We start from the raw sequence: 288358 nt of genomic DNA, 5'->3' as shown, positions 1-288358 counted from the left end.
AATAACACCTAAGAACAAATTTAAACATGGTGCCTCACTGAAGTTGATAAAATACGTTTTAATCACACATTGGTTTTGATATTGTTATTTATGTGGAATCATTAACAAATATGGAGAAGTATGTCTAGGAAAAGAAGATTTTACCATAAGGGGTATCTTCTGAATTGTGACAAAAATAAACTTTTTATAAGATTTTAATAGAAGCAGAGCCACATTCTAATTTTCACTATATCCTAGGAGTTTTAATATCCTTTTTACTGAAATATTTACACAAGGGCTACAGTGTGTATGAAGATGTAGCTTCATAGTTGTCACTCAAAAGTAAATGCTGTGCAATTTGTATCTCAGCAGGTATTCTGTTGGTAACCAAAAGACCCTTTTGTACAGGATCTGTTTATCCATCCCTTCACCAGAGCTTAGCTCTGCATTGCTGTCAGTGACTGAGAGAGGCAGAGGGCAGGAAAGAAGAGCTCTGCATGGTATGTCCACTCTCAGCCCCTTTTTCTCATGATATTGCCTAGGATTGGCTCAGCAGCTCCAGGGCCTTCTTAAACGCAAATGCTAGACAGTTTGTGGTGTAGGCTTGAGAGGTAAAAGGCTCCCTCGTCTCTTAAGGGGCAATGAAACACAGAACTGCACTGCACATTATTTTTCTAGTGTCCAGGCAAACATTCATAAAAATACAGAGGAAAAACAAATCCCTAGAAAAATTAGAGCAATAGAAATTGGAGGGGAAAGATATTTGTCTGAGACAACGTATTTTCTTTCTTTGTTTCTGTTATGTTTGGTTTAGCATGTTCTAATTTTGTTTCTATATAATTCCATATACTAATTTTGTTTTCCTTATCTAATACTGTTACTGTAAATATGACCCTACAGTAAAGTAAATCATCTCTACTGTTTTCTTGTACTAGATAAGAAAGTTAGAATAACGATACTTGATCAGAATAAAGACACATCTATCCTCTCAAAAAGCGGATATCTGAGGAAGATTACTAGAACAGAACACGATTGTTTCTTCCAAACTCCAGTCCTTTGAAGTTTATGGACTTCCTGAGACAAAACTCACATAGCATTGTCTTTAATAGCTCTCAGTGGACTGATCTTCCCATCATAAGGTGTTTCTTCCTTTGTAAATCAGCATAACTGCATCCTGATCTTGCAGAATACCTGGGATATTTATTCTCACACAATACCCTATGATGTTTAAAACCTTCTATTTCTTTTCCACTTCTTTTTTTTAGTAATTTCTGTTGAACAGGCTAATTTTGGATCTGTATAAAAACTGAGCCAAAGACAGCACATGAGAGAAAAAAAAAAAAAGTCTGCTAATTCAATGCCAGCCTGAGACTTTGTGGTGGGTTGGTCTCCACTAGCAGCCAAGCACCCACACAGCCTCTTACTCTCATGCAAATAGAAAAGGGAGAAGATAGGAAGAACAGGAGCTAAAAACCTTATGAGTTTGATTGTCACAGGCAAAACAGACTCAATACTGGGAATTTTACTTCATTTAAAATATTTAATTACTGACTTGGGTATTTTGAAACAGAAAAAGACAAACATTTAAACAGCTAATAAAGGCACTTTTCCTCCACTTTTCCAGGCTCAGTTTCATTCCAGACACCTTCCTTCCCTTCTCTCAATTTCCACACCCGTGGTTGTCGTTGCTCTCTCCCTTCAGTTAGGTGGTGGGCAGTGCAAGAGACTGGGGTGAGGGCACAGCAGTTTGTCTCTGCCACTCCTTGTTTCTCATTCCTTTTTTCATGCTAGTTCTTCTTTTTTACTCATTTCCTTTTCTCCAGTAGGAGTCCTTCACAGGCTGCAGTCCCTTCTGTTTTGCCTGCTCCACCAAGGAGCACTTCCCTTTACTCTGCTTTTGCTCTTCCTTTCTCATGGTGTTTATCACCATTTCTTCAATGTGTTTTCTCAGAGGGACTACACAGTTGGCCGACGGGCCCTGCGGTGTCTTGTGCTGGGTCTGCAGCAGGGCCAGCTGGAACCACCTATGACAGAAATACAATGTCCTTGAGAAAGAACACCTGAAAATTGACCACCAGGTTTTCAAATTATCAAGACACTGTCCACACAGGAATATAGATGATATTATGTTTACAATGCACTGTAAGCCTATTTGATTTATTTAAAAAAAATACTAAAAAAACATATTTTCAGTAATTTATCTTCATAATTTTATAGTAATTTTCAATGACATGCTTGAAATCACAGAATGGTTGAAGTTGGAAAGGATCTTTGGTGGTCATGTGGTCCAACTGACCTGCTTAAACAGGGTCACCTAAAGCACATTGCCCGTGTCCAGACTATTTTTCAGTAATTCCAAAGATGAAGACTCCACAGCTACTCTAAGCAACCTGTGCCAGCATTCAGTCTTAGAGTTTATACAGTGATATTTCTTTTGTTCTCCATGAAAACTCTAGAATTTTACTTGTAGTATTACCTGTTCCAAAAACTCTAGAATGTACTAATTATGCACTCCTTTTGACAGATTTCTACTCATGGTATCTGCAGTAGCAACAAAGTTCAGCTCCGTAGCTCAGAGCCTGCAGTTCCACAAGCTGACAAGAAAATTACATTTCTATGCACTTGTTTTTCCTTCACCTATCATTCCATCAACTAATCTGAAATTACACTCTTCTGTTTGGTGCTTTACACAGAGCATCTGTTTATCAGGTCTGTTTGAAATATCCTGATCCTGACCTCTACAGAGAATGCACTAAAAAAACCTAAGAAGTGTATTTTGTTTTTTAACTTTAAATAGATTTTATGTAATAACAAAAAGATGGATGAATCTCCTGGTTTATAAAATTTGTAAGCCTCTGAAGATGGTTAGGTGCAATGATATGTCCTATTTTCCAACATAGATCCAAGAAGCTACAGGCCCATCAGTCTCACCTTTGTGATTGGCAAGATAGAGGAACAGATCCTCCTGGAAACTCTGCAAAGGCACGTGAGGAGGGTATTTGGGACAGACAGCATGGTTTCATTAAAGGTGAACTGTTTCTGACAAATTTGGTGGCCTTCTAGTGTGCGACTACAGCGTTGGTGGATAAAAGAAGAGTATCTGACATCGTGTACCTGGACTTGTGCAGAGCATTTGACTCTGTTCCACGCAACATTCTTATCTAAGCTGGAGAGACACAGATTTGACAGATGGACCACTTGGTGGATAAGGAAATGTCTGGATGGTCAAACTCAAAGAGTGTGATCAATGACTCAATGTCCAAGTGGAAACCGATAATAAGTAGCATTCCCTAGGGGTCAGTATTGATACCAGTGTTGTTTAACAAGTTTATTGGACACATGGACACTGGGATCGAGTATACCCTCAGTAAGATTTGTGACAACACCAAGGTACCTGGCACAGTCGACATGATGGAGGGAAGAGATATCATTCAGAGGGGCCTTGAGAGGCTTGCGAGATGGGGTTACATGAAGCTCATGAAGTCCAAGAAGTCCAAATGTAAGGTCCTGCACATGATTCAGGGCAATCCCAAGAACAATTATAGACAGAGCAGGGAATGGATTGGGAGTAGCCCTGAAGACAAAAAAATGGGGCTGTTGGTGGATGAGAAGCTCAACACGTGTGCCTGCAGCCCAGAAAGCCAACCATATCCTGGGCTGGATCAGAAGTGTGACCAGCTGAGGAAGTGATTCTGCCCCTCTCCTTTGCTCTTGTGAACCCTCACCTGAACTGCTGCATTCTCTTCTGGAGTCCTCAGCACAGAAAGGATATGGATCTGTTAGAGCAAGTCCGGAGGAGGTCAGAAATATGATCAGAGGGCTAGAGAACCTTTGCTATGAGGACAGGTTGAAAAAGTTGGGGTTGTTCGGCCTGGAGAACAGAAGGCTCCACAGAGACCTTATAACAGCGTTTCCATATTTAAAGGAGGCCTGAAGGAAAGCTGGGCATGAGCTGTTTGTTAGGGAGTGCAGTGACAGGACAAGGGGGAACAGCTTCAAGCTGAAAGAAGGTGGATTTAGATTAGATGTTAGGACAAAAATTTATTGCTGTAAGAGTGGTGAGGCACTCGAACAGGTTTCCCAGAGATGTCATGGAAGCCGCATCCCTGAAGAAACTCAAAACCATCTTGGATGGGCTTTGAGTGACCTGATCCATGACAGGGTGGCTGTGGAACCGGATGATCTTTAAGGTCCCTTCTAACCCAAATTATTCTATGATTCTATGCAAACTTCCTATATTACAAAATTTTCTTTCCATTATCCAAGAGATATGCCAATTTAGCAATGTTAGCTAGCAAAAATGTAGAAGGCAAGGCAATTTATTGTAGCTGCTACTCGTGAAAAAAGAAAGCGTGTATGAATTTTACACAATAAGGTCTCACAAAGCCACTAAAAGAAACATATTGAAACACAGTTGTGTCTTAATACTATGTCAAAAAAAAAGCTGGATGTCTTTCTCAGTCTCTTCTCTGATGTTAGTATAAAAAGTAGCGTTTATTAAGAACATATCTTTGTTTAAGAAATTCCTTGAGGGAAAGTTGTACTTAATTTACACAGCCCTGGACAGGAAATTTTAGCTTACATTCTTTAATAAAAACTTCTGAGCCATGTCAGAAGTTTTGTTGTGTTGTGTTAGGCTTATATTCCCAGGTAATCCTCACCAAAATTATGATAACATTCTTATTATTATAATCATCCTTTTTTCCCCATAGCCACATATTGCAAATTATGCAAATGAACAGAAACAGTGGAAATAATGATACAACCTTCAAAGCAATCATCCATGTGATAGTATAGCTTTTTAGGCATAGAAACCAAGAACATACAAAACACAAAACTAGTGATGAAGGAAAAATTAAGCAAATTACATAAACATATGCTTCATCAAAATATTTCAGCTAATGCTGGTTTTTTGCGGTGTGTATATGTGTGTATATATATATAACGCAAATTATATTGGATTGACTTTCAGTTTCTCAACATGCATACTTGCACATTCCCCTCTGTGTATATAAAGATGCGAAGAGAAAAAAGCTCATTTTACAACTTGATATTTCTTGGATCTTTCAAATTTATTTTGTCATACTAGCACTCACTTTTATCAATTCAGATCATTAAATGGATAACTTATCAGTATCTGATGCATCATAAACATCTGGCCTGTTAAGAACTGTTCTTAAATGTAGGCAATCTTGGCTCCAGGAGAAACTTAACAAACTATCGCAGGCCTATGTTGTGGGCTGAGTTGAAGAACGATATTTTGAAGCAACATTTGATACTCTTCAACAAATCTAACTTGCTTCTTGGTGGCTTTTGGAGGAACTGGATGGTTATTACAGAAAGATTGCTACAGTCCTGTGTTGGTTTACATCATGGCATCTTTACTTGTCATGATAATCAGTAAGTAACTGGTATTTGCATGACTCAGTGTAGAATCTTCAGATAATAACTGTTATTATATGCTTTTTCACACACTCCTTATCTCCTGAGGGAAGTGTAGCCTGTTGTGTCCCTCCTTCTCTCAAAGATGATTAATCTTTTAAAGTAGAAACCTAAACAGAATGTTATCAACTGCTGCCACATATTTTAGTATATTTTTATACTCTGGAATATCTATTGGATTATTCTAATCATTTCTTACCCTATACAGCTCAGAGCTGAAGGCAAATTGACTGTATTGTTACAGTATAAAAAGTCTTCAGCACAAGACAACAGGATCCTTGCATCATCCTAAGAATGCAGCACAGTGTATTATCTCATATAAATTAAAAAATTACTTTCCCCAAAATAAGTATTAATCCTAGTGTCATCTTATCAAAATATAATACCAGCAGATATCATTATTTTAAGAAACTTAAAAATGTTTATGGTAAAAAACTTAAAAGACAGATTGCTACCAGTTTCCTTTGCAATTTTTAAATTAAGACACTATGTTTAAATTTACTGACAGTCTATAAGGCTTTTGATTGTATATGGGCATTTAAGAATTGGTCTGAGAGGATTTTTATTTATTTTGAAATAAATTTTCCTTCTCTTGTAAATAATTTAACAAATCTTAACAACACTAGGCACACCAAGACAAAATGTGTTTATGGCTTGTAAGACGTCCAGGTTAATGGAGTTTTATAAATATTCATCAGAAAGAAAGGTATTCGATTACAAGTACTGCAAAAACTAACAAATTAAAAAAAATAAATAAATCAGGTCTAAATAATTATTTAAAAATTACATACTTACGATCAGGAACTTCCTTAACATTGATTAGTATGCAAAAACTCATGTATTGCAGAGGCTGGTTTTGGAAATGAGGGCAAATTCATGCATCTTGCTTACTCACAGCAGGGATTATTCAACTAACAGAACATATGCAATTTTGAATCATGCAGTTGTCACCATAGTAACGTGCCTATCTTTATAGCAAAGTTTTTATAGCGTTCTTATAGTGTTTACATTTATCATAAACTGAGCTCTATGAACCTAGTTTTACATGGCGCCACACGTCTACAGCTTCCATATTTGCTGTTAAAATCTTTTTTGACACGAAACCAAAGCCTTTGTGTACAACAACCCTCAGTTTCTTTTAGAATACAAATAATATTCTAATCTTCCAGCTGACATCTTCACAAACCCTCTTCCTTAATGTTCTGTTCTCAAAAAAAAGCCAGGGATGTTTTAAAAAACCAGTGCTCAGTGAGCCCAGCAAAGTAGCTGTACACAAAATGCCTAAACCTGGAGGCAGTTTAGGACAATGCATCAAAGCTTAGATTGCTTACTTTGAACTATCAAGATCTTTCCCGTATATGGCTTTCACTTTTCGGTTGTTTTCTAAAGTATGTAACTTCCTGTCCAGACACTGCAATCTCTCAAAGCAAAAAATATCCTTCTACATTCTGATGCAGAAGCCTTTCCTCCCTCCTCAATTGCAACACACTTCAGCCTCTCAGACTCCTTGAGTTTGCATCACATTCCTTTGCAAGTCTGTGCAATGAAAGAGAACCAGTGTGTATTCTCTGTTTGTTTGAGGTATTTTTTTATTTCATTTTGAATATTTTTGCTGTTTTGGTGAAATAAAAATGTAAAAATATGCATATTCTTGCCAAGACATACTTTAATTTCTTTAGGTTGTAAATAAGTAAGTACAAGGGGAACAAACCATAATATTAGAGAACAACTAATCTTTCATTTTGTATGTGCTGACGTTACCTTTTTTAGGTAAATAAAATATATGGAGATGTATAGATACAGATATTTAGGCACATAATCTGTATAACTTTACACCTACTTTCTTCCCAGTTCTCATGTTTTTCTCAAAAGTATTAGCCATCGCATCTTCATTTCCATGGTGCTGTTTCAATAACATCTTTAATTTTGAGTGGAAATCCTTCCAGAGAGACATTTGTTATGAACTGCTTAAATCTTTAATTAAAACAAATTAAAAAGAAAGTCTTAAACAGACTGAATGAAAACTTCCTCCTTTCTCTGTTATTAGGTTAGTCGTGTCAAACTATCAAGGTTTTGTAATTCTATAGCAGCCTGATAACTCCCAAATAAATTTCCAATTATAATAATATTTTGCTTATTTCTGAAGAGATAGGTATTTACAGTCTATAACATCTCCATGCAGGAGGTCAGTCAAGCTCATAAATAAGGTCAAAGACGACCCAGAAATCTCAAATAAGCAAAACTTATTTATTTTCTTGTTCCTTAAACACATCTGCTATGACACCCTAAAGTTTTACAAAAGTTTTATGAAACCAAACTTGACAGTTTTAAGTCAAGTTTTACTGATATACCCTAAGAAACATAGTCGTAAATGTGAGCTAGTGGGTGAAATGCTAAAGAGGAAACAACCCAAATATATTCATAACACATTTCATGTTCTCACAGAAATACAAATTGTTCTGAAAAAAACATGAAACATGTCAAGAAAGAAAATGAATTATTGCTTTAACAAAGTCCATAAAAAATCTGACCTTTAGAGTTCATGGCAAGAAATGCAACAGAAAGTAAAGGTAATTTTCTAGAATTAAATTTCTTTTTGCAAAATACGGTAAAATATGTAGCAATGATTTACAAATGTTTAATTTCACAGGCTACAAACCGCAGACTGAATTACTTGGCATTGGTTTTGACAAAAGAAGTACTGAGAAAATATACAACATTAAGTTTCATTGTTTGATTCTTGATGATGTTCTATCTTTAGACCATGAGCAATATTTCATTTGTGCCAGTTACACTAAAAGCTAAAACCTACGTCACCAATCGAAGGCAAGAGCTGCTCTGATTTCACAAGTGTAATTAATTTACAAATACATGATGGAAAGACATATAAAATGTTTAAAATTATGACAACGTTCATGTAAGAAGATGCATAAAATGATTAAAAAAACTTCACAGCTGCCCATGCTGTCTTCACTTCAGATAAACTTGCGGAATGTAATGGATGCATAAAAATTTAGACCTTCAGAAATCTTATAAAACCTTCCTGTAATTATTTCGCTGTATCTTCAGTTCACACACTTTGCCTACATAAATGATATTTTCATGGAGTAAAACCATTTCAGGTGACTATTAAGTCACACCTGCAAGATTATTTTCTCCTTTATTATGCTTGCACAGAGAACTTCAGCCTTGTATTCTCTTTTGGCTTTCCTGTCAGTGCTTTAACCTACATGCAAATACTGTATTTTAACATCCTTTTTTTAATCTGTACTGCAAGGCAATGTATTATATTACAAGCAATTGCTTTAGGAGATTACCATTTTTCAAAGTGATAAAGATATGCCCATTGGGTGTAGAAATTCCGTCTCCAAAAGTGACTCAGGATGCTAAGATTCAATGAGAGATAAGAGACTGGGCATCCTCAAAGGAAAGCCTATGCCAAACTTTACAGAAGGTTTACATTGGTTTTGCCCTAAAGATCTCTGTTAGACTGTAGGGCTCTGCTAACACAGTGAAGTGAGATAGTAAGACCCTACAAATGAGATGAACAAACTTTTTTGGCCGTGTTTCTTACGTGTTGCATCCGCTAGAACCTTGAGACTCATACCTGCTGTGGATTCACCATCTCAAACCTTTCTTTCCATGAAGATAGATGAGAAATTTTGTTGCAACTAACAAAAACGTGTTTTAAAAACTCCTTTAATTTGTGTTAGTTCATCATGTTGTGTCATTTTGTTGCACTCAGACTACTTGGGAAATTTAACCTGAAATCCCACAACATTTCAGAAACTCTGAAACATTATTTTTCAGGAGATAAATAACCAACAAATAATATTGGTGCATTATCAACAACATGTTGGGAAATATTGTCCATCCAGGCTGGAATAGTTAGTAATAGATGCCTTTTATATAATCAGAACCTGATTAGCCACAGAGGAGTGCTAAATGAATCCAAGATACTCCTTTGCCTGAGATGTTGTGGACAATGTTTCTAAGCATAGAGGAGAGAATCATTAACAAAGTACATTAAATTTCCTTCTGTTTTGTATTGGAAGCAGTCTTTATCTGTGCTAATCCATGACAGACTTAAAAGCCCTATTTTTTTTCCAAAGGTTTCTCTGTGAACATGTGTAACCCAACCACAAATAACCCTGAATGTGCACCAAACAGTAGCCCATAGATTTGCTGTGGTACGCAGGGTACCCCTTATAAACAATTATGGTTTGCTTTGATGTCACTCTATGTGTTCATCAGGAAGCAATGACTTTCAGGTGGAAAGAGGATTTTTTTTTATTTTAAAAATTGATTGTTTTATTCAGAGACTAAAATTTCAGATATTCAAGATCAATAATTACATTTTTTTAGTTTTTGACCAAATCTCTTATCTGCAGCTTGACTTTTACAATCATGTTATAACTGAGATTAGAACAGAAATTGAATCTTAAGAACATTTTACAGTCTTTGAATAAGTGGAAAATACACTATGAAAACTATTCATAACATAACAGAAAGAATGTATGTGCTCTGACCAATACAAGATTGTAAATGTGTATCATCTATAAAATCTCATCCTTTTAGGAAAAGCGAATCCTGTGGTCAACACAGAAAAGTTAGGAGTCAGGTATTAAGATTAAAATAGTGGATCAGACATCTGCATGAAATCTTTTAGATACTGAAAACTATCAGAAGGAAATCCAGAGTCAAGGGTTGCAGAAAACAAATTTCTCACATCTAGAATTATCGTCTTGGGTGACATAGGTTTTGTTCACAAGGTGATGCAATAGTAACAGCCAATAAACTTTCAGTTGTATGCTTCTCTCTGTTTCAATTTGCTTGTAAATAAAGCAAAGGAAAGCACAGTAAATTGAACAAAGAAACATATGATGTTAGAGTCAACGAGTAGAAAAAAGAGAGGAGCAGACCTAGTAATGGTCAGAGAAATTAATCTCATGTGGAGAATCTAACCACCCATGTTGATTTCAATTCCATTTCCATCCATGACAGAAAGTAAAATTTGTCATTTCCAAATTCACATTATTTAGAATTAATTAGCCTATCTTTAATTAAAATTAGTCTGTATTAGACTTATAAGATTGAAATGTGCTATAGAGCTTTGAGGCATGCATATTTTACCAATGTGGTTTTCTTAAAAAGTCACATTTTCCATTTATTCTCTCATTTATGGGCTGTGGTGGGCAGAAATGGAAAATGTGGCAGCTATCAATCTCGACAACAGTTTTTTCACCTTGAATTACTTGAACTCCAAGGACTTTTCTAGTGTTAATGCTCTAACATATTTTTTGAGGGTAATGGACATAAAAAGCAACAAAAGTTCATATGGGCATAAAATCCAGGGTAGCTCCATTGTAAAGATAATTTATATATTCACTGAGAAGCAGACATTAGCCAAAACACTGAAAGCTTAATTGACTACTGCTGAATTTGAGTGATTGCCTATATTTACTTGTATGTGACACACACTTATATAAATTATCTTTTTAGAAAGCAAAATGTTGCAAATGTAAGACAGTTAAACTTAATCTTGAGTCAATATGCCACAGATGGCTCTTTGTTGTAGGTTTTTTTATATCTCAGAAACGCTTTGAATTAATATTTAAATTAATTTCTAGGCATTCCTTTTAGTATAAGATATCACATACAACTAACTGAAGTCGATTTAATTTTTAGAAGGTTTTAGTTACTAAAGTGTTGAAAAATAATATGCTGAGAAATATCCCATCACTTATTGTTGTCAATGCAAAATAGGATCTTTATTTTTTCAAATAAATATATATTGAGTATTCACTTATTAGATTTATTTCACTGAAGCCCCATTATCACACATTTACATTTTTAGCAAAAATCTGTAAAATTAAGAAGGGTTCTACATACTGTTCGATTACCTATCAATCCATCAAATTTTCACTGTGCACCGAAAGTCACTTTTAATATTATGTTACTATATACAAAATCTTGAATTAAAATATCACTCCTTTCAAAACCAGAATGCATTAAACATGAATATGAAATGAGAATGTTTTCCAGAAGGGCATACATGAGTTTTGCTATTTTACTTGCACATCAACTGTTATTTTTAAAGTTCTTTATCTTTCTGTATAGCATGCTGCATTGAGACACAGAACTAAAAGCCTGTCTCACATTTGCAACATTAAGGTTAGTAAATCATGAAATGTCAGGCTGGTTCTAAATTATAGATTAGCTCACATTGTACATAAACCTAGATTATATGACAAAGATCTTCATTCAACCGAATTCTTTTCATTGTCAAATACTATAATGATAGAAAGCAAAAGAAAAAAATCTGAAGTTTGAACAGGTGCCTTCCCATCCAGCATAAAAGAAGTCATTCTTTTACTTGACTCGGTGGCAAAATCTGAACAATTTTTCTGAGATTTCAAGTACATACCGCAAAATGAGAATATAATCCTATGTGTGTTACTAGTAAGTCAACCTATGTTCTGGGAGTGCTATAAAAACAGCATTGAGGACTTCTATAGCTATTCTTATTCAATAATGTAAATAAGTAATATTAAAAGTGAATAAATATTTTTCTTCCTAGCAGCTCTATAAACTCAACCTACCAAACTTACCTACCAAAAGCAAGGGCACCACTGACCTACATAAAGCAGGTTGCTCCCTCGCACAACCTAAAGGGTCAGCTGGCCTGTAGGGCGTATAGAGATTGTAACCATGGGTTAGTAGGATACCACAATGTACAAGGAGACTTAGACTTTACTCTCTAGGTTTCTCTACTTTATTACAGATTCCCACAAATAACATGATATTCACTGCTGGCTGGTACACCTGTGATTAATGAAATGAACACATGTATATATACATGTATATATATATATTTATCAGGCTATTACAAATTGCAGCAAAAATCAGTAACGAAAGCACTCAATAATATCAGCAACAAATATGCTGGTAACGGTACAGGTTACTGCAAAATTATCATCAGTAAAGAAAAGTTACCAATAATATAATTGCAGATATAGGTATGATAGATTACTTATATATATATATACACAGTACCAAGAACAGTAAACAGATTCCGGAAGGGGGGCAAAGCACCCCAGAGGAGCAAGCAAACCAAACCAACCCCAGAATTGTGCCCAGAATCAGACAAATAAATAAATTTGCATTTGAAGGTTGTTTGCACCATGGAGTTTGCAGTCAGCCCCCTAGCAAAGGTCCAAAATCTCATAGAAAGATCGCGCAGACAGCTCAGCCTGTTTAGGAGAAGGAAAAGCACTGGCACTACAGGAAGTTGTCAGAGAGAGAAGTTCCATATTTGATAAAAATTTAGTCATTTTTACTGAGATATAAGAGGGTGTGGGATGCCAGTCTTTACAGTATACAATAGATATTACTTTCACATGGGGGAGGCAATAGACAATGATATTTTCTATCCTCTCAGACCAGTTTTTAATTATCCAGTCTGTGTTTCTGTTCTTGCGGTTAGAACAGCCAACGGAAGTTACCAGCTCTTACTTTACTAGGATGACTCCATCTTCTCAGGTGATAAGCAGTTGTCATGATTCCTTGATTTTGTGCTTTTCAGTAGCATCTTAGGATGTATCCAGGTGCCCAGCTACATTTCAAAAATGTTCATCAGGTTTCACAAACCTGATTACCAGAGTAATAGTACTCAAGCTAACCAGCATTTTCTCTGTTAGTTTCTCTGTCAGTGTTTCAGTAGCCTTTTTCTTCAGTAGCTCTCCTTTCTAAACCAGATCTGCCCTCATCACTTCGCTGTAGGGTTGTTTAAACTCCCAACCATACCAGTGTGTGCGAGCAATGGCCTCACTGATGTACAAGTAAAACCTTTGTCTTCAGAGCACAGGCATAACCAGCAGAAATTCACAAAAAGCAATAAACTGTTGGTGATGTACAAGATGGGCTACAATCCAACTTATTTTCTTCTGCCTGTGCTCACTCTGCCTTGTTAAGTAAAGTAAAGGCAGAATATCTTACTTTTAAACTGAAGTCAGCAGATGTGTCACTGAATACACAAAAGGACACATTTGTTGAATAATAAAGTCTCTCTCTTATAATCACTTTTCACAGTTGTGCCATGTGTTAAGAACAGACACAGAACTTAAAGGGGTTTCTAGTGACAGTCAGCCATGAAGGGCATTGAACTTGAAGGATGTGATTACAAATTCAAAGTCGGGACACACAGAACTCAGGAAGAGTCTGGGGCTCTTCAATCTGAACCCAAAGCAAAACCTGGCTTTTTGTATTTCTTTTTCATCTATACCTCTTTCTTCTGGTTTCTCATATAAATGAGTGCCACTAAAACCGTGTTAACTCTCAGTATGGGAATATTCTGGATAGGCCATACAGAAAAACAAATTCCTGTTGCAGAAATAAAACAGTGAAAAATGAAAAACTGACTCCTGGAAAAGTGCTAATACATAACGGAATGACCAGTAAAACCAGAAAAGGTCAGCCATGCTGAAAGAATGAGATCGTATCAGTAAAATGACCAGCAATAAATCAACGGCAAGTGCTGCAAAAGGATTAAAACCCTGGCTCCCTATGCAATCTGTCAACAAGCAGACGGCCAAAGTTGGCAGCTGTGGCATGAGGGAATCTCACAAGTGTGCCAGTTCCATATCAAAGTACCAAATCTTACACAGTAGACAAACATTAAGAGAAATGTTTGCCTCTGTGAAGTTCTTATTTAGGTTTTCCTCCTCTTAACCTATACAATCTGCCCTCTGAACATAGCACTGTTTGTGAAGATTTCTAGGCTTCATACTTCATAGTGTTGATAATAACGAAAAGATGTTACCATTATAAAAGAAGAGTAATGAGGAAACCATCTGTGTTCTGTTACAGTCTAATAACATGGTTTTGAAAAATATAGACAACTATATGCAGTGCCCAGATCATATACAATGCTGGACAATTAGCTTTCTACAGTATAGAACACAGTATAATTTAAAGACCATCACCTAATTCTTTTTCACTGTCTTCTTAGCTGCATTCTGAAGAAAACATGATCCCCCAGAGAAATTGCAGTAAATGAGTATATATTCTCTGGAGGGAGAAAAATAAACAATTAGGAATTAATAACACTCAGCTTCTTCTGCCACCTAGGATTTTAAACAGGGCGTGATAATCTGTCAGTGCAGTACAGTCTCACAGTATAAGCAGGGAAGTAGGAAAGGAAGCTCACTTACAGTCCAAGCTATCACAGGTTCTTTGTCCTCATTCTTCCATTTCATTTGTGTCACACCTAAGCAGGCAATAAGTTAAAAAGAGAAGATGAAGCGACTTTATGCTCTCTCAATTCCCAGCTACCAAAATCAAAAGTTTTAACTGGAGCTGCTTCACACTATTTTTCTGATCTGAGCAGAACGGACTCCAGGATTCAGGAGATATTGAGTTTCTTGTTCCTGTCCAGGAAAACCAGGCAAGGCTTGACCCCAAAAGAGGTACTCAGGGTATAGTAAGCAAATAAAATTAAATTACTGCTTAAGATTGGAAAAGTTCATTACCATCTTCCACTAATACTCTAGAGAGATAAGCAAAATATCTGTTAACACACAGCCTTATCAGCAGCTTTTTCTCCTTTTGTACATTCTGAAAAAAAAAAATCAATTGAGCATTTGAAACTGTCAAAATAGCTGTAGCTAGTAGAAACAGAGCTATCTGACTTTCTGATAGGGCCCATTCATTATTGTCAAACGAAAGAAGAGGCATAATTAACTGCCTCTTGAAGATCCAAGGGTACATTTCAGAGCTTTAACATCTAATAGCTAACCTCAGCAGGTGGTAGCAACCTGCTGAAGTCAGTGGCAACACATAAAAGTGCATCACAAACGGCCAGTTGCCATGTGAAGAGGCAGAAACGTGTTGTTCTTGGCTGAATACTTTTTCTAACCCCAGCTTCCTCCATCGGTGGATTTCAGGCGGGCTTAGTGCAATATCATTCCCATTAAGCATGTGCACATTGGCAAGACAGTGTCCAGTCTCAGCAGAAGTTGATGGTTATAGGCGGGAGCTCAGAAAACTGCATGCACGGAGCCTGAGGAAGACTTTAAAACCAAATACAGTTACCTGTGACTGGCCTCAGAGTTACAGCAAATAATTTGAATGTTCACACAAAATTGCTGTATGCACTTCCTTTAAACTTCTGTGATTTACTCAGTATTTAATTGAAAAAAAAAAAAACCCAGAGGGATCACTTGAGCTTTATACATATTCATGTTAATCCCTTAACAACTCAGTTCTCTTAACTGATTCAGGGAAAAGAATAATTTAGGAAAGAAAAACAATATTTACCACAGTTTAAATGGGGTCAGAGACTCAGCAAAATTTTGTAAAAGTGCTGTAGAAATAAAAATAGAGTTTCTTTCTCTGTGAATCTACCAAACATAAAATTAATTGAGAAATACTATGACAATGTGGCTCCCATCCTGTGATTATATATCTTGAAAAGATTTTCTCTGCTAAAAAATAGCAATTCTTATATGTCCCTTAAGTTAATACTTGTAGGTCCTGTGATTAGATCAGTTCATCTTGCAGTTTAAAAGGAAACTAATTCCATAGCCTTAGCTTTTTGTGCAAGACCCATTTTTATCAATATCACTATGTATCTAGAAATATATGGCATACATGTGGATATATCAACATCCATACTAAATAAACTGACCGCTAGTTAAGCTTTAATGTTCCCAATTCAGTGTTTATAATCTACAAGAAAGGTTCTTCCAGGCTCTTTATGTAAGAAGGGAAATTTTATAACAAATGAAACATCTTTCCATATCCTTGAAGATAATAAAAACTGTTGATATTTCATCTTACTTTCAACATATCAAAGAAAATAGGTAAGACATTTGAGTTCATTTCCCGTGATTCCTTAACTTTTTCTGCCGGCAGTTTAAAGAATTTTTGCTTATGCAGAAAAATGAAGGGCATCTCTTGCAGCTAAGGTTTGGTATTAAAATCTTATCAAGAACCTAGGATAGTTTTCCATGCCTGTGTTCTTAGGGGTCCTTATTCTGGAGGTGGAGGGAAAAAATATTTAATTCAGCAATAAAAGTTTCAGTTTTGCTAAGAATTTAATTTAAATAGCAAAAGTCAAGAATTACAGTGTTCTTGAATGTATTACAATAAATTCCTCCACAAACTTTTATTTGCCTATTTTACCACGTACCACAGCTTTCTTAAATGCTAGTCTAGTGTTTATTCAGATACTTCATGAATTCCCAAGAGCTTTCCATTTTAATTAAAAAAAAAATTAAAAAAAAAAACCAAAAACAAACTAACAGAAAAACTTGTCCTAGTTCTTGCTGCATTTTATCATTTTCCATGATGACATCTTGGGAAACCCTTTCCAGTACAATAAGTTTTATTCATGTTGCAAATTTAGGACCCATCCCTACAGACTTTAGTTCTCCTTTTCCACTTAGTTACATACAAAACTAAAAAAGAATATTTGCCTTTTATATCTTTATCAAATTTGTGTACTGCACTGGAAATTCTGTGATGTTAGCCAAAACTTAAAGAAACTCCATCTTCCTATTGTTCTGTAAGGCTATAAACCCTTTAAATTACTGTCTGCCAACACAACTTCAAAAGAAATAAAATCAGTCATTGCTACAGAATGTCAGTGCTGAGCTTCTGCTCAAAATCACCCCCCTTCATGTGAGAAAGAAAGGAGCAAAGAGATTATGTACGGAAAAGAGGAAAAAGAAATATCCCATAAGTCTAAAGATTTAAGAAGAAAAGTGGAAGAAAATGATACTTTTATATATCAAAAGCGAATAATATTTAGTGGCAAAGAGAAATTGCCTTGGCTAAACATTTCGTCAGTATCAATAATTCAGCAATAAAATTATTCAAATTTTAATGATAAATTTTACTTAAAGGAATCAGTTAGTGAGGACACAGTGACTGCTACTAGAAGTTTTTAATATATCAACAGACACTCTTGATATTTTTTCAAGGAATAAGTTACTGTGCCACAGATGAGATGAATCAGCAGGCATCAGTGCTTCCATACCATCACCAACACATGGTCATTTTTATGACCAATAAGGTACTTTACTCCCACACTCCAAACTTTACAGATCAAAACTCACATCTTCACTGAAAGAGCAGTACCTTTCCCATGTAGGCATAAAACTACTATTGGAAATGACTGCTGCATCTCAGCTACCATCGTGCTCCTAAATGGCAAACTGGAGGTGATAGCGTTACTGCAATTGTTTCTGTGTTGTTTCGATACTTAATGTGCAAACAGATAATATCAAAACCTTCACTAGAGACAAGAAACTTTCAAAGACATAACTGGGAGGAAGTTGGAGTTTAGTATTCTCTTCAGTTATGCAAACAGATAACTGAAGAAAAGAATAATTATAATGCAATTGAAGAAATTTATTTATATTATAGGAATGTTGAAAAACTGAAGAACTGATACTTAGCCAGTTGCCAATGTATAAATTGTACAATTACAGTTTTCAACTAGGTGAATCTTTATATCTTTATGCACATAGATTAGCTTGAATTTGGATTAGAGAAAAATCAAAAGTAGGAAGGATACTGTTCTGGCATAACTGCAATAGTGAGGAAAAACATTTAAAAGACAACACAACATAAAATGCTAAGAGCAAAAAGCAAAATTCAAGGCACCACAAACAAAATTAAATAAATGTGTGTAAAGTGTGTAAAGTGGACATTTCACTTAGTAAAGAGAAAAAGAATTTTAGGGAGAAAATGGAGAAAGTTTCAAAAATTTTCCTTTTCTTTTTTTTTTTTCCCTGCGAAGCAGGGAGTTGATGCCCAGAATTCTGTAAACAAAACTCAGGTTTACAATACCAAAAGCTGAGAACTTGGGAAGTGTTGACATTACACCTATGACTGTTTTCGAAAGGTTAGAGAACATTACACTTTATAAGATTTCAAAACCAGACAACATAAAATCAAGCACGCTAAATGCCACAGGAGCTGTATGGACATTAACATATATTTCATTTCATTTCATTTTAGATGTGTTAGATCTTTGGTAGTGAGATCTCCAAGGAGCAGTAAGAAAATACCACTGGTCTCTGCTTCTTTTTCTCTCTCAATCTTACTGCTTCAAAAAATGAGACTTAGGAATTTAGCTAGTCCATACTGAGTACTCAGACAGTTTTAAGGTGTTTTAAGTTCAGAATCATGATAGAGAAAGCAAGAAAAAGCTCAGGAAATCTTTACTTGATAGACAAAACAAGTTGCACAAGTTTTATGACCAAGTGGGCACTTAAAATAACCAACTATAAAATAAAATCCTGGAATTTTTTTTGTGAGATTTCCTAATTCCTAACATTTCCTACACTTTCTAATACAGTTTTCTAACTGGGAAAAGAAAAAAGAAAAAGAAAAAAAAAAAAAAAAGCAACCCTACTTGTAGAAGATAAAAACAAAAAATGAACATTTTATCAGGCAACAAGCAAACCAAGAGAGATGTAATCCTGGCTAGTCTTCCCTCATTTAAAGTAAGAATACCCTAACATTACTCTACCAACACTGAAACAAAGAATTGCTGAAGCAAGGAAATTTGGCTGGGCTTGATTCGGCAGGGTAAACAGGCAAAGCTTATAAACAGAGCTATGCGGAGGTACCACAATATTGTTAAACATTTCAGAAACATTAGCAAGTAAGTAAGTGTCTGGGTGTATTTTCCTGTAGCTCAAGGATTATGAGACTTCTGTATGACGCAGCTATCAAGTCAACACAGACCTCACAAAGTTGGGAAAAGGGTTACTTTCTATGTCTGCAGAAGCTTCAGGGATCTAAATCCATTTAGCTCTCTACCTGCCTCTGATACACCACCTGGAATAACATGAGCTGCTTTTGTGCTTTTTTCCAAGCACAGGCTGAACCAGTTGGATTTTATAAATCATCAGCTGACAGCATCCTTCCACTCTTCATCCTGCACCAACAAAAAAACGAGCACTTGAGCATTTTCCAGGATATAGCGATTTTCTAGTCTAGCAGCAACGTGGTTAGCTGCAGTCCAGTCTACACTGAGGAGAAGTGCTGCAAACTGCTTTGCAAATGAAGGTGGAAGAAACACACTTGACTGCTTTAAGCAAGTCTCAGAGGTAAAACCAGCGCTCTTGCTAAAGAGAAGGGAGTGTTACCAAGGACCACTCTTCAAGATGAGACAGAGAGTTAGGCGTGTTAGAGAGCTAGAACTAGTTGCTCTTCTGAAGGCACTTAGAAATTAGTGAAAGGTCTCAGAGACAGGACAGCCAAAATGCAGTATGTTCTCAGCTTAGCCTGGACTGTCTCAAAATTACAGGAACAAAGGATAAACATCAGTGTGTGATATGGCTTTCTCTGGAAAGAGAGAGAGGTAAAGAAATAAAAGGCCATATGCTAATGTAAAAATAATGATACTAAGCTTTAATGAGAGGTTAACCTGTCTTGGTACCTCAAAAGCCAAAATGGTTTTGTTTGGGTGTTTTTCTGGCCCTGTTCATTTTTGAGGAATAAAAAAATCAGACTTCTAGAGAAAGTGCCTTTTACAATGTTGTCAGATCAAGATGAACAAAAGAAGATTACTAATAAAATTATTGAATCCTCAGGATTTCATTTGCAAACAAGAACAACTCTCTGTTTTCAAATTAAATTTCCACTGAAAGAAAAGGGGAAGAAGAGGGCAAACAAGCCATAAAGAGATAGAGTGATCAGTACTGACTAACTTACACCATTCAAATGTGCATTTTCTGTTAATACAATCATCATTTTGTTATCAAACTACAGAACAGCAGAGAATTCATTTACTTCAGAACATTAGCAGCACAGACGCTGCACGTTAATGTAGGCTGCCTTGAGGACAGCAGCAAAGCAACCCAGCTCAGCCTCGTATGCAAAATAAAGAGATGGGCTGAATAGAGAGTTCATACTCTGAGGGAACAAAGCAAGTTAATAAATGACCTGCAGAGAGTGTGGGCTGCATAACCCTGCAGCCTTATTGAAATCAAAGGAGGCATCCATTAGGGATCAGGACCAGAGCCTGCCATATGGTTTCAGACACTGATCGCAGTCAGGATGTTCTCTCTTGGTTTATGTATATCGTTTCTTTACTACAGTCACAGCGACTTTCTTAGTAAGCCTGCCTACCTCTGAGAAATTACTTTGCACAAAATAATTCTCTTTAAATTGCATGTTTCCTCAGAATATGCTTTCAAAATATAGTTTATTATTAGAATTTGGGAAAGGATAATATGGTATATAAGTGATAAATGAAAAAATGAAGAGAATAGAAACAGAAAAATGACAAGAATTTTTCCTCTCACCTATGAAAAAAAAATCATTTCAGATCATTTCCCTCCCCTTTGTTTGGTTTCACCACTCAATGAAGAGAAATGCTCACTTCTACACTTCATTGAAAAGTCTTCAGGTCTTGCTAGAAGGTTACTTTGATGGACAGCTTCTTATTGCAAAGTTTATTCTGTTCTTCTTGGTTCCACTCTATTGAAGTCTGGTGCATGGCCATATTCTCATCGTGGTTAAAGAAGAGCCTACAATTATCACCTCATACAAAAGCAACCCTTGCCAAAGAAATTCAAAGTATATCTGCCATTCATTTTTAGATGTCACAAAGTCAGTCATATTCCTTTCAAACGATGCCCCTCTTTGTTTCATCTTTTCCTAAAACTCTTATTTTAATAAGCATCAAAAGCTCCAATTTTAATTACTATGATTCAAAATTTCATGTTATCTCTATTGCTAAATATTTATTTTCTCTCACAATCAGACTATTATCCAACAGGGTATTTTAACAAAATTTTTTAAAAGGCTTTATATATTAAATAAATAAATATCTAAACTTTTATATTCACTGTAGCTAAGCATGACAGGTAATAAAAGAAATACCTAGCCTTATCTTCATTTTACTAAAATTTAAGTGATTAAGAAATTTTCTGGTAAAGGCGTTTATTTTTTTCCTTAGTCAATATAAAATAAAAAGCATTGCAGAGTATATAGAAACGTCTTGTGCCTAGAAACAAGAATGCCATTATAAGGGCAGCAAATAAGTGTTAAAAATTAGAATTAATAAATATATTAAATATTATTAACTGACAATTTGCTTAGACTGGTTCATATTCTATTCCAGTATTCTGGTTCTATTCCACTTTCTTTATATAACCTGTGTTTCACTGGCCTTTATAACTCAAAGGAGGCAAATCTTAAGCAAAAACTTCTCCTTGGAAAGCAGGAAACTTTGTCTTTTTTTTTTTTTTAAACAGCTAAGAGGAAGAATTTACAAAGACTCAGCACAATAAGTGCTTCTGCAAAGACACAACAAAGTCAAGAAAAGCCACGTGTCCATGCTTTTCGTATAGTACATGAGGGTAAATTTCACTTAGCTCTTGGCATGAATAAAAGGTAACGAGCATGCCAATTATTTTTTCTGCCTGTACAGGACAGAGTGAAGATTTATTGCTGTTTCCAGACATGATAAAGATGATCCGAACTGCCTAGAATGTTCATACTCAAGCTGTTTTCTTGAATCCAGTTATTCTTTGCCAGAAAAGTCCAGTTGCGGTAGATAAATGCTGTGTAATCGCAGGTGAGAAATTCTAGGCCACATCCCAGAGCATATATATCACATTCTCATTCCAGCTTAGGGGTAGTAGGGTGAAATCAAATTACACATAGATTGTATAACATCTTAAGTACCTTTGACATAATAACAAATCTTTTAATTGCATGATGGTTGTATATTTGATCTTTACTCGCCAAAACTGTGAAAGATTTCAGATTCAAGTAACAGGCTACAATAGCGACATTAATTCCTTAGAATCACATAAAGCCATTCTTAGCTGAGGTGCCATAAACCGAGTCATATGTCAGTGCATGGGTGTTAATATATTACTTCTTTTTCTGGGCTAGTTTGTAAACTCATACACAGTAAATAAAAACTTTCTAGTAAGTGCTATGCTAACTAGATTAATGCTTCAAAAACGAGCTAGCACCCTGCAGCTCATTGGTTTTTCAGTCTAGGCAATTCTGATGTAAAATAACAGGATATAATTACTTAATTCTACCAATTAAGCATAAGTAGCTAAATCTATCTGCATAATAAGGTTGTGAGGCTTTTTACCTTGCAAATGAGTTAGCTCCTTTTAAACACAACACTAACATTTTGATTGGAAGACATGGCAATGACCCAACATAAAGACTGTGGTTTTCTACAGTTCCTTGAGAGCAAATGTTAGGACTACACAGATAGCGGGGCATAGATAGGTTGGCTTTGACCAATTCTTTCACTTCTTACTGGTACAAGGGTCCACCTTCCCAGGGGCCAAGTTCTTTTTCAAAAGGCACAGTAGCAGTCAGGTATCCGAAATATTTAACAGCTTTGGAATGAGTAGCAGTCTTTATCTCGGATCGTGAGCTTTCATATTTTTATTCTTTTGGTTCTCTTTGCTATCTCACTGAGGGAGTGGGCCAGCAGCTGTGTGGAGTTTGGTTCCCAGCTGGGGTTAAACCACAACAGTGAGTCACGCTTACTTACTGAGCTTCCCCAGGCAGCGCTGTCACAATGCTGCAAGAACACCCCAGCACAACCCTCCAGTTCATCCGGACTCTGATATATTTTTGTACTGTGTACAGCTTAGGGCTGAGACAAAATTAATATTTGTCCCAAGTGCTTAGCAGACAGTAGACAGAAAGTCAGGTAATAACAGCCAGCCAACAGTAACCCTCCCAGCCTGGACATAAAGGACTAGAAATCCATCCTACCCTTGGGCAATCAACCACTCTCCACCACCATGTCTTCTTTATCTTGTCTTTTCATAAATAATGTTTTTGTCATTGTTCTGCCTATTTATTCCCATGAAACAGCTCTCAGCCCTCTTCCTCACAGTGTCTATAAGCTCAGAGTCCCTCCAAGCTACAGCACCGTGGCCTCAAAGAAGCACATGAGGGAATAAATGTGCTCCAGGCTGCAGAAAACCTAAGTCAGAGCCAGCCTCCCTTTCTGGCATGACACAGCAGGCTAGTGGGGGCTTCTGAAGCCAGTCTGCTCATTACTGATGACAAGAACAACAATATGAGAGCATAAGAAATTCCTCTGCTAATTGTTCTGCCTTCATAATTTAATTTTTTATACTCATCTGTTGAAAGTCTTTTCCCATATACTGTGCATATACCAGAAAAGCTGTAATTTGCATTAGAAAATTAGACTTGTTTCCATTTGTGACTAAGAAAAATTAGGAATAAAACAGTAATAGAACAGATTTTAAAAATATTTTGTTATTAATGAGCACCAAACCAAATATAAAAGAAAATGAGGCAGCAGATCTAAGGAGCACATTATGTAGACTAATTTAAGCTCTTAGACAACAATGAAAATTAATGTCAGCTGGACATTTTAGGGGTTTTTAGAGTTACTTCATTAGGGGTTTAAAAAAGAGTAAAACAGTTGTCTTTGTAGCATCCTTATTGGAGTAAAGGAAGTAAGAAATACTGATTACAGAAAAAAATATGCAATTGCATACAATCTTCAGTATTTTCAACAGCTCCCAAGGTACTCTATTCTCCAAACATCATGCTCTCTTTTTTAAAAAAAGATAAAGAAACCAGTGTTTTTGAGACTATCCTGTTTGCAGTTTTCTATTAATTTGGATAAAGTGTTGTGGCTAGCGTGTAGTCTCTGTTTATCCTGCTTAAGCACAACGCTTGGTAATGGAGGCATTATCCAAGGGCAGTACAAAGAAACATACAGCTATCCATTTTGTTCAGAAATACTTTCAGCATACAATTAGTTACCGAGATAAGTTCCTGTCAAGGGAAAACAACGGAGGGGTAATAGACTTTAGATAAATTCTTCCAGGGTGAAGTAAAAATTATTTCTCATATACACAGTTATGATTGCTGTCATTAGTTGTGGTTCAAAGAACCTGATTTAACATATATAACATTTCTTATGTTATATGTAGGAGAAACATACACTGCAATTAGAACTTGAGTTGTGCAGAACTATGTAACACCAGTAATACCAAGTGCATATAAGGAGTTTAACAGAAATTTTTTAGCAAGGAATATGATAGTTGAGTTCATCTCAGAGATAAACTTCATTCTGTGATTTAAATTTCATTCTTATTTATGCAGAACATTCATTCTAATCCATCAAATTTTACTCTTGGATTAGCAGCTAAGCCTTTGTAGTCACTTTTTCTCCTTGGTTTGCTGCTTTGATGTCTGGGAAAGCAAAAAGGACTAAGGAAGTTCTTCCCCCAAGAATTCCTTTCTCATCCAGGAGACCTGCATGGATGAACAATGAAGTCCTGGGCCTTCTTAATCTCATAAAAAAAAAAAAAAAAAAAAAAAAAAAAAAAGCCTACCGAGGGTGTAATCAAGGGGAAATAGTCTGAGAGAAAAATAGCGAAATTTTCTGAGCAGCCAGGGATCAGGGGTTAGGAATCCTAAAGCCGTGGTATAATTAAATCTGGTCAAGGATGTCAAGAACAACACGAAAATCTTCTATAGGTATTTCAGTGATAAAAGGAAGACTATAGATAATAAGTGCCCTTTTCAGAAGGAAATGGGTGACCTGGTTACCAGAGATATGGAGAAAGCTGAGGTACTTCACCAGCAAGGGCTCATGCCACGCTGCCCAAGTCACAGAAGACAAAGGCAGTGACTGGGAGACTGAAGAACTGCCCACTGTAAGAGGGGATCAGGTTCAGTGCTGCCTAAGGAACCTGGAGTCACATCAGCCCATGTAACCCGATGAGATGCATCCGTGAGTCCTGAGGGAAGTGGTAGATGAAGTTACTACGCCACTACCCATCATATTTGAGAAGTCATGGCAGTCCGGAAAAGTTCCCACTGACTGGAAAAGGGGAAACACAATTCCAGTTTTTAAAAAACAGAAAAAGGAAGACCTGGGAAACTACAGGCCACTCAGTCACTATGCTGTGCCTGGCCAGAACATGGAACAGATCCGCCTTGAAACTCTGCTGAGGGACATGGAAAATAAGGAGATAACTGTAGCAACGAACATGGCTTCACCAAGGGCAAATCATCGCAAATTACAGCAAACGATACAGCACTGGTGGATAAGGGAAGAGTAAATGACATCATGTACCTGGACTTGTGCAAAGCATTCAACACTGATCTGAACAACATTCTTGTCTCTAAATTGGAGAGAAATGGATTTGACAGATGGACTACTCAGTGGATAAGGAATTAATTGGATGCTTGCACTCAAAGAGTTGTGGTTGGCAGCTAAATGTCCAAGTGGAAACTAATGACATGTAACATTCCTCAGGGGTCAGTATTGGGACCAGAGTTGTTTAATATCTTTATTGGAGACATGGACAGTGAGATTGAGAGCACCTTCAGCAAGTCTGTCAATGACACTAAGCTGTGGCACTGCTGACACACTGAAGGAAAGGGATGTCATCCAGAGAACCCTTGAGAGGCTTGAGAGTTGGGACTGTGCAATCCTCATGTAGTTCAACAAGGCCAAGTGCTAGGCCCTGCACATGATTCAGGGAAATGCCAAGAACAATTATAGGCAGAGCAGGGAATGGATTGGGAGTAGCCCTGAAGACAAAAAAATGGGGTTGCTGGTGGATGAGAAGCTCAACATGTGTGCCTGCAGCCCAGAAAGCCAACCATATCCTGGGCTGGATCAGAAGTGTGACCAGCTGAGGAAGTGATTCTGCCCTTCTTCTTTGCTCTCATGAGCCCTCACCTGGACTGCTGCATTCAGCTCTAGACGCTGCAGCTCAGGAAGGACATGGATCTGTTAGAGCAAGTCCAGAGGACACCAGAAAGATGATCAGAGGGCTAGAAAACCTTTGCTATAAGGACAGGTTGAAAAAGTTGGGCTTGTTCAGCCTGGAGAACAGAAGACTCCACAGAGACCTTATAGCAGCCTTTTAGCACTTAAAGGAGGGCTGAAGGAAAGTTGGGGAATGGCTCTTTTCAAGGAGTGCAGTGACAGGAAAAGGGGGAATGGTTTTAGGCTGAAAGAGGGGAGATTTATATTAGCTGTTAGGAAAAAAATTGTTATTGTAAGAGTGATGAGGCACTGGAACATGTTTCTCAGAGACATCGTGGAAGCTGCATCCCCGGAGGTGTACAAAATCAGCTTGGATGAGGAGTTGAGAAACATAAGCTAGTGGAAGATGTCCTTGCCCATGGCAGGGTGGTTGAAACTGGATGATCTTTAAGGTCCCTTCCAACCCTAACGTTTTTTATGATTGTAGTGATTCTATGATTTTTAAATAGCATGCACATGCATTTCATAGAATGATAGAATAGTTTGGGTTGGAAGGGACCTTAAATATCACCCAGTTCCAACCCCCTTGCCATGGGCAGGGACTTCCCACTGGATCAGGCTGCCCAGCACCCCATCCAGCCTGACCTTGAACACCTCCAGGGATGGGGCAGCCACAGCTTCCCTGTGCAATCTGTTCCAGTGTCTCACCACTCTCATGGTGAAGAAATTCTTCCTAATGTCCAGTCTAAATCTGCCCCTCTCCAGTTTATGCACACTCCCCCTCGTCCTACCACCACAAGCCTTTATGAATAGTCCCTCTCCAGCTTCCCTGTAGACCCTCTTCAGGTACTGGAAATTCCATTTCCTTGTTTTGTTCTTCCCATAACATCTGTATGATTCGCACTGACAGTTCAACTCTCAATCTTCAATTTTATAAAGTGTTGAAAAACAAGAATACTACTATGGATTGGGAGAAACCAGACTGATTTTTTTCAAATTAATAGGATTGCATCTAATACCTAAGTATATCACCAATTCCTTTTTAGCCAAGAAATTATTTGACTACATCTTCTAGGTTATGTGTGAGATCGGATTTTAAAAATGTTTATCTTCTCATCACTTTTAAGATCCTCTCTGGAACAAAGTGAAGGTCGAGTCACATAATGCAACAGCTGCCGAGCACTTTCCTGACTCTTCGATGTTCATGAGTCAGAAGTAATGGTGTGAAGAAGACAGAAGAAAGTGCCAATGCAGAAAGGAGAACCTCTCCAGAGAGCAGAGCGATGGTCTGCAAGAATTAACAAGCCAGAAATAACAGCATGTGACTTTTCACTCTTTCATATTTTCACAAATCCAAAGCATGAAATTATCCCATTACAGAAAACAGTATAACCCATGCAAAGTGAAAAACAAACAAATCCATTTTGGGTATCAGAGGGAATGATACCATGGGTCTGAAATTTTACACGGAATCTCTTAGGAATTTGAAATATAATTTGGGTATCAAATCTCTACATTAGAAATATGTCGCAAGTCTCCAAGTGTCCACAACAATTCAAGATTTAAGTCAGGTTTTCTTTATATAGCCAAAATGCAGGACAAAATGATACATTTTGTGATTAGAAAAATCCAGACTTTCTGCAAATGTCATTCTGTCATGATGCAAGGAATTACTGCCAAGTTAGTAAAGGTGTTCATGTGCTCAATCTCTATCTTTCTTCTCCTGAAAAATCCAACACATCTTACCCCTCAACAAAGGAGCAATGCTGTTTTGTGTAGTCTCCTTCCTTACAGTGGCTTTCCATGCACAGCACTGCTAATAGGTAAAAGAGTATGAACATTAACAAACTCCACGGCTTCATCTGAACTCTATAAACTGAGCCAGTTTACCTTGTGGCACCCGGCCTTTGTGATATATTTCTAATCTCTCCTGACAGATCCTCTGTTCAAATCCCCTCCAATACTGCAGGCAACATGCAGTCATCACTCCAGTATGCCCTAAAATGTCTACTTTACTTTTTTTCCCCTTTTGTCTGTTTCTTTCTCTCAGTAGGAACTCCTACACTCCGCTGCTGATTTCCAACAATCTCTCTCCCACATCACAGCACAGCATACACTTTCCCAGAAAATGACAGTGATGTGATACAAATAGCCTCCTCCTGGTCAGTGCTTTCTCTTTAAAAAAACCTACTGAATATTCTTCTTAAAAAGCCCAAAGAAGTCTGTGCAGTTAGATCTTAACTATATGAAAAACAAAGCCAGTCACAGAAATGTCAGCTTGATTTTCTACAGGCTATGACCCTGTCTAGGACTAGAAGCAGATGATGACTTGTGATCATGTTGAGATGTTTTCATAAGGCCATTATTTCACAAAAGGCTTAAACCACTGACTTTAGCCCAAATTAGGCACTCAACCAATATTAACTCAATTTATCCAAGTGTGTGCAAGAACACTTTGGAAGACACTTGATAAAACAGCTGCTTGACATTCTTCCAGCACGTTGTCTACTCTCCCACAAGCATAATGGTGATACCTGCATTTTTGCACAACTCATAGGAATGCAGCCATGGGCTTATGGCTGAGGGAAACCTAATTGTACATTCAGGTGGCCTATTAATGCACAAACCTAGTATTAATAAGCCTGTGTTATCACCCGTGCACCAAACTGCAGTGGCAAAGCACTACACACTAATGCACATTGCAACACAACCGAAACTTAATTAATTTAGTGAAAGGAACTGTCTCTTTGTGCCATTAACCTAAACTCAGTTTTACAATAGAAGTCAATGTCATTACTTTTCTAATTCACAGCTGGAGAGAAACAGGCCCTCTATTAAAAACTGAACAAAACACGAAAAATATTTTAAAACCACTCTTGAAACACCAGTAAGAAGAAACCTACAGAAATTTCTTGGACCTGTGTATTAGTTTTATTAGTATATTTGTAAAGAACATGTATTTCTAATGTTCTCCCATGTCATCATACAATAAACATCAAAAAACATACAAATACACAAAAAACATCACACAAGTCTACAAGAAACAAATTTCCAACAAAGGCAAGAAATAGACAACAGTTAAAGATTAGAGTTTACTTTGATTTTGTACACTAAATATGGCAACTAAATATTTCATGAAAGAATGTTAGAAAAATGTACTGATATTATAAGCGTACCTAGAAAATGGAAATGGAATCAAGACTGAAATCAACAAATGATTAAATGAATTCACAGTATACTTCTAACATGAAGCTAAGGGAACAAATTGTTCTACTAGTGCAACAAATGCACATAGTTAGTATCCCATTAACTGCTGGCCCTATTGTAATATTATAGCTTTCTGTGCCCTTGGTACAAATTGATCCTAGTGGTTTCAACATCCTTCACAGAGCTCAAATAAAATAGTGTGGGAAATGGAGGGCTGCAAATAAATGATAATGTGATAATTCAAAGCATCTGTGACTGAAGATGCATAAACAACAGTAAGATGGCTTAGAAACACAGGCTGCCAAGCAGCTCTGAAGCCAAGAGAGAAAAGAGAAGGGAAAAATCTTAAAAATATGACTAACTTTTTTTCCCCTATACAATGGACTCAAATGTTCTGACTACAGCTGTGCTCCTGCACGTCTGAGAGCATATTATAATTTAAGCAAGTAAGAAATGCCACTGAAGTCAAAAAAATGGACTCACCAACCTAGGCGTCACTTGATCAAGAGGTAAATGGAAGAACTGTAAGTCTAGTTAACATGAGTTTATCCAAAACTGATGCTATCCAACTACAAACAGCTCATCTTATTACATATACGGCTGATACAGGGATGTATTTGGTTTAAGTTGTAAGGTTTTGGTAGCGAGGGGCAGCAGGAGTGGCTTCCATGAGAAGATGCCAGAATTCCCACTGCTGGCCAAAGCTAAGCCCATCAGCAGTGTTGCACATTTAAGAAAGGGTAAAAAACATTATGTAAGAGCTGATGGGAGAAAGGCACTGAGGGAAGATAGGAGAAAAGAGCCCTGTGGACACCAAGGTCAGCACAGAAGAAGGAGGAGGTGATACAGGCACCAGAACAGAGATTCCCCTTGGGACCCTGACGAAGATCAAGGTGAGTCAGGCTGTCCTCCTGCAGCTCATGGAGGTTAAGGGTGGAGCAAATATCCACCTGCAGCTCCTGGAGGACCCCACGCTGGAGCAGGAGTATGGATCCAAAGGAGGCTGTGACCATGTGAAGATCCCCAGCTTGAGCAGGATCCTGACAACACCTGTGAACCTGCGGAGAGAGAAGTCCACACTGAAGCAGGTTCTCTGGCAGGAGCAGTGACCCTGCAGGAGACCCACACTGCAGCAGTCTGTTCCTGAAAGACTGCACCGCTTGGAAGCCTTAGAAGCTGGAGCGAAAGAGAATGAGGAGGAAGGAGCAGCAGAGAAAACAGGTGATGAACTGGCTGCAATTCCCATTCTCTGTTCATCTACGATGATCAGGGAGAAGAGGTAGAGGATTTGGGAGTGAAGCTGAGCCTGGGAAGAAGGGAGGGGTTGGAAAGTAATATCAATGCAATATGGTAACACCTTTGTAAAATACCTAAATTAATATCACAAAAAAAAATTAAGAAACTAGAAAGCTATAAAATACCATGGCAGGAATTAAATAGATAAAATCTGAATGACACCTCATAATACCACAGAGGAATCATCATCATGCAGGAATGCATCATTTTGGAATTCATGAAACCACACAGCATATGTCTGCTGCCACAGAGACCGCTGTGACAGCCTGTATTTTATGTTAGCCCAAACTTAAGCAATATGAGAACACGGTAAATACTTACACAATAGGACATAGGAAACTGCAACTCCAAATAGGACTTAGAATCACGGGAGGTCAAAAGCTGAGTATCAGTTCCCAAGTCAAGAGGACAAGTGCTTTCCTGATTGGATTAACAGAGAAATCTAGAGGACTTCAATCACCCACTGCAAGCAGTCTACAATTACATTCAAATTTGGTGTTAATACTTCAAGATGTAAGATGATAGATTAAAGAGAACTTGAAAAAGCAACCAGAAAATAATGAAGTGTGGTTTATGAGAAACTGAAGGATTTCAATTTCCTTTGCTTCTCAAACAGAAGGGTAAAATGTGATAAGTACCTAGCGAAGCTTACATAATTTCCATACATCAAGAGAATAAGATGCTGTTTAAACTCAGATCACATGGGACACAACTACATTACAACTCATAACAGAATCTCCCTGATTGGCCATTTTAATTCAGGATTAGGTCCTTACCCCTAATATTTAAATTCTAATTCAGAAAATTATTTTAGTCTACACTGACAACTGTTCAGACTAGACGGTCAAATTTCCCGAGGCCTTGCAGGCTGCAAACCTACAAAATTAGCTATGTGTCAGTGTTCACAGCTTTAGGTTTTCAATATGCTAACATTTAGGATCCCACAAAAAGTGGAAGAATGTGCTAAGAAAATGGCTATTTATTTCAAGGCATTTTCATATAACCTTTTCTCAAGGACATTACATGCACGTCTGACAAAATCTATCTTCTTTTGTTCCTACAGACAAACTTAACAACACAGGCTTTCACAATACTAAATGTGTTTCAATTCATTTGCAGTTCTTGCTCATCTTAAAGCACAAAAAAATTCCAAAGATTTTGTCTCTAGAGAGAAGCTCATTAAAATTTCATTGTAGAATGCTATGGTGTCATTTTTTTTCTTTGCTTTTTTCCCTCCTATAGTTATTGCACCCTGAAAAGAGCAAGAATGGTCAGTGAGCACTTGGAGAATAGTGGTTTCCACATTGGCAAGAGGCAGTGAGAAAAGATTTGGAAATGTGGGGAGAATGTGCCAGCTGCAGGTTGCTCTATCAGGAAATAAGAAAGAACAGAGATGGACAAATCTTCTTTCAGAACTGCTCAGATGTTTCTTAGTACATCCTGCTGCTGCTCTGGACATACAGAAACCGCATCAGCAAATCGACCAAAATACTGAGAGCAGATAAAATGTGTGCAGTTCAGATAAAGAGGACTACAATTTAACAATATTCATCTCTAGATTCTATCAAGGTATGAAGGAGTCCTCTCTGCAAGGCAAGTATCTTAATTGCTTCTTAAAGAAAGCTTGACAGACTGATGGTTCCTCTTATATGCTTTTGAATGTGTTTAAATTTGCATCATGAGCTAAAAAAATTTAAGTTATAAAATTAAATAAAAAGCAGAAAACGCCTCCTTAGCTCGAGAAAACACACAGCAGTCTGGTGTTGGTCAAGCAGCTAAGTAAAAAGCAAACTTATAACACCTCTCCCATGGTTAAAGTCAGCATACAAATAATTCAGTCTCTCCTTTGTCTGAAAAGAGAAGTTGGAAAGAGAAATCTGACAGAGATCAAAGCAGCTGCAGGTCAGATCTCTTCTGTCCAACTTCAACTCCCTACTGCCCTCTTGCAGTAGATGATCCTCAAAGCTCTGCCATAGTTTAGAAAACAATATCTTGCTGAGCAGCAGCATAACATAAAGAGATTTTTTTCTGCCTCATTGTATTGATACGGGATATCATCAGAGAAGGAATACTTATAGCCCCGCTAAAACTAATAAATCAGTGCTGAAAAAGCTATTTATATGAGTGAGAATATTTACAAGCACTATATGCAATATCGGGCAGAGAATCAACTCTGATACAGAGAAGGTAGCTCAAGCTGGCCAAGCACACAGTTCTTAAAGACAAGCCAGAAGATTGCAGAGGTTATATGGAACAAGAAGTAAAAACTAAATAAAATTTTAAGTCTTAAAAATTTACTGCAAGTGGTTTGTTGCTAACTCCCCCAAGAGTCAATAAACACACACAAACACAAACATCTGGAAGATCAAGTTTCCTTTACAAGGCAATGACACCAAAAAAAAAAAAAAAAAGAAAAAAACCACAAAATGATGGAGGCTCTAGACTCCTAAAACACTTTCCATAGTTCAGAAAGGTTATCCTTACTGAAGCAGTCCACTCTGCCACTGATCAAGAGCTATGCATAAATCTGCTGGTAAGCTCAAAGAGTAAAGGGTCACTGGGCTACAGCTAGTTGATATTCTTCGCTCTTCTGCAAAATCCAATCTTTCCACAAAAATATGGCTGACATTTAGAGTATACATATACTGTGGTATTTACTGAGGTTTTAAACAGTTATGAGTCTCATATTTTGAGAAGGTGCTTTTTTCTTTTTCTGAATGCCTGATTAACAGAGAGAAGAAAAACCATATTCTAAAAACTTCCAAGGCACACGTAACATATTCCAGGCATCAGTCATTTTGCAAAGGAAAGCTAATGGCTGCATCATTGAAGTTCAGAGTACGCATCTTTTCCTCTTTGCACAGCAGTCTGAAATGGTAGAGGTTGAGAAGCACTTCTCACCCTGACTTGACTGTTAAAACTAACTGAGACTTGGAAAGGAGCCAGAGGTAAAGTGGGAAGACACACAGCTCCTCTTTAAGTTTTAGGAATTCATCTTTTCTTTCATGCAGCCTTGGATAGCTTCCTTGATGGAGGCAAGCAGTAGAAGTTTTTTTCCTACAGCACCGTCACTCAAAAAAAGAAATAGTCAAACACTTAGCTTCATCTTTCATTGGTGGCTTTAAAGCTATTTATCTAGCATAGGAAGCATTTTCAGTCTACTTAAAGAAAGCTTTCAGTGAGAAGATCTCTTAAACTTCAGAAATAGTTACACAGTATTGTTAAATTGAGCCTTTAGTCTTATGAGGCTAAAGTTGTTGAACTGTAAATCTATGATGTCCAGAAAAGTAATAACGGTCAGTCTGAAACAGGCAGGGACGCAAAGTTGGCTTCCCTAAGCGTGGATGATGGGAGGCACTTTACCTTCTGCTTCTCTCCCAGTTATATCCTTCCAAGCACGGTACCAACGGAATCGTTAATTACAGTGTATTTGTCACAGCTGACAGAGAAGAAGCACATCATAGAACAGCAGGTTTGAGAGGGCTAGGAAAAAAGATACAGATGTGTACTGCTGCTGTGGATTTAAACAGTTATTGCAGAGAGATGGAGCTCATATTATGTGATAACTAAATCAAATCACATTTTTTTTCCAAACTTCTCCTCAGAACCTTAACATGTACCCAACTAATATTGCCCTCCTTGTCCCACTGTTTTTTGTGATCCTTTTTAGACACATTTTTTTTGTCTCTAATATCTTCAATCTTATTTCCCGTTTATTTATTCTGATTGCTTTATTTCATTTTATTTAGACAAAAGACTGTTGTTGCAACATAGATCTAAAAATTCCCATGATAAAAACATAAACCAAAAGCAATCTATAACCTTCTGCCTTTAAATCTAAAGAGAGATTATGTTTAAGGTTCCCAGATAACTGTATAATAATTTCAGGGAGTAACACACCAAGTAAATAAACCTCCTGCTGCTTTATAGCTCAAAACTGATCAAGAGATGATTAAAACGCCAAGGCTTTTCCTGGTTTACAACATTTTTTAAGTTTCACTGAATTTCCTCTCATACAAATATGACTTCACAACTTAGTGCGGTCATTTATAGGGAATGCAAGGACAGAGACATCTGGTGGCAATAACAAGAGGTATGCAAACAAATGCACTTTCATATACTGAAAATTCCCTTTAGATACATGAAATAAACAGAGTTTATGATAATTTTCAAAATGATTTTAAAACAAAAACTTTCAAATTAAAATATCAAAATGCTTCACTGATAAAAAGTTTATTATTTTAAATAATTCTTTGAAAGTTTCATAGGCCAAAGCAACAACTTGGAAAAAAGATTTAGCTCTAGTTGCAGTAAACACAAGCAGCTTCTACAATTTCAATGCACCTAGAAAAGAAATTTAAGCAAATAAATGTAAATTAAATTATCCCCTTACAGAAGAATACTTAAAAAAAACCCTGCTAGAGGGGAAATGAAATGGTGCATCTAAACTGCAGCAAGGAAATGTCAGGACAGATGTTGTTTTTCCCCGTGGTGGTCTCTAAAAAAGACTAGATCAATATTGGAAGTGGTGGCTAGAAATGACAACAGTTATATCAAGACAATGTGGACTGTTATCCCATGGTTGGCCTTCATGATAGTTTTCTGTCATTCAGTTTTTTCATCTTAAAAATAAAAGTGCTCCTTCTCACCTTTGTGAAATATTGGGAGTTTCTGCTGGCGAAAATGGGATCCACAACACTATGAAAAATACCTTTTCACTATTGAGATGCTCCAGTGAGGTTTATCAGGTAAAAATGGACACGTTAAGGAAGATGTTGTTTATATCAATCTATGACAACATTGGATACCCTAGAAATGGGAGTGATTACAGCATTTGTAAATCTCCAGGAACTTAAATGAGCCTATCTGGTGATAAATGACTACCACTGATCCACATTCTTTTAAGTGAAAGGAGAAAAAAAAACATATTAAATCTAGAGGAATGCAGGAAAACATTTCAATGCTGCAAAACACAGTTCAGTGCTGAATGACTGAGGGGTCATGTGGTTCAGGGCGGTTAAATACTTCGGCTATGATCACAGATCAGGGTCAGGCATCAGCTTTGGATAAACGTCTCACACCTCAAGCTGCAGCTTTTAACAGTATCTGACATAGTCTTACATAGACATATTAACCCTTATTTTACTGGCATAAAAGCTCCCATGCATAAAATGCTAATTGTTACAAGTTACCATAAAAGCTGAAAGAATATCTAAAAATGTGTTTTAAACAAATGTTTGGAGCAATATAAGATGTAGGACTATATTGCTCTCTGGAATATACTAGCATTTACAAATAGAGTATCAAATTCCTGTGGGTGGATTTACCACATCTTATCAAAACAAGATCTTTTGCATAATACCAGACTGAGGAAGAAAAATGCTGGCTCTGAAAAGGTGAATGAGGTCCCAGAGGGACAGTGGAGGAGATGATTGGTTTTAACTGACCTAAAAGACTTCACAGGCTGTTTTGCTAGCCATCTGGAAAGTCAGACATTTATGGAAGAGGCAACATACAGTCCAGGAAGTGTACTGCTCATATTGCCAGTATTTTTTATTAATATTATTTCCTGCCTTCTGAAGACAAAAAATCCTGGTCTAATGGAGCTTTCCAAAGATTACAGAAGAAGAAGAAAACAAATACGGTCAAGATCACTCATTTCTACTTTCATGAAGTTTTACCACATCTATATTTAACTTTTTAAAATACTGTTAAAAGAAAGACTTTGGTTCACCTCTAACTAGGAGACAGTCATTTTTCATATCAACAGTTTGATAGCTTGACAGTTTTAACCCAATTCCCAATTATGAGTATAGCTTCAAGTCAGAACATATATATTGATTTTTTTAAAATCAAATATAACAGCTTTAGAAAAGATAAAACTTGGTAAAGAGAAGACAATCATCCTGTCGCCTATTTCAGGCTGTAAACTATGACAAAGAGGAAGAATGAAACATAACAAAAAGCTCTCAAATCCACCATCAAAGAGATAATAATTAAGGAAACAAAATCAAATTAAACATTACCGTTGTGACACAACAGGTTTGCAGAGACCTTCTCTCTCACAACTGTTTTAAGCTAACCCACAGCTTCCACATAAATAATGAAATAAAAGAATATTGCGTAGGAAAAATAATGAATCTGGTATAAGATAGAAAATAACTGATTAATGAAGGGGTTAGGGAAGTGCCTGAGGAGTTCTGACTGTCAGTGCCGTCCATGGCCAAAGAAGCTAGGAAGATTCAAAGGTTTTGCCAAGGAGCACTGCAGGGATGGCTGGTGATAATGAGTTTAGCACCTGGCATGAGCCCAAATAAAGGCAAATTTGCAGCTAAATGGGATAAGAATAATGATGGTGTTGTTAGGGATGGAAATACTACATGCCTGTGAGTTTAAAAACTCAGAATAGAATTTACATGTCACACGAGGAAGTGACTAGTAATTCAGACATGTTCATATGCTGTAAAACTGATGGAACTGGCATGCTGTGGCTTTCCACTTTTCTAACACAGAGATAATCAAGGAAAGGAAACTAAGTCACCATTCTCTCAAGGTGATGGAACTATTTATTTGTGTGGCAGAAACACACAACACATGTAGTAGAAGACAGTATAAATTAGACCACTGGTGAGATCCAAACGTGCAGAAATGCATGTGGAGGTACACACCCAGCCAGTCACCCTGCATGCACGGGGTGACTATGACATATAAATCATACCCTGAGGGCATGTAAGGCACAAAGCAGTCTCTCATCGCATCTGTCTCAGCAAAATAATCCTTATCTTTGCCTTCAATAATCAAAATAAGTACTTTAGGATGGCAGAAAGTAACCGGAGGAACAGACACACACTTACTGCTCCTCAGACTACTGTCTTATCACTGCCCACATTGCATGTCCTGATCATCACCCTACATCAAACAGGCACTTCCCCCCCACACCGCATCACTGAAATGTCGAATCTGTCTTTACTTGGGAATCACCTTCTTCAGTCTCTGTGTCTCAGATTATTGGTCTCTCTCTTGCCCTTACAACAGGAAAAATCCAGAGGGACTTGCTTCCACTTTAACACAGATTTAAAAGTGGGTAATCTGTGTCCTTTCACAGTTCTTCCCTCTTCAAAAGAAATAATATTCACAGTAACAGTCTCGATATCCTGCATATTTTTCAGATCAGCAGGGAGAACAGTATTATGATGCAAGAACTGGACTTGCACAGGTTTCTGAAGAAAGCCAACTTAAAAGACTGTTCAATGAAAATTGATTACATTTACATATTATTGTAGATAAGAAAAATCTCCTTTTATGTACTCTCCCGGGGATAACTGAAGTACAAAAAAATATTCCTGAAAGAGAGTAGTAGGGTCATCCATGCACTTCTGCAATGCTTGTATAGGTACAAAGATTTACCCTTGAAAATCCACTGCTGGACCCACATTAAAAGATATCATTCCATGTCAATATTTTGTGCTGTCACAGATATACCACTGAAAAGAGTGTATTTTAACAGAAAGTGCAGGTGTTATGCTGTGTCGTCATCTTTCTTAAGTACACCAAATAATATATTTGCAGGGACTTTTTGCAATGTTGACAGAAAATAAAATCCGAAATATAAGTAAGGGCCTCAACAGTGTGCTGCTTAGGTATGTACTAATAGTGTTTATTTCTTCACAACTGCTAACCAGCTGTGTTCAGAAAAATGAACCTACTAACATTTCATCAGGTGTACGCGTGAAACGTCATAATACTGTCAAGGCTGGAGGGAGTAAGAAAAAATTGAGGAAAAAAATGTTTCAGGCAAGAAAGGAAAACAGAAGATATGAAGAAGAAGAATATAGAGGTTGAAAAAAATAAGCCTCAATGAGAAAAAAATACCTAACTGTACTCATTGCTATTGCCCTTCAGGCAATGTGTTAATCTTAAAACTCACCTCTACTAACATCTTTTGCTCCTCTGAGCAGTATTTTATCACCAGTGCACCTGCAGAAATATTATTTGATATACAATCATCTTTTCAATAAATTGCTGTACATTCTGGTGCCTGAGGTATTAACAAATTTCATGTCACAGCCATCACAGTGATCCTACAACCAACACAAACCTACATGCCACCCCTATCAAGGCCTTACAAGAGTGAAGATAAGATAGCTGTGCATTGCCTAACAGTCCTGCTTACCCCTCTGGGTGGCTAGTCACCTTTTCACAACAGCATCACCTCATTAGCTAATATTTAGTTAACGGTCTACTGTATCCAACTGCTTTTCTGCCACATGTTTTTTTGATGCTGAGTTTAGAGACAAGCAAAGCAAAATACTGCTGACTGTGGCTGTGTGCCAGGGAAGGTGAAATAGCCCCTCTTACCTTCAGCTGCCTTGTGTCATCTTGCAAAGGAAAGGTTAACTGCATGTTCTAGCTCTTCCAGAAAAGAGAGATTTAGAGTGACTCTGTTTGGATACGAGATCAACCCTAACCATCCACAAGTGTTTTAGAGGGTGAGTAGTGAAAAGGCAGCAAAAATAAGAATGGCTTTTGTCCACAGCATCTGTGCAACTGGAGACCGCAGAGACTGTGGCACCTATCCCCCTCACCATCCATGGCAGAACATCTTTTACAGCCTCCACAACTGCATGAGAATGTTCAGAGAAAGATATTTAACCCCAAGCCTTGCAGAAGCTACATTATCAGAACTTTGCATGAGTTATTCCAAATACCAGAAAAGGTAAAGCCACAGATCAGGAAGCATCTGGTACCCAGCTCTGCGCTCAGATCCTTTGTCCAGGCTAAAACATTCTGCTTCGCTGCTGGCTGGTCAAACTGAGCAAGATTTGGCACAGAACTGAGCTACCACCACCACGTCTCTCCTGTGAACAGAGCGAAATATGGGCCATGCAGTGCCTGCACGCTTTTCCTGTCAATAGACATTGAGTCTTTCACATGGTATGTAAGGCATTGAATACTGAGTTACTACTCATTTAAAAAAAAATCTGAAGAAACCCCTGCTACAGAACTGCCTACCCCGTAATAAGAACCAAACTCTTAACAGATTTGAAGGATCCTAGCTTATTTTTTTTCTAAAGCGTTTATATTGTTAACGAGCAAGTGACATTACCTAGAATCACTTAACTACTAGTTTATACATCACAACAAAATAAACCTCTTTTTAAAGTGTTTTGAAACCTCAATTGCTTAACATGTGCTTTTGATTTGTAAACAATTACCACAGTCTGGGTAATTCTTAAGTATTTTTGACAGCCAGAGCAGCAAAACGTCTGTACAAATCTATGTGTTTTCACAGACCCTTTATAATTAAGAAGCTGTATTTAACTGCTGTTTAAATCTTACCCTGACAAAAAAAAACACAACCACATTGTGGTAGGCATAGGATAGATATATGATAAACTACAATCCCTGCACGAACACATTTTATTTTAATTCGGTCAAATATGTTGGATAACTTACTTAATTTTTGTCACTAACTTTCTAAGAAACTACTTGTATTGTTCTGCATACACCAGTGACAGATCTTCTACATAACGCTATGTTTAATTTCATGTGTTATACGGTTGGATAGGGCTACTCAAACAAATGAAGCTAATGCATAAGACACAAAGTTTCATAAATCAGTCTAAACAAATTTTAAGTTGGTTTGACCTCAGGAGCAAAGTTATATTCTCTGAAGTATAAGCACCTCCTGCCAGCAGATAAGCAAAAAGAGATATCTTTTAAGAAAACCAGTCTGGAGGACAGAAAGAGAAAGCAAACCACTGTTTCAAAAATTCCAGCATGGAAGAGGAGATGCCACTCATTTCATTTGTTTTGGGTTATGCTGGGTTTCACACAATCCTTGAACATGGGTAGCTGTTGCTAAATGCAAGAGTAGTCAGATGTCTCTGCACTGAAAGCCTGAGACCAAAAGCAACAGGAGGCATAGTGTAAAGACCTAATCATATAACCACTCCTCATACTTACTTGTGAGATTTAGCTGAACTCACCTACAAGTAAGGTGGGTTAACACAAACAGGTAGCAAACAGAACCAGGAGAAACAAGCGAAGAGCCTGCAGTCCCGAAGAGGAGATGCAGTGGCACTAGCTGCAGTTGCCAGCTCTCTACACCGCTTCAATAAGATGGAAGAGGCCTAGGTTTCTGATTAATGTTCACTCCCAGGGCAGCAGTCTGCCCATAAATTAAGCCGCTACTTAGACCGTCAGTTTGCTCTTTGGCTCTCTGAGCAAGTACAGCGTAACTCAATTCACTGATAATGTGTATCAATTAGCAACTGAAAAGTAATGCTATTTATTATGGCCACTGTTGTAAAAATATTTCTCATTGTTCCTAAATCAAAACACATTTTCTAGGTTCTACAACAAAGCAACAGTAACACCTGCTATTTATTATCATTAAGTACCTCCAGCATACACCGAGATCAACATGCTATCACTTCTTTAACTTAGAGGAAACAAATTGCTAACATACTTGTCACTGAACTGATTAATCTGAGTACTATTCAAGGGACAATGTTCACAATGTGGTCAATGCTGAACTAACTGTTGTATCTGTTGGGCATTCCTCAAACATTTTGACAATCACGTCTACATCTCTCAGAGTACAACACTACAGTTAACGACCTCTCTCCTTGACACCACACAGGGTTTGTATTACTTACCTCAGCAGCAGTGCTACTGGAAAGTTTTACATCTATTGCTTTTCAAGAAGAGATACTTTCATCTCCGTTGTTTAAAGATCAGAATTCAAAAAGATACCTTTATGTTCATCTGGTCAGCAGAATACAGGTAAGGAGTTTCACTCAGTGGAAAATTCTTACCTAAGGCTTCCTCCTTAATGGTTAATGTCATGGAATGAATAAACAAAATTATACAGCTAAAATGTTATAACAAATAACAAAATTATCACCATGATAAATAGCCTGTTCTTCACATTATCAGATCTCTGAACAAATCCTCATTGCCAGATGTCACATTGACAATTCTGTACCCCAAGTAGCTAGTAGGAAGCTTAGCACAGTTATCAGGTTAAAGCTTTGTGTTAGTTCACAGATACACAGGTAATATCTCACTCATACTCATTGATGGATGAAACTGCAATTTTCATGTTCGAGCAGAAGAGCATAACCAAATCACACAACTAATGCATGTAAATCTCATCATCTCCACACAAAAGAGATTCATCATGTTTTCCTAACAAGCCTCTGCTGAAGCCAGTATAGTGGCTGCAGTTCGGCAAAAAGACACTAGAACCATAGAATCATAGAATTATTAAGGTCAGAAAAGATGTCTAAGATCATTAAGTCCAACCATCAGCCCAACACCATCATGCCTACTAAATTGGGTCCTGAAGTGTCATGTCTACACATTTTTTTAACTCCTCCAGGGAAGGAGACTCCACCACTTCCCTGGGCAGCCTGTTCCAACGCTTGACCACTCCTTTGGTAAAGAATTTTTTTCTAAAATCCAGTCTAAACCTCCTCTGGTGCAACTTGAGGCCAATTCCTCTCATCCTATGACTTGTTACTTGGGAGAAGAGACCAGAACTCACCCTGCTACATCCTCCTTTTAGGTAGTTGTAGACAATGAGAAGGTCTCCCCTCAGCCTCCTCTTCTCCAGGCTAAACAATCCCACTAGGTTAGATTTAAATGAACTGCAGCAGATGCTTGCAAAGGTACAAAGATCAGCTGATCTGCATGGCCAGCTCTGAGCTCCGCTTTCCACCAGTCCCCCATTTGCTGCTCTGAAGTCCCTCTGCCAGGCAGCTCTGCAGTTGCAGAGCTTTAGCCATTCAAACTGAATCTGATTTCCCTGCAAGCCTAGTATTTCACATGGAAAATGTAGAAGAATGAAGAATGAAGGATGTTAAAAGACATATGGAGGTCTGGGGCAGCAAACACCAATCCTACTAAGGCTCATCCCATCAAATCACATTAAATTTTACAGTTTTCCTACAAATTCCCTAACTCAAATTCCACAGTTTCTTCATATCTACTGAGTTAAGCAAACCTGGAACAATTTGTCATCTGAGTTATCTCTAAAGTAAATGTCAAAAAGCAAGCTCTATGATGCTCTGATGTGACCACAAAAATCAGCATGAGACAGGAATGCATTTTATAGGCAAAGGAGAAGTGTCTTCAGACTTGGACTGAAAAAACAGAGTAACAGACACATGAAATCTATTCAAAACACTAGTTGAACACACACAGCTACCATTTTGAGACTTGCAGAAAAGGCAGATGATTACAGTGCCAGGTAAGTAAGGGAGGGTAGGCACAAATAAATTCTGTAAGTGGAGCCAAGTTGAATGAAAATGTTGCAACCCAAGAGGTTTGCACTAGGTCCTGAAATGTGTATCTTGAAAAGAAACACCATGACGATTTCTAGCATTTGTTGTTGGAGATCAGACTCCATTCTCTCATAGCTTTCACCATGCACGAAGCTAGAACTGAGGAGTTATTTTGCATCTCAGTCGATTCACAGAATTTCAGTTCAATGTTGAGATCACATGGATGTGTGTAAGAAAGGTTTCTCAAGAACCAACTCTGAGATCATTTCAATTACACTTCTCCATATCCAGAAAACATACTAAGGAGGAAAGAAAGATTGCAAATGAGAGAGAAAGACTTTGTCTTTGTTGCCTTACAAACTTGGGAACTTTCAACTTGTGATAGCATTTGAAAATATTAATTAATTTTAACACAATCTTGTAAGAAGATTAATGTCCCCATATGCTTGAATTAGAAACGGTGTGGCTGGCAGGAGTACGGAAACCATCATCCCCATGTACTCAGCACTGGTGAGGCCACACTTTGAATCCTGTGTTCAGTTTTGGGGCCCTCGCTACAAGAAAGACATTGAGGGGCTGAAGTGTGTGCTAAGAAGGACAGCAAATCTGGTGAAAGGTCTGGAGAACAAGGTTTATGGGGAGCAGCCAGATTGCTTAGTGTGGAGAAAACAGGGTTCAGGGGAGACCTTTTCTCTCTCTAGAATTGCCTGATAGGAGGTTACAGTAAGGTGGCTGTTGGTCTCTTCTCCCAAGATAAAAATGATTGGGCAAGAGAAATGGCTTTGAGTTGCACCAAGAAAGGTTTAGAGTGGATATTAGGAAACACTACTTCATCGAGAGAGCCGTCAAGCATTGAATCAGGGTGCCCAGGGAAGTGGTTGAGTCATCATCCCCAGAGGTATTTAAAAGATGTGTAGAGGTGGTATTTAGGGACATGGTTTAATGGTGGGTTTGGCAGTGATAGGTTAATGGCTGGGCTCAATGATCTTAAAGTTCTTTTCCAATGTAAATGATTCTATGATTCTGTAATTTTGTTCATGTAAAGAATGCAAAAACATTAATAAAATGCTGAAAAATACTTTCCAAAAATTGATTCATAATCCAGATCTATATGGCAAAAAGCTTTTCTAATGGCTTCTGCCTTTTTCACCAAACTAGTACAGAGACACTGGAAATACTTCCTTGCATTTGGAAATGATTCTTTCATAAAGATCATCATTTTATATGACCTAATGTTTTAAAAAATCCTTCATTGAATATAGAAGATCTATAAAAAGTTCTATCTATCAAGCTTTTGAAATGACAAAATAGAGAATGCATCAACAATACTGCAATAAAAGTATGCCTATCATCTAAAGACTTTATGGTCTTCTTCATGGTTGCTTGGACTTTCACAGCAGTGGTGAACTGTACCTGCTCTCCACAACCAAAAGCAGAACTTCCATTGGTTGGCAGGAGCTCAGACAGATGTATTTGAATCATATCACTCACTCTGTGACACACAGTAGATCTTCAGAAGACCAGCCAGGGTGCAGGTTCAGTAATACTTCACATGAAAAACACAATTCCCTAATGAAAGTATTTCAAATATGAAGGGAGAGGGCATTGACACAGAGCATACAATTTCCACAGTTTTTTACTCTTTCACACAAGCATCTTTTCCTCCAAGCAACAGTGATTCAAGTAATATAACAGTTAACATAAAAGTAATGTTCTATATATCACTTTGAATCAAAGATGGCAAAACATAACTGTTTTTCTATGGTCTGATGTAGTTAGCTATGGGAACAGTAGTGCTTTTAGTAAATGTGATTATAGCAAAAGAGAAGATGATAATAGCAGAGATATTGTTACCACAAAGCCACACAACATTTTTAACTTAATAATTTCCACTTGCTCAATACACAAGTCAATTAAACAGATGTTATTGGAGTGAGGGAATATTAATATTTGTTAGAAGAAAGCACTGTACAGACAGAACCAATATGATGTGGGTGCACCTGGCAACTAAAAACCATCTCATGACAGCTCATCTTGTTATATACTCATCTAGTGGATTTTTGGGATTTCATAATTAGATCCAAATTTAGAATTCTCTTTCATCCTTAGTTTAAAGTGCTGGCTCAGTACAGACCTTTGAAAGCCATGAACTTTCCATGACTTTGATGTCATCAACATATTTCTTAATCCCTGGGTTTTATCATGACGAGAGAAGTCTTCTATCAAAATACATAAATGAGAAAAGTAATTATTCAAAAGGTTACTTGCAGCTTTACAACTGTTAGGATTACCAACACAGATTTTGCTCTGGAAACACCTCAGCATGTCAAAAAAGTGCACCATTGTCTGCCTTATCAGAAAGAACAAATATCACTGCAAAAGGGCAGTGTTCAATGTTGGTAAAATACCTTCAGAGATTATCAGGATAGCTTTAATGGGACCAGCAAAGCAAGAGATCAGATGATGTGCAGTGTTCACTCTAGGAATAACACACATAAATCAAATTCTCCCACTTATGAGATGAAAGGGAAGAGAAAACCCGATCCCACTATGAAGATTACGACACTGTGGGATTTGACACAGTATGTTTTTAGTAAGACATTCACAGTTCCGCAACAGATAGGAATGTTATTTTAACAGAGGATATTTGGAAAAGCATAAGGTTGCATATTTGTTTGTTTTTAAAGCAAGGTTACTCATTCTCCCTGCAGCTTCTACCTCCCTTAGTTCAGTGCAATGAAATTACAGACAGGTTAGCAGCAGATTTCTCTCATACTGGCACAGAATCTTAAATAGACAAAAACGGATGCTAAAGAAGACGAGACAGAAATGCCACAGACTTTATAAAAGACACTATAAAAGTGAAAACCTTTCCTCTGACTTACAAGACATGTAAGCTGAGGCTACTTAAATTTCTCCAAGGTCTAAGAAGCAATTTTTCTGAGCCTAGTAATCTGCCGGCTCCAGTTCAATCAGATGATCTCGATTCTGTTTGCCTCTTGTGAATATGGGTGGTGGCAGTTCACCAATATGGTTCACTAAAGTCTGGAGGACAGTGAGAAATGCCGAATTTCCTGCTGATGTGCCAAGATCCAGATAAAATTTACATAATGTACACTTCTCAGTGCAACATTTTAACACTTCGGGTTTAGTGGTAAAATAGAAGAAGAAAATAATCAATGACGGCTTCAGTGAGAAACTGACAAAATGGAACAAATTCTCATTATTGCATGCACATGGCACCTACAAAACCAATTGAGAGAGGAGAATCCAACAATTACAAGTGCAGAGGGAAGAAATCCTAGCTCCAAGTCAAAACAGTCATCCTAATTAATACATGTAGATTTTTGCAAATTGATTCTATCATTTAAATTACTCTAGAATTGTGAACAAATTAGTCTTTACAACAATATAGTTATCATCTTTGCCTTTACTAAATAAACACCACATTCATGCCTGACAAGGGAATTTCCATTTTAGCTCTTGGAAGACATTTAATATGTTCATGTTATCAATGATTTATAACACTTTCCCTCAAATTTCACCCATTCTGCTGCTGAAGGGTCTTTTTTATATTAGTTCTTCTGTGACAGACACCTATGAAAGACTTTAGAGAAACTTTCATGCCAGGGACTGTCACCAGCACGTTGGGGAAATATTTTAAATATTTAAGAGAGCATTATTAATGCAACAAAAAAAAAGATCAGAGCAATGAATGAAGAAACATAGCATTGGAATTGAAGCCTATTTTTTCATCATTAGAAAAAATTCTGGTCCAAGCATTTCTGATATTTTCAGATGTTCTAGGCCCAGTTTTATAGAAGTTATTATGTATCCTCTGACTTATAAAAGACTAGAATTCTTACAGAGTTCTAATCTGGGTATCATTAGACAACGGTTCTCCTGAGAAAATGGGAAATGGAAAGAGAAAACAAACTACTAGTACCGTAGGACCTTGGAAACTAAGTTTAAGAACCTGATCTATTCATCTGTTACCTGGTCATGAGGAAGCCATGCAGCTTATGTGCACCAACTTCGTTGATTATTCTGGTGAGATTAAAAGTTAGGAAAATAGAGTCTGTGTAAACAATACCAACAAGAAAAGTACTGTGCAATTACAGTCCAAGGAATGTATCAGTACCAAATCTAAACTAGAATCCCCATGCAAAAGCCATGAAAAAAAAAAAAGCACACCCCCCCCATCTTTTTTAAGATATTCTTACACTAAAAACTGTAGATAATTTAGGATGGAAAATATCTTTTTTAACCAGTAATAAGTTTAGCCTAGAAAAATACTAATATGGTGGGTGTAATTACTTGAAATTAAGAAGTATGCCTCTGCAACCTTTTTTCATTGAACATTTTTCCTTGATCTTTTTTCCTGCTATTTAGCATAATGACATATAGAAGTATTGTAGAACAATACTGATGTTTGAGCCTGCCAAGGAAAGTACTCCATCTGACAGTGTTGCCAGAACAGAGTTGATATTCGCCTAGAAGTCTGAAAGTGCTTTACAGCACTGCTGATGATTTAATTCTCTTTCCTGTCTGGCTGCATTTTTAATTAAACAAAAACTTTCAAGGAACTTATTATCAGAGACTGTACTTCTGGTTCTCTGAAGTGATTGATTAGCATCACTCCATTTATTTTCTAACAGTACTAGCAATCAATGAAACCAATTACACTCGTAATAGAGTACACAGAGAAACACAAGATTTGATGATCCTTTAAAACTTCAATTATCCTCGTAGCTAAATAATATTGCTAAAACACTCCATCTATATTAATGATTTGTACTGCTGCCCAGTACTACTGTGCTTAACCACTTGCTGCGCTACTGGAGTTTATGGGTTTCCCCTCCTTTTGGATTATACAACATTGCTTTCACATAACAGGTTTTTGTTGGGTAACAGCACATGTTAACGCGCCTGTAATTTTGTTTTTACCAGAATTTTTTTTCATTATCTAGCCATAAATAAAATTGTGAAAACAATATTGTTATTCAAATTGCATGAGATATAAACAACATTTCTGGACTAGCAACATATTTTCCATCTTCATTTAAATGTAAAGAAGCATTTACACAGGAGGGAGAATTGAGATGTATGTTCATCTTGAAAGATCTGTGCCTTAGAATTCCTTTGTGGGAGTTTTTACCACATGGATCTCCAAAGTTTAAGCAATGCCTTTGTTGCTTTCAATACATCACAAACCTGCACTGGGACCATGGCAGAGGCACTTAATTTCCCACAGACAAGAGATCCATTTCTGAAACTACTAAACCAGCAGCCTCCATTGTTGGAAGAGCACACCAGCTCCTTCTCCTTGCCTCATCTTCCCACAAGAGCTCATAGGCCACTGAGACAATGAATGAAAATGGGTTTTAACTGGAATAGGTTTTAACTGGTAGACTAAACTGGAGATCACCGCCTGAAATTATCAGGACTCTTTACACATATACCTGAATGCCATTTCTTCGTGTTGTAAGCATACAAGGAGGAATCAACAGCTTCAAGACATAGGGTGCACTCAAAGTTAATGTAGTGTTTAATTAATTCGTGTCTATAAAACAATGCTTGTTAATCAAATTGGTATTTCAAACTGTGTATACATTTGCACATTCCTTTATGACTACAAAAACTCAAAACAATAGGTTGTTTAGAGGCGAATTGTTGCTTGGAGTTAAAGAGTGATCATAGGGTGTTTTTGATGTGCAAATCAAGCATTATTTATAGCACTGAATTTATTAATTACAGTTAACATCCATGGTCATATTTCTATCGGCAGAATTTCACTAAATACTAATTACTTTACAGAAGTATTTGTCAATTTAGAAATTTTCAGTTGGTGTTTCTCAAAGTGCTGTTTGTACTGCCATTGAGGCTTCACCTACTTAACACAACCTTTGTCTTCCTCCTTAAAAGAACAGATAAATGCTAAAAAAATCTAGAAAGAGGCATTAGAAGTTTTAAAGTACTGTAATTAAGAAGAAACCTAACAGAATGTCTTCTGTGTCTGCTAAAATCACTGGTTACAGGCAGGAAACAACGGCATAGCAAAGCTGCTCTCAGAAAGATAGAGCTGGTGACCGGAAAACCAAGGAGGCTGGAATGCATATGCAGCATGTCTGAAAACAGCATAGGCTTCAAACCCAGTTCACTGACAACACTAGAAGGTCCTAGTGAAACAACTATATTGACACAGCATAGAAATAGCATCTTTTTTCTTGTGAGACCTTTCAACTTTTATAAAATGCATGTGCTAACGTCCGTTGCAACGTGTAGTTAGAGTTGATAAAATTCATAGATGACTTTTCCCTAAGAATAAGATTTTATTTGTTGCATGTCAGTAGGACAACTACTCCTTGTGAAAAAGGATATTGATGAGCAGATTAGTACAATAATTCTACAAATCCATCAATGTTGAAACAAACAAATCCTAAGAGATTGAAACAGAAAACAAACCAGCATTTAACAGCTAAGTTTTCTAGAAACCTTGCTTTAGCCAACCGATATCTGTTCTAAAAGCCAGAAATGTCCCCCAGCACATTTTGCTACTTCATGTACTAACCAGGAGTAATTTAGAGCTAAATGTAGAACATCAATAATTATTCCGGGTTAATGCAACCATGATAATTAGAGCACTTGAAACAGAATGGCGATTGGCACTACTGGCACATAAAGGGGTGCTAGTTAACAAACATGGTAAGTCATTATCTCTGGTGGGAGGGAGAGACACAAGTAATTACTACCTGCAGATCACTGAGGAGCTTGTTGAGATACGTTGTGAAGGAAATGGCAATGTATTACAAAACCAGTATCTGTATTAAATCTATAATTTCAGCATCCAATATTACACCCCAGTCTGGCTGGAATCAGGCTCTCTACTCCCAATCATGGCTGTGGAAAGAATTGCCTTTGCAATGTCCTCTCGGAGAGCAGGGCTGCAAGGTCAGGAAATGTGCAGCTGGTTTTAAGAGAAATGTTTCTTCAGTCCATTATCAACTGTGTGCCGATTCATTAGAGTCATTATGATCTTTTGTCATCTGTTTTTACTTGCCCTTCAGAGAACAACTATAAAGGCAATCAAACCAGTGACTACACCATTAAAATACAGCCTGGTTCCTTCAGGAATTACTTAAAAATAAGTAAAAAAAGTCATAATGTAGAGAGTCTTTTGGTTGTTTTTCTGCCAGTCACCTAGCAACAGTGACAGAGTGGTCCATTAAATATACATGTTAAAACCCTTGGAGTACAGAGAATAGTAAAGATGTTTACAGCCAGGCTCTGGTTTTGTGAATGTATGTGTAAAGAATAGACTCTGCACCCAATACCCAGCTATGTTTCAAAACCCAGGACTCCACAGTTCTGAGCAGGAGTAGTTTGAATAGAGCAAACTGTGTGGGAGAATTGCTCTCCCAAGCTCTGTATGGGTTTGTGTCTCCATTTTGGTCTACTTACAAATAGCAATTTATCAGCCCAAGAAAAGTAAGTTTTACATAATTTTCCCTTACCAACAAAATCTCAGTAACCACAAAGGTTATTGAAGACTTCTGACAGTGAGAAGGTACTTAAAAATATTACCTTCTAACTGGCTGTAGGAGCACACACACCACCAGAGCTCTGCAAACAGCTCTATAGAGTTGAAACACATCTATATATTTTTTATTACAATCTTCTGAGTCCAAAGCTACCTGATGGCTCTGTTTTATGAGCACTGTTTAGTATCAGACACCTTACCAGTCTTCAGTATCTAAGTCACTGGAAAAAAAAGAAAACATTTTTTTCTCTTAGGTCTCCTTGACCTTCACTAGAAATTTTTCCCAAATACCTGTGTGCTACAGACTCTCAAAGTCCAGGTTGGTAAGACTGACTACTGAACTTAGAGGAACTGCCACAAATAACCATGAAAATTCCTTCACTAATCACAGTTCTGCTAGGAAAAAGCAAAATGCATCATAGGATCTCACACCATCACGCAGGCACCTGTTTAACCAAGCACCCCACCTCCGAAAATTGTTTTCTCCAGTCCACTTGGAATAGCACAAAATTAAATAAAAGCATGCCTTTCTGACTGTAAATTGGTATTTCCTTTCAAAATAAGGTATTTTGATAATAAACAATACTGGCTCAGATCTTAGGCTGATGTTGAAAACTACTGAAATTGCAGACTCGTTAAGTGTGCTGGAACTAAACACCAAACTTCAAGTTGCAAAAGCCACGTAGATAAACACATCTGTCTTGAAAAGAACCTTCCCCCCAAAAGCCCCCCATGCTAATAAGTAATCAGACATTTGATTTTACTTCAGATGTGAATAAGATCACCAGAACAATTTCCTGAAGCTGAACTGAAGCTTAGTCAGTGTCGACCAGTCTCGCAGACGGATGACCTTGGGGCATCTGCTTGACCCAACTGAATTGACACTCTGGATCACAGACCACAACATATTCCTTATTTAAATTTTTTTCTTTTTTTTCCTTTGGACAATGAAAAATAAAAGACAGGTCAGAAGAAAGGGAGGGTCTTCTTGTCTACATTTATATTTTTCCCTGTGATTTTTGGTCACGTGAAAAACAGCACTGAAGAACTAAATAATTAACTATTCATTTAAAATATGTTTTGACCTAGGAAGGTTATATTTTCCCTGATATAATCCTCAGGTGGCCTCATTTTATCTTTATGAAAAAAGAAACACTTCAGAAAACACGTGTATTACATTCAGTCAGAAACTCTTCTACCTTTTATCATCGTTTTCTAACAGGATTGTTATGCTTTCAGCACCACAGCTATTAGAAACTCTGATAAGGATAAAGCAGATATCCACAGTTGCATTGCCTATTGTTCATAAAAATCAGGCTGAGCTTCACACAGCAGGAGGCTGAACTGTGCAGAGTACAGACCATTTTTGACCAGAAAAGAAACAGACATAGGGGAGCAGAAAACAGGATGGTCGGGCAGCATCATGAAAAGGTCAGGCAGTTTCAGGAGACTTAAGACTCTTCATCTCAATGAGGAGACTGGTACAAGAAAGGAACAAGACACAAAAAAAGGAATATAAAAGAAAAATACTTGTATAGTGCTTTGAGATTTAACCTAGGCATGTTGATTGACGCAAGCAGCAATTCGATTTCTATCTTCTGTGGGAACCTACTGTTCTAATAACATTGGAAACACCAACTAGGTCATAGACTCTGGTTAGTCTGGTAAAGTCTAATTAGTATGAAATTAATGCATTCTGGTTTTTTTTCCTTACTCCTGCAGGAACAGGAAATTATTTGGACAAAGTAATCACAGCTCAGCAATCCACTGTGATTGGTTTTTTAGCCTTTATGCTAACATACACTTTTTTAAGTGGGCTGTGGACAGAAAAAAAAAAGAAAGAAACTTGGGTAGAAACACAAACTTATCTCTACTTATCCCATTTTTTACTTAGTTCACAGAATTCCTGGAATCCCAACTGCAACACTTTTCTGGCAGCTTCATTTCTGTCCTGAGTCAAGATTGAGTATATACAGAGAGAATCTGGGTGCCCCAACAGACTGTTTTTACCCATTCTAAATCTAAGTCTTCATAAACTGCGGACGTTGCTGCACTAACCCATGCTTGTGCTCCTGAGATGCCTTCACAAAGGAACTGGCAAAATCGGAGCAGGCATATGTAGGGAAAGGGAAAGTATTGGTTAAAAAAGATGACAAATTCAGTACACTGACTTACTTAAGCTTTAAAAAAATGTTTTAAGATTGTATGAGATTATATGCTTCTATAAGTAGAAATTAAAAAAAGTTTAATCTTAAACTAAATGAGTTGTTTCTTTGTATTTGGGTATTCTCGATTTTTCTCTCAGCTTATGCGATACCCATTTTTTACTAAAATAGTATCAATTCCAATGAAAAATGGTACAACATCATCAGGGCACATGTAGTATAGAGGAATACAAGAGGAATAATGTTCTAAAATAGCTCTCAGCAAGATGTGTATACCGTACATCCTTTAATTTGGACAACTTTACATATTATAGTACCTTGCTCGATTCTATCTTTGAGACACAGTGACCTTGTGATTAAATTGAACACGTGAATAAGTTAACGCACTATAGGTACTTTGACAGTGAAAGACACGAAAGGCCACTTCCTACCTAGCTCATCCTACCCGCTGATCCCATCATGCTAGTTCAATGCATTGATTTTTAGACAGTTGAAACATTTGACTTGTATCATGCTTCAGGGTAGGGAAACTCCAAAGGGATCTGAACAGGCTGAACTGCTGGGCTGAGACCAATGGCATGAGGTTTAACAAGGCCAAATGCCGGGTCCTGCACTTGGGGCACAACAACCCTATGCAGTGCTACAGACTAGGAGAAGTCTGGATAGAAAGCTGCCTGGAGGAGAAGGACCTGGGGGTGTTGGTTGACAGCCAGCAGTGTGCCCAGGTGGCCAAGAAGGCCAATGGCATCTTGGCTTGTATCAGAAACAGTGTGGCCAGCAGGTCCAGGGAGGTTATTCTGCCTCTGTACTCGGCACTCGTGAGACTGCACCTTGAGTACTGTGTTCAGTTCTGGGCCCCTCACCACAAGAAGGATGTTGAGGCTCTGGAGCGTGTCCAGAGAAGAGCAACGAAGCTGGTGAGGGGGCTGGAGAACAAGTCTTACAAGGAGTGGGTGAGGGAACAGGGCTTGTTTAGCCTGGAGAACAGGAGGCCGAGGGGAGACCTCATTGCTCTCTACAGCTACATGAAGGGAGGTAGAGAAGTGGGAACTGGCCTCTTCTCCCAAGTGACAGGGGACAGGACAAGGAGGAATGGCCTCAAGCTGCTCCAGGGGAGGTTGGAACTGGATATCAGGAGACAGTTTTTCAGAGACAGGGTCATTGGGCCCTGGCAGAGGCTGCCCAGGAAGCGGGTTGAGCCACCATCCCTGGAGGGGTTTCAAAGACCAGTAGATGAGGTGCGGAGGGGCATGGTTTAGTGACAGATAAGAATGTTTGGACTCGATGATACAAGAGGACTTTTCCAACCTAGTGATTCTAAGATGCTATGATCATGAGGGTAATCTAGAAGTCATATACATGCAACAATATAGTTCAGAGCCTACTATATTTTTCCTTCAGGAGAACCTCAGATCTGCTGATGTCTGATGCTCCCTAGGTCAGTCTGCTGGCTATATAGCTGATAGCCTAAAGGACACAGAAGAATAATTGTGAAGAACTCATTCTCATCTGAGTAGAAAGATACCTGCATGAAGTGTAGAAAAAAAAAACATTGCAGGAATTGGGAGATTTTTTTTTCCTCCCTTTATCTTCTCTAAGATTATCACCAGAAAGAAAACACTGCAATGAGACAAACTTTCTTTACACAGATTTCTGTTCACACTAGAAGGAGGCAATGTTATGTAAACACAAAGTCATCACCTGCTAAATGCTACTTTGCCCCTAAGGCTTCTGGAGGATAATAGAAGATACAATTTCAGTGACATTGAGCTCTGTCAGAGTATATTGCATTATATTAAATTAATGTACATGGAACTATTTGAAAATGCATATTCATCTAATTAGAATACTTTATTTGTTATACCACTGAATTCATCCATTTCACAAACCATTTTAATTTATCAATTTGACTCTTGAGCAATGAGGGACAGTTGTTTTTGCAAGCAGCAAAGCCCAACAGACTAGAATACAAATAATCCTTAGGAGAGTAGTGCTTGCAGGGAGGTGGGAACTAGTCTCAGGGAAGAGAGCATTTAAGTTTCTGTGTCTGAAGTTTCTCAAGCTTAACTTTCTCTCATGTCTCTGTTCCTCCCACATTTTATTCATTTTAATATTCTCTGATTATGAATGCACTTGTCAACATTTAAAAAGCTGTTATCTGTAATTATCGATGACAGCTGGAAGGTGTATTGAACTCCTCTGAAATAAACTAATTAAGAATAATTCTAGTCACTAGAAAGCATAAAATTGAGCACCGGCTTCTCTGAACCCAATATTAATAGACCAGATGCTTATTTAACTTTCTCTATCCATTATTATTGCTCTCTTGCTTTAATTAAAGGGCCCATAAATGACCAGACAGGACACATGTCAGTGAAACTGCAATTTACTTCTTGGAGGATGCACATAATTGCAAGCCAGCAGGATGACTGTAATGGATGTAAGGAGAAAGAACAAGAGAAATGAAATACTGTGTCATAATTAAAAACCACACCAGTTCACAGAAGCAGGTTTAGCACTAACTGAATTATTCCAGAAAGACAAACAACTGAATTCTTACCTCTAAATGCTACAAAGACTGATGTCTAGATGGCACCTTATTTAGACATACACAGAATTAATCAAAACACAGTAAAGCACACATTGCAGTAAACAGCAGACCATCCTGCTCTGCTCTACATTTAGAGTATACACACTGTTAAGAATTTTACTGCCAAGATGCATGTAAAAGCCTCATTTGCTAGAGAATTTAGCAGTATCACTAAAGATCTATCTGAGATGTCTGGCGAATGCAAGGCTTTGTAATCCAAGGTAATGGTGGTTATTCCTAGCAAACTCAAAACATTCAAAGAAACATCTACCCTGAAACAAAACCTAAATGTGGTTTGTTGCTGCTGCATGTCTCTAGGTCCTATGTGGAAATGAACACAACGCTACACTGGTACTGTTGCTGCCAGATGACAAGAACAGTCCCCCAAAACCATCCAGCTGGAAGAGATACAGTTTGGAACAGGACCACTCAAACCAGAATGAAGTTCTGGATGAAAGCACCTGAGAATCGCTCAGGCTGAAACAACCACCTGCCAAACTGGTTGTCTTTATCTTGTATGGCATCTCTTAAAGATAATTATTTCTGAAAATACAATTCTGAAAGGCTAGCAACCAGAAGGTTCTTAGATATTAGGAAGAAAACAAAACCCCAACCCCCTGACTTACTTCAGATATATATTCAACATAGGAGAGTGGCCTTACTTTCAACAGTAATGAGATTAAGTATGAGCTAACTAGAACATTCTGAAGCAAATACATTGGGATAGAAGTGAAATCAACATGCCAAAATAATTAATAACAGCTATTCAGGCCACAAAGCAAGTGAAAGAGGTGAACACCTGAACTGTGCTCCTAGAACAGAGTCTACCAAAACAGAGTTGTGTTCTATTATCCTCAGTAAGAAGAGCAAAAGGGAGAGCCTCTTGCACTAAAGAAGGGAGGATTTTCTGTTCTACACAAGATTAACACCTGTGACCCAGTAATGGTGCAGGAAAAAGTGGAAGTCAGTTTAATGACTAAACTGTATATATCAAACACCAGTGTAACTTTGGAACATAACTGTAACTTCTGTGTTTTCAATTAAGGCCAGTATTGGTAATAGAATCATAGACTCATAGAATAGTTTGGGTTGGAAGGGATCTTAAAGATCATCTAGTTCCATCCCCCTGCCATGGGCAGGGACACGTTCCACTAGATCAGGCAGCTCAAAGCTCATCCAACCTGGCCTTGAACACCTCCAGCGATGGGGCATCCACAACTTCCTTGGGCAACCTGTTCCAGTGCCTCACCACCATGATCGTGAAGAAATTCCTCCTTATGTCTAGTCTGAATCTGCCCTTCTCCAATTTACAGAATTCCGCCTAGTCCTACAAGCCTTTATAAAAAGTCCCTCCCCAGCTTTCTTGTAGCCCCTTCAGGAACTGGAAGGTCTCTATAAGGTTTCCTCAGAGCCTTTTCTTCTCCAGGCTGAACAACTCCCAACTCTCTCAGCCTGTCCTCATAGGGAAGGTACTCCGGCCCTTGGGTCATCTTTGTAGCCCTCTTCTGGACCCGTTCCAACAGCTCCATATCCTTCGTATGTTGAGGATTCCAGAACTGGACACAATACTCCAGATGAGGTCTCACAAGAGAGTAGAGGGGCAGAATCCCCTCCCTCGCCCTGCTGGCCACGCTTCTTTTGATGCAGCCCAGGATACAGTTGGCCTTCTGGGCTGCAAGCACACATTGCCTGCTCATGTCAAGCTTCTCATCGACCAACATCCCGAAGTCCTTCTCTGCAGGGCTGCTCTCAAGCACATCATCCCCCATCCTGCATTGAAACTGTGGATTGCCCCAACCCAGGTGTAGGACCTTGCACTTGGCCTTGTTGAACCTGATGAGGTTCTTACAGCCCCACTTCTCCAGCCTGTCCAGGTCCCTCTGGATGGCGTCCCGTCCTTCCTGTGTGGGAACTGCATGACTCAGCTTGGTGTCATCTGCAAACTTGCTGAGGGGTCCAACTGAAACTATGCAGGATAGAAATCATCACAGGAGTACTTATAATTGATAACAGTTCTTAGGTTATTCTTTCATATTCACCCAACATACTTAATGAACCGATGTTCTTTAGTAGACTGAACTAAACTGAACAGTAGCCTGTTAAATTGCAACAGGTTTCAACAGTAGCAACTTCCCTTGGCTAAATATTTTTTTCTTCCCACCTCCAAAGGGGAGTCAAAACCAGCTTATTGGGAGCCTGTTCTATCCTTATAGAGCAGAGCTTTAAGATTTCAGACAATTTTGAGCACTGAGACAAAAAAATCATCCCTTGTTCATTTTCAAGACCATATGACTAACAGTAAATAACATATTCTTAATGGATGTATTAATAAATCTTTCTTAGACTCAAAGTTAGTTCCTCAAAGTTCCTTTTTCTTAATACACAGTCTTATGACATATATATATTTATAGACAGGAAAGATATATGTAGAAAACTAATTTTTTTAGTGTAGCATGTCCATGCGTAAGCATAGAGGCTGTACAATCTGTTTTTCTATGCAAATTCTTAAGAGAAAGTAATAGAAGACACTTTTATCTATCTGTCATAAAGTTGCTTGGCAAATAGAAGCTGAGTAGTACAGGCAATGACTAGGTCCTACTTACATGTGGAAACGTATGTTACGCAGTTAACAGACATTTTTTCAACCATTTCTATTGGATGGCCTCTAAGTTGGCGAATAGCACACTTGATCTGTTTCCCATCTATTCATGACGCAATTTATGTGAGATACTCATTGACATACTTCAGCTTCACGTTTCTCTGCCTGAATCAAAGCATTGCTGATAGTACAGCTGTGAAGAAACAAATATGTGGAGAATTTCTCTCAGTATTACAACATGTAGAATTTATCCTCTAAATGTCAAACTCCTCTGCAGCCCCTAAAGCCTCTTTAATGGCTATGGTCTACTCACACAGTCATGGCAGCAGTGCACCAGTTTTGGAGAAAAAAAAATCCACTCTCTAAGATAAACCAAAAAGATTTTTTCATTCTGATCAAGGAGACAAGCCTTACATGGCCTGAATTCTTCAAAAGGTATCAATATAAAACAAGCTTGAGTGGGAAGAAAAGATAAAGAGGACACAAAATGTTGGTCACATCAGTGAAATGACATTTCCAGGTGTTCATGTGACAATGGGTGATTAAGAGCATACTTTTTTTCAGGAAAACACAGGGCTGCAGATGCCTTTTCTCTTCTGGCCACAGGTACAAAATGAGGAATTCATTCTTGTATCTATCGCTGCTGCCACAGTGCTGGTCCTCATGACAATGAATCTACACGAAGAACAATTTGGCTATAGTGACAGCCTTTGGTGCAGTGTCATCTCAAAAGTTTCCCCTAAAAATTAATGTTTACTACTTTCCATGTAATTTACAAGAGTAATGTATATAAAAATATCTAAGTAAGGCGGGCAGAGCTAAAGTTCAAGAGTTTTTCCATGTAAAGAAAAAAAACCATAATTGTAAGACATAAATAAATGGAACCAACTTCCATCCTTTAGCTGTTTTTAATGGGATCATGAGAACTTGAGACAAAAAATAACATTAATTTTACTAACAAACCAGCTATATTCATGGAAATTAGACAGTCTATTTAAGGCAATATAAATAAAGACTGACACACAGAAGGAAATAGCAAAGAGGTGTATTGGTTTAATTTTCTTCAGAATTAATACAGAAATATAAGCATCTTTGAAAGAACTACATACATTTTATTCAGATAAAGGTACGCAATGAGAAAAGTATGATTCTCTACCAATTGCTGAGAAACAAAAAAGGGACAATATTACAATTGTATTCATTTCATTATTTGCATCTATAGCAATTAAACCAGCTTGTTTATTTGCGGTATAATGAATCAGTACATTGATGTTAAGTAGCCTGCAAATATTGCAATCATTGGTTCAGAGCTAATTGAAGCTTCTATCTTCTGAATTTCTTCACTGCTGTGGTAGAAGATCAGGCAGTTCAGAGTTTGGCATAATCTTTCAGTATCATTTCCAATTTTTGGCTCAGCATGATGTTCCCCTTCACTTTTAGTTTACCCTCAAAGAATGCCTACAAGAAGCAGAGGAAGGGAAAAAACATGTTCAACTGTTCAACCACAATTCAGGCAAAAAAAAAAAAAACAAACAAACAAGAAGCCAAAGATAAGCATGATCTTTTAGTGCTCAGGAGAAAGCCTTTAGCGTGCAATATCCATTGGTTATTTTTTATTAACAGAAAACTATCTAAGTTCAATTTTAATAGCATCCAGAACCATGGTTTTCCATCTAGAGTGCAGGCAAGGCCAAGTTTGTCACTCAGGGGAATAAAAATTAAATACAAAGCAACTTCAGCAGCCTCCATTTCTTGTCTATGCATAGCACAGAGGCATAAGACAAACTTCTTCACAGCAGCTTACAGAAAAATTTCACCAGGGCACAGAAATAAGTCTCCCTGTTTCCCAAACTGAAACAGGAACTTGCAAAATATACATACACACATATTCCGAGGAGATCCACTGGCTTTTTACACAGAATATTACCATGAACAGGAACTAAACAAAATTTCGCTGTGTTTGCAGAATCATAGATCAAATGATATTTTCACTGTAATGCTCGTATATTACATTTTTATTGCCCCTACTTCAAAGGGCTGTAGACTCTTTTTCAATCTGGTTCACTATTTTTTTAAAACTAGTTTTGCTTTATTGTTGCTTCGCAATTTGAAAGCTCTTTGAAAGTTCTCAAACAACGTGCTTTTGCATAGTTCCATTAACTTGCAATACATTCAAATAAGGAATAGAGAGAGCCAGCAGAAAAGAATTTGAACAGATGCTTTGAGCTTCTTTAGATGAAAAACTTCACAGAAACTCAAAGGAAATTCTAATGCCTAAGAATAGCTAATGTTCCTGAATCGCAATCACTCTTCTTTAGCATTCTGAATATTACATGTCAACATCTTGTTTGTTTATGCCTTGTGCCTGCTATATACAGAGGGCCACAAAGGACTCTACTCATGTGGTATGTAGGACTCATAGGAAACATTTGCTATCATTGTTAGTCTCCAATTTTACAATCAAAGTCTCCAACAACTTCTGCTTGGGATCAAAGAAAAGGAACTGTTTGATATATGATGAGCTTAATTAAAGTTTTTAATTTGCTCAAGCTTTAATCTGTAAGCTGACATATTAAATTTGTGACAGTTTAATTTACATTTACACAACACATTTTTATTAGTAAAATTAGCAGTTTTAAGCAGTTGATTACTCCAAGAAGCTAGAATTGCAGACCCAGATTACGTAACTATCTTAAAATCTTTCTTTCCTGTAAAAATTTAATTAGTTTGGGTGAATTTTGACTAGTTTCAACGGATCTACATGCACGCATTGTCCGAGATTTCTCTTTGTTGCAGTAGTACCAGTAAATTGCAATGTTGCAACAAGTACCAACTTCTTGCAACATCATCAATTAAAACAGCCTAAATGATCAAACCGAAAACACCCTAATCTTGCCAATCACATACTAAGTGCCAGGTACCAGCCAACCAACTAACTTTGTACTGCCAGTCTCTTTGTCTCAAGATGATAAAGCTGGCATAAATTCCTCATCATGCCTCCTGACTAATTCAGTACAAGGTAATGATACACTTACATCTCACCTGGCTCTGGTCTGCACTGTCAAAAAAATCCAGTGTTGTGGATTTGGGAATGCAAACGGCCATGAACCACACCTTGGTTTAAGGCAAATAACAGGTTCCCAAGCAAGTAAGTATGTCTCCAACACACAGGTTTTACCTTTTGAGGATTGGTCTTCCTTTGTACCACATCCATGAAATCCTCATCCGAAAGAGTGAAGGTGGTATCAGCAGAACTTCTTGCAGGTCCTTGATACACAGCTCCAGAGCCATTCTTTAAGTCAATTGCTGAGAATAAGCAGCAAAGACAGTTTTATTTAAAAATAAAGACAAAATGTTCAGTCTAAACAACACTACTCTCCTTATTTATTATAACAAAGCATGCAGTCTAAACATAAATCTTGAGCTAACAGTCACTTAGAAAATGAAAGGGTTTTATTTTTTACTCTTTAATGAAAAAAAAAATGAGAGTAGAATAGAAAAAAAAAAATTCCTGTACTAAGGGGGAGGAGGTTTACAGCAAGGACTGCTATTTAAGAATTCTTCCATAGACAGCAAAAAAACGTTTTTAAGCAATACCTAGGATTCACAAGACATTAAATTAGTGCAATTACTGCAAAAATGTTCAAGTTAGTAATAAAGCTCTAATGTTTCAAAACAACATCTTAAATTCAGAGAAGGCAAAAGTGGTGGTGTTCAAACATGCTGCTGCATTTTCACTGTTCTGCCCCACAGGCAATATCACTTGTTCTGCTTCATGCAAAGAGCATTTAAAGCCTTGCCAAATATCTGTCTTTCTCTTCTGGAAAGCACAAAAATTCCTCTAAGTGTCTGGAGTTTCAAAAGTGTTCTTCTCCCTCACCAAATGACCTGCCAAAATAATCTATTACAAGGCTAACACTATCAGGTATTGTGCCATTTTTTCAGAAGAATATTTTGACAGGATGTGCTCTACCAAATCATTCTCAGATTTTGCAAACTCCCAGACTTCTCCTTCACACCTTTTCTCTTGGTTGCCCCCACTCTTGAAGCACAAACCAAAACTATCATTCCTGTAAGGACATGACATCTCTAATCACAGAATCATGGTTGCCTAGCCAATACTAATACTGTTGGCATCTTTTAGTTGACAAGTTTTAAGACACTGGCCATTAAATATGCAGATTTATTTCTGCATAAACTATCTCGTGTATTTTTTTCCAAATAATTTTGGTGAAAGGGTAAGGTGAACTATACAGACTGGGATAACTTTCACCTGTTTGAGTTTGAGTTAAGCGCCTCATTTTCTGAAACCTGTTTTAAGTAACATTTACCCAGTTTTCACAAAACCAGGCAAGGAATTAAGCATATAATGACGCTCAGTAAGAAGTGACACACTGGATGATGATGATGATGATGATTATTACTATTATCCATTTGATTTTAAGATAAATCATCATTTCAGGAACAGATTTAATGGACATCACTAACTTGATGTAATAACAGCAGAATAAATAAAAATAAATTACTGAGCACCACATGAGCAATCTAGACCTTCTACTTTGTGGGCAGGAGCTGTATAACATTCTCTTGATACAAACTCTACAGTCCAACATTATAAGCAAGCCTCTAAGCATTGCTCTTGTAGGTTATGTAAGCACAGTACACTATTAAAAAAGAATAAATCTACTGAATGCAAGTTCATAATGGATACCAGCTGCTCAGATTAAGTTAACGAAGCTTAACTGTCAATGTGCTTTTAAAATATACCTCTATTCAAATGCTAGTGAAGTTACAAGCCACACCAACGTAGTAAAACAGAGCTCACTTTGAGCCAAACTGGTCAGCATGCCCCACATATAAATTCATAAAACACACATGGTTTTCTAGGACATTTACAGTCCTTAATTAATCATTTTTACTTATTTCTAAAATCAAAAGACAGTCCCTTTTCGTGCTTCATTTTGCATGCAATAATTTTTTTGGCTGTACCTACCCTTCCCAGACTGTTCCAGAAGGGAACCCAGATGCTGTAAGCCTGACATAACATCTTCCAAGACACAACATACCCTTCTCTCCTTCTCTACTATGTACTGTCTGGAAAAACAGTTTTGAGATATCTCACTGATAATACCCACCCATCAAGCCTCAGCAGTGTCAAGTTCAGATGACAAAAATTTAGAATTAAAAAGGTGTAGTGACCAAGGCAAGTTCTAGCAACTTCTAGATTTTAATCTGAATGTAGTACATATTTAACATTGTTACAATCCCTATTCTCCTTCTTTATTTCCTACCTAAGACTCAAGAGCACTGCTTATCAGTCCATGTCTATAATTAATTGTAAGCTCTCAAAGCACAAATATTCTTGTAAACATTGCATAATCGCAGTGCCATGGGCAAAACTGTTATGTTTAATCACATCAAATACTTAGCCCATCTCAAATTAAAACTTAGTAGAAGTTCTAAAAAAAAAAAATAGAACTGATCTAATAGTACGCTTTCCCAAGACTATGAAAATTTCCATTTCATGCAGAACCACAGAATGGTTGGAAAAAAACTTTAAGATCATTGAATCCATTTCCTCTTTATTGTTTTTATAGAGCAATAAGACTTTTGCTAAGGAATTTAAAAAAAAAAAAAAAAGGAAAAAAAGAACAGAGTAGCTACAAAAGAGAAACTCTCTGTGACAACAAACTTTGTCTTTTTCACAAACCATGAAAAAGCCCCCAAAAGCATAGAAGAACTAGCAGGAGGAAATGAAATCCCAAAACTTGATACATAAGCCCTAGTGGGTGAATTTCAGTGAATAACACTGGGGAAAGAGTGATCCAAAATATACCATATGCTGGCATTTTGAAGCGAGGAAGGAACTCCCCTCTTTACAGGGAATGTAAGACTACACCAAAACCTTGTTCATTCTTTATTTGTATTTTTAGTTGTGGGGAGGATTGGAAACATACACAACCCTTTTTCTTGCCTCCTGACGTTCACCTAGCCTAGAGTATTCAGATGACAACTGAGACTAAACTACAGCACTAGCACATAGACAAATGGATATAAACTAGAAATTACTCAAATACCAGAACAGATTCCAACAATCAGGGCAGAAAAATTCCAGCTTTCCATAATGACCAGAGTGCCTTCTTGTGAAACACAACTTTATGAGATAAAGCTACATAATATAGCTGACTGCTCTAGCAGGAAATGATCTTGTAGCAAGCCTCCTATAAATGTCTTCTACATATATCTCCTGGGTACTTACGGATATGGTTATAGCTACTGTCTCTACACTGCAGTTTGCATGCTGCACAACAATTGCAGCAGCCAGTTTGATAATGACTTGGTACTGGCGTTGCTATGTAATCGCTCAAGGTGGCTGGTGACCTGAGCAGCTGCCAGGCAAGTACCTTGTGCACTGCTAGCACAGCTCCACTCCCACCAGTAACAGATGAGTAGCCTAAAGGTGTCTCTGGTATTCTTTGCATCTGAGAATGTGTAGCTCTCCATGGCTGCTATAGATACAGCTCTTCTCCTAGCTACTCACATGGCCGAACCGCTCCATACAAAAAAAAGATGACTGAAACGTGAGTCAGGTATTCCACAATACTATGTGTAGCAACACAAATTTAAAGTGAAGCTGAAGGCCCTTTTAAAAATCAACAAGCTTGTTATATATGTAAAATTTTACTATTACCTCCCGCAGAAAAACAGAATCAACTAGTTTCAGTGGATGAAACAGCAGTGCCTTACCATTTCTAGGAGAGAAATATTAGGGGGCCAGACTATTTTTTGTTTGGTTTTCATTCTGCTTCACAAAGGCTAAGTAACCCCAATACAAGGCCCATCCTCAAAGCAAACAGAGCAAAGTGTCACTCACTCTTCATTGCTTGAAGTTATACCACCTCATAAATTATCAAGCAGTTTTGCTGGAATTTTTCAGATGTTCACAATTAACTGTGCATAACAATTCGTCCCCAGTGCTCCTAACATAGTTTTATTCTTCTGAGAACAGGAAAGGAACAGAAGCATCTTCTGCCTTCAGCAGTGCCTTCAGAAGCATGATGAAAAGCAACAGATGGGTAAACTCTTCAGAGTACTGTTCTAGAGAGCCATTAAGTATCAGCTAAAAAATCTCAATGCCGAAGTCTTTTCTCTATGGAAAGGGAAGTTGAAACAAAGTAGCCTAACTAAAAGAAAAAAAAAACTATAACCATTGAAAACAAAGGCAGTTGTTGTACTGTAATAAATATGCAGAAGAGCACAAACCATGCTTTAAGTAGCAAAGTCAACTGGAGAAGTCAAAGCTGTGGGGGAGAGGTATCTCAGTTTAAAACTTTTATTAAAAAATAAGAAAAAGATAGCTCCATTACTGTTAAGTCTATTCCTTACACTTTGATACTGTCAAAATCTGTGCTGCTTTAATTTCTTAACAGGATTTGTAACACCCTCTTAAATAAGACCAGCTTGCTTTTATAATGAAATACCCTTAATTAAGACCAGTTGCCAGTGGCTACAGTTCAACATTGTTTAGACAGCGAATGAGGTGCCCAAAATTTCACATCTTCAGTGCAAGATCAACGGTTCTATACCTCCCCATGGCTTCACATCATCCACACAGAACTACATAAAAGTAAAGGTCACCACTAATTAAACAGACTAGCTAGCGTTACTAATATTAGTGCTACCATCAAGAAACGTCTCCGTAATAACAAAAGCTAAATCTAATTCATAAATTTACTTTAAACTTCATTTAAAGTAATAAAAATCTTGGCTTATTGCAGAGAATAGAGATAAAAAAGTTGCAGTTTCAATTAAAACAAAACACTAAAAAACCCACACATTTTTTAAAAACCCTTTTGGTTCACGGAAGTTTGGAGAACACCAGAATGACTGCATACAAGAGAATGCATTTCACAGCAGACCTGAATACTTTCTCTCATATTTTTCTCTACCAGCCTCCTCCCAGATCTTAAGAGGCTCAAGGACATTAGCAGAAGATGCCGGAGCTGCAATGACCGAGTAAGACAGCAACAAGCTGTGGGGCTCAGATTGTCTGTAGTGCTGCCAAGTGCTGCAGTTTCCACAATAGCATAAAGCTGTGCAAAACTGACAAGTCAAAAAATTAAATGACAAGCTAGCACCATGTAACAAATTTAATAAGGGAAGGTAGCCCTAGAGAACCACAAACACTGCCTCTAAAGGCCTGGGAGGTCCTTAGAAAGAGAAGCCTAAAAAGAAGATAGATAATGAAACAATTAGCATTAACTCAAGGCTTCAAACAAAATAAAAAATTCCCTGAAAATAATCTACCTTTTGACATTTCAGTTGTTTCAATAATAACATGTCAAGAATTTTAACCACACATTGAAAGAGTGTGCAGTATTTATCCACAGGAACAGAATTCTAAATTAATTTTAATGTCATATTTTTCTATTTGCTTTACTATAGCTATATACATTATGGGATCAAGCTCTTAAACAGCAATTTTATTGAAGAAAAGAGAAAAAGATCATTCAAAATTGTTATAAACTAACATAGCATAACATTTAGAAAACTGATAAAATTACTCTACACAGAAGATCAACTAATAATCAGCAGGACAAATTTAAACGTAGTGTAAAGAAGTGCAACTCTGCTGAAACGGTTGACTAACATTAAAATCTGAAGCAAGTCTGAAAACAGTGACGTATAACTAAATTCAATCTACAGCAAAGGTAACATCTTACTGTTACCTTCATTTTTTAAAGTAAAAAATTAATTTGTCAAAGGCTAAAATTTGTAATTATGTGTAGAAGCTTCCATTCAATTAATAACAGAAAAAGTCAAGCATTCAAGAAACTAAATGGCACTGGCAATGTTACGTATTCTAAATTGGCTGTCATCGTTCCCAAGCATTACAAAAGCCTTGGTGATGACCATATAAAGGTCTGTGAGAAATCTTTCGGGTTATCATCAATATCTTAACTGCAAGAAAGCTGTCTTCCTTTTAATGCAAAAGCATCAAATTACTCTCTTCTTCCACATCCACAAAGCAAAATGAATTATGCCAGTGTCTGGTGGAAGAGACAGTACATGATGATGCTCTGAATACTGAATAACAATGTATGCACACAAGTAAAAAGAATTAAGCCTACAATTGCTTACAAACCTTGAAGGCTTGCCTCTGGAAGTGTTTTTTTTTGCTTTTTGTTTGTTTGGGGTTTTTTTAATGATGAGAATAATATTTAAAAAAAAATCCCAAAATAAAAATTCCATCATGCACGTATATATATATACACACATATTGTCATTAGAAATCTAACATTAGATCTAAGTAGATAGTAATGGTAGCATGCTATTAATTCACATAAGGACAAACAGTGAGAGCTGACACTACAAGTTGTCACAACTGCTAACACATTGTCAGTGAGTTTACGTAACTATTTCAGTATTTTAATATTACAATATTTATAAATTATCAAAAGTTAATTTTAATGATTTTAATATTAACCAAATCCTGTTCTCTTCATCCTTTATTTTCTCAAAATTTCAAAGACACACAAAAATATTCAGAAACAGAAAAAAAGCCAAAGCTGTGTCTGTAAGGCTTTTTATTTAACAAATTAAGAAAATCAACTATGACCACCTACAGAGCAGTTTCCTTACAAGTTGACACACTGCTGCATATGAATTGCCGACATTCAAAGCAATCCTGCAGATCATTTTCTGAAAAGGATTTCAGGATGTCTGTCGTTTTTATTTGCACATATTCTACTGACAAAAGATGGGTTCCCGCCAGCACTGACCTGACCTCTGGGAAGAGGGAGCCAGGTCTGGTGAACAGTGTGGGAGCTCAACACAGTAATGTTGCTACCAGCTAAAAAAACTACTTCACAAAGCCTGTGGGCTGGTGCACACCAACATTTTCTGACTGAGGGTAAGAAAATGTCTCTATTAGAACACACGTCCCCTTGCACTAAGTGAAGTGAGTGAGTTGAGACCTGTCTCACTGTGACAGGTTAGAACATGTTCTATAATCACCTCTTTGCCTGTCCCTTCCCACCCCTGGTTCTCAAGCAACAGGGTTAGTTTCATGGATTTTGTCTTGGATCTAATAGAAAGGCAGTACTTGCATGCTGATATTCCTGATGAGAAAAGTAAGCAACATTTTCTACAGACACCCTTCTGGGCACCTAGATACTTACCTTCAGCCTTACATACTTACTGTACCATAGAGACTACAGTAATTCATAAACACTAGATACTGGTTTTAGACCTAAGTTTGAAGGAACTGACCACACTACACAAAAATTTGCAGTAACTTTACCAAGATGTTGGAAATATTTCATTTAATCTCCTAATAGTAGTCAGAAGCAGGAAACGTTCAAATATTAGTTTACCTCTTCCAACCTCCATCCCACAGGGAGTCTTAAGTATTTCAAAGTTTGTATAAAAGTATGGATATTGTTCACTGCAATAGAAGCAGAGAGAACAGGGCAAAGAAAAGACATGTCTATTCAATCCCCTTCAGCTAGGGAAATAAGCATTGGAAGAAGGCAGTACCTTCCTCCCACTGCTTCAGTAGGAAACAGAACAGAGGACAAGCTTTCTTTGAAAAACAGAGAAGGCTGACTCCTCATTTACTCAAAGCAGAAGTACTCTCTTTCTCTGGATACAAAGGCAAAGACATCCACCTGTTTCCCCTCCAATAAAATTTGGTCTCATGAGGCAGGTAAGGCCACAGCTCAGGCCTAAATCTTTAACCGTGTTTATTCTGTGTTCTGTAGTTGGCAATTCAAGGTCTTCCTGAGAGAGTGATTTTATTCACGTCTCGAACACTCTACTCCTCATCAGATTTTTCTTCCATTCATTTATCCCTCCATTATTTTAACATATGTAATACTGAGTTTGGGTGACAAACAGAGCAGTTCCAAAATTAAAAACAACGATAAATCATCTTTCGGTTGTTATTATAAACACGACTATCACTTATATTAGGTTTAGTAACACATGAAACAATGGGTGTAGTGTGCAGTGATTCTCTAACAAACACAAGTATCCAACATAAGTGTTTTGGAGTTTAATCTATGCGCATCTAACATATATTTTAAAAAGCAACAGCGGTCACCTTTCGCCCAGGTTCTAAGCATGTCCATCATTTAAACTTCTGAGTGTAAAACTGGAAAATCGCAGATGGTAGTAACAATTAAGAGCAGTAATGAGTTTTAAGACAGATCTTCTGAGTTTAATTATATGGTATTTACCCCCCTGTCATTTTGATGTACAGGTACTCAGCCTGCATAATCTACACAGGTATATTCAATATACTGATTAACTGCTATCCAAGTGGAAATCATCCCTTATCCTTCAAAAATTACTTAAAAGGCATTACAGGTAGATCAGAACTATACTGATCAATCTACGATATGATATTTTTCCTGAAACTTAATAGCAGTCTTGCTATGCAGAAACTGTACTGGTTAACATTAAGAGAAAATGAAATTACAGGTTTCTAAACCGCTTTGTAAGAGGAAGAGCGGTTTCTTAAATATAATAACCATTTATTGAGAACAGACATTGCAAAGAATTAACAATAGTTAAAAAAAGTCACACCCTTCCCTCAGCCTGGCAAAGGGGAGCCCACTTCATATATATATCCTTCAAAACTGTTCTGAAGGGATACAACCACTGGGACCAATGAAAATGAAGCAGTCTAAATGATAGATTTGACCCCAATACTTGCATATTTCCACAAAAAACAAAGGCTTGGAAGCTACAATCTGACTATGGTTTATACCTTTGAAAAATTTTTACGTTCCATTAATAGAGCGTTTCGGACACATCAGCAAAAAACTTTAATTGCAAAGACAATTAAATACACGCAATTACTAAAATTAGACTGATTTTTCAAAAATATACATCCTCAGAAACTGAGCACAACGGAATTTAAGAAGGTTGAGGAAGTAGTTTTGCCTCCACCAGACCATTTTACATACCACTTTACCAGAAAACACTTCTCTTCTGACCCACTACTATTACAAGCTTTAGCCTCTCTTCATCAACACGTTTTCCTATGCTTAAAAGATGTGTAAGATTACTATATCTTCCTTAAAGGCTGATCTCGAGAAATTGAAATGGAAACAAATTGGACTATATTTTCCCTGAAGTCACAAGAACCACACAGTATAAATAAATACTTATCTGTTTTAGATTAGTTAGCATATACTTCACCAGCAGATTAATTACTGTAACACAGAGCTCCTAGAACATTTGTTTAGCCTGCTTTTCTAAGTGCAGTGACAATCCATTTTGGGAAATGTAAACAGAAATGCACTGGAGTTCTCAAGGATGGTTTGTGCCTACATCTAAACAGGCAGATTACAGAAATATGTTCCTAGAAAGGTTAGTAACTGCCATAATGGAAATTTATCTGACCACCTTGTCACTTGTGCATTCAATATGCGTTCAGACTTTAAGGTCCCAGTGAATATTCATCTACCACCTTATGCTTATTTTCAAGATATCAGTTTAATCAGAATGAGTATAATTAATCTCACTTCAAAGAAATGCATCCAGGTATTATATAAAAGCTACAACTTACTCCACTGCATTGCTGTTTTTCCATCTTTAGTGATGTCCCATTGGAATACAGCATTTACTTTCTTTACCAATTCATTTCCAATTTCTTTTACACGGCGAGCAATTTCTTCAAACACAAGGTCACTTTGCAGACCTGCAGTCTTAAAAAGAGAGGTGACCATGAAGACTTTAAAATTGAAACTCCGTTTAAAAAGTACTAAATGTGTCTATGAGATCAAGCACTGTGTCCGGGAAAGTCTCTGTTGCAGAATTATTAAATGCAATTGAGATTTCTTCCACCACAAATAATCACCTCAAGCAACTGTCAGCATTAAATAGTACATTCAAGCAGAAAATGCTTCACGGACTCTTTCTTGACAATTATTTCAAGTTTTGCCTTTGCAGTTTTTGTCATTTAACTCTACAATTTAAGATATGCTTTATAATCAGGGCTCTAAGGGTGTCTAAATTGTCCCTTTTCCCTTTGGAAGAGAACCATTGCCACTTTTTCCATGGTGAATGGCATGTTCATTTTTAGAACACAAAAATGGTTTTACCAGTACATTAACTTGACAGGGAAAGCATTCAAAACATACTGCAGTACGAACACAGGTAGGGCTCCAATGCAAATGCATTGTGTTTTTCATTTAGAAGTGGTATTAGCTATATTTACATTTTCAATTTTTCCAAACACATTATTTTGCAAGCCTATTACCTTTCTACTGGGTAAGATGTTACACTTCAAGAAGATGCTCCAGTGACATTTTTCATTTAACTGGAACTACAGCAAAGAAGCACTCATAGCTTTAGCTGTTCTGCTGTACCTGCCTGTACACCAGAATGCAATACTCTTCCTGCTGCTATCTTCTCACCTCTTTGGTTAAGCTTAACATTTTTCACTATATAACAGAGTTGCCAATGATATCTCAATACGCCAATCTCCACACACTTGGCCAAGCTTCCCCTTGCCTCTGTCAGCAGACATCTGCCAAAGCACCTCTATTTCTCAAAATAAGCTTAAAGAAAAAAACCCCACTTGCTCTGTCCATTTAAAAAAAAAAAACCCTATCATTATTTCAGCAAGAAGTTCTAATGCTTATATGTTTGAACCTCAAATGTGGATTTGGCAACAGTTCAGAATGCCAGAGGGCTAAATACAACCAGCAAAAAGAAACAGTTTCCAGGAATATATCACAAGTTATATATATCCTCAACTTCCATGCATTCATGTTTCATCCCTTGCAGGCAGGAGCCAATAGGGTAAAAAGATATAATTTACTAGGGCAACACACTGTGCACGTAAGTCTTTTAGACCACGCTAAGAACCCAGGATGTCCTCAGCATTCACATATAATTACCTTTTGTGGCAAGTCCAGCACCCAAGGCTTAATGCATGCACGCAGAGGATTTTTTAAAGTACACATACTACAAAGTACCTATCGTGTGTTAGGCCTAACCACATGCATGAACAGTCATCAGTGCCTTCTTTCAAAATGATTCAATGAAAGAATTGTTCTTTTCTATGAGTACACTATCTCATTTTCATTTTTCTGTTCTTCTGCCTTTCTGCCAGTCTCCCCATGTCTCAGAAAAAAAAATGAAAAAGAACAAGCAAACACTTTTACAACTCACATTGAGTTTGACCTTCAACATCTACAAAAGAAAATAAAAATGCTCAGCTTATATGTACACCTCTAAATTATAGGGGCTAGTTTCAATCTTAAGTTATGCAAGTGCTCACTATTGTGGCCCTCACTGATGCATGCCTCATTTGTTTTGTAACATTTAGCACCATGCTTACCCTAACAGTTCAACTACCATCAAGCACTTCAAACTCATCACCCATCCTGTGTGTCTTAAAACAACTGTATTTTTCCCCTCAAACCTCTGTATCTTAGCCAATGTGGTACTCACATTTCTGAACTCAAATACTCATCTAAGTACTGCAAATAAGACTGGTGATTGAAGTATTTTTACCATGTTTTTCACAGAAATAAAGCTTAACTAAGCTCCTTTGCAAGCAATAACTTCTATGGCTTCGCTCTACCTTCAGAGGCTCCCGAGCAGAACGTTTATCCAAGGCTGGTACTATATCCACATAGGCCCCTGCAATAGCAACTTCTCCAGTCTCTTTGACCTGTGGTGGGAGAGAAAAGTACACTAAAGCGGTAATACAATCACCAAAAGTCAAACCAAAAGGGCAAACAAAAAAGCCTTCCTTACATTTTAAAATTAGAAATCAACAGAAGAGAAAAATAAAAGTTCTAGAGTGAGAAATACCTATCCAATAAATGTGTTGTAGTCTTGAGGTGAGTTAGTAACCAGCTCTCCAAACAAAATAATTGTTTACTTCTTGATAAATTATACCAAAATATATTGTTACTTTTCTGTTCACAAAATGGTAGAAAAACCTTACTGACCTGAAAATTTACCTCCAGTATTAGTCACTGTTAATCTTACTTCATAAGTAGTTCTGAGAAATATAATGTTCTAAATTGTTTTCCCTTGAGGTAGATATGCATTTGTCAAGAGTTCATCTAGACAACTTCACTATCTCCAGGTGCCTAACACTGCAAATTGCACTAGAAGCAATTGTTTAAGCATTGTAAAACCAGAAAGACTACAAAAGAAAAATTAAATATAGCTGAATTCCCTTCTGTTTTAATTTTTTGAAATAGTTGAGTCAGTGAATAAAATTGGTTTCATTTTAGCACTGTCTCTTTAAGGGGTCTGACAAACCAGTCTGACTTATGACTGCTAATAGAAAATAGAAAAACGATAGACCAATTATGCATGCAGAGAGTTACATAAGAAAACACCAAAGTGGAGGAATACCCAGTATCACAGCCTGGCTTATTGCACATGTGAAATTAATACAGAACGACTACATAACAACAATTACACAAATTATGCCTAACAGCTCATCACACACTGCCACTGCACTTCAGACAATGCTGAAAATGGTTTTAAATCATCATATCAAAGTTATACATCTACCTTTAGTTTTAATTAAACAGTTTATTACCAATACAATGATGGCTTTACTTCAGACTGATCCAGCATGCAATGAGAAACAGAATTCTGCACAATTGTAACTACTGAAGCAGTGTGGTTTTCTATAACCCTGTTGAACATTGTAATTTCACTCCAAAATAACTTACTGCACACTCATGGAAAAAACGTGTAGCAAAATCCCCCAAAACTCTATGTATTAGTAATGACTAGTCTGAGCATAATAACAAACCCAGCCTTTAAACACACCAAAACGTTCCACTCTGTTTACAAATTCCAAAGGGCTTGGAAACATGTCACGTATTCTGTTAATTTATGCTGTACATGTAAACCCTCAAACGTAAATACCTGAAGTCTACAAATTCTGTCAAAACTGTGTGGTAGAGTCTTTTAAATAAAGCTATGCCATGTCCAGTAGAGTGATCCCTAAAGTTCATTAGAGGTACTAAACTATATTGTTTACTACTAGTAACCAGAGGCAGAAAGTTTGTACATAGAAGCCTCAATGTTGTTACGATTCTTAAATTCTATAGCTGCTCACACTCATTAGATCTGCAAATAAAATCTACCTCTTTCAGTAAACACTTATTCTACAAAGCTGTATTTCTATGGAAATAGCAATCATATATCCTTACGATGGCTCTCCTCACTTGATTTTGCCTGTCCAATTCTCCTCACAGCTGCAACTATCCTTGCCGCTGTACTCACTAATCAACAGCTGCCTGTATTTTAACAGAGATGGAGCTACAAAACTTTGGCCAGCCAATGCAATGTAAATTGCATCTGTATAAGCCACGCATATTGACAAATACCAGTAGCAAATCATACTTTTAAGAAAGTGACAGTGTTTCAGGATGCTACAACAGAATCAATGAGAATTTACTTTTTGCCTCTAAATAGAGTATTTTACCCTTACCTTCCAGTACATATTCTGCTAAGTCTAGAAGAACATTACAAGATACCCACAAAGCGCTAACAGCAATGCCAAAGAAAATAGAATGCAAAAATCGAATTTATCAAAGTATAAACTCTGTTTTATTGTAGTTCCTATGTCCAACTCCAATGAAACTTTTATTTTTAAGTAAATTGTTCTGTGTTAATACAGCTTAAGTTTATCTCAATTTAACCTAGATTTCTTGAAGTTTACCTGCACAAACTAACTGTCAGGATTTAATTTAAGATAAACAAATCTTAAAAAAAATAAGACACACACACAAGAGTGTGGTTAACTGTATAAAACAAGTATAAACTATGCTGACCTGAAAACAACTGCTTTTTGCTTTTCCACATTGGACAAACACGGAAAATGTAAAACAATTAAATGAGTTCTCTTATTATTTAATATAAAGAATGTATTATATGTCCTGCAACTATAAAAGTAGTATTATTGGAATCTTAGTGACATCATAAAATAAGTAAGAATATTTCATTCTATTCACTTCATTTCTTTACAAAACCTTTAACGGTGTGCTTGAAGAGCCACTTTCTTTGATTCAGGTCATACTCCCAGTCTTTTAAACAACATCCTTCTCTAACGTCCACAATGACAAGTGTGTTCTGACCTTGGTCTGAAAATGGATTCTATTTCCTTCTTTCCACATTTCTGTTTGTAATGTTTGTCCCGGATAGACTGGTTTAGCAAAGCGAACCTGGAAAAAGGAAAAGAAAAAAGAAAGAAGTAGGAGTATATTCAGATTTTTCATACATACATGCAAAGCTTAGAAGCACAGGCTCTACTGAAATAAGAAAAAAAAAATAAAAGAGAGAGAAAAATCAGTCAACCAGCAATATAGAAAGCCTAAATATTTAAACATACACACCAGATAGAAGCATTAAAATGCATGTAGCAATAAATAAAAGCCATTGTGGCAGTTAAGAAAATGCAAGAGCCTTTTCCCAACCTAAAAAATTTTCTTTAGCACTAAAACCAGAAAAACAAAATTAACTGCAGAAAATGAACACACAGACCTTGATCGCCTTGAATCTGTTCACATCATTATTTGCAAATTGCTTCAAAACACTTCTAGCAGCAAACCCAAAGGAGCACAGTCCATGAAGTATAGGCTTCTTAAATCCTATTTCAAAAAGTAACATTTTAGTATTTGTAATATTAGGAGCTTGCATGTTGCTTCTACAAATATTTTATTCACAGCATTTTCCTCCAATAATGTTCTTAAGCCTTTCTCCTTTAAATCTAATTTATGTCACTCAAAAAGTGTCTTTTACCATTTCTTATATCCTCTGCTTTGAGTTGAAGGAGACTGCTCACTGAGAACTGGCATTCCAACACTGCCTATGCTATATATGACTCACAAGTAGATTTAGTCCCTGTCTGTAGAGGTGAAAAAGCAAAAAATTAAGGAGATTACCTGATTTAGTGTATGTGCACAGGCAGACCACATACACAGTTACACAGAAGTATGCATATCAAGGGTAAGAGGGTAGTGATTAAAAAGCAGTGATAGATAATTTGATGCTTCTCATTTTTAATTCCTATTCATGGTGGTCAAAAGTCTTAAAATACAAGGCACACTTCAGGAATAACTTTTCTTTATTTAGAATTGGGAAACAACATGAAAAGATTTCAGGCATTTTGAACACTTGCAAGGAAAAATAAAAACGTTTTGTTTATACTGACATTTTTGGTCAGGTTTCCTTGCACTTCTTTGCTTTGGAGCAGAAATTGAACCTTGGCAGAAGATAATCTCTGTGTTAGTGCTTAATCTTTTTCCAGTGCTGTCGAAGTCTGACAAAATAAACCTTTGAAAACTGGCCTGAGATTTACTGAAGTACAATAGTTAAGTTTTAAAGTTGCTGCTTGTACTGCGTATGCTCTGATCTCTCAACAGGTTGCTTTGACCTGACAGAGTATACGAACCACAACTGATTGCAATTGCAAAAGCCCACAGGTTCAAGACAGGTCTGTCCACCTTTGACCCTGAAACCAGTTGCTTTGCCTGGAACTCATCTGTCACTCTTGGCTGCCAGAGCCTGTTTTCCCTGATCTCTAAACAACTCCTCATAGCTCCTAGACAGCATGAAAAGTTATCCCAAGGGACAACAGATGGGAGAAAAAAAAGCAAAAGCAAACCTAAAACCAAATAATAAATAACGAGGAGTCAGGATAAAGTCTAGCATGCAGAGAATTAGCCACATGGACTTAGCACTGGGAATGATGGGAATTCTGACATACGGCCCAAAGGGAAGACAAGAGTAGCAGGAATAAGAATGAAAAAAAAGAAATTTTGACTTATTAGGTTAGGAGAGAAGTGAGGGTAGGATAGGCTAGAAGGAACATGAGTCTGTTTTCTCACTCTCAGTATTCCACTCTGATTATTCTGCCATTTCTTTCCCATATTTGAATATGCACACTTCTAACAGCACTCTCTCTTTTGTACAATCTGCATAAAGTATTTCTGAAAGCTCATAGATAACATGCAGTCACTTTTAAAACAGATTATTGGCATTATTGTTACAGACCAGTATTCAGTATCTCTCATATAGAATACTATAGCAACATTCAGCTCTTCAAAACCTTAGCACAATTCACCACGCAAGAACCAAAAGCCACCACTATTTTCAGGACTCAGATAAATATACATTAGTTTTATAAAGCTAATGCATACTCAACAAACAATCAAGTTGGCAATAAGGCAATCAAGTTTGTTTTCATTTCAGTCTGTATAAAAAGTAAGTAAAAGTTGTTTCTAGTGTCTAATGTCTCAGAACTATTCATAAGCTAGAGGAGGCACAAGAATATAAACAGATGTTTTTCATGTAGTATATATTCTTCAATACACTACCCACAGGAAGGCTTAACAATAATCTTGGCACAACCTGAATGCATTACACTGAATGCTCACATCCAGCGTACGCTGGTGAGAGCCAGTCAAAGAGAACATTTATAGAGATTAAAGAAGCTGTGGGAATATGCCCAAAAGGAAAATGCTTTTGTATAACTAGGAGAAATAGTTTTGAAATATCTCCACAACAATTCTCTTCTTTGTTGGAAACTACACATAGTATAGGTATTTGAGAGGAGACTGCCACACTTTCAAAATCCAGATCAGTAGTTTTCTGCCCAGACAAAGAGACTACCTGACCTGAGTTAGTTTCATTTCTCACTGTGTCCAAGTGCCAGTGCTCTTCGTGTGAGCAGGCAGAAAATTTCTACTCTTCTTCATTTGTAAGGTTTTTCTAGGATTATCATCATTGTTTTAAACACTGGGGTTTCAATTATAAACATGTATTTTTCTCCTTCAGCATCTTCAAGAGTAATCAGGTGATTCCACCTAAATATTTATCCAGCATCATCAGCCAAAGAAACAAACCAGGGAAACCTCTTTATGGACTCCGCTATTTTACTATCATTATTTACTAATAAAATTTACATAGAATTATACAAACCAAAGTTAATTAGTATCTATTAATGAAAGGAGATGATTTTTGGAAGTATGTTAAGTGTGATCTGAACAAAGAAGCATAGCCCTGCTCTTTTCATCTTGGTAAGAACACCGTAAGATGATACTTACCTGTCACCAGAAAACTGCTGACCAGTTATTAAAGACCAGAATTTTTCATGTAAGTTTTATGATGACAGCATACATATTCAGGAAAATTTCCTAAGTAAATCAAATTGCTGTCTGGGGTAAATAAACTATCTACTAGCAAGGCCTAAATAGAAATCCAAAAAATAATTTTACACCAGAAATCTGAGAGAACAGGCCCTTCTTTAGTGATTACATCTCCGTCAGAATCAGTAAATATAGCCTATTGTCTGTCGCTTTGGTATGTAGCATTACATACCTGAAAAAGTCACTGTGCTAGCAAGAGGTGAAAATAATTTTATAGGTAAGAAGTGCTAAGAAACTCCCTCTCTCCCATCTGACTGGGCTTAAGAAAACACAAGAACAAAAAATTCTACCGAGACCAACACCATCTCAAAATTATTTAGATGGAAAGAATTATCTATTGAAGAACTTATGGAATTCCTTCTGAAGCTCTTTATAGATAGTAAATTATTTCTACTTATGAAACAGAGATTGTAAAGATGGGATAGTGGCAACAAATAAGCTCTAAAAGGAAAACAAAGTAGGCAGCAGGTTCCCATTGTGGGTTTCTAAGCACAATTCTGCATTCCTAGCTACAAGAAGCAATGCTTTAAAGTGAAACATCACACAGAACTTCGAAGACATCTAATGGTGACTTTAAGAACAGCTATAAAAAACCCACTATTTTTTCCAGCTTGGTGAAGTCATACAGACTACGTAAAAAAAAAATTAAAAATACATTTGTATCATGCTTCATCCAAATATTAATACACTGATATCCCTCAGCTCACCTCCAAGAGCAGCAAAACTTGGATCAACATGTAAAGGATTCCAATCCCCACTGAGTCGATATAAGGCAGCCTGCAAGAAACAGACAAAGAAAAATAGGAGGATAGTTGTCTTTGGCAGGAATAAGCAGGAGTCACTCAAGAACATATGACAGATTAACAAACTGATCACAACCTATTTTACTAGTCCTTAGATAACATTCTATGACAAAGCAGGTAAAAGAGCAATTAAATGTTATTGAGCAGACAAACTGCCAAAACTCCAGTGAAATGTGCCAAGAACTGTGCATGGGTTTAGTACATAAGAAAATAATACCGTTGTTTAACGGAAGGAGAAAACAACCTACTCTGCTGACATACAGATCCAGCTTCACTAAAATCTGGCAGTAACGCATTTTTTAGGACTTGTCCACAGGTTGTTTAGCTTGAAGTGTAATTTTAAAGAGTCTCCTCTCTCAATAGATTCATCCACAACTCAAAAAAAATACTACACAGAAAAAAAAAATAAATAAACACAAACTACCATGCAATTTCAACATTTGATTAATCTTACAGATCAGAAATATTTTTATCCTTCCTTCGCAGAAATAATATGACTGACTTAAGTGTGACATACGTCTCTCTTAGCAGCTTCATGGGTAGCTTGTCCCAATACTAAAATCTAACAAAGAAAACCCCAAAGTAACATGTTAAGCCTTCTAGAAGACATTTGCTTCATGTTAAATATTCTCTTCCACTAGTAAAAAGTAGTGAAATACAGTATACAGTATTGTATACTCTGTGAACGTGAATAAAACTGAGAAATTAAGAAGAATATGGCTACTGTCCTACAGTTTTCTGTCTCTGTGTGGCCTTAGCATTTTTGTTATCAAATCTTACATTTGTTGTATGTGTACAGTGCACAGCACTCCATAATACAAAAAGGCATGATAAGGCAGTCCATGTAACTTTCTGGGCTGAAATCTTATTCAATGGGCATCAGATTCCAATGAAATCCAGTGACTAGATGAGTGTGGAGTACCATCTAGTATGACATTCGCAAAAGTAGAAAATCAGTATATCACATTAACTAGCACAGACAAACTGAACATTAATTCAATTGAGAAGAGCTTTTAATCTGAAACAAAATTTTATTTTAAAGGAGCACATTATTGGCCTTTAGAACCCCGTATCACTGAACTTTTTCTCCCAGCATTTTGGACTGGGATCATAAAAAATGATATGAGTTTACCTAAATGAGGGTAAACTCCAAAAAAAGACAACAGATTTCTCAAAGGGAAATTAAAAAAAAAAAAACCAAAACAAAAGAAAAACAAAACGCCAAAAGATTTCCCAAAGTAATTCCCTAATTCTGTTTTATTTGTCCTGGTAGCCTTCATCAGTACAGCAGGTGTTTTGAGTCTCTGTTACAGTGGAATGTAGAAGAGATTGCCACTGCTTTTGTGTGTGAGAGTTGGATACACACACTAAAAAGAGCAAGAAGAAAATCCTAAGCTGCACCATCACTTAACCACGGAAATCTTGGAAAGGCAAGTGCTAAGCTAATACTTTTCCACTGCTGCTTACATTGTTGTTTACACTTTTTGAAACACTTTTCCTTTTCAAAACAAAAATGTATCAGTAAGATGGCGTCACTGAATCTGAAATTTCTAACTGCAATTCTGCTTTCACCCAAAACATAAATTTATTATGATTTTTTTTTGTAATTATCTTCTAATTGATCCTACAAATTCTTAGGAAAACAGTAAAGACTATAAACTGCATACTAATGTAAGACTACCGTTCAAACAGATCCAAGTTCGATCTTCCAAAAGGGACAAAGGCGAGGGCAAATGCTTTGCTGAATGAACAAATAATCTGAAAATAAACTTAGAGCATCACCAAGAAGAAGAAACAGCTAACGCATCTCACCTGGTGAGAAGAATAAAGTCAAGATCTCCTGAAGGTAGCATCCTCCAGTACCAGGACTCTTTAGCTAGGAATCTACAAGCCAAATCGAGCCCACCAAGAGCAAGCCAAACAGACTAGCAAGCCAAGTGATCCTACACCACAGAGATCTTCTATAGGGGGCACCCAGAGGAGGGTGTGGTGAAACACACAGCGTTGGTTGAGTTTGGAACAGGAAAGCAAATTGAGTTAGCATAAATATTTACATTTTACTATACCACAGAGGCAGCTGGAGTTAAATGATCAGTGGGAAGATACAGCTGGAAACAGGCTAACAATTATCACCCACAGAGAGCACTTGTGCCCTTCACTTACTGTTCTCTCTTATCTCGGTTCCCACGCAAATAGAAGAAAAACGGGGAACTAGCAGTGCCACCACACTTCCACTCACACACATAAAAACCTCACAGCAGCAGGAGTTCAGAGAATAACGTGCATACGCTGCTCTTCTGACTTGCTGTATCGTCACTTGTCCCCACTCTTCCCAAGCAATTGTTAAAACTGTACTTTCCCTGCTGAAAGGTAGAGAAGAGCAATTCTGATGTACTAGCTTCTTTGCTGAGACCCATCTGAGACCCTAATGCCACCAGTATCAAAGTTATAACAATATGAAAGAGACTTCGTGAAGAATAGATCCTTAGTTCCTTCTTTAAAAAAATATAAAAACTGACAACTTACAAAGAGTTGCTCTTGCCAGAATTCTACAAAGTAAAGTATCACCATTACTGAACTTTTCTTTCAAGACAGTCTAAAAAGTAACAGCAAATCACCACTCCTGAAAACTAGAAAATAAAAAAATACCATAAGTGAAATAAATTAATTAAATGATTAAATGACTTTTCAACTAAATTGAAATTCTAAGGCCTCACTTCCATTTTTCTATTAATTTGAATTTTTAGAAAAAGTGTCAGGAAGGTGCTGTTATAATAAATTTTAATTCAACTCAAATAACATTTAGTTATAGTACTTGAAAATTCTATTTATGTATGACCAAAAAAAGGCACATTTCTGTTTTAAGCCCAAATCTCAAAATCTAGCTACACCATTGCTGCTTACTAAAGCTGTAATAAGAACTTGCCATTTATTTGGGGTGATTATTAGCACTACTTGAGAGACAATACTTCCATCAATGCTTTTCAAAATTACTGTAGTAAAAAATGTTTGTTCTTTGCTAAGAAAATAAATGTAGCATTTAGGAAATAATTAGGTTCAGAAAATTAAATGTGATCAATGTATCAAGTAAAACACTGATGCACAAAAATGGCAGATGACACCTGCCTTTTTTTATTTGCAACAACGAGAGTGGCACTGGTCACAGCTAGAAAACATATCAGCTGAACTGAATAAAACAGTTACACAGGAGGTTATTTCAGATTCAGTGGAGCGAAGTCAGGTCTGCCAAAAAACTTTTTTATTTACCACAGCCTTTGGAACTACTTCCTCATATAAATTACATTCTTCATGAGAACAGAATTGTTTTAAAGCCTTGTTGGCTCTACTTTCTGTATTCCTCAAATAATGACATCTCCTGAAGTTTGAGCGATAACATTGAAAAAACAAAAACAAAACCAAAAAAAACTTGATGCATCCTTGGAGGATGACAACAGTCAATTCATGTGGGTCATTAGACTGAAGTCAGTCATAACATGGTTAGATTGTTCTCCAATTAATAACATGAACTGTCAAGTCTCATTTCCTAACAATTTAGGAGTTGTGCCAGGCCACAAAAGAAAAGGCGATACCCAACCTGTCTGTGCCAATTTTTCAGTCTGGCCTGCAGACTGCAATAAAGGTCAGTAGTAAAGCTAATGAAAAAGGAAGCCAACTATCCATATATTTTCCCTAGTAACTGGGGAGAAAAAACAGCTTTGCCCAAGAGCTTGTCTTTTCAAGTATATGTATATACATGTGCGTGCATACATGTACATACATACACTTTACATAACACTTTAATTAAGTAAGAGCAAGCATTCAAGCAATCTCATGAAGAAAAAACAGCCACAAATCTCTAGACTTACACATCTCTGTGAGCTCTGATTTACATTAGGAACAATGAATGTTTCCAGTTAAACTGGCAGTACTGTTGCTTCCAGTGCTCAAATTTAGCACAGTACTTAAGTAATTGACGGTACTTAAAATTAAGCAGCTACTCTTTGACTATTTGTGATGCCCATCTGCCATATTTTCTTTTTCAGTTAATTATCTCTGTAAGGGTAATGGGAGGTATCAGGAAAGAGCAATTGGTAAAAACCAACACAGGTAAGATAAAAGGGCTACTTTTTCCTCAAAGCAGGCACATGTGGATAGTAAACAAAATAGATAAGTTGTTCCAAACAGCTTCCAATGATTAAGTATGTTTTGTGTTAATCTGGATCACACATGATTCTATTTTTTAACAAGACTGTGTACTACCTCAAGTTTGCAATTGTATGTTCTTAGTGGTCTGGACTATTGAAACAGTGCCGTATTCACTACAAACTTGACTCCCTCAAGAATAAGAATTACTAGAACGTCCAATTAAAATACCTCTACATATACAGCTATAAACAGGAATAGGCATAACGGGTATAAAACAGCATTACATCTTTTCTCCTTCCTCTCCCCACATTATTCATGTCTTTAGTGTTTAGCCTTACTGCATATTTTTTAAATTTAAAATCAACTTGTATATTCTGGCACAGGCTTCATAGAACATCAGCTATTTTTCAGTAGCATAGTAAATCTACAAGCAGCCCTTCCTTTAACAGCACCCCACTTAATCAAAAGAGAACAAACCACTTTGGTTTAGGGAACTTCAAATAGAATAACAATTTTTATATCCTTTACCAAGACATGAATATATAAGGGGAGGAAACAAAATCTTGGTAATAAAGAGCACCTTGTTTAGATGAAATGACTGCCAGGCTTGTACCTTTTCTTCTTTTATCATCCTACCACACAAAGTTCTAGTATAATCCAAGCCCTCAAGTATTTTTCAAAAGTTTCATGATTAGAAAACTTTATTCTGATCTTCCCAACAAGAATAAACACAGGGGCCAAGGGAACAGGGGACAAGGACAGGATGCGCCCACATGTTTGTAAGTATAAATCTTGAAATCAGCCTCAGAACGTATAACATTCTTTTAAAGTAATTACTATTACTAATGCTCACTCACTAAAGAATTCTAAGGGTTCCATCACCTCTGCATACTGAAATCTCTAGGCAAATTAGGAAAATATTATCAAATCTTTGCAAATGGCTTCACATCCCTTTGTTTGGCTCCTATCATCCTTTGTTGTTAAGCATTCTTTTTTCTGGCATGCTCTCCCTATCTGTGAAGCTACTGCAGCACTCCGTTTTATTCTATCATGAAACAAATTATTTATGCTACAAACAGGGAAAAAAAAAAATCACCTGAGGCTCTCAGGAGGCTCTGCTATTCTCTGAAGTTAATTTAGATTTACATGTTTTCTGGCAATGCTGCACTACAATCTTTACAGAGAAAAAAAAAAATGGTCCTGTAACCATATTTTCTCCATCCCTGCACATGTTTTCATCATCTTCTCTCTCACATGACTTTATTACACTCATTCCAAAAATGACCTTAATTCAAAACACTCACCTTCCGTTAACTTATTCCTTCTAATCTGTTTAAAATAAGCATAAAATTTCTCCAAGGAAACAAACATAGGCTGGAAATAACCAAGTATTTTTCTTTTCATGTAATGTTATTCTTTCCCTATGTTATATGTTATATGTTCCCTAAAAATACACACAAATCTTTACACAAGCTTAAAATGAAAACACAAGTGAAATCTGCACAGAATAAAAGATGAATTTCCACACATAAGTATCTACACCCCAATTACACAGAAGCTTGTAAGGGTCTTATCACACCACCCTCAAAGTAAAGCACTGACTTATAGCACCGAACCTGCTGACAACAGGCAGAAAACATTTTACAGTAGGTTTTAGTTCAATAATTCATTAGGCTGTTAAATGTTTCACATGCACTTCTTTCCTTCCAATATGTCTCTACAACAAACTAGATTTATGTATAATTGTCTGCACAATTGTTTCCAGTTAGATTAAGAACTGCAGTTCTAGCTGCACTTGACACAGTGAGAAACTAAACTCAGGTAAACTGGAGGACAGCAGTATGAGCAAGAGGACTACAGGACAGAAGAGAATGACTCAGGAAGGGACGTACAACACTCCTGCAGTCTTAGTCACAGGGTGCTGATGAGACTACTTGAAATATGGCAGGTGCCAATTATTTTCTCCTCTTTCAGAGAAAACAGAAAAAAGCCATATTTTACAAGAAAAACAAACCACTAAAAAGTAGCAATTTCTTTACACCCTGTCACTCAATGCTTAATCTGTATCTAGAACACAAGGCTTTACATAGCTTGTGTATTTTAAATTCTATCAGGTTAGTCGAGGTGTGAATTTACTGAATCTCTCTAAAAGCTCTGAATGAGTAAAGAATCATTATATTACATCAACTGGCCTTTTTTTTTTTTTTTTTTTTACACTCCTCACTGTATCGTATTCTCTAAAATCCTAAAATCACCATCAGGTGCTATACACCACTGCTTTAAACACTCTCAGTACAATTAAAGTGACTCAAACATTTAAAAACACCCTTACTTTATAGACTGGAAACTATTAGACAGCAGAAAAGGTCATAATTGTCAGCAGCACAAGCCAATTTTGGTTCTCCAATTTAACATTTGAAGGCCTAATTCCTCAAAGCGCATCACATTCTGGAAGTGAACTGCACAAGTTCAGAACAGAGCACCTCTGAATTTCAGCCTGTGATGCTCAGACACCCCTCTGGCTAGTGCAATGCCCAGATTTCATCTCCAATATTCTATTGTCTCATCCTCTCCTATCAGCCATTGATTAAGCAGCACTCATGCTTGAGTGCTTTGGGATACCTGAGTAACAGCTACCCACAAACCATAAGAATTTCACGGACAAAGCAAAGGAAATCCATTGTCAAAAAAACTACAGCTCCAACCAGTCACTAACCATGAGGTCATTTTCCCCTCACCACTCCTTCACAGAACACTTCTTGCAACAAATAACATCGGAAAACTGACCTCTTACACTACCTCAGCTCATGCTTAGAGCCCTCTCTTTCTTTGCTGTGGAAGGGATTCTTGAAGGAAAGGGAATGCATCATTTATGCCTACATGAGTGCAAACTGTATCATAAAGCATTGCATGCAAAGGGGATTAAGACTACAAAGCAAGCAAGCTTTATCTGGAATTTTTCTCTTCTAAAGACTCCGCAACATTTAAAACATTATCTTAGTTTTCCAAATGAAAGCAACTCAGAAATGACAGGATGGTGAAAAGCTGTTCCTCCAGCAGAGCAGAATCAACCTGTCTCATCAGCTCAAACAAAGAATTTAAAAATTCCTGAAAGCAAGGACAGTCAATTTTCCTGACCCTGGAAACCACACAGCAGGAATATCATGTGTTTGAGATACCCCACAAGTTGTGTGGAAAAGTAGCGCTGGCAGATATTCACAGTGATAGCCCATATGACATTGCATTATAGAAATTTATAGGAGGTAGAGTCGCATGTACACAGTTGATACCAAAGCATAGTAGGCTGAGACACCATGTTTTTCAAAATCTATCTAAATGGTCTTTTCTGCCTTTTCATCAATGCAAGTAACAAATACACAGAATCAAAATTTAAAGTAGAAGAATGCTGTAGTGAAATATATGGTACTGTTGCAAGCAAAGAGAATTTTTCACCTAGCAACAATTCCTTAAAATTATGAGACATTTTACTGAAATGAGCTGACATTAACAAAAGTCCTGCAAATGTCGTACGTTACAGTTTTAGTATTCCAATATAGGGAAACATGACAGGTAGCTTTCAGGTTCCGGAGGAACCCCAGAATAGCAAAACTGAAATGACTTATTGAAAATTTTCATTTTATGGGCTACTGGGTTTATTTACTGTCACGATATCTTGTATTCAGAATATCAATTCTGATACTAGAAGACAGCATATGTCTTGGGAGGCAACCTGCACAACATCAGAACACTGCACATTTTTCCACACGCAAACAAAAAAAGAGCCTCACATGAAGCCCCCAGCAGACTGAAGACTCCATATTTGTTTCCTCCCTCAAAAGTGACTTCAACATACACCATTCACTTTAAACACCCACTGCAGTTTATTTTGTGTGCCATAAGAATATGAATTCTCAAGAAATCAACACATTCAGGAAGGGAGTGAATGGAGAACTCTACAGAGACAAAACTCTGCAAGATACAGGTCATTCAGTGCCTGCAATTCTAACTGCATTAGGAATCATTCAGCAAAATCTGTTTGATTGATTAATGTATAACCACAGTTTGAAAATCAGCAGGACAAGAGCCACTCAGTAATTCTGAAGTTCTGTAACTACATTAAACATTCATGGGGTTGAAATTGAACAATTCATTTCTTGTTAAATGGCTAATAGTTAAACACCCTGCAGAATTCTTGACGTTCTGTCAAATGGTCTATCTTCTTGAAAAGATTTATGGTAGTATATCTATCTAGTAAAGCACAGCTCAGGTTACAGAGTGAGAACTAGAAAAATACCACAGCACATGCACATCTCTACAGGGCAAGATGGAAAAAAATGTCACCTAGTTCTTTGTGGAAAAATTCATGAACACACACAAGAAATATTTCAGATCCTTCTTCAGTAGGATGCAAATTTTAAGCTTTAAAGTCTTTTAGAAAGTTGGGCATTTATTCTAATTTTTTCTTAGCAACGCCATGGTACTGCAACTCATTCATAAGCACTGGTTAGTATTCAAAGAACTTCTCAGGAGTAGTTACAGATTTTAAAGGGATAAACACTTTCATACTACCTACTATTAGTCTTCAATACCACTAACCAAAAGGATTAGGTTTTTCCTGTCAATGGTCACTGACATAACACAGTCATTTTTCAAGGAACTGCAGGTGACTGTACCCTCCACTCTGCTCAACGCATGGCGAAAAGCAAAAATCATTATTATCCCTCCGTTCCTAGTATCCTCTTCACTAAGCAGGGCTTTCTCCTGTTTGAAAACATGCAAAACCCATTCTTCCACTTGGAAAAAAATTAACTCAGTGCAGCTGAGCTGGAACTGGATATAAATTTCAAGATAACAAGTCACTGACTTCAGTGAAAGAACGGAGTCATCACTGTAAACATTTTTAGGATATGCATGGTGGTCAGCTTATCAGAAAATGCACAAATGCTCATGTTATGGAAAGTTAAGGGGAAAAAATGCTAATTATGAAGAGCAGTTTAGCCATGTAATTGTGGTAACACAATAACTGAGTGGTCACAATCACTACTGGAAATTAATACAGCTCAAATTAATGCAAATGCCATCTGCAAACTGACTTCCAGTCTGTCTAATACTTTATACTAATTCAATAGCAAAACAGCACCAGTTATTTCTGCCAACACCTTTTTCATATCAACACTAAGAAAAAAAATTTCAGAAAATTTGATGCAATTCGTGTGCCAGGTTCCATTTTAAGAAAGGATTTTAGGCAGTTACGTGTCACTCCACAGATACATAAATGTAAAATCTTGACAACATTTCCCCAAGTGGTCCTTCACATGAAAGCCTGTATTCCTGCCCATAAGGTTCCCAAGTTCTACACATTCTCCCTCCTGTACACAGGCATAATCACTTAAGCACAGATGCTGCTGAATAGTTCGGCAGATAAGCCTTCTTGTGATTCTCCAAGACCACTGGCTGTGGCTCCCTTAAGATCTCGTTGGAGAGGAATTCTCTTTATTTATCTACCTGTTAGAGTAGATCTTCAGATAAAAACCATGGTGGCTACTCTGTGCCCCTTCCTTTACTTCCAAAAATAAATTTCCAGAAACTTCCAATGCAGAAGCAGGTTCACAACTCCTGCATTACAGGGTCACTACTATCTTCCTTTATCTCACGAACCTAGCATTTCATACACAGTAACAAAGGCAGACATAAGAATTTAAGGCTCGGAAACTAAGATTAACTACTGTATAAGCAAGGGGATCACAAATCTCATCTTGAATGATTGACCTGCCATGGACCTGGAATCAATTCTGATATAATCACACAAAGGGTAATCTGAACCAGGATTCCAACACCAAAGTAAATACTTTTAACTACTGAGACACTAGGGTAGCTGTATTTATCTAATAAAGTGCCAGCTGCTAGAGAGCACCTTCAACTAAACTTAACTACCTCCCAGGAACAAAGTACTCCCTCACCGTTCCCTGCTCCTTGCTCACCTCGCCAACCTTTAATGAAGCTTATTCAGAAGAATTAAGGCAACTGTACCTCCTAGACCAACGCTGTGAATTTTAGGATGCAGCAAGCACATCTATGACACAAAAAGAAATGCTGACCTAAGCTGTCTTTTCCATCTTACGTGGGTAGGGCTAACACGGACTTCAAGCATACAAATCAGCTGGATGAGACTCAAGTTTAACTACTCCATATATTAAGCAGAGGCTAAGCAGACATCACAGTTACCACAGTTAAATTAATGCTCAAAGTTTTAACAGCATGTCTAAAAGCTACAGCTTCCTACTGTGTCTAAGTTGCTTTTGAAAATACTGGTCAGTGTCTTAATACTGGTAAATCCAAACCTTTCTGTCTTATTTGTCTGATGCCTGCATACGATTATGCTTTTTTTTCTTTTACCTTTTTATTTTTGTTTTATTTCATTTTTGCCTATGGAAGGGAGGCTGTGGACAGATGGAAATACACCTGGATGGACATCTGTCAGTATTTTGGGTTTCCCCAGCTACTACTAATACTACTACAGAAATTTAATTTTTTCAAAACTGTGAACTTTAAGTACTTTTTTTGTCACTATGTGTTTGCTTGTACTATTGTTGTAAATTTTTCAACCTCTTTTTAAACTACAACAGAATATAAATATTTCCTCCTTTTCTGTAGAATTCTGGAATAAACTACAAAATTGGATCAGGCTTATGAAAAAATGTTACATATAGGACATTGAATACATTGTCATTACTTGGCACAAATTTTAACTTCATGTTACACATAGATATATATACACAGACAAATATACATCTATAAATACCTGAAGCATATCAGAAAATTCGAACTATTAGTGAACACCATATGAGACTCCTTTACCCAAACAAAATAAATATTTCTACACAAACAGCATACAAAACTTTACCTGATCAACTGTTGTGACATCAGAAATCACAGCGTCAGGAGGCCTCTGGGGTGGGTTCACTGTTACCTAAAACAAAAGTAACAGTATTAATATTTCACTGCAAAGGTCTCTTATTCATACCCATGCCACAAAATGTTAGGTATGTATAAAAAGAAACAGCATTTACAAAGCCGCTAAGGTTCCTCCTACCCTACATTTACAGACAGAAAATGATATTTAGGCCAGAAAAAGTCTCTTATCAAGGTTAGCTTTACAAAGACAGTGATCCTGAAGCATCTGGCTAATAGTAATATGTTATAGCTGATTAGTTTGATTACATTTCTTCCAAACTACCCAAAAAAGCTCAAGCAAGACTTATTCACTCTAAAAAAATAGTTGTCTTGTAGAAATGTAGTGTTTTGGAACACAAAACAAAAATAAAGCTTCTCAAGTAATTCCTTAAAAGTGCAATGGAGTACAAAGTTATTTACTACCTCACTCACGAACTACATCACTTTTGGTCTTTAAGAGCCTCCAGCTATTTTTGTTTTTTGTTTCGCTCTATATTCTCATTACTGCAATCACATGCCGTATATTGAGTCCCATATCACAGTAAAAAAGCTTTTCCTTCTGTAATCTACCGCTTCATTATTCAGTTTTGAAGACACAAACTTTACCTACAGTGTGACAGAGAACATCCCAGATCATGATAAACACAAAGAACACCACAACCAATTCAAAACTACTAAAGTAGCTGAAATTCTTTTTTTTTTCCCTTGTCCTTCTTGGATTTTCAAAACAAACAAAAAATCCCCAAAAGAAACTGGATAAAGTCTAAAATGAACGGAAGCACTGTGACTATCACCTATAACACTCCTACTTAATCTTAGTTTGTGTAAGCTCTTTACCAACAAAAAAAGAAATTGAAGGAAACTGAGTGCTGTGTAGTTTCTCATCTATTAACAGCACAGGCCTTTTTCTTTTCCTTAACAGTATAGTTAAGCCACTTCTTGGGTGAAAGACCTGAAAACTCACTCCTGCTTCTGTCACTTCAGACAACCACAACAGATGTACATGTTAACCAGCGTGACAACAAGGTCACTGCCTAACATGCTTTCAAAACAAGAATGGCTTCCCAATCAATTTCCAGTTTGTTTAAAGATACTCAACCTGGCCTTCTGAGATATCAAGCCATTAAAAACAGTGAACACATGAACAATTACGGAAACCCCTCTGCCAGCAGGTCAAGAAAGCCCAGCTCCGAGGCTTTTCCCATTTCTCTTAGAAGCGGCATGCATTTCAAGATTTCATTTCTAAAGTTACATATGGGAAAAATGTCTATATAACTGATAATAGATTTAAGTCAAAAGAACTTGTAAGTTTACATCCAAAAATTCCAAAGAACATTACCTCCAGTATTACAGACGTATAAAGCCTAGGCATTTATTATAACTGAGCTTAAAATAGCCTCGATTCAAATTGACTGTTTATTACTGTAATGCCTGAAGGCTCTAGTTCACAATACAACGTTTGGTCATTGCTGACACTATGCTTAAACATAATATTGAAGAAGATATAACTGTTACACGTCTGGTACCCAAATAGCTACTTCGTGCATTTGGACATACACACTGTGTGTTCATGTAACTTGTCATTTGCTAACTCTCTCGCAAAATGTAGGGGTTCCAGTCCCCTGAAAGTGAGAAACTATAATGCTGCTTCTCTCCTTTCCTCTTCATGATTTCCAAACCTCTTTCACTCAAACACACAGATTTATAAAGAGCTACACCTAGAGATCTCTTCTAGAAATTGCAAGTTCAAACCTAACACCACATATCTGAGTACTTCTCAGCTTTTTACCACACTAGTCTTTTTAGTAGAGCACCATCATGCAATATTAACACATAATCCTACCTAAAAGCACATATGTAACACATGAGAAACAGGTTATAAACTAAACTTGAACAGTCTCTGCATAAATGCACAAAGAATTATCACAAGAATTGATTTATTTTTAAATATAAATAGCTCTCCCCTTAAACAGAAGAAAAGAAAATCTGAGGTGAGCAGCAGAACACACTGTGCTGCTGAACTGATGACACATAGCACATATTCCCAGTTGGAGATATAAGCACTGAAATAGAAGCTTACGACAGGAGAGCTGAGACAGGTTTAAATCAGGACCCTGATACGAGTCTAGCTGGCACAAGCTGACCAGCAGACCCTAGACAAAGTATCTAAAATCTCAACTTCTTCCTCACCCTCATTGCCATGTATGCTCAAATAAGAGCAGACAAAAAATCTGCTGTTAAAGCTACATAAAACAGAGGTAAAGCTCACAAAATCCACTTGAGAAAATCAGAACTTGCAAATAAAAGCCTCTTTTATGTTCTTGTTCTGTTCCAAGAAGTGTCTGAAAATTTTTCAGATCAAAAGTAGATTGAGAAAATAAAAACTTTACCAAGCTAGCTTTAAACAAGAAATTAATTACTTTCCTCATCTATTCATTTATTCATTTTGGGGAGTAACTAAATACAAAAAAATTAAAATATGTCAAGTTTCCTTTGTTTGCAAAGCTTACATTTGGGTTCCATAAAACCAAGAGTCAATAAGACTTGCCAAAATGTGCAGTTGAACTCATAGTTTTTTTCCATCTGAGCTACAGAAGTGGGATTTTAAGAAATTTGGCACAGCCCAAAGTACAACATGCAGCATATATTACTATTTCTATGTAAATAATTGGGTCAAATTGGGTTAGATTATAGCCTGCTATACTGTCAGCTTCAGAAGACGCTCTTCTAAAGGACCTAACATGAATCCTGTAGAGGAGCGTTCTGGCCACATGATGCATTTTATATGAACATCAATTGCATTTTAATTTCAGACAAAATTTTCTAATTTCAAGTCCACAGATTTTAGATTCTAAAAATTTTCCAGACAATCTCTACTTTCTATTGAAATATCCGTATCTTTAACTATTCCAATGTAGCAATATCTCATCAACTCACATTTAACAGCTCGCTTAGTCCCTAACTGTCATAACAAAAGCATTGGTTTCCCAGGCCGTGAACAGTACATTTTTTTCCCTCAGAGTCTTTAATGAACACAAGTATTTAAATTCCATTTGAGTTTGTACCACCACGCTGCTCAAATGCTAGTTTATTCTTCCTATTTGACTGAACAAATATTTTTCTTGCAGTGCAGACAGAAGTTTTTATATGTTGTTTTTTAAATATGAATATGCATGAATTTACCTTGGCCTTTTCCGATGTTCGTTTTCCACCAAATCCTCCAGCTCCAACAAAAAACAAAGAGAACTGATTGAAACACACTAGGTCCTCTCCACAATAGGTATTCACTGAAACCAAAAAAAAAAAAAAAAGGAAGGTCATCTATTGTCTTCAATCCCCTTTTTCATACAGCTAGCACATGTTGTTACAAGAGAAAAAGTTCAGCTTCAAACACGACAAAGATCATTTTAACAACTCAAGAAACAATGGTCACACTTTCATGTTGCACTGCTGCAAGTCAATTCCTGACTAGTGAAGACTAATGATGTGTTTCAAATAACATTATCATGAATTTTATCTATATGAAAGCATTAAAATTAAAAAATGAGCTGACGAAATGCTGATGATGTTATAAGTGCTAAAAATATTTGACAAGAGTGCTGAAATTAGTATTTATTTCGGTATCTCACACTGCATTAGCAATTTATTTTAATATGAGAGAACTGCGCCATAAAATACTGTGTATTAGAAGCTATTAAGAATCCCTAGTGTATAAACCACATTGCCAACTCATGCAAAAGGCAGTACTAATGCCTTGTATGAAAACAGCTATGGGGCCAGATTTAAAGATCACCTATTCCTTCTTTTGAAGAAGTTTAGCTTCTTACACTGAATTGAGATTTAGCTTCCAGTTTCCAGTTCATGCCTACTCTGTTACCTTAAACCTTAGACTGAAATTTACAGTGTTGTTAATTATGCTCTATTCCAGTTCCAGGCAAAACTTAGAAACCAGTAAGACTCTGCTCCCTAGGAGAACTTATGTGTTGCAGAAACAGACAGGTTTAATGTTGGTCAAGTATGGAAGCAAAACACAGCTAGGAGGGACAGGGGACAGAAAAGGCCTTTTTACAATTTTATATGTACACTGAAGTAATAAAAGCTCAACGGTGTTTAGAGATTCAGTGCCTATTAAACTAGCCTATTAATCTACTCTTTCAGCCTAATTTTCCAAAGAGCCTTGATATAACCACACTTGAAGATATCAAAATTCGGAAAACAACAACTTATCAATTCCCAGATACATTCGTAGAATCATAGAAGGGTTTGGGTTGGGTAGAACCTTACAGGTCATCTAGTCCAACTCTCCTGCAGTGGGCAGGGACATCTTTGGTTTTGTTTTGTTTTATTTGGAAGAGAAAAATGTAGACATAAAAAAGGAAGTCAGGACAAGCTTTTAAAGACTGCTGCTTTGCAGATCAGTCTACACAATGTATACATATAACTAACCTTTGAAAAAACACTCCACAAAACACACACACACACAAGTGTATACAGCCCACCTTGCTGAAAGGTGGCAGAATCTAAAATAGCTGCCTTATTATTACTAAAGAACTTTGTTCAGTTTGTATAGTGCACTATTCGACCTACGTAGGAAAAAACAAATCTGCCCCAAAATCTTTTCTCAAAGTGTTCTTATTTCAGCACATTAACTGCCCATGAAGAATTAAATTATACATTTACACAGCTATTGCTAATTAGCTAATTTCTCAACTCCCACTTAGATTCAATAAGCTAATAGTCTTTACTGTGGAAAGCTTGGCTCTTACAGGAACAGCTGGTTAAAAACTAAGCCTGTCAAATTTTACTACATCCCTTCAAAAAATTATAAACCTTTTTACCATCTATAAGAACGACTGCTCCCGATCCTTTGTCAAGAATATCAGCAACAGTTGAAACTGAAGTTAATTGTCCTACAAGAAAAGAAGAGAATGTATGCATTTTAAGATTTTTCTTCAGGAATCAAGTCCAAAGATGTCTCTCTACACTTCCTTACTAACAACAATAATAATGGCAATAATAATCATATTAATAGTCATAGTAACTACAATCATCATGATTATTATAAAGTGTCTTGGATTTGCCAACCTTGGTTTGCAGATGTGAAGAATTATTTTTAAGTTTCGGTGTTATTTTTTCAATAGAATCTTGCTGTAGTTTCTGCATTCAGAGCTAAACACAAATCCCATTTCAGACTTAAACATATTGCTAACTTCAAAGACAGCTCAAATCACTTCTGTCCACAAATGTCAAGAGGACTGAGACAACTACAGCTCTACAGCAGAGCAGTTCAGCTCAGGGCCTGGGCATAGGTTTTATGAAGTTTTTTTTCAGAACAGGTTATTGCTCTAGACAGATAGTTAATCATATATATCTGCACAATCAACCTATGGAATGTAAAAATAAAAAGCTATATGATGACCTGGGAATCCATTATTAATTAATAGATTTCTTTGAAATCATTATAGCTTTCATACATTTTTTTTTTTTTTTCCCCCAAGAAGAAATGATGCCACTTATGTATGGCTTGCAAGATTACTTTTTTTCCTTCTACACTCTGGAAAAAATTTTTAAAAACTGAAGAGTGAAGAATGGAGAAACCCAGACACTGCATGCATATCCTGAATGAGTTTAACAAACACCTCTCAGGTACTGTAAAATGGGAAAACATAGTCATCCGTGAAAACAACTTGCTACTACAGTAACTAATCTTGAGAATTTTGACTGGAAGAAAAGTAATTGTTTTTTTATGCTCCTCATCAAGATGTCCATTTGTCCCTAAGGTACATAATTTAAATCTTATCCCCTTAAAGGCACACAGATATGACCAATGTTGAACAATTTTTAGGTAAACATCCCCAAAAGTTCTATGATACAACCCTAGAGAAAGAACTGAAAGTTCTACTAGGTAGTATCAAATTATGAGTAATACATTCGCATGTAGTGTATTTGCTTACTATATTAAAGACTAGGCATGAGTTTACTAAGTATAGAACAGAAAAGCACACCTGATCTCCATCACCCCTTGTAAAAGGAACATGCAAAAAAATCCAGTTGGAAACAGCACTTCCCTATTTCCATTTGTAACATGGCTACAGGAACTGTTGTTGTGGTGAAGAGCAAATGAGCAACACAAAAGGACTGACCTGAAGTTGGCAGTGGTTTATACAGTTCCAGATACTGCTCACCATGAAGCATCTGTGTAAAGAAAAACAGCCCTGTAACAATAATCAATATATTCTACTGCTTCCCTCATCAAAACTGCAAGCAAATATAGTTATTTTAAATAGTGTTCAGCACAAACAAATAATAAAATAATGGTGCAAGTTTTGTGGTTTGCTTTTCTGATTTCATCCCCAACAGAAAATACTTCCAAAGAAATTTTTAACTTCTGTGGTTTAACAAAAGTACAGTAAGAAAAATTAAAATTTAACAAATTGATCATTCATACCATTTTAGGAAGACACAGATTATACAAATGAAGTAAATGTATTCTTGCATTCCAAGAAATTACTCTAAACACTATATTCTCCTTTTCTAGAAGGAAGGGAACTTATTAATATTACGAACATATTAATTAAAGTAACCCTATAGTTATTTAAAGCACAAACAAAATTAAATACTTAAATCTTTCTTACCCTTGCAAGATCAATATTTAGTCCCGATATAGACGGAACACCATCAAACATTGCAGTCTGAGCAGGAATTACTCCAAAGCTAGGTAAACAGCAGAAGTCTTCACTTCCTTCAAAGAGAAATTTTAGGTGATCTGGATCCTTAGTTGACATTCCCACACCAAGGGCATATAGAATAGGTTCTAAGTGAGTATATTTATACACATTGGTAGCCAACTGCCGCCCAACAAAGCTCGCCTGGAAATTAAAAGTCAAGTATAAGCATAAAAGTGCAAGTTCATAATTGTTCATATTGCACTTGCATTCTTTCTATAATTCTCATATCAAACAAAAATAATGTTTGAGCATCTTCTTTATAATCACATGTAAACATAAATTATGAATCATCAATATACCATAAAATACTACGTTTGTTTACAGCATAAGCGACCTTAATGTAATGCATATCTTGCTGACATTTATTTCAAGAATTAGTAGCAAAAACTTCATAGAGCTCTGCTCCCAGCAATGCATAATAATTCTTATAAAAGAAACTCTGAATAAAATAATTAACACTATAATGAGATGGAAACAAGGAAAAATTATCTATCTCTAGAGTAGGAGACAGAGCAAAACAACAATGCCCAACAAGACCCAACTCATGCCCCTTTTCTGAACAATACCCTAACTAAAGAGGTTTACAGAACTTACAAGCACTTTCATTCTGCATCATTCAGATTATTTAGTCTTCAGCTTTCCCATCAATAAAATAGAGGGGAGTCTGGAGATATTACTTATGTCTGCTTCCTAACTTCACAGTTTAAAACCCACCCTTCTTTTTGCAGAGAGCAAGCCAGAGAAGAAGCTGATCAGCAACACAATTCTCTCTGCTCAAGGTTTTCACATAACTTTGAGGCACTTACCGTGTCAACAGATGAAGAAGCCATTGATCCAGAGCTTGTGGAATTCATAGAAACATTCTCTTGAGACTCTATCTGACTTAGAGCATCATTCAATACACTTATGGACTCTAGAGAATGAAATTGAGGAAAATCACTTATAAATAGCCATAAATGAGACCCTTCAGTTAGCCACACAACAAACATGCCAATAAACGAGATGTAGCCTGATACTTCTCGATTCATTTTTAAACACAGTAACTACACATCTGCTAACTGAGCATAGCGCTGCATTTTACAGGCATCTACTCAAGAGTTGATTAGAAGTGGTCTCTACACTGGTTCAATCAGTTCTCTCCCAGCAGTCAACCATGACACCTACCTAATTCAAGTGCCTGAAACACAACTGGTGCTATATGGCACCTTTCAAGCCAAGAGGAGTATGTCAGTAAATACGTTGTTTCATTCCCTGGACGACAGCGTTAAGAAGATAATGAGCATTATACTTCAACTATCTCAGAAGTAAACATCAGAAAATTAGTCCTGTTTTTCTTATCTTAAAAATTATTTGCAGTACAAGTATTACAAGTCTCATCTCCTGGCAGTTACTGTCTTTCCCAATGCACAGGGAGAGAGAGAGAGGAGGGAGAGAGAGAGAGAAGGAGAGAGAGAGAGAAAGAGAGAGAGAGAAAGAGAGAGAGAGAGAGAGAAAGAGAGAGAGAGAAAGAGAGAGAGAGAAAGAGAGAGAGAGAGAGAAAGAGAGAGAGAGAGAGAAAGAGAGAGAGAAAGAGAGAGAGAAAGAGAGAAAGAGAGAGAGAAAGAGAGAGAGAAAGAGAGAGAGAAAGAGAGAAAGAGAGAGAGAGAAAGAGAGAGAGAGAAAGAGAGAGAGAGAAAGAGAGAGAGAGAAAGAGAGAGAGAAAGAGAGAGAGAGAAAGAAGGAGAGAGAAAGAAGGAGAGAGAGAGAGAAAGAAGGAGAGAGAGAGAGAAAGAAGGAGAGAGAGAGAGAAAGAAGGAGAGAGAGAGAGAAAGAAGGAGAGAGAGAGAGAAAGAAGGAGAGAGAGAGAGAAAGAAGGAGAGAGAGAGAGAAAGAAGGAGAGAGAGAGAGAAAGAAGGAGAGAGAGAGAGAAAGAAGGAGGGGGGGGGGAGAGAGAGAGAGAGAGAAAGAAAGTCAGACAGTCTGGGGGTTGAACAATGCCAAGATTAAAAGCAAGATGATGCATGGCTGAGATACAGAACTCAACTACTGCAAAGGCAGGCCATCAAGAACAGCTTGCGCCTTAAGCTCAATATAGCTAAAAATCAATACTAAATATTCATGTATTAGAAATCAAACAAAAGGAGGTGAGAATCATGCACAGAAATATTAAAAAATATTTAAATCAGAGAAACACAAAATCATTATTTAACTACCTTTATCCTAGAGCTGCTGCCCTCAACTTTAAAACCTCTGTACCTGTATTGACTTGCACTGTGGCTTGGACTAACACAATGTTGCTCTACTGCACAGCACTCCCCTAAACAGCTTGCAAGTTAGCTGCATACCCTCCAGCAGAATCTTGATTTCATAAACTATTTATTAGCTCTCAGCTTCACTGACAGAATCACCATGATGTTTTATTTGTGGCCTGAATCTCATAAGGGAAAAAGAACATTTACAAAACCAACATATGTTGCCACCTCTTCTGTCAAAGCACAAGCTTTATCTTTGGGTACAAGAGCTGTAATAACATGAAATGAGCTTATGACATTTGCATAATGTGAAAATATGCAAAACGAGATTTGTAAATTTTAAGAACTCTTTAAACCTAATCCCTTTTAAACCTTTTTCACTCATTAAATGAATGAAGAAGTAATACAGAACTACTGGGACAAGTAACAGACCGTTTCTCCTTTTCTTGCATGAAGCAAAGAAAGGCTATCACAGTGCTTTAAGATCTTCAACAAATGTATAGTTTTGACCTCTAAGTAAACCTGAATGTTTCCTTCACTTCCACACAGAAATACAACTACCATTCTTAACTATCAAATCTGAGAAGATTACCAATATGTTTTTCTCATGCAATGACATCATTAAGATTAACAGTATAGAGGCAATATGCAATTTAATAATGGCGCAGAATAGCGCAACCTCCTTTTCTAGGGATCTTTCTTCTAGAATATATGGTATGCATGAACTCTCAAATTGGAGAGCTGGCCAGCATCCAGCTGAACACTAAGAAGTTCATAGAATCACAGAAGGTTTGACTTGGAAGGGTTCTTCAATGGTCATCTAGTCCAACCGTCCCTGCAGCAAGCAGGTATATCTTCAATTTGATCAGGTTGCTCAGAGCCCCATCAAACGTGAACTCGAATGTTTTTAGGGATGGGGCATCCACTACCTCCCTGGGCAATGTGTTCCAGTGTTTCATCACCCACACTGTAAAAAATTCCTTCCTTATATCTACTATGAATCTCCCCTCTTTTAGTTTAAAACCATTACTCCTTGTCCTGTTGCAACAGGCTCTGGGAAAAAGTCTGTCACCACCTTTCTTATAAGCCCACTTTTAAGCATTAAAAGGCTGCAGTAAGGTCTCCCCACAGCCTCCTCTTCTCCAGGCTGAACAACCCCAACTCTATCAGCCTTTCCTCAGAGCAGAGGTGTTCTATCCCTCTGATGGCCTTCCTCTGGACCTGCTCCAACAGTTCCATATCTCCTGTGCTGAGGACTCCAGAACTGGACACAGTACTCCAGATAAGGTCTCACCAGAGTAAAGTAGAGGGGCAGATTTGCCTCTCTTGACCTGCTAGCCACACCTCTTTCGATGCAGCCCAAGACAGGGTTGGCCTTCTGTGCTGTACGCACACAGTGCCTGCTCATGCTGACCTTTTAATCCACCAGTATCCCAAAGTCCTTCTCCACAGGGCTGCTCTCAATCTCTTCATCCCCTAGCCCGCATTGATAAGAGGGGTTGCCCTGACCCAGGTGCAGGACCTTGCACTTCGCCTTGTTGAACCTTACGAGGTTCATGGGGGCCCAGTTCTCAAGTTTGTCCAGGTCACTCTGTATGGCATCTCATTCCTCAGGTGTGTCAGCTGCACCACTAAGCTTGGTGTTACCTGCAAACTTGCTGAGGATGCCCTAAATCCCACTGTCTAAATCACTGATGTTAAACAGTACTGGTCCCAGCACAGACTCCCGAAGGACACTGCTCATCACCAATTTCCATCTGGACATTGAGCCACTGACTGACCAACCAACCAACCATTTCTTGTCCATCAAAAAGTCCAAGTATCAAATCCATATCTGTCTAATTTAGAGAGAAGGATGTTGTAGTGGACTGTATCAAAGGTCTTAAGAAGTCCAGACAGATATCTGTAGCTTGTCCCTTGTTCACTGATGTAGTCACTCCATCAGAGAAGGCCACTAGGTTAGCCAGGTAGGACTTGCTCTTGGTGAAGCCATGCTGGCTGCCTTTAATCACTTCCCTGTCCTCCATATGCTTTAATACAGCTTCTTATAGGACGTGTTCCATGATCTTCCTAGGCACAGAGGTGAGGCTGACAGGTCAGTAGTTCTCAGGATCTTCCTTTCTGCCCTTTTTAAAATGCAAGTTGTGTTACTGTTCACCCTCAATGTCAAAGGCCTCACCAAAACTGACATTGAAAATTTGGGGTACTGTTATATTTCTATTCAGCACTTCACCTGGATCACACCAGAATCATTTAGTAACACTTCTAGTTATTTTCGAAGTGTGTGTATGCAGAAGAATCTGTCTTCAAAGAGGAAATATTCCTTCAAGGACTTCTGAGTTTATTTCTTTATATCTCTGACAGATATCAACTGAGTCTATGGTTCTGGGCCCAAATTTCCTGAGAGGTACCAGGAGCAAATACATATGTTTCAAGTCAGTTTTCATCCTTTAGTAACAAAGTTACTTTTAAGATGCCAACCCTTTGTGTTGCCTGAAAAGATTAAGCAAACTATTAGAAAGTCACCAAATACAGGCAGCAAACCTTTTTTTTTTTTTTAATACAGAAATGGGAAAACATGTTACATGTATTTTCTTCCCCCTTGAATTACTGCATTAGAGAACTTTTCCAGTTAAGAGCCCCAGTGCTGATATACTCCTTTATCTTCCAGGGACTTCTAGAGCAACATGCAACCTGACTGTCTCAACACATTCATTATTTTCAGTCCTCACTGCTCTTCCACTGCCTGGCATAAGAAACTGGAATAGAATAGCACTAAACTTACAGTAATATTCTAGCAGCTGACTAGATATGAATCTTTCACACGAAGCACGGTTACACCTTCAAAGAAAGAGTAAATTCGATCATTGCATCAAGAAGTACAAAGGCTGTGATCCAATAAATTTAATTTGGTCTTTCTGTTTATACACAGGCACAGAAGCCCAGGACCTTTCAGTATCTCAAATTATGGAATCATGTCACTTCGGCAAATATGTCAGCTCACTAGATACAGCTGCAAATGAGAGCCTCAGCAACTCCTTTCTAGTACTAGTTAAGACAAGCCACATTATTCTCATTATTCTGAAATTGCTACTGCCTAGGGGCACAAGGGAGCTGGTTACAGTGACTTGAGGATTCTGTGTCCTAACCTTAAGGCTCTGATTATGCTCTGCTTATCTCCTTGAAAGATTTCTAGGTTGTTCTACAGTGGTATAAAATAAGCTGAAACTATTATTTCAGTTTAAATATTTTTTTAGTTAAATCTTACTATTTAATCAGTAAGAAAGTAATAACATTATAGAAATTAGGAAAAAGTTCTATTACAAGTCACTGCAGATTCACTGCTGACTCAGAAGCACTGACATTTTTATCTTGCATTAAGTAGATGGCTACCTTTCACTCCTGGTAAAGTGATTGTAGGACAACACACGCCAGCAAAACTGCATCTTCCACTTCTTCAGATTCCTAAGGCCTAAATTCTCACACAGCATCTTCAAAGAAATCCCCTAAATAGTACGTTTTCAGTTTTTTCTACTGTTAAAAACAGATTGAGTAGTGATTTCACACGTAATCATGCCTTCTCCTAGTTAACAGGAGTATACAGAAACTGTGTGGGACTACACAGAAACTGCCAGAACTTGCCAGAACTCCAGGTATATTAAGGACTAAGCCTATAAATCTTAGGGAATAACTACAGAGAATATTCAAAGACACTTGAGGCATTAAAAGTAATGTGAGAAGGTAGGCATAGTCAGTTACACCATGTCAGACAGCTTGTGGGATAAGGAGAGGAGTTTGCGCAAAAGAATGTATTGTGCAATCAAGAAAGACTGCTTTACTGACTATATTATCATTACATCCCAGAAACTTCACTGAGTTACTGATTAAATTCAACTGCCAAATCAAGTCACAATTAGCTACTTCCTATTAATTAAAATGGCACAAACCCTATAAAATCATATTCTAGTACACAAGCCAGAGTTTTCTCTGCTTGAGTCAGTTTACGTGCCAAGAGAACAAGCTAAGCATACAAACTGAAGAAGTGTTTTAAAAAACTCATAAAAAGATGGAAAGAAAAATTTGGATCTTTTTCCTTACACTGAGAAAAAGAATTCAATGTTTTCATTGCGTAAAAGACCATCACTAAAATTTAAAGACGAGCAAGTACTTCCATTTAGTCTCCCAGAGCTCAACATCTCCAGCAGAACAAACTTCACTAAAACAGAGGACTATGAAGGTGATGTAGTTAAATATTAAATAAATGTTTCGCTAGACAGGGCTCTAAATGCTTAATCATTCACACATTATATGTGGTGCATTTAATTTAACTTTAAGAGAATGACTTCCCCCTGTGCTTGCAAAAAAGAGAATTCCAAGTAAAAAAAGTCCAAACATTAAGTTATGTAACATTGCTACACAAGTAAGAAAAATTACCTTTAAAAAAATAAACAACCAACAGATGACACTCTTATTTTATTGTGATCCAGAACAAATGAAGTCAAACTGCTCTTATCAGTATGCCTGAATTATGAAACAAGATTAATATCGCTGACTATGGGATTTTATACCATATTACAAGCAAGTATTTTATCTAATTGGTATTTTTTTATAATTATACATAACATTAAGTACATGATTGCACTCTTTATGGCATCCAATTATTTAAATTAATGAAGCCTTCTAGGTAGTTTTAACTTAAAGATATTGGGTATTCTAGCTTTTCATTTTTAATGCAAGTACTCTAATTAGTTTTCCTTATTTAACAGTTGAATACCTTCAAGCAATAAAATGGGGACTTTGGATTAGGAAAATCTTACAGTATAGAACTGAAAGTTCTATTCAGCTAGCTTCTTCAGAATTTTCTTCACTCTTCTGCTGATTCTCACACAAAACAAATTAATGCAAGAATCTTCATTCAACTTTGCATTAACTATGGCTTCATGTCACTGCAAGGGCAATGCTGTATTTTGACTAAGCTTTGTAGCAAAAGAGAAGCTAAGGTATGTACACTGTGTGAGAGAATAATGCTAAAGTAATATTTTAAATTCCTGACTGTAGAAACCTGCCATGTTGTATAGGAAGCATAATTACTACAGAAGTCAAAAATGTTGTCCAATTTTTTCTCTCAATAGCATCAAAGAGATAGCTGTGTAATATCATATGTAATGCTGAAGCACCTTTCAAAAGAAATTCCCATCTACAATATTTTTCTGCTGGCAACCCATAAAAATAACATAGTATGCACGACACGTTGGAGAACAGATCAGAAGCTATAAAGCTGGAATTATGTTGTTATAAATACTATTCCACAGCAGGACAGAGAATATTTTATAAACTGACATACATTTGGAAATAGGACATCTATAAGCCAAAGATCAGTGAAAACAGTTGGTAAGGTGATAGAGAACTACGGTATGGCTGGCTACATCCCTCTACCAAGATCTGAGGGAAAGGACAAAACAAATGACTTAACCAAAGAGCATTTGGGTATGGAAAAGTCTACCAAAAAACAAGATTCCAGGACTAAAAAGGAAACAGAAACTCCCTCTACACTGTTACTACCTGTAAGTACATGCCATCAAATAGAAAGCTACCATTTGTCTGGCTGTAATATATAAAATGACAGTGATATTGCTTGCCTACAAAATCTTAAGATAAAACTGTCATAACTTCACAGGTAAGAACACAAAAGTTCCCTTAAAAAGATCCAACCATACTAAAACAGTAAATTATTAATTTTACAAGTTTGCAAAAGAATTCACTGGTTCTGTAGACATCTTGAGGAAAGTTTCAGCAAATGTCTGACAAGAAAGCATTCCCTTCTAAGCTTTGCTGTCAAAACTATCCACATAATCAAACTCTCCTTTACCTTGGATACTTCTTGGTTTGCTGGCATTATCAAAGTCACAGACCTTCTCCCACTGATCTCTCACTGCTTCAGGCGTCATTGGCTGATTCTTTCCTCTGACAATAGCACCCAAGGAACGCTCCCAGCGCACTAACAGGAAACATGAGCCAAAGAGTTCAAGTAACAATGAAATTTTTACATTTTTTTCTCTAGATCACTGTCATCTACAACACTACCTTCAAGACACCGCAAGAAAGGAAAAGTTGTAAGTACTCCAATTTAACTCACTAGTGTAACTACAAGCTGGTCTAACAGGGCTTCAACTAACATTGAGAAAAGGAATACCACTGGTTTCAAATTTCATTAAAGCCACATCAGACTTATTGCTCTCCGAAAATACTATATCAGTGTTAGGATTTTGTCTAGTGAAATGTTGTGGCTAGAATGTATCTACAGATATCCCATTCTGACATGATTTGAGCTTTCAATGCTTAGGAATCTTATGAAAGCTCTGGAAAACTACAGGGAAAACATGAGTATCACTTGTCACCTGTGAAAGAACGTTAATACCAATAACCAGCATCTCCAAATGGTCCCTGAAGCTGTATTTCAATACTATAACTCGAGAGAAACTGGTAAGGCTAATGTGAAATCAGTTTTGGAAGAATACAGACTTCTTGGATTGCAACTGATCCTTCATTTGTCATGGTGGTTTTGCTCTTAATTAGCAGCAGACAATGAATAAGACCATACTGGTACCTCATTAACAACCTAGTTTTGTTTTAAAGACAGTAGCCATTGTAATGCTGAAAAATGGTGTTTTCTTTTGATCAGAAAGGAGAATCTGGCTTTTACCTGTATTAAAACCCAACTCCCTGTGGAGGACAGCAAGAGGTTTTATGCTCCTACCCCAATTTTTTTAATCTGTTTTATGCACTACCTCAGAAAAACTATTCCAGTGCCACAAGAACATTTACAGTTAGTTAGGAATGTACAGAATCTTTATCAAGTGGGCAAAAAAAAACGTTTTGGAAGAAGGGGGAACCACTTCTTGAATTAATGGCCCTACTTCTAACTCTCTGATGATATTCACACAGGCTGAAAACTCCTTGAACAGTTCAGGAAATTAATGCTGGTTTTAAGTTCAACATGCTTAGGAAAATAGTTAAGGCATTTCACACCCTGAGTTGTATTTTCATCTGGTGAGTTGTCAGTATTGTCAGAGTTTTCTTTATATTCATATTTAAGCTGGTTATTGGAATCACTTAAGGAAAATACTCAGCTAGCAAGGCTACTGGTTAATAAGAACACTAATTGCCTCAGTATGTTAACGCATATCACTAGTATTTTTAAAGAGGTGTAAATAAAGGTGGAAAGCAACTGTCTACCACCATGTGCTACTTTTAAATCATAAAAAATTGAAGTTATCAAGAAAAGGCAACAATGCATATTTAGCATCAAAAATGGAGACTCTTCTTGACTTCAGTTATACCCTCAGGATCAAAGAGGTTACTTAGTCAGACTTTCAGTTAATACTAGTCACCTCAAAAGCATATCAAAGCACACACCTAAGATACCAGTTTCCCCCATGTGTAGTGAAATTTATTACTTCTACTTAAAACAAGCAGTCTCCTCAGAACTGTAGGCTTTTGCTATTCTTCTATCCCTAAATGAAAATGTCTTGAGCAGAGGTTACATGTGAAGACAATCTGCACACTTTTGCTGTCAATTCAAATAAAATCAACCCTGAAACATGCAGTACTTACATTTTCCAATCCATCCAGCCCCGACCTGCCAAGAAAAAAGAAAAATCATCAGCATACCACACATTATAAAGCATACTTTTGGTAACTTACAGAAGCAAAACCTATACTTCAGAACAAATTTCTGATCTACTACTAGTTGCATTTAACAGTTTAGATAAGCACTGGAACACAAGCAACATAAAACTCCAAGAACAAGGTAACTGTTTCCATCCAATTTATGGGCTAGTTTATTTGACAGTAATATCTATAACATATTCCATAACTAAGTGATTCTCCTTCCTGCAAGTTGCTTGCTGTGTTTGAATGATTTAGAAAACAAAAACTTCTTCGGAAGTAGTTGCTTTGATACCTTTTCAAACTTAAAAGGGTACAATAAGAATTATAACAATCATTCCACTAGTATTTTGAGCACATACATTTGACAAAGTTGTTACCACCTGATGTATTTCATCATACACAGCGCAAAAGGGTCAACATTCCTTCTGTCTATGCTGAGTATGTAGTATCTCGCACAATTCAGTTTCAGCAAAAAGGTTAAGACTGGACAGGCTTCAGCAAATGACTGATTTTGAGGGAAGGGGGAAAGAGGACAGAAAGTGAAAATAAAATTACCTCAAACAGACCGCCATTCTCTGCACAGCTCTCGTGGCAAAGCCAAACAACTAAGGGAGCAACATATTCTGGCTTGAAAGCATCAACCAGATCTAGAGCGAATTGAAGTGGGAAATAATAAAAGAGGAATTATGTTGGGAATACCATAGTATACAAACTGCAAAGCCAGGTACCTTCCCAAATTTCCATCTGACAGGCAACCTGAAACAAGGATAAGCCAGCTAGACAGAGATGTACAGATCCTAGCAGAGATGCACTTGAACAATTTTGCTTTTAATGTGCTAGTCAGTTATGAAGAGAAGACTATATGAAAAGATTTGCAGCTGCTGAATATTTGAGAAACATCCCTTTTGCAAATGCTGACATTTCCAAATGAGATATGGGGAATTATCAGCCTTGCTAGTTTTATATTTGAACTGTATTTTTGGATTTTCATTGTTGTCTGCACAAGAGAAAACTATATGAAAATGGAGATACTGTTATAGAATTCAGTGTGGTTGTCCAAGCAGCTCCCACCATACATTCTATCCACTGGCTGAGAAGAAAAAATAACTGTTTAATTTATTTTTTTCAGCTTTTAAGATATTACTGTTTCAACAACAATAGGTATATAGCTGTTCCTGAGCTAAAAGTCAGCAAGCATTTTCAAATATACCCTGACAGACAAAGACTTGAGAAAGTTTAGTACCACAGCTACTTTTTTGATAGCCAAGCTGAAGTAACAGAAGTTCATTTTTAGAAGTTCCACAAAGGTAAAAGACAATTCAACTCAATCTAATATGGTGTGTTGTAAGTGCATAACAAAAGCTTTAGACTTTCCTAAAGTATTGCACTTTATGCCACACACCAATGCTACTAACCCACTATTAAATAAATTAAGAAATAGGTGTTAGAGGTTTAAAAAAAATACACAAAACATGTAAAATACATGTAGAGTTCAAGCAAAAGCAATAAGCAGACCAAGCTAAACATACATAACTGCATCAATGCTAAAGCGTAGGTTCTTGCAGACATCTAAAGCTAAACAGGAAAGTATTGAGTAAGATAACAAAGATACCTGGATAAAACATATGAAAATCTTTTTGAAGTTCTAGTGTCCAAACCTTTTAAGAATATCCAAAAAAACCCACCTGGACCAGGAGAGAGGGAGTGAAGCAAGAAGGAAACGATCAGAACTGTAACTATCAAAGGTTCAGAGGGGACATCAAAGGTTCTCATTTTTTCTTGAAAAGACTAAGAAAGAAAACTAGGAGGTGGCTTTATCACTCTATACAAATATCTTCAGGGAATTTCAGCTACTGAACTCTATGCTTCAGGAACACATGGTTGCAAGGTTAGTCTCTTTGGCTGTTTTATAAGTAACTGCAATCAATCCCTAAAACCTGCAACCTCTAGAGCTGCTAGATTTCTTGGTCACTTGGATTATTTACAGCTAAACCAGGACACTTTTCACAGAACTTAATTAGTCAAACCAACTAATGCACTCAATTCATGCATAACTGTATAACCTGTACTGCTTTTCAATATCTTGTATAGCAGTCTGAAAAAAATAATGATTTCCCTGGCTTTGAGCTATGCCTGTCACTAGGGAAAAGAATGGTAGGAGGAAAACAAAACAGGTTGATTCTAAAAGATTTTCTGAGGACAAATTCCTTTCACAGACTTTTTTTTCAAATTCTTTTTATTTCTTCTGGTCATTTGCCAAAGTAATTTGTGACTTCATTTATCCAAAATTTACACTTAAGACACAGCTGCCTCCTATAGCATTCTTTACCCTGACTTTTCAGTGCAATGTTCTGTTAAAATCTGTTCAAGCATTCAAAGATTAGCAACTGTGCAATAAAGAAAAACGTAATATATTAGGCAACTCAGTTCATTATCATATCCTGCTGATCATAGAATGGAGAAGTACACAAAGTATGTTGTGCAAAACCCACCATTTTGCAATAGGACAATATTATAACAAGTGCAGACGCCTTAAGCACATACCTGATTCCACATCTGATGAAACTAACAAACCTTTCCTTTACTGTAGAAGGATCTTGGACAAGACTTTAATTAAAGAATTTTGCCACATGGAATTGCTTTTGTGAACTAAAAAAATTGCCTTCTTATCTTCTGGCAGAAACCAAGAATTCTTACAAACCAAATAAGTAAGCTGACAGTTCAGAGACAAAAAGACAGCACGAATAATGAATTAGCAGTGTATGAAGTGTAAAGGATTTGCATTTTGTAAGAGATAAGAAGCTGTGCTTCAATTCACTGAAAAATATCAATACACATAGACCTTCAGTGATTCACCTTGTGGCATGACAGTCTGGGTCAGTCTGGATCCAGCAGTAGGAGCAATTGTGTTGCAGTGGATATTATACTTCCGACCTTCAATTGCAATTGTGTTTGCAAGACCCAAAAGGCCAAGTTTTGCAGCACTGTAGTTTGCCTGACCAAAATTTCCATATATCCCAGCAGCAGAGGAAGTCATAATTATTCTTAGGGGAGAGGAGAAAAAGAAAACAAAAAGAAGTTCAATGATTTCTTCAAGGTGGTTAATCCTACACAACAGTATTTTCAGCTTTGGCATTATATTCTCCACATTCCATAAAATAAAAGTGTGCAAATAAGAAAACATTGTTTATTGATTTTGCCAACAACCAGATGCCTTTTTTATGTTTCATTGATTGCAGACATCTGACAAATCCTGAAGGGCTGTCATGGTACCAGAGAACTAAGAAAGTCATGAGCCTTGTTGACTTACACTGCGATGTATAATAGACATTCTGTAACACAGTACAGTACAGAGAGAAGCATTTTCTATTCATGTTCTAATGGCAAGTCAAGTGGCGCTTTTCTTATAACTAACAAACAGCTTCAGTGTCCAGAAGAATATTATTTTATTGAAAATGACTTCACCTCAATATCTGCCTGGTAATATGTGAAGATGTATTCTTACGGAATTCACATTCAAACAATTCTAATGCGTCTTAAACATATGAATCATAGAATTTTTATAGCCAAAAAAAAAACCAGATAGCAAAATAAGAAAGAAAGTGAAGTCTTGCCCTTTGCTGTCCCCTAACATTACTGTTGTGGAGAAAACTGAACTGCCTCCAAGAAAGCTCTAAAACCACTGCAGTTCACAGTTGGTCTGAGGCAAAAAACCCATTGTGCTGCATGTTTTTTCATAAATTGGATTTCAAAAGTAAAGGGGCTACAACTTCACTTTTAAAAGAAGCCTTATTAGAATCTGTGCCAGTCTACACTGTATACAGCTGGGTTGATCAGAACCTATTTAACTTTTATTATTATTTGCCTCACTTACAGTAAACCACTGTTTTTAATCTAGAAGAGATGAGTTACTATCAATATGATCAAGATGAAAAAAGCTACCAAACCTATACAAACCTATCTGCATTTTGCAGATGGCATATATCTATAGATAAAGTACAGAAGCACTCACTACTGCAGTTATCTGAGCAAATAACAGAAAAGAAGCCAAAGGGAGCATTTTCCTAAATGGACGCAACTTCTAGATTTTAGCCGCGTATTCTGCCTGCTGATTTCTTCCCCTGTGCTTACAGTTCAGTTCCCCCATTGCGAGTGAATGACAGTTTGGTCACAGAATGACAAAGAAGCTCATACACCTTTCAACACGTACATATGGTTGTTCATACTAATCATGTCAATGCTTTATGTTTTTATAAGTAAAAACAACAGAAGTGAAAAGAAAGGTCTGAATTCATGGTCAATTAACAGTATCACATACCAAAATAGACTAAGAATACTTCCACAACTTCTAAGCCAAGTGCATTTGTCCAAAAGCCAGGGCAGGGCAAACAACCCCAAACATAAAAACCAAAATCCAGAAGGAGAACTGTATGTACTTGTCGTTTGACTAAACAGGAGCAGGAGAAGAATCCCTCACTCTTGCAGTAACATACAAGTAACAAACATTTTTAGCCAGACCTCATAAAAATACACGTTGTTTCGATAACTCTCTGTCTGGGATATTTGCATCTACATGGAAAAAACTTCTAAAGAATTGGCTTGGGAGGCAAAGAGGGGACCAGAATTGAAAGGATAAGGGCTCACAGATTAGAATCAATTTTGTTTCATTCCCGTGACAGAGAAAGAAAAGGATGCAAAACTCTTCCTGCCCTGTCAAAGCATGCACCAGCTTGTTATATCCTACTGAAAAAAAAAAATTAAAAAAAAAAAAAGTAAGTTTTTACCTGCCAAATTTCTGATTTTTCATATGATTCCATGCAGCTCGGGTGACCAGGAACGATCCCCTCAAATGAATTCTATGAATTATATCTAGGAACAAATTAAGGTCAATTTAATAATTCCAGGATTTCGTCTCCCAACTTGAAATACACCATTTGTTTCTTTCTCATGACAAAAAATGCACTCCCTTCACACTCTCAAAGTGTTACAAAAAAAGTGGTGGACTTTTACTTTTTCTGTCTTATAGATCATTTTGAAGTGCTCGACTAAACAGAAGAGACTGTTCGTCTCTTCTGCCTCTTGGATTGGGCTCTCTTTTACAGACTTCACAAGCATTCAAAATTCCTGCACTTTAAGCACAGTCAAACAAGGACTACAGAAGTTAGACTACCTTTGCAAAAGCCTGCCCAATGGGCTTATCACCACCTACTATACCACTGAAGGTTCCTCCTGCTCTTCTGTCTCTTGACACATCAGCTTTCTTTCCTCTGTTGCTAGTTATGGGTCTTCCAAGACTGTTTAGCATTCAGCCAGTCAGTGCTGGTGCTAGGAACGTGTTTTGCTCACAAAAAGTACTGTGTGTGTTTCATATGGCTCTTTTTTGTATTCCACTCAGCAATACGAGTGGCAGCTGAAGTGTCTGTTCCCTTTTGGAACAACATACACCTACCACGCATTGCAACACAGATCTGGTCTGCAAGCTGAACACAAGGCCGCTAGGCAAAAGCAGCTTACCATAAAACTTTCAGGGCAAAAGGTAATTCTCTGATCTGGCATAGACAGCCTTCCCCACCTTCTGTTCTTATTTGTACCAATGGGAGGGATCTACCTATCACCTTTCACATAGAAAGCACATTTTAAAGTTTATCAACTCACCCCAATCTTCATCACTTATCCGAACAAAGGAACGGTCTCTTAGGATCCTAAAATGTACCATTAGGAGAACAAAACAAGCAAAAAATAGATGAACAAGTGTATACATAAAAGTAACAGCCCACAATCGAACTGGAGAAAACCTTCAGGTTTACTCACCCAGCATTGTTTATAACAATATCTGCAATAAAAAAAAAATAAACTGTGAAATGCACTGATCAAACAGAAGATTGTTTCTATTTTCCTCCCACTTCTAAAAATACATACAGACAAGAACAGCACACACATACACCATATTAGTAGTCTATAGCTCCTTGTCCAGAATATTGGAACTCTACCACTGGACAATAATTAAGACAAGATAAAATACTTTAGCACAGGCAAGTCTCGGCCTGCCAACAGAACAACACCTGACAGAGAAGTATAGCTGAGAAGTGCTAGTTACCTAGAACACAAAACCTGCAGGACGCAGCCATCCTGCAAAGTTTTACAGCCTGCTTTGGATTCCAGAGTGCTTCCAATTATGCAATTTGTGCATCATTTTTGTTGCAGCAAGCCCAAATGACAACTGAAAGAACCACAGAGTCATGGAGCCACTAAAGCCACCTCGATCATAACAAGTCTTTATCAAATATTTTATTTGGTTCCTGTTTGCTTTGATCATGTGTACTTTTAATCATTTAATCCTGAGCTGAAATCACATAAACTTCACAGTTAAAGCAGTGGCAATCACACGGTAAAGAGGAACATTACTTGTTAGACGTAATACCTCAAGCTTTGTTTATTATTTATGTCAAACCATTTTGACCCTCACATAGGCGAAAGAGCTTCCAAAACATGACAAAGCATTCCTAACTCTTCAGCTACATTATTTATCCTGATTTTATGCAGCTAGTTATAATACTTGACGAAAACTGTGCTTTGGGACAGCAACTGAAGTACGGAAGTACCGAAATTCTGAGGGTGGTAAAATGGGAATAATATATCGAGCTTTAAACTTCTGCTAAAAAGTACCAAAGAGACAGAGAAGTCACACATTCACATTCAAAGTGGAAAGTCTCCGATTTAGGTTACACTGACCAAAGGCATCAAGGGCTGACATCACACAATACTGCATACACTTGTTATCAATTGTACTGTTTATAACAGCCCTGTTCTTGCAAAGAAAGTTAGAACAAGAATTAGACAACTGTACCTATCCTCCCAAAAGCCTCAAGTGCTGTCTTCACAAGCTTTTCACCATCTTCCACTGAATCTATAAAAAAAAAAAAAAAAAGCACAAATTTTTAAGTAAAACAAGCTAGATACACTGCATTTCCAGGATACTGACAACTAACTCCCCAGAGCTAAGAAAAATAAATTGTATACAATCCCAATATAAAATAAATTCAAATTCAGCCACAATATACATATGTCCAAAAGCAAATCCCACACAGTAAGTCTAAATGGCAGAATGTCTGCCAATGCAAGAAAAACAAGAAGCAAAACAAGTAAGAATCATCCATTCCCATTTTGCCTCTGGCAATCCCAGATGGGCAGTTTCTGAGTATTTCAGTGTTCAAAAAGCATATGAAAGAAAGGAGCGTATCTAGATGAGTATTAATTTAAAAAGCAATTTATGCACTTGCTTTTAGCATTTCTGCATTCCTACTCCACATTACAATACATCTATTTAATTTATATGGTATTGGCAAATTGGCAGTGTCAACTTTTCTTTCAACAGGTCCACTGTTTCTATTGATAAAGCATGACACTTGTCTGGAAAAATAACATACCATAATTGGGTACTGCTTTCCCTCCTTTTGCTCTGATTTCGTTGACAACTTTGTCAGCCGCTGAGGAGCTCTTGCCGTATCCCTTGAAATCACCTCCAAGATCATTCACTGTAAATAACAAAGAAACGAGTTTTTCACTGTTAACACTCAAGCTTCATGGTTTCTCCTTATCTCATTATCATGCTGTAAGTTATAACGAGTATTAATATGAGCTGCAACATCTGGATCCTACTGAAAAACTCAGATGATTAGAGAGGAACAGCAGGGGGGTTTTTTGTTTTTTTTTTTAAGTACTACAACACATAATATCATTTCTTAAAAAGAAACCGCAAGAAACAGAAGTTTTTAAAAAAAAAAAAAAAAATTCCTCTCTACCATGCATTTAACTCACTTGCCCTGCCCATGTTACCCCTCTAATTGTGTTATTGTACTTCAGAGATTAAGATCAAGTTTCCATACCAATCGTAGGTAATTTATTCTGGTCTCTTGTCAAACTGCTGTAGCTACTGCGTGAATCCTAAACAAGACTGGGAAGACTTTGTTCCTTAATAGAGTAGCTAAAATGTTACTAGTACACTTCACTATAGAACAGGTCAAGGAGGAGACAAAGGGAGAAGAGCCAGCTCTGGAGCATTAGATCTTGCTGCTGTGCGGTAAAATGGCTACCTGACACAGGTAGCTTTGTTTCCAGGTTGCTCTCTGCACTGGAGCATTCACCATTAATGACAGCTGCATTGTATAATCACCAGTTTGCTGCATTGCTGGGTTTGCATGTCCCCACTTTCATGAAATTCAGCAGGTGAAGGTAAACATCCCTCAAAAAATCCATACACACATTACATTTGGGCAAAGATTTTAAAAAATGATAAGTAGTATGTTTGAAAGCGTGCAAAAGAATTGGCTGTGGATTTACATGCAACTTCAGTATTCTGCTAGTATTGCGCTATGGTGAACTTTTGCTTTGTGCCTTCTAACTTTCTAAAGTCCTCAAGAAGTCAGCCACAGTGAGATCCACAAAATATGCAGGATATTCGTGTTGGTCTTGATGACAAACAGCACTTGTAAGTCTGCTGTATCATCACAAAAGGAAATAACCTCATATTGTGCCTTTTTTTATAAATAAAATCTCTCCCTGCAAAGGAGCATAGCTTGCAGGACATGCGACAAAATCATTCTCTATCACTCAGAGCAAGAAAGACTCATCTGGAATCCTGGACTCAGCTTTGTGTGCAGCACTTCAAGAGAAATGTATAAACGCTGCAGAAAACCCATATGACAGCAAACCAAATCAGTATTAAGAACCACCCAGCCCGAAGTAGGAAGAATTAAGACAGAACATGATGATATGCCCAAGTACATTTACAGACTGATGCAAAAAAGAAAGGAGACAAAATCTCCAAGCTAAACAGACCATTATCTAAACATTTTGAACATGCAGCCAGCACAATTCAGGGAGGCATCAGGGAAAATTTCCAAGTGTAGTAAAACATAAGAATAGGCAGCGTGGTCAGACTGCTCAGTTTGCAACATCAAAGGTCTTTAACATGACATTATATAAAAGCGAGTCAGGAACAGCACTAGGGATTTCTCATCTGTCCTGGGAAAGAAGAGTGGACAATTTTTATGGTAAGCACTTACACAAAAACATTCAGTTAGTCTTTTTAAAACTTTACAACTCCCTTTCAAAGGCATGCTTATATATGTTTATCCTTAACTTCAGCAGTAATTTGCTGACAAAACCTTGATTAAATATTCTGAAAAATTTCCACAGGCAGTAAAGCACTTTAGGCTGAGTGCAGGCACTAACAGAGTCGAAGACGAAATGAGTATGAAAGAAATAACAGTGCTATTCTAGAGAATGTTGAGAATGATAAAATAAACCGATGAGTGGGACAGAGTAATTAAAAACAGCCCAAGCAAACAAATAATATTATTCATATTATCTTAAGCTCAACCTTTACAACATATAATTTCCAGTTGAAAACATTCAGTAGCAAAGAGACATCCAGAGACTGCAGCAGTTGTGACAGAGCATGGTTACAGTTTGAACCATAGAGAAGAATTCCTCTAAGGCTATGGGTGCATTATTAGCCAGTAGTGCAGAGCAGCAGTAGCAAACCTGTAGAGTGAAACATTTGGTGCTGAGGACCTGACATCTACAGTACATGTAGGTCATTTCTTGCTACAGTCTGATGCCACAGACCAAACACACATTTGGAACAATTTAGGTGCACTGCTAAATTGCATCTTCCAGTTTGGTTTTCAAAAGAACTCCACTCACCCACTTCAAAACGATCCCACAATGCAAACAAAAAATACAAATAGACACAAATCAGGAGAGATGCTTCAAAAGCATGGCTCTAATCTAAAACAGCAACACGTAAGAGTCCTCAGGTAGGCTCAAAAGGAAGAAATGGTACAGTGGGACAAAACACAGATTGCAAGACAGAAACAAAGCATTCCCTTCATCCTACTTTCAACTTTTCCTGATGACAACTATGAAACAGATGACGCATGACAAAAAAAGGTGATGGCAGGCAGCCAGGTTTTAGGTGATGAGAACAGTGAGATTTCCACTTGTGTTGCACCAGTCACACTAACCACACAGAAACTTGCTCACAGAAAGATGCAATGTGGGACTGGGCAGAGGTTCCCATGCCGGGACCTTCCGGCATTCTTCCCTGTAGACTATTTGATCATTGTTCTAACAGCATACCTTCATTTCCATAACTTAAAAAAAGAGAACTTATTTTAAAGAGATATGAGTCTCATATCTGCTTTCATTAAAAAAATCCCAGATCTTTACAAAGTAACTTCTCAACTTTTTGAAATCAGAATCATAAGAGAACAAGAGTAAGAAAGATAAATGCAAGCAGGCAGAGGCAATTGTAAAGCACTACTGCAAGAAGAGGTGAGGGGCAGCTTCCAAAGGGAAACCAAGAAGTTTCCCTTACAGACAGTCAATGCTTAACTGACTGATTTAGCTATTGTGCAATAAGGCCATGAGATAAAGGAGTATTTCTCCTCCATCATAAGATAAAGAAGAAAGTCAGAACACTACCAGCTACACAGAGTTCATAAAATTAAACATTTGGGTTGCATTTTTTTTTTTTTTTTAAATATGAACTTGAGATGAAGTATTCATGTTCCTAGTAAATAAAGCAAGTACCAAAGGTGACAACTACCCGTAAAAAATACCTAGTTTTTTTAATGTTGCCTACACACAGACTTGTCATATTTAATCAATAAAATAAAAACAAATTTTTGTTATGAGATTTGTAAACTGAGATTGATATTTTTATTAAAAAAATACTAAAAAACCCCAGCAAGTTCTTGCTCATAATCTGTTTAAACTTTAACCTTGAATTCATCAATAATAGCTGTATAAATTCATTCACAGGCAGTCAAATAGCAACACCAACCACCAGAGAGTGCCCAAGAATATAACACAACCTTCAGAATTATCTTGCTGTACAACATTTTGCACAACTAAATATTCCCTGAAGAAGGTTTGACCAAATGACCATGGAACTATCAGAAATCCTTTACTGAGAGCTTTTTGGTGCTGTCACTGAGACCAAATGGCAATGCCATTTTTAGGTGCAATGCACTGCAGAAAGAAACAATGCACTTGCACTTTCACCGCATTCTGTGTTTTCTGAGGGCTGCTGGTACTGTGTTACATTCCAATAACTTTTTGTCACGGAGAAGGTACCAGAAGACACATATTCACATTTTCAAACAGTCATATTAGAAGTTTCTGAACACTGTTCACCTAAGACAACAGCCTCTCTGACCACAACTCACAGTAAAGATTGGTATGCATGGATGATAGTCAAGTCCTGAAAATAATCTCCTTTAAATTGGCTTACCAGCAAAGACAAACTCTTGGACAAACTTGGGCAACTTGTTTCATAAATAATAAAGCTCAGAAGCAAAATTTAAATAGCAAAAGATAAGACAGAAGACTACTAAATAACAAAGGTTACTGTCGAAAAGGGCACGGATAGTTGAATGTGAGCCATGTGAACAGGCAAAGGTTATTGTCTAGATCAAGTTAGTTAACATAAAACTTACCAACTACTGAAGCTCCTCTCTCTGCAAAAGCCAGAGCATATGCTCTGCCCAGACCTAGTTTAAAAGAATAAAAAGTTTTAAAAAAAGGTCAGTTTGTCTCCTGGATCACAATTCAGAGGAAAAGCTCCATAAAAATTAATTTCATGAAGAAAAATGCACCACATCAACACAAACATCTTGAAGATTCACAATAAAACACTATTAAAAGTTTCACTTAAGTTCAAAACATAAAAGTAAACTAACAGGTAAATTGTAGACGAACCTTCTGTAAAGACAGAAAAAAGAAAATAAATCTCCATGCTTACTCTTTGTTATTGCACTCAACAGAACCATCAGGGAAAGCTGTCTGCTGCTGAGTTTGTGCTTACAAAATACATTTTGTAAGAGAGAAAGTTTAAAGTCTTGATGTAACCTTGAAGAAGGAGGGGATGTTTCAAGTTAATTAATTACAATCTAAGTGAATAATATATTTTCCTGGTTAAATTTAGCCTCTAAGATTTGATGAAGAAACAGACCAAAATTTAACCATGACAGAAGATGTACTGACAGATCCTGTCCAGTTATTTAAATACGAATGAATCACTTAAAATCACAGTTATCCAGACGCACTCGCAGTTTACCTGTCATAAAACAAGACTGTCATTTTTGCTACACGTGCAAAAGCTAAATTCTAACACCTTTACTTTATCTTAGATTCTGGGTGTTATATATTATCTTTTACAAAAGATTGTTTACTCACTGTACCTATCAAGTTATTGAAGAAAGAGAAAAGAAAAAGTTTGGAATGATCAAAAGAGTATCAAAGTCAGAAAAAAAGTTTCTTAAGAGTGTAACAGTATCTCTTCACCCTCCACCAAAACATCAAAGCCATCTCTCAAAATAAAAAATGGAAAACACCCAGAACTGCTTAGAAAGTTTTGAAACACACCAACCACTGAACTGGAATTTTCCTCAAGATTACTTTGAACCTCTGGAATTTATCACGTTAGGTACATATATGTCCACCGCCTGATATAACCAGGGTCCAAGAAAACTTTTTGGTTTGTTTTCAAAAGCCATATAACTGAGAAATTCAAAAACCCCAGACTATGTTATATGTGCTAGTGTTCTCATTTGGCAATCAAGGACTAAAACCTTAAGAATCAAAACTAATCTTAAAAAAAAAAAAAATTAGCTTGAATTGCATTAAGAGTGAGACTGCTACATTGGAACAATCAGGCAGGAACAATACTTCACAAGGGATTCGCCCAAAGTTAAAAGAAACTATTTTTAAATGCTTACGTATGTGAAAATAGGTCTGACTTTAAAACAAACTAGTTATCTAGATATTTTAGATAAATTCACAGTTCTGAACTCTTCACTTACATTCAAAATTTAATCTCTACAAAGAAAGCTATTAGCAGTAAGTCTAACTACAGTGCCGTAAACTAAACAAAAGCGAAACAAACTAAATCTGAAGTTAATAGGGCCTCCCTGTATCTTGGCTTAAATTTAATCAACCACTTTTAAAAAAATTGTGAAATAACATATCCAACAAACCATTTTTAAGCAGCCAAACAGTAGAAACGTAATAAGAGTCACTGTACTGACACTCTTTACAAGCAACTTTTGCTGCATTCAGTGCTTTTTAGAAGCTTTGTTATTGCCAAAGTGTCTTTGTTCTGCTATTGCCTAAGTTCTTAACTACTCTTCAGTGAGACTTGTCACATGAAGAAGCACACAAATATAGGTCTGGTAAAAACTGAAAAGCACCTTACAAAGATTTGGCCTCAATTATTCTCAGGTTTGTCACTTTCAGGTGACATGAATAGACTGCTCAGTGCTTTCCTCAAACCCTCAAATTCTTGGTACCTCTCTGCAAAACATCACATAATCTAGGCTCCCAAAAAGACTCCTTGCTATGCGCAGCTCCACAAAAAAAGAGCAAAACTTTGCTGTGGGATGGCAGAACCTTGCTAAAGGATGGGATAACAAGATCCTTTTGCCGCTCATCACAACCACAAACTTTGCCTCTCTCCCATCCACATTCACAGCTTATATCTTCTCTGGAACTACTAGAGTAGGCAAAGGTTAAAGTGTGTAATTAAAGGAATAAGAAAAAAAGACAAAAAAAAAAATGTAGCCAGCCAACCCTGCACCACAACAACAAATACTGAACATCTCCTGGCAAAACCAAGCATTCCACTGCAGAATCACCTTCTCTGGAGAGGCCAGGCCAGCAGCCCACGAACAGTACAAGGCCAGTCCTGTTGTGGAAAGAAAACTCTCCCCACCCTTCCACCTCCCTGCTGCACTCTCCTCAGTGCCTTCAGAATGCCTCCCTGGAGGAGGTCAGGGAAGGCAGCAGTAGGCTGGGAGCTGCCTTCCTCAATGGTGCTGGCAGATGTCAAATCCCTCTGGAACAACACTGTGCCAGACCACACCAAGCGTTAACCACTAGTTCCAAGGCAAAACTGGAAGGAATTAGAACACCAAAACAGTACACAGAGCGGGACAAGTTGATTCAAGGGCTGGATCACCTCCCATATGAGGGAAAGGCTGAGAGAGTTGAGCTAGTTCAGCCCAGAGAAGGCTCCAGGGAGACCACAGAGCAGTATCCCTGTACTTATGGGGGCTACAGGAAAGCTAGGGAGGGGGTCTTCATTAGAGAGTGCAGGACAGGACAAGGGGCTATGCTTTTAAGTTGAATGAGGAGAGATCGAGACAAGATATTAGGAAGAATGTTTTTTCCCATGAGGATGGTGAGGCAGTGGAACAGCTTGTCCAGAGAAACAGAATCATAGAATCAGAATCATAGAATGCCAGGTTGGAAGGGACCTCTGGGATCATCTGGTCCAAGCTTTTTAAGCAGTATCTAGTTTAGATGAGATGGCCCAGCACTCTGTTGAGCTGAACCTTCAAAGCGTCCAGCGTAGAGGAATCCACTGGTTCCCTGGGGAGAGCATCCCAATGCTGGAATAACCTCGATGTTGGAAGTCGTGGATGTCCTGTCCCAGGAGGCGTTCAAGGCCAGGCTGGACTGGTCTTTAAGCAACATGACCCAGTGGGAGTTGTCTCTGCCCATGGCAGCGGAATGGAACTGGGTGAGCTTTAAGGTCTCAACCCAAAGCATCCCCCGCAGGAACTGGACATTCTTTAAGGTCTCAGCCCATGTTATCCCACGGCCCTACGCTAACACTGCTCCTCGGTGGCAACAGAGGCGCTGGGAACGACCCAGCGCTAATTCCCGCAGCACCGGGGCTCAGATGGACGCGCTGCAATGAGCGCGGACGGTGACCCCTGTACAGCCTTGGCACCGCCGCGGCTGCCAGACAGGCTACACCTCCCTCCCGCCCCCTTTTGCGAGAAAAAGCCCTTTTTTCGGGAGCGCAGACGCCCCCCGCGAGGCGCTGCCAGCACCGGGGCGAGGCGAGGCGCCCGCCCGCAGCAGCCCCAGCCGTGCTGCAAGGGGGGAAAGCTCCCACCTGCCCCGGCAGCCCTGCAGGGCCGCTCACCTCCGCCGGCGCCGGTCACCAGCACCACTCGCCCGTCGAACCTCAGCCCCGCCGCCATCACCCCAACCTCCGATCGATCGATCTCGCCCCGGCCGTGAAAGGGGGGCGGAGGGGCTGGGGGTGTGTGGGGGGGGAAAGCCCCGCGCATGCGCCGCCCCTCCCGCCCAACGTAGGGCAGCAGAGCGGGGCGGGGCGAAGGGCGGGGCGGGGCGAGGGGCGGGGGAAGGGCAGTGAGGAGGGAGCTTGCGGCCAGGCGGGGAGGGGCACCGAGATGGGGGAAGGGAACCATGCATTGAGGGGATGGTGTCCAGAGGGATTCTATCCAGAGGAAAGGAATGCTGTCCAGGGGAAGGATGCTATCCAGAGGGAAGGGATCCTATCCAGAAGGTCAGGATGTGATCCAGAGGGAAGATGTGCTATGCACAGGAAGGGATGCTGTCCAGAGGGAATGATGCCATGCAAAGGGAATGGATATTATCCTGCGGGAATCGATGCTCCCGAAGGAAAGGTTGCTATCCAGAAGGAGGGGATGTGATCCAGAAGAAAAGAATACTAACCTGAGGGAAGGGATGCTATCCCAAGGGAATGGACGCTGTCCAGAGTGAGGGGATGCTATCCAGAAGGAAAGGATGCCACCCACAAGGAAGGATGCTATCCAGAGGGAAGAGTTGCTATCCAGAGAGAAAGGATGCTATCCAGAGGAAAGGAATACTATCCAAAAGGAAGGGATATGATCCAGAGGGAAGGGATGCCATCCACATGGATGAATCATAGAATCATGGAATCGTCAATTAGTTACGGTTGGAAGGGACCATAAAGATCATCCAGTTCCACCCCCTCTGCTATGGGCAAGGACACCTCCCACTGAATCAGGCTGCCCAAGACCCCATCCAACCTGGCCTTGAACACCTCCAGGGATGGGGCATCCACAACTTCCCTGGGCAACCTGCACCAGTGCCTCCCCACTGTCATGGTGAAGAAATTCTTCCTTATGTCTAGGAAGAGATGCGATCCAGAGGATGCCATCCAGATGGGAGAGATTCCATCCACAAGAAAGAGATGTCATCCAAAGGGAAGGAATGCTATCCAGGGGGAAGGGATGCCCTCCAGAGGGAAGAGATACTATACAGAGCAACCTGGGCAGTCTGGAGAAGTGGGGCGGTGCAAAAGTCATGAAGTCCAACAAGGGCAAGTGCAGGGTCTTGCTTCTGGCTCAGGGCAATCTCAAGCGCAATTACAAGCTGGGCGATGAATGGTTTGGGAGTAGCCTTGAAGAGAAGGACTGGGATGGGAGTAGTCTTGAAGAGAAGGACTTGGGGGGGGGGGGGGTGATAAGCTCCATGTGAGCCGTGAATCATAGAATCATTGAAGAGTTTGGGCTGGGAGGGACCATAAAGACCATCTAGTTCCAAGCCCCCGCCATGTGCAGGGACGCATCCCACTAGAGCAGATTGCCCAAGGCCCCATCCAACCTGCCCTTGAACACTTCCAGGGATGGGGCAGCCACAACTTCCCTGGGTAACCTGTGCCAGTGCCTCGCCACTCTCACAGTAAAGAAATTCCTCCTTGTGTCTATTCTAAATCTGCCCCTCTCCAGTTAATACTCATTGCCTCTTGTCCTGTCACCACAAGCCTTTATGACCAGTCCCTCCCCAGCTTTCTTGTAGCCCCTTTCAGGTGCTGGAAGTTTGTTATAAGATTTCCTTGGAGCCTTCTCTTCTCCAGGCTGAACAAACCCAACTCTCTCAGCCTGTCCTTGTAGGGAAGGTACTCCAGCCCTCCGATCATCTTTGCAGCCCTCCTCTGGACCTATTCCGACAGTTCCGTATCCTTGTTATGTGGAGGACTCCAGAACTGGACACAATACTCCAGGTGAGGTCTCACAGGAGAGTAGCTGAGGGGGAGAATCAGCTCTCTAGACCTGCTGGCCATGCTTCTTTTGATGCAGCCCAGGATACAGTTGGCCTTCTGGGCTGCAAGCACACGTTGCCGGCTCATGTGGAGCTTCTTGTCAACCAGCACCCCAAGTCCTTCTCTGCAGGGCTGCTCTCAATCACATCATTCCCCATTGTGTACTGAAATTGGAGATTGCCCCAACCCAGGTGTAGGATCTTGCACTTGGCCTTGTTGAATCTCATGAGGTTCTCAGAGGCCTACTTCTCCAGTCTGTCCAGGTCCCTCTGGATGACATCCCATCCTTCTGGTGTGGCAACTACACCACTCAGACTGGTGTCATCTGCAAACTCGCTGAGGGTGCGCCCAATCTCACTGTCAATATCATTGATGAAGATATTGAACAGAACTGGTCCCAGTACGGACCCCTGAGGGACACCACTCGTCACAGATTTCCACCTGGATTTCAAGCCATTGACCACTACTCTCTAAAAACAACCATCCAACCAGTGAACGATCCACCCATCAAATCCATATGTCTCCAATTTAGGGAGAAGGATGTTGTGGGGGACTGTGTCAAAGGCTTTACAGAAGTCTAGACAAATCACATCTGCCAGTTTACCCGTGTCCATTGCTGCGGTTACCCCCGATAGAAAGCCACTAAGTTGGTCATCCAGAATTTGCCCCTGATGAAGCCACACTGGCTGCTATTGATCACTTTCATGTCCTCCATTTGCTTTAGCATGTCTTCTAGGAGGATGTTTTCCATGATCTTCCCAGGCACAGAGGTGAGGCTGATAGGTCGGTAGTTCCCAGGCTCATCTTTTCTACGCTTTTTAAAAATGGGCACAATGTTACCCTTTTTCCAGTCACCAGGGACTTCTCCTGATTGCCATGACTTTTCAAATATCATGGAGAGTGGCTTGGTAACCACATCAGCCAGTTCCCTCAGGATTCTGGGATGCATCTCATCAGGTCCCATGGATTTATATATGTTCAGGTACCTCAGGTGTTCATGAACCTGATCCTCCTCTACAGTGGGAGGGGGTTTACGCCCCTAGTCACCATCTTGCTGTCAAAGTGAATGGTGTCCTTGGCTGCATCAAAAGAAATGTGACCAGCATGTTAAGGGAGGGGATTCTCCACCTCTACTCTGATGTGGTGAGATCTCACCTGGAGTGCTGCACCCAGCTCTGGAGTCCTCAGCACAGGACAGACATGGATCTGTTGGCGTGAGCCCAGAGAGGGGCCACAAAGATCGTCAGAGGGCTGGAGCACCTCCCGTACAAGAGACAGGCTGACAAGAGTTGGGGTTGTTCAGCCTAAGGAACAAAAGATGGCTCTGGAGATACCTTAGAGCAGCTTTGGGTACTTAAAGGGGGCCTACAAGAGAGCTGGAGAGGGGCTCTTTATCAGAGAGTGCAGTGGTAGGGTGAGGGGTAGTGGTTTTAAGCTGAAAGAGTGGATTTAGATTACACATCAGGAAGAATATTTTTCCTGTGAGGGTGGTGATGCATTGACACAGGTTGCTCAGAGAAATCATGGGTGCCCCCTGGAGGTGTTCAAGGACAGGCTGGGTGAGACTTTGAGCAACCTGATCCAGTGGGAGGTGTCCCTACCCACGGCATGGGGCTTGGAACTGGATGGTTGCTTCTAACACAAACCATTCTGTGATTCTAGGAACGTTTGCCCCAGTGGCTCCAAGCTGAGGGGCGGCAGCAGGGAGGTGACTGTTCTCAGGCTCCTGCCCCGCCTACTCACCGTATTTTCATACCTTTGCTTGTGAAACACAGCGATTTTAAAAGGTGAGCTTGTCTGTCCTGCTCCACCGCAGGCAGATCTGCACAGATGCCTGAAGAGGCTGGAGGTGGGTAGGGTGGATTTCAAGATTGGGCTGCCTGAATGTTGACATTATGCCTCCATTTGAAGTTAATCTTCATTTACTCATTTTACATTAATCTGATGTTCTATGTTGTGTTATTCTTTTGCTTTATTTACTGCTTCCCAAATCCAAATCCCTTCTTTCAGCCATCGCTTTCCTGGTTGCTAGAGTTCTTTAGAGCCAAGAGTTAATGTAAAACACACCACCTTTTTCCCTCCCAGGCTTTTCCTCTCCACATAGAGACTGAGTGTCTCTGCCCAGGCACTGGCAGGGGGCTGAGGCGAGGCTGGGTACAGCTGGTTTCAGACAGATCTGATCCCACCACCGCAAGGCGTGGCTGAGCCCCATAGCCAGGGCAGTGCTGCCTCTGTGGTAACGTAGTTAAGAAAATATAAAACATACTGCAGAGCAGTTGCGAGAGAGAAAAGTGAGAAAACTTTGAGAGAAATAGCCCTGCAGACATCAAGGTCGGCACAGAAAGAGGAGATGATCCAGGTGCTGGAAGCAAAGATTCCCCTGGGGGCTCTGGAGAAGACCATGATGAGGCAAGGTGTTCCTCTGCAGCCTGTGGAGGTCCGCGGTGGAACAGATATCCACCTGCAGACCATGGAGGACCCAAAGACAGAGTAGGTGAATGGCCAGAGGAGGCTGTGACTGTCTGAAACTCCCACATTTGAGCAAGCTCCCAGCAGGACCTGTGAGCCTGTAGAGAGAAAAGCCTGTGCTGGAGCAGGTTTTCTGGCAGGAATTGTGGCCCTGCAGGGGACCCGCACTGGAGCAGTCTGTTCCTATACCCCGTGGATGAAACACACGTTGGAGGAGTTCACAGAGGACTGCTCCCCCTGGGAGTGACCCCATGGTGAAGCTGGGGAACAGCATCAGGAAAAAACAGAATAGCAGAAATTATTTTATTTTGTGAAACCAGTGAGTAAGTTAGGAAGGAATTAACAAGCCTATTCATCATATAATTGCAGGCACGGTGTAGTGTGAGACAGTATCATTCAGAATGTAATTGTATTGGAGCTTCATAGAGCCATTGCTCTGTACCTCAGCAGTAGATCTAGTTCAGATTTTCCAGTATTACCCACCCAGCTCAGCTGATGACAAACTTTATCTGAACTATGGACAGAGATCTCATGGAGCTATTCCTTCTTACTTGCTCACTCTCCTGGCTGACTGAGAACAACATGAGCCCGAGCCTCTGGGAGCTCTAAACTCTGCTTCTTTGCATTGTCTGCCTTAAATCCAGAAGGTGCTCAGGGAACAGAGGGTGGCATAAGGAGCGCCCAGAATTCAGAGCAGCTGACTAGCTTATTTTGTTGCGGAAATCATCTACATACTCCCTCTTCATAGATTAACTTTAATTAATGATTAATATTTCTTGTACAGTTTGTAAAGTTTAAATTATTTCTGAAGCTAGTAGAAAGGAAAAAAATGGTTTTGCCGCAGATTATCTCCTTCTTTGTTAGTGCTTTCCTGTCTACACTACAGAAAGGTCATAGTTACCTGAGTGATAGCTATTTGGAGACTTCCAAACTAAAATAAATTAGCTTTCTGACATCAATTATTCTGTAGCATTCACTCCTCTAGAAGTATTAAGAATAGAAATATATTGCTTGTGATTTTATTACATGCAGTTAGTTTAAATGGCGAGAAATGGCATTGAATTAAATATCTTTTTCTTGCAACTTACAATTTGGGCCCTAGAGGGTGCATTGTGCTGCGGTAAAATGACTAAAATATTACATATGCAGATACAGCACCACAAGGAATTAAATCCTTATATGACAAATCTAAAAAAGGCTTATATGCAGATCAAGTCAAATGGACAGTTTTTAATATGCCCTGGCTTTACTGAACTAATAGATTCATCAGCGTGGTGGCATTCCTCTGGCCATGTGAGCATGTTATGTATAGGTACTGGAAACTACAAAAAAGTTATTCTAGAGGCAAGTAGGGGAACGCAGGACAAATAAATAGTCTAAAAAAACCCCTGTGGTTTTGGTACAAGAAATACTGTTGAATGTGCACAGAAACAACCCCTTGCACTGGATGCGTGTTATTCTGGCACTGTATTAATCAGCACAAAATACCCTCACAACTAATTACACTTACAAAGTTTGCCTATTTCATTTGAATGCAGCTCACCACAGGAGCAAATCCCCCAACAGTGAGAGGCCCAGTGCAGCTGGCTGTGTACTGCAGAGTGAACATCACTGATGGTGGCTTGTGTGCTCTGCACTCCATAGCAGGAAGAAGTTGTTTCCCACGAGGGCAGAGCTGTGAGTCAGTTTGTGATTGATTTCCTGAGGAAGGAACAGATTGAGCTCATACCCATCAGTGAGCTTTGGTTCAGCCTCAACATTCAATGTTTTGTTTGTTGTTGCTACACTGGAGGACTCAGATCCCACCTGGTAGAAGACAGGGAGGTCTCCAGGACAAGTATTCTGCTGGCGGCTGCAATAGCTGCCTGGGTGGCCCCGCAACATGGCTCTGACACAAGGCATGCCTTTAGAGATTCAGTGCACAGAAGGGAGCCTTGGACTGATGCAGTGTGTAGTCAATGTGCATCTCCTGCACCCATCCACTCATAGGTATTTATTAGGGGTGTTAGGGGCTTATTGCCGTACTGTCCAGTATGTTTAGGATGTAATTTGTTAAAGTAGGGAATGAATGCAAACTAAGAGCACAAATACCCAGCTTAGTCAACTGTGCATACACTTCTGGAAACACCCACTTCAGACTGGAAATAATCAAGACACTTAGACAGGAACTAATGTGGTCATCCATACACTACCAAATTTATTTGCATAATCCCTTACATAATCATTTTTATCTAATAAAACAGTGTAGTTCTTCATGCATGGCTATAAACAAGTCCTTGGAGAATGTGGTTCGTTTTCAATGCTAGTTCTGGCCTCCTACATGATCTTGAACAGGCCGTTTCAGCTCTAGTATTTCAGGTTCTATAGTCAGAAGTCCTATTTTTTTTAGATGATGATTTTAGATGATTATTTTTTAACAAGTGAGGATTTTTTCATAGCTTCCTCTTTTTTGTGCATAGATTGGGATTAGAATCAGCAAAGAGCTCACACTGCAAACCAATAAATAAAATCAGGATTTACTCAACAGTTTTTTTCTGGAAACACAACCGGAAATGCACTGGAGTAAAAGTAGATCAATTCAGTATTTTATGTTTCTAAAGTGAAACTTTTCTATATGAAAAAGATCAAAAATACAAAGAAACACTCTGAATGGAAAGGTGTTTAATGAGTTCCCTTAACAGTGGAAACGCTTTGTTCCAAAAGTCATACGTATATCAGAAAATATTTACATCACTCTGAAACAAGGTAGGAGCATAAAACAATACCACTGTTAACCAAAGCGGAGTCATGTTAGGTGGAAACGAAGAGAGTGGATGTCAAGCTACAAATCAGTAGCAAGTATCAAACTGAGTTTAGAATGTGTGAGCCGTAGTGAAAGATTAATAGCAGGATAGTCAGATTCCAAACTAAGCCAGAGTTTGAAGTGATTGAAACTGGTAATGAAATAAATAAGGAAGACCAAATCTACTTTTTATCTTAGTGCACAGTCTGAACTAGTACATATCAATCACTAACTCTTTTTACTGACGTAGCAGGCTTTTTGCACCGGGAAAATTTTGTCAAAACCCCAAGCAGTAATCTCTAGTACGTAGTATGAGTATGTTTTTTCTTTGTTATGCTTCAATGCATAGAGTAGGTAAGTTCTTTTATGAACACTGAATTTTCATGTTGTGCAGTAAACCAAATTTGGTCATGTTCTAAAGTCATTCTTTTGACTGACAGATTAGATAAGTGGTGTTGTTTTGGCTTTGTCTATTTCACAAACTTGGGGTTGCCTCTGTTGTGGATACTGAAGGAATCTTAATCTCATTGAAAAAGATTTCTGCTGTGTGCTCAAGTAGATAGTGAGCACCTTTGAACATCTTATTCAAGGGGAATGACAGCATGGACTGACTTGCTTTTACTCTGTATTTTATAGTATTGCTAAAATATCTGTTTGGATTGTAAGGCTTATTTTCAAGTAGTTAATTTGCTTTCTAAATGGTTTTGCTCCTGGAGATTTGTAGAGGCCTATGCACTGAGAACAAAGATTTCTCCACAAACGTAACTACAGGGGGCAACAAGATATTTTTTGCCATGGCTAGCAATTAGATATTAAATCCATGTCAAAAGCTGTGGCACCCTTCACTGAATGCTACAAAAGCATGTCCTGCAATAGATGGTACCTCCCCATAGCCTTAGGGCTTTAGAATTCCCCAAGGTTTTGAAGACAGAGGTTCTGTGCTGTGACCACAGAGGCCTCCATTGCACCCAGGCCATAATCCCCATTTCCCCTTTCTCTCTTCAGCCATCCTCTGGCTGCCAGCGCAGAGAGGTCATTAAGAGGTCCTAGCATTGAGCTGGTCACAAATGTTCATCTCATACAAACCGTCTGTATGGCCCAGCTCACCCTACTAATTACCAGTAAAAGTGGTTAGAAAAAGCTACTTGTTTGGATTAGGTATATGATTTTATCTAATAGAAATCCCCACTAATTAATTTCTCATAGCTAGCATATAGAGTTTCTATTGATTCCTTTTATGTGCAGGAACAGTGAAGAGTTGTATTTCCATTCTCACTTGCATTCTCTCATGTTCTTTTCTTTTTCTGCAAGCATAAAGCAGTTAGTAAGTGAGGTTTTTCTTGCATTGAATCCATTGTTTGTCACCCTCAGAACTTGAACAATCAGCTTTGCTGACAAGATGTAGAGAAGGAGTCTACTGTGTACTTACATCTGGATATATTCTTAGGAACTAGCTGCAAACATTTTTATAGCTCTTGTCAACAGCCCACATCACAGGAGGTCTTATTGTCCCTGTTTTGGCAAGAAACATTAAGTTTGGCATTTGTCGCACATACCACTCAACTAAGTGGAAAATCCATGCTGAGGCACAAGAGAACTGCTGTGGTAGCTCCCCATTTCATTCCATCAGAGAGTCTTGGTGTAAGGGAGACTGAAGCCCAGGGTCATTCAGAGCATGGTGTACTGCTGAGCTGGTATGTAATAACACATTAGTAGAACAAACACATCAAGCAGAAACTAGTTGCTTGTGCATATCTACAGCTTTGAAAATATGTCCTGTGGAGAAATGATAGGGAGGTGCCAGCTAAAGATTATGGTGTTGCTTCTGCAACACAATCATAGTATCATAGTATCATAGTATCATAGTATCATAGTATAGTTAGGGTTGGAAGGGACCTTAAAGATCATCTAGTTCCAACCCCCTTGCCATCGGCGGGGACATCCCACTAAAGCAGGCTGCCCAAGGCACCATCCAACCTGGCCTTGAACACCTCCATGGGTGGGGCAGCGACAACCTCCCTGGTCAACCTGTGCCAGTGTCTCACCACTAGAAATTCTTCCTAATGTCCGGTCCAAATCTGCCCCTCCCCAGTTTATACCCATTCCCCCTGGTCCTATCCCCACAAGCATTTACGAATAGCCCCTCTCCAGCTTTCCTGTAGGCCCCCTTCAGATACTGGAAGGTGGCTATAAGATCTCTTCTTAGCCTTCTCTTCTGCAGGCTGAACAAGCCCAACTCTCTCAGCCTGTCCTCATAGGGAAGGTGCTTCAGCCCTTCGATCATCTTTGTAGCCCTCCTCTGGACCCATTCCAACAGCTCCATATCCTTCTTACGTTGAGGATTCCAGCACTGGACACAGTACTCAAGATGAGGTCTCACAAGAGAGGAATGGAGGGGCAGAATCACTTCCCCCGACCTGCTGGCCACGCTTCTTTTGATGCAGCCCAGAATACGATTGGCCTTCTGGGCTGTGAGCGCACATTGCTGGCTCATGTCAAGCTTCTCATTGACCAGCACCCCCAAATCCTTCTCTGCAGGGCTGCTCTCAAGCATGTCATCCCCCGTTGTGTACTGAAATTGGAGATTGCCCCGACCCAGGTGCAGGACCTTGCACTTGGCCTTGTTGAACCTCACGAGGTTCTCAGAGGCCCACTTTTCCAGCCTGTCCAAGTCCCTCTGGATGACATCTCGTCCTTCCGGTGTGGCAACTACACCACTCTGATTGATGTCATCGGCAGACTTGCTGAGGGTGCACTCAATCTTGCTGTGAATATCATTGATGAAGATATTAAACAGCACTGGTCCCAGTACGGATCCCTGAGGGACACCACTTGTCACTACTCTCTGAATATGACCATACAACCAGTTTCTTATCCACCCATCAAATCCATATCTCTCCAATTTAGGGAGAAGGATGCTGTGGGGGACTGTGTCAAAGGCTTTACAGAAGTCTAGATAAATCACATCTGCCAGTTTACCCATGTCCATTGCTGCAGTTACTCCGTTGCAGAAAGCTACCAAGTTGGTCAGACAGGAATTGCCTCTGGTGAAGCCATGCTGGCTTCACTCTATTTTATTATAAATGAATCTTGATGAAAAAAATCTATTAACTTGGTCTCCTCCAAAAGCAAAGGAGTATAAAAACCACATGGACTAAAATAAAAGGTAAAAAGGCTAGCAAATATCCGTATGTCACATTCTGTGGAAATATTGGCACTGCTGCCAAGAAAACAGTACATGGAATCTGCAGATGAGCTGAATGTTTACTGAATAGATGGAAGATTTGAAATGCCTCCTGAGAAAACTGATTCAGTGCAGTTGCTTCCTGAGTTAACAGCTATATTGAGCTTTATAATAGCCAAAATTCCAAGAAATTCTGCACTTGGAGTAAATCCAGACAGCTCCTTTAATAAACAGAAAATGTGCACTAAAGATAAGCTACTTTTAAACGATGCCTCCTAAAATGGCCTCTTGTTTCAAGCTGCCACCAAGTACATTCTAGAGTTCTTAATCATAGAATGGTTTGGGGTAGAAGGGACATTAGAGATCATCCAGTTCCAACCCTCCTGCCATGAGGAGGGACAACTTCCACTGGATCAGATTGCTCAAAGCCTCATCCAGCCTGGCCTTGAACACCTCAAAGGGTGGGGGGGTATCCATGACTTCTCTGGGCAACCTGTGCCAATGCATCACCACCTGCACAGGAAAAAATTCTTCCTAATATCTAATCTAAATCTCCCCTCTTTCAGCTTAAAAATGTTACCCCTCATCTTTTCACTACACTCCCTGATAAAGAGCCTCTCCCTAGCTTTCTTGTATGCCTTTCAGTGCTAGAAGGCTGCTCTAAGGTCTTCATCGAGCCTTCTCTTATCCAGGCTAAGCAATCCCAACTCTCTCAGCCTGTCTTCACAGTGCTCCAGCCCTCGGATTATGTTCATGGTCTTCCACTGGACTCACTCTAACAGATCCATGTCTGTCCTGTGCTGAGGACTCCAAACCTGATGGCAGGACTCCAGGTAACGTATCACCAGAGGAGAGTAGAGGTGGACGATCCCCTCCCTCGACCTGCTGGTTGCACTTCTTTTGCTGTAGCCCAGGATACAATTGGCTTTCTGGACTATAAGTGCATATTACTGGCTCATGTTGAGCCTCTCATCCATCAGCACATCAAGTCCTTCTCTTTAAGGCTACTCTCAATCTAGTCTCTGCCCAGCCCGTATTAGTGCTTGCGATTGCCCCCACACAGGTGCAGGACTTGACAAGATCCTGCACCTGGTTGCTACAGAAGTTGTTGTTACAGAAGGTTTTTCTGTGCACAGCAGCACACGTATATTCATTCCCCTCAGATAAACAGCAACTCACAGTTGTCTCTCAGAGATACCCACTCAGCCAGCTTCCATCCCGACCAAAGTCCACACCAAAAATGCAAATGAAAACCAAACATCACAGATTCAGACTGGCCATGTTCCGTGGTGAGAACTCCTCCCCAGCCTGCAATAAAGAACAGTTTTAGTAAAGAATACATTAACTGGGGAATAGCCCACTGACTGAGAAACAAGATGGATAGGTGGAGAACAGCCAGTCAACTAAATAACAAAATAAACACTTTTTCCTTTAGTAGCTTGTACTCCTCTTCAGTACTTGCTTTGCTGATCAGAAATAAGGTGGGATGTCTAAATTCTCCAGCCAAGGTTCTCCCGGTTCTGAACAGTAGCAAAGATTAGTTTCAGTTGATACTGTTTAGTAAAGGGCCTCCTTCCCCCTTTCCATATATTGTAGCACGAGTCTGTTAGTTCTAGTTTTGGAGTAAAATGCAGATTGCGGTGTCATATGATACTGGAACTGTGAACTTAAACATATTGTCTTACTTAGCCAGACTCAAATGCCTACACTTACAGTAGGCATTAGACCTTATCACAGTGAAGCTGGCAAAGCAAACTTAATGAAATCTTTGTCTGATTGCAGCCTTTTATCCCACAAAAGTGCTGAGCTTTCCTTTCCACTTTTCTCTAATAGTTTCTTGTATGATGGCACAGCAAATGTACCTTCGGGAGTGTCTATATGTTTGAAATCAAGTTGAGCAGCCTGTGACTGAGAAAGCTTTTCAGTTGGGCAAAGAGACTCCCTTTACTTCCAAGGATGAGATAATTTTTCTGTTGCTGAATTATCAAGATCCTTGAGATATAAAACAAGCTCTCTTAAAATTAACAGCTGATCTCATGTTACATCCAAGTACCAATCCAATTATTCCTCCTCCCCCCTTCCCAGCTCAAAGTAATTCCTCAGTCTGTTCAGTCTACAATCTCTTAGCAGGCCTAGAAGATCATACACAGTTTGAGGTCTTGACTCTCCACAAAATAAAACCGAACACCAAACAGAAAAAGCAAAAAAAAAAAAAAAAAAACCAAAAGACCCCACAATAACTCAAGTCTAGTGCGTGAAGTAATGTGAAGACACCAGCAAAGAACGGCCGGAAAGGAGAAAGGCTGTCCTTGCATATCACAGGGACCCTTAACTAACAGTAGTCTATCCAGAGCCAGGGGACCCAAGCCAAGCCCAGCTACTGAAATAGATACCTCAAATGCAAGGAGACTAAATTCTGCTCAAGAAAGCCAAATAATTTTCAACACTATTCCATAATGGAGTAGAACTGTTCCATTGTCATTCCCACACAGAAAAAGATGGGTTGTTGGTGTCATATAGGCCCTACTCGGGCTGATTTATTCCAGCTACCTCATCACACTCTCTGCTCTGAAAGAAACAAACCTCACACAAATGTAAACAATATTTTTCATCCGTCATTAGCTGTGGCTTGGCCAGAACAAACAACAATAAATGAACTCAAAAAAAAGGATCTCAAAGGATGTGTAAAGAGCTCTAAATTGCCATGTCTAAAGACCAGTGGGGCTGAGGTTCTGAAAAGATGACAGCAGGAACTGAAGAGCAAGCGGGTGAAAAGCTAACAATTTTCTCTTGGAATGACCTGCGTTTATCAAAACCTTCAGAATTACATCCACAAGAAGTTTCTTTATAGCACAAAAACCACCTACTGACTAAAGAAGAAAACTAAGTATGTAGGAATAAAGATGTGATGCATGGGGCTGACTTCAATTTTGTTTCAGCTTATATTTATGTGTATAATAAAAGCACATTTTGAAACCTACATATTTAATACAAACTGAAATAGAAATTAATTTTTTATGAAGCCAGTGGAAAGTATGATTTTTAAATTTAATGTTAAGATTTTTACAGAAGACAGTGGAAGATCTTGCACGTGATAGCAAAAGAAATTTATATTTAAATCACGGTGACTATAGCAAGCCCCACCTTCGTCCTCCACCTACTATATAAGACTTTCCCACAGGGGAGAAAAGCAAAGAGCAAACTAGTGCTGGTTGCTTGGGAGAGTAGGGCAAGTAACCTACCTCCTAAATTACATTATTCTTACTTGTTATAGTTTCCTTCTTTGCTTGGTACTGTGTAATTATGGGACATCCCAAAACTATGAGCTGCCCCTTTACAATTTGCTCCATAATAGAAAGAAATGCCATAAAAAATGTTTTTTTCTCAGAAACTGGTATACTGATAGGAAGCAGAAATTCAGATTGTTAGACAATATGCTTCAGTTCCTGCATTTCCCAAGCTTACAAGAAAAAGTGGGCATAGATTCAGGAATGTCCTGCCCTTAAATATCAACTTTAAAATTGGAAACCAGAACTCTAAATATTAAAACTGAGTACTAAGAAAAGAGAGGTCACTTCAGCAAGCAGTGGCTTAAATATTAAGAAATCTTGGTTTGCGATATAGACCAAGCACTACTGGAACAGGGCTGGCTCTTTGACGTAATGTATAAGGAGATACTACTCCTTTATTTTCAGAGAAGGAAAATAAATCACATGGTAACCTTAAATATATAATGCTATAGATATGAATGCCAAAGTTACAGTAGATTTTCAGCTGCAGTGTGCAAACCAGCACTAACAGATTAATAATTTAGTATGGATTATTTTAAAGAACTTCTTTCCCTATCAGAACAAATGCAAGGGCATTTTTAACAGATTGGAAATAACAACTACATTACTTAGTCTAAATGAACTTTCTGAGTAGCAGGCACAGGTTGGTTTTGGGTAGCAATCTTTTTTACAACAGATAGGAGAATTTTCTCTCCCTGAAGAAGTGTCATTTATGTGCAAAACATGAAAATAAGATATTACAGAACTTTTCTGGACAAATGCAATCTCCTTTGACTGCTGTTTTATCCAGAGCACAGATGTTTGCCACTTAGCCATGAATGTTGGCTGACCTGCCCAAATCTCAATGAAAAACAGTTGTAACAAGAAGGTTTGTCTGTGAATAGTTATGCAAAAAAGAATCTTCACTTTATGTTCATGTTAAAGTATATTCTTTGTAATGCATTCAAATATACTGGTTTTAGAGGCTTAGAAGTACGTGCTAAAATCACAACTAAATGCTTACTATGCTGATGAGGGTATAGATAATACACAATACAATATTAACAATTAAATCAAGATGTAGATTGATTTCAGATTTCAAACCAGGAAATTGCAATTTAGATCTGGTTTATTCATTAAGTGAAGTGGGTAGCGTATTTCATCAACTGTTCTCCTGAGGTGCATACACAATGTAATATAATCTTAGGGCAAAAAGGATAGGGAAGGAATAGACCTGATGGAAGAGTAGTTCTGCTGCTCAAAGGGCAGGAAAAGCATGTAAGACCAAAGAGAAGCTATGGCAGTAGGTCAACAGATGGTAAACATTCATCACAGAGAGATCATCTAAGCCCATACCATGAGCAATTTATCCATCCTCCTCCTAACACTGACAGCTTTGATGTTGTGGATTCCTCTCTGCTAGACTATGAAAACAAGTATGGTCTGATCTCTTGAAGCCTTACATGCTGACTTCCCCCTTATCTTTAAATAGTAACATTATAGCTGTTACAGCTACAACACGGGGCTGAAAAGCAACCAAAGCCAACTGGCATCGAAACCAGTTTGCTGCTTCCTTGGGACAATGCAATATTTTTAAGGAAAGATGTGAGTAAAGCAATTCGCCATCTAATCACTCCTTTATCTTACAGAAATTTGCTTTATAGATGGGGTTGATTTTTTCTTTTTTTTTTTTGAAAGATACATGATTTGGTATTTACTTAAAGAAAACATAAACAGGCATACAAGTTCCTGAAAGCATCTGAACTCCTGATAATGTCTCTGTCTTCTAAATGGAGATATATCTCAAAAGAGCTGAAGGACAAGAGCTTGTGACAGCCAACATGACTTCACTAAGAGTAAATTGTGCCTGATGAATTTGGTAGCTTCCTACGACAGGGCTACAGTGTTGGTGCATAAGGGAAGAGCAACTGATATCATCTGCCTAGACTTGTACAAAGAATTCAACACTGTCCCACAAGACACTCTTGTCTCTAAATTGGAGAGAGATATATTTGATGGATGGACCACTTGGCCCTGCACCTGTGTTGGGGCAACCCAACAATCTCTGTTGGGCAGAGACTAGGTTGAGAGTAGCCTTGAAGACAAGGACTTGGGGGTGCGTGCTAGTGGATAAGAAGCTCAGCATATGCTGTAAATGTGTGTTTACAGCTCAGAAAGTCAGCTGTGTCCTGGGCTACATCAAAAGACGTGTGACTAGCAGGTCGGTGGAGTGGATTCTACCCCTCTAATCTGCTCTTCTAAGACCTCACCTGGAGTCCTGTATTCAGATTTGGAGTCCTCAGCTGTGGGGAGGGATTATTGCTTTCTACAGCTCCCTGAAAGGAGGTTGTAGTGAAGTAGATGCTGGTCTCTTCAACCAAGTAACTAGCAATATGATGAGAGGAATTGGCCTCAAGTTGTGTCAGGGGATTTAGATTGGCTATTAAAAATAATTTCTTTACAGAAAGTGTGGTGAGGCACTGGAATAGGCTGCCCAAGGAAGTGGTGGAATCTCCATCCTGGAGGTGTCTGAAAGATGTGTACATGTGGCATTTGGGACACGGTTTAGTAGGCATGGAGGTGTTGGGCTGACGGTTGGACTTGAATTGTCTTAGCAGTCTTTTCCAACCTTAATGACTCTAGGGGTGGCCAAAACTTCTAGTGAATTGCTTTTAAAGTGGCACTGACAAAATGACCCTGAAAACCTCCCTATGCCTTGTTTTCTTTGTATGGCTGAGATCATGGTTGTTTGATGTACTTTGTAAAAGGTAGCCAAGGTCTGACTTAACACTTTTTCAATGCCTCTAGAAGGCTATAGCATTAATTGAAATTCCACTTCGCTAACATATATTTGGATGATTTAGGCACTACTTATTAACTAAACATAAAAAGGATGTTAAAAATATGAAACACCTAAGGTACTGAGGTTTAAAAGCCTGTTGTAAAATGAATCCATTACAACTGGATTTTAATACATTAATTATTTTTATTCTATTAAAAGTGTTCAATCAGTTTACAGCAGAGTAGTAGCTTTATGCTGCCCATAATTGAACAGTACCTCTGTAACCTTTTTTAAGCTCAGCTAGACAAAGAACACATCAAGTTCTTGCTAAAGGGCTGATGCTTTAGGCTGATGCTTTAATATGACAACATATGTGTTCCCACTGTCTTGCAAGGAAAAATACTATCAATTTAGTTCAGATTTTTGATAATTAAAGCTGTTATTTCTGTATGCTATTGAAAATAATAAATTAACAGCTTAACTGCTATGTTCTGTTATCTATAAAGGTAGGTCTTTGGAAATCCAGTACATTTATTTTCTTTTGTCATTACAGAAGTCTCTTTGTAATTGAAAATGAATGCCAGACAAGAACTATTGTTACAGCATCTCCAAAGAATGTAACTAGACTGTGAGCTAAATATAACTTCTCCTAATTGTCAAGTTTTTATGCTTGTAATCAAATCTCTTTGAGCAACTTTCACTTTTTCTAGAAAGTATACGGCCAGATAATGCAACTGAGTAAGAAGGTACTGTATTCCTGAAAATATATCTATCTGGACTACATACACGTCAGTAGGTGTTCCTCAACAATGTAAAAAGATCATTTAAGACATTTTTGTCACGGAGAAAATTTAAATTTGATCAGTTAACACATTCTTGGTCTGGCTGAAGAAAATCTTCCGTGTTTACACAGCACGTACATATATTGCTCCTGGTTGTAAAACAGGTACTGTCCTGACATCCTTGCACTAACTGTTACCATTCCGTATACTATGCTGTTTTGGAGAACTAGAACATGATTTAGAAATAGAATTTGTAAAGCAAACTGTTTCAATTTCTAAAGTCAAGTTCCTTTTTATTCTCACCTCAGAGAGAACTAGGAAAGAAAACAGCTTTCTATTTCTAAGCGGAAGAAGGCTGTAGTCTTTAGAATTTGTAGGATTTTCCTCATGCTGTTGCATTTTTCCGCACAATTTTGATGGACAAATGTACAATGTGTTTACTTGTTAAGTGAAACATGGGAAGGGATCCTAAACTATATCCCATCGGATGTCATGCTAATAATATACATCCTAGCAAATTTTGGTGCACTATCCTGACATCAGTTCCTAGTCATTCCAGCCTAGTAATACATTTATTTTCTGTCTCTGCTAGACACTAGTGGCTTGTATATCATGAGTTCACATTTTGAACACACACTTCTCTGGCACCTTTCTTGGACTAGTGAGAGCCTAGTGACCAAAAAAAAAACAAACCATGAATAAAAGTGAACTTTCTCTCTTAAAAAAAATCAAAAATAATGCTGAAAGTACATGTCAGAGGCTGTGATTGCCAAGACAGGCCAGGTTTGTTCTTTATAATTAAAAATGCAACAAAGGAGAAGAAAAAGGCATAAAAAGTTTGGAGTGCAAATAGTCTTTGGTTTACTCATTAAAACAAAAGGACACAGCAAACAGCAAAAACATTCACAATTAAATAAACAGGAAATTCTTTATATGCTTCCAAAAAAAAAAAAAAAGTCTTCAGGTGTTTGAAATGTATTAAATTCATGCTTTAAAGTACAATACAGTGTCTAGAAAGTCACATTATTTTATCCCCAAGTCAGAGAGCAGATGAGGGAGAAAAAGAATGAAAGGTAGGAAGGGAGAAAACAAGAAAAGAATTTATTCAAGATGCCATTTTTCCATTAGTTAAACAGTATATAACACAACAATAAAACCAATTTCTATTTCTAGTTTAATTGTACACAAAGCAAACTGGCTTGGAATTTATTTTCAGATGATTAAGTTTTCTGAATTCACATCATCATACACATCAGCCTACTGTATAAAGTATAAATGACTCACACCTTTTCAAACAGAATTATGACCTCTTAGCAGGATTCTAAATATCTTAAGGAATTGCACAGGTCAGTCACTGTGTTCTACCTTATCACATAACATTATGTACCGCAGGTGTTTCCTAGGGAATACTTTTCCCCTGCTAGGCTATTTTACTGTAGCTTATTCCTCAAATAATCCCCATATATTCAAAGGAAGCAAACATCTGTGCAGGTCTATATACTTAGCCTTGCAGACAGGAAGTTTTCACCACTGAGCTGGAGATGAACAAGCCCATTAACACTCTACAACATCACTGATATTATTTAAAACTGAATGCTTCATAAGGGCAACACTAGGAAGCTGTGATCTGTGCAGGGAGCGTAAAAGACTAAATGATTCAAATACATATTTTACAAATAAGCCAAAGAAACTATAGAGTGTACTATTACCATGATAGTCTGTTACTAACATTACTGGGCTCTAATAATTGAAATAACTTTGTAAGTGTATGAAAGATTTGGGCTGTCTGACAGTTTATTATTTTGTTTTGTGTATCTTATCTTGCAAGACTTTTCCTCTAATTGGGCTGTTCTGTGTTATTGTCTTTATCCAGCTGTTTCTGTAGCAAAGCACAATAAAAGAAGTCATGTGCGGTCTTTCTCCCAGATGGGCTGTGAATAGCAACAGATAGCTCATAGAAAGGAATCAATTTAATAAAGATACTTTTGAAATATTTATCATAATGTAGAAAAAACACCTTTCTGCATGCTCCCTTAATCCTTCATAAATCAACAGTGTTCCATCTACAAATAATGCATAGGCAGTCAACTTTAATACAAGTACTTATATGTTCCCCTCATCTAGCATTTTGTTGACACCATCACAAAGTTTCTGCAAATGGAGTTTATATGGTCCAAAGGGATTGTACAAGGCAGCCAAAAATTCACAATCAGAGAAGTGATCAAACACATTGTTGACACGTCCATGTGACTTTGCAGTTAGGTGACGCTGAATGATTTCATGAAGTAGCTCCCTACAATCGTTTAACAGTTTGGACAAAAAATTCCTGTCAAAGGTATAATCCACCTGATGGAAACTGACCACGGTCTTAGCCAGCTGATGAACCTTCTTCTTGAACTTCTCCATCAATGCTATTTCATCCTGATTGAATTGGTTGTTCCTGTAGAGAATGGCCAATTTGAGGACTATCTTAATGAGATTTTTGATGATTTTCTCTGCTTCTTTTTTATTTTGTGTATATTCCTTTGTCACTCTGTAGAGCTCATCTAAAACATCACTGCTTGTATCATCGATCAAAGTAGTTGCTATTGATTTGGACACCATTTTTCCAAGGATCTTCTTTTGGGCCTGAATGGCCAGACTTTTGGAGTTGAAGACATCTGTGGCCACTGTGGGGGAAAAAAAAGCATGCGGTCAGTACTTCATAGCAGACATACTATGGGCAGTAAATTGAGGAACATTTCCATGTCGATCCATTCATGTTAGTCCTAATAGCTACCATAAAAATAATGCAAATTTATGCAGGTAGTTGCAGAAACCCCCATCTTTTCAATCCCTAAATCCCTGAAACTCTGTTGTCTTTAGGTTTGCAGTCCTTTAGATTGCTTTACTTTTCAGAAAACAGAAAATGAGATAAGACTTGATAAAAAATGGTTTAAAATATCTCTCTATCTGTCTACTTATAGATTGATGGCATTTCAAACGGAGTCAATAAACCTGCCCTAGGTGACCAGATGAGTAGTAAGTAAGTCTGACCTGATTCTCATATTCATAATGAAATCTGAAACCATGACTATCCCAATGTCATGACAATTACCACTGCTACTCAATGAGAAATAGCAATTCAGTGAACTGACTATTGTGAAACTTCTTCCTGCTTTTTTTCATGATCAGTAAATTCAGATCTCACACATGTAATATATTACATAAATATATGTATTTATATACATGTAAAACATAATAAAAAGTCCTTTGTCAGCAAACAATACTGACATTCTCTAGGTACAATCTCAAGAAAGTAGTTTTCAGAAAGAAAGGAAGTATAGATTATATGGAAAGGGAATTATTGGAATATATTATAATGTAATATAAAGGAAACATAGATTCCATGTCCTATACTTAAAATAGAAATGGCCAAAAATGAGCAGTCTAGGGTTTGCCATAAAACTTTCTAGAGTAACCTTATAAAGGAATCCTTCTGTTTCCTAGATCCTAGTAGATCTTAGAACACATTTCCACCTCCAAAACTCCATTTGCTTGCAGGAATATACCAAATGACTGGTTTCTAATTTCTCCAAATGCTTAACACTCTCTACCAACTTTCTTCCAGAAACTTGTTTTGTGAAGTGTTAATTCTCATGTTCTGTTGACAGTGACAATTATTTACAGCACGTTCCCTTTGCAGCACCATCCTCACTACAGCACATGTGAATCCATATTTGCTGAAGGAAAGCTTCACCTGTTTACATTTACTTCACATATGGAAGGTTTGCTCCGCAAACACAGAGGCTGGAATTTTTTTTTTTTTCCTTTTAAAGAAAACATAAATTCTGCAGATGCCAAACAGTAAGTCCCTGATTTTGGAAAACGCTTCCTTTTAACTCTTTGCATTTGGGCAGCAGGGTGTGTTCAGATGCAGGGTGTCTCTAGGGTTCCAGCAAACAGAAGGAAATGTCCCTTATATAACATGACACACAAATCTGTATTTTTTTCTTCAATAGTACCTTTGAAAAACTTAGTTACAAGCTCCTTTTTGTCATCTCTGAAACTTTCAAGCAAGTTTGTTCCTAGACTTTCAGTGCATACCTGTATGTGCGTTTTATACTATCTTTGCTATGTGAGGACACTCAAAACTCATTATCTACCTCAGCCAAAGCAGTTAAGATCACAAGATAGAACCTTTTCTCAGCCACAAAGATAAAGGAAAATGTTAAAGAGGCTAAGCAGTCAATCTGAACTGAAAACATTAGATTAAGTTTTTGTGCCTTTAAATATAAACCCACAACTTTACTATTCAAATAAAACTAATCCAAGTATTTCAAAACATGGTCAAATAGTAGAATTCAACAGCCAATGCTTTACAAAGCTCTAAAAATGAGTGATAGCTCTTTTCCTTCAGAACAGGAATATTTATTGTTCTTTCATAACTTCTATTTCTTAATGCCTTCCAATTCACTAATTGCACATGATGTCTTCTTTCTGGTAGTCCACAAAGATATATAGATATTTGTACTAATAGCAGTCACTGTTTCAAAGTATAGTCCATAAATTTGCAGAGAAAAACCGTCTCAATACCCTTTATATGTATTTTAAATTTTTCTTTTGCAGGACACTATAGGTATTCTTGTAAAATGTTAAATATATCACACAGAATTCACCACTGCAACTTAAGAGAAATCCATATAACCTGCCTCCAGCAAGTCACACAAACACTCATGTAGTATGGTTCTAACAACTTACATGAAACAACCTGCAAAGTATCCATTTCAAGAAACTGAAAACATAGCAGATTTCTAAAAACTTTACAGGTTTTCAGCAAAAAAACCTTTACGTTATGTAATTTAACATTTGACAAAGTGAAGCTCGACATGTAATTACGATTGCTAAGCAAAAGAGGAATTGCTTACTTACAAGAGGTGTTAAACTTTTAATGGCATTTCTCTAAATATGTCCAAGTTTTGAGACTACCCAGCACACCTATCTACTTTGCAATACATGAGAAGTCAGGTTCCCTGTGTTATTACATTGGTTCTAATTTAAGTGCTAAATATGTAAATTTCATACTTCAGTATTTTATTCAGTCTAAAAAGGAACTTGAAAACTGCCTGTATTTCATAATAAGAATTTTTCCTCATTGCCAGTGGCAGAGAGACATAAAATGTATTTCATAGTCAATTGCTTAAATAAAAGTCAGTTTAAGCAGTAAGATTATAGAGCATCTTCAGACCAAACATACATACTTCCTTAAAAAACAGTAAAATTATTACTTACTTGCTCATCAAATGGAACTGAAATTGTTAATGCTGACAGCAGAAAGAGAGGCAGCAAAACACCAGAGGTGAAGACTGGCCTGAGGCTTACTTACTGCTAAAGGCAACACACGTGCTTTGAAATGCTGTCAGAAGCTATCACAGAATGAATATGGGGTTTTCCCCCGTCACGGTTGGAGCAGCTCCCCTCAGCTACCTTTCTCCCCTGCCTGCAGTGCTTCATTTCGCTTTGGCACCTCAGAACGCAAAAATACATCACAGTGGTTTCACTTCCTTGAAAAGAGAGCTGAAAGGAAATTGCACTGCTGAGCAAGCAGCGCAACACCAATAACAGTTACTGCTAACTGACAACTGGAACAATTAGCAGAAGAGGGAGAAGAAGGTCCTGTGACTCGAAAGGGCAGGGGACATGTCAAGAAGAGGTTTAAACAATAATCTGTTACCTGGAGATGCAGATATGCGCATGTATCGGGGATGCTTGATTCACAGGTCACAGGGTGCTGGTGAGGGGCAGCCACTGGCCGCACACTTCATCAGCCCCTTGTTCCCATCATGAGGGCAGCCACGCATTCCCTTTATCAAACCTCTGACAATTTCAGATATCAGTACCTAAAAACAAGCCTGTAAATCCACATTTAGACGAGTCTCATTTTCCACGGTTTATTCTTTTAGAATGATTAGTCATCTTTTTAGAGTGATTACAGTAGCAGGTCAGGATGTATAAATCTTTGAACACACCTATTCTATTGACAGGTGCCATCCTTTCGCTTTTAACGGAAATGATGCCATTCCTCTAGTGGCCTACAGCAGACCCAGAATTCAAGCACTGATTTTAAGCATTTCACAGAGAACTTTTTCTGAAGACTGCTCTTTATAGCTCCTATTAATCTCCTGATTGTTTAGTGGAGCTCCCCCTCTGCTGAGGAGGGCAGTCCAAGGGGAAAGGCTTTCAGAAGAAATCCTGCCTCCATTACGTCAAAAATCACAGGATCATAGGGGTAATGGAGACAACTGCAAAGGCTCCTAATTTATGATGTAAAGGAGCAAACAAGTTGCTAGAGACTGCTTACTGTGGGAGTTTTGAGCTTATTAATTATGAAACTTCTTAATTTTGCAGCCATGAGTGTGCTTAATATTAAAATTTTGTGTGCTAAAGTCAATAAATATTGGACATGTAGCATTCTGGATGTGTTTTCTCCTAAATATTTTAACTTACACATGTTTTCCTTAAAACTGTAGTATAAGCTTTCAGTGAAAATTCAGAATTGTGGGTTAATAAGTTCTCATGAAACTGGCATAAAAGTAGGAGAGGGCTACTACTTATGGCTGCAACACTGACTTTTCCCTGACATAGAAGCCAGTACACCCCTTCTGTACTGTGGCAAATGCCTCTTACCAAATACCCTATTTCTCAACTCTAATTAAACTAAAAAAAAAAAAAAAAAGTTGAATCAGATTTCACTGCTGTAATTTAACGCAGAATATTTTTCCACAAGATGTAACATTTGATGGTAGATTCAACATAATTTGCAGTTGAGCGTGCTCAGTCTCATGTACATTGACACTAAATACTTGAGTCACTCAGTATTTTCAAGCTTGTTGTAATAAAGAAGGACCAGAAAAGAAAGCATCCAGTAAAACTTCCAGTGAAGCTTGTTAAATTCCATGGGCAAATTAAGAGCTGAGCTTTCTGACGTGAATTGCGTTTCTAGTCTACATACTCGTATGTTGATACAACAGTCCATGAGGAAGACAGAATGCGATTGTGAAGCCATTAATAACAACACTGCAGTGTGAGACCCAGTGGTCATTTCAGTGATTGACACACCATGTAGTGCAGCAGTACCTGGTGAGTGCAAGGTACAAAAATGGCAGGGCTTTTGGGGCAAGGCACAAAGAACACTTCATGGGATTAGGGGGAAAGAGGCAGCACAGACTGCGGCTCCATGCAGCGTTTAAAACACTGTTATCACACAGCTTTGAGAAATGTGGCAACTGGTTTCCTGCCAGACATCCTGTGTGGATGAGCATGTGCTAATCTACAAACTGCAGGCGAGAGCTATGGCTAGAAGTCTGTGCACGCTGTACGAATTGTATGTTCAGTCAGACTCCCGGTGTGAGAGACCATCATTTCCTTGGAGGAAGGAAACTTGAAATCAAGTGGGATTGACAGTGCTACGATCTTCAAGTGTATGTGACCATGAGACATGCAACTCCAAAATCATGAGATTGCCTACATATCAATATCTAGGCTGAGGCAATAAAAAAATTACGAAATTTCACTTTTTCTTCTGCCTTCTGCTTTCTGTGTCTTTAAAGGGCTACCCTTGTTTTCAAGAATGATAAAGGCCAGGAACATTAAAAAAATAAATACACGAGGTGTATAAATAAATGACTTCATGTATAAACACATGACTTCAGTTAAGGTAAAGCTCCTACAGTGATAAACTGCAAGAGCTAGCATCAGTGAATGAACAACTCCTGAGGTATAGAACAGGCAAAATAAGCGTCATAAACCTGTTACCAGGACTGTAACAATTTTCACAATGTACTTATTACCTGACGATAAGATTAAAAAATGAGTGGTAGGCCACAGACTATGAATTCTTCAGATATGAGTAATGTAAGTTGATTTTTCTAACTGCCATCATGATTTATACCTTCTTCTTAATAACCATGCGAGTAGGGGGTGAGTCATGGTTTCAGAGAATGTTTTTTGAGAGTTTGGTTTTTTTTTAAACAGAAGAATCAGTGTTTTGATTCTTATCTAAGTGCTTCGAAGTTTCCTGGGTAAAAGGTGTGTTAAATTTAAGCACAGATAAAGCACAGATAAAGTCCTTGCAGTGTAGAAACCATTCAAAAATGCAGCAATCATCCAGACGGTCACTTCAGCACATCAGCTGGTCTCTGCGTTCACAAGTTCTGTTCACGTGTTGGCTTTTCAAAAGCTGATGAAAACTGAACCTTGTACAAAACATGCAAGACCAGAGAGCGCTCTGACAGCCTTCGTTCTCCAACCTCAGACACTGGGAATGCAATTCCTAAGCTGCCTGATGGCAGCGGTGAGAAGAGACCAGGGTAGTCACAGAGTTTATTGAGGAAAGGACAGCAACAGGTCAGATAGCTTGGGAAAGCACCATCAGGCAGTGGAAAACCCAGAGGGCAAACAGCTAAGTGCAGAAGGAGGGGAAAAAAATCCAAACAAGGGCCCTATACAGTACTTATTTCTTCCACATACATCTCTGCTTTTTCTGATTCAAGTACACAAGGCCCTTATTTGAAAAGCAAATGTTTTATTTGGCACCTTGTTTTTAAAAAGGGAGATTTATATATGAATATCAATTTAACTAGAAAATAGTTTAAATGAAAATTTTCAATGCATACAAAGCATTCGTTCATAAAGGTAAGTAACCTTTGCCTACAGTTCTCTTAATAGGTACAGTAAATGGTAGTAAATTCTCACTCACCATAATCTTTACCAATTGAGCATATACTATGAGAATGTTAATTAGTCAACCAACGTGTACTGATTTTAACATTCACACTGGAAGACCTTCAAAAGAAAAAATACCCAATCTGAAGCCAAGACTAATGCATGGCAAATATTGCATGAGCAGGCTTACTGGATTTGGAAGTCAGCTCTAAGGCTGCAAGTCACCCTGAAGCACCAGATCATCAAGCAATTTTGGAAAAATATCTGGCTAATCAAGTATTTTTTGAAATATACAGTAAGTCTGATCTGCATATTCATTCTGAAAGTGAGCGTATATTCAGCACCAGGAACATGGGAAAGATAAAAGAAAAGCTGGCAAACACCACTGGGAACACCTTTTTTTACTTAATAAAACATCGCAGAAGTTATTGTCAATAGGTTTATAAAACACTTATGGTATTGTTACCTGCTTCCCAATTTTGATATTTAATTTCAGCCTTAGTGTATTAAAATGTCGAAAATTTGACCAGCAACATAAGATGACCCATTTTCTAGCCGCAAAACCAAAACCAATCAATGAACAGAAGAAAACAAAATATTTTTTTTTAATCAAAAGGTGAGAATTGCCAAAAAAAAGTACTTGGGGGTCAAGGCTGGGTAGTGTGGCAAGGAAAGATGCTATTTCCAAGAAGAATGTATGTGGAGAGTTTTGCAGTCCCATGAGAGTGGTTTGTGCCAACAAGTTATTCTGGTTTTACATGCCTGCGCTTCCCACAGCAACCCTGTGCATCACATGATGTGTACACTGTAGCTGATTTAGAAATTTAAAAAGCCTTCTTAAAAGCCCTTTTTTCCTAGAGCCTCTGCATGTGTTTTAATTAAAAGTGCAGCTTTAATAAGGAAAAAAAAATCATATTAACATCTGATGACTGCTCTTAAGAGAAGCCTATTTTAAAATATATTGGATATTAAACAGATAAAAGGACAGTCACAGAATAGGGTCATGAACTTAATTTGGTATTTCACTCCATTGCCACCATTTGTTATCCTTACTGGAATGTAACAACAGGTGCTGTGGTATTAAATATGCAGCCTGTATATTTCAGCTGTTGGTCATTTCAGGGCTACATCAAGTTCCTCTGTATCTACCAGGTGTCCACGCACACTCAGAAGTAATACTGCAGAAATCTCTTCATAGGGAATAAAGTGTATCTTAGGTCGTTCCTTATGATAAAGCAAATGCAACACACGTTTTGTATTTTTCTGTCCAGCCTTAGCAGCATGTACCAAACTGAAGCATGTAGACAACAGTGCTAAGATCCCTAACCCAAGTGGCACTTACAGTAAAATAATCTGGCCACTACAATTGAATATTTTGCCAAAAGTTAAAGATTAAAAAGAGGTCTCTACTTGCTCTTAAAACCATCTGGGCCAACAGAATGTCTATTCACAAAAAAAGCCCTTAGCTGTAGGCACAAGACAGAGAGTATAAGAGAAACGCTTCTAGCTTGAATCCAGAAAGAAAAGCCCCAAGACCAGCAGCCTGGGGAACTTTGAACGCAGTGCAGCTGTTTAAATATGACATGGAGGTAGAGGGGAAATTAAGAGGAAGTTTAAGACACATGTGACAAAAATACAATGAACTGAGAGGTCCAGACAAGATGGCAATCTGGCATGAGAGGAACAGGGAGCTCAATTACAAGGACAAGGTAGCAACCTGGCTGTCAAAATGTAAAATGTCAACATACGCATATTTTGAATACAGTGTAAAGAAAGCCACACCAGAGGCTTCAAGAGAGTTCAAATGACAGAAGGGTTTGTGAGTGATCTTATGATGGCTTTGAAAGCAGTTAATAATGTCTTCCCTGTATTTCTAGTTCTGGTTCTCTTTTCTTCTCAATGTAGATCCGTACACCACCCTGTATGTTTCTTGCAGACAGGATGGGACTCCCTCGGTATCTCTATTTCACTGTAACATGTTGAGAAGGCTGAATTGCTAGCCTGCACTTTGCTTATATATATATTTCTCTTTTATCTCCCACTGGTTGCCCTGAGAAACTAAATGACACCTGACTCACACACACATAATCTAATCTCTGTCTTGTCCTTTTCTAAAGAAACTTCTGAGGCACTTGAAGGTTGCCACAGCTACAGGCCAGATACAGAAAAAAAAAAATTAGTAGTGATTCCCAGGGCACTCAGTTCTCACGTGTCTAGTTAGTAAAACAGGTTATAAAACAGTAAAATTATTCCATCTAAGAATTTTACTTATCAAATACCAGCTGTATTTAGGACTGGGATGCTATTGTCACCTTTCAGCTCTTCTGCAGTTTTTAATTTTTCACAAAGGATAAGTTTTCTGGCATTAAATGTGTAGCTGTACATAGAATACATGTGTTCTGTACTCTTCTGCACCAATTACCCATGCTGTCTGTGATCATGGAGGGCTACACTTGCTGGCCATAGTGGTCTTTTCCACTGCTAATGTGCATTTCCCCTACTTTCCTTTTCCACAATGAGCAAAATAAATCAGCCCCTCAGTTCTAATTTTTCTCCCAATATTCCCTCTGTATCCGTACTACAAGTACCAGGACTTCCATCCAAATCTCCAGCCATGAAATCAATGATTGAAGGTGTTTTCTCCCCTTCGTTCCCTTGCTGTCAGTTCTGAAAGGGCTCCCAAAATGCACAGTCTTTTGGAGGCTTTCCTGTTTGTTTCCATTTGTTTTGCTTTGTATCTGGCATCTCCAGTTCAAAATCAATGCTCCAGACAGGTGAAAAAGTACGCAAAGTAGTTCTATACAGAAAATGTACCGGGAAAAACAACCCACCTTTAAAGGCTTTGTCTTAACATCATCTAAACTCTCAAGTACAAACTAAGACTGTCAAAAGAGAGGTCCACTTCCCCATGTACCTTAAGAGTTTAGCCTTGCTTTCATGAATGTAATTAAATTCTATTAGAATATAAAGCATAGGAAAACAAACAACAGATCTTTAAAACTGTTAGAAACTAGTTCTTCTGTAAAATTAGATCTTCTGGTTAAACATCATCTGTATGATGCTGCTATTTTCTTTTATGTCAGGAAGCAGTATTATTTGGATATAAAACTTTGATATCTAGCAAAGCACTAGCAATCCTATTTATTTTTAAATGTTGCAAATATATTTACTTACTAAAACCAGACAGTCTCCAGACATCCCTTTCAGCCTCAACTGTTCTGATTCTAGAAAACCTACATCTATTTGGTAGTTCAGTCCTCTAGGCAAGGTGTAGGAGATTAGGCATGCTGTTTTTTCACAGCAGTTAACTACTGCAGAATTTAAATGTCCAGCTTCTTAACTTTACTCTGGCATCAAACGGTATTTTTAAGTAGCTGATGAACAGCACTCTCAGCTATGATGGGCCATGCACCACCAGGAAAGGGTGTTGTAGCCTGAGATTTTCAGGATTATTACCCAAAAAGTAAAGAGGGAAAGCAAACTTGAACCCAGAAAAGGAAAAGCCTCAAGTGCTGAAAATAAACATAATCAATCTGAATTTCAATTAGTTAGGTTACATTTTTGCACTGAAATACAAATATCAACGGTTTCTCTTCACCTCAAGATGATACTGCTAGCCTCTCCTCCTGTACTGCACAGAATACTTAACAAGCCATAACAAATTGATTAACATCTAAATCCACAATTTACTTCTCTTTCAATTGATTATAACAAGAAGTGTTTGTTGCAAATGAAGGTTAGTTTAAACATACATCCAGGACAGTGATGTCTTGCATCACAGACTTCTAAATCTCTTATCTCCAGCACTGAGAACAAGTCTGTGAGCTCGGTGAAGACATCTCATCACAAATGTAGCCACAAAAGCCAAACTTCATTCTCGTCCCTTCCTGATGCATTCAATATTTTGCAAATTAATGGGTGATTGTTTCACGTCCTTTGTTGGCTTCTGAAGTAAAGCCTAAGTCATTATTTCTCAGTAAGTACTTTTAATATAACTGTTTTTAAGTGAACAGAAATATTCATTCATTTTCTCTTTTGCAAGTGGGAAAAAACAGCCCTTAGCATCAGTAGCTGAAATATTTGCTGGTGTCATTTACTTGCTTTTGCTAATACCAAACCAAAATTTTCTTCGTTCCTTAAATAAAACTATCCTTGTAGGATAGTTTGGTAAAGTAGATATAGTAAAAGCAAAAAGAGATCTCATGAAAGCTTTAAGTTTTAAAACAACAACATTTCGGCACTTTTCGAAGTTTCCTACACACCTTGGTGAATTTAATTAAGTGGAAACTTGTCTCTGCATGCACTGATTAAGTGCTTTACTAATTCATGAACAAAGTGAAAAGTAAACATTTTGTGATCAAGACTTGAGGGTACCACATTCTCAGAGGTCCATTGAAATCACTGGTCAGCTACAAATGCTTAAGAGAAACCTGTAAGTACTGACCTTCACAGATATGTAAAATACATCTCAGAATATGTCCCTGGGTTTCCATTTACAAACCTTTCAAGTATAAAGGCTTTAAATAAATGAAATGCTAGCTCCTACTTTACTGCAATTTATTCTTATTACCGTAAACTGCCAGCAAGAACAGGACTGTCTGCAGACAACCCAACATTTGTGTATTGTATGTCAAACTTGAATGCAGGTTGCCCTATTGCTATGCAAACCAGTCTTGCTGATCTTTCATTACTAATCTGCATAGTTACAGACATCAATACTGAATTCTGCAAAAGGCAGGGGAAAATAATTTATACAGCGTGTATTCAAATCTTTTTGCTTCTGCTGAAACAGATGTGCGTGAAGCTTTTGGATCCCAGGTTCCCCAGACTGAATCTGCCATGCCATGGCACAGGCTCTCTGCTCACTGGTAGCCAGTCAAGCACTAGAAACGAACCACAAAACATAACTGTGACAGGAAATCTACTGATGAATCTGAATCAAACCACATCTCAACGGAGGCAGGGAATCTTATGAAGAAAAACAAAATTTATGAGAAAACATCTTGAAAGGATGAACGTAGAATGAAACTCTCAAAGGACAGGTTTCATAGTTTCCTCCTCGCTCAAAACAACACTATGCCCAGCAGATAGCAGGTTTAAGAGTTGTGCTTTTGCTGACATTACTGTTAAAAGAACCAAGTCACTGGCAGTTGCATTTGCATCACTAATCCTACACCAAGTGTAGTCATGAAGGAGATGCATCCACAGAAGTGTACACCTAACATTAAAAAAACCACAAGTAACTTGGCAAATCTACTGATGCAGACAGAGAAAACATGAAAGCATGTAACTTCCAGATTTCCCACAGTACAAAATAAATGTTAATGTCAATATGTCTAAAACTAGTGTTCAGACTGATGCTATTTATTAATGCAGAAACACTCAGTTTAAGCACTCAAATTTCTCACGAAGTCACATACAGCAACTGTTACTACTAACAGTTCTATTACTGGATCCTACTGGATCTATGAATTATCTGCCCAATAAGCAAACATGAAAAATCAATCCTTAAATATGGAAAGTTATTTTGGCTTTAAAGCTATTATGAAATATATGAAACTATTTTTAGTTTACTACTTCTTCTATTGAAAGTCATGTACAGAAAAAGAAAAACAGAAGTTGTTTCACAAATCAGCATATAAATCAGCAAGCTCTTTCATACCTCTTTGTGAAATGGTATCCACTCACCACATTTTGTAATCTAATTGTAACAAAAATATCAGTCCAGAAGGTTGAAATAACACCTGCAATACAGTTTTATTACCTAAATGTGTTCATATAGACTCCAAATGTCTGAGGAATGAGGGGGGAGGGGAAGCAATTTTCTTCTCAAAATGCAGTATTTAAGAACCGTTATGAAAGTGTAACATTTAACAGAAGATTTGACCAAATGATAAATCATTACTGATGATAAATTGTGTTTGTTTTGGTATAAAAATTATAAATTACAATTAGTACTTGAGTGTTACATTTTCCTTACATTATCCCTGACACGTGTTACAAAATGCTCATTATTCTTAGAAGCCATTCACTTAGCATGTTGCTATACTTGGAAATAATACTGACAAAGAATACAGCCTTTCCAAATGTAGGTGCAAGGCCGTTCTTAGCCAGACACTTATTTTGATTCTCCAGAGATTTAGTGACTTTGGTTCTGTCCTCGCTCTGCCTCATCTATGACAGTGCATAGTTCGCAAATTCCTCAAAGAAAGTAACTTGAGAATCTAAGAAAGACTGTAATGTAGCAAATGCTGCCATCAGCAGATAAATGGAAGGAAGATGGGGAAACTAAGTCTCCATTACAACAATCAATTCCATAAGATGGAAAAGACTGGTGGAATTTACAAACAAAGTATAATAGTATTTTCCCATATGTGGAGTACTGTGTCCGGTTTGGGGCTCTCTGGTATGTCTCCTAAAAAGGAGCTGACAAACTGAAGCAGGTCCAGCCACAAAGATGGTTAGGAAGTTGAAGCACATGATGCACAGGACAGGCTGAGTTTTGGGTTTGCTCACCCTGAAGACTAATTGCAAGCAAAGCTGCACCAAGGGGAATTCTCATTAGGAATGATCACCTACATAGCAAGGGTGGTCAAATATGGGAATGCATTGCTAGAGAAGTTGTGGGACAACCACTCTTGAAGACACTGTCCACTTGACTGGAAAAAGGCTAGGCAATCTCTTCTAAATTTAATTTGGATCCAACTTCAAAGCTGGCTCTGCCTGAAGTGGAACGTTGTGCCCAATGTCCTCTAAAAGTTCCCTGCAGCCTCAGTTAATCTATGATTCTTTCTGTCGACGAGATAGCTCAAGGGACTGTATCTTATTTGAAATTAAATACAAGTCTTGCAGTTCGCTATGGATTAAAAGATTTGATTGCATAAGTATAATTATATTAATGGAATTTTCTCAAAGCAATCTAGCACTCAACCCAACAATCACAGCTAAATGATTAACCTGTTAAGAGTTTCAGTGATTCCCTGAAGTAACCTATCAGCTACAGCTAGTGAGTATCCTGCTCAAACTACCACTTAGCTTCCTCATCTGCTCCAACTGCATGAGGAAGAGATTGCTAAATATGTGGGGTACAAAGTGTTGTGCAGAAGACAACTGCTCCATATGGACTCCAAATGTGGTATACAACAAAAAATACTAGTTCAACCCATTCAGTTTTGAGCCTATTCAAGAAACAACAAGAGTGGCTACCTAATCCATTCACAGACAGATTATCTTAAAGGATACCCTAATTTGGCCAGGAAAATAAAACCAACCATTCTTGTAATTTTTAAAGGGAGAGATGCAGAGCTGCTTCAAGAGTCTTCTGGTTTAACAGCCTTAAGTCAGTGTTCTTGTCAAGAAATTCAAGTGCCCACATGTAGATGGAGCTGCAGCAGCTGAACTACAAAACCATGGCATTTGTATTCTTATTCTCAAAGTCCTAAAGCCCTTTATCCATTTCCTATATCTTGTTTCATTAAATTTACAATCCTCTGAAGTAGACTGAAATATCTAGCAGTTCTGACTTTCCTGTGTACTGTGGTCTTATTTCTTCTGTTGTTCCTTCTTCATTAAGGTGTTAGCTTCTTTCTTTTCATTTCACCCCCACTATTGGCACCACTGGTAATGCTTTCCCCATGCATATCTGATATAGTATTACAATGTCTGCTTAGAAATAATTATTTCTTTCTAATTTCCTATAAGCTTACTTCTTTTTTTTTCCTTCTTTCCTGTGATATATTTTGCCTTTCACCTGTCCTATTATTCTTGACTTCTACTAATCTGTGGGAGAGATTACATGAAATGCCAAATTGTTGAGCATTGCTCTGATTTATAGAGCTGCAAACACTATTATTTATGACCCCAGCAATCTTTTAAGCCTCTTCATCAGCAGCAGGCAAGTTACTGTGGAATAAAAAAAATCCTCAGATTGACTCATCTAGATCTCTGACACAGACATCTCATTTCTGTTTAATCGTATTGTTTTCATGCATTTTATTCCGATTATGCCTAAAACGGTCTGTAACTTGAAAAGTTAACATGAAATGGGACTTTAATCAGCTGGTATGTATTGCATTTATGTATGGATAATGCACTACTTGCACAGTTTGGATCTCTCTTTTCACTGTCATAAAAGCATAAAACATTCTAAAAAATGCTAGCTTTGGAGATAGTGAGATGGAGAGCTATATATTAAAGAATTCTGTACATGTTGAGGATGGAATAAGTAGCCTGTAAGAGCACAAGAGCAGACAATTTGTTATCTAAATTAACACAACTCCACCCTAGAAAACTTTCACACAATGAGAGGTGACTGCAAAATGTCAAAGCAAAACCAAGATTACTTAGAGGAGGGAGTACTGACTTCTGAAAACAGTGAGTGCTCTGTGATTTTATAACCCCTGTGTGTCTGTTCTGAGCTCTAAAAGGAACAAAACAGGTGAGCTCATTCCTCAGTAATCTCATTTGGATTAAAAAATGCTAATTGTGTCTAAAATAGTTTTAAGCACTTGTAGGAATGCAGAAATCTCTCTCTCCCGTGAAATGTGGTACTTAAATCTGAGTATGATAAGGGTGCAATGCAGGCTTTCACTGCTTCCGAGTTTGTAATACAATATCTATTGTTTCACAGCCTATGTATTACATTTATTCTGAGAGAGGTTATTTTACTTTTGCTTTGAGGTATTATATTTATCTCCTTTTGTTTTCAAGTATACAGCGTAAAACCTGTAGAATGAAGCTGAAATTTTCTGAAGCTTTTCATAAATTACTATTTCTTTCTATTGAAGAAGTACTATGTAAGGAATGCATTAACACCACAAAAATTTTAACTGGTATTTGCATGTATTTAAAAAGATATATTCATGATACATACTTCTAATATGACAGCATCACTGACATTTCCTTCAGATCGCAGAAAAGAATTAAGTCAAAAAACAGCCTGAAAGCTCCCTTCCTTGGTATACAAACTGCTACCACGCAACACCAGATTGAAATCATGCCATGTAATTATATGCTATAGTTCTTTGTTTCACGCTTTCTGTTTCATCCAGGGCAAAAGCAACTACAAGAACATGTTCCACGGTTATTTATATCATGACAGTTGTTGGAGCTCGCAAATGCAATACAGTTTGATGCCATACACACACCAACACACACATGCACACTCGCATATTTACCACGGCACTGTGCTATACAGATGAATACAAAGATTGTTCAAATGTTACTAAGCAGCATGAAGGGAGAAACAAAACTGTTTCATGCTGCCATTCTAATAGGGACCATGCAGAGATCAAAGGCAGAAGCTGTAAAGCCCAGATACATTGCTGCATACACCACATACAGTACAAAATACAGTGAAGTAATTATTGTCTTCTAACAGTATCCTTTTACTCTCAGTTTCTGCTAAAAAAAAGAGCTCTGACTTGAGGTCAAAGCTCTACTTTTATTCAAATCATTAAAAAATTAAAATCCTCAGGAGCTCCCCATGCAAAACTGACCTTGATTTGGCGTTTTGCTGTAACAACGAGTATAGTTCATTTATACAGTAGTTAAACCTATTGTCTTTGATTGTGTTATGCAGGTTTAAAAAAAAAATACACTTTAACCTATTAAAATCCACTTTTATAGAAATCCTAAGGTTCTCCAAATACTTTGATTCACTTGTATGAAGTAACTGGAAGTGAAGTATTGCTCACTTCAGCATCAGATCATTGCCCAAACACACACTATGTTTGATGCCGTTACTATGCCCTCAACCCTCCTTCTTTTTCATTCAGGCTTATCTTCCAACATATGGTCTGAGAGACGTGCCTGGAAGCTGCAACTGGATTTCAGAGCCCATCATATAGCCCTTTAATAGCTCCTGACCAGTGATGCTTCTCTGGTCACCTGAGCATCTCTGCTTTAAGGAAAACAGAAAATTCTGCCTTTGCTTACAAACAGTAAAATAACATTTTTTCCTGTACCTTTCTCCCTCTTTCACTTTATAGCATGTAGCATATTAACCACTGTACTTTCAATGCTAGCTCTGGCCTTGAAATGTACAAAATTTGATAAAATAACTATTTTATAGTTGTCTAAATGTAGTCTCCTACTCTCTACCCCCTCCGTAATCAGTCACAGATCTTTAGTTTATCTCTACTAATTCCCAGGGCGGGACTCTTAATTTGTGGCTAAGTCAGAGGATGATGTTCAGACTTGCACCTAAAGGAAAAATCAACGACCCTCGCCTGCCGTAAATCACTTAAAAGATTATATATCCTCAATATCAAAAAGCTAGAGCCCCAAATTCAGTTTGAATTTGTGATGCTTTATTTTTTTTTAATGCAAAAACATAGTTTCTTGATGAAACACTGTTAGTTTAAAGATTCTGAATGCCTATTTTATGGCAGGTACACTGTGCCACTTCAAATCCACAGGTATTTGTCTGTTTTTTTCAGTATTTTGATCAGTGATCTTTCATGCTATGTTCAATCAGACAAGGTAAAGCAGTGTAAAAGCTCCAGTTCTACTTATTGACCTGTTAATCCTAGTCTTTATTCACATACATAATAAACCCCATTTTCTCATATGCCTTCTAAATTATTCTGTTGCAGGTGGGAGTGTATATAACTGCAAATACATTTACAGACTGACTGAAAAACCTTCTCAGTGATATCTGTAAATCATCTTACCACAAGAGCTACTGTTTTTATTTTCCATTCTAACCTACTAAAATCACAGGCTATCAAAACCCAAATATTTTCTCAGCTAAAAATAACCAAAAATCTACCCTTTCTTTCCTGTCTCAGCCACCTGCTCCAAATGCTTTTTTCAGCTAGAAGATCTTGGTGTTTCAAACGAATTGCATAGAAAGGAAAAAAATATTTTCAGAGTATTTTACGAATCTGAGTCACTGAAGGTGGTAACAACCTTCTCTAAACAAGAAAAATGTACATTTCAAATACAGCCAACTTGGTAAAACTGTCTGGAGCTTCCTGTATGTAAACCAGAGGAACCTTCATGCTATGGCATGCATGCTGATCTCTCCTGCTGTGTAACTGAGGGAGAATATTCATATTGCCGTATTCTTATTAACATATTCTCTTTTTTGAGCAGTTCCTATAGAGAAATATTTCTTTCAGTTCTGCTTTTGAATAAATCTGTCCTACAGAATCTTCTTTTTTTTTAAAAAAAAAAAAAGAAGAAAAACTGTCTTCTAGTTCATCTGCTTATTTGATGAGAAGAAAGAAGTAAAAGAAAAGAGAGAATATTGTTATAATTTTTATCAAAACACAGGCTATCATGTTCAATACTGACCAGGTTCTTATCTGCATTATTAGCATTAAGTTTTATTCAGTCCAAGCTGACTTTTCTGCAAAACAATATACTCTTACGCAAGCAAGCAAATAGGTGTCCCTGGTAATGTTATTCTTCAAGTAGGGGAAGTTGCACAGAGTGTGAGGGGAAAACCATCTGAAATATTCTGAAAACTTCTTGTTTTCACCAAATACAAAACACTTCGGTTGCCTTACTGCTTGCTTATTTGTTGGGGTTTTCATTATTTTTCTTAGTCATACTGGATCTCTGTAAGTTTGAGTCTCCCTAAGGACTACTTGTAACCATGGAACACCAATTCAGTTCTAAGAAATCCAGTGCATAACCCCACTGCTGCCCTGTTCCCTCTTCTGCATAAATGCTCTTTTGTACATAGGCACTTTCAGGAAATTGCCCTCCGCCTCCCCCGCTTGCTCCCTACTGTCCTGCTCTGGCTTGCACTCCCTCCCAATCAACACTAGTGAATAATTGTATTTTTGTTGGAGCACTTGCAGCTCCTCCACACCTTTCACTCTAGAAGCCGTAAATGAAGCCCTGTAGCTCTGGCACACTCCTCTCGGCTTTAACACACACACACACACACACACACACACGCAGGCACACGCAGGCAGGCATGCTCATTCGGACAGGGAAGTAAGAGGCATCAAACTTATTCCCAAAATTATGGCCTTTCTCTTCTCCCTCATGCAACTTCCTCTTTTGCCGAAAAATACAGCACTTCCAAACTAAATAAATCTTCCTCTTTCGATATTCTACCACCAGTGTTTTGAAACACCCTTTCTCCCACTTATTAGTGTTACACACACAAGTAAATTACCACTGCTGGGACAGATGCATATCCCTGGGTGCCGGCACTTCGGTCATTTCAGTGAAATCAGCAGGACAGTTTTGCCTCCCCTTTGAACACCCAAAAGCTAAAGCAAGCAAAAACTCTCCTCCATGCGCATAAAAGCAGTGCTGGCGACACGAGCGTGCAACTTTCCTCTCGCGTGAAAACAGTTAAAAACCATACCTTCCTTGGGGTCATCAGCCTCCGAACTCATGGTATCAGCGTGAGGCACTGGGGACCAGATTACAGCTGACCTGCGTGCTGAGAAGGAGCCGCAAGTCAAGTTCTCAGAGGGGAAAAAAAAAAGGGAGGAAAAAAAACCCAAACCAACAGAAAGAGGGTTGGGATTTTAAGGGGAAAAGTCTATGAAATCAGCAAATCACAACTAAGCTACTTGAAAAGGATCCCGCCCCTTTCTCAGCTGCACACTAGCGACTGTCTGGAAAACCAGCACCTTCACAGAAACCCTCATTTTACTCGCCAGCAGTCACCGTTTATGCATTTTATTCTCCCCAGTCTGTAGGAAGGGTGGAGTTTCACTTGTTGCAGCTTGCCAACGTGGTATGAGAAAGCAAGCAGGGGAGACCAAAAAAAGCCCTGAGAGTGGAGCAATGTCTGATTGTGGGAACTGACAATCAGATTGGGGATCTCTTAACTTGCAGAAAAATCTAAGTTAAATAAATTATTTTTTAGGCCTAAATTGTACATTTCAACACTGGTTACTATCTGGAATTAGTTCTGTAGTCTCCGTAATTACACTGACTCATACAGGATGACTAAATACGTGCTTAAGAGATGAGAAGCAGCAGCTTTCTTTCAGGTAGTTTAAGCCAAATAATTATTTTTTCTTTCACTTATGCTCAGGTCATGGTGCTGTCTACCCTGGAAGGCACAAATCTCCTTTCCTTCTGGAAAAAACTACCTGATTTCTTCCTGCTGCAGCCCTCTGCATCCTCATTTTTAACTACGACATAATGTTTTACAACACAGCAAGAGAACATGTCGTCAGAGCAAAATTGGGGGGACTTATTTGAAAGTCTATTTGCTGATTTGCACAGCCTCCAATAAAATCACAGCCAGCAGGAACTACGTTTTCCTACTTATTCATTTAACACATTTTTAGTACAGTGAACAGGACAAAACCTCAGTGGAAACGTGACTGCTCAGACAAAAGGAGAGGCGTGATCTCTCAGGAGAAGTTCTGACGGCGCTGCTAGGTCTGACGTGCAATCAAATTCCCACCTACCTCCCCATCACAACTTTAAGTGATTGTGCCGGAAGGGTTGTCAAGGTCTTCGTGGAAGTAATGCTATTAACACTTAGCAAGCGCGTTACTGAAGTCAAGTAGAAATAAGCATATTTCAAAAGTGCCAAAGCTGTCAGCTGCACAAAACTGAGGTACATCAAAAAAAGGGAAGCATTTCACATTGTAACATTCAGCTGTATTCATCAGAGTTTATGAGAAGACTATAAGTAGATAGAATGGTCCTTTAAGTAAAAGGTACAGTCAGGAAAGGCAATATGAATTCTTCAGCCATTGTAAAGTTGCTCTGCAGGCCGGGTAAATAATGCTTTATAACGCGAGCAAATTTTGTCCTGTTTTGAGTCATTTTATTAATGATGAGGGCTATCTTTTGCTGTGCACTTCTCTCATGATTAAGAAAAGCAAAGCTTATTTTAGTTAAAAATTCTTGGTTAAACTAGCCATTTTTTATTTTTCAATAGGCACAGCTCCATAGGTCTTTTGAGGGCATTCCAACAGCTACCTGTCTAAGGTAAGGGATGAAACTACCTCACCTCCAGAGAAAAGATAGTTATCGAAGCATTCAGACTGATGCTTGGATCCCATGATGAGTTAACAGCCTGGAAGCTTGAAAAATGTCTTTAGTTGTGAACTGTGAATGTGATATGGAGAAGAAGGAAGAACAAAAAAAAAAAAAGAATGACAAAAACCTCTAAAAACAGATTTTATACACATAGCTAAATTTCATAGGGTAGATTCTCTTAAGGGGAAAAAAAATAGCATCTTCCTAAAATGAAGGGCTTTAAGCCCACCACACACTTGAACAGATGCTGTCTCAGAGGGGAGAACAGAATTCCCAGTGGAAAATTAAACCTTTTGTGTGCCACAGGCACTCAAAAATAGGTTAACATTCTAAGTTTCAGTGGCTAGAAGTCTGAAATCCAGGAGCCTGGGTAAGACAAGGGGGTAGAGTGAAGTGTGGTCCCTTACAATCTCTCTGCTGAAACAAAAACTTATGATTTTACAGAAAGATAAGTTATTGTTTTGTTTTGTTTGGTTTGGTTTTTTAGCTCATCATTTGTAAATTGTTCCCATTTCTGCTAACAATAAGGCAGGGCTTACCATACAAAGAAAAGGCCATAGCCAGGCCTTGGCTTACTACAGCCATGTGCAGGGTATTGTAAGAGGATGTGTAGCTTTGTCAGCACATCCCCAGCCCAGCTCAAAAACCTGCTCATGTTTTGTGCCTCTGAGACAACTGTTTACAGAAGAGTTTTCTTATTAGATACACAGGTGGCAAATCACGTTACATCTTTTATAAATATTTAAACTAAACAATAACTATATCAGAAGCCAAAAATTGGTGCTAAAATTACTGCCCAGAAGATTCTGAAGCTCAATACTGAAATGTCATAAAAGACTGTAGTTTTTTGGTTCATTTAAAAAAACAGGAAGCTCAACTACTACATGAAAAGTATCAGAAAAATTTCAAGAGGAGGCAGCTGCCATGGAAGCAAGAATAAATCTTGCTAAACCCTGCACAGCCCCAAAACAGTTCTAAAGAAGGAAGTGGTAATGTAATACTTCAGACATTATATATTCATGTTTTTTTTATTAGAAAACAATCTCCCAGTGTTTGATTAATGGAATTAAAGTTATCTGTGATAACTTCTTCTCCTCCAGACTGTCATGTTCAATGGATTGCAAACCTCTCAACAATAAAGATGTGGCTTATGCCCAACTTCAACTCCTCACTACAGACAATAGCTACCAATCACTTTCTCCTTCCACTTAAACTCCTTATCTTTTGCCGGCTGTAAGTGCATCGAGTTATTTGAAGCCACATGACAGAACTCTGATGTGTGGCTGAGGAAATCTGGGTTTCCCATCCTACTCCCAGCTGTGAGACAAAAGAAGCGTGCAAGTACCCTGAAAGATCATAACACTCAAAACTGCAGGTATGAATCACAGACTCATAGAATGGTTTGAGTTGAAGGGACGTTAAAGATCACCTAATTCCAACTCCCCTGCCATGGTTAGGGTCACCTCCCACCAGACCAGGCTGCCCAAGTCCCCATGCAACCTGGCCTTGAACACCTCCAGGGATGGAGCAGCCACAACTTCACTGGGCAACCTGTGCCAGTGCCTCACCACTCTCACGGGGAAGAACTTCCTCCTTATGTCTGGCCTAAATTTTCTTGTCTCCAATTTATAGCCATTGCCCCTCGTCCTACCACTACATGCCTTTGTAAAAAGCCCCTCCCCAGCTTTCTTGTACACCCCCCTCTTTATGCTATGCCAATATCCATGTGGTAGAGATTTTCTTTCCCATGACGTAGCAAGGATGGATCAGTGATGAGAAAGTAGAAGTGTTGTATTACACTGTCACATGCAAGACCATGTAGTTAAAGTACTAGCTTTCACAGTACTGCTACAAATAAAGCTTTTCAACCAGCTGTTTGCGTGGAGTAAACTCAAAGATACTATACTTGAGTGTATAACCTAGGGATTATGTAAATTTTGCCATTTAGTATTCACACAGTAATAAAAGAAAAGCTTATGCCATCTTTGTAGCCCAAACAAATCATACCTATTTCTGATACATAAATTTTTTACTCTGAACTCTCCAATGGGTGTGTATTACAGGCAGATAATACAAGTTTTCACACAGGACAAGGAAGATTTTGGACACTGTCCTGAAGCATTCACATGTCTTATTTCTACAGATAGATCATTTGCAAACTGTAATGAGAAATAATGTGATACATTCATCATTGTAAACATATTTCAACAACTCTCAAATATATGAGTTTTTCTCAAACTAATATTTTGAAAGGGAACAAGATGCAAATCGTTATAGTTCAATCCAAGATCTCCCACAAAGAAATCAATACAGCAGATCTGGTCTGCACATGTTTATGGAATCTTCAAACATGTTGCCCTGTCAGAAGGGCAACATGACACTTATATAGCATCCTAGAAAAAAAGATACAAGATAATAGTTCACAGAATAAAAAGAGGGCAAAATGTTAAAATTCAAAAGCCTGGAAAGGACAGTGAAATATCATTAAGAAATTAATTGTAGCTACCTCTTTTATAAGTGATGCCCTGCTAACTTGTAGGTTTTACCAGAAAAATCTTTTTATAGAAGTTACTAATTGAATAAACAATCAAAGGTAACACAGAAGCATAGCCTTGACTTTCTTCATTGGTCCTTTTCTGCAACTCTTCTGATAGCACTACAACCTTTCTTTCAGGCAGGAAGATCATAATTGCATTGCGTTTCCAGACCCATAGGTTTATAAAACAGGAGATGTTTTTGTTTTCTAGCCCTTCCCTATCAGTTTAGATGGGTGGATGAGCTCTTTAGCATCTCTACAGAGCCGTGAGATCCTGCAGTACAAAGCAGGGATCTGTTGCCTTCTCCAGCACTGTCCATCTCCTGGGGTGCAGAGATTCACCTGCCAGGCATCCTCCCAGGTGCCAAACAGTGCAGCTCTGACCAGCTGTCTGTACCTTCTGTTGCTGCCAGACAGAGACACTCATGTGCACAAAGGTGCGTAGGGAGAGGAAAAGGTGTGGAGTCAGGGGCACAAAGTCACAGAAAAAGTAAAACTTCTGTTTTCTTGCATTATATCTAAGTTGTTCTGCTTTCAGTCATGCACTTAAACAATTGCACACAGACATTCAAATTAGCAAGTCAAGAAGCTATTTTAAAGTAATTTCCTAAGCCAGAGGTAAAGCAACACCATCTGCAGTTGTCTTACTTCTATTACTGCAAAAGAGAGTGCAATATGCGCTGTGTGTAGTGTCACCGCAGCAAAACTACATTCCAACTCCTATGCAGTTTCTTAATTTGGGGTTTAATATTGTTTTACAGTAAAAAGAGGAGTTTTGATTAGCTATGTGATTTTAATAACACTGTTTATACAGTTCTGTAACTAAAAGAATAGGTAGAATAATCTATCTGTTGTTGCTGTAGCCAGATTTTATTCCTGATCAAATTTTATTCCTGATTTCTATTTATCGTCTTCTACCATAAATCAAGATAATCTAAACAGTGCTTAGCTTTCAATTGACATCAGAAATGCTGTATTCAGCATTGAGCATTCACTGTTTTCGTATCATAGTACAACTCTAACATCTCAGTTATCTATAATGCAGCATTTTAAAGCAATTTGCATAAATCACCTACCAGGTAACGGTTTCATCTTAGGAAAATCCAGAAGACTGAAAGCTAGAGAAACAAATCAAACCAAATCATTAGCAGGTTGATGTATAAGTCAGATCTGAAAAATACAGATACTCCTGGTTTTGGCCTGTTCAGCACTGCTCGCTATTCTTCTTATCGCTAACTTGTTTTTTCCCCTTTGCACAGCAGATTGCAGACCAATTCAGATGACAGATAATGCTTGTGGCACTTGTTGAAATACTTGCAAAGCTTTCATCTATTGGGCAGATACACGAATGATACTCTGGAGTATGTTTCTACGATGTGGTTAACGAATTGCAAGAAGTCCAGCCACGAGGGATGAGGTGATCTCTCAACAGCTTCTGCACCATGCATGGCATCCAGCAGTTCCATCCTATTCTCCTCCCTCCCCTATGCTGTCCTTGTCACCTGTTTCTACACCCCCTTATTCAGCATCCATTCTCCATCCTGTTACTGGTTTACTGAGACGTATCTGTTCTTTCATTTCCAAACAGCAAGAGCAATATACGGCAACTCTAGTGTTGTTCAAACCCACAGCACACTGCTGGTGTGGCCTTCAGTCAAAGTAAGCAAAACTCAGGGATTCACCCTAGAGGAAGCTGTACAAAAGTATGTCTAAAGACCTCCTTTCTGATAGCGAACTGGCAGAATAAGCAGCAGTGTGGGGCAACAAAAGGGTTCAAAATGAGCCCACCAAGTTAAGGATAGGAAGAAGCAGCACGTAATGGACAGAACCTGGTTTCCATATGGATGGAAGTTTAAGTAAATCTTGCCTTACAGAGGGTCCTTTTCTGAGTTCTTTTGCCCCAGACAGAAAATACATAGAGTGTAGGAGTGAATATGCATAAAAGGCTGCATAAAGTTGAACCTGCTTAATATTAGGTATAACTTCGCTATGAAATTTGGAAGTCCTATCAGTCTCATCTGTACAATTTACAGTGTCCATCTACACGACACTCACAATCATGTCTTTATATTTTCATTGCTAACAGACCAAGAAGGCAACATAACAGTAATTACCTTGCAAACTGTCAAGATTACTGTGCAGCATACATCTTCCTAAGCTATGTCCCTGTTACAAACATGCTGAGATTGTTAGTTTCCAAGTAGTGACAACAACTGTTTTTAAGCTGCCACTGCCTCTACCCAAAAGCTCTGTGGTTAAGAGGTGAGGAAACCTCTTCACTTTGCCGCAAAATGCAGCTTTCTTCATAAGCTTTGTCTGCATCAGCCACTAACTGTCAGAGCTTTCATCCACAGCATAGCCTCAGCACAGGACTTAGATGCTGCTTTAGACTGATCTCCACTCTTTGGTCCCAAGATAAGAATCATTCGACACTTAAGCACCCGCTGCCAGGCTACAAGACTGTTCTCAGCCCAGAATGGGTCTCACTGGCTTGCCTTTTTTCTTTCAAAACAACTTTGCAAATTCACATACAGAACAATGCTATGACTTCTGACATGCGAATTCTGACAGGCATCATGTTGCACAAACCCACTTATAATAACAATGTCTTTATTTTAGACACATAGATACCATGCACTGAGAGGTGCTTATTTATCCAGCATTTACCAGTTACTGAAGACAAAGTTTCAGTGCAGGAGAAAGAGTAAAAATATCACTCAAGAGCAAACATGCCAAATAACATGCAATGACTTCGTTGCTATCCAGCAATTAGTTATAATCAATAATGGTTGCTGAACGTTCAGGAGTTCATAGAGGACATGACAGAAATAGAGGACTACTGCCAAAGACAGATAGTCAAGGCTATCAGTCTTTTGAGAGCCTTGTATTAATGACTGTAACACGTACCAACACAGGCTTATAGCACTGTTACTCCAGATACCAAGACTTTCACTCATTATTTTAATTTTTCCTTTAAAAGGAGCACACACAGATTGCTACTGCCAAGATAGCTATACCAAGCAAAAAGCAGCATGGAAAAGAACAAGACAGTGATGAAGAGACCTGCACAAACAGAGGCAGGAAAGTGCAGTCCTCCAGTTTGGTAAGGAATACAGCAGATCTGCGTTAATCAACTAGAAAAATAAGCTTTCCAGCTGTAGTTTATAATAAAATTCTTACAAAATTGTTGTATTATATGACATTGCAGCTTTTGCAATAGCAAAAGAAAGGTTCAAGAAGAAATCTGAGGGGCAGAACACCAAAAACATAAACCTGAAAATCTCTGCATCAGAAATAGAAATCACACAAAAGCATCATAAATTTTGCAGATAAGCAGGGACTCAATGTGCTACACAGAGACTGATAGCATCACCACATGCCATGAGAAGAGATACACCAGACCCACTCTCAGCAAGAGGTAAGAAAAGAGATTTTGCCAGATACTTACACATCAAAATACAGTGCTGGAACAATCTGAATTGGAAAGCGATATTTTAATTAAAACCAGAAAATCAAATACCACATAGCCAAAAGTCAAAAAGAGCTTGAAAACAAAGCGCCTGAACTAGTGTTAAATACAGCATATGTTTCAAACAGTACTACTGAAGTGTATAGCTAATAAGGTACGTTTTTCTTTTTTTTTTAAAGGTATAGCAGTTATGCTGACAGAAGAAAAAATTAGTATTAGCTTAAAATAGGAAAGGATTTGTTCATGTAAAAGCAGTGTACATGAGAAAGCACGTGTCTCAGTTTTCAAGGGCTGTGTTCCAGGCCCAAGCAAATGATCCAAGTGTTTTGGTAATGCGTAGCAATCAAACTATGCCCTTTTTCTTTTAGATACCAAAGCCATTAATCATGCAAATGGTCAAGACACCACTTGCATATCATATACAATCTCATCTAGATAAAACTTCAAATAAAAAAAAGCTAAAATATACCTAAAGTATTAGAATAAAATATTCTAAAGTATTAGAATAATCTACTTTTACTTCAAAAGTAATTAAAAGACATTGAAAGAGGGATTTAAACGGATATTAAACCTACACAGAGTTTGCTCTTTAAAAATTCACTTTAGCTACAGCTTACATTCATAAGCCAGATGTAGCTAATTATGTGGTGTTCATTCAAAGAACCATATTGATTTCTGCAAGTCCCAAAACAGTTTTAAATCTGTTTATTATTTGCCCAAAGCTTAGACTGAAGCCATATTAAGAATCTGCAAAAGCACTTGCTAGAACTGGATTTCTTTTGGCAAAATATTAACTAATGCTACGCTGAACACATGCTGAAAAGTCAGCTCCCACTACCCACACAAAAGAACTCATCATTTATAGCAGCCTTAGAGAGAAGTTTTTCAGCATTTGCTTCCTCTGGCCTGTGGTAACATCTTCATAACCAAAGCATGCTTGGAAGATCAGCACTTTAGGCTGGTTCAACTGAGAGCGACTGTCTATCAGAGCAGTACCATCTTCCTCTTCCTCTTTTCCACTTATCATGCCAACATAGGCATGTGGTGTCCACTTAATGAAAATCCCAGCTAACCTTTAATTTTTTTCTTTTTTTATTTTTTTTCTTAGTAGAACTTTAACCTAAAATACGTCTCTGATCCTTTTTCTTTTTTGTGTTTTTTTTCTTTTTTTTTCTTTTTTTTTCTTTATCTAATAAACAAACTGCAGCTAAAAGTATTTCTCTGACAAAAGAAAGACTTGGATGATTTCTAATACAACAAGTGAAATAAAAATACCTTGCTCATTTTCCCCTTCAATAAGCAGGCTTATGGTAGTGCACACTGTAGGCAAACTGCAAGTGTAAACTCTGTTTAATATTTTGGCATTATATTAAAAAATTTAATTTTTATTGATTGCTGTGAGTTTCAATTAAAAAAATGTAGAATTTTTGCTGAAGCACAAATGAGTTTATTTAGTAGAAACATATCTAACCTTTCAAGTATTTTATCTGCTTCACAGGAAATTCATACTTCAGCACTTTAAATGCTTTAGCAACAATAACAACAGAGTTTGTACTCTGGGGTTAGGCCAAACTGAATACCACTTCACAGGGATATTGCAAGACTTTCATAAACTATTTCAAGTATTCAGCTTCAAAAAAAATAAGATATGTGGATAACAAGATCTGAACAAAAATTCCTAGTCTTTTTGTTCAACATCTTGTTTGTGGAAAGATGAATTACGGCATATGCTTAAGATGATTTACTCCTCAGGCAGTGGGTCTGTCAGGGCTGTGTTACTGCAATTCTTTCTAAAGGCTGTGAACTTTACAGTGTGTTTCCAAAAGCTGAGGCTCAGTATGAACTACAGTTAGTATCTTTGCCCAGTTTAGAAAATAAATGAGCAAGAAAAAAAAAAAAAAAAAAGACTATCAATGACTCTGACTGTTGACGCATAAGCAATGGGGCACTTTTATCAGAAATCCCACATAACAGGCTTTTGAGCGTTGCACAGAGGTGAAGCCTCAGATGAGACCCACCCATGTGTCCCTGTGTCCCACATCCACCTCATGCATCCCATATCCATCCCATCCTTCTCACTCCTGGCATCTGTCAGCAACTGACAAAGGTCGGGGAGCATTAGTTGCTGGGTTTGGCCAATGCCACAAGGTGGCAACAGCAACCTGAGAGAAAAAAAAAAAAAATCAAACAGGTCTGAAAGATTTCACTTTGTTCCAGTGCAGGGAACAGAGCAGGACCAGCAGCAAAGGGCAGGAGAAAAAGTCAAGCAGCTTCACATACAGTCTTGCGTTAACATTTCGTACTGCAGTCCACACAAAAATGTTGACACTGAATTTTTTCTGTATGTGTTGGAAAGAAAACCTGAAGAACTAAAGTTTTATCACACAAATCAGAAATCGGCCGGCAAACACATCAGGCAGCAGCAGAAAATGCCTATTACTTTTTCCAATGCAGATCCCAGATAAAAGAAAGAAAGAAACATTTAAATCTTCCTGGAGGACACTAGCACTAAGATTGCAATATAACAGATGATATAAAGGCAACATCTTGGCTGTGTGAATTTAAAACCATATTAAAATTTTGAGTATCATTTCAAGGTACAGATACAACTGTGCTACTCATGGTGCTCATCCCTTGCCCACCACTTCTGCCGGCCATGACTTGGTTCAGCCCTGCTCTGCCTGTATGTTTTCCCCTTTCCTATCCTGACATTGCCTTTCCACCTTTCCAGAGATGGGATAATGAAACCTTTTTTTATTGCCCCTGGAGGGGAGGTTTTGAGATATCTGTAACACAGCTTCCCAGCTCCAAAGTCAGAGGCACCCTCTCCTCTCACCAGACATCCAGGATTGTTTCACATGTAGATGCAGTGGATATATTGGGCGGACAGTGGATAAAAGACAGGTCTGGACTAGAGCAGGTCATAGAACAGAATCACAGAATCCTGTGTTTGGCTTGGAAGGGACCTTAAAGGTCATCCCATTCCCACCCCCCTGCCATCAGTGGGGACACCTCCCACCAGACCAGGCTGTTAAAGGCCACATCAAGTCTGGCCCCGAACACCTCCACGCACAGGGCATCCATGACTTCCCTGGGCAGCCTGTGCCAGCGCCTCACCACTCTCATCATGAAAAATGCCTTCCTCATGTCTAGTCTAAATCTTCCCTCTTCCAATTTAAAGTCATCTCTGCCTCATCCCATCACTATATGCCCTTGTAAACAGTTTCTCCCCAGATTTCCTGGAGCCCCCTTCAGGTACTGGCAGGTCGCTGTAAGGTCTCCTCTGAGCCTTTTCTTCACCAGGCTGAAGAAGCCCAACTCTCTCAGCCTGACCTCGTATGGGAGGTGCTCCAGCCCTTGCATCATCTTTGTAACCCTCCTCTGGACCTGTTCCAACAGTTCCATATCCTTCTTATGTTGAGGATTCCAGAACTGGACACAGGTCTCCAGGTGGGGTCTCATCAGAGTGGAGTAGAAGGGCAGAATCACCTCCCTCGACCTGCTGGCCACACTCCTTTTGATGCAGCCCAGGATACGATTGGCCTTCTGGGTTGCGAGTGCACAGGGCTAGCTCATGTCGAGCTTCTCATCAATCATCACCTCCAAGTCCTTCTCCGCAGGGCTGTTCTCAATCACATCATCCTCTATTCTGTATTGAAATTGCAGACTGACCCGACTCAGGTGTAGTTCCTTGCACTTGGCCTTGTAAAATCTCATGAGGTTCTCACAGTCCCTCTTCCCCAGCTTGTCGAGGTCCCTCTTTGCATACCGTCCTTCTGGTGTGTCAACTGCACGACTCAGCTTGGTGTCACCTGTAAACTCGCTGAGGGTGCACTCAATCTCACTGCCTCTATCACTGATTAAAATATTAAACAGCACGGGTCCCAGTAGAGACCCCTGAGGGACACCGCTTGTCATGAAATCTCCATCTGGACACCAAGCTGTTGACCACTACTCTCTGAATACAACCACCCAACCCATTCCTTATCCATCAAACAATCCACTCATCAGTTCCTTATCTCTCCAATTTAAAGAGAAGAATGTTGTGGGGGACCATGTCAAAGGAGTCCTGATAGATTATTACATTCATTGCTTTTCCTGTGTCCACTGATGCCGTGGAAGAAGCTATTCCCTATTTCAAGAATATAAATACGAGTTAGGGACACTCTTCACACTGTAGTCACCTCTGTAAAGAAAAGGTCATGCTGACACAGATCCTAGGTCTCAGCAAGGTACCAACAGTTTGAACGAGCAATGCAGATTTTGGTGTGTAAAAGAAAAGATAAGCCCCAGCCCTCATTAAAGTCCTTACTAAAAATCTATCTAGGCTCTTAAATAGAGCTTTAAACTAGATGTGAAGGGGGAGGGGGACGAGACCAGGCTAGTCGGGAGTGAGCCTGGAAGTGGGGCTCCAGTAACTGAGAGATGGTGTGCTGGAGAGGACCACCAGTACACCACCTCAGAGCAAGTGGGGGCGATTATACCTGGGAACAGTAAGCATGAAACTGGCAATGTGGAGTTAGTTATTCCAAGGACCAGTCAATTGGGAATGAACTCTATTCCCTTTATGAGGGCTGAAGGTTCATCAGCCCAGCTGAAGTGCATTTACACCAATGCACACAGCATGGGCAATAACAAAGAGGAGTTGGAAGCTGTTGTAGGGCAAGGTGACTACGGTGTTGTTGCCATCACGGAAACGTGGTGGGATGACTCATATAACTGGAGTACAGCTATGGGGGGTATAAACTCTTCAGGTGGGACAGGAAAGGTAGGAGAGGAGGCGGGCCACACTTGTGATGGGAGTCTGTAACAGACCACCCAGCCAAGAAGAAGCAGCTGATGAGCTCTTCTATAAACAGCTGGGAATGGTCTCTAGATCGCTACCTCTTGTCCTCATGGGAGACTTCAGTCTTCTGGATATCTGCTGGAAGTACAATACAGCAGAAAGGAAGCAGTCTAGGAGGTTACTGGAGCGTGTGGAAGACAACTTCCTCACACAACTGGTGAGTGAGCCAACAAGGGAGGGTGCCCTCCCTGACCTGCTGTTTGTGAACAGAGAAGGCCTTATGGGGGATGTGACGGTTGGAGGACTCGTGGGACAAAGCGATCATGAGATTATAGGATTTTCAGTTCTAGATGAGATGAAGAAGGGGATGAGCAAAACAGTCACATTAAACTTCCAGAGGGCAGACTTTGGACTGTTCAGAAGGCTGGTTAGCAAAGTCCCACGGAAGACAGTCCGTAAGGACAAGAGAGCCCATGAGTGCTGGGCGCTCTTGAAAAATGAAATCCTAGCAGCTCAGGAGCAAGACATTCCCATGTTCCGGAAAAGGAGCCGGCAGAGGGAAAAACCAGCTTGGTTAAGTAGGGAGATCTTGAGAGGCACCAAAAAGAAGAGGAATGTCTATGAGCTTTGGAAGAAGGGACAGGCATCTTGGGTGGACTACAGGGAGGAACTGAGATCGTGCAGGGAAAAAAAAACAGGAGGGCTAAGGCCCAACTAGAAATCAAACTGGCTATGTCTGTGAAAGATAATAAATCTTTCTACAAATACATTAACAAGAAAAGGAGGAGTAGGGAGAATATTCAGTCCCTTTTGGATGCAGAAGGAACAACAGTGACGGGGGATGAAGACAAGGTTGAGGTACTTAATGCCTTCTTTGCCTCAGTCTTTAATAGTAAGGAAAATTGTTCCCTCTGTGTACAAACCCAGGAGTTAGAGGAGCAGAATGAGGCTCCCATGATGCAAGAAGAGGCAGTTAGAGACTTGCTTGCCCAGCTAGACTCCCACAAGTCTATGGGGCTGGATGGGATCCACCCAAGAGTATTGAAGGAGCTGGTGGATGTGCTTTCCAAACCCCTTTCCATCATCTTCCAGCAGTCCTGGCTGACTGGGGAAGTTCCACTGGACTGGAGGCTGGCTGATGTTGTGTTCATCTACAAGAAGGGTTGCAGGGAGGATCCGGGGAACTACAGGCCTGTCAGTCTGACCTCAGTGCTGGGGAAAGTCGTGGAACAGGTGGTCTTGAGTGCTATCATGAAGCACATGCAAGAGAACAGGGTGATCAGGCCCAGTCAACACGCGTTCACGAAAGACAGGTCCTGCCAAACTAATCTGATCACCTTCTATGACAAAGTGACTCAACTACTGGATGAAGGAAAGGCTGTGGATGTAGTCTTCTTGGACTTCAGTAAAGCCTTGACACAGTTTCTCACAGCATTCTGCTTCAGAAACTGTCAGCCTCTGGCCTGGAGAGGCGCACACCCTCCTGGGTTGAAAACTGGTTGGATGGCCGGGCCCAGAGAGTGGTGGTCAATGGAGTTAACTCTGGCTGGAGGCCAGTCACAAGTGGAGTTCCTCAGGGCTCAGTACTGGGTCCAGCTCTGTTCAATGTCTTTATCAATGGCCTGGATGAAGGCATCGAGTGCACCCTTAGCAAGTTTGCAGATTAAGCTGGGTAGAAGTGTGGATCTGCTGGAGGGTAGGGAGGCTCTGCAAAGGGATCTGAACAGGCTGGACTGCTGGGCTGAGAACAATGGCATGAGGTTCAACAGGGCCAAATGTCAGGTCCTGCACTTGGGGCACAACAACCCTATGCAGCTACAGACTAGGAGAAGTCTGGCTAGAAAGTTGCCTGGAAGAGAAGGACCTGGGGGTGTTGGTTGACAGCCGACTGAACAGGAGCCAGCAGTGTGCCCAGGTGGCCAAGAAGGCCAATGGCATCTTGGCTTGTATCAGAAACGGCGTGACCAGCAGATCCAGGGAGGTTATTCTCCCTCTGTACTTGGCACTGGTGAGACTGCAACTTGAGTACTATGTTTGGTTCTGGGCCCCTTCCTACGAGAAGGATGTTGAGGCTCTGGAGTGTGTCCAGAGGAGAGCAACAAAGCTGGTGAGGGGGCTGGAGAACAAGTCTTATGAGGAGTGGCTGAGAGAGCTGGGGTTGTTCAGCCTGGAGAAGAGGATGCTGAGGGGAGACCTTATTGCTCTCTACAACTACCTGAAAGGAGGTTGTGGAGAGGAGGGAGCTGGCCTCTTCTCGCAAGTGACAGGGGACAGGACAAGGGGGAATGGCCTCAAGCTCCGCCAGGGGAGGTTCAGCCTGGACATCAGGAAAAAATTTTTCACGGAAAGTGTCATTGGGCACTGGCAGAGGCTGCCCAGGGAGGTGGTCGAGTCACCTTCCCTGGAGGTGTTTAAGGAATGGGTGGATAAGGGTTTAGGGAGTGTTAGGAATGGTTGCACTTGATGATCCAGTGGGTCCCTTCCAACCTAGTGATTCTATAATCCAATCATCGTGAGCCCTGATAGCCTCTCATCTGAAGTATAGCAGAGATATGAAGTCCAATGCCAAGGAGTCACAGATATCACTATTATGCACAATTAAAATACCCATCATAGCCAAGAAAGGCAATGAAACACACAAACTTCACTAAGCCTGCAAATCATTCCCAGGCATTATGTTTTTCTTTGTATTACTTTCAGGAAAAGATAATGTATCAGTAATTCTATGAAAATTCAAAAGAATTTTTTCTTTTTAAAATTAAGAGCAACTCAAATCATGGAGAAAAGATGGTTCATTTAAAATTAGATAACAGTAGTAGTTTCTGGGTACATTGTAAAACTGTGATTATCTGGGTACCAACCCTCCATAATCTTTTTTTTTGCCAAGTATTAGTCACTTTTATTTTTTTCTGCATGCCAATTAAAACCTTAGCAGACATTTTTTAAAAAATGCAGTTAACTTGTAGTAACAGAGATGCAATAAAACAGATCAGGATATTCTAGCTTAATCAGCATTGGGTAGAAACACCTGCCTATTACGTCTGCAGAAGTTTAATAAAATAAAACAAATACTATATTACCGCTTCCTATTTCCTGGTTGCCTAAAAACATTTCATCGTAGAAGTAGGTACAAATGCATTCACATGCCCCACAAAAAAGATGAAGCAGGAATTGCCACCACTTAAAATATTTCCTTTTCTCTTAACAATGCTAGCTAAACAGATAAGATTTTCCCTGACATCTTGATCCATACTTTAAGCCAGTATAAAGCCATCAGGTTTTTCACCTCTGTAAGTGAAATGGAAAATATATATCCCCATTTTTTATCAAATACCAGGCATGGCATGCTTGTCTTAACTGTGAAACTAAAAGAATGGTACTAAAGAACACATTAACTGAAAGCAGCAAACCCTCATCTATTCAGCAGAAAGCTCATACAGCTGTTCCATTCAAACTGGACTTTCATGACCAAACAGGCTTACTTGATCTCAAGTGCAGCTGACTGCTGGTAGAAAACAGTAGCAAGTCTAGTCGATGAAGCAAGAAGCAGAGGTGAAGTGTAGCATTACGAGGCCAGGCTACAAATATATTTGATCCAAAGTTAGTGTAATGCCTTCCCAAAACAGGTAATTGCAACACCTACATAACACAATTTATTTTTAACATCAGGAAAAAGCCAGCAGAAGCTTACCTGACCATAAACAGTGAATGTGTTTGGACAACATAATACAAAAGCCATCATGTTTCCTCATTTCCTGAGAGTCTGGTTTCACAATCTGCTGTGGCTTTTACTCCACAGTTTATACTGTAAATGCAGAGTGACCTTCAAGCTTATGACCAACTCAAGACAGCTGTTCAATAGTCATTGCACAAATAATCTAATTTCTTTTCAAAATTTGTATGGAATTTAAACACAGCAGTCTCCACACAGAGATACCTGAAACTCCAGAATGAAGCTTCTCAGTGACAAACAAAGCAAATTAAAGCATAAAGAAGAGAAAGTCTAATTGCAAAAATCACAGACATGACAAAAAACCCGAGGATGGCCGTTTCATCAGTAGTTACAGAGGTTTGACATTACTGACTGCAAGGAAGAAACAGAAATTCCTATTTGTCACAGTGGGTTTCTGGCATTTATTACAATATTTATCAGAAATAGTTGATACACAAACACTTAACAATGAGTGAACAGGGAAATAACAAAAATAAAAAAGAACCTACTACACTAGTAAGTATCTAACACCAATAAGAAAATCTGTCTTAATATAAAGTCTAGAGAAAAACACTGTCATATAGTTTTTTAAAAAAAACTGTTACTCAAAACTGCTATGTTGTCATGATTAATTGCTGACAAACACTGCTGCTATGGCTTAAAAGTTCCAAACTGGATGCATTTTCTTATACTTCTAGTTTTTAAAAACAGTACACTGAGCGTGAAATGTTGCGTTTTAAAGTGACAAAGTATATAGCACATGTCAGCATCCCCTGCATGGCTCTGGGTGACACAGGTTTCTGTGGAGCCTTTATTGACGGTGCATGCATGCACACAGAGCAACAGTGGGGTCCCTATTGTCTATTTATTTTTCCAGATCCTTCAAATATGGTATTTGAATATTTACCTTTAAATCCTGCTATACATTGATGCTACCTGCTTCCTTTACATACAGCTTCACTATTTTTTGTAGAACTTTATATGTTCACTTGCCAATATTCAGAACAAAAACCAGAAACCACTCATAATTAATAATATTTCTGCAACAAAGATCTGAAGGAAAGTAATGTATTTGAGACCATAGAGATTTATACTGATTTTATCTGATCTCCAACTCAAAGCGACTTATGGCTTTTCACAAATGGTTTTAAATGAAATCAGAACTGAACTGGGTTTGAGATCCTCAACTTTGAATGAGACTTGAAATAAGGATTTTTATCATCTTTTAGATGTTCCTAACCTCAGTGTGTGTATATATATATAAAACCCCCACATCTGATATTTAGTCTGAATTCATGTATCAGCAACTTTCATGCATCGAAAGGCCCTATTTCAGAGATGAAAGCTTCAGGGTAGAAATTCTGCGGCAAAACAAGCACTACCTTCCCATTTAAGGTAGACTGCCTCTCTTCAGAGAGCATCTAGGATCTCATGCATGTCAACTTCTCCTACTCATGCTCAGGCAAGCCCTGACCTAGCCTACTGCAGATTGTGAAACGCAGGTTGGCCAGCTCTCTTCAGGGGTCCTGATATCTGACTGTGTACTCAAATTCTTCAGCGAAGGAGCTAGCAGCTTCTTCCTCCCCAAATCTCTTACGGCAAAACCCTCAGGTACAAAGCAACAGGTTTCTGATTTCATATAGTGCTGGTTTCATTGGGTAAAAATACGGTAACTACAAATGCCTACGCCCAAACTGGCTGTACAGGGAAGTTAATTATTCACAGGTGGTTTATAGTAAAACTCAAGCTAGACATAAATGTTATTTTGACTAAATAAGACAAACCATACCTTCTGTATCTGAGCAGAACTGCTAACCCACAACAAATAAATAGTACCTGTTTCTGCACTGAACCAGAGACCTGCTATTGATCAAAGTGTCTGATAGGCCTCCAATCAAAAACAAGGTTAGCAACATTATGAAAAGTAAAGTCCAGGTAGTGATAAAAATCATCAACAGTTAGCATCTGTGAAGGTTCTTGCAAGGCTCTTGTTTAACTATATTTGTGATACCTGATATTCCCTGAAAATGAAACATGTATTTCTATTTTACATGCATTTTAGCAATTACAAAGTTTTGGGGAGCAGTTTCATTACAAAAATTGAAGAATTTATTTTTAGGTCAAAAGCTTGTTGTGAGAGCTAACCCTCAGTGAATATATACAGCATCCTACCCAAAGCCTGTGCTTCCATTGTGGTCTGTATGAGCTTTATTATAAAACAAGACAGCAATATTAAACAACTGCCTACCTGATACACAGTTCAGAAATATTCCTAAGACGTGCACACTCCGTTCACAAACCATAGTGCTTTCCAAATCCAGCTCTGCAATGTTCCTAAATGTGTGTGTTACCAGTAACCAATACCTTTAAGAGACACTATGCACTCACATTATGAATAAGCGTGACTGGATCTGCTTGGACAGGAGATGTGTTCACATCTCTTCCCTCTACAAGGACAGAAATAGCTGGAACATGCTGCCATATTCTCAGATTCTTTACAGTCTCAAAATCAGTTGACAGCACTCAAGGCAGAAACACAGAGGACTATGAATATACCTGGAATAACCTCCAGTAATTAATAAAAAGCCTTCACACCTTCTTCAGCTGAGTGCTGATTCATGTTCACCCTACTTTTCATCCAGAAGAAAGAGCAGATTGCTCATGGTTGCAGACTTTAAAGGCTCTTTTGTGAAAGACGTTTTATGCCTAATCAGGGTGCTCTGTCGTACATTTTGCCTGATCAAAGGAATATACCAAGGAACCCAGCTGAGGCCTGACACAGAATATCGTTTACATAGGCTTAAACTGCATTTAAAATTGATGTGTGCTTGTCAATTGACAGGCCTGAGAAACCCACACATTTATGTGGCTGAAACAGTCCAGATGACAAAAGCAGAAGGATTTTGGACGGGAAGCTGTCCCAGCCCTCTAGGATTCCTGACCCTTTTTGATGGTCTCAGAAATGCTCAGTAGAAACACGCCCCTGATACTGAGGGGAGGAAGACTTCCAGTGGTGATGCTGGGAATCAATAAGCTCAAAAACAGAAAACCCATTGCATCTTAAAGCAAAAATAAAGATAAGCCTTAAGAATTCTTATTTCAAAATGTTTTATCTTTGTCGAAGTGTCTCACTAGCAGCCCAGATATTCAACCAAAATGAGTTATCTTGTACAATAATCTCCCAAAAGTCAATGACTTCCTTACGCAGGACAAAGATCTCATACTTCTGTTTATGTGATAAATTATGGTTGTTAACTGTCAACACTAAAGCATGACAGCTGTTGATTCAGTGGAAAAAAGGCTACACATCCTTCTGTACTGCATAGAGTTGTTGTGAAGAGGCATACAGAAATGCTGTGCCTCAACCATACAAGCTGGTGACCATGCTGAGCAAAGAGACTTCCATGTCATCTGAATCCGGAAAAACAGTTCCCCAAAAATCTTGTTTATCCTTGCACAATTCAGAAAAAAATTAAAATTCTCAGAAGGACTGCAATCACGGCTAATTCAGGGATCTTTGATGCTCTGCATCAATTTCTGTAGGACACAGGATGACATACTATATCAGTTAATGACATCACACATGCCACTATAGTTGGCAGGATATCATAAATGTAAAAAGTGATGGTAACGATGATAGCACTGCAAGAAAAACAGAAAATGTAGAACCTATGTCAAAATGCAGAAGAGAGGAAGAAGAAAAAGAAAAACACACTGCTTTTGGCAGGTGTTCAAAGATGTAGTGGTGAGATATAGTTGGAGGCAAAGACAAGAAGACAGTGTCTATCAGCAAATGCACTGCTTTCTTTTCTGAATATATGGATGAGTACGAGTAGCCATAATGTTAAATAACAGAGGCAGGGTTTGCAGTCCTAGAGAAAGTTAAATTCTGTTTTACCTTCTTTCAGAGACAGTGCAGAAAACAAAGAAGACCTCTGCCACTGAGGAGTTCCAAGTCCTTACGGTTGTCCCTCCAGTACCTATTGTACGGAAAATTCAAAGCAAAATGATCTTCAAAATGATCTTCTGGAAGAGTAATGCAGCTAGCTTACTTCTTTGAGAAAACGAAATTATTTTAAGCCTTTAAGTGTAGTGAATATAAATCATTAACGCAGACAGAAAGAATTTCAACTTAATGTGCTAATCTGTAGAGTAGTTTGGAAACAGAAGTTGTATCAAAAGCACCAGGACAGCTACGAATTTCTGAAAAAAAAAAAAAAAAAAAAAAAAAAAAGCAGAACAACGCTGTCAGTTATTTTTCATAGTCAACATTAATGAGGGAAATCAGTTCAAGATAGACAAAGAAGACGACACAGAGTTAAGCAGTAAAGCCATGTGAAGCTTGTGTTTTCCAGGAACTTTGTATAGGTAGAATATGGTGATATCCATTGCTTCTGACATCTAGCAGTACCCTGTCCCAGTCTCTCTACCAATCACATACCAGGAAAAAACCTTTGTCAGATTCCTCAAACTTTTCACCATACAATTCAATAGCTTTGGGAAAAGCCCTAAGATCTTTCATGGTAGCAGCAGATGCTGGAGGAGAAGGCATTGACCAAAGCAGTAGGGAGGACATTATCTGGAAGAACAAAGCTTCTTTATCTGGAAGAACAAAGGTTACATTCTTTCCTTTCTTGTCCCTGTATAAGATTGTATTGGGTTTGCATGGCAAGGTTTTGGTAGCAGGAGGTGGGGTACAGGGATGGCTTCTGCAAGAAGCTGCTAGAAGCTTCCCCTGTGTCCAGTAGACCTAAATGCCAGCTAGCTCTGATGCACATGCTGCTGGCCAAGGCTTAGCCCCTTGACAATGGAGGCAGCACCTCTGGGATAATGTATTTCATAAGGGGAAAAAACCCTGCCCCAACAGTAACTGCATCCGGAGACCCAGAGAGAGGAGTGAGACTATGTGAGAGAAACAACTCTGCAGACACCAAGGTCACTGAGGAAGGAGAGGGAGGAGGTGCTCCAGGCGCCAGAGCAGAGATCCTCCTGCAGCTCTTGGTGAAGCCTATAATGAGACAGGCTGTCCCCCTGCAGCCATGGTGGTTAACAGTGGAACAGATATCGACCTGCAGCCCATGGAGGACCCCACGCCACAGTAGGTGGATGCCCAAAGAAGGCTGCGAGCTTGTGCATCGCCTGCACTGGAGCAGGTTTGCTGGCAGGACCTGTAGCCCTGGGAGGGACCCACACTGGATTAGTCTGTTCCTGAAGGAATGTACCTTGTGGAAGGGAGCCACACTGGAGCAAGAGAAGAGTGTGAGGAGCCCTGTCCTTATGGATGAAGGAGTAGCAGAGTTTAATCCTTGATGGTAATTGGTGGGTGATTTTGAACCACAACCCTTTTGTTTAATTTTCTCTCCCCTGTCCAGCAGAGGAAAGGGAGCGATAGAGCAGCTTTGTGGGCACCTGGCATCTTGAGGTTGTATGAGCAAAAGTAGATCAAAAGATAATTTATTTTTAAACTACTTTTTATGCAGAGTGAGGCTGACATACGCCGATAAAAATCATTCAGAAAAGATGACTCTGAATGCTGTGTTCATTGTTTGAAAATGTCACCAGGGAGACCTAGGTGTTTCTTGAGAAACAGTTTTTTTGTACTGATGATCAAATGTCCAAAGTCTGCACTTATGAGAACAATCCTCCTTGAAGGAGGAAGAGAAAGATGAAAGTCTGATAAAATTCTAAGCTGAATTGTAGTAAAATATTGTACCACGTTGGTTCCACTGTTATTGTAGTAGTCACCGAAACCACAGAATCACAGATTTGTAGAGGCTGGAAGAGTTCTGCTGAGATCACCTAATCCAACCCCACCGCTAATACAGGTTACCCTGGACTGCATCCAGTTGGGTTTTTAATATCTGTGCAACCTCTCTGAGTAATCCATTCTACTGTTTGACATCCTGACAGTAAAAAAGTGTGCTCTTGTGTTCAGATGATAGCTTGTACATGTCAATTTGTGCTGAATGCCTATTATCCTGTCACTGGCACCAGTGAAAAGAGTCTGGGTCCCGCTTCTTAACTGGTAAGATTCCTCTAAAGCTTCTCTTCTTCAGATTTAACAGCTCTCTCAGCCTATCTTCACATGAAGAGATCCTTAATATTTTTTGTGGTTCTTTGTTAGACTCACTCCAGTAAGTTTATGCTTTTCTTGTACAAAGGAGCTCAGTAGTGGACACAACATTCCAGATGTGGCTTCTTCAGTGCCAAGAAGGGAAAAATTTTGAATTCCCTTGAACTGCTAGCAAGTCTCTTCCCAATGCACCCTGGAAGGCTGCTAGCCTTTGCCACAAGGGGACACTTCTGGCTCATGGTCAGCCTGGTGTCCACTGGAACACACATGTCTTTCTTTATAGAGCTCCTCTCCGGTCCATCAGGCACCTGCATGTACTTATGTATGTGGTAAGTACTCCTGGCATTTCCCCTTCTTGAACTTCACGAGATTTCTCTCAGCCTAATTCTCCAGCCTAAGACTCTTTGCATGGCAGCACAACCATCTGGGGTGCCCGCCACGCCTCCTAGTTTTGTATCATCTGTGAACTTGCTGAGGGTACACTCTATCCCAGCATCCAGGGCACTGATGACGTGGTTAAACAGCACTTGCCCCGGTATCAACCCCTATGGTACACCACTAGTGACTTGTCTCCAACTGGACTTTGTCCCAGTGGTCACATACAAACCTCTTGGCCTGTTTTCAAACCTCTTCACTACGCACTCATCTAAGCAGTACATTGCCAGTTTGTCTAGAAGGATGTTACAGAATCGTTTCAGTTGGAAGAGACCTTAAAGATCATATAATTCCACACCCCTGCCATAGGCAGGGACACCTCCCACTAGATCAGGCTGCCCAAGGCCCCGTCCAACCTGGCCTTGAACACTTTCAGGGATGGGGCATCCACAGTTTCCCTGGGCAACCTGTGCCAGGGCCTCACCAGCCCCATAGTGAAGAAATTCTTCCTGTCCAGTCTAAATCTGCCCCTCTCCAGTTTATACCCATTGCCCCTACTCCTATCACTACAAGCCTTTGTAAACAGTCCCTCCCCAGCTTTCTCGTAGTCCTGTTCGGGTACTGGAAGGTGGCTATAAGGTCTCCTTGCAACCTTCTCTTCTCCAGGTTATGGGAGACTGCGACAGTGTCAAAAGCCTTACCAAAGTTGAGGTAAACAACATCCACTGCTTTCCTGTCATCTCAAAGTCCCCTTACTGTAGAGGGCCATCAGGCTGGGCAACCATGACTCTCCCTCTGCAAATCCATGCTGACTGCTCCCAGTTCCCTTCTTGTCCTTGATGTGCTTTCCAGGAGGATTTTCTCCCTTGTCTTTCCAGGCACTGAGGTGATGCTGACCTGCCTCTGTTACCACAGATCCTCCTTCTTGCAGACATCAGTGACATTTGCTTTCTTCTAGCCTTCAGGAACGTCGTTCAGTTGCCGTGAGAGAAGTTAATTGATATGGATCAGCCAGCTCCCGCAGCACGTGTGTCCAACTTGCCAGGCCCCATGGACTTTAGTATATCCAGTTTAAGTGCTCCTTAGCCTCAAGTCTGGAGCAAGGGTAGAGTACCCAAGTCTTGTCTTTGTCACCAGTTCCCCTGTCCCATTCAGAGGCAGGCTCACATTTTCCCTAGCCCTCCCTTTGCTTTTTTCTTACTTGTAGATGCCTTCCTTGTTGCTTTTCCCATCCCCTTACAGATGCATCTCAAGTCAAACTTGGTTTTTGTAATTATGTTCCTGCATCTTTGGATGGCAGCTTGGTATTCCTCCTCGGTCACCTGTCCCCACTTCTCTCTCTTGTATGTTTTTTTTATGTCTGAGTTTAGTCAGGAGCTCCTGGCTATCTCTGTTGATTTCTCACTTGTTGGGATGGATGTTTCCTGAGCTTGGAGGAGGTGATCCTTGAACATCAGCCAGCTCTCTTAGACCCTTGTTATCTATGAGGCCACATCCCATGGGGTTCTTCCAAGCAGATCACTGAAGAGGTTGAAGTCTGCTCTCAGAAAAACGGGGCAATGGTTCCAGGTTTTGCTCTAATCTCTCTTCTTAAAATCCCGAATTCCTCTGTTTTATGGTCAGTGCACCCAAAGCTATCTCTTACTGTGAAGGGGGAATGCCAAACATTCTGAGGTGAGTCAGAATTTCAGGGACCTTTGGCTGCACACACTTTTTCAACTTTTCAGGTAGCTCTTTTCTAACACCATCATCTGCAGCAGTGCCAGGATTTGTAAGGAGATACTATAATACAGACTGTGAGATGTCAAATTAGAGCACTCTGCTACCCGAGTTAATCTTACATGCCCTGGAAGGAGTTGAAGAATATTGTCATATGGGACCATATTTTTAAAATTTTTTTTCTTCTCATCATGATAGTAAAAGATGCAGTGATACACGTCAGTCAGCATTTCTGACACTGGAGAAAATATCTGCCAGGAGGCAGGCTTTACTTTGCATTGTTTCCTTACCCTCCCTTTAAGCCTCAGAACATATTAGGCTCCTCATTAGGAAAAACACACATTGCTTACAGCATTATAAACCTCCTAGTTCATGCACTGCGTCAAACTGGAAGGTCTGTCTGGGTGATTGAAAATTAAGGCTACCAGCGAAGCATATGCATTAGTAGCTTTAGCTGACACTTTTTTTAAAATGTAGCTAAAACTTTTCTTTGCTTTAAGTAATCACTTGCAAACAAAAAGAGCAGCGGCGCAAGACCAGATCAAAGGTCTGTTTGTCCCAGAATTTTAGCTTCAACAGTGGCCAGAAGCAGGGAGAGCACAAGACCTCACAGCGTTAGCGCTACCAGCCACCCTTCCTACCATCTGCAGTTCAGCATCCATCAGAGGCAGAGATGGCATGCAGATAATCATACTCAAAACAAAAGAATTTGAGCAAGCATTGGAGTTAATAAATATAAATAGAGAAAAATGTAAACAGGAACGATCAGGAACACATTTAAGAGTTCATAAATCTGTAACTTGGAAAATACATTTCATAACTCATTAGGGTAAAGCTTTTAGCTTGTATAACTAATGTGTAAATAAATAGGACTACATCATATTGATCACTAAGAATTATGACAACATTTACTTTAAGGATTTACATGGGAACTTGTATACTCGAACATCAATGCAACTTTTTCATGTTTTAAAGTTATAAAGGCTTTATTTATTATTTGCTGGATCTAGTCCCAGTATCAACCTATCTGCATTTCTTAAATATTACTCCCCTGCAGAAATAAGCAGAACAACGTATTAGAGTACTAGGCTAGGTTTACTCTTAGTTTTTTAAGGACTAGCACTAAACAATTTGTTTTAATTTGCAGTAATCAAGGTTCCTAAAAACAGGAGTTATCTGTTCATATTGTAAAAGTAGACCTGAAAGTTTTATTAATTTGCCAAGCATTCAAAAGATCTACTTCTGTTCATTTATGTCAGTCAAAAAAGAAAAAGGAAGCTACCAAATCTACCATGGTCTTGTCTGTTTTTTTGGCTTTAAAAGAAAACTGGTCCGAACACAATCATCATGTTATATATAAATTCAGTTTGTCCAAGGACCGTAATTGTGCTGCAATTGTTATATCTACTTCTCTCTCTTAAATGCTGATTAAGCACTGTGGATCTCTACAGCCTCATCATATTTATCTTTCAAATGCTTCTGAAAGACTCCAACAACCTCTCTGGATGGGTAACAAACAAACCTGAATCTGTTCTTCTTGTATCTACATTTTAGGATGCAGCATTACAAAATAATGGCTGATCCCAGGGGCTTTGAGATAATTCAGTGAATTTCTACAAATCTCCTGGGATCTCCAAAGGGTTTTTAGAACTCCTAGAACAGACATGCAAATTCCCAGCCACCCCCCTTTCCCACAAGCGTAGTGAAGAACCACCGTGGGCACACCTAATAAATCTTCAGTTGCTAAAAATGGCAAGCAAAACATTTTCACAGAATAAGTGGAAGCTTTTGTTTGCCATCATTTTCTAGGTGTTTTGGGGAACCGCGAGTAAATAAATAATTGGATTTTTTATGAAACCAAACATATCTTACAGTGCTTGTTAATTCAACCTCTTGAGACAAAACAGGCTCACATTCTGACATTTTGTCTATTTGCTTAGAACTGAATCTATCTACGCAAATCTATGGAAACTCTTCAAAACAGTAGAAAGGGGTAAGAGCTAATTTTTATACGGTCAACTGGATACCACATCATGCCCTGATCAGCATCCAAACTGCAGTGGTGATTTTTTTCCAAAGTAGCTATTGCTCTGGGTCTAGTTGAGCATTGTTTTGCTGGTGATAAAAGACTGCTTTTGCATTACTTTTTTCTTCCCCCCGCCCCCCCCCAGCTCTCCCTCTCCCACTGTCTGTATCTCAACCCATGAAGGTTTTTCCCTCCCTTTTGTCCTTTAGATCCTCTCTCCTGCCCGCTGTAGCAGAGTGAGTGAACAACTGAATGAAGACTCAGCTGCCTGCTAGGGTCACCCTGCCACAAGAAGGAAAGACCAAAAAACTCCATTAGCAAGTTCTTATTTTATTACTACAATCTCCACCCACAGTGGTGTCTGTTCTAAGCCCAAATCCACCCAATGGAGAACCCCAGGGCTTTCTAGCACCTGCTCCATTTCTAGGCCATTTTACCTCCCCCATATTTTTGACAAATAAGTTTGAAGCAGAGCAAAGTTTAAGACAAATCAAGTTTACATAAAAAAATCAATAAATTCTTCAACACAACAGTGAACTACCAGTTAATTCTTCTTAAACATTAGGACAAAACGATCCACAAAAAAAGTATATCAAAACAGATATACAGACTCTTTTAATCACCCAAAATAATTACTGTTCTGGCATTTATTTTAGTTTTTACCTGAATGGTATTAGATGAGGAAAGTAGCAGTGTGGTACTATGCAGCAGCAGGAAGAAGTATGCACATTAAGCCCACTTCTTGTTCTGTATCCCACCAGCTACATTAGACACTTTTCACTTTCCTTTCTACCTGAGGATATCAGGTGAGGAAACATTAAATTTTGAGTTGGATTACAGATTACATGATCTAGATATGCACTGCGAGCTATAACTGTTATGTGCTGCCCCCTTCTTCTTTTTAAACTATCATCAGTAAATACCTTAGCCTGATGAATAAATACATAATACAAACCCCTACGCAACGTAATCTTCAGCAGCCTCTAGAAGAATTTGGAAAAAATCCTAAACAGTAAAATCAGACATCTATGCCTACCAAACCTTCACTACCCTGGTTAAACAGGTAATAAAGTACAACTGCAATAGGGAAGCAAGACATATCTTGGCTTCTGTGTATTGTCTTGATCTGTTCAAGTATCTCTGTCACAACTAATGCTATTTTAATCTTCTATCACAAGCCTTTTAAAGAAGCAGAAAAGAACTGCAGCAAATAACTCAGGATTCAATCTAACCTATCCTAAAAAATAATACTATTTTAACTTTTTCATATACTTGAAAAAAAAGACCACAGATCAGGATTAAACGCTACCAATTATCCTCCCTTAGACAATATTTAAAATATTTCTAAAATCTCAGTGCTTCCTTTGCATGTACCAACTTGCCATGTGCATTGAAAAGCTATACAGAAACAATTAAACAACCACTAAAGACACATATTTTTAAAACTCTACATGGTTACTAGTATAAACACAAGAATATTTTGACATGCATAGGTATGTCAGATATACATTTATTTACAGAGATGTTTATGATGCTGTGTTGACCCTTCTCATATAATTCCTGGAATGCAACCCTACCACTGCTGACACTGAGAAGACAGACGTTTGTAAGAGTTAACTATAAAATTAATCACTGGACATACCAAAAGAAAGGCTAAGAATAATAAAGAAAATAATAATGAAGTGTCAGGCAACTTTTGCTTTTCATACATCTATTATACTTAGACATTCCTGAGTCAAATTTCTCTACATTCCAAGGTAAACCTCTCAGCTTACTCTTGCAAGTTGCATTAATAAATGCTAAACACTACACTGGCACAACATACATGTTATGGATCATAAGTATTATGCAAAAGCAGTTTTTTCCTGTATCCAAGTTTATGTTTGAGAAACAAAGCCAAGCTGCATTCAAATACTCAACACTCCAACAAAAAAAGCCCATGCTTTCCAAACTGGCTTCAAGAGAATCAATCAACTTTCCTAAAAATATTTCGGAATCTTAACTTTCTACAAAATTTCCCAAAACAAACATACACAGACACTGATTATATTGATTTAAGGCTGAATATATTGCATCTGTAATTTAGGGAAATCGCAAACCAGCAAACAACAGAAAGGAAAAAAGTGTCCTGACCAACTACAAGCCTGTTAGATTACAGCAGAGTTTCAGGTTATGAAAAGCTTTTAAAAGAAACAAATGTTAATGAAACTGAAACATAATTCAGAAACAGCTATCTCGAAAGTAGGTCATGTGAGAATAGCCTACTATCTTTCCCAACCTAGACTTATTATGTGGAAAGCTACTAATGAACAATAGATGACTATTAGTGTGTAGTTGGGCAGTGGACTTTCTAAAGGAAAAAATATAACAGGGAGTACTGAAAGGGTAAATATCAGGCTTAAAGAAGGTTTTTTCTGCAGTTTAGGTAAGGCAAAACATTGCAACATATTTAACCAAAATGACAGTAATAAAACTTGGCTCAAAAGAATGACAGAGTTTGTGCAATGCCTCCCACAAAGCTGAGAGGCACCCTTAACACAGAAAGACAAAACAGGCAGAAAAAAAGCGAACAAGTGGGCAGGGCTAGTTTCACTTAAATGGGATACAGACCAGCATTTCTAAGTTTAAATTCAGGCTGAGAGTTTTATGAACATAAACTTGCAAGCACTGCCTCCAAACGAAGTGGCTGCACAACTTCCAGCCCTCAGACATGTTACATCAACTCTGTCTTTCCAGCCTGAGAGCTTCTCGTGGTGGTGCAAGCACCTGTTTAGCTGTACGGCACACTGGATTGCAGAACTGATTCACAGAGAAAAATTGCTGTGGGGAAAAAAAAAAAAAGGCTAACTGATCTCATGATCGAGTTCCTCAGTCTGATGAACATGAATGTTTCTGCTGACACAAGGAAGGAAATAATATGAGCACGGGAGCAGGCTTGAATGACATTTTTGGCAGCCAAAGATATATGTGAAATTAGTGCTTATTCGCTCGAACCCTTCAGCGAAGAGAGGGTATCATCAACTGGATACAAACAGAAAAGGTCTTGTTTGTGCCATGAGACTGTGACAAATCTATTACTAGTTTGAAAAAGATAGGACAACAATGGTGGGATGCAGTCTTACCTGCATACAAAGGATGACACAGATACTTGGTATGTGATTAACCAATAAACCTCAGCTTCAGCTCTTCTACAGAAGCTCACAAAAGGCATGAACTCTGTGGGCCTAAGAATGCCCTGTTTCTTACGTGGTACACAATCGCAAATGAATATCATAATCCCTTTAATCAATTAGAGACCATACGGGTCAAAAAAATCTTTCCAGTCATCCTTTCTGTTCTGAGACTGAGAATACATTATTTCCTTCAGTATTCAGACCCTGACTACAGCTGCTAGTCCAATGCACTAGCTGTATCTGCCGTGCATAACCCTTCACTGCTTCACTACTACAGCGACTCTTGCATTTCAAGTAACACACCCCACGCTTTTCCAAGAATACTGTTCTTGGATAGCCTGTGTCTCAGCCCAAATTTCCATTACAATTCACTCAGACATTAAGCACGTTTGGTAAGTAAGGGACATTACCAGCTTTCAACAGCTCTTCCTAGGTGCATAACATTTCTATCTATTCACACTGCATCCAATCTGCCAGCATGTTCATCAACTCGAGACACAAATTCAGGCCTGCCACGATGATGTCCCTAGCTTGGTTGTCATTGCATCACACTTGCCTTGTCAGCATTGGTGACTGATGCCGTTCATTTCAGCAACCACCCCTTCCATTGCACAGTACCTGGTTCTGGTGGAGGTGGGCAAGAAGATGACACCAGAACCCACAAAAGCCTGGGTTCATGCCAGCGCAATGCTCACCCCACAGGTTTCCTCTAAGATTCACATATACACAACCCTGACACCTATTGATGCTTGAAATGTTGTATTTTTCAATATAAACAAACACTGCTGAACTTCCTTCCTGCTGACTGGGTATTTTTCTTATTAAACTGGGCCTTCTTCACCCTCAAGCCAACTCTGGATGAGCATCTACCTCAGCAGCATGTGCTCAGAACAAAGAGTGCTCAACCCTCCTCACTTGAAACAAGTGTAAACTCACCTGCCCACAGATTTTCCATCATTCTTGTAATTAGTTCAAGTGGATGAATCCTGCTAACGTCTGCTAACGAAGCAGTCTGTACTGTTTCTCACAGGCAGCAAGGAAATACACCATCACACACACTGCTCAGAGCTGCTTTCACAGCTAAGCATGAAGAAAAACACGTCTTGCATATGTTTGCTAATAGTGTGCATAACAATCCGATGATAACACAGCCAGATGAGCCTGCAGGTTGATGATTAGTCTTCCAACCTGTACCAGAAATGCTGCCACAATACAACAATTAACCCAAGCTGTATCTATGCCTATAGCACCATGAAAACCTTACCAGAGGAGCCCATCAGTCTCCCTCTTGCAAGAGGAAAAAAAAAAATCATGAGAAGTAATTCCAACACAGACAGAACTCTATCTAGAGATGCTATTTATGACACACATAAATGTATGTACACAAAAGTATGTATGTAACTACACTGTTCAGGAGAGCAGAACTAAACTCAAAAGAAATACAAAGGAGAGCATAGAAGTTGAGTGGAGGGAGCACCCATCCTGCAGCAGCAGGCAGAAGAGTTTGGCTTATTTACTCTTCCAACAAGCGAGCTCATTACAGAGACATCAGTGTAAAATCATCCAGGGGCTGAGCAGCAGGTAATGGAAAGAATTATTTCAGCTTACAGGCTGCTATGAAATCAAGTGATAGCAGGCAGACCAGCCACAAAACCCAAGTAAAACTTTAAATATCGGAAGCCTCCAGAGCTAGAGCAATCCTCCCATTGAGTACAGAGGGTGCAAGTGCCCGCACAGAATTAAAATGAAGTCTGACCACAACACAAGACACAGTTGCTTGCTACAGGGGGACCTGGAGCCTGTGATTCAGAAGATGGGCTTCATCCCCTTACTTCTTCCTAAAACACAGCCACCACCAGACTAATGAAATTGGTTTGAGTCTATACAAGACAGAAGACAAAAGCAGATAATCTCCTTCTTGTAAACCATCTTATCAAAAAGCATTAGGAGATATCTTAGTATTTAAGGCAAAAACTCTAGCATCACCTAATTTCAAGTTAACGGCATGAACATTAGCAAAAAATGTTTAGCATGCACCCCAAGGTGATTAGAGATAAAACACTTGTAGAAAAGACCCTCTATGAATTGAATTGAATACTACTCAATATTATTTGAAGAACACTGAAATATATGTCCACACATATATTATTTAAAAAAATTGTACAGCCAGTGGAACTATCAAAATTGCCCATCATTAGTTTGATTCTGATTTACCTGATATTATGAAAACCACTTTTTAAGTTACACTGCTTATATATACCTTCCTACTGAAAAAAATTTCAATATTTAAAAATTCAAACAATTTTCTAATCCTGTCATGTCAAAAATTACTGTAACAAATATTATAAATCTGATTTCTTCTTTCAGGAGAAGCTTGAGAAGTGAATTTTTTTTTTAGTTTCTCTTTGAAAAACAATGGAAGAAAAGAATCTGAGTCAATGTGTCAGATGACTGCAGCATGAGAGGTGGTTTCAGCCTATGACTGGAAAAGCTTGTGCTGGTTTTAACATGCATTGACTGAAGCCGTTTCTTAATAGTTCAGATTCCTGGCTTCAAGCTCTCCACTAAGGAAGTTGTATCAGTCACCAGCAGATTCATCTCCTTGCATAGTCTCTACAAAAATTCATTATTTTGCAAGAGGGCAAACAGCTGCACTTCCTGGAGTGTGCTATAACAAGTCATTGTTGCCGGCAGGTAATGCTAGCAAAGCTCAATGCATTCAAAACCAAACTGGCATATTGCGAAGGACACTCTTTTCTTGTTACATGGCTATAGACAAAAGTAAGCTTCCTTACACCTACCCTGTGCCAGATGTTGTGCTTTAAGTGCTATTCTGAGTCACTGTTAAAATTTCATTCTAGGCTATGCAACCAACTCTGAAGAACAGGTTGCCAATCTACATACGCTACCCAAGCAAGCGTGAAAGGGCTGGAAGTGCTCTCATCTCATGGCTGACAAACACAAAAGGCATCCTCACAAGACAGGAGAGATGCATTCCCTGAAGCAACACCTTCCTATCAAGACTATGAAGTGGTACCTTTGCATGTCATACTCCAGGAACCACTGTCTGAGTTTCTGCAGTCAAGTTCTGCTTCACACACAAACAGCAATCGTAGGAAAAAAAAAAATCAAAAAAAGTAATACTTACAAAAATACACAGAACCAATAAAAGAAAACATTTTCTTAATGTAAATTAAATAAGTTATTCTAAAATGTGTAGTACTGTACACTAAACTTTTTCTTTCTTTTAAATTATCTCTGCAGATGACACTTCTATTTTAAAGCTTCTAGAAGTCATGTTATAGATCTAAAAATGTTGCACAAAAAAAAACCCACAAAAAGCTTAACATGTACATTACCACAAGTAAAAACCTATATAGTAAGAACAGGATTTAGAAGCTTCATAACTAGAAGTTAAACGAATTAAGCCTCATACCACACGCATTAGCTAGGAATGTCTCCTTTGGGAAAGAGGACTCTATTCCACAGGCAGGAAAGGGGAAAATCACAAATAAAATAAAATCTTCGTTGAAAATTCTGACTACTTCCCAGTGCTATAAAAGCCACTGAGGCTGTCAGCTGACACAGTTAAATGACTACTTCCACGATTCTTACTTTTCTTTCCTAGAGAATTAAGGCCATGCATTGCTCTTCATAAAACTAAGTGCATTTTCCCTGAAAATAAGACTAGCAGGTTTTAGGGCAAAATAGATAGCAACTTTCATTATAGGGCCTTTCTTTTCGGAACCAGCGACTGCCCACCTGCAACATTTTAGCTGCACAAGTGAAGGACTGAGGTGGGAACTGTAATTATATTCACACACATTCAAGGGAATCTAAGGGAAAAATCGGGAAAATTAGAAAACTGAAGCTGTTTTGCACTTCCTTTGTTATGATAGAGCAGCTATGAAAACAGCTTGACCAACCAGACAGCTCCTATGTATTTTCAGCTCCAGAATAAATAAACTATTTATAACATATCACTTACTGTTCCTGAAAATAAAGGCTTTAAAGTTAACATTCTGTACTTACAAGTATTAGAAATATGCAGACGTGGTATTTGGATTTCTAAATACTAAATAAGGACACCTAGAAGAACAAAACAAGGTTAAGGGAACTCCCAGCAAAACTACACTGGGATAAAAGAGAAGGAATTGGGAGTACTGGTATATGGAAAACTGGACACGAGCCAGTGATGTGCATTCACAGTCCAGAAAACCAACCGTATCCCGGGCTGCATCAAAAGCAGAGAGGCCAGCAGGTCAAGGGAGGCGATTCTGCCCTCTATGATTAACCCTATGCAGTGCTACAGACTAGAAGTCTGGCTAGAAAGCTGCCTGGAGGAGAAGGACCTGGGGGTGTTGGTTGATAGCCGACTGAACATGAGCCAGCAGTGTGCCCAGGTGGCCAAAAAGGCCAATGGCCTCTTGGCTTGTATCAGAAACGGTGTGACGTCCCTTCCAACCTAGTCATTCCATGAGTCTATGATTTTACTCCACTCTGGTGAGATCCAGCTTGGAGCCTTACATCCAGTGCTGGAGTCCTCAGCACAGGAAAGAAAAAGGACCTGTTGGAGTGAGCCCGCAGGAGGGCCACGAAAATGATCAGGGGGATGGAACATCTATGAGGAAAGTCTGACAAAGTTGGAGTTGTTCAGCCTGGAGAAGACTTTTGCAGTCTTTCAATATTTAAACAGGGCTTAGAAGAAAGACAGAGAGAGATTTTTTACCAGAGCCTCCAGTGACAGGATAAGGGGTAATAGCTTTAAACTAAGAGGGTAGATTTAGATTAGATACAAGGAAGACATTTTTTACAACAAGGGTGGTGAGACACTGGAACAGGTCGCCCAGAGAAGCTGTGAACACCCCATCCCTGAAAGTGTGCAAAGTCAGGTTGGATGAAACTTTGAGAGTAACCCAACCTAGTGAAAGATGGCCCTGCTGACTGCAGGGTGGGTTGGACCTAACAGAAATTTGAAGGTGCCTTCCAACCCTAACCATTCTATGTTTCAGGTAACAATGAGGGAGCACACAGTCCAGAAAAAAAAAAAAGAAAATTATAGGATGCTGCAATTATCTCTATAAATAGACATTTTCCCAAGAAAATTCAGATTTAAAGTTTTGCTAAAAAAATAACAGTGAAGCATGACAATGAAGTGTCAGAATGTCTTGAGCAACTTTCTTCAGTTTTATACTGACAGATAGAGAACTGGGAAACAAAAATAGTTTTTGAGAAGCAATTTACCATGTAGACCCAAGCACTGAAAAGCTTTAATCGCATTAGTTTCTGTATGTTATTAATGCAGGAGAGAACTCTGTTCAGACATACTACACTTACTCAATGTACATGTAATTATATGCAGCTGTTACAGAGAAACTTAGAGAAATCTGTCTGGATTTGGCACTCTGCAAAAAAATCAAGACAAGTGATCTGAAACATAGGGAGAAAGATAATTTTTAAAGCATTTTGAATTTACTGAATCAATTCAATAAATATTAAAAACAGGTGTCCAAGAAACCTTCCTGTCTCAAATAATATTTAGCTTAGTATGAATTAGCTTTTAAACTGTGCATAAAAATAGATGTGTTATATAAGAAAAATACCTTAAATTATACTCAAGTTACTGAAAACTCCTCGTCTAAATGAGGAAATCAAGACACTTCCATCAAGCACTTTTATGTGGCCATGTGGAAGTTTTATCCAAATAGAAAAGTCTTAACCCTTCCACTTATGCTTAGTAAAGAGACCTTAAAATTCCACAGAGAATGCTTTCCTCCACCTGATTCTTCTCAGTATGGTTTAAATTTGTTCAAAACAGACAACACTTCAACATCTGTAAACATCACACAGCCATCCTATAGCAACTATAGCAACCAGCTGTAACAAGCATTCACTTACAAACCTCTTCTGTCAATGAAACATCTTGTGTACTCAAAAAAGAACTCATTTTCCTTTTGTGATGACTATTTTTTATTGGGCCACCTCAGGCTGCTTTCATCTTGCACTATTCAAATATCTCAAGGGTTTTTCTGGGGAACAGCAGCACTGGAAAGAAGAATTCAGTACGAGTCCTCTACGGGAGGATCACACAACCAAAAGGAAATGCAAAACTTGCTAATAAGAGTACACATTTACATGTACATAGGTACATGTTAGTGCCAGAGGTACTACAAGAATACACCAGTGTAACATTAATTAGTTTACTTCCTATAGAGCACAGAAAGAAGAAAGGAGGGTACTCAGGCAAGTTAATGCCTGAAGTCCTTTCACAGGTTTTGAATTTTATCTTCTTATTTCACTAGCTTATGTTAGAATAACTTCCTTAGTTTATCCTCCTATTTTCTCATTTGTTAAGATGGGCTGCTAAAATACCATCAGTCTAAATGTTTTCCTAAATTTACAGATATGTGAACAGCCTCAGAATTTCCATTTTAGGGGTATGGTTTTGTGGTTGATAGGAATGGTTGGACTCGATGATCCTGGAGGTCTTTTCCAACCTAGTGATTCTGTGATTCTGTGAAGCATCAGAATTACTCAGTCAATGACTGTTCATAGGTAAAAATGAAATTATGCATTAATATCATACTTTGGAATAATTTTAAAGAAAAATTGATTTTTTGAAGAATTTCACTGACTTTTATTCCCTCAAAACAATCTTGTGTTGAAAGTTTCAAGATTCAGATCCACAACAGGAGTTCATTTTGCTATAAGCTGCCACACATTAAAGATTACAGAATAACTGCTGTACAATAATCGTGCTCAAACAAGCAGTTATTTCCTATTCCTACCACTACTGTAGGCAGCCAAAGTTTTCAGATACCAGAGGGGGACAGTCACCAGGTGCTGTGCTTTGCAACTGTCTCAGTACATGCTGAGTCCCAGAAGTCATAAGTAGCAGGAATTGTGGGAGCATATGTTCCTATCACCTTCCTCACAGGTATGTTCAAAAGCACATCTCCTAAAATTGCCATCAGATAGAACATATGCTCCAGCTCTCAAATCAACTGCATGTAGATACAACTTTTGCATCGTAAACTCTGAGAGCTACTTACACTATCACCATGCTATTTGGACAGACATAGCAAGAAAGGTTCCAGCCAGGAAAATACCATGAAATTGTTGTTTTAGAGTTTTGTTCCTCAAGCAGAGCCACTAATATGATTCAGTCTTCAGTTGCTTGCAAAGGACTGTGATGCCAAACTAAGGTGACTAGCACTGGTGACTTTAACAAACGGTCAAAGATATCCTGTGGCCACACATGGAGAACAGAGCAGATAATTTCACAAGATGGTTTTAAACTGAAAATTCTAGTAGGGTCTAACAAGTCTTAGTATATTTAACATTGAAGAAAGTTATTGTTCCACTACTTTCTTTCAATAAGTGGTGTTGAGAGTGGGATGGGGGTTGTCCAGAGTACAGGATTTTCTCCCCAGACAACAGACTGTGTGTCCTTCGCAGCTTTCAGCAAGCAGCACTCACTCCATAGTGTGAAAATTGTAATTACAATATGGTCTTGCTTAAGCTATAAACAAGCTTAGGGCATGCTATTTTCAGGGTTACCTTGCAGGAAAACCAAGCACCTGAACAGACTGCCTCCAAATTAGTCAGGTACAGTAGCACTGCCCTTGAGGAAACTTCAGCTGAATTTACCTGGGCAGAGGAAATCAAGCAACGGTCACTGTTCTTCACATAGTCTGTGTAGCATCAATTGACAAAATGTTTATTTCCCTCAACTGTGCAGCATAACCTAAGAAGATCTGTACTTTGCCACCTGCCTGAACACAAGAGACACAAATACCCCTGTCTGACACTAGAGCACTACTGAAAGCAGATGGTTACTCTAAGTGGATAACCACAACTTGTGACGTACGTGAGGGCTTTGAAAGGCACTTTATGTGATGCACCTGGTGCCCTGCAGACCACCCCCAGAAGACGTGGGCTGCCCACCATAACTACTGCACATCAGATGCTTCTGCTCCACGCATCCCTGTGGTCGAAGGCACCAAGCTGGCTATGAACCTCACAAAGAGCTGGGCCTCAATTGTGAAATTCAATTAATGCAGCCTGCCAGTTTTTCTTGATGCAAGTGTGTGCTTTAAAGCCAACAAGCCTTCAAAACCTTTTCTTCACCATGTAATTCTCTGAAGTCTTTTCAGCTCATAACACCCAAAACAAAATAGTATCCAAGAAAGCTTTACTTCCTTTTCTTATAGCAAGCACTTAGTTCACTGAGTACCAAAAAAACAGCACTGTCAGACAGTTTCAGACAGTCACGTTAAGTGTCTATAATGGGGCACTTCTTCTGTAGCATTAAGAGGCTTTGATAAACACTCCTCTCCTGCCTAGTGCTGTTGTCAAATATGTTTTTAGGTAACTTCATTATGCTGTTATTCAGCTTTTCATACTAAGGAAAACAAAACCATACATGAAATTTTTACTTTCATGCTTTCAGCTTTGGTTTCAAGAAGTTCATTTAAGCTTCTTGAGAATTCTAATTGCTATCTCAGTATTTGATCAAGTTCTGAATTCAGTCCTCCTAGCTATTTAATTATCACTTTGCCTGCTAATTGCCATTCTTCTTCATCAATATGCTTATTGCCATCATGACACAGAACGCCAGCTTTCGGATTTGCATCATTAACTATCCACCTTTTAAATAATGTGGTTGTAAGACAAATAAAAGGCGAGATTGGTCATAACTTCATTTTTAACTCTAGGCTCCTGTGTTACTTTTCTCACATACAGTTGTAAAACTAATAAATTGTTAAATGGTGCATGCTGCATTTAAGCTTGGCTTGTACCGCTGTTTGCTTTCCTATCATTTTAAAATGAAATTTGAAAGTACACTGTAACAACAGACTCTCGTTGCCCAAATTCAGTCACCCACACACAAACTCCTGTGCTTGAGCAGAAAACAGGGTTGGTTTTGTAATGTGGTTTCCTGTGTATATAGCAGTAGCACATACTTCTGTTTTAGGTCATTGCAGGTTTTATGGGTCTCAAACACTGACTCCCCATTAGCTGGACCCAAACACTCTGAAAATGTTTTCAATACCCCATGTCCTATGATCACTGAAACTAAATACTTGTCTTGATGCACAGAACTGGGTACTTCTGGTCAAGCAGAATCTTTACACAACTATTTTTTTTTTTTTACATTCTTAAATTTTAAAGCAAGTGATTAAAAAATAACGAGTACACTGAAATACTGAGAAACTTCTAAAAAACTACAGGTAACAAAAAAACAATTTACAAAAAGCTTATTGGAAAACACAGGCAAAAAAAGGTGTTTAGAGATGCTGGACAAGATGGACAGCATGCTACAAACTGCATTTAACAGTAAAGGCCATGTCCTGTGCTCTTCATGTTCTGATGTCACCTAGAACACGCTTTTAACAGACAGATCTTTTTTGTAATAATCCAAAACCAGACTTCCCGTACTCTCTCCTGTCCAGCCTAATATCTTAAGTGGAAGAAATGCATAAACTGCCAATCTGAGATTACACTTGAATGCCTTTTACAGGAAGAAATACATAAAAATTTGCACAGTATTTTATTGCCTATCACCAACTTCACATTTCGTACTCCTCCTCAGCTATTCCCCAGTTATCCTCCTGGTATTAACAACAAAGTTCACATTTCATGTGACTTTAAACTATCCACTTGTACAGCAAATAGCAACTACTACTAGCAAATCCACACAAACGCATTTGGTCGCAATCAGCATACTTTCTGCATCATTGAACAGTGTGGTGTTTTGCAGATCAGTACAACACAAATTCATAGCTTGGATTACAGAGATTTCTCTACAATTCAATGGTTAATCACATTCCCACTATAATTCAATGCTACATGTAACTTTTCGTAAGTTTTTAAAAGCCTCAAACAAAATAGTTTTGCAGATTTGTTTTTCTTTAACATGAGGTTAACCTAATACACTGAAGTATTACAACAAACATTTTAATGGAGAATAAATTAAGTGGAAGTGCCTGGAAATAACCAATTGAATTCACATGAAGTAGCAGATAAGACCTTTATATGAAATTCATGGCAATGCAGAATGATCATACAAACTGCTTCTAGAATGACATCTTCAAATGAGAAACAATTCCACCTATCAATATGTTGTCAGCTACTAATGAAAAAAGGGCTGGCAGCTAAAAAAAAAAGAAGCATCAGAATTCCCATGACACTTTATAGTAATAGGTCGTTATCACCTTATTCCATGATTTCATCAGACAGGAGGCTAAAGCATTCTGCCATTTATCCACATTATTATTAACATTAAATACTACTCAGTGATACAAGAAAAGAAAACTCTAGTCAAACAGATAAAAATCATTAGCTTCCCTTCAGTGTGATGAAGTTATTCTAAAACTACTGGAAACCAGAAGCAAACATTCATTTCTACTTTCATCCTGAATCCACTTGAGACTTCAGCAGGAGCTGCCCCTACAAATGAACCTCATATGTTTTATATAATAGCTTTTATTAACGTATAAAAATTCATGGAGGGGGAATATGAAATATTAGGCCTGTTATCCCATGATGCAGGTCTGCCCCTTAGCTCTCTGCAACAGAGTCAGTTTGCATCACAAGGTTAATATTAACCAACACAGCTCCACAATTTTATTAAACAAAAATTTCAAGAACGGCATAGGTAAAAAAAGACTTTGAGCTGCATTATTCCATATTTCACTGTAACAGCAGCCGTAACTAAACAGCTAATGACAAAGGTGATCTTTCTAACTTGACTTGCAAGATTTTGGACAGCTAAGCAAGCTTCAAGGCTCCTAAAATAAGCTCAGCTTTGTCTCTCTTGCTCTACCCTCTATTTACATTCTTTTCTTCTCTGTATCTTATGCAAAAGGCTTCTGCTTTATAATCCAATAAAAAGCATAATTAAGTTTCACATGCCACTAAACCTCCCCTAGCTGTTTACAAAATCATTCCAATCATGCCAAAAAGATAACACAGCTAAAAATGTTAGCAATACCATAAATAAGGCCAAGTCTAGACTACTTGAGAGACTGGTTTTATGTCTGGAATCCCAAACACTACAAGTTGAAGGCCAAACAGTAGCATGTTATTTTCCTTAATGTAAACTCAACAATTAAAATTTATCAAGAACGTAAAGCTCTAAGCAGACTGCCACGGTAACCTCAGAAGGGGATGGTTTTAAAAACATAAAACAATTCTGCCGTGATCAGACAGAGACACAGTACTATACACAGCAGGATTAGACAAAATCTGAACATTTGAGGGGTATAGTTTAGGGATAGAGGGGCATGGTTTAGGGATTGTTAGGAATGGTTGGACTTGATGATCCAGTGGGTCCTTTCCAACCTACTGATTCTATGATCAACACTTATTGACTATAAAATATGAAGATGTGCTGGAGCTTTTTTTTTTAAAAAAAAAACTGCTTAACAATTGTTGTTGATTTTTGTTTCACCTTGCAAAGAACCATAAAATACAAAATTCAGCTGAAATGCAGCTCATAATATGCAGAGTTTGTGTTCCCTGAGGAGGAACATGGGATGAGCTGAAAGTGGGCAAAGAGTCTTCCACAGGACTTTAAAACTACTTTAACACACTAAAGAAAATACGCTATAAAAAAAACTAAAAATACTTTTCTACCAAAAAGTAGAAGGATATCATAAACACATATCTAATTATAAATACTCTAAATTGGCTCATCAATCAGGGCTTAATTATAGTCTATTTAACTAGACTTAATTCATCTAGATTTCTTTATGCCTGCGCATATACACCACTTGGAGAGTACCTTCTGCAGCACATGAGTCAGAAAGCCACAGGTAGCTTCCAGTACCAACTAGTATTTCCCTATAAAATTCTGAAAACACACTATCTAAATAATCCAAAAGTCTATGAAATGTTTTGGGAAAGAGGGAGGTACCTTTCAGCTACCTATTTCATATTAGTTAACCACAATATACCACAAAGATCTAAAAACTGAGTGCTTCATATAGAACTGTGATGTTTTATTAATAGTAATTAGGACCGCAGCAACTTTCTCTTTATGCCTCAAAGCAAAGTAGCACCAAAAAATCCTTCATAACTATTTGTATAAAAATAGCGCCAGAATGCTTTCAGGATGTCAAGCAGCAGTTATTTTCTTCAGATACTCTAACAAAAATGTTGAATCATATTTAGGACCATTTCACTCTATATGTCCAGTGATACCAATAGCTTGGAAATGTCTTCAGTTTGTGCAGAAACAGTGAAAGCAGGAAGTTAAGGTTTTGTTTCTTTTAGGACTGAATGACGCCAGTGATATATTCACGCCTGGACTGCTTGTAACACCTACCCAACAGACCTGATAGAGAGTGCTCCTCACCACCTGACGCCTACTTTTAATATCTTTTTTTTCAGGATTTCCAGATTAATTTCCAGAACACCAGCTGTACTTGTAGGTAAAATAAGTTCTTCAGGCAAGTTTAATACTCTGGAGTAAAGTCAATATACTTTTGATAGCTCAGTACTACCCATCAAACTGGAAGTGTTTGACACTGCTACATGGAATTTGGGTCCAAAAAACCACCTTACTTCAGCTAGGAACTAAAGGGAAATCCATCTTTGTGTAGAATCAGAGTGTTTACAGACATTGTATTTCAGGATCAGTCACTGAAACATGGTAGCATTTTGTTACACAACCTCCACTTCATCATGTCTTTGAATAAACTGTCTCCTTCTTATAAGAACATTTTTTTCCCTAACAGATAAGAGATTTTCTTTGCTCTTGTGGATCACTTATTATTTTATTACTTAAAAAGCCTTTCAAAACAACCAATTGTATGACACTGCCTGTGTCATAGGTATGCTGGAAAGGGCATGCTTATAAATCAGAAACCATTAATAAGAGGTTTTCTATTTCCTTCACAAATTAAGTATTCCACTTCAAAGCTCAAGAGAAAACATATCTGAAGATAAGCACATGCAGGTATGCTTTCTCAGTTTAGAGCTCCTTTTCTCACTCCTCAATATCTTATGATTTAATCTATTCAATCATTTTATACATATTTGCTACATAAAGGAATAACATGAACTACAGTTAAGGGGGTTTCTTCACCTCAGCTATTTAGGACAGCCAATCCTGAACACATGTGAGCCTCAGTAACCTTTGCAGACAAAGCACGAAACAAGAAAAGAAAAGTATTATCTCTATAATAATATTTGATTAGCAAAAAGTTATACTACAGATATCTGGTGAAGACACCAGGAGAAAGTAAGCACGTAAAATCTTCAACTATCGAACACCAGCCAGTTTCGTTTAGAACAGTTTATTTTGCTCTCCCATTTCCTGAAATGCTCTCCATACAAGCTCTTTTACAATGGCACAGCATGCACACATGCTCCCATACAGCTGTAACACTGAAGCAAAAACCGAGCTGTTCATCCAGGAACGAGCGTTTAAGCACACTACACAATAAAATTTTCCTATTGATCCAGGTGATAAATACCAAATTCATATGTCAAACATCATTCCCACCAGTTCATTCTGAATTCTGGGGCTCCCCAGACAGGAACAGGAAAAGGCCAAATAGTCTGCTGCAGATGTTGAGAGCCCAGCCCATTGCTCACACATACCTCCTCCAGACAATTTAACCACTATCACTCACAGTCAGACATGTATTCAAATAACTACCATTAGCAACGACTGCACGCAGCCTGCTTTCCAGAGGAGAATATTACTGTATTCTTTCACTGCACATTTCCATAAACTGAAGTAAATGCTGGGTGCTAACGTGTCTAATTTTGTTGATTCTGGAATATAAATTGAGCTTGAAAACTGGATATGTAAAAATACCCAACCCTATTTCTCTAAGAAAAAATGAGATCTTGCATTAAGCCAGGCATGTTTAATACTAAAATTCACCTCCTAGGAGATAAGCTTTTAGTTAATGAGAAAGCACTGAAAGAAATGCAGATTTTGGTACTGATACCTTCTGCACTTAATCTTCAACATCTTACTAACTTACCAATGCCAACTAATGATTGTATCATCTAAAAGGCAGGTAACACCTCTGAAGTCCCTGTAAGGTTTGCTCAAGACCCGAGACACTTTTCACCATTCAGGTTTCTAAACAAAGACAGACTGAAATTAAGGGATAGTTTTTACTTGCATAATTTAAAGGCTATATATTTTGTTTGCTACTACGTCTCACACACCTGCCTTACTAACTTCAAGGCTGCTGCAGATTCCAGGAACCACCACAGGAAAACAAAGAAAAAGAAATAAATTATGTTTTGGCTTCAAGTGACGATGTCAATGGTCAGTTCAGAAAACAGCACCTGATTATCAGCTTCTAATTCAGCACTCTCCCCCTTCTCTGAGACTTGTTAAAGAAGCTAATGAAACGGGCATGTGCTACTGCTCTGCAAATTAACACCCTCAGCCTCATGCCATGGAGCATACACTTCTCAGAGGGGGTGAGGTCAGTCTCTTCAAGTTAGAAAGGAAATTCTGCTTTGAGCAAAGCATTACTTGAGAGAGTGAGTGTAAAAATGCCAAGTGAAACTTCTTGCTCACTCGCTTCACTGACAAAATGACATCTTAACTTCTACTTGACCACACAAAACATTTGCTCTGGATCTTATGATCTGAAGATGCTGGAGGCGTAAGGGAAAAAAGACTCCGTAACTAATTTCAAGCCATACTTATTTTCTTTGATTATGAAACCAGTCACAAATAAAGAGGACTAGATTTTCTACCACCTCACAGCTGAAAAATGTTGCAAACATATTACAGACAACATAGCTGCTCATGGCTGTGAGCATAAAGACACAAAAAAAAAGCCCAAACTAACCCTAAAAAGTCCCTAAGTTACTTTGCCATTAAATCGTCAGTTACCAGAGCACCACATTCTGTGTATCGGTACTCCAAACAACAAACAAGAGTACTAGAATTTGCTAAATTGTGATACATATCACTGGAATATGAATTGATACTTGTTCAAGCTATATTGTATGCAAGCTGTATTTTCCCTGTGAGAAAATCCTTCCTGTGTAATTACTTTTCAGTTACACTTTGATTTGTTCATCAGATCAATCAGATGCACAAAACCTAACTTAAACAAAGCATAAGAAATCTGTCTGTACAGGGAAATGAAAGCAGTTTGAATAATCTACCTAAGGGTGGGAAAATACAAGGAAAGGCAAGAAATGTATCTAGAAAGGATGGAGGAAAAAAAATATTAATAAAAAAATAAAAGAAGCAAAGTACAGTCCAAATGCTATAAATCAAATTTACCCAGACAGTAGTCAAAGCTGATAGGACATAATCTATACAGTAAAAACTGTGCAAAACATACTGCCAACCATTTAGATCAGACAAGTAATTTAAGTGGATATATCTAATGTTAAGATCATGACCAATATCACCTGGTAACATTCCCCACCCCTCCCCTTCTGTCTTTCTACTGTTTGTGTATAAGAACTAATACAAAAATTAAAGGGAAATTCTAGACCATGAACCTCTATTAAGAGGTAAACTCAAGGGGGAACATTTGCAATCTGGAAGAAAATTCATCACAAAGATGTAATTCATCTCAAACCAGCAACTGGTTACATACCATACTTTGTTATTAAGTACTTTTGTTATTTGTATAAAAATAATCTCTAAGGATTTATCTGCTTTAAAGATTATTAGGCATTTTACTGTCCATCGCTTGAAGGTCATGTCTCAATGTGCTGAAACAAGAACTTGTCCAAGGTTAAAATTTCTCAGCCATTTGACTATTTCCTCAGCCGTTTGAAGCAGCAATTGCTATTATTTTCCTGTCAGCAGGTATCTAAAAAAACCCCTCAGAACAGGCAAACTAAGCCACCAAGTACACTGAAATCGAGGTTTGGTCAGATCAGGCAGGTTACTATAAGGAAATGAGCAGCTTCCTGCTGTCAGGGCAAACAGCAAGCAACTTCCCTTTGAAAGTGTTTTGTGCTCTTGTAAATGTTTGTGCCACAACTTTTATAATATTCCACGTGAAATTTGCTTCCAGATTAAATAAAAGTATGTAAATGTACTAGAACACTTTAGTTCCTTCTTCCTGCTTCTAAGCATGCCCCAAGTTCACCAAATTTGTCTTCCAAATAAAGCCCTTGGACCTCCTACCACTGCAAAACTCTTTCTCTCTGGATTTTTTTTCTCCCTAGTAATTCCTGCTTAGAGCCTTAGGAAACTTCTAAGTGGTTTACTTGAGAGAAAGGAGACGATTCCTACCTCTTAGAACATAGACTTCTGGGATGAAGTCATGAAGAACATCCAAACACCTTCTCTTAATACTTTAGTAGCTTGTTCCCTTGAGGATGTTATTCTCTCCCCTCTTCATAATCATTTTTTAAACAAGGAAAAGGTAAAAACGTATCCATGCAGTACATGCATGGATCATGCACTTGTTTATTTAAGTTAAAACTCTGAAGTCTGCAAACAGATGATGTTACATTTTTTTATACTATTAATACATGACAACGTAAGCAGCATGATCAGGAAGGGAAAACATTCAGCCTAATTTCAAGTTATAAAACCTCAGACTTGCACTGCCTGCAAAGTTGACTGAAATGTTCATTAATCCCTGCAAGAAAAAACTATAATCAGAAACTTCCACAACAAAGAAATTGAGATTCCCACCTAAAGCCATTGAATGTAAGAGTTATAAGCAATACACAGCTGTCAGCAGCTTCTCTGTGTTTTTAAACAACATCCATCAATCTAATGTGTTTCCCACCATTAACAGGAAGAGTGAACAGGAAGAGTGTACAGGATTGTGACTTTGCTTTAGGCATGGTCCCTTTCCAGACAGGGTACAGCCCATCCTGTGCTGCCCATGCAATACCTGCCTTGGGTCTGCCAGTGAAAAAAACCAGCTCTGGATCTCACAGCAATGCCCATAAGCAATTCGGCTCAGACCAGCAATGCTTTTCTGACCAGACTTGTGGTCTGTGGCAACCAAAAAGCCAGTCTGCTGTCGCAAGGGCTGCAAGTGCTTGATTCCGCCTATCAGCCATCTTTCAAAGCAAGTTTCCTATTCAGAGCTGACGAGAGATGGGCAGAGCTGGCAGCAGTCAGCCCAGCCAGGGACTGCAACCCACAGCTCCTCATCTGGCCTATCCGACTGCTTGGAGAAGTTCTGAGCGGGCAGTTTGTACAATGAGTAGTTTCACTCGTCACTCACGTGAAATAATTCGCAGAGGAGCACAGCCGAAACAAGGCACGAGCAAAGCACAGCATCACTTGGACTGCATTTCGCTCTACCAGTGCAAATGTGTGGTCAAGCAAGACTGCAAACAGACATCTCTCGAGACATGCAGATCTCCAGCACAGAAAGTCCTGACCATCCAGGTTTCTAAAAAGCTAAAGCCCACAATGAACTGTGATCTCTCAAAGTAAGACACAAGTTCATTTTACTGGCAGCATCGCTAGTGGTATTTCAAAACTAAAGTCACGTTATCTCAGTAAAGTTTGTCTTTTACCACCCGTGCAGAACTCAGCTGCGTTTCCACACTCGCCGCCTCTGCCCCAGCAGCAACAGATGTGTTTTGTGCATGCTGCAGCCCACCCCGATGAGGATGCCAGATCACTCTGGGCAGAAAAGAGGCAGAAAACTGTCCCAACAGTGCAGCAGAGAGAAGACAAGCAATTAGGGCTCCCCTCACAGAAACCCCCACACAGCTTCTACCTCTGTACAATTTTGCACGAACAAACTCTTCAAGTGAGCAGTTTTTCGGACGCTCCCACCTGGAAAGCTACTCTGATCTGGAAAGCTGAAGGGTCAAAAGCAACACCACCACACCGTGGCCCCAAGCTCCCTAAAACCTGAGTAACTCCAGGATGGCTCTGGGAGCCCAGCACGACTTCCCAGTGCTGAATGGGTGTCTGTCACTTGTACCTCGGTCCCCACAGTAGAGACGCTGTTAGGGCAGCAGCAGGGATGCTACCCCGGAACACTTCTTCAGCTTGTGCACAGGGGAAAGGGTTGCCCAGTGTGGTGGGGAGCAGCACTTGTGTGGGCGCGGGGCAGAGGCAGAAGAAGGACGCAGAAGAGCTGTCACTCAGGATGGAGGATGGAGGCAGGAGTGGGATCCCACACCCAGGAGCGCTGGCACTTACTGTGCAGGCTCAGGACAAAGGCTGGAAGTAGGAGCAGCAGGAAAGGATGCAGTAGGACCCCATACCCATAAGCACTGGCACTCGGGATGGAGAATGGAGACAGGAGATGGGAATGGGATCCCACACCCTAGGAGTGCTGGCACTTACTGTGTGGGCTCGAGACAAAGTCTAGGAGTAGGAGAAGTGGGAGGGGATGGAGCAAGACCCCATTCCCAGGAGAGGAGGTGCTCGAGGTAAAGGATGGAGGCAGGAATGGGATCCCAAACCAAGAAGTGCTGGCACTCAGGATACAGAATGGAGGCAGGAGTGGGATCCCACATCCTAGAAGCACTGGCACTTGGGATGGAGGATGGAGGCGGGAACGGGACCCCACACCCGGGGAGCGCTGGCACTCCAGGTAAAGGATGGAGGCAGAAATGCGACCTCACACCCAGGAGCACTGGCACTAGGGGTGGAGGATGGAGGCAGAAATGGGATCCCACGTTCCGGGAGTGGCAACACCTACTGTGCAGGCTGGGGACGAAGGCTGGAGGTTGGAGCAACAGGAGAGGACTCCACACCCAGGAGAGGCAGCGCTCGGGGTGCAGGATGGAGGCAGGAGTGGAATCCCACACACTAAATTTAAAGTTCCGGAACTTGGGGTAGAGCATGGAGACAAGAACGGGATCCCACACCCAGGAGTGCTGGCACTTACTGTGTGGGCTCGGGATGAAGGCTGGAAGCAGGAGCAGTATGAGTAAGACCCCACACCCAGGAGAGGAGGTGCTTGGGGTAAAGGATGGAGGAAGGAGCAGGATCGCACGCTCAGGAACACTAGCATTCGCGGTAGAGGATGGAGGCAGAAATGGGATCCTACATCCCTCGAGTGGCAACACTTACTGTGTGGTCTCGGGACGAAGGCTGGAAGCAGGAGCAGCAGGAGAGGATCGAGTAGGACCCCACACCCAGGAGAAGCAGGGCTCAGCGTGGAAGATGGAGGCAGGAATGGGATCCCACACCCTAGGAGTGCTGGCACTAGGGGTGGAGGATGGAGGCAGGAGTGGGATCCCACACCCAGGAGAGGCAGCACTTACTGTGCGGGCTCGGGACGAAGGCTGGAGGTTGGAGCAGCAGGAGAGGATGGAGGAGGACCCCACACCCAGGAGAGGAGGCTGGAGCGGGATCCCACAGCAAGTAGCGCTGTTACTCGGGGCAGCGGCTGGAGCCAGGAGCGGGATCCCACCCCCGGGAGGGGCAGCACTCCGCGCGCGGTCCGGGCCGGGGCTGGCGGCCGGCAGAGGCGGAGGCAGAGCCCGGAGCAGCAGCACGACCCGCGCCCGCTCGGCGGAGGCGCTATTTGCAGCGCGGCCCCCGCGGGACGGGGCGGGGCGGGGCGGGGGCGGCTCTCCCGGCCCGGGGAGGGAGGGCGGCTCGTCCTTCGGCCCCGCCGCCTGCCGGGGCCCGAGAGCCGGCGGCGGGGCCGGGGCGGCTGCGGTGTTGTGCTCCACCGAGCTGCACAGAATCGCTAAGCCTGCAAAACGCCTCTAAGATCATCCAGTCCAACCCTCAGCCCAACACCGCCCCCCCGCTGAACCGTGTCACAAAGCGCCACGTCTACAGGCTTTTTAGAATCATATACAATAGTTACGGTTGGAAGGGACCTTACAGATCATCTATTTCCACGCCCCCTGCCATGGGCTTTCGAACCCCTCCGGGGATGGGGACTCCGTCACCTCCCCGGGCAGCCTCCGCCGCTCTTTTCGTAAAGAAATCATATTGGCAAAGAAAATCTAGGCATCAACTTGCTGCCTGGAGTGTGGCAGTCACCCATCTCCTCTAGAGATGAGTGAGAGAGAGAGGGGGAGTTCCCTGAGAACTTCACAAGCTTAAATGAAACAGAAAAGGAGTTAAAAAGAAGACAAGACTTGAAAAAGTTAGTTGTGTCAGAAAGCGACAGAAAGTACCATCCCACCAGCCTCCTTCCACTGAGAAATGACTTGAAACGGAGTACAACTGGTACTTACCCTTTAAATTTTTTAAAAAAATACCCACAGGACGCCCCACAAAACACAGAAGGCCAAAATAAGGAAAGCTAAGGTATGAGAAGTTAAAGTGTTAAAAAAACCCGACACATAATAAAAGACAAGAAAGGAGAAACAGTGCAGATCTTAGAGCTGGAAACGGGGAAGAATAAGAAACACCAAGAAACTTGGTAAATCAGTATCTTTATTTTATAGAAAGTAGTTTGATCAGTGTGCTGAACCTGCCATTAGAGGTGGTTTTGCTATTTTTAGTAAAAATAAACATTTGAAAAAATTACCTTGGAGAACATACTGTCTCCAAGCTTATCTCCTTTCACTCACTGTTTCATTATTTTTCATACCTATTGCAACTAAACTAACACTGGGTGCTCTTAAGAGGAAGGGAGTGGTACCTAATGTAGGATATCTCAACAGTTTATTTCCCTTGTCACTCGTAGAGAGGTTCCTCAAATGCAGCAGAACATGTGTAAGCTCACCTTGTGCCACAGCAGCGTGGTACAAAATCTGTATCTGTTTCACTCTCCATCTTTCTCCACAAAGATCCTCCATCATCAGCTGTCAGCTGAGAATTTTCTGGTTTAAAGTCACACAGCAAGCCAGTTTAAGTACTCAGATGGCCAGAGTTTTAACTCTCACAAGTTACTAAATAGTAAAGAAATTGGATCATACATCCATTTGAGGTAACTGAATCAATTAGCAACACAAGAATGACACACTCTGATTGCATTAGGTATTGCTACGTAGACAAACACAAGTCACAACTGCTAGTCTATGATATTTAAAAGGGACATTATCAACTACAAGCTAAATTATTTAGTTTGGATAGAAAATTATTGTAGATTAAGCACTGGTAAGTGCAAATTTTAAGTTCAGTTTGTGCACATGGCTACTTCAAGCACAGAAACCTGAGTAGCCACCGTCACCCTTCTGTTTGAGTAACTTGCATAGCAAAAGGGAGAAAGTCTTAATTTTCTGGAGAACAAAAGTCAGTGGAGGCTGTAAAGAGCAACAGCTGCACGAGTTGAGTTCAGTTCTTCCCCAAAGACTAGAGTTGAAGTTGAGAGTGTCCCTTGAAAAGTTTCAGATACAACAGAAGTTAACTCATTTTGATTCCATCACTACGAAAAAGCTCCTGATAATTTGATTTACAATAATTATTAAACATCAATAAACATTATACAAGCAAAGAACTGACTTGTAAATGAAGTAGCAGCAACATGGAATTCTAGAAGGTTGACTTTCTGCAGGATTTATTGGGAAGATTATGAAGCTGTGGCAAATACATTGTGATTTCACACAATTTAGTTTTGCAAGTAGCTTATGGTAACTAAACATTATTGAAAATGCCTGCTCACAGTCAGTACTTCTCTGGTATAAGCATAAATTTGCCAGGATTATTCATTGTGCAGCTCTACTCAGAAAAATGACAACATCGTATATCTTGGCAAATTACATTTAAAATCTGCTCAGTTTGCAGATGGTAAGACAGCCTTTTCGTGATTGCCAGTACAAGAAACTGAGCTTGAAATATTAAAGCTTATCAGATACAAATATTTAAGGACAAAACAACATCATTATATAATGTTGCCATGAATTTTGCACATTCTCCTTTTCTAAATGTAACTTTGTTAGTTCAGTGGGCGCATGAAACTAATGCATGTATATACAAAGTCAGGGTTTCAGCTGATTCTTAATGAGTGTGCTCCCATTAACTCCATTGTTTTCCTTCTTTCTTAAGAATAAGGAATATTAGAAACTCAGCCACTGAGCAGATATGACATATGCATAGGGCAAGTCTGTTTTGTAAGGTGGTGTCACTTTTAGTCAGTCACTTTTCTGGGCCATCACTGTACTTAAACTGTTTTGATATCGATTTTGATTTCAATCTATAGGTGTTGTGGAAGAACAATTATAATTGAATCACTGAACAGCTGTACCAGTTTGAAGTGCTGTCACATGTCTCTTCATGGCAAAATATTCACATTCTTTTTATTGCACAATTTGAAAATTCAGGTTTTGTGCATTAAAACCTTCATAGTGTTTGCACTGCAACTTGCGAAACATACATTTAAAATGACCTTAATATATTTTACAAAATCTTTTTAAACAATTTTATAGTCTTAAGATAAAAGCATCCTGAGAATGTTACAAAGTTCATTTTACAAGCCCTTCATTTCTGCTATGCTTTATTTATCCCCATAATTCCTAATTTGACAAGTTTATTTTACAGTTAATATCTTGGTGCTATATTTCACAAAATATCTTTTAGCAAAAAGTACATCACCGGCATTCAAGTAATCCAGCCTCACACCTAATTTACAAATTAAACCTTTGTCAAGCTCTCAAGTCAGGAAAAGTAAACCAAAATACTTACATAAACAGTTTTTAGCTGACTAAAAAAAATGTAAAGGCTTTGTGCATTAATAATTTGGTCAAACATGTAAGTTATGCAGTTTAATAGTTTGGCAAAAAGAAAATCCATCTTTCCTTCTCAAAATTCTTCTCTTTCATTTTACACCAGATGTAAACATACACTACAAAGACTGACAGTATTGGAGTACTGTGCTGTTGAACTTATTCCTTTTTTTAACGTACTTTAAAAAGCTGACAAACAAGAATGTAAGTGCTATGAATGAACTGAGTATCTTTGGGCTAAATAAAACTCTTACAGGAAAAAATGTAAAAATAAATTAGTTTTTTTTCCCCTCTACAGACATGTAAATAAATAGTCTTTGAAGAAATTCTAGTGCCATATCCTAAAGCAGTATCTTCCTGTATCTTTTTGATCAAGACTAAAGCTTCACACAATCTTAACTATTTTATTAGGAAGATATCCATTAATATTTACATATTTTTGTAAAGGGAGTGTTCAGGGTTAAAAATATATTTCTTTTTAAAAGGTAAGCCTGCCATCCTGATGGCAGTGATTCAAGCTATAGAACAGAAGACAAGTTACAGACCATCCTTCAGTTTCTTATACCCTAGGTCAGAGGAAGGAGATCAGGCGAGTTAGAGAGGTAAACAGCCTGGATTCCAGGAATGGAGACAAGACAGTGGCTCATTATATGAATGGTTGCATGGCCAGGAGTATCTATTCAGACACGTTTTGTTTCTCTTCTACATATAGGAATATTTTTTTTTATTGTCAACTAACTAAACAAGTTGAGAACAAAGACAGTTATGGTTGCCACAGTGAAAGAGTAACATTATCTAACATTTCCATCTGGACAGACCTGCTTTTAGAAGGCGGCCAGGTGTTGAATATAAGCAGAGGCCATACACCCAGATGGCAGACTCCAGGTGGGAGTGTAAATACCTCAAAAGGAAGAGTAAACCACTTCAGCAACATCTTATTAATATTTTTAAGTGTATATAATTCAGATTCATGTATAGCTTTTATTTTAAGTAATGATCAAAATCTGAAGGACCTTGTTAATCTTTAAGGCATCAGTGCAACTAAAAGCTCCAGGTAATAAATATGAGGGCAAAGAAAAAAAAAAAAAAAGGCATCTTTGTGGCACAAGCTATCATTATCTATTTGCTTTGTTGGCTAGTTCCAAGAAAAATATCTTCAGGGTTGGCAGAAGGGGAATGTTATACACTGTTCTGAGAAATATACTAGATCATAAATTTCACATCATTTTTTAACACATCATTTAAAGGGCTGAATCTGTCAGGCAAGATTCTCATCTTTACTGTTCCATCAGCACCACAGGAGAATATGTGATTTGCTGGTCCTGTCTCAATTTGCATGACTCCTGTGCCGATGTTTCTGAAGAGAGACTGTCGAGCATGCTCATTGATGAAAGTGTGAAGAAGATTGAATGTAGACAGATTCCATACCTGAAAAAGCATCAGAATATCAATCTCTTAAAAGTATAATTACCATGACCATAAAATTCACCACTAATGAGATGTGAAGAAACTGGGACTACATTTTGCATTCATCTTTCTGTCACTAACTGTAAAAGAAGAGATATGTAGCAATTTGCAATGACAGTTATAGAATGTTAATACCAATCTTTTATACTAAGGAATATATATAAGGACTAAGGTAAGACTAACAAAAAGAAGGACTGCAAGGCAAGACTAACATTTCATAATTTAATTAGTAAATGTGAAAATCAGGGTTGAGAACAAGTGTAGAAAGTGTGACATATCCAATTATTCCACACCTCTGCAAGATTCTTTTAATTTACATATCTTCACCATTGTCATCCCTCTGCTCCCTCTCCCTCCTTAATACCTTTATGTTGCCTTCAGCAGATCCCGTGACAAAATACTCTTCCGTAGGATCAACAGCAATTGCTTTGACTGGAGAATCATGACTCTGAAGTAACTGTTGTTGTTGTTTTTGACGAAGATCAATTATGCATGTAAAGCCTTTTCTGCCTCCAGATATTAACAGCTGATGCTTTGGAGCATATGCTAGCACAGTTGCTCCACTATCATGACAGATAAAAGCTGTAAGCCAAAGCAAAGTAATTCAAATAAACACACAGAATTAACTTCAATTTCACAGTACTAGCTTTAATTTCCCACCCACCTCTATAGCTCAAGACAGTAGCAACAGTGACTTTGAAGTTGTAACCCAATTGACCACAACTAGTCCATTTGTTGCAGTACCATCTATATCTAAGCCCAGGTTCACATCAGGCATCCTGCACTTGCAGCATTCTCAAATTAAGCAGCTACACTCTGTAAGAAAAAACTGCATGTACTTCTTTCTTCTATCCCTGTGTAGTCATAACTTGAACAGAAACAGATTATTTTCAAAGTGTCTAATGCTTATTTTAAGACGTATGTTTCACATAGGAAGTTTCCTCCTAAATTACTCACCCAAATATCTTCTAAGTTTCCACTAGTTACTTTACTTTAAATTTGCCACTTTTCACATTTGTTTCGCTATGTCTGTTCCCTTGAATGAGTGGAGGAAGTAAATGAAGAAATTCGATGCGTTTCATATATACACTTAAGTATTCACCATACTGCAATTACAAGTTTACAACTTCCCTCTGGAGCCTAATATTGTATTTCAGACCCTGAAATTCATTTACTTTCCACTGCAACAAAATATCAGTAATAAAGTTAATGAAACCCCACTAAATGTTTACTACATCTCAAAAAGTTAACTTATAGGAATAATTCTTCTAAAGCATTTTGGTACCAATGTATGCAGACATCCATACATGCACACACAGAGAAAGCATTCCACATTATTTGGCATAATACATAGAACGAAAGTGTCACAGAATTGGACAGTATTTGAAAGCAAAAATGCACTGCTTTACAAATAAAGCGGTAAGTTAATTTTTAGTTCAACTCTAAAAATTACTATGTAATTATGCGATCTTACTTGCACATCTGCGTTCAATACAGTAATAAAAAAGCAATGACTATTTTCTAGAAAATTCAGAATGTTTATTCATTCACATAACTTTCAGAGAACTGTTTTGTAATCACAGCTTCTCCGAGGACAGGATTTTCACAGGGGCCATTAAATACATAACAGTTTGCAAAAAGCACGTCCTCTCATTCTCCAAACAGATAAGGTAACTGCAAGTGCCAAATGCTACTGTACCATTATTTTGTCTCAGGCTTAACTGGTATATCTTTAGTGGGGCCTCTCTGATTTATGAGTACAGGAACAGTCACAGGAACCTTGAATTAAAGGTTTGCATATCCTGCTAATACGTATCACATAACTGCGCCAAAAGCTGTATTACTGACAGTGTTACAGCTACTGTCTTCTCAATGTGGTAGTCACTACAAACAGAAGCTGCTCAGAATCTTTGAAAAAAGAACAGAAATCACAGATGTCTGGCTCTCAGCTGTTGCACTTGTGGTGCAAAAGTACAAGTTTGTAAAGGAAGTTGCTCATGTCCATGAAAGTAATCATGTACACATAGCAATAAACTTCTCGAGAACCTGTTTTTATATTCCTGCTGGTGCACTCACACAGGACAGTGAAAGATATTTTCCTGCTAGTACTAAAATTACGTCCGACAATAACTTTTCCATATGGATAGGCACAAAAATACATACACATTTTACTGTGATCAAATATTTCGCCAGCTGTATTTCACTTACCATGCACCAAGCTATTTGTAGGTGAAACCAAAGTATCCCAAAGACAAATATTTCTGTAGGAAAAAAGTTTTAATTCTATGAGAAATGTTCTTCAGTATTTTTAGGACTTGCAAAGTCATCTGAACCTTAAAAACATTGCTTCATGCGAAAAAGCACTGTGAAGAGACTTTCAGTGAATATTTTTCAGCAGACCCAAAATAACTTTGATATAATGCAAGGAAATGCCCTCTATACAATCATTTTACAACTCATTATTCTCATAAGGGATTCCTATTGAGATTACAATCTTTAGAAGCTGAATTCACCTGAATGTTAGCAAGTTTTGCTATTTCTTGATCAGAACTTAAGGAAGCGTGAAATGAAGAACTATTCACAAGTACCTATATCTACAAAAATAATTTAAGACAGGCTTATATGAATAGTATAAAATAGAACAGAGTAGTTCAGTTGGAAGGGATCTATAATGATGATCTAGTCCAACTGCCTGATCAATTCAGGAATGACCAAAAATTAAAGTACATTATTAAGGGCATCGTCCAAGCGCCTTTTAAATACCAGCAGGCATTTATCACCGCTAAAAAGCCTGTTCCAGTGTTTGACTACCCTCTTGGTAAAGAAACATTTCCTAATGTCAAGTGCGAACCTCCCCTGACACAGCTCTGCACCCTTCTCACTTGTCCTGTCAGTGGATCCCAGGGAGAAGAGATCAGTGCCTCCCTCTCCACTTCCCCTCCTCTTATGGAATGTGAACAGATGCTTTGTTCTTCCCTATGGAACCTCCCTTAAAAGGCACATGGTATTTAGCTGTACAGATTGCTTCTCTCTCACTTCCACAATAAAAGACCAACAGCAGAAGTACGGATGTTGCTTTTAAATTGCTTGCAGAGAATCATCAAAAAAAAAAACTTGGGGTAGGAAAGGAAGGAGAGAAAAGAAGGCATCTCTTCATTTATATGCAGTATCACAGAAGTTCTTACCTGTTGTCAGAAGACAATCCTGCTGTGGCTATCAAAGATGACGAACTGATGAAAACAAAGTCATTGGCTGTTTTGTTATGACACTGCCATGTCTGAAAAATTGCAGTTTAGAAATTATTAATTAGAAAAGAAATGGATTTTGTGTAAGCATCCAGAAGGCATCCACATACGTTTTATACCCTGTGTTCTTTAAATTCCTTTAAGCAGCTTACCTTCTGATTCTCTTAATTTTTCATGAAATTATGCTTTCCAGTTCTACATTATTGACAATTAATTAATAAACGACAATTACTGACAAGACTTAAAGAACACTAAAGGTATTTCAGATCTAAAACTGCATTTTCTACTCTCCAACTTAGTAAGTATGATTCTGATTTACGAACCTGGCTGTTATACAGGTCACTGGATGGCAATGATATATTTTTCATCGTGATTATTACTGGCTATCAGCACAATCCCTGACCTGTCATAACTGTTCTAAAGAGGGAACAAAATAGAAGAGCACAATGCAAGTCTGGGGAAGCAAATGTACTTTTTAGCTCACCAAGTATGGTTTAGGTGAAGTTCCAGTCAGTGGGCAACATTTCCAATTTGTCTGATATAAACTTATATATCCATCAGCATCAACAATTCCAAACTGGAAAAAAAATGATATATTAATTGTAAATACATATGCATGTATTACAGAGAGATAACTCATAATTCAGAGAAACTACTTTATATGTGAAGGATGCAATATTTCTGCTAATTTACAATTATATTAGGGCAGGTGGGAAGAGAAGAGGGTAAGTACAGAAGCATCCTGTGGGTTACCTTATTTCCTTGGTAATTGAATCTCATTCGAGTTACCCTTGAGTTGCCACCAGACCGAAAACATGTGATCTGCTGAGCATGACCCCATTCAAACATTCTTACACTACCGTCTTGAGCACCTGTCAGGTCTGCAACAGAAAATATTTTTACATGACTTTTCACAGATCTTGTAGCAGGAAAGTTGCTTCCAATATTTTAAGAAATCTTACACCAGCTCACAACCCCCTCAAAATAAGCAGAGCACAGTAAGTGCCGTAGTACCTGGCATACGGTAGGAGTAGTGAGTACCACTGAAACTTAAACCCGTGCTATTCAAATGCTATGCTTGCTGTATGAGACTGTACTTACTCATTATTTAAGCAAGAACTGTATTTAGATGGTACTGAAATATGAACCGACTTAGTTGGAAATAATAAAGTTTTTTTCCCCCTACTATCTTTCATCCAAGTCACAAATAAAATGGAAACGTGGCATTTTTTTCTATTAAAAGTATCATTGTTTTCAAAGGCTATTTTATATCCCCCAGTATTTTATTTTTTTAAAATGAAAAATAGTTTCAGTAAAATAGGGCTTACAAGCAACTTTGAAAACATACAATACAGTGCTGTACTAGTACAAAATAGCAGCATACTAAGAAACAGGGTCAGTAAGTAAATACATAATCTTTAGCTACCTTTTTAAACAAAACTGAACTTACAATATGGTAATGTTGGGTGAGAAGCCATTCTTCTGACATTGTTAATCGCCTTCTTGAGCATCTGTTCAATATACAAAATAACAGAAAGTGATTCAAACAATACTATTAAGCAACAAGATACTCAACTAGAATAATCAGAGGTCGCAGAGAGTTGTTTCCTATCAAAATTCCCTCTGAAAGCATCTACTAGGTTTAGAAATTCAAACGGAAGTCAGTTTCTTCAATGACTAGTGTAAATATTAATACTTTTGCAGCTTTATACACTAAGGTAAATATTAAATTTGCTCCAGAGATTTACGGATCCAAATAGAAACACCCCTTAGACTGCAGTCTTACCTCTTTTCTTGCCATTTCCTTTCTGATTCCATTAAATTTATTGGAATATTCCTGAATATTGTAAGATAAGCAAGAGAGAGGCAGAAGCATGTAAAGAGAGAGGTAAACAGACTTTAACAGACGTAAAAAATAGGAAGGAATATATTTATTTTCAAGTCTAGTTAATTTATCGTCATTGATTGAAAAATGATTATCTGCAGCCATCGAGATAAGCAATATACCTAGTAAATGGTAAATAAAAAAAAAATCTTCAAAAGCACTTATAATTTTGCAGTACAGATCCAATGGAATTTCAGTAGCACTTTTGTTCCTCAATTCTGAACTTCACTTTGAGCTAGGTACAGTAAAAAGAATGCTGATTTTTGTGTTTGATCAATTCCTAATAGGGAAGAGCCCAAAATAAGAAATGAATGGTAGGGACTTTTAATCAGGGAAATGCATCTTGCATGTCTCTTCCCTCCTTTTCTTTCTATTAATGTACATCAAAGTTAAGTTTCCATTCTTTTATTTCCTGTTAGTTCTCCTCAAAATCATCTGTCTTCTTAGAGACTGTTTCATCTCAGAAAATTGTTGGGATTCAGTTGCTCATGCATGTATTATTTAACTGAATACTGAGAGAAGAGGGAGTAAGTTTCTTTGTGCCAGGACTTAAGAGTAAATGACAACACAAACAAAATTTCTTGCCAGAGCGCTCGTTTTCAACACACCATCTTACCACTTACTACACATCCGCAGCAAGCTGGCATTGAGCTACTATTATAGAATCATTTGGTTTGGAAAAGACTTTTACTATCACTGAGTCCAGCCATAACTTCCAACTGCTATAATTCTGTGCAGTATTTTGCCACTGCTTTGTCACTAATAGAGCAGAGAGTGAATCCAATGATTTAAGCATGCTATTCTCCCCGGCCTCCAATCACAGGAGGGTGTCAACTGGAAGGAAGTATGAATTACAAATGCCTACTTGCTTCTTATTACTAAATATGATCCAAAGAGCTTAAAAGCAAATTTTCTCAAAATTTTCAGTTTGCAAACAAAAAGGAAGAAAACCACTTGGGAGGGAAATAACTGATTTTCTTGCTAGAATTCCCCAGGTTTTAGATTAGTGGCATAATTGCAAGCCTCTTGATTGCACTTCAGAAGCAGATTTAGATCCCTCAGTTCCCGAAGCTTTATTATTTGTTGAAGAGAAAGCCTAACACCTCTTGTTTACCCAAGTTTAATTCAAGACACTTTCCTGAAGATAAAAAAATAAGATCTCCAAATACTTCTTTTCTTTTTTCCCTGTAAGTACTTCAAATGACATGGAAAAAAAGCTCAACTGTTTAGTAAAACATTGGTGAATAAAACAATATCTAAATTAGAAGATCTAGGACATGACAAGTAGGGATGATATCCTTGGAACATTAGCACATACATCAATCAGTAAATAATTGCAATACTTGGCTCTTTAAACTTATAATTTATCTCTGTGTGTAAGTGAAACTACAATTATTCATCCTAATTGTAGTTTTTCACCAAAATCAAGGGCTGTGTGAAGTTTTACAGTAATGAACTTCTTGTAAGTCAATGGAAATCATCTTCCTTCATTCAACAGATAAGCATGCATCACAATTTCTTAACCCCAATGGGATTATGCTTTGGAAAAATGCAAGCTTGCAGAAACACGACTTTGAAAGACTACACTAACATAAATCTCTTGTGCAGCATTTCTGATTTAGAAGCCAAGTATAATCTCCAAAGGCAAATACTTCCATTATCAATGTAATTGACATCTGAAATGGCTAGCTCTCAGTTCCCCCTTTGCAACAGGTGATGGCTAGAACAGATTGTTTTCTGGGAGACCTGGTTGATTTTGGTCTCACGTACACTAAGACTGAAGAATAAAAAGTCTTAAAATCTAACCCACCAGTTATTTAACTGGTGAAATGTTAGTGTCAGCCATACTGGCTTGGAAGACAAGCTGTTTAACATTACCTGAGAATCAAAGCTGAGAGAGTGTACTATTTACTTCAGTGGTCTCTTAGAAATACCTCCTGCAAGAACTATGTAAACACACTGTACTGAAGGATTTGGTGGTGATCCTCCTTACTTACCTTCAATGAACTGCGTAACAGGAAACAGAGAAGAAGAGTAACAAAAAAAACTTAGAGCGAATAAAACGCTGTTAACTGCCTGAGTATCTGTCATAAGTCAAATAATTTCCCTTGATGAAAGTGAAGCAAAGCCAACAAGACTGAATAGCCAATAATGGTAAAGAACATTGAACCATATCTACTAAATGGGCTGCAAATTATGGAAAAGCAAAGATGGAACAAGGATCTGAAGCAGTATCTGAAGGAACAAAGTAAGAAATGGTAGCAACGGAAAGATTTTTGTGAAGCTGCTTTTCCTCCAGATTTGAGTCCTTACACAGTTAACACTACTTCCTCCCACAAATATCTATATCTTGCTTCATTTACTTTGTCCTTCATTTAGTACCTTCTTCTCCCTTCCCCAGTGGGCAGGTGTCCTTGCGTGCTGTGGTAGGCTCTCTGCCACAGTCAAACAGTACGCCAAACAACATTTAGGTTCAAAATTTAACAGCAAACACATTCAACTCGAGCATAGCCATATATCTTTAGGTAAGAAAGTTTTACTACATAAAAAATAGAAACTTATGTAAGAATAGTTTACATTGATAGATTTAAGTAATTACTTTGTTGAGAAATACACAAACAGAGGAATTCTATACATATATATGTATATACAGACATATATATATAAAAATGTGAGAAGAGAAAGTGGGAAAGGCATTCAAAGAATACTTGCAGAAAAGACACAACTGATATCAGAGCTGCAGATCTGGTAACTAGGATCAGTAATTACTAAATAGAAAGGACAGCTATAGGCAGTGGCATGATACCCGCTTGCATGTGTGAGTAACATTATCATTCTTATAATGCTCATTCCTTATTTATTCCTCCTAATTAGCAAATATTTTAAAAAATCAACTACACTATGAATTAACATATGGTTCTTTCACTCTGCCACCACTGATCGACATGTTCCGAGCTGTTAAACGCCACAATGTGCAGCCAAGTCACAGGACTTAATGCATTCAATTATCCAGGAAAACTCCACATCTATGTGCAGACAGGCTGAGAGATACAAGTGTCTTGTATGATTATTTCAGCCCAGTTAAGTGGCTCCAAATAACTATTCCCCAGGTAACCAGTAAACAGATTTCAATTATTAAAGAGCATGTATGCCACACAAGAACTAAGGTAAGTATGCCAATGGCCAGACTAGAATTTTCATTTGATCTGAATTAAATCTGAGCCAATAGCTTTTTGCTCAGGGCCAAGCTTCACTCCAGACAGAATCAACTCCTAAAAGTAATAGCTACCCTTGTGCAGGTGTCACCTCTGTAACAGGAATGAATTTGCTCACATGAACACAGTCATACTTTACTGGGCATCCTTCACCCTAGTGTATTTCAGAAATGCAGAACAGCGAAACTGATTATCTCCTCTAAAACATGATCTTCAGAAGTGAGGTATTTAATAATGCTACTGAGCAGAGTTACAGCAAAGCTGCACAGCACTTCAAAGAAGACAGAGCTGACAACAGCTTTGGAGATAACAGTCATATATCAGCATGATGTTTAATTCAAAATGTGCATGGTGTTTGTAGTTGGTCTCCTATTTCTGCAGATCTCCCTTCCTCATTTTCTTTCTGAAACCAGAAATCCTTATTTTTCTCAAGTTTAAGTTTGCGGAGTGTAATTAACTTTCTTTGAAGCCTCTGCCCTGCCAGTGAACTCTGCTTTAGGAGTTCATTCACTGCCATTTCTATAATACAGACTCATATTAATATACAGTGCACTGAAGTGGTACTTTGTACTAGAGCAGAAGTTGGTATTTACTTTTAAATAGAAAAAAATATATTAAATATGCATGTTGTTATTTATAGTAAATACAAAAATATTATTTTTAAATAAAAACTTGGTAGTCTGGAACTAACTCAGAAGGAAACTTAAGATTATGCTTAAAATAAAAGCTACCTTGATAGTTCACATAAATATTTTTACCCAATTTTTATGAATTTATATCCTAAAGTCTCCTCAACATATGCATTGTAGATACAGCATTTGGCTTCAAATCTTCAGAGAACAATTTGAGCTGCAACTTTTTTCCTGAACCCTGTTTTTTCGTTTTTAAACAATGTATTTTGAAGAAAGAAAGCATATGTGGCTTGACTAAAAACTCTGCTTCCTTAGGTGGTTTATATTAAATTCTGTGCTGAATTTTAATTTCTTCATTGGAAGTTTACAAAAATTCCAGCTCATCTGGATTACACAGAAAAGCTACATTTACTTACACACTAACTGTAAAATCATAAACAGCAACATTGAACAGACAGAAGGAGAGAAGCACATCAGAGTACATGAAGCTAATCTTTGACAAGCAACTTACCACAGATGCACCCCTGCCAGTTTGTGTACTACCAAGCCAAGGCATATTGATAGGCGTGCCGGGATTACTGTGAGTATAAGGAGTGGTTCCCTGAACATTTACCAGATCATCACGAGCATGTATAACTAAGAAATCATCAGCCCTATAAATGAAACAACATTATAAGTCAGATTCCAAACAACAACATGAAATACGAGCTTTGCTACACTGATTTCTACACAGTGAAGCTGTGATACTGGAAACATAGAAAGTATACCCTTTGTTTTCTGTTTCCACATCATCGTCAACCCAGGTATAGATTTGTGTAGCTAAAATTGCAGAAACATCCAATTCTTGTATGTCATGACTCGATGCTATTGCAATGCAGTTCCGATTTGCCTGAAAAAAAAGTAACACAAAGGCAGACACTCAAAAAAGTGCTTTTTTCGATTTTTATTGTTGATGGTACAGTTGTTTCTGACAAACAATCTATTTAAAAAACTAATTTATGTCTACAAATCTATATACTTAAACTTGTTATTTCCCTTTTAAAAGTTTATTTGCATCTGGGATAGCATCACACACTATTTGTACTTTATGTCTCCCAAGCAGTTCTAGTTTCTCCGTGCTTTCTTCAAAGTATAAACAATGCTTGCAACCTAGTTCCCCTCCTCCACTTCTTAATGCTTACATGGTTAAAGAGGAGAAGAAAAGATCACTTCCTGGTTGTCTTTGACAGAGATGGTAAAATACTCCTACGCACAAGATTAAAGAAAAAGCAGAGGACACCTCTCTCTTCCTTCAATCCAGTGCACATAGAGAAAAAGACAATTTTAGTAGAACTGAGTACTAGGAGTTCAAGCTGTAGCAGGACAGCTAGCAAAGGATGTCTCACCCATTCACAATGGGACTACTAGCTGTTTATCAGCTGGAAGTACAATACAATTAGATTATCCTGCTTACTTTATACTCACCTTATTGACTGCAAAAGCAGTAATGATGTCAGACTCTTTATGGATTATTCTTGCCTTGCCTCCTGGGTATCCTAAATCTGTTTCTATCTGTATTTAAAAGATAAAGCACATATAAATGCAAACTTTTATGCAACACTGGAAGTACAAAGACCTGGATTGTGTGATATTTCGTAGGGTGTTCTTTCCTAAATTTTAACTCTAAGACAAATATAACCTGTAATAATTACAGTAAACCTGTTTTCAATGTTATAATCTAGCTTCCCACTATCATTTTGAGACTACCCCAGCAACAAAGAAAGCACAAATTATCACAGAAGACAGTATGGTGTTCATTCTCAAGCTTTTCAGAGATGTTAAAAAACAGTGAAGCTATATGCACACTTGGGGGTTTTTATAATAAAAAAAATTGAATCTTGCTGGTTTGTTCTGAAAAAAAACCCACCAAACCTGTTTGAACTCAATCTCTTGCAAAACTGATTTTTATAAGTTTACTTGCTATGTCGGCAAAGATTTTTTAAGGGAGGTCAACGCCATTTCAAAACCAAAATATTTCATAATGATGTAAGGTCTAATTAATTTGAGCATTTCTATTGTGTACCTTATTGACGATGGGCTCCTCCACCACAGAATTTTTCATGGTTTCATTGTGTTCCTCTAATGACTTCACCAAGGAAAGAACAATCACAGAACAAAGCATAAAGATAAGACATAACACACAGGTATCAAGGAAATCCTTAATTCCTTGTTGTTTACCCCAACACAGAACAACTGAAACACAACAGCATGTTTCCACACACGCCCACCCCTATTTCATGTAGTAATAGTAATTACCAAATTCTACACTCTACATTCAATATAGAAGACACTAATTTACCTATTCTGTACTATAACAGCATCTTGTCCTTCTCAAAAGTGATGGCAAATAAGTGATCTCCACTGACATTTTATCAGTAACAAGAGAGTACAACCTATGCTGTATAAGACTGTCAATGATCCTGCTTGGGAACATATAAAGCACATCTAATATATTCCAAAATACCTTTCCATACAGCATAGTAACATGGCTACATTAACAAAAGACATGATCAGAAATGGTGCATCTTCAAAGGACAAGACAAAAGGAACAATTTTCCTTTTAACTGCAGTCGGTAGTGAACACTATTAGCCACAAATAATCAAAACAAAGAAATGTTTTATATTGCCAGGTATGCTGGTATGCTCTAGAAAGTAAACAAGCCAGCCAGGTAACATAAGTAAAAGCTCATGGATTGTCCTACAACATTTTCTGCATTTTATGTATCATACCAACCTCATTTCGGCATCGCTTCTTGGCAAAAATATTTCTGATAAAGGTTTCCTGGACTTGTTCCTGTTTAACCAAATACTGCCAGAGCCTCTTCACAGACAGAGCAAGGTGACTGTTAGATCTGCAGAACAAAGTTAAAATAAATACTTACATCATGCTTATACCTACATGAGAGTGGAATATCTTATATTCTAATCAAACTATAGTCAGAAGAAAGGCTAAAGCAAAACTACAGCTCACTAAACACTGTACAAGGCCTATTAGGAAGCTTTATGGTACCATCTTCCTGACAAACCTATGTGCGAGAGCAGATGCAAAGGGATGAAGGAAAAGAACATGTAATAGTTTATTGGGACAAGTGAGAAAAATTTGTTTAAGAGACAGTACACCATAAAGACTGCATACAGGTTGTTTATCAATCCACTTTATTCTTTACTACATGGATGATTTCTTTGCTAACGAGGGCTTCTACCATACGGACAATGAATGACTGACATTTCCTTCTAGGAACACATCAACTGTGTAACATCTCTGAAACAACCACAACTTTTTAGTAGCAAAATTGGAAGGACTGTAGAATCAGATCAGACTTCAAATGTTTATGCTTGTCCCTAGAAACTGTGTGCACAAGCAAAACTTGTAAAGACAAATATAGCTGCTTATGGCAGGCCAAAAATCTTCAAACCCTGAATCACTTTAAATAATTAATAAATATAATGCCAGGCAGCAGATGACATGTTAAGCTGTTCCTTTTTAATCAACTCAAGTTACTAAAACTAAGTGTGACCGTTGTGACATATTTTGCAACTAAAAGACAGGCTTTCTGTTGATTCTGCAGCCACTGGTGTCAGTAAGAGCAAAAAAGGCAGAATTTTTATTTGAAAAGCAACATTTTAAGAAACTGAGCACACCTTTCTGTCTGGACATACAATTATGTATAAAGATATTATAACCAGTGTTTATAAAAATTAGACTTGCCTGAATGGAGTGTTTGTAGGCTCAAGTAAAGTTTTATGGCGAAGCAGTGCAGGACCAGCAGCTAGAGCATCTTCAGAAGCATGAACTGATATATACTGTTGAGGTGGACCCCCATGTAGCTCAAGACGTCGGAGAAGAACTTGTTCCCAGCGCTGTAGTGTTTTCAAAACTGCATGGCATATTGGGGAGCTAACTGGAAGCTCTAGAAAGACAAAAACAATAATAAAAAACCTTCTTCTCCATTACAATCTTGATGAAGATAATTCCACAGCTGAAGGCTTACATGTATTTCAAGAAACTCCAAATGTAAGCTCTATTAAAACATAAACTTGATATATGCAACTATAAAAAGATGAACTGCTTTGTGTTATCCTTGCTAAAAACACGAACAGACTTCTCCAATGCTGATTGACATTAACTATCATGGAAAAGATTCTCCTGGAAGCTACGTAAAGAAATATGGACAATAGGCAGATAATGAGATCCAAGTTGGCTTTACAAAGCACCGACCATGCCTGCTTAATCTGGTGACATCTACAATGGACTGACTGTTCTCATAGGGAAGGGAAGAGTAAAAGATATCCACTTACTTGTGACATCTGTAAGACATTTGACATGTTTCCATGCAACAATCTTACCTCTAAATAGAAGCAATATGTATTTGATGGATGGACTACTCAATGGACAAAGAATTGACTGAACGACTGCATCCAAGGAGATGCAGTTAATGGCTCAATGTCCAAATGGAGATCAGTAACAATGACACAGATGGTGATAGTGAGCCAAGCAAGTCTGCAGACAACACTGACAGGTCATGCAGCCGATTCACTAGAGGGAAGGGATGTCATCTAGACAGACTTTGACAAGCTTGAGCAGTGGGTTCATGTGAACCTTACGAAGTTCAACAAGGACAAGTGTGAAGTCCTACACCTGAGTCAGGCCAACCACCAGTATCTATACAGACCGAGTGATGAACAGATTGAGAGGAACCCTGTGGAGAAGGACTTGGGGATACCAGTGGATGAAAAACTGGGAGATGTGCTGGCAATGTGCACTTGCAGCCCAGAAAGCAAATTGCTTCTTGGGCTGCATCAAAAGGAGGGTGGTCAGCACAGCAAGGGAGATGATTTACCCCTTTAAATTCTCATGAGACTGATCAGGGTTCCCCAGTACAAGACAGACATGGAACAGGTCCAGAAAAGGGCCAAAAACAGTGGCAGACATGGGAAAAGAAGAAGACAACTATGAAGGTTGTAAAAAGAAGGCTCTGGAGAGGCCTTATTGTGGCCTTCCAGTACTTAAAGGGGATTTACATGAAAGTAGGAGGAAGACTTTTTACCATGGCCCGAGGTGATAGGACAAAGAGTAATTGTCTTAAACTAAAAGAGTGTAGATTTAGACTAGATATTTTTTTAGAGAATTTTTTTTAGAGAAAGGATAGCAAGACATTTAAATAGATTGCCAGACAAGCTATAGATGCCTCATCCCCTGGAAGTGCTTAAGGCCAGGATGGACGGGAATTTGCGCAACACGATCTCGTTAAACAGAGTCCCTGCCCCTAATAGGGAGGGTTGGACTAGATCATCCAACACAAACCATTCCATGATTCTATGAAACAAGAAGTACGAATGATGTAACTTGAATTACAAAAAAACTATAGGGTTTCCACCAAGAAATAAACATTGTAAACACCCTGGTATGACTAAAAGGCAAAGAAAAAACCAAAAGTAAGTATGCAGAGGTTTCTACTAACTACTGAGCATACCTTCTCACTCACTCATCTTACCCACCCACCCACCCACTGTGTTAATTCACAAATATACTTGTATGACAAACAGTATCACAATTATTCCCAGATCATGGAAAAATGAAGAACATCTGAACTAAAAATAGAGCTATAACATTAAATATTATTCAACACATTACTGATTTTAAATGTGGTTATTAAGTATGAAAAGATAACTCTGCTGCTTATTACCTGAAAGATCATGTCCAGCCAAAGGGTAGAAAATCTTCAAATTGTGAAGTACCAGCTGAACCATTGCCAATCTCATCAGTGACCAACTAACAAGAAAGCACTAGTAAGTCATTTACTAACAGAAAAATAAATTTTTCTTACTTATTCACAATTAGTATTTAAATTTAGAGCTTTAAATCCTCATCATAAGGTGCTGAAAACTACAAACAGTATTTTAGAATACTACAGATAATTTGAACTCAAAAGTCACTATACCATATATTAATAAAATGAGTAAAATTATCAATATGAAAAATTAACGCCTAAGTCTAGATAATGCACCGCCATGAAATATCCAATAAAAAGCCAGAAATGCAAGTCTAGCTATTGCACAACATCTTGTGTTCTAAAGAACTACCTACCTGTATGAATTTGAATTAGAATGTTCTTGATTATGTGAATTTGATGCAAACACATCTCCATCATTATCTTCATCATCTTCACCACTTTCCTGACTTTCTTCTGAATCATATTCCACTTTACTTTGCAACGGAAGAAAAGGCTAAAAAATTAAACAATATTTCTTAAGTATTTCTAGCCAACATGTAGGTTTAAAAATAATTAAAAAATGGATAATTATAATATTTAATACTTTTTATTAAAAACAGGGCATAACAATTTAGTCATACTCAATTTATTAACATTTAGAGTTTGTACTTCATGAAAATTGTAGTTTTCCGTGAGCACGCCATACTTCATCAGCTTAACTATTTTTCACATTACCCAAAAATCTAATAATACCAACAGTTTTCCAGTTTTTAATTCACTTTACTTTCACATCAGATATATCAAACCACAGGCAGGACAGACAAGCTTGTTATTTTTCAGAGAGAAGCCAAACCCACTAATGTATTTCCCCCATAGTTCTTCCAAGGGCTCAGGGAACCAAAGAATAAGAAAATACTATCCCCTGCCTACAGGGTTCAATATTTATGATAAATCCACCAACAGTGCCCTACTGTGTTATTCAGTATTTGCAATTTCTTTTTCATTTGTGCTCCTGAGATACTGCTTACATATTTATTTTTCTATATGGCTAATATGACAGAAATGTGCCATACAACTCCACACCATTATCTAACTTTCTACAAAGAAAGACCCGCAAAGCAGACTCAACCGAAAGCAACATAATCTGTATACATGTTCATTTCATCCATTTGAAACAGATGATAAAAAGCTGCTTACATTTCCTTGTTTATCTAAATAGCATCAACTGTGAAAAGCAATATGTTTTGTTCATACTATTATCTGAAAACAAATTAACTTCATAACAGCAGTTTTTAAGAAAACTGCTTCAAAAATACATATGGGCAGTTTTTTAGAAAACACTAAATTTGTGCAAGAAAACCAGGCAGTTTCCGTCACACATCTAAACTGATACATAGACTAAGGACTAAGAAGGAAAAAATTACCATACCAGAAGTGATAGAAAATATTTAGCAGCCATATTAGCAAAAAAAAAAAATTACCTTTGCAATGAAATAATCCCAGATGCTAAGCTCAGGAGGAACATATCTTTCTTTGTAAGATGGGGATTCTTGGTCTGCCAATGGCAATGCAGGCAACTGAGAACTCTCTTTTGGAGAGCTCTTTGATGAAAGCCTATAACGTTTTTGTTGTTTCTCTCCATCATCTACAGAAGAAGAAAATACAGTGTGTTACTGTCTGTACCACCTCCTCCACCTGCTTTTAATAAAGGAGTTCATAATAGAAAGTAAAAGTCTTCCTCATTACAAGTGTTTGGAATTTTATCTTCGCATTTTGTAGCAAATAAGCATTGAGAATGCTGATCCTTGAATATTCAAACCTAATATATAACTGGAACTCCAGAAGGGGAAAACCCCCAGCACAAATAATACAGAAAAGTAGAATACACTCAAAACTGCATTAGAGGCTTTCTTCCTACAACAAAAACACATTGTTGCTCAAGCGACAATACTGCAAAACTAAACTAGTCTAAATAAACACTAGTGAAGACTGATTAAGCTTGTTTTCAAAGACAAGCCAAGAGTCTTGTCTTTAAGAATATACAAATATAGTGTAAATATCTAAGCTTGCCATTCCTACTCCAAGTTTTAACTCCGTGTCTCCTTCCAGAGGAAGTCTGTACTTCCTAAGCAGTATAATTCTGATGATTCCCTATGTCCATATTTCTCCAGAAAATAAAAAGTTCCCATTTTAAATAATATAATCTGGTATGTATCCAATATCAATTAGGAAAGGACTAATTATTTTATTCTAAATCCTAGGAGTTGAGGGCCACCTCACTTCCTCCAATACAGACTTCAGAACAAGAAGTGTTTATGAGAGATTACAGTGCTCAGGGAAACAGTTTATCAAAACTGTCAGAAATACCTTAATACAGTTATATCACAAATTAATTAAGAAGCAAGCCTCATTTTAGAACCTTTATTTTCTTGTTGAGAAGGATCAACTTCCCAAATACGGAAAAAGTAATAGCTTACTTAAAAAAGAGGCTCACACAACCATCTGATAACCTGAAATCATTACGGTTCTTGGTAGGTGGACTGTATTCCAGTAGCCTGTTAACAGAGGAGGAATTACATTGACTGTCACTGTCCCTGAGCGGTAACTTAGTGTTCTGTCTCTCCAGAACACTTCTAAAATGAGAAGGGCAAGGGAGAAAGGAAAATCATACTTTGAGATTTGATACAACATTGTGGCCTTCATCTTCCATTACAAACAAAATGCACTTGAATCCATTTCCTACTTGATTATAAAATTAGTTTATTTCAAGTAGATACACGATTAGTTTCTACAGTGAAGCAACTGAATGGGTTCAAGACTTCAGTAAAAGAAAGATAAAACATTAAGATAAAAAGGGAGTTGATCTTTTTAACTGTCTTTTTGAAGTCCCCAGAGCTTTCAACATCTATTTAACTGAGTAGTGAACATTTACTTTTTTCATAAGCATTTCAAAATCTCACTTTTCCAGTTAAGGTTGAAAACAATGACACCACCTAAAAGAACTGCAGAACACACTTATGTTCCACCCCACTCCACTCCTTTTTTTAATGTAAAAGAGCATTTGGGGAAGAAGAGTACAGAAAAACTTTCTATTTGATTCTTGTTAATTAAATGGGTGGTGGTTTTTGTTTTACGTAGAGCAATAATGAGACCAGAAGCTAGTAAAAAGAGATTTCATCTAAGCATCTCTTAAGTAAGGGGGAATATGGGTTGCCTTCTGATTTGAGTCTTTGGATGATGTTCCAGGAGTAATAAATAGGCTCCAAGAAGGCAAATCTGCAGGCTAGAAGAGCTGACCTGGAGATCAGATATCCCTATCACTAAGATTAAGCATCAGCATGCCGAGTCAGGCTAGATGAACTAACATGAACATAAAACAATAAAGCACTTATTTGTGTTTGAACTTTCCTTATTTCCTTCTGCTACCAAGGCCCTACAAAAATAACTTCCACAGAAGTTTCTGAAGCTACTTTCTCCTGTTAATACTGCTGAGAACAGCGCAAAAAGAGTCAGCATCCTTATGTATGCCCGAACTACTACAAAGAGGCGTTTCCTATACCCCTTGGTTTTTTTTTTTTTTTTGTCCATGTGTTTTATCCACAGGAGACTTCTGAGTCTTGAAAGATGCTTGAAAGATTATTTCCTTCAAAACTCGTTTACGAGTGCTCCAATCACTTGGAAATAGAAGATCTAACACTCTGGACAAAAAAACCTCAAACAAACAAAACCAAAACAGTGCTCATTTAAGAAGTTATACTCCAGAAGTAAAGTTCACACGCTTATAGCACAAACTAAACCAACTGTAAACCCTGAGGAGGATAAGCTTATTTTTTTAAAATTAACTTTTGGGGTTTTTATACCTCACAAATAGGATTCCAGCACCTCATGGGCAAATTCTCTATTTCACAGTAGCTGATGGATTTAATAATTTTTGGTCATTTTTGGACCAGACACCCCCCCGTTTTTCCAATAATTTTTTTAAAAAAATTTTGACCATGTATGAAGACAACCATCACCACTACAAGCAGCTGAATTATAAAATAATTCATACATAGAATCTCACAAAATCTGAAGACAATATCTCATCTTTCACCTTGAAACTGGAATACTTTAACAGTCTGTGTTGCATGACTATACTGTATCATATTTTTTTTTCTCCTGTTTGGGATATTATTTGAAATCTACTTACCTGTACCAACAGTTGCAAATATAATAGCTGCAGTACAGTGCATTTTCACTTCAATATTTAAAGCTCATCAGCTAGGAGCAATCATGCACATGCAACACCATGAATTTTTAGCAATTACTTAATTAAAATAAAAAAAAGAAAAAAAAGTCACTAGGCATGAAATAAGGAGCAAGTGTTGCATGAAATAGAAATAAGATGCATGTGCTTGCAGGTTGTTTTTCTAAGCAGAATCGAAAAACAAATGCTTTACTCCAAAACAGTACTTTTATTCCATTCAGTTGGATCATTCTTTATGTTTTTAAGAACACTGCATGCTAGCCATTTGGAAGAAAAAAAGAAAAAAAACAGTATTTAAGGTAAATGGAAGTACAACCATCAAAGTGGTTTGAAATACATACTAATAATGATAATTTATTATTATGCATTTAAAAAATCTTTAGATTTTTAATAAATTTGAATGAGTTTGTCATTTGGGATTTCTGGTCACCTACTGTATTAACTTTCTAATTTCTCATATATTTCTAGTTAAAAGTCCTTCACGTATTCTTCTGCATTCAAAACATTTATCTTTGGTCACATTTTGCTTGTAAGACAAATGTAAGATTTGTTATTCTCCAAGAATATTGCAATATTTCAGGCAAAAATGCTGCTATTTCTGTCAAGATCTAGCACATGTAATGATAGTCAGAAGACCTGTTGCCCCACCTCCTTTTCACCTTCCCAGGAAGAGTTAAAAGACAGATCTCGATTTCCCAGAAATGCATGTCAGAGTTACTGTGCCTCACTGAGGCATGAAGCATAAATAAGCCAATAGTCTGAAAAATACAAATCTTCATTAAGAGCCAGAAAATTATGAAATCTTCCTTTTACAAAAGCATCATCCTTGATTTCAAGCATCAAGTATTAGCACTGCGAAGGCCAGAACAGAGTGGAATGACAAAGATATGACAAAGAAATACTGATTTTGCATCACACTTCGAATCACTTCAGTAAGTATAAAGCCCCGCGCAGGTATCTGTAATTCTTTGGGAAGCTATGAAAGCCAACTAGAACATCAGCCTGGTGAAAGTCTGCACAGCTGTACATCTCACCTTCAAACCTAAAAAGAACTTTTGCTGCACAGTTATAAATCCCAAAGTTTTCAACATGACATTCTGCTTACTCACGGGCAATAGCTCGTGTGATCAAGGTGATGAATTTCATGAATTAGCGCTCAAAAGCAGCAACTGCGATTAAGTTAAATAATTTGCATTTTGATTAGTATATGTATACAAGACTAAATTCTTTGTTGTATTTATGTATCATCTGATGATTAGTGATTCACAAAAAAGCTCAAAGGAAGTAGGCATTATATTCTCAGATGTTTCTGGAAGACACTACAACATTATATACATTGTGGGCATTTCAATAAATGGTGAGTAGAAACTTCTCAAAAAAATTAGATAAGCACAACCAAATACTTGGTGGCATGCATGAACTTTGTTTACATTTCCTGTTCTGATCATCTTAGGCTTCTTCTACTGAGCCAAAATAAGTCCATCGTTCACAGTGCAAAAACTTCAAGTCGAACTCCTAATCTGTTTTACTGGCTGCTGTAACCAGTAAAACAAGACAGCAACAGCAAGAAGACAAAGACTTCAAGACAGAATAGAAAGGCCACACAACTAAGGAAGTGCTCAATACTCCAAAGTACCACAAGAAAACAAGCTCAACACGCAGTATCTAATTCTGAGCTGGAATTCAAGGCAATTATTCTCATACTGATGCCAAAATTTCCATTATTAATGATATCATAGTGAATTTTCTGTTCGCAACTGTAAGTCCTTACATGAGCTGGATGGCTCTAACACTTGAGAAATCTGCATGCTTTTATCTATTCCAAGAGATTAAGCTCTTCCTGGAGATAGAAGTCTAAATATGAAGTCTTTTTACTGTTGTTTCTGACTTGCTGGTAAAATTGAGCAGCAGATATATATCACTGCTGTATCTAGTTGGCGGCACAGAAAGCTTCTAGTCTGAAGCACTACTAAAGCAAGTTCAGCTTTTGTTGTTTTGTTTTAGATTATTGATGAAATCTTCCTCACAGAAGGTGCAGTAAGCAGATAAATACTAAAGTTTCTAAGGGCTTGTTTTTAATTTACAGTTGATTAAGCAAAACTTGGCCAAACACTAAATTCATCATCTGCTTAGATGCTCTGTTAACCTGTCAACACATTTATACAATCTTTAATGCCAGTTATGTTTTCCAGGCGGCCATGAATAAAGCTTTGAGGAGAGCATACAAAAGATACAGATCAACTCAGTGGATCTAGGAGAAATACATGTGTAACACTGAGAGCAGGACCGCACATCCTAGGGATAAACCTTCTGTGTACATCAAGGCATCTGTTTCTCAAAACCCCCAGCGTATTAGACAAAACTCATGGCAGTAAAAGAAGACATTTCATTATTCCTCCCTACCGAAGTACTCTAAAATAGTATTTGTGTTAAAACATTTTTAATTGCTAGGAAAGCTAAGACAATCAGTGGAGAAAAATAACTCTTCTTAATAGTCAAGTATTACCAGATCTCTGATTTTCTGCATATGAAATCCAAAATGACAACTTCAAGTCTATAGATTGTACTTGTAAAATACTCAAGTTTAGAAAGTAGTTTTGCATTTTATTGACTCTTGCAGCATGGTGTAATTGGATACACAAAATGAAAGTATGGATTTCTAACTGTTACAGTAAAATTCAAACTTTTCCTTAAGAACCCTCTGGATTACAGAGAACTTAACATCTCTACATAGACTTAAATTACAAAACAGTTTTCTAGGGCAGTTTTGGAGAGAAACTGTACAGTAAATATGATTCTGAAAAGATCTACTATAATTAACAGTAAGGTTATTTTTTAGATGCTACTTGCGTCTTTGAAAACAAAATTTTCAGATGCTACTTGCCTCTTTGAAAACAAAACATATCCACAATTTTAAGACATAATGTAAATTCTCAAATGCTAACCCAGTTTCTCAAACATTTCTTGCAACTGCAAAGGCAAGAAACAAAGCTGGAAAGTGTAAAGCAGCTTTAAAAAGCATTCAAACTGCTATACTTTGTCTGATATTTGCTGTGAAAGAGACAACAAAACAGTTTTTCAGACAAACTAATTCCTAACACGGGTCAGGATTTTACAAGATTATTAGGAACTATTTTTTGGCTCCCATTTTTCAATTTGTGCCTAAAAGAAAGATCAAATTTATCTGAGAGAAATTTCATATCCAAAGTTATTACATGCTCAAGCCAGCTAAAGCAAAGAGCAGAAAGGGAAACCACATAACTTCACTGGCCAGCACTGTACACAGTACTATAATCTCTTCACATAACTTTGAAACTTAAAGAGATCAACATCCGAATTCAGATGAAGTGTGATTGGGAGGGCAAGGAGGAGAAGACACGCAGGAAGGACATATAGTGTCATTATAATAGAATTTTTAGTGTTAAGAACTTCTGGCTTTTGACCTCCATTTGAGAGTGAAAACATCTCACAAATTTTGGAAAAAAGCAAACAGCCAACTTAAGAGAGAAGAGTCTAGTTACGCGTAAGAAAAAATGATAAGTTATACAAAGCGTAAATCATATTCTGGAAGAACATGCCATAGTTGACTGCAACAAGCACTCCAGTCACTCCTCAGTGTTCATTTCTGGGTGTCAGAAGAAAAAGTAAGAGATGACAGTGAAGGCATAAAAGTGCAGCTGATTTCAATCCAACTCCTTTGTTTCATTTGAGTCTTTTTTTCCTTTATTCCTTCTTTTTCTTTTTTTAAATTTGAAGTGACAGAGACAGATGTTTTTCCAAAATTCTTTCCCCAAAATTTGCTCTAGATCAACAGGCATTAAAAACAAGTACTAGAACATCAGAATCCTACAATTACATAGGTTGGAAGGCACCTGGTCCAACCTTTTGATTAGAATAGGTCTGACTCAGGTAATGGCCTAGTTAGTTCAAGTTTTGAATGGCTCCAAAGACTGAGACTCCACAATCCCTTTAGGATCCTTTTCCAGTGTTTGATTATTCCTAAAAATTAATATTTAAAAAGGTCCCTTCTTCCCTTAAATTTTCAGTTTTGATGAAACTTCCAGCAAGTTTTATTAATTCTGCAATCAGACGGCTAGTATTCATTTTTAAGAAAAACATGCAGTGGACAGGCATTTTGTATGCATTTCAGAATATATTTCTATGTAAAAACAATTATCTTGTTTTAAAACAGCAGTAGCAGCAGCATTAACACACCTCAGTGTAGAGTTACCAACACCTAAGAAACTTAAGAGTTGCCAACAAAAGCCAGTCATGCCTTCCAACAATTTTGATATGGCAAATATATTTACCTTAACAAAATGATATTGAGAAATATTTATTCAATACCACAGAGAAGGGTGACTAGATATAGAGTAAGTACTCACTTTTCAATAAAGATCTCTACTCTGAAAGCAGAGTACTTTTCTATATGTCTGACAAAATCTGTATAAACAGACATCTTCAATTTTCCTTAAATGCAAGGTAAGACATTTTTATATGTAACAAATATCTAATATCAATTACAACAATAATAAAAATTATATGAAGTTATATTTTGTGTATATATATTCAGATGTTATGTACAAAGTCATAACAGTTTAATTAGATTTATCTTTACAAAATCTTCCTTTTGAAAAATGAGATAATTTGTAGGATTGTTGCTTTTAAATCTTACAGAAGTCCAACTCCATTACAAATCATAATTCTATATTAAAAAGAAAAGCAACACAGAATTAATTTCGGACCTCAGGACAATTTACAATAATCTGCATTTAAAACTTAAATGTTGCTTGCTTTCCTAAAGGGTTCTCAGACTATTAGAATTGAATATCAACACGACTTTTTCTTTGTAATGTCTAGAAGGAACACTTAGAAATCCACATGCATAACAATGCTTATATTCAAAAAGCAAAACAAGCAGATCTCCAACAAAGTTATGAAATACTTCTGATCCTTTCAAACCATGGTCAATGTAATTTTATATTTAATATTAATTTCAAATGAAGTGTAGTAAGAATACAACACCAGTGCCAATTTTTGTTTTTCAAAAAGGCCCAATTCAACTGCTGCTTTAATGACAAAAAATTGTTTTAAATTTTGATGTCATGGCTTGCAAACAGAAGTTTTTCTGTCTTTCTACATGTGCAAAAAAATCACACAGAGCAAACTCCATGTAGAGGCCTAGTACTAAATCTAGTATCTTGCCTGAAGGTTTGGTAGGACTATGAGTACTGAAGGCGGTAAGAGATTTGGAAAACCCCACACATTCCATGGAGAACACTACTACCTGCTGTGGGCTAGGCATTGAGAAGTGCCTACCTGCCAAAGAGAAAAAACATACTGTATTTGTAAAATGGGAAAATATTCCTGTTTTGAGAGAATCGGAAAGCTTTAAAAGGAACATTAAAAACTAGGCTTAAAAGTACTGAAAATGTTCTCTTTAAGATGAACTTAACCCACTCACATTACAGTAGTTTTGCTACTTGAAAACCTCATTTTAATAACATTCATTCCTGCCTCCTGCTCTGTTCTACACATTATCTATGCCAATAATTGCAGAACACTATTTCATTTTTTTAGAAAATGAAAAATATTTTAGAATATATTTTAGAAAATATATTGCATTATTACTGACCACAAACCACCTAAAGCAATTACTTTTAACCATTCAGCAGCCACATTCTCTTAAAAATACCCAGACGACAAATATAAGTAAAACAATAGAACTAACCACTTTTTGTCTTTAATTGCACTTGTCCTCTGCTGGGTGTATGAGCTCCTCCTCCAAAGATAGCAGACCACATTTTGTTGTTCAGTGGATGAGCCATAATCCTGTACAACTCATTGCTAGAATGTGTTGCCAGGCCATGGATGAACAGACTCAGATAGACTGCAGTCAGAATTTCACAAAGTAAAACTGTGAGGCCTGGCTGGGCTTCCTCACCAGCAGAATTCAAGAGACGTATTAGAGCTGTTATTCCTGTTTAAAAATAAAAGCATATATGTATGTGTGAACATACTCTGGAATATCATGGGTATTTTGACTGACACTTTATTATCTTCTAGTGTAGAAAAATTCTAAGCTTTAGAGGCAACTGAAAACTTCAGAAGAGGCACGCTATTTACCTTTACCACGTTTTTTAGCAACAGAAAGCAATATGAATCAACTTAACTTAGTGAATAACCAGAATTACCAGGTTACAGATTTTGAAAAATGAAGATAAAATGTTATTATAACAACTTATTTTTTTACCACCTAGCTGTTACTACTAGGAGGTCCAAGCATAGCTACGTGTCGTACAGTAGATGCAGATAATTCAGTTTTCCTTAAGAGGAAAGAAAGAAATCAACTCGAGATACCTGGCCACTGAGCAGGTGCCGTATTGGGAGTCACTGTTTCTTCTAAGCTTGTTGTTCTTAGGGAATGGCGCTGAGTTAATAGCACTGTCTGATACACTGTTCCAGTGAACTGATTTGCTTGAAATGAGCTGTGAAACAGAAAAGTAGGATGTTGTATTTATAAAAAATGGTTATGTTTAAAAGTATTAAAGTGATAGCCCTTTCTAGATGTTGGCACATGTGGGCACTACCTTCTGATGTGCTATTATCTCATTACCACAGTGAGAAACTGTGTTCACCATTCTCTAAACAGCACTTTTCATTGACATTTACCTGTAGCTGTGGCCATCACAAAGACATTGGTAGATGCAAGCAGAGAGTGACGCTGCTAAGGTATGCATTACATATATCTGTAAGACAAAATTTTATAGAACATATCATACTCAAGAACAACAGTATTAAGTGCCATTGCCTATAAAGCACACAGATTTGTAGTAGCAAAACAAATACTGAACACAGAAGGTACAAGTAGTTATGCCAGAAAACCACTTAGAAAGCCACCTTGTCTTCTGAACTCATTCTAGATAAATCAACTAATTTTACATTGAAAGGGAGGGACAAGCCCTCAAGCCCTCACTGTCTCCATCAGCCCATAATCACAAATCAGCTCTAGTTGCAATGTATTCAATTAAGAAACAGCATCATGTTAAACCTCTATACAACAGCCATAAATGATTTTACCCTAACACAGTAGCAATATGCTGGCTCAGAATACAAACGTTTGCTTCTGAACAAAAACCATAATATAGCTTGATTTGTGACCAATTCTTGTGCAGCTCTCAGACACACACGCAATTTACTCAGTATCGCAACGATCACTATTTCTATCACAGCTGACACTTTTCTTAATATATCACAAAACACACTTATGTGAGAAAAATAGTTGATCAAAAAGCTTGTTAAAAACTGCACTGTTATACTTGTGTGTTTCCTCTGAAATGACACAGAATAGGAACTGAGTGATCTCACAATGTTCTCTAGAAATCCCCAGTAAAAGTAAACATAATTTGGGCCCTATCATATACAAAATTTCAGGAAAGATTTAACCTAACACTAGGTTCAGTTTCAGTCCAAGGTTAGATACAGAAGAAATCTTACAGAAATATAATTTTAAAAAAGGCTACTATTTTATGTCTATGAACACACAAACCATTTCTCAAAAAAGAAGGAGTTTACCACACTTTGCTGACAGCATTAATACTTCAAAACTTAATTCTGCTTAGGTCTAGGACTGAAGTGCAAAGTTCACTATTAGTATAACAGAAGTAATGATCATATTGTCGTAAAGATAAACATGACACTCTCGGTAGCAGGTAGTACAACACGTTTTTCATAACAGATGTCAACTTGGACAAATATCCAGCCCTGAGAAAGGCCAATACCTTCAGCTTGTTGAACCAGATGCTCAGCACCTCAACAATAAGTAATAATCAGGGACCATTACTTTAGCTCAGGATAAGTTCTACAAAAATATTTATGTTCCACAGTTTTATAACCCAGGTAGGCACATCAGAATGTTTTCATGCTGCCAGAAAAAGATTCATGACTTCAGCAAACCAGACAAAGACAACAACAACAAAGCCAAAGAACTTTAAAAAAAATACACACCTTGTTATCCTGAGTATCGGGATGAGGTGGTGAATCAAGGTTTATTATGGCATGTAATATATCATGAGTTAAGTTACCAAGATGTAGCAATGGATTAGCCACCACTGTTTTGGCACTAGCTGTGCAAGCAAACAGCAGAGGTACGGAGCTTTGGTCTGGTAGAGGGCTAGAAGGTATCTGTATTGATTGTTCCTGAAAACAAGCAAGAAACACACACATACTAAGTTACAGTACAGCTTCCTAAAGAGAACAGAAGTTTTGAAAGAGGAGAAGGGGATTCTAAACAACAAAAAATCCTCATGACTGACAGAAAACACAACGTATTGAAAACAGTGTTATGTGTATTACGAAACAGGTGCATGCTACAATAGGAAAACTTCAATAATAACATAAAACACATTAAGAAAATCTACAACAAACCTGAAGCAGAGAAAGCACAAACTAAGTTCCTCCACGTACCTGTTGAGATTCCTGCAACAGCAGAATTAATTCCATTCTGACAGATGCCAAACCTCCACCGTGAGAGCCATGAAGTATACAGTAACTAAGGAACATTCTTAGGAGAGACTGGTATTTCAGAAGCCACTGACGTCTTTTCTGAAAATCTTCTTTCTGCAGCATATTTTTTTGCTGGTCAGCTAAGTCTTCAGTGTTTTCTTGTAACAGAGCTTCTTCTGGCACCACACTAATCCCTGACTGTATCTCTTCTACTTCAACATTATAGTCGCAGGTCTTTTGAAGAGCTACCACTTCTCTTTCAAGCCACTGATAAAGCTGATACCTCAACTTCCCACCATCTACCTCATAACCAGTTGACAGTGTACGAAGCTCTACAGTAAGAATTTTCAGGCACGCTCTAAACTTCAGCTGTGCTGAAATTATATCTTCTGATGGACTTAAAATATCTTTGTCATCAACTACACTAAAAGATTCTGTGTAGCTAGAACTTATTGCATATGATTTTTCAGTCTTCTTCAGGGGTTTTAGCTCTTTCATTACCAGGGAAGAATCTTCACTCTCATCACTTTCATCGGTATCTGATTGGAGCTTCAATGGTTCATCTTGGAATACCACACTTGACTGACTCCAGTCAAAGGAAAGTGTTGAACTTGAATGTTTTCCTGATGAGCAATCTGAAGATGAACCTAGACCATTCAATACTGGCTGTGACCAATCAATACTGCAAGACTGGTCTTTCGTTTCCAACTCTTTAACTGGAGAAGATGGTGAGAAATCTTTAGAAGTATCCATTAAACTAGGGGATCTACAGAATGACTTTGACCTCTTGACAACTTTGGGCATCTTCGATAACACTTCTAAGGCCAACATAGGGCAACCAGCTTTCAGATGAGCATATGCTGTGGTGAAAAAGAGCCGTCTTTCGCCTAGGTTGATTTTGTCAGCTAATCCATTTTCTACTGTCAGGCAAATATGTGTGGAAGATGTATCAGAAGAGCCAAAATGACGTCTCAACAAGAGAGGATGTGTTCTTAAGTAGTTATAGAAGTTAAACACTGCAGGGTTACAACTTGACAAGCCATTTCCTTCATCTGAAAAGATATTACATCATGAGGAAAATTACTGTTCTGTATGAAAGAACTGATCTGCAAAGTTCTTCCCAAGGACTAAAAGCTACAAAACACCATGTATTCCAGACTCTCCTATGAAACTGTGCAATCAGAAATTTCTTCCTAGGTTGTGATGGAGTCAAATTGACTAACAAAGGTAATTTGTCTCCTCATCTTTAGGCTGGTGCCAGAAAAATAGCTGCATAACTGCAAGGTCATTCTCATTATCCTGATATTCACAACCTTAACGATAAACTAAGTATCCATTCATGGGATACAGAATAACAGCACAGCCATCATATTTAGGATAAAACCCACATATATTGCTGCAGCAGACCATTTATTAGCAACAATGAGCAGCAGCATCTGGTCTTGTTCAGACTATGCTTTAAGAAACTACTACTTAAATGATCAAATACTTAAAACCAACCTAACAGGCAAAATACTCATATTCTTACCTCCTTCATCTTCAACAGAATGCCTAATCAAAGTGTCAAGAGCCTTGCTATAATCTTCCAAAATCCAGTAAGCCATACTTCGCAGAAAAGGGTCAGAGTGCATGTTTCCTGAGCTCTCTTTTCCAGGAAACGCACTTCCCAAAATTCTCTTCTGTAGTACAGACTTGTAAGTACTAGATACTTCAAATTCTGATTCATAAAGTCTTGATATTACAAGAGCCAACTGAATGTCATTCAGTTTTTCAAGGCAGACCTAATTGAAAATAAATATATTCATGAGACCAAACATTATAATTTCTCCTCTGGTTAAAATGATCACAAGACAGGAAGTGACATAAATTTGTTCACACTGACATAAGTAGGTGTATCAATTCCGTAAAAAAATTATCAGGAACTATGCAGAACTGCTGTGGCCAACTGTTACATACAATACCTCATTTGCAGTTTCTTCAGTTTAAGCCTGACATGACAATAGATCCTTGAAATCAACTGGCGTCAATAAATCACGGTCAGTGTGCACATGCCATCTCTTGGAGCTGGAGATGTTGGTTACAAAGCTTTATAGAACAAATCATTCACTATCAGAAATATTAATTTCCTCCCATCTTTTCAATTCAAACAGGCCCAGAAAATACTTTTTTTTGGTAAAGGGATTCCAGGGTCAATCCTCATCACTACCAAAAAGCCTTCATTTTCAGATCTGGCACTTCCTAAGGAAAAACTATTTTGCCTTTATACAAGACAGAGCAGACAATCAGAAAGCAAATTAACGGTAGGTAGGCCTCTCAGTGTTATTATGGAGAAATTAACCATGGGACATTTTAGTATCACTAATATGAGAGCTAAAACAGAACCAAAATGTAAAGATCAAGGATTTGTAAATTGTCATTAATTTGGAGCAGAGGGTGGGGAGGGAAAGAACACAACGCAACTAGAATCTTCAGGGGTCATACTAGTGCAAAATGCGAGTCACATTCAATATATGAGTAAGTTTAGGAGAATGTAACAGTCTTAAACAGAAGTTTATTACTTCATTACCTCCACTGCGTCTTTTAAGTGTCCTGCCAACAAGAAAAACGCTGCAGAATGTTCAAAACGCTGTTTGCCAAGCAAAGAAAAAGCATTCTTTAATGCTGCTTTACGCCATCTGTCCTCAGTAAAGTTGTTTCCAAAAAACTGTGTCATTTTAGCATCTTTTTGAGACCTGCATATTGAACATAATTGACAAAAATATTATGTTTTACTAGATTATGGCTCTTAATTTTCTCAGATGCCAGCAGACATTCACACAGATTTTTTTCCATTAGGAAATGCAAAAGCTCTCACCACACTGGGAGCACAGGAGGCTTCCTTTTGTTATTTAAAGATAACAAAAACTTTAGTAAATACAAAAACTACTGGTATTTTCAGTTAATGTGATACAAACCCAGAAAAGCTCATTTTTCCCCGGTGAGGTCTTAAAAGTAAGTGACAAGGCAAAGTAATTTAAGAAGTTTGCAAGTTGAATGTTATATTATCAAAAGCAGTTTAAAAGACAGACTGATTTCAGTCCTCTGAACTTAAAGTAAAATTTGTGACAAAAAACACTTTCAGAAAAGATAGCCATGTTGTTCTACACACTATGTAAGCCGTCCTCAAAAGTAAAGCAGAATTACACAGATTTAAATTACAGTAGATTTGAGACTAAAACTTTAAGCATCTACCTTCAGAAACAGCACCTAATTTATCCTAATAAATACAGGAAGATTCAAAACTACTCATTCAATGTAGTGACTAATAGAGAAATTGAATCTGAGTTTTCAATGGTAATACTTGTGCTTCTTTTGGATTAATATCATTATCAACTTTCTTCCCAAACCACCTCAGACTATGAAATGCCATGTAAGATCTTGCATGTCTCCTACCTGTATAACCCCCAGATCACAGCCTTCTTTTTCATGGCGAGGTAAAATATGGCTGCATCAAGTGGATCATTATTTCGCTGAAAGGCTGCTTTAGCCACCTGTGAATACAAGTTTAACAGGGAAAAAAAAAAAAACCACTAAAGTTTACACAAATCTTAAACAGGATACTTGTAGCTTTGGGTATCCCATGTCCCACAGTGCTTGGAAGTCCTCTTTAATATAGGATCCATCCTCTCACTATGAGTCTGAGACAAGAACATGTGAAGATATCGCAGCTCGAACTCCTTGCTTTTGTTTGGTATCACTTAGCTAATACTTTCCCAGTTCTAAAAGCTTTTTGGCAGATGAAATAGGAATGTCTATACCTGAAATCAGTCCCTGAAATCACAACAAAATTAATCTATTAGTTGCTCTGGTAATCAAAGGACAGAGGGAGTCTCGAGGAACAGGCTGAGACCAGTCACAACAGGAGAAAAGTTGTTTATAGGAAATTACTTTTGGAGGTCAGAAAGGAAAAAGGGGTAAGTGCCAGCAAGAACAGATTGAGGCCCATGTAAGGCAACCTCAAATGCAGATCTTGAATTCCTGGGATTTTTTTAAAACACAAGGAAGGTAAGTTTCACAAAGTGAGGATTAATTGCCAAAGACTGAAAAGTAAAAGTAGAGACATGCATTTTACCACTTTGTGTTCTGTAATCAAAGTTATCTCATGCATGTTATTTTCTAACTCAATGCACTTGGCTTTTCCAAGAGCTTAAAATAAACGGTAACGAGATTAGGCTTACTGCCACTGTCTGTGGTTATTAACACACATACTTGGAAAAAAAAACCCTCAAACAATCCAAACCCACAAAAACCACCCCCCCAAAAAAGCCAAACCAAAATAACAGGCTTTGTTATTATGGAAATATATAAATGTACAAGACAGATGTACAGTATCTTGGTTGACCCCTTTCCTGACAGGTTTCTAAGGAGAACTTTTTTCCTGTAACACATTTCATAATTTTACTATAAAAAACAAGTATATGCTCAATCTGCACCTTCGGCATCCACAGTAAGCACTATACATTGCCACCTTCAAAATGCAATATCTAAAAGCCCCAAATGTATTTCACACTGGAATTTGAAACCTAGATAAATACAAAAGTTCACATTCATACAGTAAACTGTATGTACAAAAAAATATAGCACAAAATTTCCAGAAACAGTGAATATATGTAAAATTTTAAAACCACATAAACAGAAGGTAAAACACATTTGAAAAAAGTTTGGTAAATTTGCTTCAGAATGCAACACTTACCTTTTCTATACATTTCCGCAGGCTATGGATGTTTCGAACCCACCATCCTATACCCATAGCTCGAAGTTCTGACCACGTTGGATCTCCTTTCTGCACTGCCGGCAGCATGCTCAGTAGTTCTTCCTCCGCTACTGAATGAAATGCCCATGCAAAATGACTAGTAGACAAGCCTGCAAAATAAGCAATTAAAAAACAAACAAAAACCAAAACAACATTAGTTTGGATTTTAAATGAATTGCTGAAGAGGCAACAGGAATTTAAGACTATTTGTAAGCACTGCATTCCAAATTTTTAAGAAAGGTCATAGAGATAAAAACATTTTTTTCATCTGTGAACTTTTCATGTGAGGTTGCAAAGAACAGAGCTACTGACTAAAGCTTATACTTGGTGGCATGAAGATTAGCCACGATACAAAGTGCAGCATATTGACTAAACTTTTCAAAGCTTTGAAAAGGTAGGTTGACTGTTTTGAGTTGGACTAGAAAATGCATAGCTTCAGATAATCACAGTAGAAAACAGGTTGGAGGATAGAGATACTAATGAAAAGAACGGTCACATGAGGACAAGAGCCACAGCTAAGCAGCAGCACAGCTGGCAATGGATAACTGAACCTCTAGAGGAGGGCCAAGAAACGCTTCTTTGCAGAGAGGCACACTCAGTGGTACCTCTGCAGATGCCCCGAAGGCACCTCTTACTCTCACCAATTTCTGAGCTCAGCAGAAGCAGAAGTATCTCAACTAAAAGTACTCCATCAGAGAGCTAACTCAACAGTACTTTTTTTGTGGCAGTTCTGGCAAATTCCAGTCTGATGCAGCTGAGAAGCAGGTGACAATGAGATCAGAAATGCCATCAACCTTCATGATGACTAATGAAAGGGTAAAGAAGAAATCACAGTCCTTTAAATTTGATCAGGTGTAATCAAATCCATCACACTCTGTTGCCTGCAGTATCAGGTTGGAACTCCTTAAAACAGTACTAAAGAAAACTATTTGAAATAGTCAATCAGGTAATTCCTGTATACATACGACAAAAACATTAAAGTCCGAGTAGACTGCAAGAGATTATTTTTTTTCCTAGTATGCATTAAAAAAATAAGTAAATACTCTATTTTCTACTGCATTATTTCCTCAGAGGGTTATCAGAACAACGTGGTACTAGAAATGCTAGTTCTTTTGAGGAAATAGAAAAAAAATAAACCAAAAATTGTTAAGAAGAAAAATCACTTCAGTTCCAAGACCTCTACCTAAAACAAACCAGACATTTTTTGCACTGGCATATATTCGTATTGAAGAATATTACTTTTAAAAATCATGACAAAACTCATTGATTCTGCAAAGGCACATCAACATCACAGCAATCCTACATACAGCCATGTCACTAGGACTTCATCTCATCCAACAAAATACATCAGTTACCTTGGTGAAGCAGTTGAGCTCTGTGTACAGGAGGAAGTGAAGTTGTTAAAAATGTGTGAAGCCGAACAGCCAATAAAAATTTCAAACCACACTCATCAAGAGTTTCTCCACCTGGAATGAAATATTTTAAATGTATTTTACAGAAACTACTACTAATAGCCATTGGGTGTCTTAACAAAAGAAATACTTTACAATTCTGTAACTACTGATGCTTTAAATTCGTGAATATCACAGCTTAATTCGTAATTCTTCCCTTCAAGGAAAGGGAAAAAGGAAAATTTCAGATATAAAGTTTTGCAGTTGTTCTTAATGCAACGTTATTATACAATAAAATCCATAAACTTATTCTCAATTTCTCTATGTAGTGCAAACATTGGCCATTAAGAAAATTGTCTCTTCAAAAGTGAGTTAGAAACAATTATGGTATGCAGATTGACGGATTAACACTGACACTAACTGTTAGTAATGATGTTATTAGAGCCTGAAGTCTTGAAATTTAGTTAACAGTACATACTGTGATGGCACAGTAAATACTATAGGCTTTACTATAAAACAAAACTATGAAATGGTTTCATAAGCTATAAAAGTATTCCAAAATAGGAAAAACTCCCATAATAGGTTGGAAGTACAGTAGTATATCTAACTTGGAAGAGACACTTTACCCTGATTTCTGTCTCTGCTTTCTCCAATGTCAGTACTGGTAGTAGCAATTGTATCTGCCAAGGCCATCAATGACATCTGCTCCATCCTAGTCAGACCTGGCAAGCTTGAATGAAGCAAGTGACGAGAAAGAACTTGAGCATGCTCTGGTCCAAAGTAAGTTGGGCTATACTGAGAAAGATCGATGACTTCTTGTTTCGAATTGTCTTCATCTGCATCAAATGTAACAAGTTCGTCTGTATTTACAGCAGTACTTTGAAAGAGATCTTCATAGTTGTCACTGGGCGTATCTTTTTTATTTTGACTACTTTGATTATTAGACTTCTCTGAATGAGATGAATCGTCATCCGCAGCAAGCAAAGCATACAAAGGCAACGGTGGGACAGAATCTATTTCAATGTAGTCCGTAGTCTCAGTTTTGCTGAACGTTTTGGGATCTCTTGCAGTACTCCCACTAGCACTGATAGTCAGAGATCTGAGCCTCTTATCATGATTAGGTTCAGATTCATTTATGGCAACAACTTCTCCAGCAATGCACTTCACCAGGTGGGACAGAATGGCTTTTGCTCTACGTACTTTACCAAGATCCATGAGTTCCAACAGCTGATATGGATGGTACTGAGGTAAAGTGGGAGACAATGCATGAGCTGCTTCAAAAAGACCAGAATCTTCCATTTCCACAGACAGATTGCAGGCAGATCTTTTCCCACTAAGTTTCTGTGCAAGGCTGGTCATAGATCTGGTCAGGGTTCGCTTTGGTGGATGCAGACCTGAGACAGCTGACTGGCTTTGTTTCATTAAGCTACTTATAAACAGCATACTTCCACTGTAGGAATCTGCGCTAACTAGTTCCTGCTTGGAAGGAGATTGCCACTGGGAATAAACATGCATTTCACAATCCATTCCTACTACAAGAATGCCATCACGCACCCAAGACAAGGAAACTGGGAAAGGAGGTGACCCTTCTACAGACGAAACTAAGTCAACACAACGCAGCAGAACAAACCTAGAAAGGGTTGTAGCCTTCATACTAACACTATGGGAGAATGCTACAATCTCCTTACCATTCTGTTCTTGCATTTTCCCAGACAGTTGACCAAACATGTAAAGTTTTGATCCAATTCCCACTGTTAGAATATGTGAACCATCTTCCCTAGACATCCAATCTAAGTGTACCAAGTGTTTAGCGCTGGGCATACTCCCACTGTGAGACAGAGAAATGTCTTGTTGGGTGTATGCCACTAAATTACTATCAATACTAACACCAGACTCCGGCATGGTGCCTATCTCATCTAAATGAAGAGTCTGTTCTAGAATCCAAGAAGAACCCCCTGTAGACTCACATTCAAAAATACTAACATGCATTATAAAATCTTGAGAAAGATTACTATTTTTAGATGTTGCCTGCTGATATGCTACTGCTAATCTGTTCGTGTGTGCACAACTAACTTCAGCTGGCCTTCCTGGAACAGTAATAGCACTACTACTGAGAAGTCCATCCTCAATAAATAATGGCCATTCTTCCCACACATATGCAACATCACTCTGTGCATTACTATATTCTGGCATGGAAGAAGTTGATGATTCAGTGGTAACTCTGCATCTCCAGAACCGAACTTTTCCATCAGAGCATGAAGTAGCCAGCAGATAAGGTGCACGACAAACAGGATATATGGAAGAAGAACTCAGGTGTCCTAAAATTAAGTTAAAGATGTTTTTACTGGGGGAAATATTAAAAACAAGCAAAAAAAGTAATTTTTATTCATGTTTTACTCTTCTGAAACAAACAAACAAAAAAAATACTAACAGTTCTTCAAAGAGGGTTGCTTGCAGGGCTTCACAAAGGAGACAAAGTGACAAAAATACTATGAAGCCATTTTACATCTCCATTTCATGCTCTAGAGAGGACTCAAATTACATTATTTTAAACTGCACATTAATATCCATCATCTCTCCCACTAAACAGAATTTCCCAATCAGAAATCCTAAGTTATAAAATCTTTGTAAAATATTTTTTTAAAGATTACTTATGGAAGCCTTAAAATTTAAGTACAGATCCTACAAAAAAGCCCATGAATCAAATCTATATTTCTACAATTCCCTTTACTGCAAGAATTTGGAATTTGATAAATGTTATAACTTAAAGAAAAGTTTTATTGTAGTAATAGTTCCAGGATCAAGATATAAAGTGAGGGGAGTAAGATTTAGTAAATCCTTTTAGATCCACCTATGGGGTTTTAATTTTAACAACAAATACAGATTACTATTACTTTGTTTCTGTTTTAAGACCAAAGTGAGAAAGGATTCCTTTTTTTATTCTTTAAAAAAAAGTTACGAACCTGCTGATGGCTTTACACTTATTATCTCTACTCCTTCTGGCAAATTTAACTCTTGACTATACACCATTTTGGAAGACAGAGTAAGCCAGCTGGTGCTCTGAAGGTTTGCTCTACAGGCCTGATACTTTTGAGCGAAAGGCGATTGTATCTTCTCCGGATCTGGTGAAGAATACAATTCTTCTGATCGTGTTGCTGCTTCAGTTGCATTTGAATCAATCTTCTCATCTGAAAAAGCTGCATTGTTAATTTTAAAAAGTCAATGATTTCTTTTAACCAAAGAAGTAATTTTACTCACTTTAAAATTTCCAAAAAGAAAGATAAAACATCGCTTAAATTTTTCTTCTCATTTTAATGTGTTCCCACATTCTGATTTAAAGAGAAATGCAAGCAAGCTCAGATTAAATACTTCTGAAATTCTAGAACTGCTGAGAAGTTACAGCTTTAAACATTTCATATTTAAACAATCAGACTGTAACCAGAAACACTAAAAATGTAGAGGTATGCATGTGGTTACTAATGAAATTTAACACTTTATGAAGCACAAAATAACTGTAGCCAAAGAAAATTGAATTGTGTTTAATATGTGTTGTCTTACCATTTGAGGAAAGGCATATTTCAGAGAACATTTGTTAATATTTCCTTAAAATGTAGGATCTTGGAGATCACGCAACACAAATGCTTAGTTACTTTTTTTTTTTTTAAAATAAAACTCAACAGTTGAAGTCTGAATGTGATGGATTTGGACCAAGAAAATTGCCTATAGGTTGGCTGAGAAGCCATACTGGTCATGTCCTCATCATATTAGGTCAGAACGTTTGGGTTTTATTGTTCTTACCAACTTACAAGATAACTGTAAACATACTTAAAATAACTGATGAAATTCTGTCTTTGATAGCAACGGTTAGACCAAATCGTTTATTCTTAATGACAGAAATACACATTACAACAGATTCTGCTGGTATGTGGTAAATGCCAGACCTACGTTTTCTTTAAATCTTTACAGGTAAACACAAAACTACTGAAGTATCTCTTAGCTTACTTTAGAAGTTTTACAGGTTTTGTGGTAGTTGGGTAGTCTGAAAGGGAACGAGCAGATTTTGGAACTTCAAAATTGTTCAAAGTTGTAAATGTATCTCTGATGTTTAGAGTACAGTCCAGTTTTGAACTTATGTGTAAATTTGAAAACTGCAGAACAAAAACTTCTGATGAGAAAAACATCTGAACTGTTACGCTATATTAAAATCAAATACATAAATTTGCCCTCAGTATGCGCAAAAAATACCAAACTTTGGGCTGAAAAGCTTCATCACTCTGAAGATTAAGAAGTAATCACGAAAGAATGGGTTGTGATGAAAGCTTGTAATCAAAGAATTATGATTCTTTTAAAAAAGCTGAAATACAATTTAGAATATGCTGAATAGCAAATATATTCATGAGACTGGTTTTTTTGTAAACAGAAAATTCAAGAAAGAGGGCTTACCTATTGAGACAGGAATTGACTTCAAATGTAAATGCCACATATGTAGTAACGAATGGTTTTGAGTATACTCTATTACTATTAGATAGAATTTTTCAGAAAATCCGTTCTGCTTGTTTCCTGTTGAAATTCAAACCAGGAAGATCTTATAAGTTATTCATCTGAAAGCAGAACTAGATCTTGCTGACTAGCAAATACTCATAATTAAGCTATTCTGAACCAATATTGAAATGCAATGATCTGTCTGACTACATTCAACTCTGTTGTGTTAGTTTTCTCAGTATTTCACCACAAGCAATAGCACTACAATTACGGGTACATATATGAAGAACTGTCAATATTTTCTTTCAGAGAATACAATTTATTTACCTGAATTTGCTCTGTTTAAAGTTAAATCCCATAACATACTGTCTGCTCTACACCTTTGTGTTTTACGTGTTTGACTCGTACAGTTTCTTAATTAGCTGTTAGTGACAATTGTAACAGTCAAGACAGTGAGCTAGAGGGAGTTTTGGCCTATGTTACTATGCAACATTTAGACTTTGTCCCACAACTCCACTTTTATCCAGCATTCCCTTCATTATTGCAGATGAACTGGTATCACAAACTTCACACTGCCCTTCTTCCAATGCATTATTTCACTGTACAAAATAAAGCAAAATTGAGATGCCTATATAACACAAATTCTGATCCACCGCACCAATATAACTTACTCCAGAGCAATTTGGGTCTGCCTTAAGACATACAAATCACGCATTACTTATTCTGTTGTATTATATAGTTGCATTTTGGGGAATTTGTATGCCCTGCCATTTATTATACTACACAAGGCCTGAGGAGCAGTATTTACCTGATGTAAAGGGTGAATTTCCATCATGAAAGGGTGCAATAAGCTTTGTCTATGTCATATCCTACAGCTATACACTCCATGTCTAAAACCCTTTTCCCCCTTATGTAAAAAAAGGTATCAGCAATGGAATGCTTAATTCAGTACATAACGGATATCTCGTGATTTAAGCTACTTTATATAACATTTGGTTGCACAGTACTCTTAAAAGGAAGTGAAACACCCATGAGTTTCACTAGACTAGATTTTCTTTGGAGAAAAAAAAAAAATCCTTACCAGAGTCTGATAAATTGTTCTTCTTTTCTAGTATTTCATTCTCCTGGTTATTTAAAATGAAGTCTTCTTGAAAAACATGGAATAACTGTGTCTTCCTGCCATGCTAAGTAAGTAAGAACACACACAAGTGAACACCATGGAATGCACTGTTTAAGCTTGCTCTCTAACATGGGAGATTTAACTTTAAAAGTTATACACATTAATGAAAGACTTCTCAAGAAAAGGCATCTTCATTACTCACTCTCTTTTCATTTACAGATACTATGGAACCAAAAGGAAGGATATGAAGTCCAACATAAAAAACCAAGACTAACTCTATAGTTCAAGAAGAGTGGGAGGGGAGAGGCAAAGAGATGGTTATAGAACATGCTCCAACCTGTCACAGTGAGACAAAGCCCAGCTCAATTGTTTCGCTTGGTATAAGCAGACGTGTTCAGATGTAGACATTTTCTTACCCTCTGACAGAAAATGTCTGTGTGCAAGCATGAACAGTGAGTTAATATTAAGTTTCTTGTGAAACTGAAGAAATCCATGATGAAAATTAACTGAGGCTTAAAGTGAAGAGATCTCAATGATCAAGTCAGTGCTCAAAGGAACCCATTTTTGGTCAGTGGAAGAAGCAAAAATGATGGACATCCTCAACAGCCTTTCAGAAAATAATCTGTGGGATTGCTTTGAATGTTGGCAGCATTGTATGCAGCTATGTGTCAGATCAGAAAGGAACTACAGTGAAGGTGGTTTTCTTAATTTGTTAAATGAAAAGAGTTACAGCACAGTCTTGGGTTTTTTTTGTCAGGCCTTGTATGTCAGAATCAATCTTCAAATACCTCATCTCTACCTGATGGAGGGCTCAGGTACAGCCTTTATTACTACACTTTTTAAACATCTACTTATGGTATGAGTACAGAAGAAAGTCTTACAAGCTCTGTGATAGCATCCAGTTCAATGATACATCCTGGGCGAGCCGTAGATTGCTGACTTATGATGTTAAAAACTTCACCAACATATTTCTGTTTAAAGAAAGACAGGGAGATAGTCTTGTTTACTCAGTTCCATGCATTTCCGTGGCACAACCTGCTATGTTGGTGCAACATCACTAAGCAAACTGTTAACCAAAGCTCTCAATATACACTGGTTGCAATCCACCACCAACACAGCTAACATTCCCACTTTTATCAAAAGCCACATTAGTTTTGATGGTTGAAACGAAACATCCAGAAAGCCTCGCATTCAGCCATTTATTGCCCCTTCCCCAACACGCAATGTTGTCTCAACTTTTCCTTAGGACGGACAACATGCACACTCGTTTGTTTCTCTGTTATTACCTCTCCTAGTGCAAGTCTCTCAGGGACCAAATAATGACCTGCCTTAACATGCAGAGCTTGAGATGAAACAGAATGCAGTATGGATACAATGCAAAACAGCTTTATAATTTAATTTTTATATGCACATACAAAGTACCACGACCCGTGAAATCCTCAGCAACTAGCTTAGTCAGTTACCAACAAGTGTGAAACTAGTGCCATTGAATGAAGTTCCAGCTTGCAAAAACTTGGGACAGCTTTCCACTTACAGAAATTTCTGGATTGGAGAGCTCACACAAAAGTTTCTTAGCATCTATTACAGCTTGATATAATCTCAAATTCTGTCCATCACTAGCCACAAAGCAGGCACTTGGAGAATTGCAGTATGCACCTGCAAAATAAGAATGCAAAAAGTGCTCAAATATTAAACACCAACTTGTTCGGGTTTTTTCCCTCTCAACTTCAAAGTTATGAAAGAAAACAACACAGCATTAGAAAAATTCGCTTGTTAATTTCTGTTCACAAGCAAGAACTACAAAGTTTAATGCTGCACTCAGCAACCACATCAAAGTAAATAAATGACATAAGAATCCCATTTGCAAATCAGAGCAATATCTATCTCTGAAGTCTTCAACATACTCTGAAATACACAGTAACATCTCAGAACTTTACTGTATTAGCTTCTAAAATATCAAATACATAAAAGAAGGCAGAACACCACAATTATTCACACATGAATAAATTTCCAAGTATCAGCTTCCTGGAAATTTGTGAAATAAAGGATCCATGCTTAATATTTTACCCAATGCATTGAAGTATATCTACATTATCTATTTTACAGCATCATTAGGTTATATTACTCTTATTCTAGAAAACCTCACCAATCAGGAAACAAAACTCACCAAGGCAATAGCTGGGTATAAGCGTGGGCAGCCATGCAACATTAGAAAAAGCTGAAACATGGAGAGAATTTATCCGAGCAAGTTCAGAAACTCCACCAGAAAAGGACAAAGGCCCAACAGGATCAACTCTCCAAAGAATAAGTTCACTGTAAACCGCATTGGGATCCTGGGATGTTACATTTGCATTGCCTCTGCTCTGAAGTCGTACTGGTGACTCCCGAGACTTTGAAGAATCATTTGTCTGTTTAGCACTCTCAACATCTGGTGAAATTAGAGCATTGTGATGTGAGGTTGTAAGCAGCAGTGGTAATACTGAGTGGCAAGCCAAGTCATTAAGATGAAAACGGTGACCACAATATCGGGATTTATGTGAAATACTGAGTACAGTTGAAAAAGCAGATTCCTCAGCAAAACTCACTAGCCACTGATTCAATGACCCATCTGCGTGTTTGGAAATCATCATAACATTGGGTGTGAAGATACTTAGTTTTAAACTGTTGGTTGATTTACTGTGTCCAGAAGAGATAAGCATAGATGAAGATCGTGTAAGTCCAGGAGGCTTTTGTTTGCCTTGCTGAATAGCTAAGTCAACATTTTTGGTACAAGCATACATCACTATACTTCTGCAAAGAGAGTTTGCATCACCTGTTGGAAATGCAACAGGTATTCTTGAGACAAATGACACCTGGAATTTTAAGAAAGGGAGGAAGAATAAGTAATAAAATTATTTTCTCATCATACCTCTCACTTAATAACAACACATAATAGAGAAAAAATAAAGTACCTGCACCTGGCGAAACATGCCAGGCTGATATTCGTCTAGCCAGTCTACATGCCATACTAGCAGTGAACCATCCATGGGATGTATGCTGAACAGCATGTCAGCATTTTTACTCCATTCAGAAAGTAGTAGTTCAATTTCATGGTCAATAATAGCAGAAGATAAAGGAACAAGGCCAGAATTTTGAGTAGTTTTCTCATCACCCAGTTCTTTCCTTTCCTGGTTTGCTTTTTGTTCATCTCCATTTTCGTCAGCTTCTAGAACAAATACACATACACATTACATTCAAAAGCAGAATTATAGCAAGCAGTGCCATTCAGGCACTGCAGCATCTTTCAGGCCTTTTAAAAACCACTCATACAAGCACAAACTAAAAATAACGAAACTTTTAACCAGAATCCTCTACTGGACCTCAGTCAATGACTAACAAGCCAGAACAGTTTATACCGCACCTTAATTTGAAATACTTTTTTCCCATTTTATATAAATTTTTGCATGTGCAGGCAGAATCAAAGCAGTCATCTTCAAGCTGTATATATTTAAATTGAGTATGTTATGTTTTGTAGGTTACGTTTTGTTGGTTACGTTAAGTTGTGTTATAAAGCTATTTAAATTAGGTGTTATTACTCCTTCAGTTAAAACAAAAAAGAGAAAGTTAATTCTAAGGTTGCACCTGCTTCCTTAAAAGTGTTAAGAAAAACACACTTTCATGCAAAGGCCTCCAGATAAGCCTAAGAAAATAATACATTTTTCAGCATAAATAACTAAATCTCTGGAAGAATCCAGAATTTCTAGACACAGATTTTTAGAAGTTACTTAGGTACTTCCAGTGCAAGGGAAGGAAATGCTTAGAAATGCTACTGTAATTTGCCTGTATCCTTACATATCAAATCGCCTGCCTCTTACTTCACATGAAAGAACACTACAAATTAGTTCGAATAATGAAAGCCATTTGTCTATGTTAAGAGTTTTACCTTCTTCTGATCTGCTGTCCATTTGATTAGACTCCTCAGTGTTAGTCTCAGGAGAATGATGTTCAAAGCTCTTTTTAAGCTGTTGCAAAAATACTTCCATGGATAAGGTAAAATGAAGCTCTTTATTGTTTAGCCAGTGCACAACAAAAGGTCCACTTTTTTCTTCATTTTCGCCAAGACTCAGAGAAGTGATCGAAGGGAGCAGAGGAATATCTATCAAAAGAGATGTTAAATCTTTTGAAAAACAAGTGGTTTGGTAAAAAAGTAGTTTTAGAGAAAATGTTTTTAAGCAGAAACCCTACCATGAAAAAAAATACACGAAGTGTATTGCCACGTGTCATTCCTTTCACCAACATCACCTACTTTCAGTACTGAATTGCTTGACTGCTACCACACGAGATGTTCCACAAGAAGACTTCTTAGTATGCTTACATTAGGACTCAGTATGGGCCTGTGCTGTTACAACTTCATGATCACAGAATCACAGAACAGTTTTGGTTTAAAAACACCTTCAAGATCATGAAGCCCATCCAGCCGTGCTAAGTTGGGCATTAGACCATGCCCCCCAAGTACGACATCTACTCATCTTTTAAACATCTGCAGGGATGGTGACTCAATCATCTCCCCGGACATCCTGTTCCAATGCTTGACAATCCTTTCAGTAAAGGAATTCCTCCTAATGTCTAATCTATATCTCCACTCGCACATCTTGAGGCCATTTTCCCTTGTCTGTCACTGGCTACTAGGGAGAAGAAACCAGCCCCCACCTTGCTACAACCTCCTTTTAGGTAGTTGTAGAGAGCAATAAGGTCTCCCTTCAGTCTCCTTTTCTCTAGGTGAAACAACTCCAGCTCTCTCAACCGCTCCTCGTAAGGCTTGTGCTCTAAACCCTTCATCAGCTTGGTTGCCCTTCTCATGAATGTAACACTGATGACATAGCACTGTCTGTACAGGTTAATTTATCTTTTCTTTTGGGACTCACTTGGTATGAACCAAATAATTTAAGCAGAATTCCTCAACATTTGGTCCACAATGAAGGCTCCAGTAGGTATACACCATAATCAAGGATCACATATGACAGGGCTTACACAAGTAAAAGCTAGAAGTGACCAGAAGGTGTCCTCTGTAACACCGTCACATAAAGCCAGGATTTCCAATTCCTATAGATTTTATATTGCTCTGTGATGCTACTTGGTGTCCTAGGTGGCTGCAAAAAACAAAGCAGTATTCACGAAGTAAGCAGCAGAAGCCAGTATCAGAGTAGCATCATCTAGGTGTGGCAAAAAAAGCAACCAGATTTCCCCAATGAGCCATATAGCAGCAAGCTGAAAGCTCAAAACTTCATTTAATTCCTACCTAGAAGTTCCTATATGCATTTTCATATCCTCCTGCTCCCTATTTATGCAACATTACATATATTACATGCCTTGGAAGACAAAATACTTATGTCTCCAATTCCAGTTGGTTTTTGTCAGTGATTGCTTTGAATTACTTACTCTTGAGTCTTACCTATGAAAATCATAACTGAGAGCACACAGATAGAAAGAAGGATCATCAGGACTACCAATAATTGTGGTGTGGGAAGGGGACACAGTAGTAGATGCGGGCAAGCACAAATTATTGAAGACTGTCTTCCTAATAAGGTTAATTAACACCATTTTCAAAAATACTGTAATAGCAAATTTAGCAAAAACAGAACTTGGAGGGAAGAATTCTGTTGAACTCTCTTTGCAAGATGAAGCTACAGTAAATGTAAGGAGGTCAACTAGAAAGATGACTTCAGATTAGCTTATAAATCCACACACTTTGAGTACATATCAAAAGATATCTAAAGAAATCATCTTTTTTGCCCAACTACCAACTTCAATCTGATGATCAGCTCCAGACAAAATCCTCAGTGAACTTCTATTTGCTTCATAAATCACATTCACTGTTTCAAGAGAAAATTCTAAGGACTTAGAAGTTTTTAGAAAGTTTTAGTCTTTGGACTCAAGAACTTTCTCTGGATTTGTCTACAGATAATTTTGTCCTAACATCCATGTGTGTTCCTTCCACTGAACTCCACTCAGGTTGAATACCACTTTAAGTAACATTCTAGTATAAAAGAGGGTCTCGAGGATTTTGTTGCTGTAAGAAAATGAGTTTCAAAATTAACAACAGAGCACAAATATAATAAAAATTTAAAATACATTTATTGTTATATATGATAGTACTATTGTTCAAAAAGTGAAGTGAAACAGAGATTAAGATGCTTTGGCTGTAGTTTTTATCAAGTACTCTGAATGTTGTAATAAGGACAAATTTTCAAGTGAGAGATCATAAACCAATTTGGCCTAAATTAAATGAAAGAAAACACAATCAGGTTTTCAGATCAAATTTAATTTCAAAAGGGCAAACTAAAAGGACTACTTAGAGAATGTGGTTAGACTGGGGTACTTAAGGACTTGACAGTGAGGAAGAACAGCTATTTCTTCAATTTAAGATTTAAGAGATGAAAGTTACTTTGAACAGAGATTCTGCATTAAAAAAGAGCCTATTATCCTTCAATTTTCCGAGTTAAAGGTCAAGCAATCCAAAAGACAGTACCAAGACAGATAATATCAATACAGATAACATAGGAGTACAAGATTGAAAAGGACAATGACAAGTGTTAGATATCCAGGAAAATCTTGTAACATTGTTCTCCAAGATTATTTTTATTCCCATTCTGTGAGTTTGCTGTAGGGAACACCTATACTGCAAAGACTATTAAAAATGAAATTAAAGTTTACTCAGTTATTATAATTAAACAAACAAGGAACAAGAGTAGATATAAAAAAGACCATGAAAGATTACGTGCTACCACATTAAATGTCAACTATCCCCTTATGCAATTTGAAGCTGTAGAAATGCAGAGAGGAGAACGACATATCTCCAAGAAGCTTTGGAGAAATTTCCCTTTATGACATTTGGTAACATGTAATGACTGGAGACATTTCCTGTAGAAATAGGACAGCACTGATGGTACAACATAATAATACTGCAAGAAGCTTCCTTCTGGTAGGGTGCATGTAATTCTAGTCATATCTATTAAAAGAAACATGAACCAATACTGAAAAAGGTAAAGACTAACTCTAGTCTTAGAGGAGAAAGTGTTTACAGCTTGCTTGCTTGTTTACAGCAACAGTAACGGAAACCAATGGTTCTTTAAAATCATACCAAAGACTGTACAGCTACAAACACAAATTAATCACGAATGCCTTTAGGTCAAAATTGGCCTTTCAAACAAAGGTCAGTAGGAACAAAAAAAACCAACCAAACAAACAACCCCAATTTAAAAATGCTATATACTAGACAGAGCTTAACTAGTTTGAGAAAATAATTATATGTTTGTTGCTTAAGTCTAGACAGGCAATCACACCACAACAGTAAAACCTTAATGAAAAGCCATTCAATACTGCATTTCTATTCAGTTTTTCAGTAAGCAGACATATGCTTCATTTGCAGCATACACAAACAATTATGAAGACAGAAATATTAGCAATAATAGGGGATTTTCCTTAATGCCTATTAACATATTGCTTGAGTGCAAGAGAATACTTAAGTTTAAAGAATAGAAGATGAAGGCATGTTTTGCTTGGTTCAGAGACAGAACAGAAGTACAGGGACGTGGTCACTTCAGACACAGTGTCAGGTAGTCATCTTAAGAGGCTTAGAAATTTTACATTTCTCTCAATACTATACAAAACTCCAAATTAATTTTTAATGCTGGTTACAAATACACAGCCATCTGCATCTCAGACCACTATGAATCCTAGTTAAAAGATGACAAGGAAAGACAGGACTACTGCAGAGGGAATTTATTCAGATCATTTCGTTATTATAGAAGAAGTTTTTTTCACGCATTAAAAGAAACCCATATTCTTTACAAAACCCATATTTTGTATGATTTTGTAAATACTGTACAAATAAATCTGAGCCAATTAAGCTTACACAGACAGCACAGAACTAATAGAAATTGTAGCTCATCCTATAGCAAGGATTCAGAACAGTTCTCACCTGTGGCTGGGTTGATACTGGCAGCAATATGGAAGTGACAAAGTGCATTTGCATGAGGAGGGATGTTCCTGTGAACTTCGTGGGGATCTTGCTGATGTGGAGCATATCCAGTATGCGCTACAACAGCGCCTGACCTCCTCCTTCCTCTTCGAAAGTGCCTCAGGTTTAACTGCATGAAGAATAAGGTGTTATTTAAATTCCTTTCAAAAACAAAAAGCAGATTTAATCTGCAAGTGGTTTTCTGGATAGCGGTGAAAGAAACTTTTCAGTTTAAAAGATACATTCTTGCAAAAATTATGCTGTACAGGTTATGTCTGCAGAGAAGAGACACCAGTGCCTTCACATTCATTTATGAAGGTCCATACAGTACCATGACATAGTCACTGCTTCATATTTCACTGTGCAGACAACATTCATAAACAAAAGACAACATTCATTTTTATACTTGAACAGAAAACACTATTGTTTCATGAACATATACCATGCTCATGCAAGATTCTGAACAAAGCAACCATCAAATCTGAATAATCTAACTTCAGAAACTGAAAATCTTGATCAGTACTTTAAACCTGCTTAGATCAGAACTTCATGAACTCCCATGAAAAGGGCCCAATGATTTTTAAGGTCTTTCTCCTTTCATTCCTATGTGCTTCCGATGCTTCAGCTTTTAAGACTGACTATGCCAGTATGAAGGAGTCTTATTCCACACACCACGCGGTTCAAGACTATTGTACCGTACAGTCACCGAAAAGTACAAGAAGGTACACAATTTGTATATACAGTATTACACTTTTGGCATTCCCTTTCACTTGCTATCTGTTGCATCTTACCACAGCATGGTCATGTAAAACAGTTTTCCCTCAATTTTTATGTAATTGTTATTTCTGATCTCCAACGCTGCCTCTTATTTTCAACAGGAATGAAGATTGTCTCCAACTTCCTTTCCCCTCCTCCCTTTGAATACCTCTTCTTTGCTGCACTGTACCTTTCAGCCTGTCGTATTTTTTACCTATAGCACTCACGCTAAGAAAGCACTGTAAGCATGCTAAATGCATCACCCCATTGAGATAAGAGCACAATGCCCACATATTCTCTTCCACAGTTTTACAGGAGACTGCTAATGCTTCACCTTTCCTTTGTTCCCCATTGGTTAGAAAACACTACCTGATGAGGATCATTTGCCTTACAGATACAGCTGAAGAGCAGTATGCTCACATTGAAGACTACAGCAGAAAGGCAACAGAAGTCTACCTTTCTAGCCTCCATATCATCACTATTTTTTCAGTTGCAGAAACCAGACAACATCCCATAAACTCCAGAAGTAACAAGAGAGCTCCTACCATCACTAAAGCAGCATCATTAGAGGGTTTCACATAAGCTATATGCAGTATGTGCTCCACACTGTTCTAGCCTTCAAACTAGACTACAAAGCACTTTGCTTTAGTTACCAAGCAAAATAGGCAGTAGTGACATAAGAACAGTGCATCTTCCAACATGAAAGCTAAATAGGACAGCTGTCAGCTTTGCCTTCCTAAGGAAGATTTCAAGTAAATTCACTCTCCTGTAACATTTTCTGCACATCTATATTACAAAGGATTTCAGATGATACAAGTTCAAGTTACTAGTGACAAGACTGTGTTAAATTACGTGTTTGCTTGTGTTTACTCTCAGTGTTCAATTTCACTTCTTACCTCTAAAGCATTTTGCACTTTTTCCTTACTTGAAGTATTTCTCTTGAAGTTATTTGTGAAGTTCACTGCTTCACTCCAATTGTTGTAGCCGCCACCATACAACAGACTGTCATTGGGTAACAAAGTCTCTGCCCAGAGACGACAAACATTATCCTTACAGCAAGTCAGGAGTACATTGCAGACAGCACCACTAATGAAAGAAAAATTTAAGGTGTGAAGAAGCTGCTTACAATTACATAGGGTCAAAGTAAAGCAACAGCACCAAACAGTTTTCCATTATCAGTTTTTGGGGATTGCACCAAGTAATTACAAGATATTAAGGAAAGAAAAGCTCAGCAATACATTCTTAGGAAAATGAATGATGTATGAAATGCTTTTATATCTATTCAAGTATCTGAATCACAATTAAGTCAAACTTCATTACACAACTGTGCAACACAAAATTATGGATTTTAATGTATATAATTAGTCATAGCAGGAATAGAAAAAAATTATGTTTTTAAAGTCTGTCATATGAAAATCTAATTGTATTATGGGTACCTGTTCTCAGTTCTCCAGATCTTACTGCTATATCAAGACTTACAAAATTATATATCCAAGACAAAAAAACAAAGTAATACCAGGAATACAACAGCTAATTTAAAACTACAAACTTTTCTTAAGTGCTATTTTTCAAAATGAATTTTGTGTTACACATATGTCCAAGAAATTCAATTAACCTAAACTAGGCACTCGGAAAAAAACCCAACTACGCAGATCATTACGTTCCCATTTCATCTAAGGTCACAATTCAGTTTTAGCTGCAATTTAGAAATCTATCATATGACTATATGAATCATCTGATTGGACCATTCAGCAGCAAACTCTTAGCCAGGAGTAGGGATAGGTCATTAAGGAATTGTCAGAACACTCAACAAAAATCAAAATTGAAATATCAATTTCAAATGATCATTTTAATTCGTTTTCCAGGTACTGTTTCTGACAGAGTTCTAGTTTTGTACTAGGTAGAGAAATAAAGTAGGAGACATGGAAGTATTTGAATGTTTGAGAAAGACAACACAAGGTGACAGGACTTTTGAATTTCTCTGTTTGCATTAGAACAGAGAGAGAGGTTGAAGCTGGGAACAAGTGCATAAACAGTCATTTAAGACAGCGGAGTCAAAAAGATGCAAAGAGAGGTAATTTTGCAAGAGCTGATTTTATATTTAGTTCAAACTCTAAGCCAGCCTATAGGACCCCCTTTCTGCCTTCCCAGTTCATTCCCACTTAAGGGGATTCTTACCACCCTCTCAAGAACTTCAGTATGAAGGAATTATATGAACACAAACAATGTTCAAGGTGTGTAAACTCAATTATTAACTTAAGTAAACTGTACAACTCGAGTGACTGTCTACTGTACAGCTGAGAAGGCTGTAGAGTTTGGGGTTTTTAGGGCAATTTACAAACTGCAGGTTATTAGAACTACTGACCGTGGCATGAATTTACTGGTCTTCCTCCATGAAAATGCATTTACTGACCGAGGATGAGCCAAATAAACAAATGAAAAATCAACTTCTTTTGCCTGTTTTTCAGGACTTGCACCAGGTGGTGTTACAGCTGTCCGCCAGCTATCTGTGTTGTACCATACTTTCACAAGACAATCATCCTGAGGAAAGAAAAAAAGACAGTAAATAAGACTATCTCGCATAAGAATATGATGCACTTCAAGTATTTCTGGTTGTCTACTGGGTTTTTGTTTTTCTATAAGTAAAATACTTTCCTGATGACAGAAAGTCAGTTCAGTAAACAGAACTTCAAAACTTGATCTTAAAGAAAACACGTTAGCAGAACTTTCTTTTTAATCTCTCTTCCCATTATAAACTTGGATTTAATTTTGCTTCTTCTGAATAGCTGCCAGCTTTTAACCACAAAAACGTAAGCTATATTCAAATGAGCTGGTATTTAAATGCAAATACGACTAATAGTACTTTGACAGAAAACGCCCAAAACCTACTCACACAAATTTAAGTGTTAGGAATATAAACAATGGTCAAAGATACAACCCAAAAATCAAGCTTAGTTCTACTTAGTTTGCTTTTCTTAGCTGCACACATACATAAATAAATTAAAAAAAAAAAAAAAAAAAAAAAGCATGTTCCTAGTTTCCTTACGTAATTGAAGATCAGATAATTTTTTCTGGATCTAGATTGACAAGCTGTTGTTCTAGCATTAAATATGAATGCTACTAAAATATTGTATTAAACTGAGTATGCTTAATATGACCCTCCTAGGGGTAGAAGGAGGTTGTGTTCCTGACCAGCATCTTCTGGCATTAAAAAAAATTAAACGAAGACAGAGAAACAAAGATCCATTTTAAAGATTCTGCAGGTAGGTAATTAACTTAGTCTTTTACGGTAATAAGTCCATCATTAATTTTCCTACTTAGTTAGCAATTTTTCATACGTACCCTTACTTATTTAGTAATGGCGCTTTGTGTGAGTTTACAATGCAACATAACACAACAGGACATAAGACATTCCAGTCAAAAATGCTACAAGGACATTATTTCTACAGAAGCTATTTGCAGATTAATTTATTTTTCCACAATTCAGTCACACTGTAACATTAGTATCCATTAAAATTTGACTTTTAAAATAATATTAGCTCTATCCATCAACTAAGTATATATCATGAAATACATATAGCTATATTGCAAACAATGACAAAAGCCTTCTTTTTTAATAAAACCCGTACTCTTGACTATTTTAGAAGTAATAGTTAACTTCAACGTGAATGGAATAACTCTCCTCTCAGCCAGTAAATGGCTGAAGATATCACATAACATATAGCAAGTAAAGTAACATCCCAAATAAACAAAACAGGAGGGAGCAGCAGAAATTCTTGCTGTGTTATTATATGCAGAATAGCTTATAATCAAGAAACTTCAGTGTTTAACTTAATGTGCTGGAAACTAGTCAAATGCAATACAGTTTACCCAAGAAAAGAAATGTATGTTGTTTTACAGAATTTTTACATCTTTGTCTCTTCCTTAAAGATATCAAACACTTTAAAGCCTTCTAATTTTCAAATACTTTAGAAGTCTTCTAAGCAAGCATATTGATTTGAAACAGCAAGCTTTACAGGAGAAAACAAACACCTACAATTAAGCATGATAAGTGTTAGCTGTTCTGGATGCATAGATCATGAAAATATGCAGACAACTACCTCGCAAAAGCAAGAATTGTTTGCAGACTGAACCATTCCTGAATCTTCATGATTCAAGGAAGTATTAAGGGATACTATGATCCAAATAGCAACAGCAAAATTCTACATACTACTACTAAATCAAATACTGTTCTAAACAGTCTTTGCTAACATACTAATTCTTCATTCACGCTTCTGAGACAGACCAGATCAAATTGTACAACTGTCTTCCATTCTTAACTCTGAAACTCCGTTGGTTTAATACTTCCTCTGGATTCTGCGACACCTAAACCAGGCTTTCACTATAATATCAGAAACAGTACTGTCCCATATGACTTTAAATATTATTTAAATAATTCTACTGTCTCTGCTAGGTTCTAGTGGGAGGTGCCCTTGCCCAGGGCAGGAGGTTGAAACTGGATCATCTTTCAGGTCCCTTCCAACCCAAACCGTTTCATGATTCTATGATGATTTTATACAAACAGGCATACAGATTCATTTATCTAGAAAGATACGTAAGAACTATTTTTGATAAATGGTGTCAGGGTAATAATGAATTACTGCATACATTTCCTCACTAGGAGGACATCCATCAGTGAGCTCATCCATAGATCTCCTGCATTCATCAGAACTCCTCTTTTGTAAATACTCCTCAATAGTAAAAAGAATTCATTAAAAAGCTCTTTTTAACAGGTGTTTTTGCTTTGTTTATTTGCTTTATTAGCTTATCTGAATTAGTACAAAACAATTAGGAAAAAAATGCTTACCTTTCCAGCAGTAGCAAAAAATTCCCCATCGGGTGAGAATTTCATTAAACAAACTTGAGAGGCAGTTCTATGAAATAAAAACAATTAGAAACAGAAAATAGATTTTAAGAACTTCAGAACTCTAAACAGTTTATTTCCCCTTGAACTCATGGAAAGTGATTCAATGCTTACATGCAAGTGTCCATTGTATTGCATGAAACAACTGAAGCTTTAACAAAGTCCAGAAGGACTAGGAGGCAAACTTGCATGAACACATGGTTCTGGTCACACCAGACAAACAGAAAAGCAAAAAGCTATAGCTGAAGGTGCTGCAACATCCAGTACTCCGAAATATCATATGAGAAATGGACTGCTAACAGATTAAACTGTACGCAGATATGCTTTACTTTCCCTTCACAGTCATTTGTATTTCAAATTAATTTCTGCTATCCCATATTGTCTTCCAACTTCAATGAAAAACACCTCCATGTCTCATAATTCCTACAGTTGTAACTCAAGAAGACACAAAGGTGTAAAAAGAGCACTGCAGTTAAGAAGGATCTGAAGGTAGTTTGTATTTTAATGGTCACACTGGCAAAAGGCACTACACCAAATAATCTAAACCTAAGTATCTGGCTAATTTTTGCAGTGTTTTACTTTCACTGGAAATACTAAGAAATGAGCTTGTTTTATGCATTTTAAAGTACTAAGCTACTGCCTAGGCAACTGGCTTATTATTGGCAACAAGAACACACAAGAATTTAATCGTGCAGCACAAGTACAGTATACATTTACATCTTGAATTTCTTAGACATGTATAACAAGTTGGAAAGCCTAACTTTAAGGAAGGACTGAGTAAGCCATCAAGTAAACAAAAGCATGAAGTGTTAGGTGTGTGCAGTTACAACAGCAGGTCAATTAGAAAAGTGTGCAAAGAAAGTCAGCTTCCACCTAGGTCTAAGCACCATTCTTCCAGCAGGGCCAATATGGAGATATCTGGTAATGCCTCCTCTGGACATAAAAAATTATTCTCACAAAGTATACCCTCTCAAAATAACTATTTTGCAAACTTCTTCTTAAGAAAACACTTATTCTAAATCTAACTGAAGCACAAATGTCAGAAGACATCCAGGCATAAAAGGTAAACTGACAGAGCAAGTTCTGTTGACCCTTTCCAGGACCTACTAGTTCAAAGTCCACAATGCTCAGCTTGCCCTCCTCCACAAAAGAGTTTAAGAGGGAAATAGGTGGGGAGCTATGAAGATTTCTGTAAGGCTTATGATACAATTGAAAAACATATTATTGAAAGGACACAGGAACACCATTATCTGTATGATCTTGACTACTGTTACCACAATCCCAGATACTAACACCACACCCATGACATTCTACCTACAGGCTGACTCCTCTCATTAAGCTGAGAGATGAAGGTCCAGAGATGTCTCAATAAATTAAGTCCTCAATTTCTTTTATTTAGAAAATTCATTGTATTCAAAGGAAAATTCTTTAGTTGTTGTTTGAATGATCTTGGGATTTTTAAAAACATCCTTGATAAAAGTTAGAGAGCACACAGGAAAAGGAACAACTGAAGGAGTACAAAAGGAATATTTTCAGGTACACCTAGGGAACCACAGAACCAATACTAAGTGCTTCATAAAGCAGAATTTTGCGTGGGTCCCTCCACTCAGCCACTTTGGGAGACTTCTAGAAGGAGAATATGGAGTACTGGTCCCAAATGAACATTGCAACTGATGCATTAGAAAGTCTTCCTGCAGCAGGAAGGACTGTGATTTCAATTGTCTTATGAAGTAAAGCACCAAAATACATCTCTTCTGAATGTGCCAATAAACAAAGATTAAAATCAACATGAATACAAGAAGAACATTCAGAGAAGGAGTAAAAGAGAATGCATCAATCTTTGCATGACTGTTCCAAACATCAGAATAAACACGGGAAAAGTAAAATGTGTGTGAAAAGGGTAGATGTGTGAGATGGAAAGAAAGGTGCAGTATATTGGACATAGAAGGAAGGTGGTTGTAACTAGTCCTGCAAACACAACAGTTTTCCAATACGCAGCTTTCACCTTACTTCTTGTACAAGGAAAAAAGCCTACTGGGACAGTCTGATTAGCAGTCTTCTGTCTCTATTTTTCTACTGTTCAGTATAACTGAAGAACTGCCTAAGAAAAAACACCCCCAAACCAATTATGAATGATCTCCGAGGAATAAAGAAATTTCACATATTCAGGGGGAATACAATTCAAGTTTATCACATATCAACAGCATTTATAAGACTACAATATACAATAACATTTCACTGAAAGGTACAAATCAGCAAGGAAAAGGGAATTACTTGTCCTTAAATGAGCTTCTTACTTGCATTGCCAGATACACTTCCACTCTCCAAGCCCAACATCTGTTCTTTCAGTATTGTCATTGTCAGAAGGATTTTCCAATGGAACATTGGACCAAAGTTGAAGACAACTGGAACCAATCAAAAGGCGAGTACCTAAACCAAATATTTATAACACTATAACTACAAAACAAGTGGCAAAATATATACTTCTATGAAGAGCGCGGAAAAAAAACAGTTTTGCAAAGCTGAAACTGTAAAACAGAATAAATCAGCTATTATCTTAACACCTTTTCTATAACAAAGTTACCGTAATAGCAGTGTACCTTTCACACATTCCCATACATGGATGTAGGTGGGGTCATCTTGAGAGAAGATACTCTCATAAGACATTTAAACTTAAGTAGCTACAGTTGAAATTGTGAAAATTAATCACATTTTCAAAGTAGATGTTTTCTAAAAGAAATGCCTAAAGCTACATCTCTCTTTCACAACAAATACCCAATATTTAAGCTGTGTTTTCAAACACTAGACACCACTGAGATCAGGATAATTGAGTAAGACCATACAACAGATGCACCTAATATTTCGGCTCTCCTGTAACAACTGACAAAAGGCAAACTTCACTCCACTTGGCTGATCTCTATAATTCTAGGTCAAAACAAAAATCTTTTCCTTGTCCCAAAAGAACAGTGAAATTTAAACAAGGACTTAGTTGCGGTATCAAATAGATGTTTCTTTTATTCTAATCTTACCTGTGGGATCCCACGTTAGATTATGCGCTACAGTTTCCAGTAAGATTTGAGCGTTCTTCTGCCACTGATAATGCAATGTCTGAAATTTTAAGTATTCACAAAGATTAGCATGCAAATGCTTCCTTCCCTGACCTCACCTTTTATAACAGAAATAGTAAATCTTTACTGCAATCTCCAACTTTTAAGAAGGATTTGTTCAAAGAAAAATTGATACGCTCAGATTTTTAAACAAAATAGCTTTCCATTAATCTGCCTATACAAATAGAAATCTCTACCTTCTTATTTTAAAAAGACAGCTTGAAAAAAATCAATACGTAAAATCAGCACCAGAATCTGAGATTTTTTTTTTTTTTAATAGGGAAGTCTGATATAATTTTTGGGGGAAAAAAAAGAAAAAAAAATATAAATTAAATACAATAAATGCACCTGGTCTTTGACGTAAGTAGTTGTGGAATTAAATGATTCAAGGTCAAGATAACATACATGATAATTCTCCCCCCCCTAATTTTTATTTTTAATATAACAGTACAGTCAACTATTTTCAGATTTCGCATCACTGGAACAAGCAGAAGATTAAATTCACAAAATATTTATCTGGTCTGTTTTCACAATAGGTTGAAAAGTTCTTATGCTTTGAATAATAAAAGAAACTGCAAACGTTACTGGAAATAATATCCAGAGCTACTAGGTTTTCTTCTTTAGTTCATAAAGACAGACATTTCTAAAGTTATCATCCCTCACTCCAAAAATATCAAATACAAGTTACAGTTAAAATGTAACCATCAAATCTTTCAGAAGTTTGGTAGAAACCGGTAAGAAGTACCTGCAGATAAGGATCTGAATGAAATATTTATGACACTGTTCTTTTTTTTTTTTTTGATCCTTAACATTCTAGTAAATGAAAGACAGGCAGTCTTACAATTACCTAAATATGCTGGAAATGATTGTCTAGAGGTTAACGGAAAGAATGAAGCAACAGAGTATTTCTCCAATTACAAATACCTGAAAGCAAATAACGAGTGAACAGTGCTCCCTCTGCTGCTTATAGTTACTACGCTAACTTCAGAGTTAACGTTAGCTGCAATATTTGCCAGTAAATAAAAACATTCAGGGTGAAATCAACAGCTCCAATGATCAAAAAGGAAAGCAGTATGTCTAAAACGTTCATATGAGCATCAGAAGTCCCTTTTTGCCATTATTTTATTTCACTGTTTTCCAATGGTAAAAATTATTATAAACACACACAATACTAGCTATTTAATTAATATATAGAATGCCACTGGTTTACAGATACACTAGGAACTATATAACTGAGGTGGTTAGTATGAAGAAGGGAATCCACTATACAGCTAAACAAACAATTTACTAATACAAATGGAGAGACTAAACCCCTGAAGCCAGAGACAAAAGCTCCTTGAGCAACTGCTGTTAAAGGCCTCATATCATCAAACTTACTTTAATTAGACACTAATGATTTTAATTATGAGAGTAATTCTCTCCATGTAAGATGTATGGTTAAAATAACTCGCTCTGTATCATATTATTAGCCAGAAATTAAGAATCTGGAAGCTAATTCAGTAAACCACTGTCACCAAAACCAAGCCACGTTATCAAGAGAATAAACACTGCTCTTACTCACCATCATAACACTGAAATATAAGCATTCAAAAAAGGCCTTTTTGAAACTATTAGAGATTCCGTGAACATATAGTTACATAAACCAAAGTTAAAATAAGAATTGTAAAACACACCAGCGCATAAAGGCAAGATGGTTAAAAAAGGAATTCCAATTGTAATGGTTATACACTTGGAGAACGGAGGTATGCACATCTCTTTGGGTCCTGGAATACTTCAGTTATGAATGCAGGGACACAAGAAGCTTTACAGTAAAAACTATTTTGTTCTAAACCATTTAAAATAACATCTCTCCCCCTTCTCCTACCATTTTCACTTCCCAATAACCATCTCATATCTCAATTTTATTCTGCCACTGAAAGAAGACATAAAAGAAGTTTTCCATTTTAAAGCAAAACAGAAAAATGCTTTATAACTGTATACATGAATTTTGGGGTGATGAATTACTTACATTATGATGACTGCTGTTCTGCTTCAAGAGGCTAACTGGCTCGAAGATACAAATCACCTTTCCATAAGAAGCTGCAATCTAAAACAATTTATATTTTTATGTACATAAACACATAATGATGAAACAAGCCACAGAACAAACAAGAATAAAATTAAAATTGTTGATTCTACTTTTACCCCCTCTTCTACATAAATTTTACGCTCACATCCATATTCCCTACTGATAACAGAGAAACAACACTAGCAAAATTATGAAGTGTGGATGACAAAAATTCAATTCTTCATTTACACGTTACTCCTGATGAACTACTGAGAGTATAGGTGGACATTAGCTTTTCTTTAAAAAAAATCAGGTCTATTATCAATATTCTTTTCATATTAACTTAGGTAAACACTCAAAGGAGTGTACAGAGTTCACATTCTCAGAAATGGAAAGTGCACCAGCTTAGGGTACTTTTGTGGACTTCCTCGGCATGAGAACATGCCACATTATAAAAAGTTAACCCAGAATACTCAAGCTACACAAGCTAAATACTCAATGCAGAGAACTATAAAACATAAGAACTACTAAATGCTAACATATAGTATTTAAAGAAAAAAAAATTGCATTATGGTCAGCTTTAATTAGTATTTCAAAATCTCATTCCAACAGTGGTAGCAGCCACCCCAACTTCGGTACTAACAAAGAAGTGTTGTATCTCAATATAGCTATATAGAAGCAAGCTTAAAACACTTGCTAAGAAGACTTAAATATTAAGTACCTCAGGCACAAAGACCGAGAGGCTATCCCAAGACAATGCTGCCTAAAACTGCTCTGAAACGCAGATTAACAAAAATAAAGGAGTTTATACAGTTCACACATATTAGGACATCCTGCACTGAAGTGATGATATTAAGAGGAGCACAGCTACTGTTCTGATACACTGTCATAGTCAATTTCCTATTTCTGTGAGCTTCTGGCTCAGAAAGTATTCAGTTTTCCTTTAACAACAATTAAGTAGGAAGGAGTCACTTTATAAAACACATTTTTATTTCAATATCAACCATAACAACTTTAAGAAAAAAACACTAAGCTGTCATACTAAGTTGCTATTACATACAGATCCATTAATTACAGATGCAAACAACCTGCACAAATGTACCCATGTACAAATGTACAGATCCATACAGACCCTAAAATCCATAGATCCATAGCTTCAATAGAAGCCCTCTGCATTAAAAGAGCAGATAGTTAAATTTCTATCACACTAACAACCTAAACATCAGCTTGACCCCAAAATGCCAAGAATAATTTTGTCACAATTGCAACATGCCTGAAGAAAGGGTAATATTTGCCCTCTCTAATTCTCTTTAACTATCTCATTTATTCTTTCCTTCTCATAATTCCATTCCACATCCAAACAGCAAGAAGCTTATATAAACTGATACTGATTAGACTTTTTCATTTTTTCACAGTGTGGACAGTTCTTCCTTTTTTTTGTTTGTTTAGTGCGTTTTTAAGAAAAACTAACCCTAGCATGCCAAAATGCTAAACAAATAGTGTCTAGAGCAACTGCTACCCTTTGGAAGTTTCCACAGGCCTCCACAGAGATACAGCTACTCAGACTAGTCCTCACTGAGCATCATGCCACCAAAAAGAATAATGCAAATTTGGTGTTGAAGAACTTCCCAAACTACCAGAACAATCATCCAGACATCAAACAAATGTCTATTGTAGTTCAAAGTCATGTTATTAGAAATAAGATGTGCAGAGAACCCTTACTGAGTTGTAGGAGAGAGAGGTTATGGGCATTCTTAATAACAGACAGTTGGATCAAGTGCACCCTAGGCAGGTTTGCAGATAACGCCAAGCTAAGCAGTGCATTTGACAGACCTGAGGGATGGGATGCCATCCATGGGGACCTGGAGAAGCTTGAGAAGTGGCTCCACATGAACCTCATGAGGTCCAACAAGGTCATGTGCGAAGTCCTGCATCTGTTTTGGAGCAATCCCCAGTATCAAGACAGCCTAGGGGAATGAATGTATTGAAAGCAGCCCTGTGGAGAGGTCTTGGGGATACTAGTGGATGAAAACCTGGACGTGAGCTGGCAATGTGTGCTTGCAGCCCAAAAAGTCAACTATATTCTAGACTGCATCAGAAGAAGCGCGGTCAGGAGAGTGAAGGAGGCAATTCTCCTGCAATAGTGAGACCTCAAGTATTACATACAGCTCTGCTGCTCCCAGCACCAGAAAAACTTGGACTTGTTAGAGTGAGCCCAGAGGGGAGCACAAAAATGGTCTCCTATGAAAAAACACTGAGAGCTGAGGTTGTTCAGCCTGGACAAGAGCTGAGTACTGAAAAGCCACAATAAAAGGGGGTTTATAAGAAAGATGGATAAAGACGTTTTATCAGGGCCTGTTGTGATAGGACAAGGGGCCGTGGTTTTAAACTAAAAGAAGGTAGGTTTATATCAGATGTGAGGAAGACGGTTTTTACAATGAGAATCATGAGACACTTGAAAAGAATGCCCAGAAAGGTTGTACATGACCCACCCCTGGAACTACCCAATGTCAGGCCAGGGGAGCTTTGAGCAACGCTATCTAGTGACAGACATCCCTGGCCACAACAAGGGAGGCACTGGACTAGATCAAAGGTCCCTTCCAACCCAAACAATTCTATGACTCTAATTTCTGCACTGCCATATAAGAGTAAAACATCAGTCCTCGGGCCAACCACTTCGTCCAAAGTAGGAACATAACCGGCAGTACTCAGGTTCTCATTTTATAAGTTTTAGTATACTCCAAATAATTCCATTTTCTTCCCCCACCAGGCCTCCACATTACATAGAAACCTTCAACATTTACTCATTCATTAAAAGGTCTGTAACTCGTGCTTTTATTACACTTTACCACTCACTACCAAACAGCAGAAAAGAAAACAATCACAGTTCCTTTGGAAAGAACTCACACTGCCTACTAAAAAAAAAACCCAAACAAAAAACCCCACCATGCTACAGCTCAAGAAATTATAAACCCTGGATTCAAAACTGAGCTTTTCTACTCAAAACAATTAGTAGCTGTATTTACAAAAAAGGTCTTATTTAAAAATGTCTTATTTAACAAGCTTACTGGTTTTACTTTACAGTTTAACTGTACAGTTTTCTACAGGTAATCTATTACTATATAAACTAAATTAAATTTTTAATTAATACCTATATTTTTCTTTGACACCCGTAAAATAGTTTGTTCCATAAACAAAACGCTTAACGTACATCGTAACACTGCAATCATCAGCCTTGACGCAAACAATTTAATGAAACATTTCAAATGACCTGAAGCTAGCACCACCTTCTTGTACCCTCTTAAGTATCTGTACTGTCCAAACCAGCAAAACAATTCAAGTTTTGTCAAGTTATCATTAGAGGTTTGGCCTTAATTCTTACGTTCACTAGAAGAAGTGGAAAGAGGCTGGTAGCTTACATCATGCAGGAGAAGATTAAATAGTGTACCCTCTTAAAAATAAATTGCTGATTACCAAGTTGCCTACAAACAGAGGCAAGTGACTGGATTCAGTGGCCTAAGGTTGAAGAGAGATAATCAAGTTTATCTCCAAAACTATACTAGGAAGAAAAAAGATGATGTCATGTTCCCCCACCCTTCAAAGCCAAGGGAGAGGGGAGTCATACATGAACTTCTAAGTTGTTGTTACTCCAAAGCAGCTTCGCAGATACTAACTTCCCAATAAGCTAGAAGTAGATGTAGGGGGGGAGAACTGAGAAACATTTCAACTTATTACAAACCAATTTTGTCATCCAAATGAGTAAAGGCCACCTATTATAAAGAAAATGCTTGATAGCTCTCTTTAAAGTAAAAAATTAAACAAGTATATAATTCATAAACTATATATAAATTATAACTGAATCTTTTCTATAAAGGTTCAAAATTGAAACTTAAACACACAGCATTATTTGCATTCTACTTCTTCCTATGGATTTTAAAGAACAAAGAATAAACTGGAGGTAAACCAAGGAGAAATCTGTGTGTCAATACTGATGAAGAAGTCTTAAGAAAGAATTTCATCCTTGCAACAGTGAACTGGAAATCTACTAATCAGCAAGGTCAGTAAGTAGATTCCTAGCCATTCACTGCCTGGTATTTCAGCACTCTGCAAGCACATCTAGTCTAATTGCTAACAGCAACAAACAACTTGCAGAATCAAAATGACCACATAGGTCTACTTTAAGAAACAAAAAAATTCTAAAGATTAGTAAGCTTCATGATTTTATGCATTCATTGATACAATTGTAAATTGTATCCATTTACAATTCATGAAGAGTTTGTCAAGGAGAGTTTTCTGCATACAGAACTGCTAATATGCAGTCAAGATGACTTTATATATTTGCAGAAAAAAACTGTAGTATTAACACTGATACGTGATCTGCATGTGTATTTCACCATCTGTTAACACACAGCTGGTGAACTCAAAAAAACCTTCTAGTTAACACCAGCCAATGGAGAAACACAAGCAGTCTTTATGGCTGAGAGGTACCAGAGACACAAAGAACAGTTCTTCATTTTCATCTGTGTTCCTTCACCACCATTTCAAGAGTTCAACCACTAAAAAGCAAGAACAGAGAATGGCTGGGAACAATAATCATAGACCTCACAGTCGAGGGAGGTGATTCTCCCCCTCTACTCTGCTCTTGTGGGATGTCATCTGCAGTACCGTGTCCAGTTCCAGAATCCCCAACATAAGAACAACATAGAGCCAATGGAGTGGGTCCAGAACATGGCTACAAAGATTATGTGAGAGCTTAAGCACCTCTGCTATGATGACAGGCTGAGCGAGTTGGAGCTGTTCAGCCTGGAGAAGAGAAGGCTGCAGGCAGCCTTCCAGGGGTCCTACAAGAAAAGGATCCTACAAGAAAGCTGGGGAGGGACATTTTACAAAGAGAAGTAGTGATAGGATGAGAGGGAATAGATTTAAATTGAAAGAGGGGAAATTTAGATGAAACATTAGGAAGAGATTCTTCACAATGAGGGTGGCGAGGCACTGGAACAGGTTGCCCAGAGAAGCTGCGGATGCCCCATGCCTGGAGTTATTCAAGACCAGGTTGGATGGGGTTCTGAGCACCCTGACCCAGTGGGAGGTTCCTGCCCATGGCAGCAGGATTGGAACTGGATGATCCCTAAGGTCCCTTTCAACCCAAACCATTCTATGATTCTATGGTTTCCATGCAGAGGTCTTGGCTCAAGATGGACTCCAGAGTCTAACAAAAGCTCTCATCAACTCTCAAGGCTTCCAGTGATGCTCAAAAGGCTCACATTCTCTCTTCACCAGGGCAGGCTTAAGGAAAGCAACAAAGTAAAAAAAATCTCTTATATGAGCCAGACACAGCTCCTACTCCTGAGCACTGTGATATCCCAGAAGATAGTTACCTGGTTATTTCTTTTTTACTGTGACAAAACAACTAAGAAAGACCTCTCTAAAAAGCACTTGAAAGCTCCGAGTGCCTAAAATACAATATTTCTGATTTCAGTTTACCTACATAAGAAAAAGAAAAGCTGAGAATTCAAGAAAGCAAAACTCTATCCAAGAGCAATTTTACGCCTTTATAAACTGCTTTAAAGTGATGTCATTTTTCTGGATGACCTGAAAGGGATTTTTGTGGGAGTACTCATCTGCTGCCAGCCACAAACATGTCAAAGCATGTCAATGACACGCCCTGTAGTGCGAAGCCGTAGTGAACAAATGTTCACTTCCACTTTACCCATCTTTTAGTTAAATTCTTGCTATCTCCTTTGCGCAGCCCTGTGCTTATCTGTATCTTCCTGTGCAGTCCCACACATCTGCTACAGTCTCATATCTATGGTTACTATTTCATATTCGCAGTGCTGCTTCCCACAAATAAAATGAACCAATCAGCCACCCTACTATTCACTTGTGTTTAATTGCAAGTATCCACACTCTTGAAAGGGTGCTTAATGTGACACTGCTGGAACGGTAATAGAAACACTGTTTTACTTACCTTCCCTTGTTGCATTGAACAGTCCACACATCCCACCAGAATGTTTCCATGTTTTGCTCCAGGGATTATCTGTAATCTTTCAAAGTCAGTCCCCAACACTACAATATCACATCCTGACGCATATGCCTAAAATAGAAAAAAAAAAGCTTGAGCTGCTCACAGCATACCAACGAAGTATGAAGTAGTATAGTCCACATATTCAATCCATGTAGAACACAACAAACAAGTCCATTTGAAGAGATCAAATAGAAGTCTACAATTTAAATCAAGCAACAGAAGTGGCAAATTACTCTTCATTCATACTCAGAAGTGCATCACAACATTTGCCTAACAAGCAAATAGTGGTTAAAGACAGAAGAGGCAAAAAAAAGATAAATTTATGAAAACACCTAAGAGAAAATAAAAAGCACAAAGAACAAAGTTCATGAAAAGTAGCAAAAAGTACTATATTGCCTAGACTGGAGACAGAGGCATTTAAAAATAAATTTTTGAAAAGGGGTAACAGAGCTGAGAAGCTAAAATGGTACAAACCATCTAGAAACTAACTCAGTAATGGAAAAATTCAAAAGTGTAACAGAACAAAGCTTAGTTATAGAAAACCAAAACTCCTTTCACACTTGCTGAGTCTCCCGTTAGTTGCATTCCACAGATTTTTTTTTTTTCCCCTTAAATTTATATTGTGTCTAAATCATGACAGAATCATGGAATGGTTCGGATTGGAAGGGATTTGAAAGCCCATCCAATTCCAACCCCCCTGCCATGGGCGGGGACACCTCCCACCAGACCAGGCTGCTCACGGCCCCAACCAACCTGGCCTTGAACACCATCAGGGAGGGGGCAGCCACGACTTACCTGGACAACCTGTGCCAGTGCCTCATCACCCTCATACTGAAGAATTTCTTCTTAATATCTAGCCTAAATCTTCCCCCCTCCAATTTAAAGCCATTCCTCCTCATCCTATCACTCCATGCCCTTGTAAAAAGCCCCTCTCCAGCTCTTCTGGAGCCCCTTCAGGTACTGGAAGGCTGTGATAAGGTCTCCCTAGAGCCTTCTCTTCTCCAGGCTGAGCAACCCCAACTCTCTCAGCCTGTCCTCATAGCAGAGGTGCTCCAGCCCTTACATCATCTTCATGGCCTCCTCTGGACCTGATCCAACAGTTCCATATCCTTCTTATGTCGAAGATTCCAGAACTGGACACAGGATTCCAGGCGGAGTCTCACAAGAGCAGAGTAGAGGGGCAGAATCTCCTCCCTCGCCCTGCTGGCCACGCTTCTTTTGACGCAGCCCAGGATACTATTGGTCTTCTGGGCTGGGAGCACACACTGCTGGCTCACGTTGAGCTTCTCATTTTTTATTTGATATATCTAACACGTTCACAGAGCCAGCTGACTGAGTACCACAATGTCCGAGCCAAAACTTTTTCCTATCTTCACATTAGAAGATATATTTCCTATCTTCAAGTTTTGTTAGAATCTGAACACAGATTAAAATAGACAGAAAGATTAAATAGCAGAGAAACCTGTTGAAACAACAGTGAGCACAATCATCCAATAAGCCTAAGAATATAGCATTCAAGAATGAAAGTCTTAGAACAATGAGTGGACATCCATTAAAAACTTAGAGCCAGGAAGCCCACAACAAAATTAAGAACACAAACAACAGTACTCTGTTGAAGAGCAACAGAATGATGGAAGGGCCAAATAGATCATTTTAGTCAGCCGAAAGACTCAAGAGCAGAACAGTCACACAAACACTGCAGATGGAAGATTTCCATTCACTGATGTAAACAACCATGCCTTACAACCAACTCTACCAATCTCTAGGATATTAACTAAAAACACTTTTGACTCAAAAAAAAAGGAGAAAAAATGAATGCTAGATCTACAAATTTGAAATCTGATGATCAGATTTTCAGATGTTTCACATGAAAGTGCACTTCTACCAAGCCTGACCTAGAGTATCATACCATTACATACATTAAAATACATAAGTAAAAAATATGGAGATTTTGCTCCAAAGACAACTTTCTCCAAAAAGAGTTCAGTGATATTTACCAGAAGACTGTGACAACCATTCTCAGCCAGTACTCACTTACTACTTTCCTATAAGCAGACCACCAGCCACCCTTAAAACACCATGATAATTCAAAATGCTGTCTATAATGCTTCTGCAGACCTTACTTCTTAAGTAAGATAAACTTATCTTTACTTAGGATCATTTATTATTGGTCAGGTTTTTTAAGTCCCTTCCTGTCCTGTCCCCTCTTCAGCTTCAAGAAGAAGTTCAAGCAGTGTGATTCCTCCTGCCAAAAGAGCAGCATTTATTACATACTGACATACTAAACAGCAGGCTCCAAAGCAAATGCTAGAATAATTATTTTGATATCACAATGATATGAACTTTGGACCTGTTCCTCACGGAACACTTTTTTCTTTAGTTAAAAACCACCTCACCTGGTGACTCACTGATTAAGTCCACAGTCCATCTGGCAAAGTCCTATACATACAGTCTTCCCCAAAGCCATTTTGTTGAATTTAGTGATCCATATGGAGGCAATTTTAAGGGGGGGGGGGGGGGGGGGGGGGGGGGGGGGAGTGCTACACTTCAAAGAGATAACATGGCTTTATTAAAAATATGTTTCAAAAGACTGACGTGCCAAAGACTGTTTGAAGCTGACCTGCTCTTCTGTACATACCCCTAGACTTCATCAGCACTTTATAGACTTACTAGATTTCCTCCCACCTGGTTCTCTCCATTTCTAGTATCACAGGCAAGCCTGAGAACAAACTGCAACACAACCCTACAATATTTCCATTATGGTGAGCAAGAGCTGGCATATAAAGTCACAGATACCATCAGCAGCAATCCTAAAGTCCATAAACTAACCATTTAAATGGGATTGAGAACTCAAGCAGTTTTAACACAGAAAAACAATCCTGAGTACACCTGGCATTTTGCAATGGAAGAACTCTAAAGTAAATACCAAACACTACATGCCAGAGTCCTTAGGAACATATATACTAGTCAATGCATCAGGAATAAGGACTTAAAACAGGCTGTCTCCTGCCAACCCAGGTTGTGCTGGACAGCAGTAGCTCAAAGAGGTATGCAAACAACCCAGATGTGCCATTTCCTGGAAATGTCCCCTTTATGAGTATAAACTCTTCTCCAAGAGATATAGCACCTCCTCCCTCTTTCTGTGTTTACACGTGGCTATTATTTTATGTTTAATATCCATTTCTTGTGCAACTTCATATTGCTGTGCATTTAAAAAAAAAAAATTGCCAAATTGGAGATGAACTTTTTGAAGAAAAGTTGAGGAGTATCTTCTCATCCTATCAGTTCACAGTTCTAACACTTATTTTTAGGTGCACTCATAAGAATCCAGTCCAGGGCTGGGGTGAGAAAAGTGCCTTGTTAAAATCTTGGTTTTGGAAGAAAAAAATATAGTCATTCCATCCTTACATTACAGTAATTCTCCACATTACCTGAAAAAAATTGACATTCTGTAAACAAAGAATCACTCTGATATCAGTCTATTGAGATGGATTAGATCATACATGGTCACACTGACTTCCCAATCCCCAATAAGCTGCAGAACCACTGACTATCTCTTCAGCCTATAGAACTGATGTGTCCCCAAAATGGTGAAAGAAAAAAAAGAAAAATAAAAAAAAGGCACTTTAAAAGAGCTTCCAAATATAACTATAGCCAAGCAGAAGGATGATGACTTGGAGGTTATTTTTGAGATTTAGTCAATGTCTGCCTGCAAAAGAACCACTATCTTAAAGAGAAAAGGGAAGGGACATAGAGAAGAAGGAAACTACATTTTTAAAAGAAAAAAACATGTCTGAGTAAAAGGTATCTAAGCTGTCTGGCAAATGAAACTGCAACAGGCTCCTTTTTCTACTGTTGCCTACCACTGCAATCCTATAACACCTCACACTGACCAGACACTTTGGGAGAGAAGCTTGAGTGCTCCCTTCCTCCTAAAGTGTCCTTCCTATGGTTCTTTGCTGTCCTTGCTGCAACTTGGCCATTAGACTGTCTCTGTGCAGAGTAGTCACACCCTCATACGCACACAGTTCTCCCAGAATGAGGTTTCTAAGCAGTAGTATCTCACAGACATTTCTCTAAAACAAGAGCACAAAACCAACTGCTGGACTAATTTTACACTTCCTTCTCTCACCTCAGAAAACTGTATGAAGTATTTAGACATAGCATAAAAGAAGTACTCAGGAGTGAAGGGTACTTTCTATACCCCAGCAGGCCCTCAGATGCCAAAAAAACCCTGAACTGCCTACCAGTCAACTTTATTTACTTTTTACTCCAAGACTTGTCCACAATAGTTCACATGTCATTCACTTCCCTTGTGACAGAACCTACTGATATTGCATTTTTATAAGCTATAGAAACTAAGAAAAAAGGTAATTCAAGCATTTTATTACATACATGGCAAGAAGCAATGTCAGAGTGCAAGCACTTTTCACATCTATACTCTTGTGTATATTACCCGGCCCTTAGAGGGACAGGGTACAAAATGCTGCCCTATAGATAAAACTTCAAGATGTCTTTTTTTAAAGCAAGCAGAGCCTCAAAGTGATTTGGCAAACTATAAAAGCTTTTCACCTGAAGAAAGTCCTAGAATATTTACAGGAAAGTTGTCTTTGTAGAATGGGACAAGCAGATAATATCGACACTATCATGTTCTTGGAATGTTTATTAAACATACTTTGTCCTTCTGTTGCACAAATAAATAAGACAGAACTAGTTCAAGCTGCATGAACATGGATTTCACTAGCTGTTGACAAAGCAAAACATGCCTAAAATTAGGAAGTGAAAAACATTTCAGGCCTGCGAAGATAAATGTGATTTTGCATATAGTACTAAGTTTCCACGGAATTTCTACCCATTCTTTTAATCAAATGTTAGATCTTATTTCTAAAATTGTATTTCTTTGGAGAAGATTAATAGATATATTGACAATAACAGTGTTTTAAAAGCATGTTAGTTTTAACAGAAAATAGTATAAATAATTACATGAACTATTCTAATTTCTTTCTAAAGTGAAAGACCACCATACACAACTTCATTTTTAAGAGAACAGTACTGGCAAATCAGACTCTGCTCTCAACAGAAGAAAAGTAAATGAGCTGGGGTCTTATCTCTTGCATAGCGCAGCACCTCTGAACCAATTACTTCCCTTCTGCTTAACACTCTTTACATTTTGTCTACATACTGACAAAGGTTTTGCTATAATTTCTGCTGTAGTTACATAAGGACTGATAGAATATCTTGCACAACTCACACAGACTTTATTTAACCTACATCTCTTACAGGAAGGGCACAAGCACACCTACCATAAATCCCCAGCTATTATCCACAGGCAAATGCAGTGGTACGTGTGCACACGTACACACTTGCAAAGCTTTATATATATATATAACAGATGCAAATGTATATGGGATGAACATACAGACTGGAAAGATAATGCAGAACTCGGTGCTGGGCCCAAGGTCATACAGAACCATCTAGTCTAAGCAAACCAAAGGACCAGATTTAATACTTTGCAGTAACTTCTTTGGCAACGTTCTCTGCCTGCTATAGTCATACTGGAGCTCACCAGTTCAACAATCCACATCACCTTTTGCTTCCTTTGTTTTGCAACTGACTCAGTTACTGTATCTGAAGCAATTCTCAGGCCACCACAAGGCCATTTTTACCACTGATGGATCTCAAGGGTTTTCAAGCCCCTTGCAAATGAAATCAATCAAGTTGCAAATGTCAGGATGTCAAGGCTCACATCAAATTAACAGCCAAAAAAAAACCCTCAACTATCGCAAGAGCTATCTCAAGTCCAGGATGAGTTTATTCACAACACAGAGAGGAAATACATCCAGAAAATATTCTGGTTGCATTGAAATCAACCATGTAATTTATCTTTCCCAACTGTTTACCCCTACAAACAATCACTCTCTACAAGTCTTGGAACTTAGACTTGTAAAGTTGCTAATGCTCATAGTGATTTTTTTCCCCCTCGTCTGATACTTGGAAAAAAAACAAAAGGAAAAGCATATAGTGGAAGCAGAACTGAATAAGCAAAAATGCGCACAGCTATCTGATCACAGAAGTGGTATCACTGCTGGTGAGTCGATAATGTAAATACAACTTCAGTAATGACCAAGTACAGAAGTATCCTACATGGTCAGCTCCATGAAACTATTAAACATTTTTTTTTTATTCAAATATTTCAGATCTGAAAAAAACCAAACCAAATCACAAAAAAAAAACCAACAAAGCAAAGGATGCATTTCACTGTAGACAAGTACACAGAAAATAAAACAAGTTTGCTTTCTGGAGAAGCAGATACAGAGCAAACAGTCAAGTTCTGACTTCTGAAGGCTGAATGTACCACATATTTTTGCTGCCTGCTCTAAGCAGATAAATGACAGGCATGCTTCTTTTGATATCTTGATGCATAGGAGCCTTTTTCTATATATAAATGATGTGCCAAAACCTCTTTATCAGTGTTCTCTACAAGGAAGCTCATGCTCCACTTGATACTTCACATCCTTAAAAAAGAAGGCCAGAACAACAACCTGCACAACACTAGGACAAGTATCTCAAATACCACCTTAAAAGAGAACTGCAGATATTCAAAAAGCTGCATGCAATTCAGTGTGTACCAGTACATTTTACTAGGGTTCTTTTCCAATTGTTCACAGTTTAGGAGAAGAATATTTTTAGCTTAAGGCTGTAATATTTTGAAACTTTTCACTTTAAATATTTGCTACAGCATATCAGATAATATTCTGAACAATAGAACAATTATTTCCAAAAAAATAAAGGTATTACAGATGAAGGCAACTTGCCTCACCTGTACCCTGAACAATCAACTCCTATGAAGAAGAAAACTGGAAGCACAGAAGTTTCCTTGGACATATTCTTTTTTTTTCAATTTCTGAGATAACATTCAACAGTATTTAAACTTAGTGCTTATAATGACTTCAGATATGGGAAAACAACTGCCCCCTTTTTCTTGCTGAATTTTCATCAGATTAAGTCCACCATTTATTCCCAAAACGGAAGAAATTAGCTCAGTACCTTTCACTTCTTAATCCTCCTGAGCAATCTTGTGAACTTAACATAGCATTATAAAACAAGCAATAGCAACAACGAAAAAACAACCTGAAGCAGTTGAGAATATTTCTGTTCGTGGTTTTAACTCTGAGAAAAAGAAACCCATTAGTAACCTTCTGGGGAAAAGGACAAAACAAAGCAAGATGAATATTTCTATAATAAATATTGTTAGTGTATTTATTACTCTTGCAAAAAGAGACAATAGAAACAGCTACTGAACACTTCACTTCCCAATCACTCCATTTTCCCCAAGGAGAGATCCTTACTCTTCTCCTCCATTAGGGAGCTGTAACACTTTTGATAAGTTAGGCTGCAACAGGTAGAGCACACTTCAGGAAAGAACATAGAATCATAGAATCACTAGGTTGGAAAGGACCTCCAGGATCATGGAGTCCAATCATTCCTATCAATCCCTAAACCATGCCCCTCAGCACCTCATCCACCCATCCTTTAAACACCTCCAGGGAAGGTGACTCCACCACCTCCCTGGGCAGCCTCTTCCAATGCCCGATGACCCTTTCCATGAATTTTTTTTTCCTGATGTCCAGCCTGAACCTCCCCTGGCGGAACTTGAGGCCATTCCTCCTTGTCCTGTCCCCTGTCACTTGGGAGAAGAGGCCAGCACCCTCCTCTCCACAATCTCCTTTCAGGTAGTTGTAGAGAGCAATAAGGTCTCCCCTCAGCATCCTCTTCTCAAGGCTAAACAACCCCAGCTCTCTCAGCCGCTCCTCGTAAGACTTGTTCTCCAGCCTCTTCACCAGCTTCATTGCTCTTCTCTGGACACAGTCCAGAGCCTCAACATCCTTCTTGTGGTGAGGGGCCCAGAACCAAATACAGCATTCAAGGTGCGGTCTCACCAGTGCTGAGTACAGAGGGAGAATAACTTCCCTGGACCTGCTGGTCACGCCGTTTCTGACACAAGCCAAGATGCCATTGGCCTTCTTGGCCACCTGGGCACACTGCGGGCTCCTGTTCAGTCGGCTGTCAACCAACACCCCCAGGTCCTTCTCCTCCAGGCAGCTTTCCACACAGACTTCTCTTAGTCTGTAACACTACATAGGGTTGTTGTGCCCCAAGTGCAGGACCCGGCATTTGGCCAGAATTTAATTGTGTACACCACACAGGACAGAAAAAAATGGGTTTTAATTCTTGCACTTCTATCTACCATTCCCCTATCAAACTCAAAACTGCACCATGCAGTAATCAACAGGAGGGCAGAAAAGGTAATGCTAAAATACTCAAATGTGGTACACTGGGAAACTTCGCTGCATCTTATCTTCTTCTTCAGCACAAAATGGAAGAGGGTATTTTGGAGGCACAATTGTAAGGAAAACAGAAGTCCGTTTACAAAACAGAAGTGATAGGCAGGAAAACAAACACTAATAAAAGGCTTTAGCCTTCACTAGAAACTGCAAGTGGCTTTACTGCAGTCTCACTGACAAGGAGTTAAAGTCATAGAATCATAGAATGGTTTGGTTTGGAAGGGAACTTTAATCCCTCCAGTTCAACTCCCCCCTGACATGGGCAGGGACACATCCCACTAGACCAGGCTGCTCAAAGCCCCATCCAGCCTGCCCTTGAACACCTTCAGGGATGGGGCAGCCACTCCTTCTCTGGGCAACCTGTGCCAGTACCTCACCACCCTCACAGGAAAAAAATTCTTCCTAACAACTAATCTAAATCTGCCCTCCTTCAGCTTAAAACCTCTCTACTCCATCCTATACCTACATGCCCCTGTAAAAAAACCCTCCACAGCTTTCCTATAATCCCTTCAGGTACTGGAAGGCCCCTACAAGATCTTCCCAGAGCCTTCTCCAGGGCAAATAACCCAACTCTCTCAGCCTGTCCTTATAGTAGAGGTGCTCCAGCTCTCACATAATCTTCATGGCCTCCTCCAGACCAGTTCCAACAGCTCCATATCCTCCCTGTGCTGGCCTTAAAACCTTAAGGCTACAGCATGGTATTTAAAGATCTTCAACTGCAGGCGGTAAGGATTTCAACCAGGTTGGAGGTGATCACTGGAAATCCATGGAAAGCCACACTTATGTAATAGCTTATCAAAGCTACAATAGTCCTGTGCTTGTGAACCATCCCTTCACAGCACTGTGAGCCTTCCTGCCCACACCTGGCACCGATACGGACATCCATCCATCCATCCATCCATCCATCCATCCATCCCTGGCGACAGTGGGCACCACATCGCAAGGGACATCCATCCCTGCCCAATCCAGGCAATGCACCACTAGGGCATCCATCCCTGCCCGCACTGGGCACTGCTATGGACATCCTTCCTTGGCCAAACCGGGCACCACATCAAGAGGGACATCCCCCCCTGCCTGCTCCAGGCACCACATGGCTAGGGACATCTATCCCTGCCTGACTGGACAACGCACCACTAGGGACATCCACCCCTGGCCACTCCAGGCACCATGCACCCACTCCTGCCTGCATCTTTCAGCCATCTCTGCCCTCTCCACACACTCACCCCTGTCTGCATCTTTCACCCATTCCTGCTCACATCTTTCAGACATCTGTGTCCTTTCCATGCACCCCTCCTAGCCGTATCTCCCACCCACCCCTGACCGCGCCTCCCACCCATCCCTGACCGCATCTCTCACCTATCCTTGACCGCATCTTTCAGAAAGCCCTGCCCGCATCTAGCTCCCATCTCTGCCCGCATCTTTCACCTGTCCTGCCTGCATCTCTCAACCCTCCCTGCCCATATCCTGCTTCCACCCCTGCCTGTACCTTGCTCCCATCCCTGCCCGCATCTCTCAACCCTCTCTGCCCGCATCTTTTGCCCATCCCTACCTGCATCTTCCAACCCTCCCTGCCTTCTCCACGCACAATCCTGCCCGCATCTCTGGCCCATCCTTGCCCGCATCTCGCCCCCCTCCCCGCCCATATCTCCCGGCCATCCCTGCCCTCCCCCCGCTCCCCGCCCCGCGGCCCCGGTGCAGCCGCCCAGCAGTGCCGCCCCCGGCCGAGCCCGTGACTGCGGACGAGCCGCCCCGCTCCTGACGCAGCCGCTCAGCGGAGCCGGCGGGGGAGGGTGAGTGAGCTCACCGTGAAGGGCTGGTCGTGCAGGCTCCCCACGGAGAAGCAGTTGTCGCCGGGGTTCACGGCGCCCGTCAGCACCTGGTGCAGGTTCATGGCGAGAAGCGAGGGAAGGTCGCGCCGGGCGCCGCCGGGCGCTGCCGCTCGGGCGCCCCTCGTCCCGCGGAGGCGACGGCGGCGGGGAGGACGAGGGGCGGAGCCTGGGGGAGTGCGAGGGGCGGAGCCTGGGGAGAGCGAGGGGCGGAGCCTAGGGAGCGCGAGGGGCGGAGCCTGGGGAGAGAGAGGCGGAGCCCGGGGAGCGCGAGGGGCGGGGTCCGGAGGCGCGCGAGGGGCGGAGCCTGGAGGAGAGGGTGGCGGCGCGGAGCCTGGAGGCACGCGCAGGGCGGGGCCTGGTGGGGCGGTGCAGCACCCCCTCCGGCCCCGCCTCCGCGAACTCTCGCGAGATCTCCGTGTGCCGTTCGTAGCGCTTGCGCGCGCCCTCCCGCTATGGGTCACGTGTGCTCCGTGTCCTGCGGAAGTCTCTCGGTTACATAAAAGCGTGTGGGACGCCGCCTGGGCTGGCGGTGAGGGGAGCGTTGTGGCTGCTGCGGGGGGTGCAGCTGGAGCAGGCGCGGGAGGCAGCGCTCGGTGCCAGAAGGGCGGCAAATAAACTCTAGGACTCGTTTCGGAGTTTTAGGAAGCGAACATCCTTTGTCATGGCTGGGTAATAGGAGGGAGCGATCTCCATCTATCCTGCAACAAGACAAAAGCTGG

The 288358-nt window shown here is 38.3% G+C and overlaps 3 protein-coding genes across 17 annotated transcripts; all 3 read right to left on the bottom strand.

Moving 5' to 3' along the window:
* Nucleotides 1-58904: 58904 nt before the first annotated feature.
* On the bottom strand, nt 58905-121759 carry HSD17B4 (hydroxysteroid 17-beta dehydrogenase 4). Of its 2 annotated transcripts, none has more exons than XM_054054068.1 (24): nt 121608-121759; nt 118114-118167; nt 114037-114144; nt 113457-113516; nt 112421-112442; nt 112265-112311; nt 111394-111478; nt 109466-109653; nt 107165-107256; nt 106553-106577; nt 104808-104936; nt 97514-97620; nt 96615-96848; nt 96123-96174; nt 94818-94889; nt 93163-93266; nt 89930-89995; nt 78784-78853; nt 75411-75517; nt 75005-75091; nt 72478-72567; nt 70453-70591; nt 61054-61181; nt 58905-59333 (listed from the first exon to the last, which is right to left on the bottom strand). In XM_054054068.1, exons 1-24 carry the CDS (start codon nt 121753-121755, stop codon nt 59244-59246), a joined length of 2304 nt encoding a protein of 767 aa, XP_053910043.1. In that variant the 5' UTR covers nt 121756-121759; the 3' UTR covers nt 58905-59243. The 2 variants fall into 2 exon arrangements, with proteins under 2 accessions (XP_053910043.1, XP_009561207.2); XM_009562912.2 differs by lacking the exon at nt 121608-121759 and adding an exon at nt 118419-118521.
* A 16474-nt stretch (nt 121760-138233) lies between these two features.
* TNFAIP8 (TNF alpha induced protein 8) lies at nt 138234-208764 on the bottom strand. Of its 7 annotated transcripts, none has more exons than XM_054055121.1 (3): nt 208533-208764; nt 179862-179943; nt 138234-141455 (listed from the first exon to the last, which is right to left on the bottom strand). In XM_054055121.1, the coding sequence occupies exon 3, from the start codon at nt 141388-141390 to the stop codon at nt 140890-140892; it is 501 nt and encodes a 166-aa protein (XP_053911096.1). In that variant the 5' UTR covers nt 141391-141455; nt 179862-179943; nt 208533-208764; the 3' UTR covers nt 138234-140889. The 7 variants fall into 7 exon arrangements, with proteins under 7 accessions (XP_053911096.1, XP_053911090.1, XP_053911089.1 ...); XM_054055115.1 differs by lacking the exon at nt 179862-179943 and adding an exon at nt 165073-165114; XM_054055114.1 differs by lacking the exon at nt 179862-179943 and adding an exon at nt 159818-159895.
* An 889-nt stretch (nt 208765-209653) lies between these two features.
* DMXL1 (Dmx like 1) lies at nt 209654-287794 on the bottom strand. Of its 8 annotated transcripts, none has more exons than XM_054054120.1 (45): nt 287615-287794; nt 277409-277534; nt 271402-271479; nt 269316-269394; nt 268584-268716; nt 266230-266296; nt 263749-263924; nt 262280-262469; nt 260589-260757; nt 256551-256763; nt 255580-255833; nt 254796-255480; nt 254163-254284; nt 253510-253599; nt 252590-252692; nt 251470-251586; nt 249990-250223; nt 247653-249344; nt 246991-247101; nt 245576-245745; nt 244276-244373; nt 243410-243575; nt 242372-242624; nt 240805-241895; nt 240346-240537; nt 239011-239087; nt 238699-238826; nt 238070-238318; nt 237544-237657; nt 229574-229737; nt 228467-228606; nt 228066-228151; nt 226088-226289; nt 225113-225230; nt 224402-224464; nt 223804-223890; nt 223107-223228; nt 222851-222992; nt 218058-218118; nt 217361-217488; nt 217092-217184; nt 216548-216639; nt 215571-215623; nt 213727-213944; nt 209654-213323 (listed from the first exon to the last, which is right to left on the bottom strand). In XM_054054120.1, exons 1-45 carry the CDS (start codon nt 287699-287701, stop codon nt 213099-213101), a joined length of 9258 nt encoding a protein of 3085 aa, XP_053910095.1. In that variant the 5' UTR covers nt 287702-287794; the 3' UTR covers nt 209654-213098. The 8 variants fall into 8 exon arrangements, with proteins under 8 accessions (XP_053910095.1, XP_053910098.1, XP_053910097.1 ...); XM_054054123.1 differs by having other exon boundaries at nt 249990-250214; XM_054054122.1 differs by having other exon boundaries at nt 255580-255830.
* Nucleotides 287795-288358: the final 564 nt, after the last annotated feature.

The sequence above is a fragment of the Cuculus canorus genome, chromosome Z, assembly GCF_017976375.1.
Source record: "Cuculus canorus isolate bCucCan1 chromosome Z, bCucCan1.pri, whole genome shotgun sequence".
Lineage (NCBI taxonomy): Eukaryota > Metazoa > Chordata > Aves > Cuculiformes > Cuculidae > Cuculus > Cuculus canorus.
The sequence above is the reverse complement of the archived record's forward strand: the minus strand, read 5'-3'. Positions and strand labels throughout refer to the sequence as shown.

Excerpts from the sequence above, each read along its gene's own strand:
- DMXL1 (XM_054054120.1), bottom strand. The coding sequence starts at position 287,701 with ATGAACCTGCACCAGGTGCTGACGGGCGCCGTGAACCCCGGCGACAAC. Across the intron at positions 225,231-226,087 it reads CCTACAAACACTCCATTCAG|ATCTAACAGTCACCTTGCTC; the intron begins GCAAGTCTAATT and ends TTTGTTCTGCAG. Across the intron at positions 213,945-215,570 it reads TACAAATAGCTTGGTGCATG|CTTTTATCTGTCATGATAGT; the intron begins GTAAGTGAAATA and ends TTTGGCTTACAG.
- HSD17B4 (XM_054054068.1), bottom strand. The coding sequence starts at position 121,755 with ATGCGCGGGGCTTTCCCCCCCCACACACCCCCAGCCCCTCCGCCCCCC. Across the intron at positions 112,312-112,420 it reads ATTGTTATAAACAATGCTGG|GATCCTAAGAGACCGTTCCT; the intron begins GTGAGTAAACCT and ends GGTACATTTTAG. Across the intron at positions 59,334-61,053 it reads GGAAGACCAATCCTCAAAAG|GCATTCTTTGAGGGTAAACT; the intron begins GTAAAACCTGTG and ends TGCTTCTTGTAG.
- TNFAIP8 (XM_054055114.1), bottom strand. The coding sequence starts at position 159,848 with ATGAGTTCGGAGGCTGATGACCCCAAGGAAG. Across the intron at positions 141,456-159,817 it reads GGCTGATGACCCCAAGGAAG|TGGCCACAGATGTCTTCAAC; the intron begins GTATGGTTTTTA and ends TTTCCCCCACAG.